Raw genomic sequence first — 288358 nt, 5'->3', positions numbered from 1 at the left:
GACCCCATTTAAAACAAATCTGCCCTCCATACAAATGAGTTTGGCATCCCTGTTTTCACCTGTTTACTATTAATACCCCATCACATCCATTTAGCATTACAATATATGAGAGGCATTAAACATAAGAAATGAATACTGAAATCAGTTCAGTTTTTATTCTGTATCTATACAGACTGGAAGCCTGCATGGCTGTGTTGGACTTGGAATCCAGCTGGGTCAATGCCAGGGCCAGCTACATTGTTTGCACACTGAACCTGAACTTTCATTTAGACAGTTTACTTTTAAATGCGTCACATTACCGCTTATTGTTTTTTTTTATTTGCATTGACATAAGGATGTTAGACTATGCACATAGAACCATTGCATTAATTTTTTCAGGGTTATAGTGGAGACCACAATTACAGACGAAGCCATTCAAAATGCACGGTAAAACCGTGTACCACGAGATCAGAGCTATAGACAGCCCCAGTATGTGATTGCTGGCCAAAGATGATCGACAGGTGGCAGTTGGTAGTGCATTGATAGTGAAACAATTGCTTCATTTAATCTCACTTCTGTGCATGTTTAAATCAGCTAAATATGGAATATTAATATGGAATTTTCCAACTTAAGGCATAAAAATAATGGAGCATAATGTCTCTGAACTTCGATCCTCATAAATGAAATTAAAACAATATTAATTTAGGAATATAAATATATATATGTATAAATATTATACATACTGTATATGGCTGATAGTGGTAGCTTAAATAAACAGTACACAACAGTTTTCCACTTTCTTCATAAGCATTTTATGCCCAAAGTCTTTAACTCAGTTACTTACTGTGGTTATTTTGGAAAGGTTTTGACATGCTCGTTCTGACTATATTAAGTTTATATTCTTTGAAAAAAGCTATAATGCTATAATTATACATAATGCTTTTTATAAAGTTATAATACATTTCTATGAATACTTGCTGGCTTTTTTCAGTAAAAAAAACGTGTACTTTTAGAATTCGGTTAGTAGGGAATATTGTAATGGGATCGTGTTAATTAATAATGATATTAATTTAAGGATTACCTTAAATATCATATATTTATATAGCTCAAAGTATAACCATATTCCACTTTCTTTGCAAACATCTCCATCAATTTCTTAGACTCATTAGCTCGTGATTACATTAAACATTTTAACCTGTCTGTTTCAGCACTGTCTCCAAATGACGCTTTGGTACAGCAGAACTAAGTCTTTGGAGAACTTTACAACCATTTTTAATAGCTTTGTGATCCAAGTGTGAAGTGTTACAAATTAAACCAATTGTAAATATGACGTTTACATTGATGTTTTTATTAATTTTATATTTCACAGTATATTTACGTGACATTCACAATCACTTTAGCGCACGGAGGAGTGTCTGATGTCAAGGAGAAGCCCCCCGATGGTCAGACTGACAAAGCAATTTGGCAGGGTTAACTATCCACCCATTGCAAAGGGTGCAACTGCACCAGCCACAAATAAATACAAAAATAAACTTTTCTTCTGATCATAACTAACAAATTGTCACATTTCACTTCCTTGTGTAACAATCATGACATTTCCAAATTATGAAGCTTCTTAATTTGTGAAGAATGTGCTACCAATAAGTTTCTGAGCATCGTTAACAATATTAATTTATAGATAAAGATATATGTATTTAGTTGGTTATATCAGGGTATTAATTTTATACATCACAGCATTTAAATGAATTCACATTCAAGTTCATTGCACATTCATTGCACTTTATGTACCCTATGCCCCGTCAGAAATGTTTATGTCTACATTGTCTATAGCATTGTCTTGTCAGTGTCTTGTCTGTATTCGAACCGTAGACCTGGAGAACGATATCTAGCACCTCTGTATACTTGTATATGGTTGGATTGACAAATAAACTTGAACTTGATGTTCTCATAGCGGGGTACTGGGGACCCCACCCCCCTGTTCAAAGGTGATAAAGGTGTTAAAAATTCAAAGGGGTGCCGTGTGGCAGAATAAAGTGCATTTTAAATTAATGAGGGGTTATGAACAGCAGCAGCACCTGTGTCAATGTTACTTAACAATAATAATAATTTACAAATAATATAATAAATTGAATTCCAAAAAGATTAACTACAGAACGTCTTATTTTTTCTGTTTCAGCTTAATGGGGCAAATAAAAAGTCAAATCAGTGAGGATATCAGAGTTTAACAAGTGCAAAAAACACCTTAAAATTAGATAGGGTATCTCCGTAGGTTTCTGAACAGTTCAATGAAATAAAATGCAATACAGTTAGGCAGACAGATTTTAAATTCTTCATCAAAAGCAGCTCTTTAAGGTTAGTCAAAATCAGATCTTTGCAATCAGTACAGGGCTTCTCAAAAGATACCCTTTTCTCTCATCTAAACAAAGGTATGATTTGTTTTTTGAATTTCGAAAGCTTGGATGGCATGCCTCAGGGAGCCATTCATAGTTTAATTCAAATAAAAGAGCTCCTGGGCACACAGTGATCTTGACATGCAGGTGTGAAGTAGACCATAGTGAATTTAATTGAGATTCTACTGTTTAAAGTTTAAACTTTTAAAGCCATGCAATGTCTAAGTTCAGCAGGGACATGTCATTGTTTCTTTTTTTATTTTCTTTAAAAGGGTTTAAAAAATCAGCTTCACACTTGCCTTGCCATAACTGCAGTGGGGATGCAATATATTTGGTTGCTTGTTTGGGATTTGTTTTGTGGAGCCATTATTTTTTCTTTGGTTTACGCATGCTGCACTTGGGGTCATTTTAGTTTCTATCACAGGTATTATGGTACTACAGTTTGTATTACACTATATTACTGTTTTTATTTTCAGCTACAACAATATACAGTACCTTTGGATTTTCTCTATGTTGATATAAACCTGAAAGAGGCACATCATGTTCACAAGCTACAGTATAATAATAAACTTTTTTATATATCCAACAGAGCACTCTTGCTTTTACAAAATATACCTACATTTTAATCAGTTTAATGTTTAACATACTGTAATATGCTATTTAAAATTATTAAAAGTCTAAACAGTATACAATTTAAATTCTTAATTGAAAATCATCCCTCAGCATTGACCGGGATTCGAAACCAGGTTTATTTTTTTGGTGACAGCCCAAATGGTCCACACGCCACGTTAAGTTTTCACTGCTCTACATGGTGGTTTTACAAAGTTGTGCAGTCACACAGTTGAGTTTTTCTTAAAAGCTGCAGTACTCCGCAGCCACTGAACTGCAATTTACTGCAGTATCCCCTGTGCATTCTGAATGGATGGATCTGTATATGCTTATTTACAAACCTTTTTTTGTTTTAAATAAATATTGCTTTTCCTTTGAATCTGTCATGTCTGTTTCTTTCAATGCTACATAGCTAGCCTATTCACTATATATTAGTTGAACTATACTGTACCTATGAAATCCATCGACAGTCAAGTCAGACTGGATAAAGCAATGTTTTTAGAATAAAAGCCAGAACAGAGAAATTAGGATCTGAACTAAAGGATTAAGATATTTGTAGGAAGTGGTGGTATATGGCTACAGCCTTGCATTCTCAAAACCAAATAATATTAGAACAAGACAGAAGAAATATTTCATCCTGCTGCAGCCACAAAAAAGTTAAATGGTATCACGGAATATGCTGAACGAGAATGCAGACAATGATGAAAATATTAGAAAGACTTACTTGCTACTGCTGACTACTGGGGGTTTCTAAAATATACAGTATGAAGCAATAACGTAGGAGGACATGTATGTCACAGAAACAAGAGGGATGTTTAGATAATGTAGGCTAGCCGCAGAAACAATACAGCAAGCACAAAATATTTGTGGGCTGCTTGAGAATTGGAAAGTTCATAGATAATTGGAGCAGGAAGAAGGCAGAAGTATTTGTGCTTACAGTAGCCTCCCAGCCGGTATAATAGATTAGTGTTGTCCAAAGTTGCCCTGTAGCAGATGGAGATGTCATAGTTATAAATTAAAAGCCGATGCATAATATAGAATTTTGCAAGAAAAAAAAGATAATTTGAATACCATTTCAAATGTTATTATGGCATTAAGCATTACTACACCATAAAGCAAGGATGAACTGGAATATCTGCTTTTTAGCCACCCTGGGTCCAGCTAAATATCACATCACTGACTTCTGATGGAAGGCAAAGTCCAAATAGCTGTATTCTCTTTTTATTTATTTTTACAAGAAAATATAGTGGGGACTTTATTACCCATATTAATTTCCAGGAATTTTGGAAATCTTTATACACATTCATACAATATTACCGTAAGAAGAAAATTCCTCAAAGTGATCCTTTGCACATTTCCTTTGCACTGGGTTCAGTGGGTGAACTATATTTTTTGCATTTTTCAGCCATTATCCAGGGATTTCTAGTAACATTTTTAATATTTTCAAAATTGGACTCGTTAATTGTTTTTTTGGCTATAAAAACAAAACAATCAATCTGTTTTAACACGTTTTGTTTACTTATGAAATAATCACAAGAGTACTTATAAAACTGAGTATTTAGAAAGAAGTGTATATACTGTAAGTCACAATATAGTAAAACTTTTTTTCCTTGCAATTTTCTGTTAAAGGAGAATGGCACAGTTCATAATAAATTCCATAGGAAAAGCATAATGTTCGTATTGAAAGTACTGTATATTACAGAAATAATTACAGAAAAAATGACAAATCTAAAACCATGGACAACTATGAATGTCTAGTGGAAATAATACCACAGTGTTTTGTAGGTATATTCATTTCAGTGCTGGAAACAGTTATTTGCAATGAGATGTACAGTATTCTCTATTTTTTTGTTAGGGCACAACATATTTATTTGTAGTGTGTTGGTGATCCAATGTGGATAATGAATGGCTAAGTTGAGTAGCTTCAACAGTTTGAGATATGTTTTCATTAGAAACCTTTCTAAACCTTTCTAACCTTTCATTAGAAACCTGACAGATTACAGCTTGTCAGAGCTAGTGATTAGAATTAGCCACACAGTGTCTTCCCGTAAATAATTATTTACTGTACATGATGATTTGGTATCAAACGTAGAAGCTCAGAGTGTGAATGAACATGTCTTATGATGGGTATATTAAGTCCAAAATTTTTAAATGAGGAATACAAGTGGTGAAGATAATGTGCAGTGCCAGAACTTGATTGTCACGGACGTCCAAAGGGACTAACTGTGGGGAGCAGGAGAGCGGAAAAAGACCCATATGCGTAGTGGCGAGACGGGAAAAAGGCCCGGGCTCATTAGTGCAAAGAGTTCAGGAATGCCGTATAGAAACCTATGCCCTCAGGGAGCGGACATGGGGCGCCCTGGTGCTAGGCGGGTCTCAGGACATCCGCACGTCAATGTTGAGCGAGGACAGAGTGCAAGACTGGGAAATATATAGCCCAAGGGAAAGAGAGGGACAGGAAGGACAGCAGACCGGAAACTAGGGACAGGACAGAGAAGGAGCGCCCTCTGGCTGCAGAGGGCGTGACATTGATTGCTTGATACCTCCTGACTCTCTGCTTTTCCATTCAAATACTGTACCCTACACATAACAGATATTTGTTGTTCTGAAAAATGTCATTGGTCTTAACTGATAAAAAATCACATATTTCAATTTGAGTAAACATGGAATACATAACATGATTTACTTGTTTTTTGTGATATGAACTGATGGTGCTTTCTTTTCTAACATTTTAAAATTTATAATGAATCAGTATTTCCACAACTTCTTGTGGAGACATACAAGCTTGTGTATATTTTTTCTAAATGTTAATAGAAATACCCTCCTAACAGAGATGTCAAAGATGCAGGATTATAAGAAGGCAATTATAAGAAGGCAAAGGAAATACATAAACAAAGATTAATTGTTTTACAGAGATATGTTCTCAGGGTCAAAACAAAGGTATAATTCCCAGCTCCCCTTATGTTTTTGTGCAGCAATGAAGGCTTATGTATAATAAACAACAGTGTTTATGATGTTCCTACTTGTGCTGCAATTATAAATAAAAGTGTTCCAGGCTCTTTTTATTCATTTTAGGCTCAGGCTGCCTAGTTCTTCATTCCATGCTAATTGTACTGACCCCTGTCCCCTTGCACAGCTGGATCTTAATTATGCATCTTCTACTACAAGATAAATAATTTATTTTGTTCATGCAGGGCTTTATTTTAAAAAATCAGACTTTCAAAAACAAAATAACATAGTTCTGCAAATACAGTACTTATGGAAAACTATGAATAGCTTGGATAGATAATGTGAAGGATTATGTATATACTGTAGATAATATTTTTTGTGTAAAAACGAAATGTTATCGAATATAGTATTATAGTTATATATCTGTAGTAAGAGAAGGAAATCTCACAAGAGCAAGTTTTATCTTATAAATACAACTAGCTCCAGACTACAGCCCAGCTTCATATTTCACCCATCTAGTTTTGTAAGGCTCAGAGAAGGTTTATTGAGACTGGTACCACTGAAAATAGAAGATGTGAAAACCACCATACAGTATGTGACATAAAGCTAAGTGAAGAGTTTGAGAATTATCTTGAGGCAAGTTCTTTTTTCAAGAACATTAAGATATATATATATATTTTACATACTGTACATTTCAATAAGTGAGTATTTCCAGGGTACCTAAAGTACTATCGGTAGCCGCAATCCCTATCATCTAGGTGTGACTCAGGTGTGCCCTAACTCCACCCAAATTTAGAGGCAGTCTCCTCTTTTCAAATTTTCTTTTGTTGATGAACCCAAGACAGAGGCTACCATGGGACTTAATCAATTTGGCGGTTTCCCTCTCCTTTCAAAGAACCAGAATTACTGGAGCAACCTAACATTTCCTTTCATTTTGAAGAGTAACCACCCATCAATAGTATAGAATACTCCCTGTTTCAAAACTTCCTTGTCCCTCCTCTGAAACTCCTACCTTTCTCTTGCAAAAGCTCCATAATCTGTTTATGATCTGTTTTCTGAGCATCCTTCGTCTCCCCTCCAAATCAACAGAAGTAGTACTGTACAACGAGATCTGTGTGACAGATAATCTGGGAGACAGTAGATCAAAAGGGAGCATGCAGAATTCACAAGGTTTCCTCTGAAGGTACTTGTTATGACAAGAACCAAAAGGGGTATGAACATGAGTATCCTTCAGATATACCATTAAAAGAATAATCTGGATAGAGAATGTGCTTGTCCATGAGCATCTTGAAATACCCAAGTATGAGGAGCTGCTGAAATGCTTAGATCTACTATAAAATCAAGTAGAGCCTACTGTCATTCTGAAGTATCAGGATGTATTTCAAATTAAAAAAATTGCAGGAGTGAGGGTTCAAATTCTTGGTTAGTGAGAACAAATTACTTTAGCTTCTAGGATGACTGAGTGAGATGATATCTGCACCACCATCACCATGTCTGGCTTTAGATTAAATTGCTTTTCATAGACAGATTAGATTGTATTGAGCACCAGGTGCGCAACATGATGAAATTAGAAAGATCTCTGTGTTAAAAAGATAAAGATGTCAGGCTGCAATGAAAGGGCTTTTAAATGACCCAATGTAGGAAGATTACTTTTATGAATGAGGGAACTCCTGGGTCAGACCACAACAAGTGGCACTGCCATGAACACCTGGGGATTAGGGCTGGATCTGGGTCAGACAGTGCCAATGTTCCTGGAGAGGAGCAGGTTCACAGCTTTTTCATGAATGTAGTTGTAGAGGGCCTATTGTGAGGGAACAATTTCCACAATTGCTACAGTAGGAGGATTCCTGCCATCAAATGCTGGATCAAAAGCAGACCCTATTTTGAAAGGGGTTTCAAACAGAAGCATGTTTTTTTAGTTGGTGATACTGACACGTTAGAGATGCAAGACTCCCGACACCAGAGTGTGAACGGAGCTGGGTGCCATTCAGAACAATCTGTGAGTTTCTAAATGGGGGTGCTTCACACAATTGAAGGAAGAGCATAACACTTAGTCATTGAGTAGTCTATAATGAAGACGATTCTATACCTATTCTGAGGAGCCTGATCTTCAGTGGGATATACTATATGCAAAATAATAATGGTTCCTGTATAGCACCTTGTGGTACACCCTAAATTGCAGTGAATTAATTGAATCTGCAAAAGCCAAGATTTTCCAAATAATAGGAAGCTACAGTAGTTACAACATTTTCAGTATTATAGCATTTTGCCTCTTAGAGGTACCCATAGACTTCCGAGACAATTTGCATGATATTTTTGCCCTCCCCACACATGCTAGTCCCCCTACTCCTATCAAAAGTGAAAGATGGGCATTGAGTCTATGTCACACAGATTGCTATAGCTATGCTCCCTCTCATCCACTATGACTAACAAACTAACACCATAACACCTGTTAATGATGAAAAAAGATGAAACATTGTGAGCTTTGTAACAATGCATCATAGCCCCCTTCATCACTTAGCCCACACTGTCTGAAGGGAAAAAGAGCGAGATTATAGTAATATACTCATATTTAGATGGAATAACCACATTTAACAGCAAAAAAATACTGTAGGAATCAGGTTTCTTTGGAAAAATCCACTTTTTATAAATAATAAACTCATTGAGAATCAGGACCTTATTTAATGATTAAGTAATGAAAAGTCAAATCTTATAGAATTTCTTACTAATTAGATACAGTACATGCTGATGGTTTTGGTAAGATTGTGCAGAGCAAAATTAAAGTCGTTACCCTGGGATGAGTAGTGATAATGGTATGGCCAAAAAGCAAACAAAAATCTTCCATTAGAGTTACAGTATTATAGACTTCTGCATAAAATTAGCAGGCCATGGTAGTTAGCATATAACGTTCTCTGTTATATAATGTGAGGGGTTAAAATCTCAGTAACATGGAGAGTAGAATGTAAATGCACTTTCTCCTCTTTACTTTATAACAGGAAATGAAATGCATTTAATTTGATTTGATCCTCTTGAGGACAGACAGGCTTAGCTACTTCCAAAGGAAATGTATCCCTCAGTCTGCCACTTGATGCAATGCTGTTCAATATATACATGTATTTCTTATTGCTTTGTGAAGAAAAATATGCAATGGAAAGGTTCCTTGTACTTTAGAGGTACTTTACAAACCTCAAATGTCTGAATTTCTGATAATTTATTTTAAGCATGCATTTATTGGTTACCTGGAATTCAGAATCTCCCCCAGTGAGGCAATCCCAGATATATGCACATATATTATCTCCATGACTGATACCAAAATAAGAGCAGGAGGTATTGTTCCAAGCTTTTTCAAATATTAAAATAAGGCTCTCAAAAACCCTAACCTACACTAGCACCATGCATACCCTTTAAATACCAAACAACCACTAATTAAATCCATATAAGAATGTGGCTTTCTCCATTCAACATCAAAAATCTAATAAAAAAGTCAACCGGTGTGTCTATTTCCAATAATTAGAGGTCTTGTGGTTGCTTTATTAGAGTCAAGTCATTAGAGTCCTTAATGTCATAAACCTCATTCCCTATCAATACATTTTCCTTTGTTTATATTAACATGCAGTATGTACTGTATATGCAGACTAGTTTAAAGGTGAAGTTACTAAAAAGAACAACAAGTACAACTGAAAAGATTAACCTTACAGTTAGTGATCAATACAAGTCAGACAAGAATTAACTTTAACTTGATACAGTAAAACATGGGTCAATGTAAGGTACAGCTACTGTATAAACTTTCACATTACACAAACCCGGATCGAAGCCTGTTAAACATTTGCAAAAAAAGTGTAATTACCCAGAGAAATCTATTCACACCTGAAAGATATTAAGATGTAGGATGGAGATAGGATCTAAGCTGTTCCAAGAATTTGATTTTATCCTGAAGTATAAAGAAACAATGTTTTTGAGAAAGCAACAACAAAAAAACATGCTGCATACAGTATGACAACACATTTTGTACCCAAGGGTTTACTGTATAGAAAGATCTGAAAATGATCAGATAGTGTTGATATGACCAGGAGAAACAAATCTTTTAAACTGGGTCAAATGGCAGGTTGAATGAAAGGGTTGAAAACTGGTTCTGATCGGTTCACAATTTGTATGCGTAGATTTGTAGAGTGGGATTAGAATTTACAGCATATGCAGATTAGACTGAGTAGTCATTTTGTACACTTGAGAAGACAGAAGTCCCCATTTATTAGAATTAGAATTAGAATTAGAATTATATTAGAATTAGAATTTGGATATTGTATGCCTGTTAGTTAGAAGTAACAAATAATTGCTTTATACTGTACATTATTTGTCATTGCCAAATTCGTAATACCCAGATACCTACTGTAGAGGCATGTTTATTACACATTATTAGAGTTAAATAATTGGTCTGGGCATTAGAGCTTCTGATTACACAAGAGCATGCATTATGAGATTTCAGCAGAATGGAGATGCAGTTTTAGATCCTTCATTTTATTATTTGTACATCGGTCCCCAGGCATAAACTGCATAAAAATCTACTACTGAGCACCAACTAGACAGAAACTTACAGAAATGTTTCACAGGCACAGTGAAAAGGTGTCTTAACCAGACATTCACAGTTTTCCGTCTATTGTGCAGTATATTCTCTATACTGTATACAGTATTGTACTTATATTGTATATATCTCTTATATCAACTAGCTCTGGCATAAAAAACACCTGTATTTGTAAAGCCTACCTAAACTAATAAAAATAAACCACAAACCATCAGAATGATTGCATGTGGCTTTCTGAAATCTGGCTTTTGTAATTTGCTTAGATTTTTATGACACAACATTGTTTAAATACAATTAAGACTTTTCTTTCTGAGTTAAGTAACTCTGTTTTACCAGTCCTGAGATGAAACATCTGATTTTATGAATAAAAAGGACTTGAGTTAAATTTTTGTGGAAAAAAAAAACATTTAGATGCAATTGATCCCCTCTAGAAATATTTGTATACAGTATATTTCCCCAGGAAAAGCCCAAATAAAAATTGAATTACATCACAATTAGTGAAAAATTAATGAAAGAGTAATCTTATGCAGAAGAATTTCCTAGAAATAATTACTACAGATGCAGCCATTCAAAACAAGCAGGCGATACCGCATTATTTTGTTGTGCGCTTTACGCAGTCTGCTGCGAGTTACCGTAAATTCTCGTATAGTACCGCAAGCAAAATGATAGTTTCCGGAATTTCCGCAAGGTGGAGCTCATAAAGCTCAACCTCTCATGTTTGAGCTGTCGCCATCAAAGTCTTTAACTAAGATATTACTAATAGTATTAATAATGAATGACCTCGGACAAGCTGTAAACTCAAAGTATTGCCCTGGTCCACATTCTTTTTTTCATTGACCGTCTTTGTAAAAGTAACACCACAGCCTTTCGCAATCACTAATTTGTTTCCAATCATGCAAAGTACAGTAATTTTTGAGAATCTCCGATTCACCATGGCTTTCACATGCTCATAAAAGAGATTGATTTAGGAACATAAACATGTATGTATATGTATATTTAATGTCTTTACTGTGCCCGTTTAAGTATTGAAGATTTATATGGAATTTTACCACTGAAGGGAAATCTTAGTAGCTGAGCATTAAAAGAATAGGAGCATACTGTGACGCGTGTGAAGGCCATAAATGATATTAATTTTGGAACATAAACATACAGTATATGGCTGGTCTTGGTACTTTAAAGAAAACATACACACCAGTATTCCATTTCTCCCTAAACATTTTAAGCATCAAAGTCTTTAACTAACGTGATACCGGAGTCAACAAGCATACTTTTAGAATTTGATTAAAAGGGAATATAATATGGAATCGCGTATCTAAAGAAATTAATAACGATTTAATTATATTCATGTACCGCAACACAAGAATAGTACACGCTGTATGATGTCTGTTGATAATGTTTATAGGGCTTTTTCAACACTCCTCATGGGACCTTGCTGGTGGCGCTGTGGGTTAGGTTCCTGACTCCCACCTCACATGTTGTGTGTTTGAATCCAGCTGAAGCCATGACTTTTTTTTAACAAACATTTCTTTGAAAAAATAAAACGTTTCCCTGGGTCAGAGATTAAATAAAACTTAACACGCACCAAACAAATTTATATTTCTAAATATCACAACATGATCGAATCTAAGTCATTTTAATAACAATGAATAGTCACCTATGTGTTACAATATTAACATTCATATTGATTAAATTTAAATTTAAAGATTTATTTAAAACCTATAAATAAAGCTGATACTGTTTAGACTTTTCATTATTTAAAACTGTATTACAATGCAACGTAAATCGCTATCTTTGTCTTCTGCGTAATAATGTTCACCTCTCTGTCCAGCAAATTAACAATAGTAATAATAATGAACTTTATTGTATATGGCGCCTATAAAGGTGGCTCCTCAAAGCGCTTTACAGGATAAAAACAATAACAACAATACTGTTAGGCTGGGCAAACGATTTTTTTATACAAACAAATACAAAATGAGATATAATGATATGTTCCAGCTTAGACATTAACGAAGAGCATAACGAAGGTCATAAAGGTCATAAACTATATTAATTTTGGAACATCAACATATTATGTAAACTGTATGTTGCTGTTATTGGTATTTTAAAGAAAGGGTTCGGTACAATCATTCAGGCATTCACGTGAAGAACAACAGAGCTTTCACTGGGCGATCAAACTTTATTGATAAAACAAAAACTATCCGACCAAGCCAGAAGAAGACAAAAAGAATAACGGACACAGCGCGAGCCAGCATTCTCTCCACAGCTGCCCACACCACACTTTTCCCTGGTTCAGAGATTAAATAAAACATCACTCGCACCAAACAAATTACCACACACTGAACACTGAACATGTTAACCCAAATATTGTATGTCATGTTTACATCCTTGAAACATCATGCCTTAAAATGAAAAGAAAGGAATATTGTGCTAAACTGAAAATAGGGTATTTTCATGATTTTTGGGGATCTTATATTCTTGACTTTCTGATGAATTATGAATAACATACAGTTTCACATATTAAGGTTTAGTTCTAAATGGATTAATTTGAATTGGAATAGAAAAATATTTTATAGATAATTAAAATACTATAATGTCATGCTAAACAAAAATGAAAATAGAAATATATACCGTATATATCAATATCTGATGACAAAAAATACCTGGACATCTTTTCAATTAATAATACATACTATAGCTTATCTGATGAATCAGATTTGACTGGGTCAAAATGGTAAATTATAAGCAGAGTCACTGATTAAAAGAGTGCAATGTTTTGTGTGACAGATTTTCTTTGCTTTTCTGAATGATATAGTATTATATGTTTTTCTGAGGCTAATAGTAGGCCAGTATTTATCTTAGTGTCTATTAGATTGTTTCTAAAATCTCACACACACTATTAATAATTATTAATAATGCAATTGTTAATAGTGTAAAAATTGATATGTGATACATAGGAATATACACTTAGGTGTAGTAAATGGTAATAAACTGTGATTAGTAAAGCTTTTATTATTAATTATATTACTAGTATTAACTGAATAAATGTTTTTTTTTAGAAATACTAAATATATAACTTTTATGATTTTAAATATGTTTTAGCTTAAAGTTGTTACTTGTAGCCTTGACATTTGCTCAAGTGTTCTGTGGCTTCACAAAAATGCAATTGACTTGAAAATAACAACACTTTATATACCCCTTGGGTTTTAACTACTGTGACAAATCTGTGCTGCCAGGCAGAACATAACATAAATAAAAGAAATGTTTCATTTTTAATCTATGCTTTAGGTTTTCTTCAGTCCTCCTACCCCTGGGATATATACTTGTTGTTACACACTCCGTGCAAAGATTCCCTTTTCAAGGAGGATGTAGGGTTTAATTCAGTATATATTAAAAAAAATCTTCCTTATTTCTCTACAGAAGAGAGTTCTCAAAGAAATTAATCTGGGGCATACACTATTTGTCTTTTTTTTCAATGTAGACAAGAAATATGATGTTACTGTTTATATGCACATTTACAGGTCATGATTTGTAAGAATTTTAACAGTAACTAAAAAGTTTTAGAATGTTTATTTTTGCTATTCATTACTTATTTAGCTTTTTATGTAATGTCACTGTTTTGAAAAAAAAAACAGGGTAATAAAGAAGAATTTTGAAGACCATGGCACAGGTTTTTGTACATATTCAGGAAAATCAATTATCTTTCCTTCCTCTATGTAGGTGATATATACAGAAGATAGTAAATCACTGTAAAGCAGGAGTAGGGATATAAATTAGGACTTGCTCATTTTTAAATTACAAAATGTAAATGTGGTCATGAAATGTCACATTATCTGAGGCCTATCTTGAATGTTTCGAATACCAGTCTTTTCAGAGGGGGAAGTGTAGAATGTGATGATAATAATGATACTAAGAGGCTATCCTTAAGTACTGTAAATGCATTTATTGTGTAATCATACATAGACTTATCACATCAAATTATAATTACAACTGAGTTATCACTTTTTTTCTGTTCTTAGAAAAATATAAATTTTGAATGAAATGTTATTGACATCAGTTTGATTAACTGATCACTTATTACTGATCACAATACAGTTGAATTACTTTTATAGATCCCTAAGCACAAAATCACCTATTTTATGACAGAGCTGAATGAGCATTAGTGAGGAGGATATCCAGTTTCATGCCACAGTCCAAAGATATATCGGTAGGCTAATTAGCTTCTGGGAAAATTGGCCTCGGTGTGATTGTGTGTGTGTGCGTGTCTGTGTCTGTGTGTGCCCTGTGATGGACAGGTGTCCCATCCAAGGTGTTTCTTGCCTTGCACCAGTTGCTTGCTGGGATAGACTATGACTCCCCTTATTGATTAAAGCGGTTAGAAAATCAATGGATGGATATACAGTATTTACAAAATTGATGTCCCTCCTCTGATTCACATCTTTCATATTATTCAATGTGTGAAGCTACTGTATATTTCCCAATGTATTTTCACCTTTATTTTCACAGATTTTGAAAACCCTTGTGTTACTTGTGCCTCATTCATATCTTAAACTATAAGATTAGTATGAAGAAATCTGTGTCTGGGTTTACATACTTCCTAAAAAAGGCTTCTTTTTTTAAAGACTTTGACACTTGCTGATTTGTCTCCTATTATGCAGGATGTTGTAATGAAGTGAGCTGTAAAGAGGGAATGTTACTTAGCACTGATTAAGGTCTATGGGGGAACTCTGTAGTGAAAACTAGAAAGGTATTTTTATCTTTCTGTAGTTACTGTAGGTACAGGTATCTTTCAGTAGGTCTGACTACTGCATGTCCTAAGATCTTCAAAAGGAACCACTCAACAACATTTATAATAATTAAAAATCTGCTGATCAGATTAGTTGAAAAGTTATGATTTAGAGCCTTCTGCAGCTGGCCCTAATTAGAACAACAAAGCTGAGCCCTTAGCACTGTAATAAGCAAATGAGCTAAGAGCTGGAGACGATCTCCAGTTAGTACCAAATTAACTAGTCCACAATTTAGTAAGCCGCTGTGTAGTAAATCTGAAAATATCTTGCAATGACCCAGAGTTTTGAGAGCTACAGCAAGTTTCCCCACCAGTTTGTTAATGTTAAGATCCTATTTGAAATGGCTGGATGAGGTTCTTGGATCAATTACCAGCTAAAAACTGAACAAGAGAGGTGTGTCAAATGGCCTCCTCTCCATTGTAACCTTCTTGTGTTATGTTCATTCTTGTATTCCTTATTCGTTAGATGCGCACATTTAACTAGACAGTTTTGACTGGATTCCAAATTACAGAATTTAAATATAAAGTATAAGTAATATCTGTGTGATATATGTTAATATAACTATACATTTTAATAATGATTTATTTTATATTGTAGTACAGTATATTCCCTTTTCAATTGTGTGAATGTACAAATAAACAGATTACAATATTTGTTGTTAGAAAATTATTGACAAATACTGTAGGATTTATTTTATTTTTATTTCAGGAAATTAAAAATAAAAATTGTAAACCACTAAATTGTGGTCATTTAGGTTTGCAGCTCAAAGTGCCTTTTAGCAGCTGAAAGGCAGATGCAAAGCATCCCAGGGAAGGGACAATACTAGACAGATACTGTGAAGTCCAGGCTTTCAAAAAGAACACCACACATCTACAGAAGTATAAATTAAAATAATTATCCAAAAGAACAAGTAATAGGTTTATTCCATGCTGAAAAAAAGAAGAAAGAGAACACAACGTTTCGGCCGTGGAGCCTTCTTCAGGTGTGAGAGAGACAGGGCAGTAGGCAAAGGTAAAGTAGCGGGAGAACAAAGGTTGAGAGGGAGGAGGAGTGAGAGGCGGGAGCAGGGGACAGAAAGAGAGGCCAATCAAGAGGTGTGAAGTCAGAATGGGTGCAGAGAGGTGTGAAATGAAACTTCCAATGAATGGAGAAAATTTAAAAGAACAGTAATCTGTCGTTAAGGGAAGGGAGAATGTGTGATCCTAGCTGCAGAATAATTTTAGTTTCGGTGGTCTTTCTGATGTATGAGTTCGGAAAACCGTCTTTGAGAACACAGACGGAGAGATTAGAGTGGTCGTGGCCGTCAGAGGTGAAATGAGAAACAATGGGCTTGGAGAGATCTTTAATCTTCACAGCCCTGACGTGTTCTCTGAAGCGGTCTCCGAGTCTCCTTCCTGTTTCCCCAATGTAGATGGCTGGGCATTTACTGCAAGAGATACAGTAAATAAGGTTGCTGGAGGTACAAGATGCTGTCTGGGTGATCCGGAATTGTCCTGAGGGGCCTTGAATGAGTGTGGTGGTGGCTGTGTACTTGCAGGCGATACAGCGAGCTCTTTTGCAAGGGAAAGTGCCTGGTGTGGATGGTTGCTGAGGGCGGTCAAGGGAGCTGTGGACAAGGAGGTTACGCAGATTAGGTGGTCGGCGATATGAGATGATAGGGCGATCAGAAAAGAGGGCCCCAATGGAGGGATCATCCTGTAGGATGGAAAAGTTCTGGTTAATGGTCCTGGGGATAGGAAGTGTGTTAGGGTGGTTAATGGACCATTAACCAGAACTTTTCCATCCTACAGGATGATCCCTCCATTGGGGCCCTCTTTTCTGATCGCCCTATCATCTCATATCGCCGACCACCTAATCTGCGTAACCTCCTTGTCCACAGCTCCCTTGACCGCCCTCAGCAACCATCCACACCAGGCACTTTCCCTTGCAAAAGAGCTCGCTGTATCGCCTGCAAGTACACAGCCACCACCACACTCATTCAAGGCCCCTCAGGACAATTCCGGATCACCCAGACAGCATCTTGTACCTCCAGCAACCTTATTTACTGTATCTCTTGCAGTAAATGCCCAGCCATCTACATTGGGGAAACAGGAAGGAGACTCGGAGACCGCTTCAGAGAACACGTCAGGGCTGTGAAGATTAAAGATCTCTCCAAGCCCATTGTTTCTCATTTCACCTCTGACGGCCACGACCACTCTAATCTCTCCGTCTGTGTTCTCAAAGACGGTTTCCGAACTCATACATCAGAAAGACCACCGAAACTAAAATTATTCTGCAGCTAGGATCACACATTCTCCCTTCCCTTTATGACAGATTACTGTTCTTTTAAATTTTCTCCATTCATTGGAAGTTTCATTTCACACCTCTCTGCACCCATTCTGACTTCACACCTCTTGATTGGCCTCTCTTTCTGTCCCCTGCTCCCGCCTCTCACTCCTCCTCCCTCTCAACCTTTGTTCTCCCGCTACTTTACCTTTGCCTACTGCCCTGTCTCTCTCACACCTGAAGAAGGCTCCACGGCCGAAACGTTGTGTTCTCTTTCTTCTTTTTTTCAGCATGGAATAAACCTATTACTTGTTCCTTTGCAGCCTACGCATGCTGACGTAGCTACCCACCTGAACTAATTATCCAAAATACAAGAACCTATATTTATTTTATATTTCTTAATGTTTAAGTTATTATTTCACTTTAAAACCTTATCTCCCAATTCAGTAAAGAGTCTCTTCCCATTATTTCTAAATTTTGAAGTACAGTATCAAAGTAACAAAAGAAAATCATTCAGAGGGATAAATATGAAAGAGTGCTATGTCAGGATCCAAGAGCATGCAGAAAATGAGACCAGAGACCATTGTAACCTTTAAGGGTTAAATAACTATCAAGTGAATTGGTTAACTGAGGCATGATTTCTGCAAATGCTATCTTACTATCTCAGAACTGTATTACATACAGCTACTAAAATGAGAGCTGAAGGGAACTGTATAGCTGATCATTTGACAGATCACTGGTTTCAATATAGCTCTGTATTTGCGTAAAGCTTAAAGATAGTTTGTATGAATCTAAATTTTAGACACTTATTCAGTAAGTGCTAAATCTCACATAGTTATTTCACACAGGTAATTTCTGAAGAGTAATGAAACTGTCTCTATTGCATGGGCTGCCAATTTCGCCAATTAAGTAAAATAATTAAGTTTTTTTTCATATACAGTAGGAAATACATTTCTTGTACAATTTAATTTACTGTATAATCATCAAAAAATATTTACTAGGGATTTGAGCATCACACATTCCAATACTGTCAGAAGGCAGCATTGTCAGAAGGCAGGTTTACTCCGTGCTCTTATGCCTCATCAGGGAGAGACAGGTAAGTCAAATATTACAAGACACACAAAAAGGGAAAAGTAAGATATAAAAACAAATGCACTGCTCTGTCTGAATAGTATCTGATGTCTGAATATAACAAAACACATCTGTAACATCTGAGTAACATAGTGAAAAGGACAGGAAAAGGGTATTAAATGTGGAAAAAAGAAGGAGGGGAGAAGTGAGAAATATTTGTACGCTGTACAACAAATGGTATGTAATAGCTAGACCCAGGAAAGCATGGTGGCTCATTGGTTAGCATTGCTGTCTCACAGCACTGGGGCCCTCTGTTCAATTCCTGGGGTGCTATTTATATGGTGTTTCTAATGTTCTCCCCATGTTTACGTGGGTTTCCTCTGGGTGTTCTGATTTCCTCTCCCAGTCCAAAGCCATACTGGTAGGTTAATTTAACTTCTGGGAAAACTGGCCCTGGTGTGATTCTGTGCTTGTTTGTCTCTGTGTGTGGCCTGCAGTGGATGACACCCCATTCAGGGTGTGTCCTGCCTTGTACCCATTACTTACTGGGATAGTCTCTGTCTCCTGCAGCTCTGTATTTGATAAAGATGTTAGAAAATAGGTGGATGGATAGAGGGTTACAACCAAGGTAGTTTAGAATAATCAATTAACCAGCCATGGCCTTTAAATAAGAATGGACAGGAATCCTAGAGAAAGTGTGTCTCAAAGTCTAAAATATTGTAATCCACATGTTTTAATACATAAACTAAGAAACATATAAAGAGAAAAAAAGTGTTTTAGTGAAAATAGAAGTAATGGCAATCTAACTGATGAAAAGTCGAGTTGTTCGATTGGTAAAAAGAGAGGTAAGAAGTTGGATCCCTCCTTCTGACAACACAGTGTCATTGCAGATAAGTCGCATGTCTGTTAACATTCTCTGCCAATTAGCCAATCACTGCACTGCAAATTGATGAGTCAAAAGACATTGCAAAACTGGCATATCTTTTGGTTTATGTTCACTACTGTACATATTTGAAGGTACAGTATTTGAGGTTTATTTGTTTTGTTGGCCCCTTCCCATCCATACAATGGGGTAAGATTTTTTTAAATTAAATTGACATTTTCACAAATGCCAACAGAATTGACTAGGTGCCCAGCATGGGAATTTATATCAACAAGGTTATTTTGTTGACAGGGCAATAGTTGTAAATCACATCAGGAAGGTTGCTCGACTGGTTTCCTGGGTACACTATAGCATTCATCAAGAGGCCCTTGCCTCTTAAAATATGCAAGGAGAACTCCTGTCAGTACTAATTGATTCTTTGAAAATTGTTAGCTTCATTAAAGTTTGCCACCAAAGTAAACAATTTTTACAACACTAGCTAATGAAATGGACATCTAACGCAAGATATTTCACCTGCACATTGTAGTGTGCTGGAACTTACACGGCAAAGAAATATGAAGTTAAGCAATTTTTTTCTTGCGGACAAATTGTTTTAGTTATCTCCTTGCTTGCATGAAGAAGACTGGCTGCAGAAACTAGATTACCTGGCAGATATTTTTTCTGCTTTGCACAAAATGAATTTAAGCTCTATGTTTTCACCATCACAACATTCAACATGAAAGACAAAGTCCAAGCAATGATCCAAAAACTGCAATTCCAGGCTACAGTAGTTGCCTCCAACAAGAATTCCTTAAGTGCTTTCCAACAGTGACAGAATTCACTGAAACAAACAAAATGCTCTTAAATAAGCACTTGAAAGGACTCAAAATTGAACATATCAATTACCACAGTCAGTTCAAACGAAAACCACTCATGGATTTCTGGGCACAAGTGATGGGAGAATACCCAGAACTATTGAAGTGAGCCCTGAAGACATTAATGCGCTTTGCTACACGTACCTTAGTGAGGCTGGTTTCTCAGCACTCACAGCACTAAAGACAAAGTATTGCCAAAGGCAGGATGCCGACAGCGTCTAAAAGGTGAAACTGTCTTCTATTAAAACTGACTTCATTAACCTTATTTCTGAAATGCAGGACCAGTCATTGCATTAGCAGGTAAGATATTATTTTTATTAGTAGAAGTAGGGAGTGATTGCATGTTTACTAGTGCATCAGTAAACAAGGAAAGTGACGGGGGTTACACAGATGAGGTATATAGTAATTGAGTGTCATCTATGCAAACAGTGTGTTTTTTTATCTTTGTTGATTACTAACTGTCCTGCCCTATGTGGCAGAAATGTTAGGAGACTGATTAAATGCAGCAAATACACAGAATGAAACACACCAAACTTGACAAAGACACTGGCTATCACAAACATTCTTAAAGTCAATATACAGTAGGCCCCAAGCTACTGCCATACCCCACTCTGTGACAAGGGCATTTGCTAAAAACACAACACAATACTTTCTACCCTTTGCAGTTTCTAAAGAAAGGAACTTACAGTAGTATGAGGTTTCAAGTATATCTAGATGTGGTGTGACTTTTGAGAAGATCCCAGATAAATTGAGAAGAATTCTTTTGAATGTAATTTTAAAGTTTGAAAGTCAAAATCAAAAACCTACTTCTAACACTGTATTATGTTTTGTTTTGTTTTTTAGAAAATATGATGTAGTCTGCTCAGGAAAATGGAAAAACTTGTTCAATACCCTAGAAGTAAGTCTTTTTCAAATCAAGTAGTAATGTAATCTAACAATTTACAAAACAACAGAAAGAAAAGAAGTAAATCTGATTCAAAACATCACATACATAAATACAACTTTGCAAAAAATGTATTTTTGTTTATCTTTGAGGAATTCTTCATTCTTTCTGCAAACACTTTCGTCTAGTACACATAAGTGGGGAAAAAAGCACTGATTTCAAAACTTTTTCTGTAAGTTGTTTAACACAATGTGCAGGAGAAGCAATTCAGTTTTGCACTAGCTTTAAGCGTTGCAATTAAGCTTTGCTTGTAAGTAGGAGAGGGAATGAACATTATACAGTACATATAACTAAGCCTAAGAAATTATTAATAAATTATTTTAAAAACAATAGTTACTGTATCTTTGATGACATTCTAAAACAATACAGGAAAGTAAACAGGTCAAGGGTTTAGGTTCAGGTTTAATGTAAGATGTAGGCAGATTATTTTTTGTCAAAATATATGGATTTTAACAAGAAAAAAGACCATAATTACCTAATTATAATTCAAAAGTCCACTACAGAGGTGTAAAACCAAAGGAGATGCAGTACATAATTACGGTAAAGAACATGGTGCTCAAGGATAATAGCATCAATTGTATTTGGCAGCGTGTTATATAAGGGAGGAAAAAAGTAATATGATGATACTTCTGAATATAAGTATAAAATAATTACCAAGGATACAATTATGGTTTTAGGTTTATGGATTTGTTGAAATAGATCTATGGCTTACTTAATAAATCTTCTTGTACCATCAAGTCAAGTTTCTACTGGAACATAATGTAAGAGTGGAAGACAGCTTGTGAGTGACTGTCATCAGGATTCTCTGGGGAATAACCTGTCATCCTCTGTCACCTGACCAATTGGTGTAAGATACTTGATTGAGTAACCGTTAAAAACTTGAAGAATGGCTGAATGAGCTTGTGTTTAAGAAGAGTCTCAGAGGGAAATTTATGGTCTGGAGCCAGTAAGGAGCTTATAGAAAAGGATAATGAATTTCAAAGTTAAAAGCTATTTACAAGGTCCAAAAAAGCTTAGGCTTTTGCTGTGAGTCCTGGAGTTTTGGCTATTTTGCCTTGCACTGTAAATAGAAGAGCCCTGTATATTATATTGTTTTGTTATTTTGTGTGCCTGTTTCACCTAGGCCTATAAACAATTTTGTTTATGACATCCTCCTCCAGGGTGTTTCAAACTGACTTTACAATATTAACACTTAAGTTGGTGTTTTTCTGGATTAGTGTTAACTTTGTAAACTTGGTTGAATTACTCCAAACCAGAATACAATAAAGGTAAACGCATAGTTCCTAAGAAGTCAAATAAATCAAATTTGAAGTAACAGCATTTTCCAAAGAGCAGAAGCTCTTATACAGCAAACCAGTTTTTTCCAGATAAGGATTCGTTGTCAGCAAACACTACCATCCCCCCTCCCCACAACCCCTTGTTTCAGTCTGCATTTATCTAGACCTAATCTGACAGCTATTGAAAATCCTACTGTATTTCTCAGAAGTCTTCTGGATAATGTTTATTTGACCTAATAAAATCAAATGTCAAATGTTAAATTTAAAATTCTGCAGAATTTGAGAACAGTCCAGCAAATGTTAAATTGAAATTCTTAAGTGTGTTAGAATAACTAGGGGTCTTTGCTTTAGTTGCTGCCCTGTGAACTGACATATTACATTTTTATTAGTCTTGTTTCAGTAGCAGTTGTAGAGTGATAGTGCCATCAGCAGCATGAGCAGTAGCAGAATGGCTTGCCACTTTATGCTAAAGAAAGCACTGTACACCTATAGTGTATAATAACTCAGACTGATAAATCTGTTGGCCCTGCCAACATTTTCTATAGAATTAGCCATAGCTAGTTCTATAGAAATTGAATGATTTAAATTCAGGCTAGGAAAGTAGAGTAAATACTGGACTATAATAATGGCTCATACTCCTATCCACATTTTTTTACTCTGAATACTGTAGCTACAGTACATAATTTCCATTTTGTGGAAAAAGCAAACTGTAAAGGGAAAGACATGGATTAAAAATAATGGAAATCGGTATAGAATGGGTGACAGCATTTTAAAGATACTTGCTGTGGTATCTAAATCTACTGTATACAGTAGTCAACACACTATTTTCAGAATCTGGTAGCCAGAATCCTGACCAGGTCATGTACAAGTGATCACATTACTCCTGTCCTGGAGTCTTCACACTGGCTTCCTATCAGGTTTCATGTCAACATCAAAGTCCTCATGCTCATTTATAAGGTTTTTCATGGCTTGGCAACTCTGCGAATTCTGGTCTCCTGTTTGTCCATCAAGCTTTCTTCCATCTATAGCTGAAAAACCCTTGTTTTTAAATGTACTAATTTTGTTACTTCTTCTCCTTGTAATTTTTTTTTCTCCTTCGGAAAAATTATTTGATAAGTTAATTTTAAAAGCCCTATGTAAAATAAAGTTTATAAAAGGTATTTACCAAATAATAAAATGGAAAGAAAAAAAGAAAAGGAAAGACAAGGTACAGGTATGTATGAAATAGTATAAACACATCCCAAGGTTCAGATGGTATTCTATCAGTTGTACAAAGGGCAACAAGAATTCATAAATATTGTATGTAGATCATTGAGAATCTCTTTTAACAGGAAAAGGTAACTCCCAAGACCACCACAATCTGGACAGGGGTATCACTCACAGATCGTAAAACTGCAAATGTAACACACTTCCACTAAAAAGGCTGTACAGACACCTCCAGGTAATTACGGATTTAACAATTAATAAATAGTAAATTAATTTAATATGTAATTAATAAGTTCTACTTCTATTACATGTAAGATTGTGGAACCAGAATAGCACTCAGTATTCACTGTACTGTACGTATGTCTCTGGCCTAATGACTGGTAGCCCAGTGCACCAATATTGTACTGTATCTTGATTGAGGAACTTCACATTGATTGCTCTAGTCCACCCAGCTGTCTGGATGGGGACCAGTTACTGTTGGCAGTAGTCTCTGCAATGAACTGGCATCCCATCCTGGGGGGTAGCCTGGTGCTCTCTGTTCACGTAACTCCATGGAAACCATACTAAGCTCTGGAATGAAGGGCTGTTGTGGCATTAATAATCAGCTGTCTACAGAACCTCTTTGTAAGGTTATAGATATGCAGTTTAGGGTTTCTTATTTTATATATAGTAATAGGACTTTAGGGGATAGTCAACATGGATTTAGAAATATCTTGCTTGAGTAATATGATTTTCTTGTTAAAACATGCCGAAGTAGTAACTGACTTAAACAAAACATATGAAATGATAGGTTTTTAAATTTTCACAAGACTTTTGATAAAGCTCAACATAAAATATTAATTCTTAAATTAAAGGTTGTAAGCCTAAAGCAGTGCATATATTTTTAGTGAGAGGATAATGGATTGAAAACAGAGGATATAGATTATCAGAGAATAATCAGGGTGGGGTGAAATAATTAGAAGGGGACAACAAGGATGTATAAGGCCTTCAACTTTATTCTGATTTATATCAATGTTCTAAATTCTGACACAGTAAGCTCTAAGAACTCTTCAGATTTATAAATTATATCAAAATAAGAGTAGGAACTAACACTAGAAATAGCTAAACAAAATCAGAAAAGCTAATTCCATGAGCAAGTTCCTAGCAGATAACATTTAATGTACAGTACTGTATATACAGTAAATACAGGTTGCACAAATGTATAAAATATAAAACACTCATGTAGGACGTAGGATGTAGGATATACCTACAGCTCAGATAAAAAAATTATTTAGGTTTATGGTTTTTTCACCACATTTTTCTCCTCTAGACAATTTGGGGAAAGCAATAAAAGGCAAAAAATAATTTAAGATCTCATGTCATTAGAGGTGTAACTGATTGCATAAGTATTCACTCCCCTTACGGTAAGTCTATACTTGGTAGAGGTATTTTGGCAGAAATTACAACCATGAGCCTTCTAGGATAAGCCGCTACCACCTTTGCATGTCCAGACATCTGCTGTTTATGCCCATTCATCTTTGCAAAATTGCTCAAGCCCTTTCAGGATGAATGAGGATATTGGTGAACAGCAATTTTCAACTCTACCACAGATTTTTAATTGGAATGAGGTTTTTATGGCTTTGGCTATATATTTTGAGTCTTTGTCATGCTAGAAGATACTGTAAATCTCCGAAGTCCAAGGCCTCTTGCAGACTGCAACAGGTTTATCTCCAGGATTTCTCTGTACTTTTTACCTTCTGTCTTCATGTCTCCCAGGCCCCAGTGCACTGAATTACCATAGCATGATACTGCCACCATTGTTCTTCACAGCAAGGATGTTGTCCTTAAAATAATGTTATACAGTACTTGTGCCAATTATAGGTTATAGCCTTAGCATTGAGGCCAAAAAAATCAGTTTTGATCCTATTGTATCATAGAATCGTCTTCCATTTGGTCTCAAAGTCTTTCACATGCCTTTTGGTAAACTGTAGTTGAGATGTGATGTGTGTTTTTTACAACTTATCTGGATATTCTCCCACGAAGCCCAGATTTGTGAGGCGCTTGCGCCTGATTGTTGTTTGCACAGCTCCTCCCATCTCAGCCATGGAAGACTTTAATTCATTTAGAGCTGTCATAGTCTTCTTGGTGGCTTTCCTAATTAATGCCCTTCTTACCAGGATACTCAGTTTTTGAGGACTCTCTGTCCTGCACAAATTTATAGTTGTGCCATATTTACTCAGTTTATTTATAATGGACTTTACTGTTCTTCAGAGGATATTGAATGCCTTGGAAATGATCTTATACTCTAGTTCTGGTTGGTGCTTTTAAAAAAAATCTATCCTGGACACGCTTTAAATGTTTCTTTGTCTTCATGATGTAGTTTTTGCTGTGAGTTGTACTGTACTAATTAACCATGGGACCTCCCAGAGAGGTGTATGTAACCTCTGCTTATGTAAAACACGTTAATTGCTAAGTACATCCACATTGCACCCGGGGCCTTTTACCAGTTTCCAGTGGATGCTGCGAAAAGATCCCTTTAGGTTTCCACACTTTGACAGGAACTGTAGGCTTTCACACACAGTAAAGCAATCCATCTATTTGCCCCCCTCCCACCTCTGTTGTTGAGGTGAGGGTTGAAATGATTTCTCATACCAAAGAAAGATGGCTCTGTATGGCTTATTCTGATCTACTCCTATAAATCCCTTGTTGTTGTCATATAAGTTCCACATACAGTACATACCATTCACCAGGAACTCCAGACTGCTCATCCCAGTAATTGTTTTTCAATCATAGGATTAAGGGGTGCTAAACTTTATATTCAAATAGTAGGGTAAGTCTTGTGTCTTAGTTCTTACAATGAAATGCACTAAACTGAGAGAACAGCACCTTGGCCCTGATACAAGTTTTGTCTTTTGTGGAGTACACCTGGACAAAATCTAATTTCTAATGTACTTTGACATTACAAAATCTAAGGCTTTTTTCCATTATTAAGATCCCTCTTTTATTTTCAGCACTATAAGTAATTTTCAGCATTACTTTGTAATGTTTAAATTGAAAAAAATGTGCCAAAACATAAACACATCACAGGATAACTTTACTGTATTTTTTTTAAATAGCTAGATGCCAGCTATTTAAGACTGGTTAATCTTTACAGTCTGTAAAACTGTAGATTAACCAGACATATGAAACAAGGTATAAATTGGGGTGGTTCATCTCTAGTCTCTGAGGCCTGGTGTGTCTGCAGGTATAGATTTTAAATCGGATGCCTTAAATCAGTTTGTTATTAGCTTTGAACTCCCCAAATCAGTTTTTTTTATTAGCTTAGTTCAAATGTGCACAATTTCAATCCTTGAGGTCCAGAATCCAGCAGGTTTTTCATGTCTCTTTAAATCAGCAACAGCAGATGACCTTTGAAAAGTGTTAAATTGATCCAGTGAAGCTAATGATTCACTAAATTAGGCAATTAAGAACATAGCTGGAATGAAAGCCCACAGACGCTGAAGTCCTCTAGGACTAAAGTTGTGCACTACTGGCTTAATAGCACCAATTTACTAACTTAGTCCTGCATTTCAGGTGCTGCTGCTATGAAGAGACCTAGAAAAACGGCAGACACATGGCCCTCCAGGACATGGACCACTCTGATCTAAATCAAAAGTGAGACATAATGTGAATTATATAAATGAATAAGTATGCAGTGTATGATTTTAGTTTTCGCAAGTCAAAGAATTTTCCACATCTAAATTCTTTTTCTGATACTAAAAACACATGCTTGGTAAATGTGTATACAATAGCACACTGTATTCATATATGGCTTGTCTCTTGTCTCTTCAGATGCGTATGACTTCTCACATCGACCACTAAAAGTACCTTCTGTGTTTTCTCGCAGGATTTTTAAAACATTGTGATGTTTTTTATGCAATTTGGGCTTGAAAACAAATGGAAGGTTCCATCCTTGTCATAACAGTACACAGTTAAGGTTCAATTACTCCAGCTAGTGCATAATAATTATGAATCATGTACTTTTCCCTTTGTCGTATTTTTATGAAGCCTATTCAACATCTTTTGTTTCCATTTCCATTTTTATTTTTTTCCATTAATTATCACTCATATGCTGTATTTGTTTTCAAAAGCTATTAATGAGTATATTGTAAACTGTACATAGGCTGAACATTAAAGAAATGGGAAGTACAGGCCTCCACTGTTCTGTAACTACAGTCTCAGATCAGAGGGCAGATACACTGAAATCCAGATTCTAAAGTTGCCAGGAAGAAAGGTCAAGTGAGTTCCAGAGCTTCAGAGCAAGAAACAAGGTAGAGGTTTTTAATTTAGGTCAGCAGCTTAAGTATTGGGACATTGAGAAGGTCTGAAGAGTTCTGTTGGTGCTAAAAGACGCATGGTAGTTTTCTGTTCTTTCTATCATCACTATAAATAACAACTATTTTACTGCCATCTGTGTATGTGTGTGTGACTGGAACCCAACACCTGTCTTTTAAAAGATTCTGTTTCACTCACTATTAGCATATTGCTGGAACTATTGATGCATAAATGTGATTAGCCTCCATACAGAGGAGTCGTTTAGGTTGTTCTGCTTCTATTTCCATATGGCCTCAGCAGGCTGGCAAAGGTTGCTTGGTTGACATTGTCTTCAAGTGTGATGGCACTGGAGAGTTGGATTCATGGATGTTATGCTGGATTCACTCAGGAAAAGCTGAGTATTTCTTGAAATCAAACTGTTGTAAACCTAAAACTGTGTGGTTTTGAATTGTTCTACAGGAATATTAACACTTTCAGAATCGACAGTTTTCAGAGAAAATGTTACTTGGACCTTGGATATATTTTACTCAGCAGTAATGGTATCAGTTTGAAGCACAGGCATTCAAGGAGACTCCTCCCTAAATCATTTTCTACACCACTACTTGTGCAACAGTGTAACAGTCAATATAATGCTCATCATTAAATCTCCTTTGTCTTCCATGAGGTCTGCCAAGGTCAGAACATAATTTATCAATGAATAAAGAACTCTACTACTCCTTTCACTACCACCTGAAATATTCTCTGGTCCACAGGAAGATAATGATTGGGTCTCTCAGCTGATAATGTTACTCCCAAATGGCCTTTGCAGATCATACCAGTGAACTACTGCCTTTCTGCTGTGTGTGATATTTCATCAAAAGTTTAATGACTGATAGAGATACAGTAATGTACGTGTATCACACAGAAGTTAAAGTCCTGGGTCACTGTGATAATGCCTTTGCCTCCAGGACATAGCCTGTTCCTCACATAGCTAATTTCCTGGATTCTCTAGACTAGTCTTCTGATTGCAGCAAAGCATCTCATTCATTGGGCAGCTCCTTTCATACAGTACAACGGCTGCAATTAATTATGTCAAAAGCATCTTCATTATGTAAGCAGGACATGGTCATATCTTTCACTAATCTTGGATAATTTAAATCAAATCTTTTGAATGTCCATTTATAATTATATGTAAAAGAGATTCATTGCTTATTTTGGCAGATTAAATCAACTACCAAACAACATATTGAGAGTAGTTGTCTTCAAACAGATTTTGTGTTTACAGTTTGGAAAAGAAATGTAAGACAAAATTCTTATACTACTGATGCATGAATGGATTTGAATAAATCAGCTCAAAAACACCTACACATACTAGTAATTCATTTCTTGAAACACCCATATGAAATATATGAATATTTAGAGATAAATTTGAACTTGACATTGAACCATTTTGTCACATATTCATTACACATTATTAATTGATGTTCTGACTCTCCAGTTAGGTTAGAGAATTAATGTGAAATTTACATTTTACACAGTATAAAATATATTATGACTGAGTGAGATATTAGAAGATAATTCAGTATTGTTTATATTCACTAGATTTTCCTTAATACTGTAACAGTTTTGGGTTTGGCGAGGACGTACTCAGTGACTCAGACACTCGTAGAGTAAAGAAAACAGGGCTTTTATTGAACTTTGGTACAGCCAGCACAGCACTCCTGCGCCCGCACGCCAGCAGAGCAAAAGACAGACTGAAAATGAGAGAGAACGAGCAAGCACCAGAGAGAGAGCAACACACTGGGGGTCTAATTGGCAATTGGATACAAGTATAACAGGGGTGCGAAACCAGGGAACTATTTACAAGAATGTGGGTGATCTCATCACACTGTATGCCCGTTTCGCAGTGGGTCAGCTGCACTGGTCAGCGGCTTTCCTCGTCCCCGCCCTGACCACTACTACTCCCATCCTGCCCCTCGCCGCCTACCCCAGCCGTGCGCTCTTTGGCTGCAGCGCCAGGCGAATGCGCAACAATACCTTAAGGGTTTTTAAAACCTATGCCATCTTCACTTCAAATAGCATGTCCTTTCTTTGTGTTTTATGTACTCCCAGTGAATAACAAATAAGGGCCAACTTCCAAAATCATACATGATTTTCCTTCACTTTTTTTAGTTATTTCTATTAGAGGTCTTTAGCTGTAGATGTTAAAGACCTGCCCCTGAAGCCTTGTTCGAGGACTGTTAAAGTGTTAAGAGCCATTTCTCATAAAAATAGACAATGCTGTTGCCAGACTGCACTTAGCACAAGGATTGAATGTTAAATATAAAAGTAACACTGAAATTAAGAGTAATTAAAAGTAATTTAATCTCTTAGGTAATGACTGCGTTAGACGCCGCCAGTTAAAGATTCTCATTTTCCTGTTATTTTCTTCTTTGAGAGATGTTATATGGTGTCTGCCATCTGTCTGGTTTGAATTCTATGTGCAGACAGAACCATTAGCATCATCTTAAAAGGAATAGAGGGAATAATTAACTTTCCCATGAGTGTCTTTACAAATAAGTCAAAGTTGAGGTCACAACAGTTTAATATCAATTTAAATATTGTATTCTATGAAACAGATGTTTTATAACAGTGAAACCTCCTTGTCTGCATTCAATACAACAATCATGTAAAATAATTTAAATTAATCATAAGTGTGCAAAATATTTTATAAACTTTTCAGAGTTTTAGGCTGTTCGCTGCATTAAGCATACTTTTCTCTTTTTTCCTTTGATCTGAGATGTCACATCCCAAAACACTGCTTAAGATTGGTAATTCTGGCAGTATAATAAAATTAAACCCCCCTTTTCACAATGAAATCAATATGCTCTCCTTTTTTTAATTAATTTGAATCTTTAATATATTTTTACAAAAAAGCACCATTGTTTCTTTAATAAAAGAATGTAGTTTGAATTTAGAACTAATTACTGTACGAATAACTAATTTGATGTTTTGTATTTCCAGATCCACCACAAAGTGGTGAGAAATGTGAAGACAAAACTATGTACTCTAAGCTAATTTCTTGGTTTTCTTTTTAGGAACTTAAATATATTCATAAAACTGATGTTTTACTTGTAAAAAGAGTCTCTGACTGAATTTAAAAGTGAAATTGAAAAGTGAAAAGCTTGGGAATTATGAAAGAGGCACCACACTATCCGCTTGGATTTAATTTTACTTTTATTTGCTTAGTAAACCTACTGAACTGTTTCTATTACCTAACACTGTTGGGATTAAAAACAATTGTGGACACAAAACAGTCTGGAAACAGTAATACTGTCACCTAATCCACATGATTGTTGTGCATTGAAAATGCAAAGAAGCAGTAATTGGCATGCAATCACCGTCACCTGGGAGCTTCATCTCTTTCCCTGACCTGAAGCATTAGCATTTTAGCTTTCTAATTGTAGCTTTCCATTTTTTTACGGACCAACTGTGATCTCTGCAGCTGCCTCATCTGTAGCTAAGGTAAACGTATAGGGATCAAGGAGCACAAATTGGAGCTGAAATCATAATCAGGAGCTAATGTTGGCAGGCTAAAATACTTCAAATGCCATGTCAGTGACCTAGGGTTAGAGCTCCTATTGCTGCCACCATTTTGTAATCCACCTTGTCTTTTTCTAATTGTATTTGTGATCCAATTTGAGATCATTAGGACGTAGGTCCACAAGTATGTCTAGCTCGAGGATGCAGAATATGTACAGAATGACTCCCCTTGTTTTACCAATTAGGAAGGACCTGGAAATATGCAGTTCTCCTGAACTAATTAAAGTGACTGCTGCACACTCTAAGCAACAGCAAGCTCAGCTTCTAAAAACAGAAAAGGGAGCAGCAACCTCACTGATTTTTGCAATATATGTGGACTTAAACCTTCAGATGTCAACCATACAGCAATCGATTTCACAGCTGGACTTGGTTTTGGGTAAACAGTGGGAACATAAACTGGTTCTGAATAGAGAAAAACTGAGGAGTCCAACATTATCCACATAATTGGTCGGACAGAGTAGCGTGAACAAAACAATCCAGTAAGATTTTTTAAATAAACGTGTTTCCTAATATGGCATAGACGGACGGTGACGTGAAGACTGTATTCAAAATCAATAGGAAATCTCTGTCATTGAGGTTGCAACAAGCACAAAGCATTTGTTTGAAAATAACTGTATGTGAAAATTGATTCTTTAAAAATGTCCTCAATAACTATAACCCATCAACTGCCCAGTGGACATGGAATTTCCACTGGTCACTGTTGAAGTCAAGGTAGACTCTGACTTGATGAGACGGGACTTCAGACTCAAAAAATGAATGCATTTCCTGACTTGAATTTTAGTTCTGTGATTTTTTCTTTTCTCTGGGGTAAAAAGGAATAATCTAATCTCTGTCCATCAATTTCCTAAACTGCTGTAGCCAATACTGGGTTGCAGGGAACACTGGTGCCTAACCTGGAAAGGCATGGGTGCAAGACAAATACACTCTGGATGACAGCAGTCAATCACGGGGTAATGTACATAAAAACACAAATACACATACACTGACACTAAGCACAATTTGAACAGAAGCCAATTAACCTACCAGAATGTTTTTGGACTGTGGAAGGAAAACCAGAGCCCCCGAGGAAACCCACGTAAACATTGTGAGAAAATACATACTCCATGCAGATGACACCCCAGGAATTGAACTCAGGGCCCCAGTTCAACAGTGTGTGTCCAAAATGCTTACCAGTGTTCCCCTGTGCCTTCCAGATTGTAAAATCATATCATATTCATACGGAAAGAAAGTTCAGACTATCGAAGAGCTGTGAGTTTACAAATTTTCCATTCTGCGAGATGAAAGATGTGTGTGGAGCTTTGCTGTGCCAAACCTAAAAATGTTATGTCAACAAGCACTGAACATTGTTTGTTTAATCCTTACCTTCTTGTATCTTGTTGTTCATGTGAACAAGGTTGAATCTCTACCAACAGATTTCAAGATTTATTTTTACCCTCAGATACTTAAGACACTGTAAATAGAATTTTGAACCTATAATTATTGTACAGCTTGGCATTTAACAGAAAGATTCTCCTATTTTCTATTATCAGCCTTCTTAAAGGAAAATATATTTCCTCTACCCTACTTTGAAGAAATAAGGGGATTCTAATTTTAGGAGTTCATAACTAGGATAGGTCCTGGACTTAAGAACTATGTGAACTACAGTACATGACCTCGTTTTCTTCCTTATTTCACCGCTTCATAATTTGTGGACACCCATAGTGTCCCCAGAAAAATGAGGTTGTTTACACACCCGGTGCATAATTTCAGGGAAAAAACAAAGGGATTGACTTTCTCTGTTTAGGTCTCTTCTGTTAGAGATTTCTTGCAAGTCTTTGACAACTGTGTGTTTTTTTAATAGTAATTTGAGTCTTCATAGATGAACACTTTTTTGAAAAATTAAATTTGTTTTCCAAAACAGAATGAAATACTTAAATGGTGTGGACACAGGTCTCTTACTGTACCACCAAGTAGACATTATCACATCAGATTTATCACTAGTCACTTGTATACTCTCTATCCATCGGATGTTAAGTGTTCTCATGTGGCGGTTTTGGAAACAGGTTTAAAGTTTCATTACTCGTCTAGAATGATATTCCTTGTTCTCACATAGTACTTTCATTAAATGATAACTAATCTTGCCTCTTGTAGCAGAAATGGATTCAATCACCTGGTTTAACAACAGCATCTGTATTCCCCCCTGTGGCATAAGTCGATCCTAGATTATCATGATATATCTTATATGGAGCTCTTTACTGTGCACATTTCATGTCCTGGAGATAGAATCATGGGAACATACAGTACAGTGCCACTGTCAATGTAGTCAAAGCCTTATTTGACAATATTTCCAGTAAATTATCTAATCTCATTTTTGGATCCTTTATAGCACACAGATGAGGGGGTATGGTATGACTGATGATGCGGTTAAGGGAGAAGGCGTTATAATGTTATGCTATTTTGTTCTTATTTGCATTAGGTAAAAATGTATAAAACAATTGCACAAAGAAAATAAAATGCTTATGTTTTGATCTGTGGGAAAAACAGTATAGCCAATAACCTTCAATAAATGTATAACCACTATTTTACTGCCTCAATACATGTTCAGTCACCTACTGTAGGTCAGCTGCTATTGTAATACATTACACGTTGATACATCTGTAATATCTATAATGTAATAGTCAAGCACAATGTAGTATAGGTGAATGTCTATTTTTGTCTTTGGCTTCCATATATAAAAATAAAAGTAAAACAAACCACTTTTTACTCATGGGTGTGCTTATACTGATGTAGAAATATTTTCCCTTTCATCTGAACTACTGAAAACATGATTGAGTTAAAGACAGTGATGAAAGCTTTATAATTAGCAAATGAACACGCTTTAAGTACTGTTTCTACAACATTTTCAATTACAAAAAGAAAACTATGATATAGATATTATATATATATATACATCAGTTTTTAAAATATATATTAAAATTGAACAATACATTTGCATGCTTCATTACACATCGCTGTTTTGCCACCATAAAATTACAGTTAAAAACTGGATTTCTATATCTCTGGCAATGTTGTGGAATAAAAAATAATCATATATTCTGTGACAGTTCTATCAACATACTGTATCAATAACTAAATGTGATGTGGAAATGTGTATACTGTATATCATCTATAATTGTATGATGAGGGATGTTTTTGAAAACCAAAATATTTATTTATATGGCCACAGGAATTTTTCATTGTACTCAACCTTGTAGATACAGAACTGTATGTATCAATCAGTACAGTGCACCTCAAGAGTTTAACTGCCTGAAATATCTGAACTTAATATGCTATGCCTCATAAGTTTCTAAAATTGTCCTCACTTCCCCTATAAAATGCACACACCTCAAACATAATTTAATATCCCTTGATAAGCTTTTAAGAGTTAATGAAACAAGGTCATAGCTAATGTATTTCAGTTAAATTACAATGTCTCATAGTCATTTAATTTTCTGCTTTGTCATGTAAGCCCTATATGACACATGGGAAAACTATGTTCCAGCCATGCCTTGGCAACATTAAATGTTTATTATCTCATCTTTGATAGTGTTTTCAAGCACCAGGATTAAATGTCGTCTTTTTGGTTAGACATTACAAAAATTAAAACGCCACTTCTGATCCTTGACAAATGGTCATCTAGTATGTACTATATACTTTAACTACCATGTGGACAGTCACAACAAAAAACTTGACTTCTATGCAAATGCAGTAATAAGGCAGATACTGTAAGTGTGGTCATCATTTGCCATTTGTAGACTTTTCTCATCTTATTTACGATATCTTTTGCAAAGAAAATCCAGCATTATTATAATTAAGATTATAGGAATAAAATCATTCAGCCCATTTTGTTAATTTAGTAGTTTTGCAGATAAGCAAACCTAAAGTTTTATCTAGCCAACTCTTTAAAAAGTCAAATGCTTAGGCCCCAACCACCAAACTAGGAAGCCTGTCTGGATAACCAACTCTATTTTGTAACAAAGCTTTTCCTATTCTCTGATCTAAATATCTCTGATCCAAACACTTACTAGTTTGATCTACCTATACCCCTTAGGATTTTTGATACAATACTTGGATCAAATCTCCTTTCAATCTTTTTTGTTCTACTGTATACTGTAGAGATTTAACCTTCTTAAATTACAATCCTTTGAGACTATATCATATTTTTCATAGTATGGCTAAAAACATTGAAAATGAGGTTTTACTGGTGTATAGTAAAGCTTAAGCATAACTTTCCTGGATTCCAATGTTTTTCTGTGTAGCTAACCATTTCATTCACTTTTTACTGCTTTCCCAAATTGTCTTGATGAGGAAGGATTTACACAAACCTTTGATGATGCTCTTCTTGCTTTGTTTTAGTATTCTAGAAAATTAAATAAATAAGACCTTCCTTCTATTGGCTGTATATTAAAATTACATTTTTAATACAAATACTTATTTAGCTCTACCATTTACAAAACCTAATCTGCAAAAGAAGTTGGACTAATTGTTCCATGACTTCCTGATTCAGTTCTGTCTCCTATTTTATGAATTAATGTGAATTTGCAGTTCTTCATTCAATGTGTTCTGTTCCCATTCTAAGTAAGAGTTCACATATCCTACCTAGGAGGCTATGAATAGCATATTTCATTTCATTGTGTCTGATAGGAAAAATATCACCAGGACATTTTAGGTTTGGATAAAGGCTCCATAGCTGATACATTGTGTCTCTTACTATTTTAATAAGTAATTATTAAATAATTAAATAATTTTTGCTTCATAGTCTCACTATTTTGATTTGACCAGTTAATAATCAATCTAGTTTGCTAACATAATCCCTGAACAAGCACAGAGGAAAGAAGAATTTGTCTATATCCTCTTTCCCCACCTGTTCACCATTGAGAGTTACAGTAATACTGATCAAAATATGTAGCATTCCTTTATTTGCAACAAGGTCACAGGCAACTGACAACTGTCAGAGGCTTCTGTAATGCTTCAAATCAAGCTCACTCAATGTAGGAGTTACCTGACAAACTCTGGACTGCAGTGAGCTAGATAATGAGAAAGTGATGGTATGGTCTATACAGCTTAGCCTACACTTTCAGTAAGTGCCATTGCTTACTGGTTACATTGGTTGACATACTCTGGAACCACTTTTCTTGCTGTATTTTTGAAGTATATATACAGTGTATACTGAATTTACACTGTATACCTATTGAGGGGGAGGTAATTACACTACTTTTTAAAACTATACAAGTTTCACAAACATAAATCTAGCTTTAGGTGTGCTGTGAACATTTTAACATTTACTCCACATTACACTAGTCTGCTTTCTTATTGAAAAATTCTTATTTTGAGCAACACCTTATTTCTTTCTAGAGACAAAAAACACTTGAAAGAATGGCATTATCTGCTTTTAAAAAACTCCATTCGTCATTTATATGTTTGTGCACTTTTCCAAATAGTCTCAGACAAGCTTCCTTGCATACCACTTATTTATTTAGTAAATTAAAATTGCATGTTGCTGTTATTGAAGTATGCTATTTAATATTGCATAGTTATGGATTACTGTTGCAACATAATGGCTTCTTGCTGTGAACATTACCTCTTATACACCTCCTTTGGTATAATGCTTCTTGTGTTATTGCTTAGAGAATCCCCTGCCAGCAAAGGGAATTATTTTCTCTCAGAACCTGGAGAGTTTAAAGAGTCAAAATGAACTCATGCAAAAAAGGTTTCAGTGTTTCTATTATACATTTAGCATTTTTCTTTAAGGATTAAAAATTAAGCAGTTCAGGGATGCAGATTATCTAATTTTGGTGGATAGCCAGTTTTCAGCTTTGCTTCTAGCTCAGTGCCTCACCACCACACCTATAGTAGGTACAAACTAGAGTATAATGCCAGCAGCCATATCACCCTGCAACTCACAACTGGCAACCCAGTGAAGCTCAGCAGGTGTGAGCCTGGTGAGTACCTGGATGGGAGACCTCCTGGGAAAACTAAGGTTGCTGCTGGAAGAGGTGTTAGTGGGGCCAGCAGGGGGCACTCACCCTGTGGTCCATGTGGGTCCTAATGCCCCAGTATAGTGACGGGGACACTATACTGTAAGCAGGCGCCGTCTTTCGGATAAGACATAAAACCGAGGTTCTGACTCTCTGTGGTCATTAAAAATCCCAGGGCGTTTCTCGAAAAGAGTAGGGGTGCAACTTCCCATTGGCCATTACCAATCATGGCCTCCTAATAATCCCCCTCTATGAATTGGCTTCATTACTCTGCTCTCCTCCCCACTGATAGCTGATGTGTGGTGAGCGTTTTGGCACACTATGGCTGCCGTCGCATCATCCAGGTGGGTGCTGCACATTGGTGGTGGTGGAGGAGAGTCCCCATTACCTGTAAAGCGCTATATAAGTGTAAGCAATTATTATTATTATAACCAAAGAATTGCATGTATACATTTTCTACCATTGATTATACTAATTACAACAAAATGTAAGTGACTATAATTTACACTTTTGAGGCAGATATTGTGGTATTGTTTTGAAAGGTTCTCTCAATGCATTTTTAGAGGCAAGAATGTTAGCAACACAAATAATGTAATGAAAGTAATGAAAAAGAACTACTAGAATTCTCCAGCTAAATGTAATGAATTTATGTGTGAGTCACAAGCCAAAAACTTCACAGCCTGTCTTAACTTTATTGCTCATCTAATGTGATGTTGCTGTAGTAATCAAATTAAATACAGTACAAATGAATTTGTTTTTAACCACCACTGAAGTAATTACAAGGCTTTGGTTGAAAACACGTTCAGCATCTCCTAAAAACAAAAGGAGTTGCTTAAAAACATTTTTTTCTGTTTGGGTTTACATTCCATCCACTTATCCCAAGCTGTAGACACAGATATCACATCTCAGCCTTTAATAATTGCTCTTTTATACACGTGTTTAGTGTAAGATTCTAGGGCTGGTAGCTCCGAAAGCAGTCTCATCTCTTTATCTCTTAGCTATTGACTGGAAATGTATCTGCTCTCGATGGCTGCTTATCCCATTTTAAGATGTTCCAGCTTAAACATTTCTATTACCCATCCATCCATTTTCTAAGCACTTCTTCCAATTCAGGTAACGGGGTAGCTGTTGCTCTGCAAGCAATGGGAGTAAGGTGGGTTACACCTTGGATAGGACACTAGTCCAATGCATACACACAGACACGCACAACAGAGCCCTTTTCCCAATTTTTGTCAGGTTTTCCCTGAAATATATTAAATTACTGTACCAGTATGTCTTTGGACTGTGGGAGGAAACTGGAGAATCTGGAGAAAACCAATGCAAACATGGGTAGAACATACAAACAAAGCATTTACAATCAAGGCAAAATTATTACCATTTTTTAGGGTTCCATTATTACTAACTATAAGTAATCTATGAATTTAAAAAAAAAAAATCTGATTATAGAATATTTTTCAAAGATATAACTATTATATGATGGTAGTTTACATACTGTAAGTGGTTTATGTTACATGTCTAAAGCGCAAGTTCCTTGTGTGGATGAGTAGCTCAGAGTTAAAATCTCCACCAGGGCCGTTTTGCTCTTCAGTCTCGCTTTGTGAGGTAACTTTTTTATATTATCTCATGCTTTTTCACTGCAAATGGTGAGTAGCCTATATAACCATCATATCAGTGAAGCACGTAAGTGATTGTATTATTTTTATTTTTTATTGTGTATTATATTTTGCATTTTATTACTGAACAGTAGAGTGTAATGTAATGAGATGTACAGTTTGTGATGTACACTGTGTGAAGTTTGTATGTTCTCCTGATGTTTACATGGGTTTCCTCCAGTTGTTCTCACTTCCTCCCACAGTTCAGACATACAGTATACTGATAGGTTAACTGTCTTCTGGGAAATTTGGCCCTGGTCTGTGCCATGCAGTATATGCGTTTCTATGTTTGTGTCTGTCTGGCATGTGATGGATTGGCATCCCATCCACTGAACGCTGACCTGAATTGCAAGAAGTGGTTAGAAAATGATTAGATTGATTAAATACATCGGAACTGATGGTTGATGTTAATTAGTGTATGTATGTGTGATTCAGAAGCCTACATGGAAACATCTGTTAGTTTAGTATACAGTAAGTAGAAAGAATAGTGGATGACGATTTTTATGTTTTCATATAACTGTTTTCTAAATAGGTTTGACAGCAAAGTGAAAAAAGCTAATTGACTTGTGTTTTCTAAAGATGCTAGATATCCAAAAATCAATCACCATTAATCACCCTAAGTTCTCCGTGACAGCCCATTGACTAATTAAAATCCTCAGCCAAGTTGTAGCTGTACTATTGCCTATTTAACAGAGCTTTGTCTCCAGCAGGAGGCAGAGGAGCAGAATCACTGACCAACTGTGAGCATGAACTAGTTAAAACTGGAGCATCTACAGTACATCAGAGCAATAATACTTGGCTAGAGACATACTTTCTGCTCTTTGTTCATGTTGTTTTTGTGTCAGGGTTGTTCTCTTTTTTCAGGTTTGGAAACTCATGGTTGGAGCTCTTGATGGTAATAAAAACGCAGTTACATTACAGAATGAAAGATCTCTCAGAGGTTATTTGTTCACCTCATCGCACTTTCATTCTGTTCCTGGTTGCATTGCTAGAGTTAAACTAGAGTAAAAGAAGAACAGCCTATGCTGGATTTTCCCCACACAGAACACAAGCAATACTCTCACATGGCCTTCAGAGACAATATAATGTTCTGGGCATGTAATGATCAATCTAATTAAAAACTTACAGGTTTTTGACCAGACAGATACTGCTTGTCTCTTTTCCTTAGTATTTTCTTTTCTCAACAGACCAATGCAGTTTTACCTTCCACGAGAACCTCTTATTCATATATTAAGTCAAATTCCTGCTTCCTTACTTAAATACACCCTCCAGCCAATTTAGCACCTGTGTAGTTAATTCCCTGCTATGATTTTTCAGGTGAGATAAATTCTCATGTGGAAATTTAAGATAAGCTGCCTTATGCTGATGGGTTTAACTGTAGTTGAAAAAATCTGTTTTAAAGATTACAGACTTTACAGAAGGTTACAGACTGATATATCTTTATATTGTATTGTGTTTTAGGGAGAGATGTACGGCTAACCTAAATTTCCTACTGATGCAAAAACCATGAAAGCATGGTCTGATGCCTTTTTGTGTTTTAAATAGCATTTAGCTTTCTCCACTTGACTTGTATGTTGGTTTATGACATTATTGTTGCCATTAGTTTACATTTTCCTAGAATCTTCAATTTGATTTTTAGCACATGAAAATTGTGTTTTTATTTCATACTAATTGAGGGGTATTTTTCTATCACATTTATGACTCTTAATTGACAAAAATGTTTTTTTTACAATCAATGTTAACTAAACATCAAAATGTTTTTTTTTCATTTTATACACCTAATATTCTTTTCTTTTATCATTTAATGTGCTCATCATAAAATAACAAGGCAATATCTAGGCTCTTGTGCAGATATTAAAATCACTCAAATCAGCAGATTAGTATCCCTTTTAGACACATCTTAACATGCCAGATAACAAAACTATGTGGAAATGTTTATTTTAATTATTGATGTGTGAGAAGAAAAGTGACATTTAACAACCTAACTCAGACAGTTTCTCAAGATAATTACAAAACAGACTTAGACAAAATCACTGGACACACATACCAAATAAGATTGTACATTGGTAAGTGCACAGCTGTCCACACAGGTAGAAGAAACACATACTATACATATTGCATATGTTATTCAGAGCTACTGGAAGTGGCCTGTGAAAGGAATCTGAACATTTGTATAGAACGTTCTACAGTATGTCCTCAGCATGATGGGGAAGAACTAAATAGTTAATAAATGCTCTAATATTGTAGAATATAAAGAAAGGAAATGTATGCTTTACCTTTAATATGCACTACCAAGCCCTTGCTTAGTACTGTATATTACATTTTGTTTTAGTCACCATTCTACAAAAAGGATTACAGTATATACTGTTGCCTTAGAAAAAGTATGAGGAACAGTATGAATCTGTTTTCAGGGTATTATCATTCACAGACAGGTTAAGAGAACAAAAATGTCTTCATTTTAAAACAAGGAAAGTTAAGATTTGATTCCAGTATATACTGTAAATTCCTAAGGGATGTACTGTACTATAGTTATGGGAATGTTTTACACTCATTAGAGAAACAAGGACAAAGGGTCATAATTGGTAACTATAAGGGAAAACATTTAGGATGAAAAATAGGGAACACTTAAAAAAAGTTTTGTAGACAGATAAATAGTGTTGTAGGTATCTGCACTAGGTTTGCCAGCCAGGGAGCTGAGGTCCATTTATTGGATATTCTTAAGAAATTAAAATGAATACATTTTTAGTTTCACATACAGTAGCTAGTACAGTATGTATTGGTAAACAAATTTTACTCTTTTACTACCAAACAAGCAAAGGGGGCAAATGGCCTTCTCTTGTTTGGATCTTCATTTTTATGTGTTTTACAGGTTAATTTACTTGCTTGTTGTTTGTGTGTGGAATTGTATTCTACAGATGCTAAAGTGGAGTTAAGTGCACCTCTGTATGTGAGTATGAAGATTTAGTTCCTATAACTTAAGCACATCTGCACATATTAGAGCTGTTATCAATCATGTTTAGCAGTTACCAACACTGACAGTCTTATCCTGTGATAAGATGAGTTTCTGACAGCCAGAAGATGCTTTTCTCCTCATCTATCAACAGTACTTCAACAATGCATTATTTAAAATTCAAGGACAAATGTGAAGTATGCAGCCTTGTAATTCACATATTTTTATAGTTTCTGCACATTTTTATGTCTGCCATGTTAAGATGTGTTTAAAGGGAAGAATAATTGGAAATCATTTTAATTAAAATTCTGCCGTTTCTCCTGAGGTGCCACTCAGCACAGTACTAATTATGTCCCTGAAACCTATTTCCAACTATAACTTTGTAAGTGATTGATTGTCAACATGTAAACAACACATCTATCAGTTTTTGTAACAGCAACACTGCTGTACCACATCAGTTTTAACAAAACAACATTAACAAAAATTATAAATATTTCTAAGACATTTTGGTTAAAAGTCACATTGATTGAGCAATTGTTTTTTATCACATCATTTTGATTTGGCTTTTTTTTAACACTAGGTTGCATAACCAAGGGTCATATTGTTCAGTAGTCCTTAAATCACTCTCCAACACATTTGCTCTATCTAATTTCAAGTTTCTATTTTATTCTATTTAATTTTCAGAAAAATTAACTATCATTTGATTTGAGTTCAAAACAATTATACTTTGTACAGGTACAGAAACAGTAATAGTCTGAATGTTCAGATTGCTTCCAGGATTCCTGGTGTTGAGCAAGTGAGACCACTTTTTACTGCTACTTGTGTCACCACACTTAAATGTCAGTATCACAACATACAAGTCCTAGAGGCATAAATGCTGTATCCATTTAGATTGACATTAAGCATTTCCGTTGATTCCTGAATGATAGGAGTGAAAAAATAAACACTTTAATACATAAGAGAACAGCTGTTGAAAAGTTATTTTTTCTTCGGAGTTCTGTCAGGCTTGCTCTTGCACCTGCTGCAACAGTTCACTGTTGTATATATTTTTGTCAATATTCTTAAAGCTGTAGGTGACTAGGAAGTGTCCCTAAGAGATTAGATAAAATGTATAACACTGGAAAGCATAGGAGATGTAGGGGGTCCAGATTCTGTGATCAAAGAAGTCATAAAGTTTTCCTTGATTCACCTTAGTTAAGTTCTAAATTCTAGGTAAATGATTAAGTGTCAATGAACAGTCTAGAACGACACCACATGAGATGATTAAGACAGAGAAAAGGAGGAACAGAATAGAGAGACATAAGACAGAGGAACAGAAAGAGATGGAACTTGAGGCTTGTGCCAGGTGAGAGTCCCTTCTTTATGATAATTTGAAAAAAGAACGTTTGGAGAGAAATATTTGAATCTCGCTAAAGAGAGCTTGCTATTCTATGCTTTTAGGGAATTTGGATTTCTTGAGTAAAGAATACCTTGGTTAAAAATAGACCTTACGGCTTAATGGGTGAATTTTTAGAATTGGGAGATAGGCTGCCATTTATTTAGTAGCATCTGGGCTAGAGAAAGAAATTTAACTGCAATTTGTATTGTGTTTAGTTTAGGAGGCAGCTTTTTTATTTTGACATCTGTAGGCATTATTTAAGAGTCAAATACTTGGTAGCAGTCTGAGGTTTTGTGAGTGTTCTAGATGTAAGTCTTTGAAATGCCTTGTCTGTAAAACATATACATAAAAACTACTGTATATGTTGTGTGTAGTGTGTTTCATGTGTCATTCTTAATAAATATGTTTAACCAAGTGCTCTTGAATTATCACTCTTTTCACCAAATTATACCCCTAATTATACCAACCATTTGGGTATATTCTTGGAAAAAGCCTTACAAATTGGAGGTTTGATTATTTTACTTATTGACTCATCTGATAAGTCAGTTTTTGTTATTCACCATTTTCAATACCTCTAATATGTAACAATATTATCATACTCCCCAAAGAACTAAATCACTGAAAAAAATCAAACGATAAGCAAAACATTATTTCTGTTGTTTGCAAAACCTCTTTAATATAGTCAAAAGCTATTAAAGGGACAAGCCAAGCCACTAAAACATGTATGGTCAGAATACCTTTTGTGAAACAGATTAACTTAACAATGACAAAGACAAGGAACAAGTCATATAAAATTACAGCACACTACAAAACCATCCATTAATAGCAAGACCATCAAACCAACATTTTTTTAAATCAACAGCTCATTTGAATAAACCACTCCCTGACATTTTCAGCTTTTATGTGACAAACACACACACTGGTTTATACTGCTCATAGAAAATAAAATTGATTAGCTTAGTTTAATAGGGTAATGAAAGGAGTATGTGACAAAATGGTAAAATAAATACATATCTGCTCCTGACACCAGTTTGGTATGCATACAAATAAATACAAATTAATAAAATTAATAATTTCACCCCCATAAAATCCAATTATATAAAATGGATCCTACTCTGGACTAAATCTCTCCCCCTAAAGAGATTCTCACAAATGAATAGCAACTAAGTTCTAAACATGTAAACAGGATAGACATTTTAAGCCTGTGGATTCCACACAAAAATGAAATCAACAATTCAGAAAAAGATAGTAAACCTCTCTTATTTCAAACATTGATAATTCAAACTAAATGTGTCTACATTTCTATTCAGGGATGCTCAATAACCTTATTCCTAATTTTGTTTTATACAGTACCTTGCAACAACATTCACTCTTTTTCCAGTAATGTCTTATTTTGTTAAATTAAAAATAAAGTGTATATATTTTTATGGTGAATTTTTTAAACAAAACATGTATGCACATTATTACGGGTATAGGAAGCTGAGTTTTCATGTTTACTACATTATTCACTCTCATTAACACAAGCAAACATGGGGTTTAAATGTTCAGTAAGCAATGGCCAAAATTAATTTTGTCAGAGGACTATTAGGAGATCAGGTGATCAGAACATGGGCCCTCCAAGCTACAGTCACTCAACTGCCCAAGTTCCCTCTACCTACAGTTTGGATATTTACAGTAGCTGCTTCTCATGTCACCTGCAGCCAGTCGGGCTCCCTTACAACTCAAAAGGTCTAATTCTATGCTTTCAGTCCTTGGAAGTACACTATACCTGTTTTCATACGGATAATTTCAACACTTATCTGACAGTGATTGTGTCTTTACATGCTAACAAAACAGGCACAGATACTGTATGTCCCTTCATTTAATATAATCAATGCCCAATCAGCTCAGACTACCACTTTTGTACTTAACAGTAGCAAAAATATTGTTTTTGTGTTTATTGTTCCATGTACAGACAAAAGTCGTGATTACAAATTGTTCAACTAATCTCTTGTGATGTAGGTGTTGCTTTGTATGTTAAGGGTTATTTACCAAAATTGAGTTTCTAATAGAACTTGCTAAAGAAAACATAGGTCAAGTGGACATTGTGGTTCATCACATGGTAATTATACAGTATATGTCAAAATACACATTTGCTTGTTCATAGAATGATGCCAGCTGATTGGCTACAAGGTTTGTAGACAGTCTAGGAGTTTTTTTTAACTTACTGGAACAATTTATTAATTGTAACAGTAGATCACAAGGTGATTCTTTTTTGGCTATTTGAGGATCAATCACCAGAACAATCAGCAACGCACATACACGGATTCAGATACATATACTTAGTATATAGTATAAAGTTGTAATTATGAGTTTTTAAGTCGCAATTCTGAGATACAAAGTCACAATTCTGAGATACCAAGTCGGAATTCTGAGTTACTAAGTCGCAATTCTGAGTTACTGAGTCGGAATTCTAAATTACTAAGTCGCAATTCTGAGATACCATAGCGCGTTTTTTAAACTAAAATCAAATCAAATCAAAGTTTATTTATCAAATGCACAACAATACGGCGTGCAGCAGTAGTTGCTGGCAATGAAATGTCTTTTTCTGCGAGCTCACAAAAATCACAAGAATCACAAAATTCACAAAAACACAAAAAATCACAAAAATTAAGGTTACATTTTTTTAATTGAATAAAACTCAATATGAGTAGAGCTGTTATGTGTCCATGGTGTATGCAATATATACATGTAGTGCAGTTATGCTGAATATAGTGAGAATTGTGTGTCCATGTAGCCATTACAGGTGATTTGCTAAAGGAGCTGCAGGTTGGCTATTTTGCAGTCTTATTGCCTGGATGTAGAAGCTGTTCCGTAGTCTGTTTGACTTGGACCGAATGCTTTGATACCGTTTACCGGACGGGAGGAGGGAAAACGGTTTGTGACTGGGATGACTGGGGTCCTTGAGAATGGACATGGCCTTCTTCAGACATCTAGCTGAGTATATATCCTGGATGCTTGGTAGCTCACAGCTGGTGATAAGCTGTGCTGACTTCATCACCCTCTGCAGTACTTTGCGATCCCATGCGGAGCAGTTTCCATACCAGGCAGTGATGCAACCAGTCAGGATGCTCTCAATAGTGCACCTGTAGAAGTTGGCCTGGATATGTGATGGCATGCCGAACTTCTTTAGCCTGCAGAGAAAGAACAGGCTCTGCCATGCTGTCTTGACCACAGTGTTGGTATGCTGGGTCCAGGTTAAGTCCACTGATGTGTTAACTCCCAGGAACTTAAAACTGCTGACCCTCTCCACTGCAGTCCCATTGATGTAAATAGATATGTGGTCTCCTCCCTGATGTTTCCTATAGTCCACAATCATCTCCTTTGTCTTACTGATGTTAAGAGAGAGGTTGTTCTCCTGGCACCATGCTGCCAGGGTTTCAACCTCCTCCCTGTATGCAGATTCCTCACCATCTGTGATCAGGCCAATGACTGTTATATCATCCGCAAACTTAATGATGGAGTTTGAGTTATGCCTGGTGACACAGTCATGGGTAAATAAGGAGTAGAGGATAGGGCTAAGCACACAGCCTTGGGGGGCTCCAGTGTTCAGAGTCAGGGTAGAGGATATGTTGATGCCCACCTTCACCACCTGCGGACGTTCCGTCAAGAAGTCCAGGATCCAATTACAGAGGGAGGTGTTCAATCCCATCTTCTGTTGACCTGTTCTGGTGATACGCAAATTGCAGTGGGTCTAGGGTGTCAGGCAGTGAGGAGGTGATGTATGTTTTGACCAACCGCTCGAAGCACTTCATGATAACTGATGTGAGTGCAACAGAGCGGTAGTCATTTAGGCAGCTGACTTTGGGTTTTTTAGGAACAGAACAATGGTGGTTTTCTTAAAGCAGGAAGGAACTATAGACTGAGCTACAGAGAGATTGAAAATGTCCGAGAAGACATCTGCCAGCTGGTCTGCACATGCCTTCAGAACACGGCCAGGGATAGCATCAGGGCCAGGAGCCTTGCGTGGATTGGTCTTTTTAAAAACTGTACACACATCCGCTCTGGATATGATCAGTGAGTTTCCGTCTTGGATTATAGCTGGGTTGTGTTTTGTTGTCTGTAATGGTGCGTATACCACTCCACATGGTCCGTCTGTTGCAGCCAAGATAATATTACTCTAATTTAACTAATTTGTAGTTGTATTTACCTATTTTGATAGCTTTCCTGAGGTCGTATCTGGATTTTTTGCATTTATCCATATCACCAGAATTGTAAGTAGCTGTCCTAGCTTTCAGTTTGGTGCGTATCTCACCATTTAGCAACGGTTTCTGATTTGGATATGTGCGAACAGTAATCCTGGGAACCACATCTTCAATACATTTACTGATGTAGCCAGTAACATAGTCCGTATACAGATTGATATTATTTTTGGCAGTGTTGCGGAAGATCTGCCAGTCAGTGAAAGCAAAACAGTTATTTAGTATAAAATCCAATTCATCCGACCAACGTTGAATGGTTCTGTAACAACACAGTTCTTTCCGGACCCTATGCGGACGACACAATCCGATGGAGTGGGGAAACACTAGGGAAACGTCATGCAGGAATACGCGGGGTAGAAGACAGGGGGCGTGTCCAAGGTGCGCTGGTGCATGGGGGAGGTGTGGCCAAGGCGAACAATCCGAGAGAGTAGTCTTTTGGGAATATCCAAAAACACACAAGAAAGTCCAAAACCAGAAGATCCATCAGAAGAAGGAATTAAAAACCACGAAGGCTGGGTCGGAACCGGCGGAGAGGGAACAGGAACAGGAACCGAGATTAAAACCTTAACGGGACCAGGCGCTTCCAGGTCCCGGACTCTCACGATATGGAAATCAGATGCAGAGCCCGGATGAGCGTCAGCGCCTGGCTTTTAAGGTGGGCTGGGAATAGGGAGAAGGTGCATAGAATAAAGTCTTAAGTGAAAGGGCTGGATCACCCTTAAGGAGGGGGAACTATAATCGTGACAGGTTCTTAACGCTGGCCTCTCCTGTTTAAGCTTCTGCTTGTAAACAGGAAGTAGCAGAATGGAGGCGTGATCGGATTTGCAGAAAGGAGGTCAGGGGAGGGCTTTGTAACCATCCCGGAAGGGAGTGTAAACATTGTCCAACATGTTTGTTCCGCGCGTCAGGCAGTTGATGTGTTGATGTAGATTAGGCATTGTTTTCTTCAAGTTTGCACCTTTGAAATCACCCGCTATGATGAATGCCCCCTCAGGATGTGTATTCTCGTGTCTGTTAAGGTGAGAGTGTAGTTCATCCAGTGCCTTTGTGTAATTTGCCTGCGACGGAATATACACCACTGTGAGAACTACCGATGTGAACTCCCTCGGGAGATAGAATGTTCAAGATATATAGAGCAAGATGTTGAAATAATCTCCACGTCTGCACACCAGAAATTGTTTACCATGAAGCATACATTTGCTCTTACCCGAATCCGTTGTTTTGTCCTGATGGTGAATAGAAAATCCTCCCTGGAGGATAGCAGAGTCTGGAACAGAGGGGTCATGCCAGGTTTCAGTAAATGCCAGCACGTTGCAGTTCTTGATGTCCTGTTGGAAAGCAAGCCTTGCCCTCAGTTCATCCAGTTTATTGTCCAGTGACTGAACATTAGCAAGAAGTATACTCGGGAGTGGGGCGCGATTGTTGCGTTGCCTCAATCTTACCAGAACGCCTGCTCATTTACCCCTCTTCCTATGACCCTGTCTTCTTCCCAGTACAGGTACAGGTGAGACACCACAGTCCATATAGTCGGCAGTAATTATTGGTGTAGATTTAACTGTGCCAATATTCGATCTTATGCTTATAAGTGTTTGTCGGTTATAACTAATCACCGAGCAAACTGATGTGCAGTTAGCAGTATGAAAAACAACAAAAAATAAAGAAATAGACAAGGACGAATGGGAGATCGCAGGACGGCAGCCTTCCTTGAATGTCTCCCTGGTGGAAACAGGCTTCCATAAACAACAGTGGCAGTCACGTGATTAAGTCTCAGAGTCTAGAGGAGTGAGGTTCTGGGCATTGCCTTTTAAAGGGGAACAAATAGACCGGTTGATTGGTCGAAAGTTTGGCTGGCATTTGAGATCCACATGGGGTTACCACGCCTTGCAGGTTTCTGATTGGTTGCTCAACTGTAGGAAAGAGGAGTAACATTGACCTCTTGACCCTAGGACCATAAACCAGGTGTTGTAAGGTCAAGTGGGCCTGAGCAGACATCCCGGCACCAGGAATAGCCCATCCATTATAATAACTGGAGAATCCCCCATCCTGGTAATTGTTCCTTATCCTTAGTTGCTCCTAATTGTTCCTAACAATTCCTTAATTGTTCCTTAGTAAGAAAACACTTTAAATCAGAAACCACATCGGATGACCTCTGTGTTTCCTGCTCAGAGATGAGAGAGAGGAGCTTCTGGAAGAGGCACAGCGACACTTAATTCTGTCGTATTAATAAGCATTGCCGCTACAACAGAAACATTTTTTAGTTTGAGTCACAGAGTTACAGCATTTTTTAAATTGAATGTATGTTACTAACAGCTTATGTTTTGCAAAGGAGCAGAACATTGGACAGGGTCCTGGTTTATTAACCGCAAAGTTGCGAGTTTGCAGCCCCTGTCAGTCACTGGAGTTGTGCCCTTGAGCAGTTTATTATATGACTTTTCCCTGAACAGGATGCCAGTTACAGGATATTAGCAGTCATTGCACTAGTCCACCCAGCTATGCAAATGCGTACCGGCATTTGCCAGTTATAGACTGGCACTCAATCCAGAAAGAACCCATATACTCTCTGTTTACTTCAAGCCACAGAAACTGGGATAAGCTCCAGAGTGAATGGCATTTGCCAAATTTCAAGTCAATCACTTGATGGTTCAGAGGAAAAAAGATTTAGAAATGTATTTTGTAGAAACACGTCAGGCTGCCATTCTGGTGTAAGCCATTGCACATTTATTTTAACTTGAATCATCTGTCCCTGATAATTATAAATAGAAATTAATAATTTTACACTTAATAACATAATAATTATTAACTGTTCCTTCGATGTTACTTACTATTTTTGGAATTAATTGCTTAAACAATTTTGGATCAAGTGTACTCAGAAGAACAAAAGTATTAGGCTTCCAGCTGCAAGAAACATGGAACCCTTAATAGTGTTAAATTCACAAGCATTCTTCAGCTTTGATTTGATTGATTTCATGGGTCAGATAGTGATGTACAGTAGAAGTTGACATGCTCATATAGTGTTAAATTGTTTGCTTGGAATGTCTTTTGTTATTTACTGTAATTTTGGGAATGTGATTTCTCAATGTCCACATCTGTTCATTAAGGGGGCACTTCAGAATTTTAAAGATGTAATAATAACTCAGATTTCACTAAAAGAGCAGTATTGTACACAGAATCACAGAAGTACTATCCTATCCTTATTCTAATTTGAGTGAAACCACTGCGGTAACTTTAGATTATAATAATAGAACGGCTACATTCTTTATTTAATGAATCAATTAAATAAAGATTAGTAAACAAAATTCTACTTCAGTCCAAACAAATAAAAACTCAAAAATATACCCAATGTGTTTTATTTTCTTTCAAAAGTCCAAACAGGATAAGCAGCTTGATTCCCACATTACAGCACCTCAGGGAGAGTATACAGAAACTTGACCACCTTAGAACAGTGTCCAATAAAAATCTGATTCTGTAAAATATTTAAAAATAAAAACATCAAAGTAAGCAACCTCTTAGGGACTGAAATTCGGCAGAACATTAACTTGTTAATTATTTTGTTTTAGTTGACTTGTATTGATTGAAATAAAAAAATGTCCAGTTATCTATCACCTATCTTTTTTGTGTGGCATACGGTCTGCACAGACAGAAATCCATATTCCCTCCAGTCTTGCACTTCTCTGTGTGTATCAGCTGGTACATTCTGTGTCTTTCATAATCTGTCAAGAATCTGTTCCAGTGCCCTATAAATAACTTTGTTAATTTATTTTAATGTACTGGGTTAGATGCAGTGCGGACCTGGGAATTTGTTGGTTTTTCAAGCTACCAAACCATTTGCTATGTCTTTTTCATTTATGGTAAGTACACCAACTGAAGCATAAGGGCTGGCTGTCCTTAGTGCTTAGTGCTTAGTGCTTAGTTAATAATCTGGGGAATATTATTGATGTGTTTGGTGTTACAAATACAGTATATATGAAGTGTTAATGGCCTATATTTGAAACAGTATTACTCTTCTCTCTTTTATAATTACTTTTATTATTGTCACAATTAGATGATAGTGTTAGAATTTTGTTCTTTACTGTTTTTTACTTTTTTATTTTTACATTCCCTCTTAAATTTTAAAATGCTGAGCTAGTGCATCAAAAAAAATCCATATTTATATTAATGATATGTTTAAACTCTGTTTGTCTACCTTTTCCAGTGGATACCTAGACTGGACATTGAATCAAACAGATTCAAAATGTAAAATTAATGGCTGTCCCCCCTTATTTAGTCTTACACTTTGCATACAGGCTTGTTAGTTAGTTATAGTCTTTACTGTATTGCTGTTTTTATGTTCCACCTGGAGTGCACTGTGACAGATACTCTGGGATTAAAGAAACATTCTTCCCTAAATTCAGAAATCTAATCCAAGAGTCCCACATCTGCCAGAATCACAACGGGTCCCAATGGGACTGGGAGAGGGAGGAGGGAACTCAGTTGAACTGGCAGCTCAGTATGTGATCTCCTGTCACACCCTGAGGAACAGTGAGTCTATCTCCCAGTAATGCTTAATATGTTTAAAGTATATGTAAATATTTTATGATATGTCTTTGTTGTCAATGTCTGTAATATGTTTGTAGATTTTATTTTACTTTTTTTTTTGTTTTGTTTCATGTTAATTTTATTATTTTTATTTGCTTTGGCAACACTGATTGTACCCATCGGTCTTGCTAATAAAGCACCTTGAATTGAATTGAATATACAGTCCTGTTAGAGGCCAGTTCTGTTAGTGGGTTCAAAAAGGTCAACAGAGAGTAATGGCCATCATTGTCCCTTCACCTCCACATCTCATTAAGTGGAATGACATGTCTTTTCCTCAAGAGGTCACCTCTTCAGCATGTCCTTGAGAGACTGTCTGATAAGAGCTTCCACTCATTTCAGGTTTAGCACTACATGTCAAGCTGCCAGTAAATCACCTCACTGTACCTTATTTTCTTTGTCAGTACAACTGATGCTGTTAGGTTTTTTTATCTCAGAAAATTGTGAGAAAGTAAATCTGGAACATGAAGAAGGAATTGAAGAACCTATGATGGTCCTCCTATAATTAAATAATAAAGTTCACAAACTGTTGTATTCAGGGGCAAATGAAAGCTGTGGTCAAATTATATAAATAGAATTTTTTATTTTCAAATAATTGACCTTTTTCAGTGGACGTATTCTCCTGGAGGTTACTACTTAAATTTGTAATTGTAAAAAGTAATGGTATTGTGTAAACGTAAACAAGCCACTTAATGACTTTTAAGGAGAAAAAAGTTATTTATTCTTGAAAACAAAATATATACCTGTTTGCGGAACCATATTATTGAAAACCAAACAGTAAAGGGCAAAAGTGGCAGTGGTTAATTATTTTCCCGAGTTAGTCAATGCCTTATAATTGCACAATGAAATAAAACATTCAAGCACGCAACTGTCAGAGTGATTTAACCAAAGGCAGCAGTCTGCAGCACAGATGTAGCTGAGAGATTTTGATTGTGTCATTATCGGGGATGCAGGGATTCAATTTGTTTGATTTGGCCAGGATTGCCATGCCAGGCATTGTGAACTTGCAGCATTGTCAGTGATAGCCTAATGACTTCTCCAATAGAGAAATGTAACTTCACTTGTACAGTGTGAAGCAGCATGAGTGTGCAAGCAGTGTTAATTTAATGACCAATTTTTATTTAGTTATAGGCTTAGTCGAGTGACTGAAAGTCACATTTTAGTCACAGGCTTTTCATTTAGTATAGTAGTTTAGGTTTTGATTAAAACCACTCTGGTTAATTTAAGCTTGTTTTGCATGTTGAAGTTGTTTGTCATGGTGTTTATTTTAACTATTTAATAAAATGTATGACCATTTTAATTTAATTCATTTTTAGTCTAAATGAATTAAGTGAATTTAGAAACAAGTAAAGGTTAATTCCATGCTGAAAAGAGAAGAAAAGAAACAACATGATGAATTTCTTCCGGTGAATTTAGTTTATTTCTTTTTAGGTTTAGAATAATAAGGATAATTAAGTTTAGTCCTTTTTAATTAACAATGAAGTGTATAATTGAATAGGCTTATAATTGTGTTGCAACATTTTACTTACCACCTTAGGTAAGGAACAAGAGTACAAAAAAAGATGAGAAAGCTTAACTGTAACTCTAAGAAAAAATATCACACAATGTGATTACATTTTATCAAAGAGCACACATCTTGGTTGCACAGTGTAAAGTATATTGATCTCCAGAGAGGTCAAGGATCAAATACAACAAATGATTGTGCTATAAAGGGTAAATCATAAATAATCATATTCAGAGACACAGTTTGAGAATTTCCTAATACGAAAATCTATTTTGGCACTATTAATAATAATTCCTTACTTTTATATAAGGTTTGTAAAGTACCCAAAGTGATGATATTATTAATTTATCCAGCAGAGGCCCCTGCCAATACTGAATTTGCAATAACTATAGAGGAATTACTACATGACTAACTCAAAATAATTAAAATTGGACAGGCCAATTGACTCTGTGCACAGTCTTCTAAAAAATAAAAAGAATGTACAGAGGATTATAGGATGTGATTTACCATCCACATAGGATGTGAGATCCACACCATCCGCTGTCGCAATAAAGCCCAATCCATCATTCAGGATCCCAACCACCCCAGCCATAAACTGTTCTCCCCCCTTCCCTCTGGCAAGCAGTACTGCACTGTTAATGCACGGACCACTAGACTCAAGAACAGCTTCTATCCCACTGCAGTACACATCCTCAACAGTTAACTGCAGTGCCTTAATACACATCTGCACTACACACTTTTTACATAGTCTACCATTGCTTTTGGTCTCACTACTACATTTATTTATTTATTTTTCTACAACATATTTATTGTTCCTGTTGTCTGCATTGTGTGGTGTTGTCTGTTGTACGTCCCGAGAGATCAGTGTGATTTAGAATTCCAATGTACATGTACATCTGGCAATAAACTACTCTGCTCTACTCTCTACCCTACTAAATACAGATTATGCTTGCTTAGTTTTCTAATTAAGTTGTTGTTTAATGTAATTGTGTAATTCCAGAATCCAGATCTTTTCCAGCTGAAAGCATGGGATACTACAAGAAAGTATTACTTGGTCTCTGTGGCTTTTCGTTTTCAACATTTTCTTAATCTAATTACAGTAGTACAGCACATTAATCACACTTTTTATTTAGGTGCCATTCAATTAACAGACATTAGTGGTTCTTGACATGGCGTATGGAAAAGATTTGCTGGAATCTTTTGTCAAAACAAAAGAAAACAGGAAAGAAAACAGCAATTGTCACACAGAAGTAGGCCTGCAGCACTGTGCAATCCACATGCAGTCACAACTCCAGGATTATACCCATTACAGTCAGCATGCTCAAACAAAAATGCGAACCCATTTAGTCATTGTGGATTATTTTGTGAGCGCTTTATTATTGTTGACTACAATGGAATAAATCTTGTTGAATATAAATATTATTGTTTTGTCAGAATTTTCATAAATTAAATTATCTCAGTGTAAAGGTATAGGGAAAGACATCAAAATACACATAAGAACATAAAAAAAAGTTAGAAAAGAGAGGAGACCATCTGGCCCATTTGGCAATGGTAGTAGTAGTTTGATCCATTGATCCAAGGTTCTCATATGGCTGTTACTTGAAGGAAGCCATGGTACCAGCTTCAATAAAAAGGTTGTTGAAGTTACCTTTGGATCACTAGATGGCCAGAGGAACTAAAAAAACCTATAGCTTCTCTGCAACTAGAGGCTGTCAAAGAATCATTTAGGAAAGGTCAATAATAAAATTACTATTCAGATGAAAAGCTATATTTGCCTATGGTGTACAGACATGGAAATTGATGAAAGTTATCTGCATTTAGGCATGTGCTTCAGCTGCATGATCATGTTATAATAAGTTATCCCTTAATGACTTCTTTGTTTTACAATAGATATAGTAGCTTATAGCGATCTTAAACGTTTGTAACATATATTCTGGTTAAAAGATGCTGCAAAGAGGTTTGACAGTGTAAGTATCCTTTCTCTCTTCTAAGAGTCTGACTGTCTAGTGTAGTTTTCAGTCTGTAGCATGTGTGTTTTCCCTTCCTTGTGTTCTCCACATGTCAAGAGGGAGAGACTGCCTGCATGATAATCTCACCCTGTATGAAGAGTGTTTTTCCCTACCTTATGTTTTGTAAATACAGCGAGACTGGTGGAAAATTCACTTAATCTAATAGTGTTTTTCACTTCTATATAAGAAGGTATAACCATCAACTGAAAGAATCACTGGCAACCATCTGAAATCTGAAAGATTTCAATATACATTAGGCACTACAGGACTCACAGTGTGTGAAATAGTTCTGATGAGTACAGATTCCTGGAGGAAAATTATGTACTGTCCTCATGCCCCATAAAAGAAATATGTAAGCCAGGGAGCCAAGATGATGAACAATCTACAATTCCAAATTAGGAGGGACTAAAAAGAAAAATAAATGGTTATTCCAAAAATTCTAACTTCTAGTGAGTTGTCAGTCAGAATATGCAGAATATGATATACAGTACTATACTTTGTAAGTGAAAATAGGATAGATATTTTGTCCTAGAACATGAATTTTTCAAAATTTTTCATTTACAATTACTGAACATAGCAACAGTGCTTAACAACTGAGAAAAAGTGAATTTTTGAAACCAAGTTACAGAAATCGTAATGGTAGTGATTATATACAGTGTAGTATGTCACTATAGAATATCTCCAAACACAAAAGCTGTGCAACTTTTAAATTTTTGTGGAATTGAGGAGTTTTAAGTTTTGTGATCTACAAGTTATCTGTATTATGTGAGAATTAAATTGTATTTTATCCTCCAACAGATTTGACCAAATTTATATCACAATGTCTCACAAACTGCAGTATAGTTTTATGATATGGACAGTGAAATGTTTGTAGCCCAAGTCCACATTAGGACGAGGGATAATTTGCTCCTACGTATCTGCAATTTTACAGTATATTTAGGATACTTTTGGCTGCTTGTGTTGTATATTGCACCGTTCAGTAACTGTATCTCAAAACTGTGTCAGATCAAAACTTTTGAGTCTAACTGTTCTAATAGGTAAACACTCTTAATTAATTTTATTATTTAAAGTGCACTTATTATAACTACAGTGAACATTCAAGTGTTCTTCTAACCCTAACTCTACACAGGCCTTAAATGCATGCAAATTTAAATATCATTTTTACTGTGTTGACAATGCTATTGAACAGATACCTAAAGGTAAAAAAAAACATCCCCATTTCCATACCTAAATCATCCTTTAAAAGGCTCTTGAAGAAGATGAACTTCCAAGAGTTTATATCAACAGTTTTGACTGTTTTACAATCATATTTTTTTAATTTGAGGAACATTTCAAATCTGGTGACTAGAAGGCATGAGAGACTGACTGCAGAAATGCTCAGTTGAAATCCCAGCTAGGGTTAGGGTTAACGCTCCCACACTACGTAAACATTTTTTATGTTCAGTGCCGGATTTTGGGGTCCAAATCCACTTTAGGATGAGTCATAATTTTCTCCTATCAGCAGTTTTAGATTTTGGAGACTTTTTGTTGCTTGTGTTGTATATTGCACCGTTCAGTAATTGTTTCTCAAAACTTAGTCAGATCAAATGTTATAAGAAAACCTGTTCTAATGGTTAGGCACCCTTAATTTTGTCATTTAAAGTGCAACTAGAAAAATTACTGCAGTCAGCGTTCAAGTGTTCTAGTAACCTTAGTAATTCATATTAAAGACAATGCTAGCCAATACTGTAATTCTTCTGATGGCATCTTCCATGCAAGCCAATGGTAAACTATCTACCTGTTTTATGACTCCAAGCAAAGACAAAATTATATAATTTAGAATTTAACTTTGTCTAAACTAATTTATTTTGATATATGTAGTTTCATGCCTTCCTTCACACAATGTTCCTTCACACATATGTAATTAAATTTGCTTCAAACTTACAGTTGTCTGTATAAACGATAAAAATAAAATAAAACTTCAGTTAATTAGGCACAGTTAATAAGCAACAAACATGGCATGATTTGTTGGATAAAGTGATCTTTCAAGCTTTCAGATGTAGCCTAAATTCCAAATTAATTGCTTTTCCAAATCTAATTACAACATTAATCAAGACCCAGGAGATATTTATGAACACTTACAAATTAAAAAGTGTTCCAGGAATAACTTGGTGTCAATTCTGCTGTCATTTTCTGTTATGAAATTCCATTTGATTTATTTAACATTCATTATATAATAATAATAATAATAATAATAATAATAATAATAATACTAATAATAATAATAATAATAATAATAATAATAATAATAATAATAATAATAATACTAGCATTTTAGCAAAAAAGTATCTTAACATTTAATAGAGTCATTTTTATAAGATATATGAATTCATAGCAAAGTCTTACCTTCTGGTTAAGGTATCTTTTTTGCTGTTCAGTGTTCTTTGACATGTTACAAATATCCCACCTACTGTAAATATTGTATAGTTCAAATCTAAGTCCTTATGCATACTTTTAACATTTATGATTTTCCTGTTCAGCTATTGAGTCATTTGAAAAAATAACATCCTTTCCAGATCTTACAAGGGCTTTCTTCGTTTTACTTCTAAATCTTTAACTGTTTTTAACTGCAGAGAATTCCCCAAATATTTGAGCATGTACAACTATGTCAAACAGTAAGAGGTGTACAGTATTTCTGCTATAACTGAAGACTGTTCATGCTAGCACTAAATGGGTGGGCAAGTACCGTACAGTGCTGAAGATAGTTCAAGTGATAATTATGAATAAATATATTAAAATACATTTTGAAATAACTATGAAATTTAAAAAAAAACTGCAAATGCCATATAAAACAACTTCAAAAGTTGTTACTTTTCTAAGAGTTATCCACATTTATACTCACAATTGTTGATATTTGGAACGAGATACTTATACTGTAAGTTATACCTGCAAAAGTACATAATATGTTTTGACCATAGGTGAATATAATATAATGGTTTTTATAATATCAGTATTATAAAAACAGCTTCTTATTATTGTAACTGACTGGTAGACTATGATTCAGTTTCTTGCACATCGTGGGCAAAGCTTTTTGTACTTCTACTCCCCTGTTATAAGATGCTGAATTTATAATGTGTAAATGGCATGTCTTGCCTATTAAAATACCTAAATATGTTTGTTTTAAACACTAAAGTGAACACTGTCAACATGCCATAAATACTATTTTAAAGTAAAAAACATTCTGACTGTACCACCTTTTGTGTTTTTCAGCACAATATGAAATATTTTATAAACATGATTGAAGTGTCTTTATTAAAGTATGATATAAAAGGACATAACCACAAGAACAAAAGAATAATTACAAATGAGAAGAGGCCATTTCACCAATAGATCTGATTATCTCATACAATATTTTCAAAGATTACAAGGATTTATTTCATTGCCCATTTACATCTATTCATCTACTCTACAGTGGTTGGAGCACTTTACAGAACAGAACAAACAAAACATAAAATAAAAATAAAAATAACGACTTAACAGACATAAAGACAAAGATAAAAAGTGCGAAAAAATTTATAAAAATTAAAGGCTAAATAATTTCCTTACTAACCAGGTAACTCTAGTCTAGATTAAAAATCAGTAGAAGAGTTTACATTTCTCAGACTGGCAAGGAGTGACTTCCAGAGCTGAGCAGCAAGGTGGTTGAAAGTGACCCGAATCGCTATTGCTCATAAGGAGGAATGACTATAAGAGGTGCCTCAGCAGAGAGTAAAACCCTGCTTGGTACATGATACATAGGGTGTAATGAGAGATGCTAATTATTGCAAGTATTTAGTACTGTACAGTATGTACAGCTTTCTCCTTTACGTTCCGAGTGACTTCCGGCGGGCACCAGGTAGTCTATTATTAGCATTAGGACGCACGTCTCATTTAATAGTTTTTAACAAACAAAACAACAAAACCTTTACAGAAAACCTAATCTCAATCGAAAATAAACAACCGGAACTTCACAAAAGGGTTTTCAGAACTGAAAACCATCAAGGAAATCGATCACAATAATGCTCTTTATCCCTTGATGCACTTTAGCAAACTTCCAAAGTGCATTGATAAATAGTCAATAAGCCAACAAAACATGATTGCAAAAGCAAAAACCAGCAAAAAATTATATATCCCATGTTTTTGCCTTATTCGGAAGTAAGTTATATACTGTATCCATAAAACACTAGCCTGACTCATCTCCAGACCTGGAGATTACTTAAATTTATTGGCTATTGGAATCAAATTTTGATGCTGACCACCTGAAAAATTCTGGTCTGATAGGTGAACAGTGCTGTCATTCATTGTGTTTTCAGCCATTCAGAGCCCTTAGGGGATGGGATGTCCTCGGGGAGTCTCTGGCTGCCTTTTGCCTGCATTCCAGCTGTCAATCATTGAGAAGTGGTAATCAATCAGATTATTATCAGTGGTCATTGTTTTACAACTGAAGGCCACTCTAAAGTTTTTTTTTCAATGCCTACCAGCAGGAAAGGCTGTCTAGCAGTGTGTAGAGGCTTTTTATACTTGCAAAACTTGCAAAAATTGCAACACTTGCAATAGTTTTTTTCCCCCTATTTCTTTGGCTTTCCAGTAACTTTTATAATTTTAATGGGGTGGCAAAAAATTAAATTCCAGGTCCAGTCTCCAAAAAATTATGTTGATGTTTTTTAAAAAATGTGACCTTTGAAGACCAAAAGTATTGTTTTCGCCTGCTGTTTTTTTCATATCTTTGTCTGCTGAGTGGACATATTAACAGATAAAAGGAATTTGACTCACACTCAAAGCCAAGGGGGTTAGCTTCAATTTAAGACCTGCACCAGGCTTCTGCTGTGTTCTGCTGCAGAGATATAACAAAATATTTAAGGGGAGAGAATTCCAGGTGGAAATTGTCTCTGGATGTTGGAGGTACTACGTTTGATCTTCTCAACACAGGTTACCAGCTTTCTGTCTACAATATTGATATTTTAATCTTTCTGTTTCTAACAAGGACACTAGAATGCAAAAGAGCCTGAAATCAAAATAGATCCCTCTCTGTGGTTCATAGAGGAAATGGGAATGTTTTAACATCTGAAGAATCACAAAATTTCTGACCATACTAAAATTGGGAGCACTGATGCATCATTGAGGATAGTTGCACAGTCAACTATGAAAGATCAGCTATGTATTTTTATTGTCTGTGTTGGATGATGAATAGGAAGTCATATGATGCAATATTTAACAGATAAAGATAACAGATACTGCACCCATGTCCTTAAAGAAACAAATCCTGTAATGAGTGCTTCACAGCTATGAGGAGTTCTTTACTATACCTAGCTGGCCCTACAGCAGAAAGAGACATTTATCAGTTATGGTTATAATTTATTGAACACTTTTTATTTTCAAGCACTTGAAATTGAAATTGAAATTGAAAGATTTGTGCATCTAAATCCCAAATGTACTGTAATTGTCTTACTTTTTTTATATGTCTACAAAAGACATTCAACATTGGCTTAAGACTAGAATTTATGTAATGCCTCAGCTGGTTACAGCTGTGAGAGGGATGTGTCAGCACCCAAGCACAAGTGACTGGAGAGTAGCAGAACATGCAAGGAGACCCGACTGACTGAGGTCTAGGATGCTCCAGGAGAAAGGGAAAGTGAAAACAGAAAGGTGATGATGGAATAATTGATTACTGGCCGGTGGGGCTTAACCAGCCCAGGCTAGACAGTAATGGGAAGGAAAAAGGGAAACAAAGAATTGACTGGTGGAGCAGGTAAGCAAGAAAAGAAGCCAAGTGAATGGCAACATTCTGGGAGATGCCGGCTGTCTGGATCCCTGGCGACTAAAGAGAGAGGATGACAAAGCAAAGTGCCAGCCCCAAATTAGACTGCTGATTTCAGCCTGCTGACTGGAATTTGGTACCCTTGGCTCCAAGATGGAACCAGCTATTGAGCCAGAGGTGCAGGCTGGCAAACCCACTAGCCCATGTGCAGGACAGGAAAAGGAGTCTCCGCAGAGCTCAGCTGTGCTTTGCTCTAGGGACTGAGAGGAGCGGTCATCGAGCTGGGGCGGCAGGAAATCTACACAGTGTGTCCCACACAGTGGTCTGGTCAGAGGGCTCAGGAGCGGGTGATTCAAGGTGCACGCCCTTATGAGGGGTCTCCTCTGAGACCAGGCAAGGCGCTCGCTGTCAGCACGATCTCCCAGGTTTACTCTCTGATGGGGGTGCGAATAGAATTGGATACCCAGGCATCCTCTGGATCAACTGGGGGAAACATCTGTGAAAGACTGTAGAAAAGGCATCCTAAGATGCCTCTCAGCTCTCAGAGCCCTGAGTCAGCACAGCTGCAGAGAGCAGTCCCAGTAAGAGCCCAGAAACAAGAATCCTCAGGGAGACCAGGCTAACAGGGAAATGCTCCCCAGACAGAGTGGAAGCAGGATGCCTGGCTCCTCAGGTAGGAATAGAAGGCTCTGCTGGGACACTAAATGGAGACTAGGGTAAAAAGGAGAAAAAGAAAAGAGCCCTGAACCAAGAGAGAAAGCCATACCAAGGAGGAGCCAGAAGGGAAGAGGACAGAGAAAAGAAAAAGTGCAAGAGACAGGACTCTTTGAACCAAAATTGGGCCCCTGGGCAAAGAGGTGAGGGGACTGCATGGACAGAGCCCTGGGCTCCTGGACAACAGAAGCTGTCTCCTGGATGCGGGACAGAACCGCTGGAGGAGGCCAGCAGGGAAGAGTCCAGGATTCCCAGGGCAGAGGCCGGGAGAAACCAAGCAGTCAGAATGAGGACTGAAGTGCACGGCTGCATTAGGAGAGCCTCAGGATCCTGGATGGCAGAAGCTGCATCCTTGATATGGGACGGAACCACAAAGATGGGTGGTCAGCAGACAATTCCAGGGTTCCCAGGGTGCAGGTCTAGGGTCACTGGAACAGAGGTTACAATGCTGAGATCCTGTGCCGAGATCCCATGAAAAAAATTAGAACACACGGGTATCTTGGACTTGCATCAGAATCCTTATGCCGATTCCCGAGGAAGAAGGGGAATTTAACTTCAGAGCGGAATCCTGGCGAGAGCAAAAGACAGGGGTATAGACAAGCTTCGTAATCCAGGGTGAGACGACCACCCAGAGAGGCCACCAAAGCATCTGAAACAGAGAGCAGACAAAAAAATAAAAATGGAATGAAGAAAAGAACAATGACGGATCAACTTTGAAGTTGGGGCTCCGGCTTCAAATGGGAAATTGAGCAATTAAGAAGAGAATGGAATAATTGGTAGTTAAAGGCAGATTAACTGAAGAGAATTTGGTTAATGCAGCAAGCCCTGGAAAACTGTGAGCCTTAGTAAGAATATGATGGTTTCCCAGGGCAACTGCTACTTGAGAGACACCATATGGGCGTGATCATGACAGGTTAAATGTATAAAATGTATAAAATGTTTTTTTAGGTTCTATATATATTGATTGCTTTTATTTCCACATAATTTATATTTCAGCTACAGTTTTTAGATTTCATATTTAATTGATAATTATCTCCTAATAGAATGATGAAACAGATTGCTGAAATAACCCTTGTATAAAAAGTTGTATCTCTCTTACCATTTCTAGAAATAATTAATGCCATTTATCTAAATCAGAATAGAAGTTGTTATCAGTACCACATGGCACATTTAACAAGCTCATTGGAATGCACCCCACTGAGTTAATATTAAACTATGCAAGGGTCATCTCCATGGAAAGTTAATATGAAAACCTGTCCTTCCTGTACAAAATTTAAAATCATGAGCACAGTAAATCTAAATTAGAAAGTAACAATTTAATTATCATAACATTGATACTCTTGTGTTTTTTCTGTACATTTCTATAATACACATTCTTTTACTTTTTGAATGTATGTATATAATTATTTTCATATGATATTCTGTGTTTCCTGTCTGTATTTCTACTTGACTTAGCAATTATGTTTTCTAGCATAGCAGAATTTGAAAATACAAAACGTAGACAGGCTACTTCTCTGAAGTCCATCAGGAGGTATTGTGAACTGGTCTGTGCAACACTGACACACTTCCAAATCTCATTCCCTTATGTTCAGTCTTGACAAATATCTTCAGAACCAGACTTTAGCACAACAAATAGAAAGGAGAAGCTAAAACACGGGAAACAAATGAGATATTATTAAAGGGCTCAGCCATGGGGTTGCTGAACAGGATTGTTTATGGTTCTTTTTTCTGCTATTACTTTCAGTTTAGTACTTTAAACCGTAACTAAAATGAAGTTGAGGCCTCTTTGGAATTAGTTTTCTTTACTGGCTTAACTCGCACATCTGAGAGAATAACAATTTGATTGTATGGACAAGGCTATCCAGCAGGACATAAGAAAATCGAAAGGAGCTGCTACAAAGGTGTAATACACATTTAGAATCATGATGTATAAACATAGAGAGGTGGAACTACTGTATGTGAAATGTTTGATCTCCTAATAAATCTTCTTTTAAAAGTATGGTTAAACTCTAATTATGAAGGAATTACAAGCATAGTTCAAGTTAGTTTAGTTTATTAGCATACTGTAACACATCCATCTGAGAGAACAAGGCAACACACAAAAGAAATAAAGGATATAAAGAAAATGGCTTATAAAAAGATCTGATGAAAACCTTAGTCACATCTACATGCCGACCAGTGCGAGTAGAGAACTCTGTACGTGACGCTATTAACAATATTACTTGAGCAAGGGTGACTGAGGTGGCACTGGATTATAAAGTCTGAACTGGGAAGAGTCATCTAAGAGCTGCGTTGCTTCTGGAGCTTGCCTCTACATAGAACATAAAACTGTAACAACACAGATTATTGCAAAATACCATTGAAGAATCCAAAATATAGACTTGGAGGCCATGTGGTTTCAAGTCCGTTTTCCTGTAGGCAAGTATTCACGGTACTGCACAGGTAGACTGGGGCAGCAGGTGGAAAGGAGGGGGATAGGTGTCCCATTCTGCTTAGGTCAGACACCCAAAGGAACTGGAACTGCATTGTAGGTTATCGGTCCAATGCAAGCTGTGAATGAGGAATGGGAAGAGAAGATAGAAAAAAGGAAAAGAAAACAGGGCAGACAGGGCTTGAGGAATAGGAGAGTGAAGGAAGGACAGAAAGGGTGTGGATGGGAAGCTGGACAGGGGTGGCCCCAGGGATTGTGTTTGGTCTGGAGATTCATGGAGATCCATGGGAGACATTGTCAGGATGGACTGAAGGTGAAGGGAGGATGGCTTGTGACCCTGACAAGTAGGTTGTTTTCCAAGTGGAAAATTAAGACTGATGTTACTATTACTATACTATTACTATACTATTAGTATATAATTCGTTACACTGTGGCTGTGTTGTGTGTGTTAAGCTGCTGTTGCACTGCAATTTCCCTCACGGGATCAATAAAGTATCTATCTATCTATGTTGTCTGATGCGGGATCAAAAGAGGGATAGATTGATGCCTGAAAAAGGGGAAGATTGAGGCCAGTGTAACAAGGTCAGTTGTTGGGAGATTTGAGAGAAGATCAAGGAATTTATAAAATTGTTGTTCTCTGTAATTAAACGTGATAGAGTTTTAAAAGTTTTTAGGCTTTGTCATGCCATTGTAATAATCAGATCTGGGTCTTTTGTCCAAGTCTGGACTTCATGTCATAAAAAATAAGGATACGAATTGTCATAAAACAGCAAACATTATAAAAAATATATAATCTTTTGATTTAGGACAAACTAAATTGAGAACACAAATCAATACAAGCAAGGATTACAAATTTAAACTTAACCAAGGGAATGAAATATTGAACAATGAAAACCGAATCACACGTAACGTAAGAACATAAAATGGTTTCATATGAGAAGGGACCACCTGGCCCATCTAGCCTTTTTATATAACAAAACAAACAATCATCCTTTATTGTCCCTAAAGTATATGATGTTTACACAAAAAGATTCCTGGATTGCTTTTAACATGTTATTTTGAATTGAACAGTCCTTGCCTTTCTATGACAGTGAAGGCAGCTGGCCTTAAACAAAAGAAAACTGTCTTACTTGGTCAGAGCTTCCTGGTTTTTCAATGACATAGCAATCCAAAGTTTTGTCCAAGGCACTGATCCAGGAGAGATGAATTTACAACAATAGAATGCTAATTCCTTGTTTTTCGTTTTGTTGGCATAACATTTTAGCAAAAACAAACTTCGTTCCCAGACAGGACCCAATGAAACTCTAACATAAGGCTGAAAGCTTAAACATGGTAGGGCCACTTTTGAAAAACAAAATCTGCCACTTCAAAGCAGTAGCTGCCTTGAAAAGACTTAAGGTGGTGGTAATGAATTAATGACTATTGAATGAAAGAAAAATCCCATGAAGCCAGCCTTATGGCTAAGATTCAGTCTGTAAATGTAGATTGGTCACCTAATCTAGTTGATAAAAAAACATCCCAGCAACATTTTCTCTGAATATGTTTGGCAGATTTGAACTCATTTTAGTATACTGGACATAGACTAGGGCACATTACCTCTCAAGACTACATTAAAAACATGAACATAAATCAATCCCAAATCAGGTATGTAATATGCATTTCTTTGCATATCTTTCAACATGTGTTAGAACGTTGTAGGTCATGAATCATTACAGAGAAATAAAAAAAACAGTCCACAAATACATTAAGAGGACTAGTCCAATATTTTAAAAAAATGATTGACAAAAAAGTGATGTGTCACATTGGCCACAGATGATTGCTACATCAGGTGGTACTGTATATTAATCATGATGTTATTTGACTGACTCTTTAATCTGAAAGCAACTTTATACAACAGGATATGTTACTGGAGAGTAGTTAGTGAAGTACCTTAAGAGTATAACAGCAATCCTGGCCTTATTTCCAGAGGTTTAAGTGTTGTTCCACTGTGCTAACCCAATATGAACAATCTATTTACAGTAAAACCAGGGTATGAAACAACATGAATGAAAAAAATATAAGAGAACAAGGCAATAAAATTAGCCTTGCCTTTATTTACCACTTTTGTCTAAAGTGTCAAATGTTTAGGACTAAGGGGCATGGTTTTGGAGAAGTTTCTTTCCTCAAAATGTACATTACATATTCTTAAAGAAAATAAAGATCTATTGTCTAGTTAATTTCTATGGTGATCTACTAAAGAACAGAACTATAATAAACATTAACCCAAGCAACAGTGGTGATATGTGTGTTTTTAATAAGCATATTTTTTTTTTGTCAGGAATGCAAACTGTAAATTCTGCCTCATTTACCAAGACTATTATTTATAAGGTTTTGATTGAATAGATCCTTATCTAAATTGTTCCTTGACTTTTTTAGATTTAAAATGACTTTACAATCATTGCATAATTAAAATGGCATATGAGAACACAAGTGGCTATTCATGCAACTAAACAATGCACATAATAAAAAAGACATTAGGAGGACAAAGACATGCGGAGAAATGAATACAAAAGCCATTAAACAAAATTAACCCAAGACCCCAATAAGTTCCAGCATGCTTCTTTGCATCTATTTGCATATGGGCAGTACTTCTCAGTAGGCTTGCCATTCACCTCTCACAGCATGGTGTCCCATTATGCCCACTCTACAGCAAGTGCTCCTATTTATTCAATACCTATTTTCCTTGAACAGCTTTTACAAAGAGGGCTTTGAGGACAAAGCACACATTTGTGAAAAGGTAAGGCTACAATTAGCACAAAAACAATCCATATATTTAAAAACCAAAAATGCAGAATTATAACTTTCTGACTATACATACATTTTCTCAAAACAATACTATTCTAACCTTTGTTACTGCAATTTAATTGTTGATGTTGCACAAAAGAGAAGAAAACTGAGAATAGGTCATCTTTACCTACAGGTATTTACCGGATTTACTAATTAGAGCATTTCAGGAGCATTTGAATGATGCAATTAACTTTCCTTTCTGGTTCAAGGAACCTACCCTGGAGTATCAGTGCAGCAGCAGCAGGCGAAGAACTGGGAGAGGATGGTAAATTAGGTCAATAAAGATGCGATTGAAATCATAAAGTGCTGAGATGAATTGAGTTGGAACATTTTAGTATGTCTTAAAGGACAAACTAAGTCAAATATAACTTCCTGTGTAACTCCAACTTAGATACTACAGTTGACTGACAGCATTACAATTCTGAAATGTTAATTTAATTGACATCTAATTGATATGGAAGAAGTGATTCTTCTGTATTTGAGTCCCCAATCCTTTGGGAATTTTACAGGAATTCAAGAATCCTTTCTATACTCTTTGTCCTTACTGTGGGGTTCCCGTTGGACTGCCTAATGGAAGTGTGAATTTGAGACAAAATCATTTAGATAGAGACAAAGCCTGTCCTCATTCCTTAAGATCTCTAAATTACTGTAGAAAGCAAGTTTATTTGGTTTGAGTAGAGCAGCAGTATTTGCTGTATCTTCTTTGGCAGCTCTTCTAACAGTACATCACGGTTTAGGTGAGAAATTTGGGGAAAAAACATCTTTCCACATTCTCTTGTCAATCAATCAAGGTTTATTTATCAATGCATGAACAGTACATCATACAGTGGTGTTGTCGGCAATGAAATGCTTTGTCTGCGAGCTCGTTAAGAGAGATAGAAGAGTAGAAGGACAGGAATTTATAGGGATTAGATTAAGATTAGGATGCGGTGGCTCTGTGGCTCTGTGGCTCTGTGGCTCATCACCTTTTGCGATCAGCTCGACGATCAGTGTATCATCCGCAAACTTGATGATCAAGTTTGTTTTGTTTCCTGGTGACACAGTCGTGGGTGAATAGGGAGTAGAGAAGAGGGCTGAGTAAACAGCCCTGGGGTGAGCCGATGTTCAGAATCAGGGTGGAGGATGTATTTGTTCCTACTCTCACCACCTGCGGTCAGCCTGTCAGAAAGTCTAGGATCCAATTGCAGTGAGGTGAGCATAGTCCTAGGTCTTGGAGCTTGGTGATAAGCTTTAAGGGTACGATGATGTTGAATGCTGAGCTGTAATCAACAAACAACATTCTCACATACATTTCTTTCTTGTCTAGGTGTGAGAGGATAGTGTGTAGAGCAGTGGTGATGGCATCCCCAGTTGATCTGTTTTGTCGGTATGCAAATTGCAGTGGGTTCAGTGTCAAGCAGTAAAGAGGTGATGTGTACTTTGATCAGCGGCTCGAAGCATTTCATGATGATGGATGTGAGTGCAACAGAGCAGTAGTCATTTAGGTAGTTGACTCTGGTTTTCTTGGGGATCAGGATGATGGAGGTTTTCTTGAAGCAAAAGGGGACTGTGCATTGAGTGAGGAAGAGATTAAATATGTCCGTGAAGATGTCCGCTAGTTGATCTGTGCAGGCCTTCAGGACACAACCAGGGATAGCTTGTCCTTGTCCGGTTTGCATGTTCATTTCAACCGAGTTATGTTCTTCCATCTGTCCAAGTTCTTAATATTCGTTGAAGTTCCTCCACCAAAAGATCAGTCATCTAAAAATAAATCATTACTCTTCTATCTCTCCACCTTGTGTGATGTTCCTTGCAACCTCCATTACTCTCCTGCTAGACAGTTTAAGCCGAGACGAGTATTTTGTATTCACATAAATATTGACTGCTGGCTGATTTTTTTAGATAAATGACAAAGTTGATTTTTTTAATGCTATTTGTCAAATTATGTTAGTTATATCTACTATTAGAACTTGGTGGGTACTAGTTGAAGATCAGATATGTCTAAAAATGTTAAACCATAAAATCTTAAGGGGTGTACTTACTTTTTCATCACACTGTATGTCTATTTTTATTGAGACCTGTCTATTTATTTAAAACCCTGTTATGGCACCCCAGTCCTTGGAATTTCACAACCAAAAATAATAATATTTCAGGTTGTGGAGAAAAATTTAATATATTCTTCCAGGATGTAAAAAGCTTTGCTTAAATAAGTTATAATAACTACATATACTGTACAGTAATAACTATACATAACTATAATAATAATTACAATAGCTGACTTAAGCTCTAACTGTAGCATATTGTATTGTTATTGCAATTGCAGTCACTCACAAGAAGTGGCCCAACAATCATGCAGCATTTTTTTGTAAGTCACTTTCAAATCTTTAATCCATAAACCTTTCATCCAATTAAAGTGAGTGCTATAGAGAAAGAAAGGACTCTAAAAACACACAAAGCACAGGTTCTGCAGAATCATTATTTCCTCCACTCTGACACATACAATGACAACTGTAAAAATAAACAGAAGATGTTCATTTACAGTGCTGTAGATTGTGCACTTGAGCTAAAGAAATAGTAGCACTGGTCCTGGTAAATCAAAGAGATAAACAAGACACAAATCTTATTTCACGATTGATTTAGTGAGTTTTTGTTACTGCTTAGACCATGTTTCTCCCAATAACACAAATCCCGCTCTGCTACCACACATTTAAACATAAAAAACCATGAAGAGGGTAAGGACAAAACAGCACATGATATATCAATTTCATAGAGAGAAGAGGAGGTCAACACTGTCAAAAGCAAAAGAATGAAAGGGCCTACCTTATACAATTATTTTGATATCAGAATGGAAGTACAGTAGCTTGGGAGCAGAGTGCTGTTGAAAAGTAAGAAATGAATGGCTAAAATAGAGTAGTGATTGAATAGCTTTCTTTGAAAGGTTATAAGAAATGGGAGGATCATGGTCATGATTTTGGAATATCAAAGGACTGAAGGTGACAGACAAATGAATGAGTAGATGAGTACAAATGAATGAAACAAAACCATCCAGTGAGTTAGATGAGGAAAGTATCTGTAGAGATGTTGATAGTAAACACACAAAAGCAAAAGGAAAAGGTAAAGAAGGGGTGATGGAAATGTAGAGAGGAGAGCTGGACGAATGAGGATTTTGTTGAAATAAGATTAAATGTGAAAGAGAAGATTACGATGACAGGTATCCAAAATGGAAAGCAACTCAGGAAAGTGCCTCTCGGTAGGGGATAAGACAGAAGGGTCATGTTATCATGACCACGAGAATTAAAATGGAGAACTAATGGCTTGAACAGAACTTTGAGAATGGATCTCTGACACTAGTAGCATGTTTGAGTCAATGAGTACAAGCCTCCTCAAGTTTTTGCTTACCTGATACTCCACGTATTACAGTCTACTTATCTCCCACTCTTCACAAGTAGTCATATCTGCCCTCTACAATGCTGCCCTGTGTATCCCTGGTAAATGTATCAAGAACCATTTAAAATAAAAGAGCCCAAATAAAATAATATTGCACTCTCACAAATTTCTCACACCTGTGCTCAATAATAATTTAGGTTTTCCTTCCCTTGTTTATGCCTTGCTGTCCTTTTCTGTACCACAAAATAAACGTAAACACAAATGTAAATGACTTAAATAAACACAGTTATGTAAATGACTTTTAATATCGTCTCTTATTCTGGTAATCCCAAAACAAGAATTCAGCTCCCCACACATATAATTCTGTACTTACAGTGCAAATTCTTGCTACCTACTTCTAATACCTTGCACAGTAAATCCCATATACAGTAGTAAATGTCTACCCAGATCTGAATAATATCAGACCTTTTTCTGTAGTTTGCACTATGGAAACAAAACATAGTGCAAACTACACTATGAAAACAAAGCTCTGTTTTAGCAACATACTATATTTGATCTTTTCTAACTACTGTATGTCATTTTTAGATCATTTACAGAATAGTAGTAGGAGACTTCACTCATGACTTCATTCCACTCTGAGATAACTCTTATTATCAGTACACCTTGTTTTTGGCAAAACACCAAATCTTTAGGATGTGTGAAGCATACATTAACTTTTCTAGTGTGAGGGTTACTCTTACAAGTGACACTTGTTGAAGTCCTAAAATTATCCTCTGATGTTGGTGCTTTCCCAAAATTATTTTGACATGATTAGTGTCCTCTGGAACTAGAACTGGAATATAGTTTTTTCTTTTAGTTTGTTTCTTTCATTTTTTCATAGCTTTACATGTAATTGATTTATGACTATTAGTCTGTAATTGTCTATCTCAGATGTTCCCAAGTTTATGAATTGGTATTGCATTTGGGTTGGGTTAAGGGGGGGCAGATCAGGGAGCTGAGATTTGAAGTAAGGGAAGAAAAGGAAATGGAGTTGACAGAACTTACTGGGAGTTAAGAGAATGAGTCTGATGGAAAAAAGAAAGAACAGAGATAATGAGAGAAGATGGAAATAGAGAACTAAAAAAAGAATTGCAGGAAGAAGGCCAGCAGAGTTGTTAACATTAGAAAAGAGAAGGTTTGAACTGTCTGAAAAGATTGACAGGAAGAGAAAAATACATTAACATTAAAGTAAGAAGCTAATATCATTTAGAAAAGATTGTCTGAGGGGCAAAGGCACTGTATTGTGTTGAGAGAGGCAGAACTGGTGTCAGGCAGCTGTAGAATGTTAATTTCTCCACCCATTTAAGGGAGTTAGGAATTAGCATTTCGTTTGAGAAGAATGATATTGAACTTAATTTCATATTCAAAGATAATAATACACTTTCAAGAAATGTTGAAGCATTTTTTTTTGTTTCCAGTTGGGAAAATGTAACACATTAGCAAAAAATAATATATATTAGTAGATGAAAAGTTATATCTACTGTTGAAAAGTAATATATAATTTATACGTTTTTAGTGAAAACATTGCACTTGTTATCATTGTACACACCCTTAGTGTGCCTGTTTTTTAAAAGTACTGTATAAGAGATCAAAGGAAACAAGAACTGCAGTTTGCTTACTATCTAGAGTCCATCTCACGTAGCTCCAGGAGACAGAAAAAGAGGATGGATTTTTCACTGAGAGCAGTAAATCTGAAAAGTGCACCACTTTCATTTTTTTATGAAGCACCTACAGTACATTTGATATTTTTACACATATAAATCTTATATTAACAATGATGAGATTTACCTGCTTTATTTATTTTGATGAGACAGCTTGGTGGTGTTGTGGTTAGCGCTGCTTCCTCACAGTTCTTGATACAGTATCTGGACTTTTTTCCAGGATCCTTTTTGTTTTGTTTGAATCTTTCATGTTTTTACTGTGGTCACCAGGGTTTAGACTGGGTGTTCCTACTTCCTCCCACAGTCCTAGACTTACTGACTAGATTAATTGGCATCTTTAAATTGTCCCGTTATTATGTGTTAACGGTCAGACTTTCGTCTACATGAATTGTGCATTTATTATACCATCAGTTATACTAACTTGTTAATCAGTATCATTATACATACTGGGTATTCAAACACTCACAAGTAAATTCTATTACTTTGATGGATTAATTTGATATCAACAAGTGTAGAATAGCAATTGAATTATTGAGGTAATGTTGAATATTAAACTATACTCATCTTTAGCCTTGGATCTGTAACTTCAGTGCAGAAGGAGAGTGAACACCTGACAGGGGCTGTCTATAGTTGTCCAATCCATGTTCTACTGCAGTGGTTCTCAAACTTTTTGGACCAAGTACCACCCCTAATCCAACCAAAGCATCCAAGTACCACCTACAAATCATCATCTCATAGGAACCCCAGAAATTCTCAATGACCAACATGACCACGCGTGCACACACACTTACACATACATATAATTAATATTATAATAATAAACTTTATTTAATATAGCACCTTTAAAGGTGGCTTCTCAAAGTGTTTTACAGAAAACAAACATTAACAACAACTAATAAAAAAGCACCATTTCAGTGAGAGGGGTGAGCCTGTTTAGTTGAGCAAAGCAGATGTTAATTAATTTTTCGAGCCTTGATACAATTCAAAACAGAGTCTAACGGATATTAAATCGTCAGGCAATTTCTTGACGGCAAAGGTCTCGCGGTGGATGTTGTAATGCGTACATTAATTTCTGGAGCAACCTCTCTAATTCGTGCAACTACACCGTTATGTCGGCTAGTCATTGCTCTAGCACCATCTGTACAAACTCAGACACATTTTATCCAGTCGAGTCCATTCTCTTCAATAAATTCATTCAGAAGCTGAAATATGTGCTCTCCTGTAGTTCCTGTTGGTAGCGGTTTACAGAACAGAAAGTCTTCATGGGACATACCCTCAAATTCGTATCTAACGTAAACGAGCAAATTGGCCAAATCGATTACAGACTCATCTAATTGCAGTGAAAAACATCTGCTCATCTTAACACACTCTATCAGTGTACTTTTGATATAATCCTTCATTTCAATAATTCTATGAATGACTGTGTCTTTCAGGTGGAGGGGGGCAGCAGGTCGAGCTGTTTAGCAGCTTTTTCTCTACACATAATACGTGTCAGCTCTTTTGCCAACGGTAAATAAGGTTCTTCAAAAATTGTGTAGCTTACCTGCTTTAGCAATCCGCAAGCTTGCATTTTTCCGCGTTTCCGTTTTTATTTCCGTATTTATTTAAAGTTTTTATTTCTTGCGCGTGGGAGCGAAACACAGAGACAATCGGTGTATTTTTCTCAAATTAGAACAGTTCTTAAATATTTTTCTGTTATCACGCTTTCGTGTGCTCACAAGATTACCTGCGTTCGTAGCACGTATTTCTATGCATTCCTGTGTTTACAACGTTGGCATTGTTCCAAAATCACGCACATTCTCCTTTCTCCCTATTTGCTGGAGATACAGTAGCTTTTTTAAAATACAATTGGTCACTTGCATCCGTAGCACGCATTCCTATAGAGTGGTATAGAATTACAGAGTATCTCTTGTGTCCGCTGAAGTATTAGCGCGCACTGTATCGTAGTACGTAGGCTGCATATTCGACACGTCTTAAAGTACAAAATATGAAAACCCGTCCCGATTTTTCAGCGCACACGACACAGTTCCAGGGTCATTTGGCGTACCACCTGGCGGCACTCCACGTACCACTGCCGGTACGCGTACCACAGTTTGAGAACCACTGCTCTACTGGATTGATGCTCATTCACTCCTGGTGAGGTTTAAGGGGTAGAGCATTAGGGAGATAGCAATCCTGCTGTAATCTCATGCTGGCAATCAGTTCTCTTCAGTGAGAACTGTAGCATTCAGCTGAACTGGGACAGTCTGTGCACAGAGGTGTCTGCTTGGTCAGGGCAAGTCACACAAAAATGGGAGAACTGGGTTTGTTCTTCCTACATAAATGAGGTATACTGTACAGGCATGTCGACAAAAGCCTAACTGTAATGTTCTGGTGATCAAGCAGATGCGTGATGGTAGCTAGCTAGTTGGAAGGTCCTGGCTGCAGGCTAGATCTTGGGTAGTATTCTGTAAATGTATGGGCTTAATCTCTAACTTGGTGCTTCAGACAAAAAGTTTAAGTTCCAAAGTATAGACAACAGTTGTGGCAATAACGTGTTTCTATTGTCAGACAGCCAAGTTGGTTCAACGGAGAGAAATAGAAAAATAGAAGCAATTTCATGTGACAAAGATGTCACCAAGTAGTGTGGGTCTCCATGCCCTACATCAAATACTGAATAAGAATGGACAACCAGTTTACTTCTGTTTTCACACAGAAATCACATAATTGTAACTAATTAATGGGAGTGGAGCTTCCTTAATTAACTAGTTAATAATTTTACTTCTCCTGCATTAAATATAAAATATTTTCTGCAAGAAACAGAGAAATACTGAAATACTGAGATGATTTTTGTGTCAAATCCTATTTAACAGTCCAAGAACCAAATGCTGTCAGTCACTGTCATAATTCATAGTTGTCACAAAGAACTCTATAGACACAGATGAAATAGACAAGACTGCCACTAAAACTGTAACTGTCAAGATCCATTTCTAAGGAGCATTAACATTTTTCTAGTTATTGTACAAAATCATTTAAAAAACCAAAGGCACTGCTTCATATGCAAGAGCTACAGATAATGTAATTTCAAGCGTATCAGATACTTAATCTACCATAGACTTCAATTTGGTAAATTCTGCCTGGTGGTGGATTTGTTCATATGCATTTAAATTGAAAAATAACTCACATAGGAATTTTTCTTTTTAAAGAACTATAACATAATGTACATGGCATCTACACCAGAATATGTTTTGTGGTTTTATAGTAACAGGCACATTTTGCAAGATGTTTTTGGTAAATTTTAGATATCTAACAGTTTCTAAAATATTTTTTAGTTCTGCGATGTTGGTGTCAATATCATTTCAAAAGTGTATAGGATAATATGCTACAGAATCACTGGTACTGTATACTGTATGTGGTTATCTTGTCTGTTATCTTATATTACAATCACATTTATCTTAATAAATACTATCCATTTTAGTGTGTAACATTTGCAAACCTTTTTAAAAAAATCAGTTTTAAAGGTAAATATAGTGCTGACTGCAGTTCATCTTAATATGTTCAAATTCAAGAGAATTTAAAGAGGAACTGCAATGCTATTTGTATATTTCGTGGTTAGAAAGACTCAGCATTGATAAGTGCATTTCAAACAACAATAAAAGTAAAATGTACACAGTAACTTGTAAAACCTCTAATTTACTTCTCAAAACAGACAAAATTTCCAGGTATGCACAGCGCCATATTCTCTGATTCAGAGGCAACAAAACTTCTGGTTATCAGTTTGTAAAGAAACAGGTTTGTGAATTCATCTCTTTTAATCCAATCGCAATATTTCTCTTCATTTTGAGATGGTTTTGTAGAGAACATTTGGGACATTTGGAACATTTCAGCTGTGAAATGTCTGCTGCACAACCTGTACTTATTCACTCTACATTGCACTACATTGGTCATTACAGCGACTACAGAGCAGGAAGGGGCTGCATCACGTCACAATTCATGTGAACTCTCCTTCTCACTCATGGCGAGACCAGTGGTTTTCAAGTGGTTTACAACATGGGGACTTTACAGCACAAAGTTCAAGATTTTGTGCTCAATTCAAAATCTGTAATATATTTCTGTACTGTCACTGAATTTAGTTACTGAGATTTAAAACCTGAATGAGAATTTGGGACTGTAGTTTCCCTTTAACTGTACATATACGTTAACTGTTCCAGTTACTGTATATAATATAAGGATAAGGGAATTCTATTTGACTCTCCAGCATTACAAAAGGAACATGCTTTTATCTTCAAAACACATTGCCTCCCTGTTGAATTTTTTTTGCCACAGTGAACTCTTATTAAAATGATCATATTAATTATTGCTGTGAAAGCAACCTTTCCTGATGATTGTTTTAAACTTAGTGTTTGTTCATTTCAATGTTGTCATTTGTCATGCTGAAACCTTGTGTTTAGAATGAAAACCCACTTTTGACATTTTTTTAATTAACAATCTTAAAGTTCTCCTTAAAGCACTGGTAATACAATATATTCTCTAATATTCAAGAAACTTTGTGTGAATTTTTATGTTTTCCTGATTTCTGAATCTCTAGATTATAGCATTCAAGGCTATTCCAATTTCAGCTCTCCTATTTTTAATTTCTGTGCTGCTGAAGCAATACACTCAGACATCTCAAATCCTTAATTTGCACACCATTACACTTCAATTAGACTTACCAAAGAGATTATAACTATATTTTTCCCATTAATGCTAATCAGTAAACAAATGGCTTGTTTAGGTCTGAATGATAATAAGGTCTTGAAATGCAACCAGTTCAACAACTTTCAAGACAGCAAGTCTGCAATAAAAAAGACTTGATAGTATGACCATCTTTATGTATGTAGAAATAATGTTTTCAGATTTAAAGCTACTGTATATTGTCTCTGTTATGAATGTCATTTCATTAGCTCTGCATTCCAAATGTGACTTATTGGGCTTCTGACTGATTACTTGACAGGTTTCCAAGGTAATTCTAATAGATTTAAAAGATACACTGAAAGAATAGGTTAAAGTATTTTATTCCAACAATTATTACATAATTCATAAAAAAGAAGATAATACGTTTAAGATTAGAAAGTGTTTGCATTAATTTTCACTAGCTAGTAACATCACATCTGATAATAATATGCATTACAAACCTGAAGTGGGCCAAGGTGCTGACAATGTTTGCCATGTTTCAGTGTTTCCCACCCCTTGACCTGGTGGACCCAGGGCCTGCTAGTTTCCATTACCATTGAGCTCTAAGTCACCAGTGATAACTGAAGTGATTGTTTTATAGGCTTTTGTCTATCTGTTTCTGAGCTTAGTCCTGAATTTCAAGCAGTTTCGCGTCAACTTGTGTGCTCTTATTTCTGATGAAACAGCTATTAATATGTAATCGATATATGATGAATATATATGTGAGTCTTTTTTATCTTTATTTTTTGCATATTTTTATCAGTTTATCAAATATTCCCACATAGTAATGTTTTCTTTTTATGCAGAGTTTCAGTTGTTTATATTTCAGCTAATACACTTGAATGAGGAGTGTTCTAAAATTCAGACATTCCAACAGGGCTCATACAGTACCAATTACCAAGTGTTGAAAGCAAATTTGAAAATGTGCCTAAAAATTGAAATCAATTAGCCTGTGATTAAGAACTTCACTGGATTAAAAACCAGAGGACATAGAGGTCTCCCAGGACCACGGTTAGGAACCCAGAGCAAAATGGTATTTGAGAATAAGTTAAATTTAAAGAAGTGAAAGAAAAAAAAACTGACTATCCCTCCAAACCCCTGATAGTAATATACAGTACATGACTAAAATGTTTTTTGATGCATTTGTTGATATTTCTGTTGTATAAAGAATTGCATGTTTTTGAGGAACTGTATTATATTTTTTCTTTATTGCTTTCACTTTTTAATTAGCATATATCTTGTCAAGATACCTGCATACCTGATCACAAATATTTTTTTTTCTGCTTGATATTTACATTTGAGTTGCATTTCTTTCAGTGAAATTTGAGATGTTTCTATTCTGAAGGAAGTATGCTCATAAATGAATCAAATGAGTGTTCACAGAGAAAAAACATAATTAGTCAATATTAACATTCATTTATAAAAGAATGTAAATATACAGTTTAACACTGTTCAGACAAGAACGTAATTCTCACAATATACATTCGATGGGCCTCACCCTCCACATCCTAAAACTTTTAAATGTATAGTAACATGCAAGAAGATTTGACTTACAGGCCAGTTTTAAGAAGTATAGATTGCTTCTTCAGAAATGGGTCCTATCAAAATCCAGTGCACTTGTAATGCCTCAAAATCCCCAATGTACAAATTCTTAAATTCTCTGCTTAAATGCTACAACATCAGATGGCTAGTAGAAAATTTGTATTTTTGTTCTGTTCAGATGTTTATTTTAATTGTATATTAATATAATTTAGACTATAAACAATATTTATATTTAAATAGTATTTCTACAAATTAAGCGTATATTACAGTTTATATTTTATATTGGGACCTATATTCAAAACCTTTAGATGAATGAATACTCACAGATTCTTATGCAAATGCAAGCTCTTAAGTACTTTCAATGTAGGGCCCCTAATATACTGTATAATAAAGTTATGTTGTTAAGAATAAGAATACGAATTATTTTATAGAATTTCATTCAGAACAGTTTTGAACAAAATTTTGAATCAAAACAATTTTGTTTTGATGCCCACTGTCTTTACAAATGTAATGTTTTCTTTACGAAATCAATAATTTCTACATAGTCTAAAAAGGTCACATCAGTACAATTTCTAGTGGCTTGTTAAAAAGTACTTCTTAATTGTAACATTTTTATTCTTGTTGTGTTTTGGTGGCAACATCCTGTGAACACCTTCTCAGGGAGGAAAGAAAAAAAAATAGACACATTAATCATCATTCAGGTCTCCCTAAATAAAAGTATAGATTACTAACTAATTGATAATTAAAATGTTCCCACGAACAGCTGTACATATATCATATAAACCCATACAAGTCAGCTAATTAACCAATCAATCAATTCCTCCAAAGCAGTAATTCAATTAATTCTAGGAAAAAATGCAGTTAAGTATGACACACAATTTGTACAGAAATACATAAAAAACATACTCATTATTGAGTTACTAGAGGCATAATAATCATAATTAAAAAAATAATTTCCTTACATTCCCTAATCAAATTGACTTCACGTTTAAATATTTGCGATAGTTTATCCATTTTGAAATTTCTTCTTTCGTTCCTGAAGAACAATATTAACTTTTTGATACTGATTATTGGTAATAGAAGTAAAGTGCCTTAGAATACTAGATTCACAGTGAATGCTAAGATTTGAATAAATGGAGATTTATGTCATGTCATTTGCCAAACTGCTTTATACCATATAGTGTCACGGGAAGCCGGAGCCTATCCGGCAAGTAACAAGTGCAAGGCCTTTTTTGAACAATTTGAAGGCCACAGTAAAGGCAGAGGGGGGAAATTTGGCCCGGACACCGGGTTAACTCCCTACTCTTATCAAGAAATGCCCGGGGATCTTCAATGACCACTGAGAGTCAGAACCCTGGTTTAACGTCTCATCTGAAAGACAGCACCCACTACAGTATAGCCACTACTACAGTATAGCCACGCCACTATACTGGGGCATTAGGACCCACACAGACCCCAGGGTGGGCGCCCCCCACTGGTCCCACTAACACTACATCCAGCAGCAGCCATACCCATAGACCAAGAGGTCTCCCATCCATGTACTGACCAGGCTGAACCCTGCTTAGCTTCAGTTGCTAGCCACTTTAAAGCTGCAGGGTGATATACAGTAGCTGCTGGCATGGAAATGTACTGTATATACTCATAAAATTTATAAATCTTTATATGTTTATATGCTTTGGAATACCTTGGGTTCAATTCTGGATCTGGGGTGTTGAGTTTGTATGATCTCCCCATGTTTACATGGGGTTGGTCCAGGTACTCCGGTTTCCTTCCACAGTCCAAAGATGTACTGTGTGGTTAATTGGCTTATAGGAAAATTGGCCCTGGTGTTAGTGTTTGCATGTCTGTGTCTGTCTGTGTGTGGTCTGTGATGAACTGACATCCTGTTTAGGGTGTACCCCACCTTGCAACTGTTGCTTGCTGGGATAGGCTCCATGACTCTAAATTGCATAAAGCAGTTAGGAAATGGATGGATAGAATGTGTATACAACAATTTTATTTTATAAAGTGATTACACAATGTCCCATTTCTGATGCCTAATTCAAAAATATTCTTGCAATTCTATATTTTTTTCTATTTGGAAATGGAAAGAATATACAGTATATAGCCAAAGTTTAATACCTTTTTTATCTAAAGGGGGGCTTTTGTGTAAACATAAAAGTAAAAGAATGTCCACAGAGATGCACCGCTAGATTAGTAATAATAACTAACCTCATTAGAGAGACTGGTGAACTTAAACTCACTTTTTATAAAAGACAAATATTATTTTTTCTCAGTTAACACAAACTTAATCATTTACAGATACAGCCATTCAAAGTGCACGGTACAGACACGTACCGGAGGTAATTGGCTATGGCATCGCGCATTGTGATGCACGATGACGTGCGGTACCGCGGTAAGTGATTGGTTGACCGACAGGGGCACTCGTGGTCCGTTGGTCTGTCGTAGAAAGATTTACAGTAAACGTCTTTACTGTGCCCGTTATAATGTTACGACCCCAAGTGTCTAGGGATAAAGGGGTGTAACATTTAGGATAATTCTTTTGGAAGCAGGTGGGTTTTGGTGAGGGACTAGGAAGCGTGATAAGGGTAAGGAACTAGAGTGGTGCCAAAGAAAAGAAAATAAACAAAATGGAGCTTCTAGGACAGTGAGGGAAAGCTAATCTGAATACAAATGAAAACCCGAAACACACGGTCTTCAGTGTCTTCAACACCCTAGCTAACCTGCACTGACTACCCAAAACCATACAAAACAAATGGCACTCACCCGTACTAAAACAAAATCAACTAAGTGTGTAAAGTGTACCCAACAACCTTAACTAACCTTATATACAAAAGTTCACACAAAAACACAAGTGAACCAGGAATACAAATAAGGGAAAACAAGAGTAATCAACAGGAGCAGGGTACAAAAGTTGAACATGTAACACTTGGGCAAGGTAATGACAAAGCAAGGATGAACACAAACAAACGAAAGTACAAAAAAATTAACGTAAAACCAACAAAACAACAAAGATGAAGCTATACGAAAATACACACACACAAAGCAAAACAAACCAACTAACGAAGCCGAAGCAATAACCAGAAGCGAAACGAAGCGAAGCGATAGCCAAAACCAAATGGGACTGAAGTCAAACGAAAGGCCTTTTCTTCCTGAAAGCCTCCATGTTATATAGTGAATAAAATGAGTTCTGATTCGCTGAGAGCTAATTAATGATGACATCATACTGAAACAGTGGTGTGATGGTTGGCCAATGGGGAAGGGAGAACAATCAAGGGTCAGCAGTGTGGAACATAGAAAAAAACACACACAGAACACACACTGGGACGTAACAGTAGTATTGAATATTTATATGGAATTTTACCGCTGAAGGGAAATCTTAGTAGCTGAGCATAAAAAGAATAGGAGCATACTGTAATGCGTGTGAAGGCCATAAACGATATTAAGTTTGGAACATAAACATACAGTATATGGCTGGCCTTGGTACTTTAAAGAAAAAATACACACCAGTATTCCATTTCTGCCTAAACATTTTAAGCATCGAAGTCTTTAACTAACGAGATACCGGAGTCAACAAGCATACTTTTAGAATTTGATTAAAAGGGAATATAATATGGAATCGTGTAACTAAAGAAATTAATAACTATATAATTATATTCATGTACCGCAACTCCCCGTTTAGATTTATTTTTCTTGGGATCTTGGGATCAAACGTGGAAAGATTAGATTGTTATCGTTTTTAGTTTTTAAATACATTTTAGAAAAGTGTAATTTATGCTAAAAAGTTGTACACCACCTGCTATAAAGATACATATTGTAATACTTTCGGGTTCGGATAGGACAGACACGAGAACTCAGACTTGCGGAGTTAAAGCAAGTTAAAGCCTTGATTTTATATATCACCTTTAAAAGCAGAATCTCAAAGCAAAGTAAATACCCAACAATTGAATTGAATTGAATTGAGGGAGAGAGGGGGGAAGGGTGAGCGAGAGAGCCAGGACAGACAGGCAAATAAGATACACTCCACAGACATTTACAACAGCGACATATCATAAAACGTTTGCACATATAGTTAAGTTATTACTTGGTTTTCAAAGTGCAATATTGTTGTTGTTGCTGTTATTGTTGTTTTTATCCTGTAAAGCGTTTTGAGAAACCACCTTTAAAGGCGATATATAAAAGTGCTGATTCTTATGGAATGTGTTCCACCGGGGATTCAACATTTTTTTTTAATCTCATATCTAAGGAAATAGCAGTATAACTTTGTTCATGCACAAACAGTGGCATGTTACAGTATTAATTTGGGTGTCTCCTCTTGCCAGAAAGCTTTAAGTTGCATTTTGAGTGCGGTTTTTGACTTTTTCTAAATTGCAACCCATAAATAAAGCTGATACAGTTTAGACTTATTTTAAACTGCATTACAGCAGCACAATGGACAATGCAACGTAAATTGCAAAAATGCACTTGGAATCTGTCCAAGCCCTACTTTGTCAGGCATTTTCTTTTACTGCAACGGACATAAAAACTCCCTTGCTTTTAACAGAGCGTTTCATAATTTCTAACTACAAAAATTATTTAAACTGCGACACTTATCATTCATTCCATTCTATTCCATTATCAGTCTTCCATTTCTCCCTACACATTTTAAGCATGAAAGTTTTATGAAACGGTACCCAAATATGCGATTGCTGTATAGAATTAATTTTAATTTAAAAAAATGATTTAACATGAAAATTAAGCTGTTTACATCTTCTGCCTGAGAACAGTCACCCTTTGCTACCCAATGCAGAAACACAGCCACTAACTAGCAAAGAGAGGACATTAGCTAGCCAATATGATAAAGATTTATTTATTTGAACATTTCCATCGATTGTACAAGCACTTGGAAACTGTCCAATCCCTAGTTCATCAGGCATTTTCTTTTACGCTGTGGGCATTCTCCTGGTCTGGCGCCGGTCTGTGTCTTCTAGGATAAAATGCCAGCGAACTCTTGTTTTTATGTCCACTATAGCAGACAATCTCCTTTTCTTTTAACCGAGCGTCTAACCCCTCTGATTGGAGAAAAAAGACGTGCTGGTTTGCTATACATACTGTACCAGGAAGATGATTTCTTTCTATTCGAAACGTGTATTTTAAAAGTTTAAGAAGTAAAAACCTACACAGCCTACACAGATTTCTAAACTGATCAGGATTGTTATCTTTGTCTTATGGATAATAATGTTCACTGCTCTGTCCACCAAATTAATAATAAACTTTATTTTATATAGCTTTTTAAATGAATAAGTAATTAGACTGCTCATAAACCTAATCACTTTTTCTACTGTACATAAACACAGCGTGATTGCTCTCTGAAAATGCTTTTTCTTTTTATTTAGGCTCAGATTTCAACTATAGATCGTATTATTATAAACTTTCTTGGAAAAATGTCTTTTATGTAAACCATGTTTGCTATTAATTCATTTAGGGCTAGAATATGTTCATTGTATATATATATTGAGTCGAGTTGACATTAGAAGCTTGCCACACCCGGACTGTTACACCAATGCATTAGCATGTTAAAGCGATTTCATTGAGGAGCCTAGCTTTCTTAACTAGTAAGTACTGTACTTCCTTGGCTTTGGTGGGGGGAGGTGTCTTTTGCTGGAAATCTCGCCCCCGTCTACTTTGAAAATACCTGTGAAACCGGTTTAATTCGTCACAGCCAGCACTCCCGCAGAGAGGGGGGGTGTACTCGTTAATGTCTAAGCCGGCACACATCATTATATCTCATTTTGTATTTCTATAAAAAAATCTTTTTCCCAGCTTAACACTATTGCTGTTATTGTTTTTATCCTGTAAAGCGCTTTGAGGAGCACAGCTTTCTCACCACTTAGATTACTTTATGATACCATCCTTACACAAAGCAGAAACTTCTTGTATTTTCCGATGACCTACAAGTGGAAAGATTACAGATTTTAATCGTCTTTTTTCTGAACCAGGGAAAATCTGATCATGTTTCTCTTTAACAATAAGAATTTTACATATCACCTTTAAAAGTGGTATCTCAAAGCAATACAGTAGATGTAAACCACAGATTACAAAGTAAATACCCAGACAAACGCAAATGCATTTTTAATAAAATGCTTTTATTCATTCAGCAGAGAGAGAGAGAGCGTAAAACCTGGGCATAACAGCTGTTCCTTTTTCTGATCACTCGCTCTCTGGATAAACATCTCACCTGTCCTGTTCTTTGTTTTCCTAATTTGCTGATTATGCCTTCTCCGATCCACTCCTGCCCTCACACCTAAAGAAGACTATTTTAAATTTCTTTGTGCGGTCCATTGTGCAATTAACCCTTGTATGTGCTGTCCTTAAGGTGATATCACATAAAGGTGATATGTAAAATAATGTTTTTTATTATTGTTATAGAGAAACATGATCAGATTTTCCCCGGTTCAGAAAAAAATATCTAAAGTATACTAGTTTGTCACTAGTATACTTTTAATACAGTCTTTGCTGTGCTCTAGAGGATCCTTGTGATATTTCGAGCTCTAATTGAATGATAAGTGTCGCAGTTGAAATAAATTTCGCAGTTGGAAATTATTAAACGCTCTGTTAAAAGCAAGGGGGTTTTATGTCCGTTGCAGTTTTTTTTAAACTGAATCAGCGCTGAACTTGTTTGGATTGACTGAGCTCCGTTCTGTGCCATACAATGATCCCCCCATCTCTGCCCCGGGTGATTTGGGATTTTTTGACAGAGGGTAAAAAACTCTCTCTCTCGCTTGCCCCCCCCCCCCGTATATTGTCTGTTTTTTTTGTGCTGTCCTTTGACAAAACAAGGCTCGCCAGATAATGTGAATCGAAACCTGTTTTTCTAGCTTTTAAAGTCGTGCAATGTGTAAGCGGGAACACATCATTATATCTTACATATGAAAAAACAAAATATAGCTCCCAAACAAACGCAAACGTGTTTTTAATAAGATGCTTTTATTCACTCATAATCCGACAATTTCAGGAAGACTAAGGGAGGTCTGGCTTTTTTTCTGGAAAACCATAACTCTGCTCTTGTCCAGATTGACTGTCAGTGCTCAGGTCTGACAGTGCTGCTCCAGCAGTGCCAGGTTCTGCCGCAGCCTCTGTTCTGTGGGCAACAGCAGGACCAGGTCGTCTGCAAAGAGCAGGAACTCGATTTCTGTAATTAATGCAGATCAGTAAAACAAGGGACAAAACAATTATTGCGCCCGGCTCCTCAATGGGCTTTGATGTGCTAATGCGTTGGTTTGACAGTCCGGGTGTGGCAATGTTTTTTATTATTGTTATAGAGAAACATGATCAGATTTTCCCCAGTTCAGAAAAAAAGATCTAAAGTATACTAGTTTGTCACTCTTCTCATCCCCTCTTTGCTAAATGGCTTTTGAATAGAGTCACATGAAGAGAGAGGTGAAACAGCCGTACACAGCACTGTCGCAGTACACAAATATAATTATATCTTATTAATTTCTTTAGATACGCGATTCTTTTAATACAGTCTTTGCTGTGCTCTAGAGGATCCTTGTGATATTTTGAGCTCTGGTTGTTGATAAGTGTCGCAGTTTAAATAATTTTCGTAGTTAGAAATTATGGAAGGCTCTGTTAAAAGCAAGGGAGTTTTTATGTCCATTGCAGTTTTTTTGCAATTGTATCATTATTAATTTCTTTAGATACGCGATTCCATATTATATTCCCTTTTAATCAAATTCTAAAAGTATGCTTGTTGACTCCGGTATCACTTTAGTTAAAGACTTCGATGCTTAAAATGTTTAGGGAGAAATGGAATACTGGTGTGTATGTTTTCTTTAAAGTACCGAGACCAGCCATATACTGTATGTTTAAGTTCCAAAATTAATATCGTTTATGGCCTTACATTATGCTCCTATTCTTTTTATGCTCAGGTACTAAGATTTCCCTTCAGTGGTAAAATTCCATATAAATATTCAATACTTAAACGGGCACAGTTAAGACATTAAATATACATATACATACTGTATACAGTACAGTTAGCATACAGTAATATGTTTATGTTCCTAAATCAATCTCTTTTATGAGCATGTGAAAGGCATTATGAATCGATTCTCAAAAATTACTATACTTTGCATGATTGGAAACAAATGCGTGATTGCGAAATGCTGTGGTTCATTTTACAAAGACTGTCAATGAAAAAATTAATGTGGACCAGGGCAATACTTTGAGTTTACAGCTTGTCCAAGGTCATTCATTATTAATACTATTAGTAATATCTTCATTAAAGACTTTGATGGCGACAGCTCAAACATGAGAGGTTGGCATTTATTAGCTCCACCTTGCGGAAATTCCGGATACTGTTATTTTGCTTGCGGTATTATAGGAGAATTTACGGTAAATAGCGGCAGACTGCGTAAAGCGCACTGCAAAATAATGCGGTATCGCCCGCGCATTTTGAATGGCTGCATCTGTACAAAGACTTTCATGTGGGTAGCTGAGTCAGCATGCATTGGCTGCAAAGGAACAAGTAATAGGTTTATTCCATGCTGAAAAGAAAAGAAAGGAAACACAACGTTTTGCCTGCTCTCACCCGAAGAAGGCTCTACGGCCAAAATGTTGTGATTTCTTTCTTCTCTTTTCAGCATGGAATTTACAAAGACTGTCAGTAATGCTAATAATATATTAGTGTAATATATTATTATAGTGTAATATTATAATAGCTATATACTATACTTATAATTATGTACTATGGTAATACTTCACTTTCATATAATTTTAGTCATCCATTCACTGTTTTGTTAACTCTCATATCATTTACAAAAGTAACAATGTTTATTTGTTCATTAGCTGGGACAACATATTGAAACTGTAAACAAAATAAGACTACCACAAAACAAAATCATAATTACCTTGAATTAAAATGGTACTTTCAATTACAACATACCTAATCATATCAACCAAATCAGATGTAAAGTTTTTATTAATAGTCTCATCAATCACAACATAAGGTTAATGCTTATCTCTCAAAATGATTTATTAGGAATGGAATAAGACAGCTCAGAACTAAGGCATTAACAGGTTATAATGACATTATTGGAATGGCTGAAAAGGTAGAATATAAAATTAATGGTTACATATTTTAGATAGGCTAGATAGGAGGTGGGACTATATATCAAAAGTAACTTTCAAGCTAAAGAACTCAAAAAAGAGAATTCAGTCATGGGCACAAGTAGCATTCTATATCAGGAGGACAGAAGGCTACAATTGTTCAAATTAATTAAGGATGTTGTGGGAATACAACATCTTGAAAATCATAATGTGGGAATAGTTCAAGGTTGCTTTTTTAATCTTGTTTTTTTAGTTTGATTTGCTTTTTTAGTTTGTAAAGGACCCTACTAAGGAAGATGTTCTTACAGGCCTACAGTAGTCTTTTCCAACTGTAAGGATACAATTAAGTACTGCAGCTGTGATAGAACCACTTGGAAATTGTGGCCATAATATGTTATCATTTTAGTATATGTAAAATATATGAAATTCAAGTCTAAAATTAAATTTGCAATTTTAGAAAAGCGGACTATGAATGAATTAGGAAGAGTTTACCAGTAGCAGACTCAAATGGATTCAGAGTCAGTAGAAAATTAAGCACAAAGCAAATTCTTCTATAAAGTTAATTAGTAGTTTAGTTAAAGCAAGAAAATAAAATTAAAATGAGACATTAAGTTTTCAAATGGAGAACTTAACAAAATCATAATTAACACTCCATAGTACAATTATGTATTGTTTATATTATGTTTAGTAAGTCATTTGCAATATAATAAGGAATTAATAATACAAGATAAAATAGTAAGTAAACATGCAAAATTAATATTTCAAACAGTCATACAGTAGAAGATTTCAATAACCGGTTTTATACAAGGAGCTGCATTAATATTGATTGACACTGAGATTCTGTAAGGGACTATTTCACCTTAAATCATAAAATTGGGCTTGAGTAGTTTTCCATTTGTATTTAAAGAAATGATTGATATTATTCACAGAACCCTAGCTGGGATATTTCAGCTCTCACATAGAATGGGAGCTGTACCCACATATTGGAAAATTGCAAATCTAACAGTAGAAAGGGAACAAAAATGGACCAGATAGCTATATACTGTACCAATTAGTCTTACTTTTGTTTTATGGGTGTGCCATAATGGGATCTTTAAAATAGGAAGGTCCAACCAATAGATATACCAAACACCCAGCTTTAAGTTTTAAAAGTACCAGTGTAATTTATGCACAGTGCAGGGAAAATTTAAAAAGACCACAACCAACTACCAAAACAAAAGCCTCAGCTCTTTAAGCTTCTACCTGACCTTTTTGAAGTTCCTCTCCATTAGGGCCGAGCAGCTACCCTACTTACCAGCCTCCAAACAGTCTCTCCCAGATTTTTCAAAAAAACAAAACTTCCAAAACTTCACAAAACATACAGTTCCTTTGTTCATTGGTCAGTCCTTCTCCCTCTATTGAGTAAAGCACACAGAGGTTCTGCTTTTTGAGCCCCCCCATCAGCAGCTCCCACAGATTGACACTGGAGGTTTCCTCTTCCTGCTACTGTATTTAAACAGTTGCAGGAATTTGATTGGTTAAGTGACAATTAACCAGCTCATTCCCCCAGAGGAATCTGGGGAATGTGGTCCCTACCAAGGCTGGGCTCTGCAAAAACATCACAGATGCTCCAGAACCTGACAAAGCAAGAAACAGGTGAAAGGCAGGGTACACCCTGTCTACTACAGGGCAGAAACAGACACAAACACTCACACAATCATACCAGGGTTACTTTTCCCAGAAGCCATCCAAACAAGCAGTATGTCTTTGCACTGTGGAAGGAAACTAGATCACCCAGAGGAAGTGCATGTGAACATACAAACATCATGCAGATACTGTAGAACCCCAGGTCAGAAATTGAACCTAGGGACCCAAAGTTGTGAGGAGGCAATGCTGCCCTAAAGAAAGAATAATGAACTAAACTTAAAGAATGCAACATGTGTACAAAGAGAAAACCAAAATACCAAAATGCATTTATGAAATAAAAAATGTTTTACATACTAGAACTCTTTGAACAAACAACAAATACAACTGATAAGAATCCCCCCATTGAAGTAAGCATTACCCCCCTATTCACCCTGTCTGTTTTTGAATTTCACTTTTCAGATGTTCCTCTGTGCCTTAATGCTGTGTTTTCTTCTGGCTATGAAACTTGCTTTGCTCCTGACTTTGCCCTCAGACATTTAACTCCATCACAACCAACAGACATTACAATTACACCATACAACTTGAGAAACTAAAACCATAAGAATCCAAAGTAAATTATGCACATGGATCAAGAATTTGCTAACAAGATGCAAGAAGACTTTAGTGGTGTTCTACAGGGATCCATTTTAGGTCTGTATTGCATCTTGAGCTATATCAATGATTTATATTCTGATATAGTTTGAAAACTAGTTATATTTGTAGAAATATAAAAACAGGTAAAGCGGCAAGCCCAGAAACCCATCATTTGGATCTGCAGGAACATATGCATTTATTAAGTGTTTTTTTGTAGATTTTTCTACAACCTCATAATGACAGTGTGAGAAAGCAATTGAATACCATAAAAAATAGAATACTTGGATACAGAGAAAAAAGTGAAGAATTGAAATCAAGAGATGTTGTTCTCAAGTGTTACAATGCACTACTAAGACCTCACTTTGAATACTCTGCTCTCTTTTTGTCAACTTACTTGAACTTGAAATGTATTGCCATATGTAACCAGTACATGTACTGCTACAATAGAATTCTTACAGAAAGTCTCTCGATTGTTAAAAAAAGTGTAAAACACAAAGTGCAGACAGTGCATCAAGACAATATACAAACAGTAGACAATGTACAAGTAAACAAGAACTGTAAATAGTCAAATGTAAACAATGGAGACATGTAAACAATGACTGCAGATGTGCAATAAATTAGAAATCATAATGAGGTAGAGGGTGTAGGTGTGGTCTGAGGGGCATGGCTAAATGTGTTCGCCAATCACACTGCTTGTGGATAGAAGCTATTGAAGAATCTAGTGGTAAGTGTCTGTATGCTCTTTTATCTCTTGCCTGAGGGCAGTGGGATGAAGAGCTCATGCCCGGGATGGTAACTGTCCTCCGTGATGGCCAGAATTGTACCACGGCAGCGGTCCTCATAGAGCTGTTTAATCTCTGTGAGACCACAGCCAATGATCGTCTGGGCCACATTCACCATTCTCCGCAGTGCCTTTCTCTTTTAAAAGAGGTATTGCCATACTACATGGTGATCCTGTTGGTGAGGAAGCTCTCGATGGTGCAGCAGTAGAAGTTTACCAACACAGGTACTGGCATCCCCCATTGTTTGAGGCAAGGGGTCCAGGAACTCTGTGATGGAGGAGTTGATGTCTGACAACACCAGCTTCTCCAGGCATTTCATCATCACAGATGTCAATGCTACTGGGCGGTAATTGTTCAGGCACGTTACTTTTGCCATTTTGGGGAGTGGAACACTGGTGTTTTTTTTAAGTAGGTGGGGACAATGGACTGTGACAGGCAGGAGTTAAAGATATCTGTAAACACTGTGGTCAGCTGGGATGCACATATCCTGTGGAGGTGGGGTGGTATCCCATCAGGCCCTGCAGCCTTACTGATTTTCACCCTGCTCAGAGTTTTCTGCATGTGCTGCTCTGAGAGTTTCAGAACAAACTTGCACTGTGCACTTGAGGCCTTCTCAGCAGTGTCCGTGTTCAGAGCATCAAAGCGGGCATAGAAATGGTTCAGCTCATCAGGCAGTGATGTGTTGTTCGTGCAATCTCCTGGCTGCAGCAATTGTAGCCTGTGACTGACTATAATCCCTGAAACAGCGCATTGCATTTCAAAACCAAACACCATGGCTCCGTTTAGTGTGTTTAATGGCTTTCTCTAATGCATACTGTGATTCCCTATACAGCTCTTTGTCCCCCGATTTGAATGCGGCGGATCAATTTTTTATTTTATTGCGAATGTCGTTTTTGAACCACGGTTGCTGATTGGGAGATGTCTGAATTTTCTTTTCTGGTATACAATTGTACAGTCTGTAGATTCAAAGCAGTCTATTAACCTGCTTTCCGCCTCCTCAAACCAACAGCGCACTGACCTGTTCACAATGGGGGAGGTCTTCAGCCACTGTTTGTAGTCCGCAAGCACAGGAGAGTGATGTGGTCTGACTTGCCGAAACTTAGTTTGGGAAGCACTTTGTATGCTCCTTTTATTGTTGTGTAGCAGTGTTCCAAAATATTGTTTCCTCTTGTCGGTACAGTGACGTGCTGAATGGATGTTTGCAGTACTTTCCTCAGATTGCAGTGGTTGAAGTTCCCAACTACAGTTGAGACAGCTTCCGGGTGGGAGTTCTCGTGTACTGATAATGTCGTGGAGTTCGCTGTGTGCTGCTTCCTTGCAGGCTTGAGGTTGAATGTAAACGGCCGTAAAAATGGTGGCGGAAAACTCCCTTGGCAAATCAAATAAGACTTAACGTAAAAAGATCATATACTTTAGAATTAAAAGAAGAGCTACAAAACTTCTTCCTGATCTGAGGAAAATTGTTGTTTACTAACAATTTAAAGGAGCTAAGTCTCTTCAGCCAAGAAGGGGGACTCATCCTGCAACCCTCCATTCTGCTTCTTTACAGATTTTTTTTAATAACCAGCTATTGATATCATAATTAGCAGTATGACTATACTGTAGGAGTTAAAGAGTCGGTTGCATGAAAGCACCGCAATGGAGTGTACTAAATAGGCCCAAGTGAATAAAACTCTAAGGGATATACAGTAGATAGAATTAACCTGCAGGACTATTTTGGAATCAGTGGTGAAATTAGGACACAGACTTACAACTGGAAATTAAAATTGAATTAATTTAGGATAGAGAACAACACAAACAAATTAATGCAACACAGTGTGGGTATCTGATGGGTATCTTCCCATCAAGGTTGAAGACTGTAGAAAACAACCTATTTTTTCCTTTAAGAAACGGCTAGATGAATTTTTTGATTCACTGATCTATGAAAGTACTTAATGATCTTGATTGCTCTTTCACACCTCTCTGCATGAAATCCAATACAACAAAGGTAAAATAATATTTAAAAATAAAAAATATTTCTAATGAGAAATATACTGTATGTGTGCAAATCCACATTACAGAATATAATGTGCTTAGCTTAATCCTTACTAGACTTTTTTATGTTCCTAAATTCTACAAAATATTTTCTGCTATTGGATTTTTCCAACTTTGAGCTGATATGAACCTTTTGAAACCGTAGAGTCATTTGCTGAAGGAAATATATAACTAAAATAACTCTGGACTGGACAAAAAATATGAAGCCTGAATACAATTTCAGTGTACATAATGGGATAATCTAAAATGAATGTGGTTTTCATCTTAAAAACCTGCCCACAAAAAAAACTATTGAGAAAGAATATATCAGAACAAGAAACTATCTATATGAAACTGTACAGAAGACAGTTTAGAGGAACAAGTAATCAAATTGAATGGAGATGTTATAACAACATATAGCAATACTTTAATTTCTATATGAGTTGTATACATGCATAAATTCACTACACAACATTAGTGAGATGATAATGTTACAATCATTTTCCTCCTCTGCAGACAGATCCACAGGGAATTTCCTTCTGGAAGGTTTTCTCTTACTTTTTTTCTGCTGCTCTAAATATTTTTTTGTTAAATTGTATACATTACAAATATTTAAATCAAAAGCATTGTTCCTTGAATATTTTCAGTAAGCATGTAAAAAATATCCAGTATCAAAAATATCCTTTTAGTTGATGTCACATTGGGAGAGGTGTAGATAACAACAGAGCAACAAAGCTGTAACGCTGGAGTGAGGGTAAGAACTCTATTCGGCAAATAAAAGCCCTGTTGTTTTGCACTTCTTCACAAATTAGTGTGTTGTAACTCAAATGTTGTAGCTCAATTACTCATATTATTTGTTTATTTGTATAAAAAGTCTTATATTCTGAAACTTGTAGAATATAAAACTTTTTTAGAAATTTGCTGGGGGGCTTATAATATAGAGGAATGATTTCCACTAATAATACACACAGTGTTTTGAAAAAAGTATTCACCCCCTGAAAAGTGTACACATTTTGTTGCAATCTAAGCTTTTAATAATGATTTTAATATTTCTACTCTACGTTACCTGCTGAAAACCTAAACCTAGTCTGCATTACCTACTAAACCTAAAAACCTAAAATCTAAAAATGCTGTAAGTATGTACTGTAAATAATTTTTTTTAAAGAAAAGTTTGAGATTCTCATTTGCATAATTATCCAGTTCCCTTACTTTAACAACTATAAGTCAATTGGAAATAATTGGGAAGATCACAAAATTAGTGTAACATTATGTGGGTTATTAAAGTGCTTTAACCTGACTTCAATGTACATGCATCTGTGTCTGTACATTCATTTCGTTAGAGAGATATTGAATTTCAAGGCATATCTTGCACAGTGATAGGACAAATTCATTCTTAGGACCTGGGAAGCTTTTGAAACATTCCGGGGGAATGGAGAGACACAGATTACATGATAGTCGGGCCATCATTAAGAATTGGCACACACTGTATATTATACCTCCCAGACATTACGTTGATCAGGCTACCTTTTCCAACTGAGCATTTTGTGAAGCAGAAAAGTAGTTATGGATACCATTTGAAACTGAGTTTGAATGACGTGCAATGTTATGTGTCTGAGATGAAAGTCACTGTTCATCATCATATATACAAAAACAACTTTTTCTTGATGTAATATTAATATTTACAATAAGTTTAAATGCAAGGAGTTATGTCTCACACAATTCTAACACTGCACATCACCCATTCAGCATCATTCCAGCTGCCAAGTATAGTGGTGGTGGCATAATGTTACACGGATGCTTTTTATAAGCAGAGAATAGAAAGCTTGTCAGGAAAGGGAAAAATAGATGATACAAAGAATAGACAAATCCTTGAGAAAAACCTGCTTGAGTCACCCAATAAGCTATAACTGGGTTGTAAATACACATTTCAGAAGGACAGTGACCTAAAGCACAAGACATAAGTCACAGTGAAGTAGACTGACAAGCAGAGAGTGAATGTTCTTGTCAGAACTGGGGCGATTTTGTCAGGAAGAATAAACATTCCAATATAATTCCAATATACAAAGAGACCATTCCTAAATTCTAAGTGCAGTAATTGCTGCCAAATGTGCTTTTTCCATGTACTTTCTTAAAGGCTGAATACTTATGCAATCAATGAATTTCACTTTGAATATCTTCTTTTTTCAGTTTTTGCTGACATTCAACCTCCTTCACATGTGATAGTGTTTAGTTTGATCATTACAGCTTTGAATATAAAAATAAAATAAAACATATATACTTTACTTGCAATTCATTGAAAGCTGTTATTTTTAACAGGGGTGAATCTTTTTGCAAGACACTGTATATACTGTAGAATTCTGCATAAATTAAAACCTGTAAAGTGTGGACTGCTTTGTTGACATTCAGACATCTAGGAGACCTAATTTAAAAACTTTAAAATAATGGTCTAATATATTAGACCGTCAGTGTCACGATCGTCATCCCTCCTCTAGAGAGCACTCTGCCCCTTTTGTATTTAATTTCATTATCATTTTCACCTGCCCCTTGTTCCTTTTATTATTTAAACCCGGTCCTCTGGAAGCTCAGGGCCCTGCATTGGAAGACGGACACCTGGAGGCCCGCCAAGCATCAAGTCACCCTATGTCCGCCGCCTGAAGATATAGGCTTCCGATTGGCGCCCTGACCCAGCTGAGTCCGGAGCTCGGAGCACCTGGCCTCGTCTTTCTGTTTTTAACTTCCTATTCCTGTTCCGGATCCCGATCCGGATTTAACTCTTGTCTCGTTTTGGATGGGTCACCCTGCTTTGGAATTTGGACTGTGCCTGGATTTCCCGCTTGGACTGTTTTGGACTTGTTTGTCTGTGCTCCCCCCTTGCACCTGATTACTGTCGGCACCATTCTCTGTTCGCCATCCCTTCTCTTCCTCACCGTATTTTCCCTGTAGCCTTTCTCCACTCACTTCCGGATTATACCGTCTGCATAGGGTGCTAAATATACACTACGTGGGATTCAGGACCGGTTTCCGTGACAGTCAGTAATCTGTGGCAATTACTGAGTTAAGACACTAACTCTAATAATAATTAGATAATCGAATTATAATAATGTAACTAATAATGATTCGACAATAATCACTAACAGTCCCAAATTTATAAAGAATACTAACTGAATTGTTCATTATTCTGCAGTATGACAAATTCATGGTTTATTCTGATGTCAGTCTTCTTGACACAAACAAAATTTATTAAGTTTATTATCTAAAAATAAAATTTGTACGTGAAAGTAATTAAATAGAACAATAAAGAATACTCTGTTTGCTTTTAAAAAATAGAATTTCGATATTTATAGAAAGTTTTGGCATTATTTTGATTAATCGATCATTCATGAAAAACTGAGATACCCCTAAGTGACCTTCACTGTTGCCCTACAGCACTTCCCTTAGTGAAAGAGTTGATTCAAAAATTCAAATAAGTGATAAGGTGATTTAACCTGTTCAATATCAGTCCTGGTATAAGTAAAGAAAGGAAATTAAAGTTTGAATACCTATACCTGTTCAATACTAGGTGCATTTTCTGATGCTCTGTATATAACTAGATATTGTCACGTAATAAACAGCTGGACCCTATACAGAGCATTTAGTTCATCTGAGAGCACACTAGTTTAGTTTATCCGAGAGCAGACTATCCGATAAGAGCAGAGCAGAAGGCTAAATCCAACATCTAGGCGGAGGTCGAGAATCCAGAAAATCCAAAGTAGAGAATAGCGCGGAACGAGTAGACTGAGCTGGCAGCAAGCTGACAACTCAGGGACTCTAATACTGAGTGTGGAAAAGTGAGACTAGAGGGTTTAAATAGCAGAGAGCTGAGATGTGATTGGAAAAAAAGGTAATTAGTGAGGGTGCGTGTGGAATGTGGTTGTAACCAATACACTATCTGATCTACCATGCCATTACCACACAGCAGAGCTCCTTCTCAAAATTCCAAGTTCCAAGTTCCCCCATCCCAAACAGCTTATTAAATGGTACCACACTACTTTGCCAGTGACCAAATTGATACATGTTGATACAATTGATACATGCTCAATGCTTGTAGTGCCAGGTTTGGAGAGAACACTAATATTTTTACATCTGCTCACCCAATTGATATGTAAAATCTTTTGAGAAACAGTGTAATGTACTGTATATGATATGACTCAAGTAATGTATTCTTTATTGATACTGTACATGTCATTAAAGTGAAGATTGTAAACCTAAATCTGTCATACTTCACAATACACTTTGCTAAGAAATCTCAGACATTTTCAGATATTATATATCTCATTCATAGCAAAAGTAGCATGTTTTACTACTTCTTAAATTTTCTTTCAATGTAAAAATCTTTGGTAATTCATATTATGTAAAAACAAAATACAAAAGCGAAACTTTCTGAGATTGTTTGTGACCTATAAAATAAAAACTTTTTCATACAAAATGTGAAGTATTTGTGGCACGATGGTGGTGCAGTGGTTAGCTTTGTTTCCTCAAAGTGCTGGTGTCCTTGGTTAAGTTCCAGATCTACAATAACATCTGTGTAGAGTTTGTACAGTATGTTCTCCCAGTGTTTGTGTGGGTTTTGTCCAGGTGCTCCAGTTTGCTCCTGCAGTCCAAATATATACTTGTAGGTTAATTGGCTTCTGTAAAAATTGGCCCTTGTGCTCCAGCTGCCCCATAACACTGCATTGAATAAAGCTGTGGAAAATAGATATTAAGTATTAGTTAAGTAGGTAATCTAAATATAGTGAATTATGTGGAATACTGATTTAATATTCCCTGAACTGCAATCCTGAACTAGAGCTATTTCTAGTTTGGTAGTTCTAGTTTGGTCAGATCCTAATGTAATTGTGAAATAGAGATGAAATGTATTTGAGTTGTTTTGGCATGGCTTCCTAAACTGAAGGAATGGCTGTAATTCCATAAAGATGAGTCTGACCAAACCCACCCTCCCTTTTGCTAGGAATGACCTCTGGAGCTGCCACAAGAGTGAAGATAGAATGGCAAGGGTAGTGTGTAAGATATGCAAGAAGGGAAGCTAAGGTGTATACTGTAGATACATATGTAGGAAGAGGAAGTAGGTGAGATCAGGATCTGATCTTCCTCCTAAATTTCTGTTATACAATTATGTGATGGGAGTGTAAACTGTGTGTGTAGATTAGATAATGTGGGGTTAAAACGTTACAAAATATTAGGGATACATAGAAAAAAGTTGTAACAAACTAGCAATTCATATTGTTGAAGCAAACTCTCTTGAATTGTTCAAAAAGTAGTGGATGTGATCCCATGATCTGTATGATTTTAGTTAACAGTCAAATATGATGAGGCAAATGGCCACCTCTTATTTGGAAACAATTAAACTTAATATTTATAACTTAATATATTATTATATATTATTTCTTATTTTTACAACTTTGCTATATTGTATAGAGTAGTGGGCTTTTTGCAGTACAACCAAAAGATAACACAGAAGCATTTTGTATTTAAAAATATCAAAAAAGAAATGTTCTTGTGCTTTTCATAACCCAAATCTAATGTGTTGACTGGAGATGAAGCAGGAGATGGTATCAGAATCTAAAACAAAAACTTTTGTGAAGCTTGTTTCAGATTGAAAGCAACATTTTTATATTACATAACACAATTGTCTGTGTTTTGTGTTAAAATTAGAGTATAAATAACAATCAGTCACACAGAAACAGTTATCTTTTTAATAAGTGTGCATGTTGTTTTATATTAAAATGTATTACTGAAGTACTGTATATCAGTTTCAGTACATGAAATAGAGAGCAAACACACTTTTGCCCGTGCTTCCGTTGTGGCTCATGTAACTTGTTTATTAACACAAAGCATTCTAATTTCCTTTTAAACACCCACAAAATCTTATTAGCTGCCTAACATTCTTGCTACACTACCTTTGTACTTGTTAAAAGCACTGATTTCTCACTGCACCCACCCACACTGGTTCTAGTGCCAGTCACAAAAGTCTACGATTTGTGTTTCTCATTTCCATACATTGCTAACCATAAGATCTGCCATAATATATATATATTATATTAAATATTTTTTTCTATATTGCTTCTTTGTGTTGTTTATTTCTGGGTTCAAAAGAAGCATTATTATTATTAAGTGCTTAGACTCACTTCATCAAGTTATCAAGACCATTTTTTTCTAAGCATAATTTAGTATGGATAAAATGTCTTGACTGCAATCATGAAATTGTTTTTAAAAATCAGGAAGAGAAGCATTTTTAATAATACAGCAGTCAGTAGCTACATAATTAATTGAATTTGATTAATCCACATTTTTTCATGGAGTTGCAGAATCGGGAACCACCAAAACGCTTCTAATGAAACACTTATTTTTCAGTTCTCTATACTTGTCAGGGTTTTAAAAATTGTTGGACTGTACTGTTATAGTGTATTGATTTACGAAATCCATCAAACAAATCTATATTATATACAATAAAAAAACATCTAACAAACACATATAACAGATCTTTATATACAGTATGACATTTACACTATGAAACATATTATGTTATAAACAATTTATGTTTAAAACAAGTTATGTCTTGTTTTAAATGTCAAGTTATGTCTTGTTGCATTATCTTTGCATAGTAAAAAGAATCATACAGTACTGTACTGTATATACAGTAGGAACTACAGTATACTTCTAACCAATACCTATTCGCATGTATTTGCATATATAATCTAGTTAACGATCCAGTTGTAATTTCAGCATGTGCAGTACAGTACGTGCTTATTTATAACAAATATTTTTCAAATTACATCACTGTAATTCATATTTTACATACAGTAACAAGCTACATTAATATGAATATCAATTTATACTGTACAGACATGACATTCGTGCAATTATATGTTTGCTGGAATGTTTTAAGACAAAATGACACAACATAATTATCCTTCCAGTTACTGTAACTTTCCTAACTTATACTGTAGATCAGACCTTTTCAAGGTTGTGCAAAGTGAATGCCAATTTATTTTAGGTTACAGTCTCAGAGCAGTGTAATCGCGTCTGCCTTGCTTAGTGCCTCTGGTGTGCAACTAAGTAGTGCATTTTCGTGTTCGTAAAGGTAACAAGGGACCGTTTTTAATACAAGTCGAGGAAAGCCAGATGTTTTTTTGCTTTTTGTTTTTGCTTTTATGGCGCTCACTATAAATGCACAAGCAACGTCGGGCGATTTACGTTGAATTTTGTCCACTAATGGGTTAGGAATATATATTTTAAAGTGTTTTCGACCTTGTATTTTTAATTCCCACACTGGTTGATAGTCTGCCCATTCATTTCTCGTTTGATAGCTAATGTTTTTTTAAAAAAACCGTCGGAGGGATAATGAAGAAAAGCGTTGGCACTACCACGAAATGAGTAGCACTATCATCGGCGCTGAGTCGGCGCCAGTGTCATTAGTTTTTGCAAGCTTCTTTGGAACACTATGCTTTGCTACAGTATATCCAAAAGCGAAGTATAGAAAGACATGGGCTCTTTATGTGAGGGGAGAGCGCTGAGACGAAATCTTAATAAAGAGGGTCTATTTATATACAAAAACTAAAAAGCAGGCGACTAGTTAATGTTGTGAACCATTTCCTTGCAATTTTAATAGTAACCACTAGATGATCTCAATCTCTGCCGTCAAATATCGAGTGAACACTAGAATTGTATCAGCGCCGCTTCACAGCAGCATTATGCGTGAGAACTGTCTTATCAAATTAGTTCATTTTAGTTATTAACAATGGCTGCATCTGTAAACTATTCAGTTGTTTACATAACTACTTCTTCCACGGTGATTTAGGAAAATACAGATAATCCAAGAAGTACAGCAGGTATTGTAATGCTTGATGTGGACATTTGCCATGCATTACCTAAACTGAAGGTAAGAGTCGGGAACCATCAGATTATAAGAAGGGTGATTTCTGCATTAATTATCTGCGCATCTTTGGATACTCGTCTTTTTTCTTCACTCTCCTACCTCAGTTCAAGAAAATAGTACTTCATACTGTTGATTCCAGTAGATACATTTTCTTAAATCAAGAAAAATGCAGGACTTCGGGCTGACTTAAGGGAAAGAAACGGTCCCCCTTTGGATTCAAAGTGGATCTGTTATTTTTTACATACAAAATGCAATGGAGTGCACAGAGAAGAGGATTTTTTATGTAACATTACTTCAGCCGCATCTTTTAATTTTTATTTTGTCTTCTAATTTTGATATGGACTCTCGCGCAGGCGTGCTGGCCAGGATTCTGCAGCCCTGGCTCAGTACAGTTTTGTTCAATGTGAAGGAAAGTGTACAACACAGACCCTAAAAATGCAGGGGCACACTTTTCTCACTGTGGCGAAGGGATTTATTTGTGATCCTTAAAAATCTCCTGACCTGTACCCAAGAATGTCAGGGAAATCAAAGGCAGAGTCGTCAGAGGGAACAGCCTCCAAAGCCAAGGTAAAAGAGCAGATCAAGACAATTGTGGAGGATCTAGAAATTGTCCTGGGCGACTTGAAGGATGTAGCAAAAGAACTCAAAGAGGTTAGTGGTGTTATTTTGGGGTTTATGTTTGTTTAAATGCTGCTGACTTGAAAAACAACTTTTCACAGTAAAAGGTGAGAGGAACGAAAAGGCTTGGGGATGCGCTGAGGTCTTGAGGAGTAAAGCTATCTAAAATATACAGTTTTATCAGTTTGGGAAATTCTGCTTTTAAAGAAGTGTCTTAAAGAAAATTAACGTGTTTTAAGTTTATATTTACGAAATCACGATTGCTCTATATGCCTTATGTATGTATTATTTATTTACTTTAAAGAGGCATATACATATTTTTTTAAAATCATTCATGCCCCCCACCACCACCCAATACATACACAGACACATAAACCTCCACATCTGCGCGTAAGATTTATTATTTTTTGTTGACACGATGCATGTTACGTGTACAGGGACGTGACCGTGCGTTTTCTTTAACAAAGTGACTAAAGCAAAACCACCTCATATCACACTTCTATAAAACAATGCTTCATATATTGTTTTGAATTCAGCCTTTTTGATGCCTCTTTGTATTATTGTTAAAAATAGATCCGTTTGAAATTATAAAGTCACGACAGCTCTTGACAGCTGAAAATATATATTTGTATTTCAGTGTAAGAATGATTTATTAAAGCCAAGGTTTCGGGCGAAAGCACAAGTACATTAAATGTAAACATTTCCAAGTACTTCGAAGTAAATTGGAAAAATAATTGCTTTTCGTCATTTCAGTATAATTGCAACGGCCAATTTGCCGTTATCAACGCAGAATTATTTATTTTAAGGTTAGGTGTTTAGTTTATGTGTCTGTCTGTGTTTAAAATAAAATCTTAAACTCATACTGGGCATTATAATTCTCAATTTGTAAGTATGATTTTTACGATCAGACATTTTTTTCTCAATCACATTTCATGTCCTGCCCCCTCGCTGCAAGTTAACAAAGCCAATCTTTGCATCTGGTTTTAATTAGATGGGCCCTTCATTTACTAGCGGAGACTTCAAGCAAAAAAAAATCAAGTGAGTCATTTTGCTACAATGTAATTGTGGTAGACTGCGTGCAGGATGCGCCACTTGTTTTTACTATGATTTCAAGGTTGTGAATGCTTTACGGATTACAGCATGTTCTTGACTCAACAAGCTCTTGATAAAACCACTAGACCAATTGTAAGTTTCTGTAAAGAACCCTAATTCTTTATTTTTTTATTTTTAATAGCATTAGCAAAAATTACAAAGTAAAATACATGCATGAAACTACTTCTGCAACGCACAGAGCAGGCAGTAGTAGTTCATGATTTGAGCAGTGAAGTAGTTGGCTTAGTGACAGCAGTCAAACCCTATAGGAGTTCTGTTACTTTTTGAAGATCATGATGGCTCAGTATTGTAAGGTCGTAAGAAAAAGGAAAACCACAAATGGTGAAAGAAACAGATCTTGATAAATGTTTCATACTGACGGTATGAGAACATATTTTAAAGCAATATTTTTATATTTTTTTGAGAGAAAAATAGAATTCTCATTTTATAAAGCAAGATTGGAAATAATTTATTGATGAACAGAAAACAAGTTTCTTTAAAATTGTATTTTCATACTATAGTCAAATTAACTATTAGGGTGATGCTTTTGATAATTATGGCTATTTGGGTGTGTTTTGACGATGAAATCTTAAACCTTCTTGTGCTAATTCATTCATCTCTTATCTTTTCAATTAAAAAATAATTTCCTTGCAGACAATACTAGTGTATCTATTAAGCAATGTTTAAGTTATGAAACACAGAATAGGCAGGTTTTTAATAAGAGTGGGTAAGAATAAAAGAAAAACAAAACTCAGGATTTCAGTCATGCTAAAAAAGGTTGCTTAAAGCATGTATTGTTACGAGCTAGACTGGACGGATGGGTCTTTGACTATGTGTACTTTCTCAGTGGTGGTAAGGCTTACAATAAGAGTGATATAACAAATAGCTACATCTTCCATCCTGTATGCCCACTGTGACCAAGGACTCTGACCCACACTCGTATGTCAGTCTTGCTCTTTCTCCCCAGCACAAACCCAAGTGAGTGCAACAGAATCAGCCCTGAAGGCAGTAGCTGTCTTAGTGCTGGGTATGCCACAATGATTTTAGTATGTACAGTAGGTGCACTTCTCTGGTGATAATATGCATCTGTGCGGACACTCAGAGGACACATTTCCTAGATGGGAATTAATCACTTTCAGTTTTTGAAACCACCTTTTAAATGCTTGTTATTTGCATAATTGTTTTCCCTCAAATGAAATGTAATCACCAGCATGCACTCTTAGACATCCACTGGACCTCTGAATCTTTTATGTCACAGACCCTTTTAGGTAACACTAAGTTGCAAGCAGGGAAAATCAAACGATGGAACGTTCACATTGTATGGATTTTTTTTCTGTGTAAATCATATTTTTGTTGAGTGGCCATCCTCAAACAGGAAATTAAAAAAAAAAACATTTGACCTTTTGTAAACTCTTATAAAATGTGTCCATTTCATGCTTTATATTTGTCAAATACTCTACAAAATATACATATATATATATAAAATTATGTATGACAGAATAAGGCACTTAGCTACCTACCAAAATACTGTAGATGTGCAGGTCCTGTACCCAGTGCTAGGACATACTGTATGCATGTCATTCTAAATTGAGTGGAAACAAGTGTTCTGTGTCTGGTGTTGATATATATGAGATTCTTTGGGATTCATCCAGGGTTCTTTGGATTTTCACCCGTTTTTTATCGGTCATGTACATGCAGCTGTGAGACAAATTATAATACTAATAATGGAAACTATAATGTAGATAAAATGTTACATCAAATATACATTTAAGTGCTGATGATGTCATGTTATTGGCCAAATTGAGTCTGTCCTATGTTGCTTTTAATATTGTTTTATTTCCTACAAAAACATTAGGAGTGAAGTGTATCTATGATTTGTTTGTATGGGCAAATATTTGACTTTTCAGAAACAATGTTGCATCCATTTTCATTGTTCTTAGTGCAGATTTGCAAATAATAGACTTGTTTGCACATGGAAATTTGCTCTTGATGCAGCACTTTATGATTATAAAGGAAATGTCTCTGGTATGCTACAGTAGTAATATTTTCAATGTGCATACTTTCAAGTATGAAGACATATTTAGGAAATAAAATAGAAATTGAATATCCCAAAATAATTGGGCTTTGTCTTAAATAAATGTGATCAAAGCAAGAAAGATATTCCTGTTTTATTCTCTTAGCAACACTGTGTCCATACACAGAAAGCTGTAGTGCAGTATGTCTAGAACCTACCTATGTATTCTCAAAAACTGGTTAATTGTTTTTCTCTTTTATTTCTTCAGTGAATGGCATCATTATTAGAGCACTCTCAGATAAAAATATGCCATGGTGGCTAACAATCTAAACATACTGTAGGTCAGTATTACGTCATGGCAGAGGGTGTCACCTTTGTATTACATTACTTTTCATGCTATTCATTTGCAGTATGTGGATTTATTTGGTATTTGGTTTCTGACATCATAATTCACATAATTGAGTACATTTAATAATTGCATACAGGTTATAAAGTCAAAGCCTTATCTGTGAGAATATCCATAAAATTAACATAAAGTGTTTGTGTTTTATATTACCTGTTGATTGAGAGATCTTTAATTATATACATATATACATATACAGTTCACATTGCTTCTTGCCATTCTTGCTAATAAATTACAGTATACACTCTTTGTCCAAATTTGCATATATCTAGTTTACAGTGGGATACATACAAACACAATTGATTAATTTAAACTATGGTCTCATACCTACCATTTAAATGTTCTGAAGTTTTGGATCAGCTATTGGGATCAAACACTTTATAAACAGCAATTACCTCCCTCGTGGTTGGTCTTTTTATTTGTATCCCTTTAATGTCCCTATCACTTGCAGTAACCAAAAGAAAATGTGCCTTCATTTGTGGGAACAATTTATATTTGGACCTAATTTATGTGAGTTAGTTCTTGTTGAAAACTGTGTATGTATACAAAACAATGCTAATACAACACTTATAATGAAAACATAATAGGCTGAAGTTATGGTTATGAGAAACTGCTTTGGTGGAATTGGAAATATGAATGCCTGTGTTTAATAGACGCTTGCAAAAAATAAGATTGTCAGGGGTGTAACTGCACATGTTGGATGCACATGTGAGTGGTTGCTGTGCTTTTGAACAGTTTCAATATTTATTTTGGGTATTTGCATCTAGAAAAAAGGAAGACTGGAAAATGTTGTGCAAGATGTGTTTTGTGCATTTTCAGGTAAGAAGATCTGCTGTTTTACTAATTATTTCATTTGCAACATTGTGAACATTTTTCCAATAAATCCTGTTGCTCCAAGGCGAATGGAAGTCTCTCTCCCTGTTCTAAAAATGCATCCCTTTCCAGGAGAGAATGTCCTTAGTCTGTGGATTCCTTATGAAGGAAATCAGAATGGCAAGATCTCTTAAACAAGGTTAAACTATTTATCCAGAATCTTGTTTTTAATGTTGATTCAACCAAGGTACTCCTCCCTGACATTTTCTCTTCCTCTGTCTGTCTCTCTCTCTCTCAGTCTGTTTCCTCCTCCTCCTTGCCTGTTGGAGTATTAATTTGTGTCATGCTGAATAAAAATCCATTTCCTTGCCACTCTTGGTTTTGGGTGTTCCTATGGTCTGACCTTTGTGTTAAATGTTCAAAATGGCTATTGTGTATAATCTTTTAGGTAGCCATTTAACATTATAAAATTGTTGCTGTATTGTGAAAAACTAAATGCTATGATGGTTGCATGCAGAACAAAATAGTGCTGTGAATTAACAGTCCAAAAATATTAGAGTCCCAACTCAAAACAGTAGAATTATTACAATGTGTGATTGACGTGAGAAGCTGCAGATAGACTTTTATAATGAACAATGAATGTATTAGGATTTATTAAAATAAATGCACAAACAATAATGGTTGTAACTTAATAAATAAACCAATGAAAAGGGATAAACCAATCTATCACAGTAATGCAATCTGTAGATATTATCTAGAATGCAAAACTGTTAAAGGAGGTCTGATTAGTATACACAGAATCCAAGTTTGTTTCCAAGTGACTTAGAAAAAATGAAAAAGCTACATATTTTCAGGGCTAAAATGCTTCAGTGATCATTGCAGTTTAATATTTTGAGGCAAAGAGTTGGGCTTATTAAAGATAATGAGTTTTTGAAAACATTTTGTGTTCTTTAACATGTACAAAACTGCCCTAAAGATTTATTTTAAGCATTTGAAACTGCTTGGACAAACTTTCTAGGACAAATCATTGGCATAGTTTTGTACATGTAGAAAGTCTGATCTGCGAGACGAATTCTATTAACAATGTTAAAGCACAAGTAAATACATTAATACGTTGTGACATCTCAAGAGGTAGTGACCACCACTTGAACATGCATAGGCATGCCCAACGCTATGGACAAGCGGCTTTTCAGCCTGCTGGAAGGTTCATACACTTTCCTCCAATAATGGTGTTGACATCGGCCCTGTCCTTGGTGTAACACAGACACATGGCATCACATACTCTGAGAAATCTGGGCCCTTTGCTCACAGATTTCCAGGCCCAAAGTCTCCATCACAGCCACACCACAGTCCTGCTATATTGAGTCCCTCTTCTCGCCAAGCCCTTTGCTTGCGGTTACCTTTCTCGATGAGCGTTACCTCCATCCTCCAATCATACTACACAAGGAGTCCTGTGTCCACTTCCAGCCACTGGCACCCTCACGTAACGCCACCAGGCTGAGTCACACACTAACTACATCCCGAGGCCCTTTATTGCATACTCTCTCGTGGAGAGACCCAACACACTCTGCCTTATTACAGCTTTTAACTTTGAACTTTATTGCCATATGTAACCGGTACATGTGCTGGTACAATGGAATTCTTACTTACAGGAAGTCTCTCGATTGTTAAAACAAGTGTAAAAACACAAAGTGCAGACAGTGCATCAAGACAATATACAAACAAACAGTAACAGTAAACAGTTTGAATGTAAACAATGCAGACGTGTAAACAATGACTGGAGATGTGCAATAAATTAGAAATCATAATGAGGTAGAGGGTGTAGGTGTGGTCTGAGGGGCATGGCTAAATGTGTTCGCCAATCACACTGCTTGTGGATAGAAGCTATTGAAGAATCTAGTGGTAAGTGTCTGTATGCTCTTATATCTCTTGCCTGAGGGCAGTGGGGTGAAGAGCTCATGCCCGGGGTGGTGACTGTCCTCTGTGATGGCCAGAATTCTACCACGGCAGCGGTCCACATAGAGCTGTTTAATCTTGGTGAGACCACATCTGATGATCTTCTGGGCCATATTGACCATTCTCTGCAGTGCCTTTCTTTCTCGAGAAGAGGTGTTGCTGTACCACACGGTGATCCCGTTGGTGAGGATGCTCTCGATGGTGCAGCAGTAGAAGTTCACCAACACAGGTACTGGCATCCCCCATCGCTTGAGGCACCCGTCTTATGGACCCTATTCTCTCCCCCGATACGCCATATCACCTGGGGAGGGTCCCTCTACCACTTCCAACACTCTGAAACATTTACTCTGACACATGGCACACTAACTGACATACCTGTGTACATTCATAAACCCTTTTACTCAGCGGACATCCTGACAGCCCTGCTGTCACACCATAGCAGACATCAGTCTCCTCCTAGACTATTGCTCTTTTCAGGTGGGTAGCTGCGTCAGCATGCGTAGGCTGCAAAGGAACAAGTAATAGGTTTATTCCATGCTGAAAAAAAGAAGAAAGAGAACACAACGTTTCGACCATGAAGCCTTCTTCAGGTGTGAGAGAGACAGGGCAGTAGACAAAGGTAAAGTAGCGGGAGAACAAAGGTTGGGAGGGGGGAGGAGTGAGAGGCGGGAGCAGGGGACAGAAAGAGAGGCCAATCAAGAAGTGTGGAGTCAGAAGTCAGAATGGGTGCAGAGAGGTGTGAAATGAAACTTGCAATGAATGGAGAAAATTTAAAAGAACAGTAGTCTGTCGTTAAGAGAAGGGAGAATGTGTGATCCTAGCTGCAGAATAATTTTGGTTTCGGTGGTCTTTCTGATGTATGAGTTCGGAAAACCGTCTTTGAGAACACAGACGGAGAGATTAGAGTGGTCGTGGTCGTCAGAGGTGAAATGAGAAACAATGGGCTTGGAGATATCTTTAATCTTCACAGCCCTGACGTGTTCTCTGAAGCGGTCTCCGAGTCTCCTTCCTGTTTCTCCAATGTAGATGGCTGTGCATTTACTGCAAGAGATACAGTAAATAAGGTTGCTGGAGGTACAAGATGCTGTCTGGGTGATCCGGAATTGTCCTGAGGGGCCTTGAATGAGTGTGGTGGTGGATGTGTACTTGCAGGTGATACAGCGAGCTCTGTTGCAAGGGAAAGTGCCTGGTGTGGATGGTTGTTGAGGGCGGTTGAGGGAGCTGTGAACAAGGAGGTTACAAAGATTAGGTGGTCTGCGATATGAGATGATAGGGCGATCAGAAAAGAGGGCCCCAATGGAGGGATCATCCTGTAGGATGGAAAAGTTCTGGTTAATGGTCCTGGGGATAGGAAGTGTGTTAGGGTGGTAAGGAAGCACCAAAGGAATGCGGTTGTTACAGCGGGAGTTCCTGATCGGGTTGATGGTCCGGGGGGTGTTTTTGGCTTGGGCAAGGGTCCTGTCAATCACACTGCTGGGTTATCCTCTGTTGATGAAAAAGGAATACATTTCGAGGGCTTGGTTCTCGAAGTCAATGTCGTCGCTGCATAATCGGCGTAGCCTAAGGAACTGTGAAAAAGGAAGAGAGTTTTTAGTGTGGTTGGGGTGAAATGAGCTGTACAGGAGGTAGCTGTGTGAATCCGTGGGTTTGTAATAAACTGAAGTGGACAGTCGGGGGTAGTTGCTCTTTTCTGTACCTATCCGGGATTTTTCTGACTGTTTTTTCACAATCCCCTTTGGGACTGTTGCTCCCAGAGCTCATCCCCTTATTGTACTTATAAGGCAGGAACGTTTTCCTAACAGTGCAAGCACCAACAGCATCTCACCAGCTGTCTCACTACCGAGCCTCTGCACTTGGTATTTGGTGTGCTCTTAAACATTCCCACAGCTGAGGTTCGTTAACAGTCAAGAGCTCCGCCTCCACACTGAACACCCTGCATGACTCCACAACTTCTTAAGACTCAACAGAAATCTTGTTTTGTAAAAACTGGAAAATCAATATTTATGTCATATCAGTTCAAATATTAAGAGTTTGGTTATGGTACTGTATGCATTTAGATTCATTGTTGCTGTTCGCTTCTGATGTTCCATATAGAACTCTCATGATGTTCATTGAGAACTTGGTTAAGAAGCTTCATTGTAATAATGACTTTATAATGAATTAATGAAGTTTAGTTGTAAAATTTAAATTGTTTTTTTCTGAGTGAAGCTTTATTTGCAGTTATCGTTTAAACTGTAACAGTATGAGAGTTTAAAGCTATAGAAAGCCTAAAGTAATTATTTCATGCAACTGTTAAGGAGAAATAGGAATAATTATAGGGATAATTTTATCATATATAATAAATAAGTAATATCTTGTAAACACATTAATCAGGTGTTTTGTATGCATTACTTTCATTAAAACAGAGACTGAAAACAATTGAAGTTAAGCATAATTAATGGCAGTTAATGTTTCTAATACATATACTGTACTGGAGAAAATCGAAGTCTGTTAAAAGACAGGTAGGTTAACCAGTTAAAAAAATGAAAACAGAAGGCCCTAACCTTCAAATTCTGTTTCAGATGACCAGTTTTAATTACATTTTAGTTTACTTTAATATAATGTTTTTTTAATCTAAGATGCCCTTGTCTTTCATTTCCACTTGCTTGTTTGCTGCTCTGACTCATAGTTTCCAAACACACCTCTCCATTATATAGAACAAATGTGGGTGAACACATTCCTTCATGCTTTTTGTTGGGGGTAGCATTATTTTGATAAAAAATCTTTTACAAAAACGATTCTTGTCAAATATGTAAGAACACGTATTAGTATGTTTGTCAAACATGTATTAATGTGAGCTTCATGGATGAAAGAAAAACAATGTTTATATTCAGGGAAACTGAGATGACATGAATGATATTTTGTAGAGCATAAGCTATTTTGAGTTTTGACATTTGCGGAGGAAATTAATGTTAGACTCAATAGGAGTAATTTCAGAAATTGTTTAAAAACATTAGAAATAGGCAAAATCCAGTCCTTCTGACTCAGATCTATAAAGCATACAAGCCACACAGAAATTTTTTAACCCAGTATTTTTTTCTCACTTTACTTGTTACATTTTTTATCAAGTGCCAGTTAAATCTTTACTACACGTGAAAGATTAACAAAATCGATGTGCTTTTATATGTAGGTATAAGTATTTTAAAAACTTTTGAGGTTTCTACATATTTTAAGCAAGAATGATTAGATTCAAGACCTTTCAGCTATTGCCTAAATTACAAATTTGAATGCATCTTTAAAAATATTCATTATTTAAAGAAAGAGAAACACAAAGCAGAAATACAGTCATTCCATAAACTACTCCTCATTCATTGACTATTGACATACTCCTTCATTTTTACAGTCTAATCATGCTGTTCTCATTGCCTTGAAAAAGTTCTTACAGTCCTTGACCACTGTGTTACAAAACTAGTTTCATGAGTTTGTAATTAGAATGAAATAGCTGAGTGAGTAATCAAATGTTGCCTAACCTTTTCATCTTATGACAAAAAGTCTGGACTGTGGCAAAAAGAAAATGTGATTCATTCAGAATATAAATGAAGGGATTGTAATCAAATGAAAACTACAATACATTGTGAATAGTAAGGAAAGAATGCTACAGAGTATGCAAGAAAAATACCAAGGTTTATACTGTACATTATATTCAGTTTTCATCAAATATGTGTCCCAAGACTAATGGAGAGACATGTACTACATAATATGTAATTATGTATGTGTATGTAATTTTTCTGTATGCAATTTTTTGTATACTTTGTGCAACTTTTATGTCTACAGCCAACATGGCTGGTTTCTAGCAAACAATGAAATAAAGCCGGACTAAGTAGTTATAAAGACAATATGGCAACTTCTTTTATGACCATCTATTTTACATAATTTATGTGATGAAAAAAAATATGTCTTGGAAATCTAGGATTTTCTTTTTAAAATTGTTTTGCAGAAGAAAAAAATAATGATCTGTATTGGTATCCAGGTGCTGTGGTAAAAAAATTAACATGTCTGGAGACACTGTTGCTCCCTGTTGTGACAATAAGATCTTGCTTGTTTATTGCCATTACGTAGTCTAATTGAGCCCAGAATTTCAACCCAATACTTAGGATCACAGTGTATCAGCCTTAACAGCCAGGCTTGGAAGTTTGTCCCAGTCCCTTGTAACTATTATTGTTGAAGGAAGTGAAATATAATTTCACATCTCTTAATTTATATACATTCTTACTTCTCATTTCATTGACTTAGGAGAAGTCCCTTTGCTTGACTGTATCATTTCATCATAAATAAGGATTTTCAATGTTTTGGTCAAATCTTTTGTTGATCTTTTGATGACCAAGGTGGATGCTGCAAATTGGTGGTGGTGGAGGGGAGTCACCATTACCTCTAAAGCGCTTTGAGTGGAGTGTCCAGAAAAGCGCTATACTGTAAAAGTGTAAACAATAATAAATAATAATAATCTTCTTTGTTCAGGACAAAAGAGCAAATGTTATTATGCCCAACTTGCTTGATTCTAAGTTGTTATTTGTTCTAAGGATCTAACACAGTTGTTTCATGATGGATTTAAGGGCATTTAAATGTATCTGTTTGAGCAACTGACTAAGTAGTGTAACCTAGACAAGCACAGCACTTTCTGTAAAGAAAAGACCACTTGTTCCCAGTTTTAAATACACTTCTTCTTAATTCTCATGTACATGGTCACATTAGATATACAGTAGCAAATGAAAAACTCTACGGGCCTAGCTTGTCTATTTAGGCCATTCCTTTGGGGGCAGGAATTAACTTAGTTGTTCCTCTTTGAATCTATTCCAGAGCAGTATTTAAGTACTTTTTGTAAAATGTCAGCCAAAATGGTACATAGTGTTATAAGTGAGATAGAGTAAAAACATTGCTCAGGTTTAATGTAGAGTCTCTGTATGTAATTTGTATCTATGTACTATGTATCTTAATGAGTTTCTGTCCTTTTGAGTGCTACAGTCCAGTTTAATATTTATTATAGAATTGAAATAAAATATTTGTTAGCTCTCTGTTTCTTATTCTCTGATATATTGGTGCCCTTATTATAATCAATCAGATTAAATTGGACCCTGAAGGCCAAGATAGAATGAGGTGTATATTATTTTCCCCCTATGGTTTTTGGTATATTGTGTCCTTAATATATAGATTTATATTGGATTCTGACACCTACAGTTATCTGGGTGGTATATTTTAACACTTCTAGCATTGTAGTATAGAAATTTAAGGATTACTTTGTTTGACACAATATTTTTCATATTAATATTTTCTTCTTTTCTACTTGTCTTACTTCTTTCTTGATTTTCAATGGTTTCCCTCTCCTTGTAATCAGCTATAGTGTTTTCTCCTCCTTTTCAGCAAGAGTGTGACTTTCAGGCTCAAAGCTTGAGAACACACCATGTGTTTCAGCAATAATTATTTTAATTGATGTCTAGATCTGGGCAACAGTCAGTCAAATTTTAAAATATAATTAATTAAAATAGTAGTTAGTTATGTTGACAAACTGAATTATCCTCAGAAAATGAAAAACAAATTTAACAACCATGAACCTAATATGTATAAGACTCTGATATAAAATCAAATGCACAACAAAATTAACTGTATTATTAAATTAAAAAGGGGGAACATTTTACTAGTATTTATATAACTAGTAATCTGCACTGGTTGGTTATGCTAGATTACACTCGTTCTTTACATATATAGCTGTAGTTTATCTTGTATTTTTAAAATAATTTACAGTTGTGTATATTTTTATATTTAAAATACAGGCTTGAATTATAAAAAAAGCAATAGGATGCAGAGCCTATTGGTGTGCAGTTGATGTGCAGTTTGCCATACCAGTGTAGATTGCAGCATTCTCTATAATTCGCATGTAACAGGAATAGATGCTTGTTGACTTGTGCGTCTCATGTGTTGCCAAACAAAGCAGATAACAGCCAACAGACAAACACCACTGAGTGCTGAGAGTCAATTGAACAGGATATAGCAGAGAGTACATTATTCTCTAAAATGCTACAACATTTTTTTAACAAGTTGAGCATATTCAGGGACTTGGATTTTAACAAAAACATATATACAGTATATCGTATGTAACGTTGCCATAGCCAAAATGTAAATGTAGTGGCTCTCTGAAGGCACCAGTTCTGTAGGGTTTGGGCATTTACTGGGACAATTATTAATTGTAACAGTAAATCACAAAATTGATTCTTTTGATGGCTTTAGAATCCAACCATGCGATATAACTCAAACAACGCACACACACAGGTACTAATACACGAGGATACATTTATTAATACATAAAATATGCATATAAACCTAACAGATCTTATCGAGAGGGTTATCAGAATACAAAAGATATATATTCAATCAGTTACAAAGTGTTACACATATCAAGAGGACATACGTTCAGTATATCATTCATTAAGACCGTTTCATAAATGATACTGGTTATAACTTCTACATTAGATACTCAAAACAAGTACATAACTCTTAGGAATGAAATTGATATCAACTAGTCGGGATAACAATTGAATTCTCGAGCTGTAATGCATTGAAGTTGAATACTCATCCAATTTCTGGGGATTCAGATCTCCTGCGGGCACAAAGAAACAGTTGCAGGCTTGTTGCTGTCCAATCCGCGCTCTCTGGCTCGGTGCCAGGCTGTGCTGTGCGGCTTGCGACGGTGCGCTGCTGATGCTCACTGTTGGCTTTAACTAGCAAAGTTTGTGCACAGGAGAAAAGATGACTGTGGGTCCCAGCAAGTCAGGAAGAGGACCGGTTCGTTCCTGATGAAGAGCTAGTTCTGAATAGTGATTCAGCTGTCCACAGTTCCGACCTGTTCACGAGGCCTGCTGCTGGTGCTAACCTCGGGTGGATCCTCTGGTTACTCTCTGGCAACATCCGCTCTAGACTCTTAGAACAAAGGAAAGTTCTGGCACTCGGACACACTGGCCGTTCCATGGTTGTCCGGGCTCAGGATGGTCAGGAGGCGCGCTGCGAGAATGTCCTGCCCTTGGGAGCCTTCCGCTCCTGGGCCGTCCTGCCCTGGAATTCTCCTTTGAACTCCCTTTAGAAAAGTCCAAGAATTCTCCACTGAATCCCTTCTGAATCTCTCAGGCTCTCTGTGTTGCCTGTTTTTACCTGGAGGAACTTCAGCTCGTTGATTGGCTGAAAGTTCCATGGGCATCAGAGTCCCACGTGGGTTACTCGGCCCTACCAGTCCCTGATTGGTTGATCAAGGTGAGATATGAGTCACTTACTCCTGACACTTAGGAATGCAGTCCAGATGTCCAACTGGCACTCCCTAAACAGATAGGCACCTATGGATGACCATTGATCATGATAGCCAGGCTTAGCTAAGTGCATCCCCCTTTGGGAGCTGTCCTAGGAAACCTTAAATCAGCCTGCATGAATAGTTTCTCTGTGGCTGCACCACAGAGATGAACAGAGAAATGGGGCCTCTTTTGGGAAGGCTCAGAACACTTAATTCTTTCTTATTAATAAGCCTTGCCGCTACACGTATATGCTTTAGCTTTTTTGTATTGATTCCCTGGAAATTCTGTAATTATTTCCTAAATACTGGTGCACCCCTTTTCAGGCTTGAACATGTTGTCTCCAGACAACATTGGCAAACTGTTATCTCCCTTAACACCTAAACATCGTTTGTGCTCTTCAGAGTCTTTCTTTCTTTTGGGATGGAGCGGTGGCACTGTGGCTTATGATCTGCAGCTATGGCTGAAAGGTTGCCAGATCAAATCCTGTGGCTGGCAGAGGAATCCTACTCTGTTGGACCCCTGAGCAAGGCCCTTAACCCCAACTGCTCGAGGGGTGCTGTACAATGGCTGACCCTGCGCTCTGACCCCAAGCTTCTCTCCCTGTCTGTGTGTCTGTGTCTCATGGAGAGCAAGCTGCTGTATGCGAAAAAAAGATGAATTCCTAATGCAAGAAATTGTATATGGCTAATAATGTGAACTTATCTTATCGTATTTTCCTAGTATGAGGCTACAAACGCTAGGAGACTGTGCTTTCTCTTCTGTTTTTCCAAGACTGTGGAAAGACAGTCTGTGAAGACAGTGATTCCCATATGAAACCTTTCAAGTCAGAAAATAGTTTCAAATATAGACAAAAATAATGTTGAAACTCACTTTCATTTATGTTTACTGGTTTAATTTTTGTATACCTGTCTTATTGTAAAGTGTCTGGAGATTATGGATTTTAAAACAGAAGGGTATAATCTGTGGTGTCATATATACATCAAACACAGTCACCCTTGAGAATTAGAGGATGTAACTGTGTGTACTACATCAACATAAAGTTAATATATAGTATATACAGTATATACTATATAGTATATATAGTATAAACTCCTTTCCAGGCCTTCTAAAGTTATAGAATCATTCCTGTATCTACTTTCCAATGTCTCCACTGTAGTTTTATCAGATTGCTTTGGTCTGCATCATCACAAAAAAATATTTCAAGGTTGGAATTGTGCTAAATTAATGTGGGAAAGTTGCTACTCCAATTGCTAAATCATAGTCTCAAAGGTATAAATGTAATATACATTTGTGCTCTTGCCTCCTTGAGTCAGTTCAGATATTCAGTAATATCCACCATGAGAAAAGTCTTGAAGCCATTATTGCTTATTAATTCAGGTATATCTTTCCCTTTCTGATCCATGAACATTTGTACCTCACATTGCAATTCAAAGAAATGCTTCAGTATGGCTTCCTGACTTAGCCACTGAACTTTATTATAAGACCACAGCAAATTTAGTTTTCTTCCAGCAGGCAGCTGAACTGATGGTAGTTGAGAACTCTTGCCTGAAAACATAAATGTTTTAAAATCACATCTGTAAAATTAAAGATTTTTGTGTTTACTGTGTGCTTCTTAGTTGGAAATAAAGAACTGACTTTTTTAAAATATTTTTTTTTATTTGATGTTGTTATTTATTAAAACTACACATTTCTACTTTGCTATGTATTTTATATACAGTAGATAAGTCTTGCTCAGGAAGATATAAAAAGTTAAAATAAATACATTTTAAGATACTGTACTGTAGTTTATATAGATTATATGTATTAAAGATAAACAAGTCAACATATCTATGTCGATGCTGCTTGGATCTAAGGTTTAAGTAGATTAAGATAAGTAGATTAAAAACAATTCTTTTGCATTTCAGGGTGAGTATTGAGAAAAAAATAAGGTAAATCAAATCTTTATGCAATCTTTAAGCTTCAGTACACAAGGGTGTTCTTAGTATTGCAGGCTATTGGTTTCACATAATAACCCACATAAAATTTGTGGAATTTGTTTAATTGTAGGAGTGTGTCAATGAAAGAAGTATCCATAAAGGTGCATAAACAGAAGTAGTGTATTCATGTCTAAATAGCTTCAGATTTCTTGGCTATATTAAAACTATATTTTGAAATTACTTAATGAACTGGACTTTAAACGATTTCTATGCAAACCTAAACTGCATTTGTACTGTATCTTTTCATTAAATACTTCATCTCTGCTTAAAAACTGGAAGTGCTTTATAAAAAAATTAACATTTTTTATTCCCAAAATAAACTACTATTCATTCCTTATATTTAAAATTACAGTGTTCTATGATTTAACTCATGTGTAAATGCTATACTGTACCAGACAAACACACATCACTTTACTTTTGACGATTGTATTTTCTTGTCTAACTCTTCAGGACAATATTAAGATTTAAGAACTGTGTGCACTTTGGTCTGAAGGTGTAGGGAAATTGTCACGACCACCAGGCAGTCAAGACCAACTCTTAAGCGAGCTAATCAGCACCAGCAGCGGGTGGTTATTAACAAACGCCGCCGCACGAGTTAAACCACCTGCTCACACTCCACCGTGCGTTGTGCAGTGCTATTTATACCATCTTCACCTGGTTCCCACTGCTCGGTATTGAGTCTACTCCTTGAGAGCTCTACCTGGCGTTTTTCCTGTACCTCGTTTATTCTGGTTATTGGACTCCCCTTCTGCCTTTTCGACTTTGCACCTCACCTCTCGCCTCGGACTGTTTGCTACCGGAGATCTCCCTGGATTACGATTTGCCTTACGCCTTTTGACTACGACCTTGCCTCTCGTTTTGGAGTGTTCGCCTGCCTCATCTATTACCCGTGCCTGCGTCTGCACAGGATCCTTGTATCTTCCCATCTGGGATCCCTAACAGAATACCGAGCCTAAGATGGATCCCGCGGACGCACAAGCCTTTCACTCACTTTTCAATCGCCATTCCCAAGATCTCACCCAGCTTCAATCTGTGCTCCACATTCTCTCCAACCACGTCACTAGCCTTCCGCCCTCCCCTGTCCCTTCGCCTCCAGCACAGACCACTGTTCCGATCCCTGTGACCCCGCCCACCACTCCCGTAACCTCACAGTTTGTTCTCCCGGAAAGATATGACGGCAACGCCGCGTGCTGTAGGGGTTTTATTGCGCAATGCTCCTTGGTTTTCCAGTTGCATCCTGAGCGTTTTTTTTCTCCCCGGGAGCAGATTGGTTTTGCCCTTTCCTTGCTCACCCGCAAGGCTCTGGACTGGGCAGCTGTGTTGCTTGCTAGGGGAGATGTTCAGTTTGCTGATTTACAGCTTTTTGCTGACCGGCTCCAGGCACGTTTTTCTCCAGTCAGCCCGTACCTGAATCATCTCCGTCTCGCCTCGCTTCGTCAGGCTGATGGATCTCTGAATGATTATGTGGCTGAATTCCAAGCCCTCGCCACGGAGTCTGACTGGAACCCTGAAGCCCTGATTTGCCTTTTTTCTAAGGGTCTCTCTGAAGATCTAAAGGACCACCTGGTGCTCTCGCCACTTCACAACCGCACTCTCGAATCAGCAATCGCTCAGGTGGTTGAACTGGACTCCCACATTCGGCTGCGGAGAGCAGAGAGTCACGCTGGAAGCTGTCCTGCTGTCCTGAAGGTACTACCCCCACGGTGCCCACTCTGCATCATGCACCCCTTTTCTCGGAGGAAAAGGAAAGGCGCTGTCAGGAGGGACTGTGTCTCTATTGCTCTGCACCTGATCACCTTCTCTCTGCTTGTCCCTTGAGACCCCCATATCCCTCTCGAACCCTTCCACAGCCTACTGTTAGAGTCAGTAGTACCGATTTTTCTCAAACCTCGTCTGGCCCTTTATTCCCAGCTGAAATTTCTTGGACTGACTTACACCTTCCCCTTTTGGTTTTTGTTGACTCGGGGGCAGCGGGGAACTTTATAGACGCCACTTTTGCTAAGAAGTGGGATATTCCCCTGGCTCAGGTCTCACCCCCGATCTGTATTCAAGCTCTGGATGGATCCCCGATTGCACCTGGATGGATTACCTGGCAGACCGTCCCTCTCTCTCTAACAGTTGGTGCTACTCATGCTGAGGAAATTTCACTCCTTCTCCTGGACTCGCCTGCCTACCCGGTAATCCTGGGTCTTCCCTGGCTCAAGAAGCATGATCCCCACATCTCCTGGGACAAGAACGGACTCATTGCCTGGAGCCACTCCTGTCATGTCAACTGTTGTCGTCAGCCGGTTAAGGTTGCCGCTGCAGTAACCTCTATGGAGGAGCACTCTACCATCCCGCCCCAATACAGGCATCTGAAACAAGCCTTTGATAAGCGGAAGGCTCTTTCGCTTCCACCTCACCGTACCTGTGACTGTGCTATAGAGTTGCTCCCTGGAACCCTTCCACCCAAAGGACTGATCTACCCTCTCACTCAGGCAGAGAATCAGGCTTTACAAGATTATATTAAGGAGCCTCTGGAGTCAAGATTAATTTGTCCCTCCTCTTCTCCAGCCTGTGCGGGTTTTTTATTTATTGGGAAGAAGGACGGCTCCTTGCGGCCGTGTATTTATTACAGAGGACTTAACTCCATTATGGTCAAACATCGTTACCCCCTGCCTTTAATTCCAGCCGCTTTGGAGTCCGTACGGGGAGCCTCCATCTTCTCGAAGCTAGATCTACAGGGGGCTTACAACCTAATCAGGATACGTGAAGGGGATGAGTGGAAGACGGCCTTTATGACCACCCATGGACATTATGAATATCAGGTGATGCCTTTTGGTCTTGTTAATGCCCCGGCGGTCTTCCAGTCATTCATGAATGACATCTCTAGGGACATTATTGGGAATTTTGTTTTGGTTTACCTGGATGATATCCTCATCTCTTCTGCCAACCCTAGGGATTATGTCCACCACGTCCAGGAGGTCCTGACTAGACTCGTTAACAACAAACTCTACGCCAAGCTTGAGAAGTGCGTTTTTCACGCCTCTAAAATTCACTTTCTGGGTTACATCATTTCCCCCCTTGGTGTAGAGATGGACTCTGATAAAGTGACTTTAGCCATCAATGACTGGCCAGCTCCTCGTAACTTAAAGCAAATTCAACGTTTTCTAGGTTTTGCCAACTTCTATAGATGTTTCATCTGGAACTTTAGCTCCGTCGTGGCGCCTATCATTGCACTAACCCGCAATCGACCAGGCTTGGGTAAATGGAACCCGGAGGCTAACCAGCCTTTTTTACGCTTAAAACAACTCTTCAGTTCGGCACCACTTCTACGACACCCGGATCCCTCTCAGCCATTCATTGTGGAGGTTGACGCCTCAGCCTATGGGGTTGGTGCAGTCCTCTCCCAGCGCCATGGGGATAAGCACATTCCACATCCCTGTGCCTTCTTTTCGAGGAAGCTCTCCCTCGCCGAGGTTAATTATGGTGTCGGTAATCGTGAACTCCTAGCTATTAAGCTGGCCCTGGAGGAATGGAGACACTGGTTGAAGGGGGCTCATCACCCCTCTGTCATTATCATGGACCTGGCCTACATTCAAGAACCTGGCCTACATTCAGTCGGCCAAACGCCTCAATTCCCGTCAGGCCCGTTGGTCTCTTTTCTTTTCTCGCTTTAATTTTGTTATCACCTATAAGCCTGGCTCTAAGAATGGGAGGGCTGATGCTCTCTTTCGGCTCCATGATCCCCCTGATCTGGACTACACACCTGAATCAATCATTTAATCTAGCAGAATCCTCGGGGCGATTCACTGCTCTATTGAGGATCAGATCAGACGTGCCCTCAACGGAGCTACAGTTCCTTTGTGCTGTCCCCCGGATAAGCTTTTTGTACCGGACAACTTGCGTTCTGCTGTCCTGCAATGGGGGCATGACTCCCGGTTTGTAGGCCATCCCGGGTGCAGACGCACTCCGGACCTACTCACCAGAGATTTCTGGTGGCCTTCCATGCAATCAGATGCTGCAGAGTACGTCCGAGCTTGCCCGGTCTGTGCCAGGATCAAGACTCCGCTTGCCAAGCTGACCGGTCTCCTTCACCCTCTTCCGATCCCACACCGCCCTTGTGGACTTCATTACGGACCTTCCTAGCAGTTAAGGTTATATGGTAATCTTGGTGATCTCTGATCGTTTTTCCAAGGCAGCCCATTTCGTCCCCCTCCCAGCATTGCCCACAGCCCAGGAAATGGCGTCACTGTTTGTGCAACAGGTCTTTAGGATACATGGGTTGCCCGACGATGTGGTCTCAGACAGGGGACCTCAATTTGTCTCAGCCTTTTGGAAGGCGTTCGGCCAAGCTTTAGGGACCCATGTATCTCTGACTTTGGGTTATCATCCTGAGGCCAATGGTCAGGTGAAACGGACCAACCAAAGCCTCCTTACATTTTTGAGAGCCTTCACCTCCAACTCACAGGATGACTGGTCATTGCTACTTCCCTGGGCAGAGTATGCCCATAATTCTCTTACCTCCTCCTCCACAGGTCTCTCTCCCTTCCTCTGTTCACTAGGTTATCAACCCACTCTCATTCCTGTCACCCCTCCGAACACGGCTGTGCTGTCGGTGCGTCAATATATTTCCAAGCTGCGGAGGACCTGGAGAATGGTGAGGACAGCTCTCACCAAGTCAACCCAGCACCAGACCAAGTTCGCAAACCGACACCGCAAACCAGCCCCCTGTTTTCGCAGAGGACAGTTTGTTTGGCTGTCAACAAGGAACCTACCTCTACGCCTGCCTTCCAAGAAGCTTGGGCCTAGGTATATCGGCCCTTTCAGGATACTCTCCCGGATCACCCCAGTTACTTTCTGTCTTGCACTTCCCCCCACCCTCACAATCCACCCATCTTTCCACGTCTCCCTCATGAAACCCTTCTACCGCTCACCTCTTGCGGCTCCCCAACGTCACCCGCCACCTCCGTGTCGCATTCTGGGGCACCAGGCATACACATTCCACAAGATCCTCTACTCTAGATGGAACCGCGGTACCCTTCAGTATCTGGTTGACTGGGAGGGTTATGGCACTGAAGAAAGATCTTGGGTTCCGGAGAAGGATATTTTGGACCCTACGCTAATCAGAGACTTCCACAGGGACTATCCCGATCGGCCTTCTCGGGCGTCGGGAGCCGCCCGTGAAGGGGCGGGTACTGTCACGACCACCAGGCAGTCAAGACCAACTCTTAAGCGAGCTAATCAGCACCAGCAGCGGGTGATTATTAACAAATGCCGCCGCACGAGTTAAACCACCTGCTCACACTCCACCGTTCGGTGTTCAGTGCTATTAATACCATCTTCACCTGCTTCCCGCTGCTCGGTATTGAGTCTACTCCTTGAGAGCTCTACCTGGCGTTTTTCCTGTACCTCGTTTATTCTGGTTATTGGACTCCCCTTCTGCCTTTTCGACTTTGTACCTCGCCTCTCGCCTCGGACTGTTTGCTACTCTCCTGCTTTTTTTGCTAATTTCGACTGTTTGCTAATCTCCCTGGATTACGATTTGCCTTACGCCTTTTGACTACGACCTTGCCTCTCGTTTTGGAGTGTTCGCCTGCCTCATCTATTACCCATGCCTGCGTCTACACAGGATCCTTGTATCTTCACACCAGGGATCCCTAACAGAAATGTAATGTTGGTATTTTGTATAATGTCTTACAGATTTATGTTTCTGCCCTGGTGACATTAGATTTCAGGTAGATACAGTATCATGCAGCAAGTGAATATTAACTGTATATTTAAATGTTTTTACTTATGCTGTTGACATATAATAACAGAATGGTTTATATAAGCATTGTAATTCTTTTGGAATTATGGTGTATTATGGCATATTAGACAGTACCACAGCTTTTCCTTCTCGGATTTGTCTCGGATTGCCTCGGACTGTTTGCCTCGGCCACATCTCCCCCGAACACCAGAGCACTATGGACACGCCCCCTGTTTTCCTTCCAGCCCCTTGCATGCCTTTTTCCTAGTGTTTTCTTCACTCCCCCCAGATCGTGTTGTCTGCATAGGGTCCTGAAAGAACGCTTCGTGTCACATTTAGTTTAGATTAGTTACTTTAATAAATTGTAGGCTCTTGGTTGATGGCTTTTTTGCTAGATATTCACCTTGTCCACTTTGGGAACTTTTAAGTTTTGTAGTATAACAGACTTTCATATGTGTCATATAGCAAACATCTAATTTTCCACACTGAAGTGTTGTTAGCTCCAGTTCATTTCATACTGTCCAAAATGGGCTGTTACGGGTTGTACATTGCTTCTATAGTATATATCTTTTCTTTATCAATTACCTTCCACACAGTGCAGTCACTATGATACTCCCTTACTATACTAGTCAATAAAGGCTGTCTAACACTTTAGAGCTATAACTCTATGTTACATGTACTGTGGATACTTGTACAGTTGTCTAACATAATCGATTCTACAGGTTATGTGCTGTGGCCTGAATTGTCTAAGTGAGTGCTAATGTGGATTTGACAAAAATGGGCTTTAACACTGGTATCCTCGACCCAATACCTACAGTTGTTCAACAGTACTTTGAATACTATAATGACCTCTCAGCTTTGGCCTAAGCCAAGCGAGACAGAAGGTGTGAGGGATTCTTGTAAGCAGTCTCATCATGAATAGCCTTAAAATATTTTAAGTTTCATTTATACAAAGAACTTGCTTACAGTCATTTGTTTAAATGTTTAATCAAAGAAGCAGGTGAAGTATATTGCTGCAGGTATAGTCTGGAGTAATGCAGAAATGTGTGCCCTTAACATCTGGGCCAGTGCATTAAGTCCAGACAGTTTTAGAAGGATGTATCCATACCATATATGTTTTCAGAAACATTTTCAAGAGTTTGGCTGGTGCAGGAAAGGAGTTACAAAAATGTGTCAAAAAGGGCATTTTCAGGCTACAGTGTGAAAAGGAACAAGTAATAGGTTTATTTCATGCTGGAAAAAAAGGAAGAAAGACAACACAACGTTTCGGCCCTGGAGCCTTCTTCAGGTGTGTCACCTTATATAAACATTTATATTTTTTTACATTTTTAAATTGAATCACAAGATGGAGTACCAAAGTTTAGTACTTTGCAACATAAAACATAAAACAATAAGATAATGTTATTAAAAAATTAATACAAGGAAACCAAATCACGTTTTTAATGTTACGTAAATTTAATTGTAAAGGCTAAAAAAGTTAATTGTCATACTAATAAGGAGATATTTATTGTTTATACATGTTTAGTGCAGTCACCATTATGCTGATACACCAAAAAAATATTGCTCGGTCATTACAAAGTGTTTTCTGATTTGTATTACAAAAATGACAGACTATTCTTGTTATGAATCTAAATCATACAGATATTGGTAAATGTTGGTATTCGCCCTATTATGTGATTTATGTTGTGTATTAGGACAGGATAATGTTTTTATTTATCTTCCGGTGCATGGAACACTACATGATAAAATTAAAAATGACATTTAAAAATGTGTGCTGAATCATGTAGGTTTTGTGTGGTGTGCTCTGAAAAATCCTTATGATTCATGGCCTTTGAAGGATTGATATTGACATGAACCCAGTGAACTATGCTGCTGTATGTCTTTGTCAATAACCCACTCACTCTGAAGCACCATTGTATGTTAGTTTAGCTTACCACTGCTGATTCGTAATCTTACAGTAGTAGGAGGTACACTTTTTTCACCATTTTACAGTCAGTTGTAAAACACTGAAGGGAGATGATCAAATCTAATTGTAAATGCATGGTGGAAGCATTTCTTAATTTTTCAAATATGTAAGTGTTTTATAGGAAACAATATAATGTGCTTTGAAGGTTAGGTGTTTTCGACTAAGAAATTATCTACTTTACAGTACAGTATATATATATATGAGCTAGGATTTATCTGTTCTGCCTTTAAATCTAAAATATTCTATCGAAACATAGAGAACTCTGAGGAAGGAAAGAGTATGTGATTTTTTCCTCCATGAAGTGTAATTTTCTGTTACATAAGTTATTACATTAACAACTAAAGTAAAAAATAAATGATAATGAAAAAAACAATACTTTAGATCAAGTTACAGTTCAGTCAATTCTAATTATGTTAGTGTAATTTACTTGTGCAGCTGTGCTCACAAAATATTACTTTTTAATTTTTTGTTCAAACTAACCCATTTATAATATAAAATCATCTTTTATATGTTTTCCTGGCAAAGATAAAAGTAAAGTAAGTTTGACATGCTGTGTAACACCAAATTTGACAACATATATGAGTATCTAATAGTTTCTGATATCCCTGAATTAGAAGAATGGGCTACATTATATACTTTTTTAGAAGAATGGGCTACATTATATACTTTTTGAGCTAAAGTAACAATATATTGCAATTTGAATAAAAATATAAGTTACTTCAGTACATGTGTCTATGAAGAATCTAAGATGTGGACTTCTCAGAATTGTTTTTTTCTTACTTGGAAGAAGCAATCTCCTTCAGTTTTACTTCATCTTAACATTTTATTGTGGTATTCTTTCTCACTAATTTTGTTCTGTAATACAAAGGTCTTTTAGTTTATTTCAACGTGCTTGCAGCTATTTGTAATTCCTGTAAGGCTGTAAATCCTGGATTTCAGCATTGTATTATTATTAAAATAAAAAGCATGTACACTCTCTCCGAGGGGTTCTACTCCAATACATATAGACAAGGTAATGCACATATTTATTTTATTTCAAGCTGGATTCTTTAGTCATAACAGAAATACTTGTGAACAAAATATTTGTGAACTATTTACAGATGCAGCCATCCAGAATGTACATCAAAGTTTGCACCAGTGGAAAGTGTACTGTGTTGTACTACAATTCAGTTCAGTGTGCCGTTTTCAGCATTTCACTACTCAAAGCAGACTGATAGGTGACACGTGTTTTTCTTTAGATGTTACTGAATCATTAGCTACATGAAATCTGTATTTTTGTTCAGTCTAATAATATTTCTTGAAAATGCAACATATTATATATGTTATATAAACATATGAATAGCCTTTTGTCTTGTGGCTGCAAATTTTATTTTTTCTAAAAATGGGATTACAAGCCATGAATGTAGCCTGGATCCATTAGATGCATTAGACCACTTTGTATGGTACTTCCAAGTTCAGTACTATAACATTCATGTACTAGAAGTCTACTTCTTTAAATGCTTTTAATGTGGAATCATGTAACCATTGGGACATTTTGGTAGCTGAAAATAAAAATAACCAAAACATAATAATATTTCCAAATGTTATTAACAATATGAATGTATTAATCTAAATATATTTATATGGCTGGTACTGTAGTTGTAGCTGAAAATAAAAAACTAATGTACAAATCAGTATTTCTCCTTCTTCGTGAACATTTTCTGCATTTAATTCTTTAACTTGCTCTCTTGCTGTCGTTATATTTTTAAGGTTTTCACTACTGTGTGCCCAGCAGGAGTTGTGTTTAGATTACTGAGTGTATAAAGATTCAGCACTAGATTGAACACTACAGATTCTCTTTAAGGAGCAGAAACCACACTTTTGCCACAATGCCACAATATTTCCAACAAAATTATTTTGATTTATAATGTGTTGTTGTGTTTCTCAGAAATTAAATATAAGTTTTCTTTCAGTGTTTTTTACTCCTTTTGTTTTATTTTTGAAACACTTCTGTTTGGTTTAGTTTCACTTCCTCTACAAGCAATTATATAATCTATATTATTTATAATCTAAATTATTTGTTTATATAACATTTAAATGTACATGTTTTATATGTTTCATTGCGTGTAATGGAAATTGAAACTTCATATCAAATAAACATCCTGCTAAGCATTGCTTGCAGTTTTTCATTTAGCTTGTGGCACTAAATACATTAACTAAGAAACTTCATTTCCCATTGTACCACATATTAGGCATCAATGTGATGCACCTCCGCAATAATGTGTAATGTATGTGGTTGTAGAAATGTTTTAATTGTGAAAATGTTAAAACTGTACCTGTTTAATAGTACTGTACACCCAGCGACTCTACTGATATAACACAACTGTATGACTTGAAATGTTAGGTGATAAATAGAAGAATCACAATTATATTTGCCATTTTATTGAGGGAATTATTCTTAATTCCTTGTCTGATAATTCTTTTTTAAACACTTGTGTCTTGTAACTTTCCACTCCAACGGTTGTGAGAGTACAGTATGTACTTCTGCTTCTGTACTTCTATACAGTATATGCTGAATTGTCAACGTATGTTATGTTGCAAGGCATAACTGCCATATGTTCCTGGCAGTTACAAAAACAATGAGGAACTTGCTTAACTACTCTTCATGTGCACAGCTAATGTGCCTAAATCCGTTTTGTGGACATGGTTTACAGCAAAACATATGTAATCCATCCATTGTAGGAGTAACCGTTTAACTTGTTTTACTGTATAAAAAGACCACCCTTTGTAATACTTCTTTGAGTCTTGTTTGACAAAGCTTGGCTCCGATATGCATATGCAATAAAGGCGTTTTCTGCTGCATGAACACCAGAGTCGCTGCCTTTTACCTGATACTACAATATTAACAGATTATGTTTGGAATTAGACCAATAGTTTGTTGCTAGTATAAAATAACTGCATGAATGCATTAACACTAACACGTTAAGTTCCTTTTAACTTTTACAGATGCAGCCATTCAAAGTGCGCGGTAAAGACACCGCAGTACAGATACCGCAGGTAAGATGACACGCGATACCGCGGTGCGTGATTGGTTGACCGACAGGGGCACTCGTGGTCCGTTGGTCTGTCGTAGAAAGACTTACTGTACTGTAAACGTCTTTACTGTGCCCGTTGTAGATATTGAATTTTACCACTGAAGGGAAATCTTAGTAGCTGAGCATAAAAAGAATAGGAGCATACTGTAACGCGTGTGAAGGCCATAAACGATATTAATTTTGGAACGTAAACATACAGTATATGGCTGGTCTTGGTACTTTAAAGAAAAAAATACGCACCAGTATTCCATTTCTCCCTAAACATTGTAAGCTTCGAAGTCTTTAACTAACGTGATACCGGAGTCAACAAGCATACTTTTAGAATTTGATTAAAAGGGAATATAATATGGAATCGCGTATCTCAATAATTTAATAACGGTATGATTATATCCGTGTACTGCGGCAGAGCTATGTAGGGCTGTTTCGCCTGCCTGATCATGTGAGCTCTCTTGTAGCCTACTGGTCTAGGTGCGTGCACACCAGCTGGTAGGTTGGGTGTTCGAATCCAGCTGGTTCTGGACTTTTCATTTTTATTTATTTATTTTTTAATCGCGTAACATAAACATATTACCGTATGCAAACTGTACTGTATACAGTATGTATATGTATATTTAATGTCTTAACTGTGCCCGTTTAATTGAATTTAAAAAACATATTTAACACGAACATTAAGCTGCTTACATCTTCCGCCTGGGAACAGTCACCCGTTGCTACCCAACGCAGAATGGTGATTGGCTGACACCATCTGACACCCCTCTGATTGGAGAAAAAAGACGTGCTGGTGTGCTATACCAGGAAGAGGATTCTTTCCATTCAAAACGTGTATTTTAAAAGTTTAAGAAGTAAAAACCTTACAGCGTACACAGATTTCTAAACTGATCAGGATCGTTATCTTTGTCTCATGCATAATAATGTTCACCGCTCTGTCCAGCAAATTAATAATAAACTTTATTTTATATAGCTTTTTAAACGAATAAGTAATTAGATTGCTCATAAACCTAATCACTTGCTTTTTCTTTTTATTTAGGCTCAGATTTCAACTATAGATCGTATTATTAATAACCATAATAACAACCAACCAACAAAAACAACCATATAAACATAATACCAACCAAAAACATAGATAACAACCACAATACAAAATCAAATAATCAAACCATTTTACACTCGCAAAGTCATCCAATTATCATAATCCCGCCCCTTATGCAAAACCAAACCTTCCTCCCATCCCAGTTTATCCTGTTTATCATAAACAAAATCCACCTCAATTTTCAACATAAAGCATTACACAAAATCAATACCTCAACACTCCATACTCAACAACGATAATTCACAAACAGCCAGAACATGTAACTACACATTCCCAAACATACCTACTTTCCATAGCCCCGCCCCTTATGCAAAACCAACATCCCTCCCCTGTTCTCTCTCTCCCCTGGCGGTTGTAATTGTTTTTATTTTCAAATAAATTTTAGCAAAGTCATGTATTTTAAAAATCTTAAGATTTTTCTATTTATGTCTTTATTTAGTGGTTTCATTAGTGACAAAGGCTAAACTTTCTTGGAAAAATGTCTTTTATGTAAACCATGTTTGCTATTAATTCATTCAGGGCTAAAATATGTTCATTGTCTTCTAATGAAAGAAGGGTTCCTTTCGCCGTAGTCGAGAGCCTAGCCTTTAACTAGTAAGTACTGTATTTACTGGGTTTTTGAGGGGGGGGGGGTGTCTTTCGCTGGAAATCTCGCCTCCTACTTTGAAAATACCCGTGAAACCGGTTCAATTCGTCACAGCCAGCACTCCTGCAGAGAGTTGGGTTGTACTTGCAGTGTATACAGTACACGCGTTATGCTCTTCGTTAATGTCTGTGAAGTTTTATTTAATCTCTGAGCCATACTGATTCTTCTGGAAGCACACCAGTATTCCACTTTCTCCCTAAACATTTTTAGGATCAGAGTCTTACATGTGGTTATTTCGAAAACGTTTGTACGTGCTCCTTCTTACCATGTTACTGTTTACCGTTACTGACCATATTAAGTTTAAGTGCCTGTGGGCACTTTTCCTGTCCGTGGGGGGTGGACCGTCTTTCATTAGAAGGTTAGTCTGTTCTACTCTGAGAATGTAGGGGGGGGGGGGTGGGAAGTGCCCGCGGTCATTTAATTAGTATTAAAATCTTAGTTATCTTTCTAGTTCACAGGTTTGCATGCATAATTTAATTTTGAAAGCCACTGAGACATCAGGTACTACTGTTGTATTTATGAAAAAGAAACAAAACAAAAAACATACTAACAACTGTGCCATCCTACTCCTTAGTTAATACATTTTATTATTCATAAACAGTTAACATTGTTAGCAAAATATTTTGAATTATATTTAACCCTATTTTTTCTTTAGTTTTGTATTTAACTTATTATATGATAGACTTAATGTATATTAATGTATATTTGAACAATGAAAATATATTTTTACAAGATTTTACATTAAGCACTTAAAATTAATATGGTTAATAATAGTAAACTGTAACATGCTGTAACAAGATCGGTTAAACTTCGAAGAAAATCCTTTCAGAGAAAATGTTTCAGGTGTGAAGAACAAACCTGTTCCCACACACCCTGCCCCCACTACCATTAGAATATACACAAACATTTTATTTTTAGCGTTTCATTCTGAGCAGAAGACCCTCACACCTGAAGAGTGCTGGCTGTGACGAATTAAACCGGTTTTACAGGTTTCAATCACAGATTGGGACTCAGTAAAGTAACACACAGCGCCAGTGGATTTGATAATACTGTACCTAACCAAAATCCGCAATATGGAAACAGAACCTGTGTAATTGTTGATAGATGATGTACTCGTAACATTTTTTCAAGACGAACTACAACATTTAAAAAATGACTTGTATGTACTTGATATCTCTAATCAATCCACGGGTCCCAGCACAAAACGAAAGTAAAACGCATACCGTTTCGCGCTTCTTATTAGTTGCTCAAAAGTAATTTGACCGTATGAAATGCATAATATAAACCTAGAAACATATACGTGAGCAGTACTTAAGCACTGTAGTATCGGTGTTAAGACATACCTCTCAAATACTGTAAATCAAGTTAAAAATATCTCAAGAACGATTCTGGTCGTAATGAAACCATGTTTCGTGTATGTTTTCTTTTTCATCTTGAAATAACTCATTTCTAAATACCTTTTTCACTGTTAACATCTTGTAGCAACTTTGCGACAAAATATACACTCTGACAGTTCATCCTGCTACCAACATTAAATAAAACAAATCTTAAGATTTCTATATTTATGTCTTTATTTAGTGGTTTCATTCGAAGCTTACAATGTTTAGGGAGAAATGGAATACTGGTGCGTATTTTTTTCTTTAAAGTACCGAGACCAGCCATATACTGTATGTTTATGTTAAGATTTCCCTTCAGTGGTAAAATTAGATATGAATATTCAATACTTAAACGGGCACAGTTAAGACATTAAATATACATATACATATTGTATACAGTACAGTTTGCATACGGTAATATGTTTATGTTACGCGATTAAAAAATAAATAAATAAAACTGGAAGGTCCAGCACCACCATTATGTTTATATGGTTGTTTTTGTTGGTTGGTTGTTATTATGGTTATTAATAATACGATCTATAGTTGAAATCTGAGCCTAAATAAAAAGAAAAAGCAAGTGATTAGGTTTATGAGCAATCTAATTTCTTATTCGTTTAAAACGCTATATAAAATAAAGTTTATTATTAATTTGCTGGACAGAGCGGTGAACATTATTATGCATAAGACAAAGATAACGATCCTGATCAGTTTAGAAATCTGTGTACGCTGTAAGGTTTTTACTTCTTAAACTTTTAAAATACACGTTTTGAATGGAAAGAAATCCTCTTCCTGGTATAGCACACCAGCACGTCTTTTTTCTCCAATCAGAGGGGTGTCAGATGGTGTCAGCCAATCACCATTCTGCGTTGGGTAGCAACGGGTGACTGTTCCCAGGCGGAAGATGTAAGCAGCTTAATGTTCGTGTTAAATATGTTTTTTAAATTCAATTAAACGGGCACAGTTAAGACATTAAATATACATATACATACTGTATACAGTACAGTTTGCATACGGTAATATGTTTATGTTACGCGATTAAAAAATAAATAAATAAAAATGAAAAGTCCAGAACCAGCTGGATTCGAACACCCAACCTACCAGCTGGTGTGCACGCACCTAGACCAGTAGGCTACAAGAGAGCTCACATGATCAGGCAGGCGAAACAGCCCTACATAGCTCTGCCGCAGTACACGGATATAATCATACCGTTATTAAATTATTGAGATATGCGATTCCATATTATATTCCCTTTTAATCAAATTCTAAAAGTATGCTTGTTGACTCCGGTTTCACGTTAGTTAAAGACTTCGAAGCTTACAATGTTTAGGGAGAAATGGAATACCGGTGTGTATTTTTCCTTGTGATATTTTAAGCTCTAGTTGAATGATAGGTGTCGCATTTTAAATCATTTTCGTAGCTAGAAATTATGAAACGCCCTGTTAAAAGCAAGGAAGTTTTTATGCCCCGTTGAAGTAAAACAAAATGCCTGACAAAGTATGGCTTGGACAGATTCCAAGTGCTTGTACAAATGTGCTAAAGAAATTATACTTTGAGTATACAGCTTGTCCAAAGTCATCCATTATTAATACTATTAGTAATATCTTCAGTAAAGGCTTTGATGCATAAATATTTCTGATAAAGGTAGGTTGTGTACTTCTGTCCAACTGAGCAATCTTGCTTTCATAATATATACCAACATTTTAATGACTGATGATTAACATGCTGTAATACACAGTTCCAAATTAAAGGCTCAAATGCTGTACATGAGAGGTTAAGCTCCCCCTGGCGGTTTTACAAGGCGACGCCGGATAGTTAGTCACGTGACACACGTGACACACGTGATACCGCGTGATACTGCGTGATACTGTGACACGCCCACCGGGGTATGCCGCGAAATACCTCACCCATTTTGAATGGCTGCATCTGTAATTTTGATTTTACATAGTACCTACTGTATATGTCTGTCAACCACATACAGCTACAGTGTACTCTTCAAGCAACAATTCCAATGTTGTTTCACCCACGGCACACTTTGTCAATATTATTAAATCTCATCTTACACCACTTCTTCAGAAATAAAAAAAAATCATTTTAACTGCTACATTCATGATTTGATCAAAAAAATATGACATTCAAAATACCCTTTTGAGGTTTTAAGTAAATGTTCTGGACTTTAATGATGGATTCTGGGATTTTTTGAGGGGTATTTACAGTAAGCTGCCTTGTATCTGATAACCATGCATCTGGAAATCTCATTCAACAGGAATTAAAAAAATGTAGTCATAAATTTTAAAAATTTACATCAAAATAAAAAAATATATATATTGGCGATAGTAGTAGTTTGAATCCTGCACACACCATTATGTTTTCCTTACTGTTACCTCTCGCCAGTACAGCCAGTTGTCTTCCTCCTTCATCAGTGAACTTTTTGCGGTTGAATCCACAGTGTTTACATTTGAACCAAGTTTATCGCAATCCACCTTTCCTTGTATCCGATCCCAAGATGTTTTAACTTTCATGTTAAGTGTTAAAATTAAAAGTTAATTTACACTTACTGCAAGCCCCCAGGATTACTTTATTATGTTAATAAAGCTGTGTCATGGGATGGTGAGTACAATAATTATTATTTTGGTTTTACTATATTTACATTATATAATTACATATTGACTTAATTTCATTTTTTGTGGTGTTGCCCTAATCATTTTGCTTTAGACGAGGTGTTATTGCATATCAGTTGCTTTAATCTCATTTACTCAAAAAATCCTTGTTTTTTTCTGGATACAAGGAAGTTTACTGTATTAGTTTTACATGCTAAATAATAAATATTTTTTAAAGTTTTTTTAAATCCACACTTGACCTTGACTGACAGAACACTGGTGAATTTAAGTCTTCACTGCACCACTTGGCAGTGTTACAGTGTAATGCAGTCCTGTTTTTGGCAACTGGGGTAAAATAAGATCGAGGTGCTGCACGCAGATACTTGAAAGGTACCATTTGTACTACATTAACATGAGCTACAGTATTATTTCTAAGATCATTAAAACATCATCCCCCCATCCATTTTCAGTCAACAGCTTACAGTATTTCTTATCGCAGCAACCTGGACCCCATCCCAGAGGTATTGATGTAAAGCATCTTTGGGCTGCTGGGATGACAGTTCAATGCAAAACAATTAGAACATAATGTTGCATTAAACTGTTTATTTTTAAAAAAGAACTGTTTTGAATTGTTTGCACATTTTTAGATCTTAATGTGAAATCACTGTTATGTTTTAACCCCTATCTCACTGCAACACACCAGTAAGCAGAATGAGTTTCACTAAAATATTGCCTGAATCAAGGACACACATTAAAATAAAAACATCTGTACATTTAAAAAAAAAGATGTATAATATATCCAAAATAAGAAAAGAATCTCAGTGTGACACTGACCTTTAGCCATCTTACTCATGGAATGAGCAGGCTCAGCTGCACCATGTTAGAAAAAGTCAAAAATGACACATTCGTCTGTAAAGTTGGGAATAAAATCCCTTTCATCAAATACTCAGTGGTATACATACAAATCGAGCAATTCTGCAATGAACCTCAGATGTGGTGCTTTCCTGTCATACTCTCTTGTGTTCAGGAACATATCATTGAGCTGTTTGTGAACATATAAAAACTGATTAAGGCAGTAATAAGCTTATTGCAATCATCTTTGAATGAAACAAACTGAACAATACTGTATTAGCCCAGATAAATAATGTCATAACTCTAAAAACACTAAAGTTTAATATGGTATTATCTTTAAAAATATTAATATTGTACTCAAGTGAATCTAGTGTATCCTGAACACTAATGTACAGTATAAAACAAGTCATAGTCATACTGTAGGTGAGAACAGGCCATGTTTAAATCCAAAACAGGAGATTTGTTTATTATTATACCCTGTAAATCAATAGAGTGTCTGTCAAGCAATCAGATAGTAAAGCCTGTGAACAGCAGATCAAGACTAAATTAAGTGCTATCATTTATAATGAGTGCTATATACAATGTAATTAAATTACAAATATAAGCAAATACAGTAAGCATCAGTATTGATGCATAAAACCATTATTTACTATATTAAATTTTCCCTTTTCATTTAATCTAAGAAGACTTATAATACATAAAATTCAGATACAACATTACATGCTATTTTGGGTTAAGAATAGTTTAGAATAGTATATCACGTCACATTTATTTTTGTTTCTTATTTATATTAGTAAATCAATTCAGATTTACTGTCCAAAGGTTGTGAATTATTTAAACCAGTAATCAGATTAATCTATTCACTAGACCAATTTTGATTTAAGTTAATACAACTACCATTATGGTTACGCCAGTTGTATTAGTGATAAATTAATCTAGTGATTCTAATTATTTGTGATGATATATTCAGACACAAGCTACTTGGACATATCTCCGAGGAATGTCTATCAGTCTAATTTCCTTGAACTGTTTGTTTAATTTAAGTAGCAATTAGCATTGACCTTCCCTTCTAATGAAATTCTAAGGAAATTAGTGCACCCCAACCTTGCCAGGCAAATGTACCCCAAAACATTAGAAATGATACCACAGTCCTGCAGTATTGGAAACAAGACTCAGCTGTAGAGTTCTTTGCGGTAGTGTCATATGTGTTTTTGTCTATTTTTGATATTGTGAAAGATGATTCTTTTGATAGTATCACATTTCTCCACTGCTCAGTGGTCCTCTGCCTGTGCTGTACTTGACTCGCAGACATGCATTGCCAAGTTCGATTAACAGTTTGCACTCCTGACTGTGGTATTCTGTTCTGTGGATTTGCCGGTGGACTGCTTTTGATGAAACTGGCTACTCATGCCCCAGGCTGTGATTTGCAGTCAATATAAACTGAATTGTGCTTTGATTAATTCACACATATCACAATCCTGTAACTTTCCTCTGCCCTGTTGCGCTTTGATGATGATGTCTTTCCCTTTAAGTTTCTTGCTGAGAGCACCATTGATACTGTTGCTTGTGAAACATCAAGGTTGAGCTATCATGGTCACTAAATCATCTGCCAAACATCCCCTTAACATTCACCCCCCTTTCAATTCAGTGGGGTCTCCTTACAGCTAGGCCAGCCATTATTATGGGCAGCCGTGTCCATCCAGCTTTTTCATACATGGCCATAAACATGGATATCCATAGCTATAGTCTCTCCCTTTCAGAGAAATTCCTTTACTTAGTGCTTAGAATCATTACTCTCCCATAATATACATTTTCATCTTGCACTGAGTAATATGTAAGAGTGAAAATTATCTTGTTTGTTTTTTAGTACTAGAAGAAGAAAATGATCCATGCTATCTGACAACCAACATCAAATACCAATTCATGCTACAGCATAAAGATAAATGAGATATTTATACAGTATACAGTATATATGGGATTAGACAGGGAATGCCAATACTTATTTTTGCAGTACCACGGTGGATATCAATGATAAATAAGTGCTATTTTTACAACAGTATTAAACTGTGTTTCAAACAACATGATCAAAAGCTTTTGTGTAGAGCACTGAAAAACATAAACACCTAACCATTGGTTTCTTGTCCATATAAACTACCACCTACCTGATAGTTATACAGTACATTTTGACTGCTTGAAAGTAGTTCTCATTTATATGCCAGTGTAGATCATACATACAGCATAAACTATGAAGACTAGAGATGATATACAGTATACTTTCATATGGTACTCCTCTACTCCATCTATTTCAGGCTTTATCCAATTCACAGTCTGTATGCATCCACCTGAATTATAACATGTTTCTATTTTTTTATTTACTAACCACTGCCACAACTCTTTACCAAAAATAGTTTTTTACATATAGTTATACGTATACATTTCTATCTCATGAGTATGAGCATGAAGTAATTTGATGAGGTAGTCTTTGGTCATGGGAAAAGCTTGTTTCTATTTTTTGGTTACTGTATTAATAGAATGGAATCAGGGTCACTTCTTTCATTTTAATCCATTGCAGAATTTTATTCCATCCAGCTCAATTTTGTTTCATGATTATCCAGATCATTATAATAATTTAAGAGCTGTTTGTGTAAAATTGCTGCAATGCAGGCGACTGAAAGGCTTGCATCTACTGAAAGAAACAATATTTGTATTAATTCACATGCACAGGGACAACAGCAAATGGATCTTTTATACTAATTCAGATGTCAGATTCAGATGTTGTATTCTAAATACAGGCACAAAGGTACTGTAGATTCAAGATGTGTCATTCTAAACTTTTAAAAATATTTTAAATATATTTAAAGTTTAAAAAGATGAAAGGAAACCAAATAGGTGAAAAGGAACAAGTAATAGGTTTATTCCATGCTGAAAAAAAGAAGAAAGAGAACACAACGTTTCGGCCGTGGAGCCTTCTTCAGGTGTGAGAGAGACAGGGCAGTAGGCAAAGGTAAAGTAGCTGGAGAACAAAGGTTGGGAGGGAGGAGGAGTGAGAGGCGGGAGCAGGGGACAGAAAGAGAGGCCAATCAAGAGGTGTGAAGTCAGAATGGGTGCAGAGAGGTGTGAAATGAAACTTCCAATGAATGGAGAAAATTTAAAAGAACAGTAATCTGTCGTTAAGGGAAGGGAGAATGTGTGATCCTAACTGCAGAATAATTTTAGTTTCGGTGGTCTTTCTGATGTATGAGTTCGGAAAACCGTCTTTGAGAACACAGACGGAGAGATTAGTGTGGTCGTGGCCGTCAGAGGTGAAATGAGAAACAATGGGCTTGGAGAGATCTTTAATCTTCACAGCCCTGACGTGTTCTCTGAAGCGGTCTCCGAGTCTCCTTCCTGTTTCACCAATGTAGATGGCTGGGCATTTACTGCAAGAGATACAGTAAATAAGGTTGCTGGAGGTACAAGATGCTGTCTGGGTGATCCGGAATTGTCCTGAGGGGCCTTGAATGAGTGTGGTGGTGGCTGTGTACTTGCAGGTGATACAGCGAGCTCTGTTGCAAGGGAAAGTGCCTGGTGTGGATGGTTGTTGAGGGCGGTCGAGGGAGCTGTGAACAAGGAGCTTACGCAGATTAGGTGGTCGGCGATATGAGATGATAGGGCGATCAGAAAAGAGGGCCCCAATGGAGGGATCATCCTGTAGGATGGAAAAATTCTGGTTAATGGTCCTGGGGATAGGAAGTGTGTTAGGGTGGTAAGGAAGCACCAAGGGAATGCGGTTGTTACGGCGGGAGTTCCTGATCGGGTTGATGGTCCGGGGGGTGTTTTTGGCTCGGGCAAGGGCCCTGTCAATCACACTGCTGGGATATCCTCTGTTGATAAAAAATGAGTACATTTCGAGGGCTTGGTTCTCGAAGTCGATGTCGTCGCTGCATAGTCTTCGTAACCTAAGGAACTGTGAAAAAGGAAGAGAGTTTTTAGTGTGGTTGGGGTGAAATGAGCTGTACAGGAGGTAGCTGTGTGAATCCGTGGGTTTGTAATAAACTGAAGTGGAAAGTCGGGGGTAGTTGATAGACAAGTGGATGTCTAGAAACGGAAGAGTGGTGGAAGATATGTGAACTGTATATTTGAGGGACGGGTGGAAGTTGGTGAAATGGTGCAGGAAGAACTCGAGCTGATCGTTGGAGCATGTGGCGGCACCGACGCAATCATCAATATATCCGCCACATGCTCCAACGATCAGCTCGAGTTCTTCCTGCACCATTTCACCAACTTCCACCCGTCCCTCAAATATACAGTTCACATATCTTCCACCACTCTTCCGTTTCTAGACATCCACTTGTCTATCAACTACCCCCGACTTTCCACTTCAGTTTATTACAAACCCACGGATTCACACAGCTACCTCCTGTACAGCTCATTTCACCCCAACCACACTAAAAACTCTCTTCCTTTTTCACAGTTCCTTAGGTTACGAAGACTATGCAGCGACGACATCGACTTCGAGAACCAAGCCCTCGAAATGTACTCATTTTTTATCAACAGAGGATATCCCAGCAGTGTGATTGACAGGGCCCTTGCCCGAGCCAAAAACACCCCCCGGACCATCAACCCGATCAGGAACTCCCGCCGTAACAACCGCATTCCCTTGGTGCTTCCTTACCACCCTAACACACTTCCTATCCCCAGGACCATTAACCAGAATTTTTCCATCCTACAGGATGATCCCTCCATTGGGGCCCTCTTTTCTGATCGCCCTATCATCTCATATCGCCGACCACCTAATCTGCGTAACCTCCTTGTTCACAGCTCCCTCGACCGCCCTCAACAACCATCCACACCAGGCACTTTCCCTTGCAACAGAGCTCGCTGTATCACCTGCAAGTACACAGCCACCACCACACTCATTCAAGGCCCCTCAGGACAGTTCCGGATCACCCAGACAGCATCTTGTACCTCCAGCAACCTTATTTACTGTATCTCTTGCAGTAAATGCCCAGCCATCTACATTGGTGAAACAGGAAGGAGACTCGGAGACCGCTTCAGAGAACACGTCAGGGCTGTGAAGATTAAAGATCTCTCCAAGCCCATTGTTTCTCATTTCACCTCTGACGGCCACGACCACACTAATCTCTCCGTCTGTGTTCTCAAAGACGGTTTTCCGAACTCATACATCAGAAAGACCACCGAAACTAAAATTATTCTGCAGTTAGGATCACACATTCTCCCTTCCCTTAACGACAGATTACTGTTCTTTTAAATTTTCTCCATTCATTGGAAGTTTCATTTCACACCTCTCTGCACCCATTCTGACTTCACACCTCTTGATTGGCCTCTCTTTCTGTCCCCTGCTCCCGCCTCTCACTCCTCCTCCCTCCCAACCTTTGTTCTCCAGCTACTTTACCTTTGCCTACTGCCCTGTCTCTCTCACACCTGAAGAAGGCTCCACGGCCGAAACGTTGTGTTCTCTTTCTTCTTTTTTTCAGCATGGAATAAACCTATTACTTGTTCCTTTGCAGCCTACGCATGCTGACGCAGCTACCCACCTGAACTACTACCGCAAATAGGTGAAAGTAATGAATAAAGAAATTGAATAAATGAATAAAGAAAGTAAAGAAATATTAATGTATTATGTTAACTAGAGTGGTGAAAAGAGTAAACAGTAGAACATGCATCAATGGTACTAATAATAAAGTCATTTGAAAGGTGTATATAAAGGAGACATCTGGGCATGTGTGGGACACTATTTCCCATATGGGTTTAGAGATTTAATTAAAGAAATTCAAGTCATTTACTTTTCATTATTTCCCCATAATGTCTTCTTTTATGTCTTCATAAAAGATGAAGACAGCTAAGGAAAAAGTCTAATTGCTGTGGGAACCTGTGGTTAAGGGAGAGGGAAATGAAGATTTAATTGCTTAATAATACATCGTAGTGAAGAGAATTTCGACAGATTTCACAATTCTGGAGGTACGGTGGACAAGTGGAGTGTTAACTCTAGTATGAAAACTTCCTTTTCTTGGGACTCTTAGTAATGTAGTGATCAGATGTAAGCTTGACTTTTCATTAGAAGGGTTCTATACAAAATCAAAATAGTGAGATGCTCATTTTAAAATTCTCTTACCTGTGAATAAAACACATCTGTTTTAAGCTGTTCTCAGCAATGATTTTCTGCTTGCAATTTAAAAAAAAACATTATTTTGCGTATTATTATTAGGTATGAATAAAAATATCAGTGCCATTTACAGTATGAAAACCTTATTTTGCCTTCGCAAATGTAGGTATGATGATATTAATCATATTGCGGTTGAACTTACTGTAGGTAGCATTTGTAGTACTGGCTGACAGCTCCTGCCTTTCTTGTGCATCCACTTCAAGCTGTGTGAAACTTGGTTGCTTGGTTTTCTTATCATTTGCACTGATATCAATTTCCTAATGTGTTTTCATCTTTGTAACAGCACTGCAGATTATTTCCTCTGCTGCATTTGAAACTGGAAGTTTCAATATGGCAAGACCAAGCAGAATCACACGCTCAAACTGTCTGTCTCCTGCAGAATTCCTGTATTAATAGACCTCAGAGTGAAAAGCTCACTTGTTGTTTTAGGCAGGGCTGTACTGTAGGTGATTAAACTGAACCATTCTTTTTCACCTTCTCTTTTGTCTTGGTGTTTTACCTGTAATTCCTGAACAGTAGTTGTACAGTAGGTCTCTTGTGTAGTGCTAACACCTTTTTTGGGTGCAGTATGTCAAGCTTCTCCACTATTCTGATATCCACTAATAGTCAAACCCTTGTGCCTTCTCCTTATCTGAAGAAACAACTATTTTGTCTTCAGGAGTATTTATGTCGAACTCAAAATCATATCAATGATGTCATGATATACAGTACATCTCATCGAGAATCATAGAAAATTCCCTGTAGCTGATTTGGATTAATTAGTACTTTTACATAAAAGTCTTCTTGATTGCTTGACCAGTGTAGCATACAATCAAGAAAAGGCTTGGAGAGGCTTCCCGTCTGGGAATGAAATAAATGGTTAATTCTATTCACTCACCAAGAGCACTTGTTAAGAAAGTTAAGATTCAGTTTGTTCTATGGGCTTGTCATTTTGTGGTCTTTGACATGCCTAATTGCAATCAGGAATTTCTTGCTGATACAACACTGTGGAAATTTTTCCTCCTCATGTAGGCTGCCTTGTTGCTGCTGGCTGGATGAGCCACCGTTTGGGATTTCAGCCTCATGAGTGTCATAAATTGCCTGTTAAAGTTTCTTTACTTTGTACCGTGTGAGAATCAATTGTGGATTTCACACACAAGAAAATCTAGATCCCCTGCAATACATCAGTATCTTTGCTCCCAGCTAGGTTTAATGAGTGACAGATGCACTTCACCAGTGCTAATGACGTTCTTTTCCCTTTATCAAGGTGTACACTGAATGGTTTCATCCTATCATTACACTTGTTCCATGAGTACTTTTGCAGAACCGTCTTCTTCTAGTGCATTACGTAAGGCTTGAATGAGGAAAACTGCGTGATTTCATATTCTGCGTTTCTTTGAAGAACTAGTGTAATAAATCAGACCTGAAAATGTCTGGAAAATGTATATTGGTGTTGTCTTCAGTAATAAGTGAATAAAAACTGTTAATAGAGTCTGTTAGGACCCAGAATGGTAGCCGTCCATGTAATATGCTTGGTTTGACATAGTGTCACTGTCTTCAGAGCACAGGATTCAGCATCAGTAGCATTTAGGGTAAAATTCAGTTATTCTAGTCAGGTAATGTTCTGATGTTTAACACCATACTTTTAACTCAGTTTCATTACATGTACTAAGATTTTTGAAGTAAAAAAAACAGAAAAATAAAAGGTGATGAAGGATAAATGTGTTTCCTTCTACATTTTAAGAAAAAGCTGTATATAGTATCTTCTCATCATATATATTATTTGTTATATAATATAGATTGTTTTCTTAAACAGTACACTTTGTACAATTATAATGGTTTTGCAGATCATTATTGAGACTTAAAGGCTGTTAATGGCAATTTAGCTTTTCACTCAAAACCTACAGCTTGACTTTCTGGAGTAAACTAGTTTTCATCATTGCAACTTACCTGGATTCCTGTTAAAACTGTTAATCAGCGCTTTTCTGTGTAACAACGCATTTTAATTGAAACAAGATTTTTTCTTTTTTTTTCTTTTTCATATGTTTTCATGTACATGCAGGACATAACAAATTAGTAAGTGACTTCAGTGAAGTTAAAAAAGAAAAACTGCTTATTATTTGGGTATACTTCACTATATTCCTTAAATTCTTCTAAATTCTAAACTTAGGCTTTCTACAATTACTTGTGTATACTTTTTAATGAAAATGAGATGATGTAAAACCTCTGTTATAGATAGATTAAGGTCATTCCAGCCTGTAATTTCACAATAGTAATATATGACATGCCTGTGAAAATTCTACCAGTTTTACATCTCACATACTTCTGAACTGTTAAAACCATAGCAGTGGAGAAAATAAAGGAGAAAACATTAAAACAAATAAACACATATAGAAATAGTAGTTCAGGTGGGTAGCTGCGTCGGCATGCATAGGCTGCAAAGGAACAAGTAATAGGTTTATTCCATGCTGAAAAAAAGAAGAAAGCACAACGTTTTGGCCGTGGAGCCTGAAGCATGACACACCTGAAGAAGGCTCCACGGCCGAAACGTGTTTTCTTTCTTCTTTTTTTCAGTATGGAATAAACCTACAGTATTACTTGTTCACATATAGAAATAACCTACTATTCTGAAGTTTTCTAAGGTTTTCCATTCTGGCAACTCTGATTATAGGTTAGTTTCTTGAATCAGTGGCTTCTTGATCGATCATCTATTTTCGTTCCTTTTATGATACATTTCCTTGTAGGTCTCCTGCATAAATACAAGTCAATCCAAAATTAATTAAAATTGGTGTTTAGATTATGTTTTTTTCTGGCTAGAAAGCAATGCTTACCTTTATAAGTGACAGAATATTTTTATTTATGACCGTATATTGTAGATTCATTTAGCTTTCTGTTGTTCCCTCTTAACATAAATTTCTATTAGATGCAGGTTCAAAGTGCATTTTTTTATTTTTACCACATGAGTTATATCACCTTTGGACATACTGTACAGTAGTGAAAAGAGAATTGTAGTATGTACTATGTTACCTTCAAAGAGAGGTTTACAAAAGTTTTAATGTTAAAAATGCAGTAGTTAAATGAAAATGACTGGAGTTTCCCTGTAGCTTTTTAGTGGACCGACAAACTCAATTTCTTCATTGGCAGTAGAGCTAATTCCTCCAAATGTTACTGGTGATGTAGTCACTTCTCTTAGTAAAACATTAAGAATATGTATTGTACAGATTATTTAGATTTTACACACAGAAAACTGTTGTATATTTAAGGTATTGCGCTGTACATTCAGGGCAAACTAATTGAACAATTTTATTTAATTTTGAATTTAATTTGAAAAAACTTGTATGAGGTACTAGTGAATGTATTAATTTACATTTAATAAAATTAAATTTATTTTAAAATGTAAACCTGTAATCAGAACATATATAACCTGTTGTTCTGAAGAGGTATTCACGGTATCCAGGAACACCATTTCTTAGTATTCCTGGGACAAACATATTAACAGACACATTGAGCCTCAGTACAGTCTTAATCTCTTGTATATTTTAGAAAAAAAATCTTAATACTGTTTAGGAAAACGGTGCTCGTTGTTTAAAAAAAGCTTGGTGTCTATTACGCTCAACACTCCTTGACTGTTTGACCAGTCTTGGGTTAGGATGATCCAAACAATTGTATTACTTTATTAGAATGTTTCACTAGGTTTAATTTTGAATTATTTTGTTTCCTGTCAATTCTTAGTTATTTTTTTACTGGTTTACTATAAATTTAATGTTTTTTTTTTACAAAAGTCAGTCTCACAGTAAATGGCAGATCAACGTTCTTCTCCTTAATCTGTTTGCTACAGTATCTGAAGTGAACTACAGCCAAGAATATTAGCAATTTATGAATATTCATAGACATAAAACAAATGAAATACTCTAGTGTGGTTCATTAATATTTATGTTTTTGCATTATTTTAGAACATCTGAATAAAGTAAATGAATATTTTTTAATATAAATATATTACAATAATACTATACACTACAATATAGGTATAATATTAAGATCAAACAATGTTTAAGATAAAAGTTCATATTACTTTTGTGTGCATGAATTCTTTTTTCCCATTTTTCTTCCTTTTACTACCTTGACCAACTGTTTTAAACATGAGAAAATTATTCCATCAAATATCTGCACACACACACACACACACTGTATTACAATTGTTTATTGCAAAGAATGGAAGTCTGTTTAAATCCATGTATTTGACATTTTAATGGTGTGCATGGTCAAATACTGCATTGCCTTTTTTTAAAAAAGAACATATTTTCATCAGTTGTCTGATTACAAATTTGATTCAAGGTATAAGGAACAGAATACTTTTATTTAAAAGCTGTTGAATAACACAAGTAAATTAGCTTATTTGGTTACTAGATACTGTACTTATTGATTCTAGTTAAAAATTGTTAGTTAAAATAATAAAAAAGTGTCTAATTTAATCTAATTTAAGGAATGTCTAATTTATAATGGAAGGTAGCAAAGTAGTGCTACATAAATGAGTGTATAAATTCCTCTGATGTTCAAGGTCAAAAGGTGGCATGCTAGAAATGTAAGACTCGTTGGATGGTGAGAGGAAACAAGAGCATCCAAAGAAAATCTGTGTGGATGAGGAGAGAATATACAAACTCCCCATGAAAGGATCTATTCAAGGATCCCAGAATTCCAGCTCTATGTGCAGTGTCATCCATGCTGCCCAGCTTCTGGTACATCTGGGGAAGATTTTAAAGCCATTAAAATAGATCTGTAGCACGAGGACATGAAAATGAGATAAGATCCTATAAGATTTTTAACTAATTAATAATCCACAGAACAAAATACACATACTATTTTGATAAACTTTGTGTAAAAATAGTTTTAGTCCTTTCATCCCCAAAAAAGAAGGGATTTTTTTATGCAAATAGCATTATTCAGCATTGCTTTGGTACTTCCTGAATAACCAGAAAGGCACAAAGTGATATGTTGAAAATGTCTCCCAGGCATTCAGGCTTTGTTTACATGTACAGACATGGAAGAAAAGAACTGACCTTTGTCAGTGTCTGCATTTTGGAGGAGACTGACAATGACAGAGTCATCAGCATACTTAATGATGTGTCTGTTCTTAAAAGGGCTTCAACCACAGTGTGCATATAGAATCCATAGGATGGGGGATAGCACACAGCCACGAGGAGACCCATTAAAAATTAGAAATCTACTGTATAAATAAAAGCCTGGTGTATGTCTTGGAAACTTCTAGATGTGAACATAAAAGCTTTAGTAATGAGAGGGTAGCATCTTCAACTCCTCTTTTAGGCAGACTTTGCACGCAAGCTGCATGGGATCAAGTAGGTGCTCTACTTGATGGAGCACATGCCTTTTAACAATTTTCTAAAATGGTGTCATAACTAAAAAGGTCAAAGCCACTGGTCAGAAATCATTTAATATCTTGGGGGGGTTGTGTATTGCAACTGGTAACTGATTTAAAATTTGGGGTACTTTTCTGCTGATTCAGAGATATGTTGAAAATATAAAGAAATTTAGTACTGAGATGCTTAGCACATGACTTCACTAGCTGCCTACTGATATTATCAGGTCCAAGACTTTTTCTTACTTTCCTTTTTCTTGAACATTTTTAAAAGACTATGTATCAAACTCAACCTTGGTGGAAGCAGTGAACTTCTCTTTTAGTTCCCTGATTTCTTTATTAAAGTCATTCTTGTAAAAACAATTTAGTTCATCAGCCAGCATTTTCTAGTGTTAAAACCATCAATATTTACAATGTTTTTGGAGAGATTACTCTTGTCCTGTAGTCCCACCATGGTTTTCATTCTGCTCCATGCAGTTCTCCAATTTTTAGAACTGAGTTCACTTTTCATTTTTTCCTTATACTTTAATTTTGCCATTCTAATTTCTGCTCTAATTTCAGATATAATTTCCCTCTTAACAGACTCATTACCCTGTTGTGAAGCAATGTGCTTTGGGCACAGTAGCCTGTTCAGTGATTTATTTACCCAAGGCTTTTTATTTGAATAAACTCAACGGGTTTCAAAAAGATATATCACTACAAAACATGTCTGTGAGTTCATCTTGGCTGATACATGGTAGTCATTATGCACTAGGAACTCCTCTTCATAGCACATTTGGTAGAGAAATAAGAAACTGTTTCATAATTTGAATTAAAGGCAAACTTTAGGTATTTTAACATCCTTGAGATGATTAGTAACCACAGATTCACGATCTTGGTTTAACATCTTCTCTAAAGTACTAGAACAGCGTAGTGTATATACACCATATACTGTAGAGCTGCAATATGATTTACCCAAGAGGTCTCTCATCCCAGTACTGATCTTGTGCTCTTGCTTAGCTGCTCTAAGGCTGTTGCTCTCTGGATTCCAGCTTCATTGTTTACTCTCCCTCCATCATCGAAAAGGTTGTATAAATTATTGTAAATTATATGCATTCAAATAATCTTTGAGTATTTGAAATAATGGAATATAAAAGATACAAGTCAAAACAAGACAATATTAAGTACCTACAAAACCACAAAAATAAAACTATTACAACTTACAGAGTATCATAGAATAGTTTGGATATTCTACCATTCAACCTGGGGTCTGAAAAAGTCCTAAACAATTACTAATTAAATGTGGTTGAATTACTTTTGCAAGCCTGTCTATACTGTGTTTAAGTATTCATTTTTTGTACCATATATAAAAAAATAGTTTAATTTTCATTGTATGTTGCAGCACTCTAATTGTAAGGGCACTATATAACACACTTTTAATAATAATAAATAACATGAACAAAAATTATAACATGAATAATTACTGTAAACAGTTTAATGTGCAATAGCTTATTTGGGTGTTATAGCATGATGCTATAAGTCTGTTATGCCACATAGATAAAAGCCTGAATATAGATAGAAATACAACATTTACAACATTGTATCTTAGTTTGTGCACAATGATATGATATAATTGTTATGCTTAGGGGGTATTAAAACATTTTAATTTAACATCAAAGTGACTGCTCTGTTAGTTAAAACAGTAGGTATTATTTGAATACTGTACAACTTTTGGTCCTTGAAACAGTCAACATAGCCAGATAAATGTAACATTGAAAATACAGGTCCCAAGAAGGTGTAAAAAGGAGCATGCAGAAACCAGGAGAGAGCTGTTGGAGAAGAATAGAGAAAAGAAGCAGTGAGAGAGATTCCTACAGTACTTTATACACCGAGACTATAGAAAGTACCAGTGATTTGAGCAATACACTGAATCTAGGCTTTGATTAAGGGAACCTTTACATTTGTGGAAATACTGATTTCCTATACATGTGGCATCCAGTAGGCTAAAATCTTTTTTTCTAAAATAAATGTCATTTTCTTAGTGATACACTATTCTCTACAGGGAAATAGGCTCCCTATTGTTCATTGTATTTTATTGAGAAATGTAGTCCTGAGTGGGATTTTTTATTTGATAAGACACAGGTTCCATTTTTTCCTAGTTCTGTGCTGGTGCTTTATTTGTCGGTAGAGGTCTGTGTTCCCGTGTCTGTAGAAACAGGACTCTGATGCTTATAGATCTGTAAATATCTGTACAGCTGTAGATGTTGTGTGCTCTGTATTTATTACCAATAAATATCTGATTGTGTTTTTTTAAATTTGACACCTGGTTATTACTTTGTTACTACACTGCTGGAAAACAGGAAATTCAATTCTTCAATTCTTTGACTTTATTGATGGTATAATTTCTAAAATATATTAATTTGCTTGCACAGCAAGCAGTTGTCAGTACCTGATTTTTATTTTATTTTCATATTTATAATAATTACTGCTTGGGTCTTCCAATCTCCTTATTTATTACAGTATTATACATATTGCAGTGTTTACTTCTTAACAAAAGTATATCCTTTTTGTTTTTATTATTCTTTCTATACAAAGAAAGCTTGTCTAACTCAATGATTGATACATTATTTCTTTTATTTTGTAAATTATCCACACCAATGTACACAACAGTTTCTTGCACAGTAAAATAATGATTAATATTAGACTTTGTAGCATGTTTGATTTCTCATAATAGTTTATGATTGACTTTACGTAATATTAGCTTTAGCAGCAATTCACAAGTCTACCCAATTGATTATCACTGATCGATATCTATTTTAATGCATGCCAAATTATATCAAATGAAACAGGTTATCCTTTCAAAATTAAAATTATTACTTTCACTTAATGGTATCTCAGTATGCAGGTACAAAAGGGAATGACCATACTTTATAAATGTGTTGCCATCTGATGCTTACACATGTCAAAAGCACGTGCAACATCCAGTATACTGTGGTTTTTGCTCTTGTTTTTGAATTCCTTGCATGACAGCTGCCCCTTCACTGTAATGTATTTTCATCATGCTTTAACATACTGGTTTTATTGAAAGATAGAGTGTCGTCTTTCAGTTATTTACTGATACACTAATAGCACATTCTGGGAAACCAGAAAAGCATTAGAGACTGCTATGCAACATGGTTTTGCTTTATACATTACATAATATTTGAAGTTCATAAGGTGGACGAAAGCTTTTCAAACAAACGTGAAGCTCTAACAATCTGACCTAAACGATGAATGACTCATTGACTGAGCCATTTGTGCATTCAGTCAGAAAGGGGGTATGGCTATTGATTTTTTTGTGCACTGTCCCTAGTATACCATATCTTTAAAAGCATTTTTTTCATTTCTTCCCTGTCCTTTCATTTAAGTGCTCACCCTGATCGAAGGTAGTTGAGAACTTGTCAAATGACTGCTTTAGTGGAAAAATGAATGGGAATATCAGCCTTCACATGAATCTGAAACAGAATCTGTCTGTGCGATTGAAAGATAAGACACAAGCTTTAATGCCAAAAAAATGTGACAACTAATTTCAAAGGTAATAGAAAATGACAAAACCTTGTAAACAGCCTTAAACAGTTATTCATTTTTACTGCAGACCATCTGTACAAAAATAGATTCTGCATCTTTTACCTTTTAACCCTTGTGTTCCTCTCTACCTAAGCATTTACTGCATGTATTTATCTTCATTATAGTTCTCCATCTTGTAAAGGGTTGAGATTAATATGACAGCCTAGGAAACCAGGAATATAAATCATTTTGTAGTCTTTCCTGTTTGTAACACATTTTTAAGGTATGGTTTCTATCTTCTTGCAGATAAATCTAAGTAGGTGATACGATTGCATTTGAATATTCTACAGAATATTAAAGAAATGTTTAAAGCTTTTATTGGTGTTTATGTACAGACAAAAATTACCAAATGACTGGGTTTTATTTATTAAACTTATTTTATTTATTCAGTTTTTCTTTTTGATTTATTTTAAATATATAATGATGTTTTTAGAATAAAAATTGAACATACGAATACGTTCTCGTTTTGCTATAATCAACTGAAATATTATATTCTTAGCTGCCACATAAAAATAAAGAGCTTTGGCATTACTGAGTGATGGCTTATTGCTAACACAAAAGCATTGATAGTGATGAAAAGTAGTCAGTTGGCCTTACTGAAGTTAGTTGTACTTTTAAAGTAGATGACTATTTAATAAAGACTGAAAAGCTGATATGTATACTTCTTTTTAAACACTACCAATTAGTGTCTATGAGAGTTACTGTACTTCATCGTGACAAACTATTCAAGTTTTAAAAATGTTCTGTGTGTTACAATACATTCAACAGATGATAGGAGAACAGAAATAACTGAAAATACAGAAAAAATGTACAGATGTTACATATTCTGTATATCTATAACTGATAGAATGTATAAATGATCAAATTATTTTTCTCTTTTCAGCCACATAAAGGATATTTCCAAACTTGACACTGTAAGCTCAGTCACTAAATCAATGTACAATACAAAAATTTTCAAAAAACTCAACTTCATTAACATATTCTTACTTCTTAGTGCATTGTCTTTCACACTTAAATTTCAGGGGGGAAGAATATTTTTTTTGTACAAAAATGAAATTCAAAATCATGTAAAATTCAAAATATGTAAAATATAAAAAAAATAAAATAAAACAGGATTCAAATAAATTCAGAAGTTCAAAATAAACTTCAAGGAAGTCACCTGAAATCCAACTGTGAACTCAAATCAGCAGCAAGTGAAAGTTTAGATTAACTGTAGGATTTGCTAATATGAGCTGCAGTGGTGAACACTGATAAATAATAAACATGTAGATTATATATCTCTCGGCTGTAGTATGATTTAACCGGGTTAACACAGAAGTCTACTCTGACTGTATTTTTATTTCAGGAGATGAGCTACAGTATATACAGTATGACAGTAGTTCACAAGACGAGCTGTGTAGGAATAGGTTTACAAGACGAGCAATTTGTTTTTAAGCTAAACAATTTTACGTAACCCAATCAATGTAACACTATGACAGGGTGAGCTGCTTATTGTTAAATAAACAATTTTTCTAAGTAGCCCGTATTTATTTCTGATACGATTTGCTAGCTTTATGTCTTTTCTTGTACAGTCCTTTGAAAAGACTACTATCCATATGGTGTGGGTTAAGCAAACGGAAAATATGCTGCAATAGCATATTAAGTTGAACTGCAACTCTGCTAACTTTAAGCTAATAGACAAATGATAGGGAGCTTGTGGTATTTTGCATTTGCTAAATACTTCTAGTATTTAGAAAAATCGAAAACGGAAATATTTGTCGACAAATTTTTATTTTCAACATTGTCAACTATATCGAATAATCATTTCAGCCCTAGTTGCAACAGATCATTATTTTGTTTTGGTTGAATCATTTTAGTTCTGTGATCTTTCTGCACTTGTGACTCACCACATAATTACTAATTTCCAGTTTTATTAAAATTATCACTTCCAAAAACGGTCCTCTCAACTTTAAAGTCAATCTAAAAAATAACAGCTAAATTATTATTTTGGGCTCCATGTCCGCAAGGAATTGATGTTTCAGGTTCTCAGTATCTAGTCTTTTCTGTTTTTGCAAGATTAAATTATAATTTTCAGTCCCACTCACCCTAAAGAGACAGTGGCTTGGAAATTCTGGTTCAGATGGAGGGTTTCTACCTACTGATCTACTGTATTAGCACCACACGCAGTGACTAGTTTTCCTTAGATGTTTTAGAGGAAAGTGCACAAAATCGAATTTAATCCCTCCTGGGTTTAGCAAGAGGTTTTTAATTATTATTTAAAAAGTCCTGCTTTCAGTTCAAGCTCTGGGCAGATGTTTTTAGATGAGTTTATTTATTGAGTTGCAGTACTCCACCCTTTACTAATAAAAGAAAACACTAGTGACATTCAAGTGTAAAGTGATCAGTGGTTTAATTCATTTGAAGTCTCCCCATCCAGTAACATTGATGAAACAATTCAAATTGTCTATGTCAAAACCCAGCATCAAGAAAAAGTGAACAGTTGATTTTGAACACAGAAACACTGGAATGAGAAGTATTTGTTTTTTGTGGAATCTAGATTCAAAGGGAAAGGTTACGTGACAATTGCAGCTCTCCCTGCCCCTGCTAGGATTCAATCCTGCCACTTGCAGGCTCCCCAGAATGCACTGTGACACTCTCTAGACAGTGGATAATTCTGCCACACCAAAAGCCTGGTTCTCTGACACGGAAGAATTTTACACCATCTTGCTTTCAAAGGGGGTGATGTCACTACTGCAACTGGCTCGGTATACTGTATGAGCTCTATTACACTTGCACATGCCTGATTTGCCTGGAGTGCATTGCAAATTTACAAAACGGTAAATTCAAAGATTTATCAGTCACCTGACCACAAACAGTTTCCCAATCTGAGGAGAGAAGCACTGAAATTGTTCTCTGTGTTTGGAAGCACTTACAAATGCAAGGAAGCATTCTTCCTAATGAATCTGTCAAATGTCACATCTGAGAACAAGAATAACTGATGAAAACTTGCATTCAGTGCTCAGAATGGCCACCAACTCACTCTTGCCCTACATCCTTCACATGGTGTAACATAAGCACTGCAATATTCAGATATATGTATGTATATCCAATATACAGAATTATTACTATTTTTATTTTTGGCTGTTTTTTCACACTGCAAAGCATCTAGGAACACACATGGGTACAAATAACAAGCTAGTATATATGTCTTTTTTATATTCAACACTATAGTACACTATACATATGTGCTTGAACATATCATGTCCATTTGTCTTTTATTTTCATGCAAGACTGGCACCTCTGAAAAATAGTCTTAGATGGTACAAACCTAACTTACTTATCTTTCAAAATGTGATGATTTCCATGTAAGATGGTGACACTGCTGTCTTCTCCCTGCTGCCATCTCCCACACCACAATGTCCACAGACCCAAATAGGGCAGTGTACGTGTCCGCCACATTAAGGCAGCAAACAGCAACGGTCTAAGAGGAGTGATGATCTCCGTCTTCAAGTTGGTAAAACTTGAACTATATAATAATAATTTCTTACACTAAATAGGACTTTTATGAACACACCACTCAAAGCACTTTACAAGTATTGGGGACCCCACACATCAGCTATTAATGGGGAGGAGAAGAGAGTGATGAACCCAGTTCATAGATGGGAATTATAAGGAGGCCATGATTGGTAAAGGCCAATAGGAAATTTGGCTAGGACAATGGATTAACACCCCTATTCTTTTTGAGAAACATACTGTGATTTTTGATTACTACTGAGAGTAAGGACCTTGGTTTTATGTCTCATTGGAAGGACAGTCCCTTTTAACAGATAGTGTCTCATCACTATACTGGGGCACTAGCACCCACACATACTGCAGGGTGAGCACCCCCTACTGGCCCCACTGACACCTCTTCCAGCAGCAGCCTAGTTTTTTTCAGGAGGTCTCCTGTCCAGGTACTGACCTGGCTCACACCTGCTGAGCTTCAGTGGGCTGCTAGTTGTGAGTTGCAGGGTGATATGGCTGCTGGTAAAAAAATAATACATTTTTCCTATTCTGGATATTTAATATTTGTTTAGCTTTTTCATGATTGCTTTGATTACTTTCATTTGTTTCATAAATTATATTTGAATATTTCAATGTCCTCAGTGGTATTCTTTCTTGTTGTATTATAATACTAAATCTGTTCAGTTTATATTTTGGGGTCATCTGACTTTTCATGTTTCTTTTTATTTGATTTCTGATCTTTACTGAGATTTCTGGTGACATTTAATGTTCCATCTCACAACAATGTATTTTTGCTGTATCATTCTAATGTTTGGACATTGTTGTATATTTTGTTTATGGGTGATATCTTGACTAGATCTTGTAGTAAGATTAATCTATTTTTCAGATATAGTTGGAAGAAACATGCTTGTGAACGGAATTATTAGATTTTAAATTTGTCTTCATTAGTTTTGCCTTCTCAATAAATGTATTCAAAAACATTTTGCACTTGAGTAGTCATTAGTTAAGCCAGAATTGAAGACCTTGATAACTGATGCATCCTGTGTCAACTGTTTCTTGTTTGTCAGCATATAGTCACTATACAGTCATTTTTTCATATTCAATCCAGCGTAGCATTTAGTGTTAGGTTTCTTTTGGAAAAAGAAATTAATGATAATCAGGTTTGTATTTTATTGTCTCTCTCTACATAGGTGTATACAGAATATATATATATATGTGTATGTTACTGCAGTTAAGATGTAAACTGAGAAAACATAAGTAGATTTTTCATAGGTTAGGAAGCAACATAAAGCATGTGGATACATACATCTACCCACTCAGCCTTTAACACTGAGTTGTAATTTGCAGGATATGACAACATGTTGCAGAACATGTGGGAGTAAATTTAACATTCTCCTGCATATTGCAGAAGCACTGCAGGAATGTAACTTGTTCTTACAGATAAAATAAACATAGATGTTTGCTTCAGGTTGTATAATCACAATGATTTCACAATCAATAATGTTTACCTAAATCACTAGTATAGGTAACAAGGTTTACTGCACAGAGAACACTAATATTTAATAACACTAATATGGAAACTTGGCTTCTAGATGCTATTGAACAGTATGTTTTACTGTTTGTATTGATGAGAAACATGGACGGTATTAATGTAGACATTTCCGCTATCTATTTTAAATTGATTCCAAGGCTTTTTCAAAATCATTGACTGATGAACAATATTTTTTTAAGATAACATAGACTGCAATTGTACTCTCTGTTCCTGAGCTTCACTGACTAGATCAAAGCAAAAAATACATTTAATAATCTAGTTAGTTATTTAATAATTAAATAATCTAGTAATAAATCCTGATTCCTAGCCATGTTACGTAATTTACTCTCACTTCTGAATAAAAAAATATAATCCTGTAAATGCTGTGTGTTCATGTACAGTACATTATGTGATCATTCATGAAAAAAATAAACCTTAAAGGAGCTGTATTTACTGTATATGTGATGTGTCCCTGTTGAAATAGTTCAATGCTTGATGTAGCTCCTTCGTTGTTGCATGGAACCCTTAATATATTCCTGTAGTGGTATTAACAACCAAAAAAAATGTAGTTTTGGAGAAAGTCACATGTACCTTCAGTAGTGAGAAGGACTGTTCTTTCCATACTTAAGTATTAAAACAGTGAAGGTTATTTGCAGATACTGTATAATAAATTTGTACCAGTTATCAAAGTGAAATATACTGAATGTTTAGCCCATTTTAATTGTAGTTTATCTTGATTCCATTGACATATATAGCAGCTTGGCTGATGCAACCTTTCAGTTCTTGTAAAAAATCTACACTTCATGATTTCCTAAACCAGTGATCACATACAGTAGCAGATTTCATTCATTTTACTTTTCTGGACTATTTTTGTGTGTGTTACAAAAGTGAAATTCTAAATCAACACTATTTGTTTCTCATTATACATATAAGCTAAGTGGGTCCCAAATGAAGATTTGAACATCTGCTATTACAGTATGCACACAATATTTTATGGATTTAATTAGATGACCCTCTGAGACCTAAACCTTATTTTCATGGAGGCCTTTCAGATCCTACAAGGAGAAATTATTTTTCTGTTTTTCAGCTGAGCAGCTGTCCCTGAAACATGTACTGTATATACTGCATTACCAAAAAATATTCAGACATACCTCCCTCCAGCATAATGAATTATCAGAGGTTACAGGCTATGTACAGTAGGTAGCACACAAGGTAGTCGTAAATGTATATGAAAATAGAGTGCAACCTGTTATACGCAGTTACTGCCAATAGGATACATGGATTGGAACTGACAAAAGTTTACTCTTGTGGAAATGTAACTATTCTTATTTTATATGTCTGACCATCTGTACGAATAAGTAGACTACAGAACATTTGGGTCCTTTGGGTACATTTTGTATATACATAGAAGACTGTGGGAGGTGCCAGAGTGGAACACAGACAAATCAAGCTATCAGGATAGAGTGGGATCCAAGTTACTCACCTAGTGAAGGTACTGTCTGAAGCACAACTTGAGTTCTATCATCTTGGGTTCTATCCTGGGTCATGTGACTTGTTGACTCCACCACTCAGGGTAGTGTGGGATTAGTTACTGGGGCTGTCAGTGACACAGCTCTGCTCCAGAGTAATTCTATGACTCCTGAGTACTTGAAGGTTTGTGGTGGTGTTCAGGAGAGATGTGCTTCTTCTTTAATCAGCACTGAACCTCTAACACAGGGGCATTATAAGTGATGAGTGGCTCGAAGTTGGGTGGGTTGGAGTCCATCCTTCACTTGCTCATTCCCCCTCCCGTGTGTGTACCAGGGGCTCATTGCTATGAGACTTGAAAAAAAGGCAGATTATCTTATTCAAAATTGGATGGGTATAAAAAATAATAATTAACAATCTAAATGACAAAAATACAGTAAACAGTGAAAAATCAGGTGTCTGACCAAAAAGCCATTAATTAAGAGTGAATACATTCTACAGGTGGGTACTCTGAAGGGAGCTGCATTTTGTGGCAATGTGACTGGCTGTAGGTCCATGACTAAACATACTGTATATCCAGCTACAGTGTTCACAAGACCCTTAGTTAAGAGGTATAAAAAAGTGTTATCTCATCATGTAGAACGGTGAGCACCGCTAGACAGTTTGCATTTAATGATGGAGTGATTGGTAATGTGTAACTTTGGGAACCATTTTGATCAGAATTGCTCTGATAATGTTTTATATAATGTTTTTTGCTTGTTTATTGTAAATGCACTTGAGTGCTTAACATTCTTTTTATGTGTGCAGTGATGACTTGAAGTAAGATAATTAAGTCTAGAAGAACATATGAACCACAGTACAATCTTTTACTACAATCCTTTACTAATACCTGAAAAAGTGTAATGTGTTTTCAGTAAAATAATAATTCAGAATTCAAACCATTACAAAAGTGATAGAAAAGTCTTTTTACAAATTAGGGATGAAAGAATCATGTTGTTTTTTATTGGAGCAAAAAGGGAAAGTAAAAGGGTAAAACAAAAACAAATTGCTAAAATGGGAGAGTAATTTTATGCTCCCTTTGAAAGTGGAGTGTTGTCTTCCAGAGCAATGAAAAGTATCATGTTTGAAATTACTCTGAATAACAGACTTAAGAGTTTATTAAATAAATCCTTTGTACATAAAACAGCAAAACCTCCTCGGCCTTCCAGAAGCTCTTGTAGACACTACTGTGGTGTGTTTCAAGAGGTGCCCTAGGCTCCAACATACTGTATGTCCTGCATTTATCAGGAAGGCAGCACCCACCAGCAAGGAATTTACTATTCAGTAAGTCATTTTAGCAAATATGTTGATTTGATTTTATTAAAATAAGGCGCCTAATCCACTGTATCAGTCTTTACCAGAATTCCCACCTACTATTCAATCTGCATTACAATATTAAAATTAATTTTTAAAATATGCATAGATTAAAATTAACATCAAATCATCTGATCCCTGTTTTTGAGTGTTACAATATTCGTCTTTCCTATATTTATTTTTATGTAGGTCACATGTAACACAAAACACTTCAGACATTATTATAACATTGGAAAATCACCCGTGTTCATACAGAACGTTTAGATCAAGTGTTCTAAAATTTTATAAAGGTGACAAAAATACAGTAGTGTGGTTTGTTAGTCTTTGCACCTTAGTATAAAGTGTTTTTAAAAATGCTAAATAAATCCACTCCCCACAAGGAAACAAAGATTTGCAGATGGAGTAATATCATTAACATTCTTTTAAACAAACAATACAGTAACTTTCTCACTTTTGCATAACCAAAAATTGAACCAAAATTATTATAAAATCAATCAGAAAATGAGAGAAAGAGTACAAAATGGTATTTTACATTCATTCCTTTTCTGCCATGATGTCTTCATTTTTCTTTCAGAAACGTAATCAAGTTCTGAGCACTTGGTAAATAAGGTGTGTTAGTTTTGATTGATGTTGTCTTTGTTGAGTCTGATGTTAAACAGGTCTAAAACCACCACTATTAATTTGAACACCTTTGGAAACACCACGTGTCAGTGAAGGAGCAATACCAAGCTAATATGAACGAAACCTTTGCCCTGGCACAGGAGAATAGACATGCATTTTGTTTGTGCTTTTCCTTTATATAATATACAGTATAGGCATACTTTATATGTGTTTTCTAAAAAAAACATATATAGGCATGTACTGTATATGTGTCCTACAAAATGTGAACAGTAGGCCATTGTGCAACAGGAAAAATTCAGTACCTATTTTAATAATTTTCTTACTTGACACTGTGTCAAGATTTGATTTCCTTTACTGGGCTTGGACTCTTTCAAAGCAGACACACTATGCTTATACTAAAGAGGACATTCCCTGTAAATGGGTTACTAATCTACTAATATGTGCTACAGAATGTTTCATTTACATAAGTTGAACTTTCTCTCTGAGCTCATTTATTTAATTAGGGAATGGGCAGTCTGCCCAAAGTGAGAAAAAGACCAATGCCTTTGTATTTAAGACTTAGTTAGTTAAAGACTTCGATGCTTAAAATGTTTAGGGGGAAATGGAATACTGGTGTTTATGTTTTCTTTAAAGTACCGAGACCAGCCATATACTGTATGTTTAAGTTCCAAAATTAATATCGTTTATGGCCTTCACACACATTACAGTATGCTTCTATTCTTTTTATGCTCAGGCAGTAAGATTTCCCTTCAGTGGTTAAATTCCATATAAATATTCAATACTTAAAGGGGCACAGTTAAGACATTAAATATACATATACATACTGTATACAGTACAGTTTGCATACGGTAATATGTTTATGTTCCTAAATCAATCTCTTTTATGAGCATGTGAAAGACATGGTGAATCGATTCCCAAAAATTACTGTACTTTGCATGATTGGAAACAAATGTGTGATTGCGAAATGCTGTGGTGTTACTTTTACATAGATGGTCAATGAAAAAAAGAATGTGGACCAGGGCAATACTTTGAGTTTAGACTTACAGCTTGTCCAAGGTCATTCATTATTAATACCATTAGTAATATCTTCGTTAAAGACTTTGATGGCGACAGCTCAAACATGAGAGGTTGAGCTTTATTAGCTCCACCTTGCGGAAATTCCGGATACTATTATTTTGCTTGCAGTATTAAAGGAGAATTTATGGTAACTAGCGGTATTTACCGGTAACTCGCGGTAGACTACGTACAGTGCACCGGAAAATAATGCGGTATCGCCCGCGCATTTTGACTGGCTGCATCTGTATGCCCTTCGACTGCCTAAGTGGCGTTGTTGTCTCTGTTCTGGTGCTGGGGGCTAAGGTTGTTTTAGGTTTGTTCATTTTAAAAAGTTAATAAGAACTGCTTCTGCTTTAAACCAGATTACTGAACCCCAATACCTTTACACGGCAATATACAGGAAATCCACATAACTTTCCTCAAAAAGAATTTAAGCAACGTTACTTTCAAATTAAACAGTGCAATGCATTTCATTTAAAATAGTGTGTATACTGTAGTTTTTGTAGTAACTATTACTAAATAGATATTTAACAAAATTACATAAAATCATTAAAAAGCAACTTTGTATTGTTCATAGTTTTTCAAATAATTTGATTCAAAATTCTGACACAAAGCAAAAGGTACAGAAAAGCTCAAAGCTCTCAATTCTGTAAATGCATGATATACAATTTGTATATATGATAACAACTCGTTTAGCAATAATATTAGAATTAGGGATGCTCCGATCAGGCTTTTTAGGGCCGATACCAATCACCAATTCTGTCATTAGAATCGGCCGATACCATTATTGATAGCGATTTCTTCTTTTAAAAAACATTACATTAAGCTCCCACTTAACCAGCCATGTACAGTACAAGCCTCATGTCCCATGGTAAAGTGTTACCCTTATTATTTTTTCCAATTAAAATAAACTGTAGATGACAGGTGTAATTTGTTTATTTTTTATTAACAAAATGAAATGTAGGTATTGTTCAATTACCACAAAATAAACACTTCTTACTAAAATTAATAAAATAATCACTTAATAATAAAATAAACTTTTTACTAATAAAACACGTACACAAAACATTTATACATATTACATATACATATGGCACATACAGTATATATATATAGCAATAACAAAAAAAACTAACTAAAATAAAAGGCTTGTCTTAATCACAACCCACAATTCTAATAAAATAAAATGTTCAATAAGATGTTTAACAAGAAGATAGCAGCCTACTACAACCAAAAGGAAACAAGTCAGCCAAATGTGGCTCTTTAGCTACTAAGCTTATTGTTTACTAATGATCGAGGGCAGATTCTTGTTTAAGAATATGAGATTCTCTGCATGTTTTGAGGACAATCTGTCCTCTTCTCATTCAAAATGTGTTCTGCTGTACTGAATAGACGCTCGCTGTCCACACTCGTACAAGGAGCGCAAAGGTAGACCAGAGCTGCTTCTGCCAAGGCAGGGAAACAGCTTTTAATGCTCTTCCAGAAAGCCATTGGCTCTGCGCTTCTTGGGATGAGTTGCTCACTGAGGTTGAGATTAATCTCCGATGCTGCTGAGTCATTCCAACCATTGCTTTTACCTTCATTCGGAATTTTCTCATACATCGCCTGCAAAGATCCTACCCGTAGTACTTTCAGCTTTCTTGCTTTGGATTTCTTGCTATCCCTACTGTAAGGCTCAATTTTTTAAAGTGTTGCCGGTATTGATGGTTGAGCGAGAGTCGGCTTGCTAGTCGTTGCAACCTTTGCACATGCAAATTTTTCATACTCTGCATATTATTTTTGGTGTTGAATTCTCAAATGTCTAATAAGGTTTCTGGTGTTCAACATTTAAGCCGATTATCCCCTACAAGCGACTTCTTTTGCACATATATTGCATTTTGATTTCCAATTGATTGGTGGCCGATCTATTGGAGCATCCCTAATTAGAAGATAGCTGATCTAAATCTGTCACTGTGTTTGCCTTGCACCTGTTGCTTGCTGGGATAGGCTCTGGCTCTTTCACAACCCTGTATTTGATAAAGACATTTGAAAATGGATGTTATTCTACCTATAGAGTATTTTCACAGATCTGATTATTGTACTGGACATGAAAATCCAATAATGCCACATACAATCAATAAGACTTTTTTTCTTTTAGTAGAAATATAGGAATAATGGAAGGCTGACACTTGTTACAACGCTGGGTATTATTTATAATATAGACACTTGGTATGCCCGGTGATTAACAACACCTGAAATTTAACAATCTCTGAAAGTGGTTGCATTGGATGCAATACAAATATTTCGGAAATATATAAACCTGATATACTTAAGTTACAAATTATGGTTGTGAGTATAGATACACATGTTATGTCTGTATCTTGAACAGCAATACTTCAGTTCAAAGTGGTAATACTTTGAACCAGTAATGTTTTTTTTTCATCACCTCATAGTAAGTTAAGTTCTTTTTAATTGCTTAGTGATGACAATTTATGTTTCACCATGATCCCTTTCACTTGACACTTAGAAATCCCAACAAATCAGACCTAATAACTATCCATTGGAAATGGGTAAAGCAGTTCACAGATTTACTGTGAATTTTTACTACTTACTAATGTATGCTGCTGTCAGATTAGCACAGAAGTCTGTTAGGCAAATTTTGCATTGAAAAATCATAATCATAAAATAGAATGCTGATCTTTTCTGCTACTGACATTACACAAATATTAAAATAGCAATGTGCAGCTACCAGTTTCCATATAGTGCACTTAAATGTATTATCAATCAGGTATCAAAGTTTTGGATCACTGGGCATCTTAAAAGTCCCTTAGTCCCTGTAAACCATTATGTCTGTCTGTAAAGGAATCTAGTTTTTTAACTCTTATACCTCAGGGCATTTCATCCAATGATTAAGTTTTACTGACAGAATCTGCCAACACAAATTTTATGCCTGAGAAGGGACACTGATGACATAGAAACATTTCTGTATGGGATGACTTCATAGACGTTTAGCTGAAACAATTTGTATACAAGTAACAAGGTTACACTAACATACTGAGGAAAAATGAGAACGCATGAATCCATGATTTATATCAACAGCTCATTTAGAATAAATACACACAACATTATTTACATTTTAAATAGCAGCAAATTATTTTGAGTAGCTCTTTTCCCTTGGGATTATATATTGCTCAGTTTAAATTCTGCGATTTCAGAAGAAACGCCAAGAATCTGTATAAATGGGCATTTAAAAAATAATTTAATTCAAGGATAACGAAAGATTATGTTTCACATAAGTAATGAAAATTGACTGAGTGCCTAGAGAATGAGATGTTCTGCTTCAACTAACAGCAGCCTAGACCAGAGAAACCACAAATCAACTCTGTGAGAAGCAGGTCATGTCCTAGAAGGCAGAGAGTCACCGCACCAGCCCAGGACCATCACATCTGTCCAATTCAACTGCAAAATCATTTTCAGTCTGCAGTGGTTACAGCATAACATCCAGAAAGAAAAAAAAAACTTAAATCAGCAGAATGACTATATCTCACCATCTGTATAAAAATGATTTGCATGCTCACAGGCCATGCCGGGGTAACATGCTGACAACTGAGAATTGAAATTGTCACCTTCTGTGTGCCAGGTAGTAGTAGAGATGTAGTGTTTTATTCACTGAAGAATACTGTATTGCCCTTTACAGACCTGCAAGTCAATCCAATAGTAATAATTTTCCAGCAGGACAACTGAAGACCATTCATCTTTGGCCAACTTTTAATCCTGAGCCAAGTCCAACATCTGTGGGATCAATTCAGAAGTGTCTTCCCCAAAAGCCTAATTTATCTCGGGTTGGTGACCAGATGGCTGCACCTGTACAGTAAGAGTGGTGGGATATACAGCGGTTATTCCAGAAATTCAATTTAATTTCCCTGTTTATTGTGTTTTTGTCTGTGTATATGTATACTTAAACATTACCAGAGTATACAAAATGCAATGGTCTACTATTTTTAAAGAGTTGTTGCCTGAAAACACAAATCCCTCATCTAAAGTTGCATCTACAATATAGTGAAATAATTCAAAGTCAACTACTTACAAAATACCTTTTCTAAAACTTATTCGGTTACCTCCAGATGGTCAGAGAACCCTGTAATATTTGCACTTCACAGCTAATCTAGACATGGATTCAGCATAAGTGCAGTGTTTCAAAATAGTAAGATGAAGTTTTGTCATCCTAACATACCCAAGTGCCCACAGGCCCAAGTGGGCAGTGTGGTCTTAAATACAAAGGCATTGGTCTTTTTCTCACTTTGGGCAGACTGCCCATTCCCTAATTAAATAAATGAGCTCAGAGAGAAAGTCCAACTTATGTAAATGAAACATTCTGTAGCACATATTAGTAGATTAGTAACCCATTTACAGGGAATGTCCTCTTTAGTATAAGCATAGTGTGTCTGCAATACCGGAGTAAACAAGCATACTTTTAGAATTTGATTAAAAGGGAATATAATATGGAATCGCGTATCTCAAAAAATTAATAACGATATGATTATATTCTTAACTTCCTTTGTAGCCCACTGGTCTACGTGCCCGATTACCAAATCACGGTTTGTGTGTTCAAATCCAGCTGGTGCTGGACTTTTCTTTTAACAAACATTTCTTCGAAAAAATAGAATAGCAATATTATGGACAATCAATTGACTTTTATATTTCAAAATATCACAACATGATCGATTCTAATTCATTTTTGATAGCAGTGAATAGTTGCCTTCTTCCCTTCTGACAACGGTCCCTGCGTCCGCTTCCTGCTTATATTGTGTGTGTGTGTGGGGGGGGGATTCCTTCAGATCTCCCTTCAGATTTAAAAGGTTATTAATCATATCTTCGGTGTCGCATCCTACAAGTGCAGCTGATCTTTTGCTGCCTGGGTGGGTCAACTATCACAAAGCTTTAAAGAACCTAACATTTCTTTTATCAACAAATTGTAAATTTGTAATAGTGTAAATTTTTATAGAGAAATGGAGGCTGGACAGTATGTGTTACAATACATTTGTATTGATTTAAATCTTGTTTTGATTTAAATCGCAAACGCGTGTTTAATTATATGTGTTTTTTTTATCATAATCAGACTAATGCAACATAAATTGATACAGTATCTTTGTCTAAGTATCTTAATAAACTTTCAGCATAGCTTTCTACCCGTTTAGATTTATTTTTCTTGGGATTTTGGGATCAAACATGAAAGGATTAGATTGTAATCGTTTTTATTTTTCAAATACGTTTTAGAAAAGTGTAATAGAAAAGTGTAAAAGTGTACGCCTTCCTAAACCCTGCCCTGACCACTTTCACTCCTGTCCTGCTCTTCCCCGCGCACCCTAGCCGGGCGCTCTTCGGCCTCTGCCCGGGACGAATGTATATTTAGATATTTACACCCGGCTTGGCACCGAGGGAGCATCTGCATTTATAACTTAGTTTTTAAAATTAGTCAAGCAATATGAAGCATCTCCTTTTACTTTTAAGTCCCTTAAATACATTGAGCACAGCTTTCTCACCGCTTAGATTACTTTTTGATACCATCCTTACACAAAACAGAAACTTCTTGTATTTTCCAATGGCATACAGTACAAGTGGAAAGATTACAGATTTTAATCGTCTTTAATTTTGTTACATTATACGTTTTAGGAGCGTTTCATCTATACAAACACCACAAAACTATTCTCGATTGCATTTCTGAATGTTATGTTACACCTACAGTAGTTCACTGCTTTAAATACATCGAATTAAGAAAGTTAGGTGTAGCACTTTAGATCTGAACCGGGCAAAATCTGATCATGTTTCTCTATAACAATAATAAAAGACATTATTTTACATATCAGCTTTAAAAGTGGCATCTCAAAGCAATAAAGAAGATGAAAAACAGTTAAAAGGGACCAAAGTAAATACCAGACAAACGCAAATGTGTTTTTAATAAAATGCTTTTATTCATTCAGCAGAGAGTGAGAGGGACATCCAGCAGAGAGAGACACACACACCGGTTTCCATCGACAAAAGTCTGCATTTTCAGGAGTGTCTCTAGCCTCCCACTCCTCCCCAGTAATGCGTCGTACTGTTCCCGCTGCTGCCGAAAAGTCTCCACACAGGTGCCTTTTGCCGAAGTCGGGAGACATTAGAGGCTTGCCACACCTGGAGTGTTAAACCAACGCATTAGCACGTTAAAGCCCATTGAGGACCCGGGCGCAATAATTGTTTTGTCCCTTGATTTACTGATCTGCATTAATTACAGAAATCGAGTTCCTGCTCTTTGCAGGAACCTGGTCCTGCTGTCACCCACAGAACAGAGGCTGCCGCAGAACCTGGCGCTGCTGGAGCAGCACTGTCAGACCTGAGCGCTGACAGTCAATCTGGACAAGACCAGAGTTATGGTTTTCCAGAAATAAAGCCAGACCCCCATTAGTCTTCCTGAGATCGTCGGATTATGAACGAATAAAAGCATCTTATTAAAAACGCGTTTGCGTTTGTCTGGGTATTTACTTTGTAATCGGTGGTTTACATCTACTGTATTGTTTTGAGATGCCACTTTTAAATGTGATACTGTATGTAAAATAAAGTTTTTTATTATTGTTATAGAGAAACATGATCAGATTTTCCCTGGTTCAGAAAAAAGACGATTAAAATCTGTAATCTTTCCACTTGTATGTCATCGGAAAATACAAGAAGTTTCTGCTTTGTGCTAAGACATTAACGAGTACAACCCCCCTCTCTGCGGGAGTGCTGGCTGTGATGAATTAAACCGGTTTCACTGGAGAAATGGAATACTGGTGTGTATGTTTTCTTTAAAGTACCGAGACCAGCCATATACTGTATGTTTAAGTTCCAAAATGAATATCGTTTATGGCCTTCACACGCGTTGCAGTATGCTCCTATTCTTTTTATGCTTAGGCACTAAGATTTCCCTTCAGTGGTAAAATTCCATATAAATATTCAATACTACAATGGGCACAGTAAAGACGTTTACTGTAAATCTTTCTACGACAGACCAACAGACCACGAGTGCCCCTGTCGGTCAACCAATCACGTACTGCGCGTCATCGTGCGTCACAATGCGCGACGCCGTAGCCAATTACCTCCGGTACGTGTGTGTACTGCGCACTTTGAATGGCTGCATCTGTAGCTCTTTCATGCTTTTAAGAAACAAGGAACTACAGCTGGAATTGTAATTATAGTGTTTGATTTGTTCTTTAAATATGGACTTGTAAATATCAGGCCTTTATAAAAGTATACTTCTTGAACAAGCTGTTTTTCTTTATGATTTATGAGGTAAATTACATTTCTTAAAATTACTTATTGTATATTTTAAATCATTAATGGTTTATGTACTGTGAAATATTTAGACAACTATTCATTTATACTGTATCATTATCACAGAATTATGACTTTTCTGTGATGGTATTGAGTCATTTCAAAATTTTATTTAATTTTTATTTATTAAATTAATTTATTTTACTTAAATAATTCAGATAAATGAAAAAGTCTCTTTGTACTGTCCATAATATTAAGAAAGGAAACTGATGTTGCAAAAATTAACATCTTTTATTTAAATAACATTCTGAGAAGGCCTTAAAAACTCAACTTCAAAGATATTGGAGACACAATGCTTGTACTGTTGTACAATTGTCATCACAGAAATTTGAATTTTGAATAAACGTGTTTAAAGGACAAAGGATAAATGATTTTTTATTTGAAAAACGGATGAGTGGTAGTTCTTATGTTTAGATGTTACTAAAGAAGTTTCTTATACTTTGTTGAGATATTAACAATGTTTTAGTAACATAAAATTGTATGCTGCTGTATGATCAAAATAAACATCTGATAGGGAAATTTGTTCCATTACCCAGTTCCATCACTAAAACCATCTTTACATCTTTATATCTCTTTACGATTTTAGTAAGAATGATTCTAAATGTGGTATTCACATAGGTAGTATTTTGTTCTACATGTAAAGTGAGTCAGAGTTCAAGAAGGGAAACTGAGGTTCCCAAATAAAGAGTTATACTCGTCAAAATGAGCTAAGCTGGAGATCAACAGACTTGGTGCGTTGATTATATACAGTGCCTTGCGAAAGTATTCGGCCCCCTTGAACTTTTCAATCTTTTGCCACATTTCAGGCTTCAAACATAAAGATATAAATTTTTTATTTTATGTGAAGAATCACCAACAAGTGGGACACAATTGTGAAGTGGAACGAAATCTATTGGATTTTTGAAACTTTTTTAACTAATAAAAAAATGAAAAGTGGGGCGTGCAAAATTATTCGGCCCCTTTACTTTCAGTGCAGCAAACTCACTCCCGAAGTTCAGCGAGGATCTCTGAATGATCCAATGTTGTCCTAAATGACTGATGGTGATAAATAGAATCCACCTGTGTGTAATCAAGTCTCTGTATAAATGCACCTGCTCTGTGATAGTCTCAAGGTTCTGTTGAAAGCGCAGAGAGCATCATGAAGACCAAGGAACACACCAGGCAGGTCCGTAATACTGTTGTGGAGAAGTTTAAAGCCGGATTTGGATACAAAAAGATTTCCCAAGCTTCAAACATCCCAAGGAGCACTGTGCAAGCGATCATCTTGAAATGGAAGGAGTATCAGACCACTGCAAATCTACCAAGACCTGGCCGTCCCTCTAAACTTTCAGCTCAGACAAGGAGAAGACTGATCAGAGATGCAGCCAAGAGGCCCATGATCACTCTGGATGAACTGCAGAGAACTACAGCTGAGGTGGGAGAGTCTGTCCATAGGACAACAATCAGTCTTACACTGCACAAATCTGGCCTTTATGGAAGAGTGGCAAGAAGAAAGCCATTTCTCAAAGATATCCATAAAAAGTCTCGTCTAAAGTTTGCCACAAGCCACCTGGGAGACACCCCAAACATGTGGAAGAAGGTGCTCTGGTCAGATGAAACCAAAATCGAACTTTTTGGCCACAATGCAAAACGATATGTTTGGCGTAAAAGCAACACAGCTCATCACCCTCAACACACCATCCCCACTGTCAAACATGGTGGTGGCAGCATCATGGTTTGGGCCTGCTTTTCTTCAGCAGGGACAGGGAAGATGGTTAAAATTGAGGGGAAGATGGATGCAGCCAAATACAGGACCATTCTGGATGAAAATCGAGAATCTGTGGAAAAAGCTGAAAACTGCTGTTCACAAACGCTCTCCATCCAACCTCACTGAGCTCGAGCTGTTTTGCAAGGAAGAATGGGCAAGAATTTCAGTCTCTCGATGTGCAAAACTGATAGAGACATACCCCAAGCGACTTGCAGCTGTAATCGCAGCAAAAGGTGGCTCTACAAAGTATTAACGCAAGGGGGCCGAATAATTTTGCACGCCCCACTTTTCATTTTTTTATTAGTTAAAAAAGTTTCAAAAATCCAATAGATTTCGTTCCACTTCACAATTGTGTCCCACTTGTTGGTGATTCTTCACATAAAATAAAAAATTTATATCTTTATGTTTGAAGCCTGAAATGTGGCAAAAGGTTGAAAAGTTCAAGGGGGCCGAATACTTTCGCAAGGCACTGTAGTATCCGACAGCCTTTCTTCTGAAAAGGTATGATATATTTAGATTCCAGAAAGCTGCTGGTATAGTCCCACACAAAATGTTCATCTGTAAGGCTATAGAAATCCAAGGGTACCTCTGTGCATGCTATAAGAAATGGTGTGTGAACAGAAAATGGAGGAAAATAATGAGAGAAACCTTTAGCTGAACTGATGCAATTGCAGTGTGCCACAGTGAATTGTCTTTTATGGGCCCTTTTCTTCCAGATGTATACCTGTGATCTATATTCTTGAACAGTTCATAAATTTTTAGAAGGTACACAAATGTGTAGAGTGACTAACAATATACAGAAATAGCAGTAAACAAAATGCAGAAGGCTAAACTTGGTGGAATGTCATGTGAAAACGTTGTACGTGTCTATCTACTGCAAGATTCTTGCCTTGATAATACAGGGATGTGATAAAATATAGTGCTTTCAAAGAAAGGTAACAAAGATGTTAAAGTAAAAGCATTTTGTCTATAGTCTTGGAAAAAAGGGCTTTTTCATGTTTTCAAAATCCACAATGGCACCACAAAATGTTGCAATGGTTTCCCCTCAAAGCACTAAAACCCCTTCAAGAATCCAGGGAATTACTTAAAGCTCACAGTTAAATAAAAGGAAATGAAAATTTGTAAGAGACACATTCCAGTTTCCAGGCAGTTTTCTATAGAAAGTCTTAGGGCTCAGGAATCAGATTGTAATTATAACAATTATAATTTGACATTCTTTACAATGTGGATAGATAAACAGATCAATGTGTATTTAGCGATCAAGTATTTAAGAGACTTTCTCTCATTTGTTGCCCTTTAATGATTTTGCATTTTATTAGGCATATTTATTACATCAATTACTTTTACAGTTTGTTGGTGTTACATAATCACATCACTCACATGTGCAAGTAGTTTCACTCACTAAATCCACCTGAGCAAGTAGTTTTTGTTTTTAGTAACAAGCTTCACAAATTAAGAAGAGTTTTTTTTTGGGCTGGTACATTACATGAGGCCATACATTCCACCCTTTCTCCCTACTTTAAATACTTAACCACATGGAGCTGCAATCAGTTATGTTTCTGAAGATTCTATACTGTATATTGTTTCAAAATGAACAAACTGATTTGTTTAACCACTGTAGCCTCTTTATCACTTAGCACATGTATCTTACAACAGAAAACACATTTTCACATTTTATGTTTCATAAAACCTTTTTTTTTGCCTAAATTAATCTTAAAACTATGCTACAACCTAACAAATCATACTCATGAGCAAGAGTCACATGAATGCTGTCAAGCAGCAGCAGACAGAGTCAGTGTGAAGTTGTCAACTTTCACCTTATGATTTGCACTTCAGATCTCCCTATTTACTAATACTATATTATTGGCCGAACAAAGGATAGGGTCTACAGCTGCCAATGCAGTCATTATTTTGTAGTTACCCAGTGGTGAATGTATGCTCAATTAGCTACTATTTAGTACTCAATTAACTACTATTAAACCAGTTAGATTGGCCAGATGGCCTCCTCTTATTTGTAAAGTTGTTCTTGTTCAGAAGTGTGTATGTTATGATGAGCCATTCTTTTCTCCATGTCATATGGGCATTCTACAACAGGCAAATATTGTTAGACAAGACAATCCTGAGAGTTGTAGTTGTGCATTCATGTTCAGGTATTCCTGAAGGTAAACAGGGGCATGATCTAAACTTTCAGAACATTTTTGGTTTCCTTCTTTCTGCAAATTAAGGAGTGAAATGAAGATTGTAGTTGTCAATCATATTGCTGAAGCACTGTAAATAAAAGTCCACTGGAGATGTCAGAAGTATGAAGTAAAAACAATCTGACTTGACACCAATGATATATAGATGATTTCTGAAGAAGTCACATCATTTGAACAGAACAAGGTATCATATGTTTTCAGAAACAAAGAACATGAATCTGGAATGCAAAAAAGGTAAGAGAAATTCTTGATGGCAAAAAAGTATCACTTTGAGAACTGAATTGAGGTTCTCTTGTGAAACCACAAGTGAATGATGTTGAGTGTATTCAGCTGTTTTTCTCAGTGATCAAAATGAGAAGCAGCCTATCTTCCAACATTGAGAAGACATACAGTACCACAATACAGTTCCTGCATGGAAAATAATAATGGAAATAAATAATAGAAATAATTCACATTAATTGCAAATATTCTTGAAAAAAAACATTTTACAAGCTAGAACTTTTCTATGTGATTATTTTGTCATGTTTGATTATAATACATTTTTAGATAAAAACATCTGTAGCTAAAAAAAAATTGATCACATGCCCCAAATTTTAAGATGTAAAGTGTTTTTGTCTGAAGGTATTACATTATCAGATCTTCACAGGATGTATTGATCAATAACATTTCACAAGAAATCGTTCTCTTTTCCACCAATTCACAACAGGTTTAATTCTTCATTTGTAGGGAATTTATTTGTCTTTTCCAAGCCTATTAACTAAATTATGATTAAATACAATTGTTGAACTGTAAGTGCTTAACTTTATCATATTATTTTGTTAAAGTGTAGCACAGTTACTTAGATCACATACAGTACATTATTTTTACATTATTAATTTATGTTTTTTTTAAGTGATTACACGGTTACAGCACAAGTAAGGAAAGGATTAAATCTATCATTTTCTTAGCAATGCTATTGAATCAATGTAATTTCATCAAAACAAATTTATTTGTGTGTGACACATTGTCTAATGGTTTACCAGTACGGCTGCTTAAATTTAAAAAAAGTGTAATTAATTATTATTATAAGTATACTCAAATAAAAACAATCCCCATTGCCTCTTGGGGTGAAATAAGGGATGCATGATATTTAAAATTGAGCATATTAAAGTTTAATGTACAAATGCAAAATGTTTCAATAAATGACAACAGTAATTTTTACATTGTGGCAACCGTAGCTGCTACCATTCAATTGAGCTGTTTTAGCTGGTCTTGTCCTGTCACCTTTTAATCCATTTTATTTGTTTCCTTTCAGAAGAGCCACACAAGCCAGCTAAAACAGGTCCAACTTCTTGTCCCACAGCAAAAGGAGGTATGACTCCATCATGTTTTCCCTTAGTGGCTAAAAGACATCCGTGTAAAGAGTCACTGATTACAAGTAACTAGTTTTGAATATCGAATATCCTTTCCTGTGATAAACCTAGATTTCTGATACATATCAGTTTCTTCCAGGAAACTATCCTTATCCTAAACCATACGGCTCACAAAGATTAAAGGGTCCTTTTTTACATTCAAATCTTCTGGTTCTGTCAATACTGCTGTTTGTAATGGATTTATTATTCAGAAAAAGATTCATTCTTTGAGTTTCTGAAAATATTTCAATTACAGGAAGTGAAGAAAGCCAGTGCGCACACAAAACAAAACTTTTCTTACATTTTACATATTTTACATATTATAATGACATATTATAATTTGACTGTTGAGTGTATGTCTTATATACTGTATAAAGCAAATTCTAAACCCTGGCTCACGCTCATATGCCCGTTTTAAGGATGATTTACTTACGTTTACTTACTGATATGAGATTGAAACACTAAACCATTATTCAGTAAAAATAAAGACAGACCTGAGGTCAAGGAGGTGGCATCAGAAACAACAGAGGGAGGGAGGAAACTTTTGGGAAGGTACAGAAGATGTACTGTATACATCTAATAAGGTTATTGAATAGAGAAAGATTATCAGAAAGTCCTTGGTCCAGAAGCTTGGTGGGGTGAGATTTCTTCACTGTTTGGTTCTTTTTAGCAGAAGTTGATTTGTAAAGTAAATAGTAAAGTGCTGGATAGACCCAGGGCTGAGGAGGTGGAATCAGGAACGGGGGGGAGAATTCCTTGGCCAGTAGCTCCAAAGATGTTTAGCTGTGTTGGACACCAGAGATATAAACAAAGGGAAAGGTATATATTACATTTGAAATAGAAGTCTTGGAATGCCTGATGGCTGAGTCAAAGGTAGACGAACCCAGGTCCCAGAAGAGCGGTGTCAGGAACAGCAGGGACCAGTGAAATATGATGAATAAAGAATTCAGACCCATGAACTCAATATTTGGTGGAAGTACCTTTGGCACCAATTACCAAGTGTTTTTTTGTTCCTATCAACATTTCACTCCAACATGGTGCAATTTATGCCCATTTTTAGCAAATTTGCTCACATTGTCTCAGTTGGATTGATTTCATTTTCTTACTCTTTAACTATTCCAGTGTAGCATTGGCCTTGTGCTTAAGATTATTTTCCTCCTGAATGTTGATGCTAATTCTTGTCCTAGTTTAAGGACTAAATAAGGGTTTCTACAATTTGCCATTACTTTGCTGCATCTATGCTTCCATCAGTCCTAACAAGCCTCCCAGTTCCTGCTGGTGAAAAGCAGAACTATTATAAATAACACATGATATATTTATACAAAATATGCTACAATGGTGCTACAGCATCAACCAGTGTTCTTTTGCTGACTGAAACATGTTTTACTCTAGTATTTGCCCATAATTTCCTGTCTTTCCATACTAATGAGTTTCCAGTCCCTGCTGAGGAGAAGTATCCTCATAATATGATACGCCCACCACCATGCTTGACTGCAGGAATTGTGTTGGTTGGGAGCTGGCATGTTTTGAGTTTGACCGAATGCAATATTTGACTTTAAGACCAAAAAATAATATTTAGTTTTCATATGATAATACCACCTTTACCATATTTTACAGGTGCTTTGATGCAGACTCTATATGGGGTTTGAGATATACAGTATACTTTATGTAATGTCATCCTTCTTACCACCCTGCCAAACAAATTCGTTTTGTGAAGTGTTCTGGATATTATTGACTGGTACACATTTTCTCCCATTTCAGCCATTGAACTCTAGCTGTTTCAGATTTGTCACTGACCTGTCAGTGGCATTCCTTTCAAGTTCTATGTGCCCTGTTTGGAGGGATGGCCTAATTGAGGCTCGCTTCAGTGTAACTACTGAGCTTAATGATTGTGCTCAAAGGGATAAAAAAAATCACAGTTTTTTTGTACACTTTTGACTTATGTTTTTTCGATAGTTTTATCCCCTTGACTTGCATTGAGTGTGCCGTCATTTCATTGTTGAACCACTACTTGACTAAGGAACCGCACTTAGACATATGAAATCATGAAAGCCATCGTTATTGCATATAGACAAAGACCACTTGGATAATTGTGTGGCTATGATTTTATACACATTAATTAATTTAGGTTTATTACAGCAAAGGGTTTGGATACTTTTACTAAAATTACTCTTATATTTTTTCTTTCATATTATTTATTTACTTTTTTGTTTTTTTGCTTTGAATGTGTGGAGTTCATTGTATATAACAAATATTAATTGTTTCTTCAAAGTGTCATGACTGCAAGGTTCAAAGACACAAAATGTGAAAAGTGTCTGAATACTTTTCCAAGACACTTTATATCTACTTTGTTCAGTCTACTGTACATGTATTTGTATGGCAACTTATTTGTTCAGCAGCCATTGAATCTGACAATTCCAGCCCAATGGTCTGAAAGTCAGTCCATTCCAACAACTCATTAGTTTGACAATTCCAGTCCATTGGTTCAGTCTAACCCTAACCAACAAACTGTCAGAAAAAAAAGCGATTTCCTTTGTCAGTGGGCTGTGAGAACAATTGTCAGTTCTACCATTCTGCTTCTGGAGGAACATGCACATTTTTTCAAGTGCTTCTCCCCTTGAAGTCATGGATGTATCATTGAAGAAATCAATCAATCAGCAAGCCTGACCTAATATGGTCACCACCATAATAAATAAAACCCAGTATGGAGAAAACATTTAAATCTATTTTCTGCCCACAGACTACACATCTGTTCAAATCTATTGAGTAGCTTTGCAATTAAATATATATACTGTATACTGTATATACTGTATATAGTGAGGTAGAAAGGTTCCAAAATAATGAAAATCATTTAGTTTATCTGGGAAACAAAGGTCACTCTACCAAGATGATGAAACTCTCTTGAAATATATTAATATATTTATATTATGTTATATCATGTGAGGTTAACATTTTTTCATACAGCTTTTAAAGGGGATGAACTAGCTAATCAAAACAATAACTGAAGCACCCACATGATATAATTAATTTAATATGGTTATATACAATTTAAATATTTAAAATATTTCTTCAGGTTGACTATGTCTGTAACTAACTGAAGTTCCCCAAGCAGAGATTGGACAAGCTGCTTGCTTGAGTGTGCTTTTGTCCATCATGATATCCTTGACTTGCTGAGGAACAATGTGCTCTGTGACTTACAGAGATAAAAGCAAAATCACTCTTCCAATTAACACCATCTCCCATGAAGACACTGGTAGATTCACAGCGTAAAGAATGGTGCATGGTTCTGACAGGGGACTGCATTTCTTTGTTGTCAGAGGGATACCAGCTTGCCCTCTGAGTAAGGAAAGCATTTGAAGGGGGAAGTATGAACCTTTTGTAGATTATAGATATACACACAAAATATTAGAAATATTAATGTAATCACACGGGTTATGCAGATGCAGTCATTCAGAATGCCTATCAAAATTCATGTCCACAGTAAACTTTCTGTGCTGTACTCTGGTTTGATTTGCCTTGCTGAGTTTAGCTTTTCACTGCCCATACAAGATCGATAAGTGGCACTTGTGATGTTAGTGAACCGGTAGTTTCATTTAATCTGTTGTACTACTTCTTTAAATCCACTTAATAGGGAATCATGTAATTACAGGGACATTTTGGTAGCTGAAAATAAAAATAACCAAACTATAATAATGTTTCTGAATGTTATTAACAAAATTTAACTTATGAATATAAATGTAATTTATTTATATATCTGGTAGTTGAAAATAAAACAAAGTACACAACAGTATTCCACTTTCTTCATCGGTCACTTGATGTAGATATTTTTGTTTTGACAAGTTCATGTTGACTACATTTTCCATCAACACTTGCTGCTGTTATTATTGTAATTGAAAAAGAAACACTTGTACAAAATGGGGAAGGAAATACTTGTATTTTTTCATTTAGCTCGTCCAAGCAGAGTGACCCATTGGTGGTTCAGCAGTAGAATTTAGCAGGAACAGGGTGAAACAGATACAGCAGACAGAAAAAAGATTTGTGAATCTGAATAAGCTGGGTGCTGTGGGAAGACATCACTAAATCAGTGCTTGATACAGGTTTCAGAGAGATCAGATTTCAAGTTTTCTTGTTACAGGTTTCAGGTTTTGCGTGAAGCGCCTCCTGGAAAAAGGCTCACAATGCCGAGCACTGATACCAGCGTAAACAGTATTGAATAGAGAACCTAATAGAATAATTAGAAGGACTAATTGAATGACTGGTAGAATGTAGTTCAAATTAATAAACGACTTGACTGTGTTTGTATGTGATTCCCGGTGGCAATGGTAACGTCTCCTAGGGCAAGTAAGGACTGTGTGCTTCTGCCCTGATCATTCGTGACATTATCACAGCATGTTAAAATTAAAGTAATATTAACAATAAATGAACTAATAATGTGACTACCTCAATGTAGTGTACAGTTAGCAAACGTGTGAATACTGCTATGGGGGAGTAAAGACCAATAATCTGAGTGGGTGAGGGATCATGAAATTATGTGATAAGATACATTAAAATGATAAGATAATTTATGTTCATGTTTTTCAATGCAATTTCATTTATTCATGGCACAATTTGTCTTATACTGTATATTTTTAAGATCCATTGTTAGACTATGTACGATACAACCAAATATGTTTTAAGTAAAAATGAGAGAAAAAGAATTTTAGAGGATTAACTTTACAGCTGCCCATCTCACTGAAGCATTTCACACTATTGTGTGAAAATATTGTGTATCACCTTTTGTATAGGAGAGCATACATTTTATTACAAATTATTACATATCTGCAGTGCATTATGTGAAGTTAACTGAGGACAAGCAGAATGTCCTGATTTGGGGCACAGCAGACACATTTATACTGAGGAGCAAATAGATGGGACGGACAACAAGTGCAACATATAAACCCAGCAGTCACCCCAGGGAAAGTTCAGTGTTTGAAAATAGCATTTGGCATGTTTCTCTCTAGCTGACTTAATGGTTGTTTTATAGACAATTAGTTTCATTGTGCCTCAAAGTGGCATTATAAAGACAATAAAGAACAAAGATTTGAAATTAGTGATGTAATTAAACCAACCAAAAATGTGTTTGCACCTCCCTTGATATCCACTCCTTCCATTTCCCTTCTTTGAGGACAAGGATGCTGGGACTTCCTGCAGAGTGAGACGTAACCAAATTGTAGCTGAAAAAGTGGAGATGGGATGGAGGAAGGGTGCAGATAGTTCATGCTGTGGATGAGTTATACTTTAACATAATGTTCTTAACCATTAATATAATTTTTTATATTTCATATACACTTTAAACATGAAGAACAGATTTAGGATTCAAATTTTAGCAAATCATAACTGTTAAATTACTACATTGAAACCATTATAGAAATGAATATGAATATGAAAGTAATAAAAAACAAGTGCACTCAGTAACAAGGGAGGTGATATCAGTACGTCTGAGAAGATGAGCAAGTTTTATACAAAATCGTTCTATAAATCAATTTGCCTATACTTTCAACCTCTGGTAAGTTTTAATCAACTTGAGCCCTAAAGAGATCCTCTCTGCTCTTTCAATCTGAAGGGCTATAGGTTAAGTTCACAATACCCCTATTTAATGAAATACAGGAGGCACTGCAAGGAAGACAATGCGTTTTAATGCTGATTAAGTATAATCGATGAGCAGTCTTTTAAATTGTACATTTGCTTTCACGTTTTTGTTTGGCCAGCCAGCACTGATGTTTAGCCAGGCAACCCACACAGCAAGCCTACAATTGTGGGAAATTTGAATCTGTTAAATTCTAGTAAAAATAAGTGATCTGCCAGCAGCTATATCACCCTGCAACTCACACCACTGAAGCTAAGCCAGTGTGTCTGGCCAGTACCTGGTTGGTTCACCGCCTGGGAAAACTAAGGTTGTGCTGAAGGGTGTTAAAACAAAGGTGTTAGTGGGGCCTGCAGGGGATGTTCAAACTGTGGGCTGTGTAGGTTCTAATGCCCTAGAATTGTAATGGAGATACAATACTATAAAAAGGTGCCTGTGGTCATTAAAACTTAGGGTTTTCTTGAAAAGAGTAGGGGTGTTGCCCCAGAATCCTGGCCAAATTCCCCCTGCCTTTACCAGTCATGACCTCCTAATAATCCCCATCTATGAACTGGCTTCATCACTCTGTTCTGCTCTCCACTGATAGCTGATGTGTGGTGAGAATACTGTGTGCACTATGGCTGAAATTGCATCATCTAGATGGGTGCAGCTTATTGGTGGTGGTACCTAATATATTACCTAAGGAATTATTATTATTATTGTTATTTTTATTATTAGTTACTCCAAGAGTCAAGCTTCAAGCTTGAAAAATGTAACATCTACGATTTGCTAGTTACATGCAGAATATGTTCTGTTGCACATTTAGAGGGCCTCTGGGCCCTAGGCAGCTGCTTAGTTCACCTATGCCAGGGCCTGGCCCTGCGTATAGCAGCAAAGTTAATTATTTCTCTTTCTGTCTGTGCTTCTTCATCTTTCAAGAACAATAAACAGGCTGTAGGGAGGTGTCTTTTTGGACTGTGAGCTTACATGTTAATATAAACTACTGAAGTTCCTTCTTTTCACTGTGACAACATTGGCAGCATCCTGCAGCCGCGAGGGAAAAAAAGTAATAAACGGGACTTTTTTTCTCCCAATTAGGAGGTCTTATTTCCTAAATGGACTTCATGAACTCCTTAATGGACTTTTATTTCCTACATAGGACTCTCGTTTACGGCAGGCTTCGTATTTCCCCAGTCCAAAGGTAAAGTAGCATTAACCTTTGGTGTTGTGGCAAGGGGTTACTTTTCAAAAGTATTTAGCATACAAACACAATGACTACTGTTGCTAAAAATTGAAATTTCCACATATTAAATGAAATGTGTGAAGCACTTAACTTGGTATAGTGTAACTTACATACATTTTATCATCTTTGTGATAAAAAGGGTGGTGTAACTCTTTAAGAGAAATGGATTTGCCATATGGATTTGCCATATATTGCCATAGTTGGTTGCTCTGGTTTACAGCAGCAACACACTTTGCGACCACTGAAACATGCATTATTAGGGGACTACAAGTATCAGAATACAATATGCCAAAATCCCGGCAGGTGTCTGCAAAGTTCTGAGCTAATGTTGTTTTGTCAAATAGTAACACACCTAACTTTCATGATTTTTTTACCTGCAACAACATTGGGATCACTTTTTGTTTTATGTTGGAGTCCCTACCACTCAAAATGTAAAATTCTGGCCATGCTACTGCTGACAAGTATTTCAATGTCAGCCAACAGGTGATTAGAATAACTGGCTTCTTGGTTGATTTACATGATAAAGACACCTAAGCCACATTATGTTTCGGGGGTAGGAAAATGATAAAATTAATTAATGTTTATGGCTTTAGAATAAATGTTTTTTTATATATTCATAGCAAAATTAGTCTTACATATTTTATGTAACAGTGTTACTTAAATTAGCATTAAGAAAAAATATAAATCATTTTTAATAGACCATAGAATAATCTGTTGTTTTAGATATCTTGTTGCTTTGTGAAACAGCACTAGGGTGTTATACATTTGCTATAGTAGCTCTAAACTAAACAGGTTCATCTACATTGACACTACTTTTATTAATAACACTAATTTAATATGTAACATACTTTAACATAAGTTTAATAGAAAAATGTCAGTATAGTAATTATCATTATTTATTATTATTATTATTATTGTTGTTGTTGTTGTTGTTGCTGTTATAAAAAGAGTCTTTATTATCCTCAAGGAACATTTTGTTAAAAGTACAACTTGCATTGGGTGGAAATTAAACATGTGCCTTCTGTGTGACAAGCAAGAATTCTACTCCTGAACCACCAAGGTGTCACTCTGACTGGATGAGATAAATTAAAAACAACAAGCATTTCATCTTCCATTACCCTGAAAAAAAAACATTATATATTGTATATAAACAAATAATTTAAATTACTAAGGTTATAATTTCCTGCAGAGGAATTGAAACCAATGGAACCCAAAGTGTTTTGAAATGAACTGATATGAATAAAAAATCTAAATGAAAAGGTGCATGAAAAATCTGAGAAACACTGTAAAAACCAACATATTATAAATCAAAAACATTTTGTTGTAATTAATCAGATATTGTTGTGCCAAAATTGTGGTTTGCTTAATGTAAACCCTATTATATAGTACAGACTTGTATTAGCTCCCGTTCAGGTTACAGTACTCATTCAAATCACTACTGGCCCTAGTTTTTTTTTTTACATGCTTATATGCTTTTAAATACACTATGTTTTAAAACTACAATGTATAATATATTTTTAGCAATCAAAATGTAAAATCTAAGTACACATTAAATTAAATTTGGCTGGTTGACCTGCACAGTATAATAAACAGTGGTAAGGCCAGAATTAGATTACTTTTAGCAATTCAAATAAGTAAGATGGAGCCAAGCCGTGTGGCACTTTGTATCATATCCGTATGGATAATGGATCTGATTTGACCTGGGTTCACTCCTTTGCATTTTAAATTTAGACACCTACTATATGTGAAATTTTCAGGAGTAACCAAAATATGGGAATAACTTTATTAGAAAAACCATTGTGTCATGAGTGGACATATTCTGTGTAGTTCTAATGCATACGCAATGATCATTTTTAAACACCCATTCATGGTAATAACACAATTTACCAGAGCTGTACCCAGACTATGACATTTTCAGAAAAATCACTTGGATTCAGAGTTCAAAAGGGGACACACTTTAAGTGTCTTCTTCTGTGTTCTTTGGAAAATTGAATTTTTCATAATAAATTAAAACTCATTTCCAAACCTTCATTGAACTGCACTGTGACTTCTTGCATCCTCTATATTAGGACCTAGTGCCATTATTAAAGACTTGTATCAGTAGATGTTTTTGTGTTTCTAGCCAGAGTTAAGGTCAATATACTGTACATGCTGCCAAATTATGAATTCATTTTAAGACTGATTAAAAGGGAAAAAAAAGCTGACCAACTGAAGTAGATGTATTTTTCTTATTGATATCAGTGCAAGTTTGGAGGCACACACAACAAGTCTCAGCAGATGTTGTTTCACTGAATGCTGAGAAGTTGTGCAGAATAATGTGGAGTGTGGAGAATAACTAGCATAGTCAGTTAGTGATATAACCCACTCTACAACTGGTTATGTCTGGGCCATAGAGCTCAACCTGTACCCTTTCTTGAAGAGCCACTAGGGAGCCCCCAAGGTTGCTTATACTCTGAAAATAGGCCAGATTACAACCATTTGTAATGTGCTAAACAAGCATATGTGCAAGTAGAGTTGGTGTTGATAAAAGGAGGCTCTTTTTCATATGGATATATTAGGAAAAAACTTCACATGCTAAATGTTATTGTCTATGTTGCATATCCCGATAAAAACCTTTTCTGAGGATGTACACTTGTGTAAAAATCTGTTTTAAAATGTACATAAGACAGTGCAAATTTCATATGAGCATCAGAAAAGGTCAAGTATGATTTTAGAATTATTTCTGACCTTTTGGAAAGTATCCCTTTAGGAGGCTTTTCTGTGTTAGGTTATGAATGATATATTCAGCTTTTTACAGCTTGTCCCTAAGCAGGCTTTAGGGCAGCCTTGTTGGTAAGACATGCTTACATTTTTTAAAAGGTGGCTTTAAAAAAAATGCCCAAAGGTAACATTTACTTAAGGTTGTTTCAAAAACTTCATTCTACAGTAAACATTTTTTTGGTGTTCTGTTTTACATTGCTTTTAAACTAAATGTAATCCCTTACTGAACTCGATACATTCATTGAAAACAATGAGATATAGCTGACATGGGGAACATGGATAAAGCACTGTGTGACTTTCATTTTCTCACATCTGACTTTCATTTCTCACGTGCTGCATGATCAACATTATGTCACTTGTGGAACTCAAAAGAACTCAAAATGGGGGATGAAAAAGCAGATGGGGGTAAACTCAGCATTTTTTCACCAAACCATCTGGACCTTATTCCATGGTCCAGGAAATGCACTTTGATCGATGTAGCTTGTGCTCAAATGTGTAATTAGGCACTTTAGTCATTACATCTTTCACTTTTCATTCTTAAGCTAGATAGTTTCTAAATGCATCATAGAAAAAAAAGAAGAAAACAGAAAATAAAAAGGTAGATATTGGAATATGTTTGTTTTTGCTGGTAAGATATTTGGTCCTTGTGTTATTTATTTTTTTAAACAAATTGTATGGTTTCAGTGAATTCTCTAAAGAATTCTAATTTTTTACTTTTTATGGGAGGAAAATATGAAAAATAAAATTCTAAATGGTAAAAATGGTATTTTGTGAACATTGATTTACTTTTTAGAGCAGATATTATGTTCAAGCCTTAAAAGTACAGCCCATCCAGTGTATGTATTGTAACAGAATAGCATCTTCCCTCTAAACCAGATGCAGTTTTTTCACGCTATTTGCCTGGAGGTTTGCAGCCATTAAATTCAGATTTGAAGGTTGTTTGTGTACTGTGACCGAATTTGTTTCACCAACAATCCTGCTCCTATGCAGCTTTGGGGAGACTATACTAAAGATACCGCACCCTTTAAGACTGAACAACCAGAAGCCCTTAACCAGAGCTATATCTCCCAGCTATCTGCTGAGAAACCAGATTATGTTTCTTCGTTAACCAATTGGAAACTGGTTTCCTTGAAATTGTCTCATGCTAAGAATGAAGGACGTACACATTGCAGGATCCCTAGCCCTTTGTTTACAGACCCAGGCTATATGGATGCTGACAACTGCTTCACGGCTTACAGTGAACCTTTTCCCCTCCTCAGTCCATTAGGATCAAACTAAATCTCATACAGTCTCCTGGAGTCTGTAACCCTGATATTGAGAGACTCTCACACCGAACCCATGGTGTTAGGATGACACTGTATGAGAGCTTCTGTACTGTCACACTTTGGCTAGACTGGGGTTCCAACAACCTTAAGCTCATTTCCTTCTGGTTTTACTTTTCTCCAGAAGGGCCTTTCTTGAAGAGAGCAACACATAAGCTCATCCCCTTCTGGGGGTTTTTCAAAGCCACACTTGAGGAGCGTGGGAGCGAGATACCTTAAGCTCAAAACTTTCTGGGGCTACCTAACTTACTCAGTCCTTCGTCCTGGGTCTCGTCTAGTCCAATCGGTCTACCTTTATAACATAGATTATTTTACTCATGTGAGCTCATCGTTTGAGTTCTGAACTGTTTTCCTTGTCTCTTACTCAGAACATGGAACCTTGAATTGTTTATGCTCCTTCCTGGAACCAAGAAAACACATCTGCTCCAGGGAATCTTTTAATTTCCCTCTGGGATTTATAACAAGCTGATTTCCAACTTATAGCCAACCTTTGTTATATATCTTCTTCTGTGGTAAATAAATCACCTCCAAGACTTATAACCTATTGTTGTTATTACCAACCCCTCACAGGGAAGTAGGGAGACAACCTTGTCCTGTCAAATGGTAACAGTGCAGACCCTTATTTAGGTTGTGGCTGTTTAATCGGAAATGCCCTACTACCATCTTTAGCTTACTGTTGGTCTGAAATGTTAACAAATAAGACTACTACTATTTTTGTTTACTACTGTCTCAGTAGTTAACTAGCACCTAACCCAATCATGCTACGATGTCTTCTCTGAGAGAGTCTTAGTCACTTTAACCCAAGATGACAGTCACCACTAACCTGTCAGGGCTCCATAGGGAGAGAGTTAACCCTTGTTCCTCTTCTATCTGACTTCTTTGTTCTTGGAGTCACTTTTGGGGAGAGCAACTCCATAAGCTCATGCCCTTCCGGGGCTATTTTTCCATTATAGCCTCGGCAACAGCTCTCTGGCTACTTTCTAAGTCAGCCTATTGTATCCCCAATCTGAGATGAATATACCAGATGGCTACTAGACTTCCATGACTGCTGGTGTAGTCGTTGGGTCATTGTGGGGAGTAGCCTTCTCTCTACAATGCAGTTTGATGTTCTTCCTGCCCTTTAGTACTTTTGAATCTCTTTTAATAGGCTGTTTAGTAAAGCTGCAGCTGCAGAGTGTTGCTCTGGTGTCTGACCCTTAATAACTTCCATGGGGAAAATGTGCACTTCTAGCTCGTGCACGCCCTTTTCTCAGAGTTTTCCAAAAAGCTTATTATGCTGGATTCGTTGGTCGCACACTGATTGCTATATTCACATGCCTTGCACAGCTTTATGTGAGGAATATGTGTGCACTTTTTGTTCACCCACATTCTCTCACTATCTTTCTTTGCACTTTATTCTTGATATAAATGACTTGCTCAGTTCACCCCTGAACTGTGTGTTCAGCTTGCCCTCCCACACATCTTCCTCCTCTCTGTCATAGTGCTCTCCTCGCAACAGTATACAGTATAATCCTGCTTCAGTACTGGTATCAAGACTGACATTTATTTGAGAAATCATATAATAAATTAAACTTTAATGCAACTTTTATTTTTCACAAGAAAGTACTTCAGAGGTGTAATTCTGGAATTCTGCAGCTTGAATCAGTTGATGGGCTAGATGATAAAGAGAGATGTGTAACAAATTAAATATTATTATAATATTCTTAAATATTAAATATTATTATAATATTATTAAATATTATTAATATTAAATTAATATTAGTTTTGAGATATAAACACAGACTGAAGCCAAATGAATGTTAAATTCCTTGTCTGTGAGACTGATAGATTAGTCATTTCAGTTTGTTGTCAACGAAGTATATATGTAAAGTATGTGCATTGATATAATGAAAATGACCTTGTAGCAGATGCTGTGAGGAATGAAAACAAAACAATATACATCACAGTATAGCTTACCCATCTACTGTATATCATTGGAAGAAGTAAAGGTTCATTAATGCTGAAAATGGAAGAAACGAAACACAATGTTTCGGCAGTGAGTGGTCCAGAATTGTCCAGAGGGGTCTGGCAAATGCTGTATACTGTATATCTTATACCACACACATTCAGGGCCCCTTTGGAGAATTGCAGATCACTCAAATCACATATTGTATTCCCAGCAAACCTTATTTACTGCATCTCTTGCAGAACATCCCCAGCTATTTACATTGGTGAGACAGGAAGGAGACTAGAAGACCATTTCAGGGAACATGTCAGGGAAGTGAGGATCAAAGATCTCTCCAAGTTCATACTGTAGTTTCTCTTTTCACCTCTAACAGCCATGATCGTACTAATCTCTTTGTCTGCGTTCTCACAAAACTCAGAACTCTTATGTCAGAAAAACATCTGAAACCAAATTTATCCTGAAACTGGGATCACACCTTCCTCTTTCTCTCAGACTTAACACCACTTGAATTTCGATACTGCTTTTCGCCTGCTCCCACCTATTCTCCACTCCCAGCTTTTGTTCTCCCATGCTTTATCTACTGCAGGTTTTCCTCTATGCCTCACTTGGTATAACATTGTGTTACTTTTCTTCTCTTTTCAGCATGGAATAAACCTTTACCTGTTCCTTTGCAGACTACATATGCTGATGCAGCTACCTACTGTATATCATTTTCTGGCCAGACAATGACTAATTGATATAATCAATATATTTTTGCATACAGTGTATATGTTGGAAAATCATGCAAGTCAATACAAAATAAGTTGCTAGAATATTCTCAGCTATTTTAGAGTGCTTATTTACCCTACAGCAAGCACCTGAGCAACAATAGACACTTGTCAGAAATTTGTCCCAATAACCTTGCTACTTTTAAATAAAGATATTATAAAAACTGCTTACTTGACCTGGGAGGATAGAAATGAATCAATATTATTAAAATAAAATACTTGTACTTACCACTTACAGATGCTTTGAAATGTATTCACTCCCTTTGGATGTCTTCATATTTTATTGTTACAATATGGAATTGTAATGTATTTAATTGGAATTTTTGTTGCCATTGATTAACACAACACACTCTGTATTTCAAAGTTAAAATAAAACTTTACAGATCCTCCTAAATTACTTATATATATATAAAAAGAAAATAATTGATTGATTAGTACTCACCCACCTTGAGTCAATATTTGGTAGAGTAACCTTTGGCAGAAATTATGCCTATGAGTCTTCTTAGATACTGCAAGTCTATACCAGCTTTGCACTTCTGGACACTGAAATTGTTGGCCATTCTTCTTTGCAAAATTGTTCCAGCTCCCTCAGGTTGGATGGAGACTGTTGGTGAATAGAAATTTTCAACTCATCCCACAGATTATCGATTGGATCAATTAATTTAGGGGGATCTGGTATTGTGTTCTCACTTGGACATTATATAGTTTCTTGTGTTGATCAATGGCAAAAAATTGCAATTAAATACATTATGATTCTATATTACAACACCACATGATAATGTCCAAGGGGATTGAATACTTTTGATAGATTTATTTCTTATAAAGAGAAATAAGTATTAGGATTCACAGTAAAAATTCCAGTTTAGACTTCAGTGTCCCAATATTTCTGGTAATTATTGTACATATCTTTAGCCAAGTTTTATTATGACTGAGACTGGCATGTCTGTGAAGAATTTAGAACATTAGGTGAAATCATTACCAGGATGTCATAGTTTTAATGCTGCTAAAAGTGAACTAAACAACTTAAGTAGAATAATATGTGTGTTTACTGAGCATATGTTTACAATTTGAATAAAACATTTGAAAGTTACTAACATTTGAAGTTAGTCTCCCTAGTGACTTTGAAACTGGCTTGCACTTGGCTAACACTTGGTGGCTGTGGTACTGTATGTATCATCGTGATTCCTTTAGCAGACTAAGACTTACAGAAATGGCCAGGTCATTCCTGTCCTATAGCTAGTACTTGAATTCTACTATTTATTTTATTAGTTTGTTTGTTATTCGCATGAGTTAGTGTGATAGTGCTGCCATGAGACAGGTTTTAAATATGGACATGGAAGTTAGGAGGATCTAGGCTTTCTGGTAATGTCCTGTTAATGTATAAGCAGTCACATTTCAACCCTACGTTTTTTTTGCTTTTAGTAAATTGAGAATTTGTATTAATAATCAGAGGCATTGCAGTCCACTTGTAACCAGACAAAACACGTTTTTTGCATCCTCAATGAGTCTGACAGCTTTAATAGTTACAATCTAGAACCATTTCCAGCATAATGCTTAAAATAAAAAATGACTTCTGTGTTGTAGGCAAAGGGTATAATTCTATAAGCATAGAGGTACCTAGTTTAGCACATTTTTTAAATCATTACTGAAAGAAAGGAATACAATTAAGGATAAGGATTTGTACATGCATTACATTACTGACTGAGCAAAATAGTATTTAAATAATGCCGTTGAGCCTGCTTTCCTTCTTCATTACTTATTTGTGGCAGTGAAAAAAATGGCAATCAAGATCTATGAGTCCATAACTCCTTCCAGAAATGAAAAACAATAGTAGATAATAATTTACAATAGTAGAGCTAAGTGCCACGTGCAATAATTTCAATAATGGGAAAAGCTTACTAATTCCTCCTTGATGTAAAACTAGACTATGCATTAATGAGTAAAAGAAGTGTATACATCAGCCATGTTTTGGGTGCTGTGCGTGATTATGTCCAATGTACAATTATTTAAAACAGCAGCAACTAATCTTTAAGGTGTTGAAAAGAACATCCATCTAACAGGATACAGTACATGCAATATCATTGTAGCTTATCTTCTGCTAAGAAATAGGTGCCAGTTGAGGAGAAATTAGAATTTCTCTTGTGCTTCATATACATAAGAATTCAGCTCATATATCCTGGTGATTTCTGATGATTCACTTGTGCACAGTAGTATTATTTGGATTTAAAGTCTAAATCGTCAATAAATACAAATATGTATTACTCACCAATTGCAAATGACCTAATACCTGATAGTGACTTTTCATGTAATAATAGTATGAAAAATTCTTACCATAAAACAACCTGCTGTAATTATTTTGGATAGGTTTTGATGTGCTCATTTGAACTACATTTGTTGTAAGGGAAAATGAGACACAAATCAGAGTGACATATTGGAGACTTAGTGGTAGAATTCTCAACTTTTACGCAGGAGGTCCAGGTTCGATCCCAGCCAACATACAAGTTGTACTTTTAACAATTTGTCCCTTGGGCATGATACTCTTTTTCTAATAATATAATAAATTATATGTATACTATATTGACATTTTTATAATACAAAATGTTAAAAATTAAAATAATATTATTAAATGACCTTTCAGATCAACATACTCCAGGAATGCTGTGTGGGAGTTAGGGAATTTAAAGATAGAATTAAACAGAAAATCACAATTGAGATTTTTATGTGTAAAAATTCACTTGTAAATACTAATTTTTTGTGTATATTTTTATCATTATGATCTAAAACGTAAATATATTTTTCCCTGCACTTTTTGTCTGCTTAGTAATTGATGAAATCATAGTTTACATAATCATTTGGATTCACCAAAAAGTTTTGAAGCAAAGTTCTCTCGTGTAGCACCAATTTCACCTGAACTTTTCTGATTTAACACTGGATGGAGTGTCTAATGCCTTGGAGGTTGCATAGTTTTCTCATGTGGGGGGAACTGAGGGTGGAATGGACTCTTTACAGTCCTTGATGCATGAAGAAGCACAAGCTAAAAGCTCTTTGTGTTGTAAAGCCAGCTATACAGCTTTGGAGCAGTTTGAAACCATCTTTATATTCTTATGATGCCACTTTGAGGTGTAAAATTAACTAATTGTCAATAAAATGACTGCTAGGCCAGATAGAGAGATGAATTTTAATTTAAAAATATGTTATTCGGTATAATATCTGACAAATTCCTAGTATACTCACAGATGCTGCGTATCTGTGAGTACGTAATCCTGTTTGTCTTCGTCTCGGATGGACTAAATGCCTTTGGACTTTTGCCTTGTCTTGGATTTCCCTTTGGACTCTGTTTTGGATTTTTTGCCTCAGACTCACCCCCCTGAACACCTGCACACTATGGACACACCACCTGTTTTCATTCCCGACTCCTGCATGCTTTTTTCCCCATGTTTTCCTCACTCATCCCCGGATTGTGTTGTCTGCATAGGGTCCCGAAAGAACGCTTTCGTTACAGCAACCTTCCAGTCACAGGCGCAGATCCTTAGCCACAGAGCCACCACAGAGCCACCACACCGCCCCAAGTAAGAGAGAAAATGGAGAGAAAATATAAATTCCACACAAATTGCACCCAGGTCTGGAAATAAACCCAAGGCCCCAGTGCTGTAAGGCAGCAAAGCTAACCACTGTGCCACCATGCCACCCTCTAATTGTTACAGTATATTAAAAACCTCACATCTCTACCATTAATATATTTTTTAATTCAATCGTTTATTCATTCTGTTACATTAAGTTTTTTTCTTACATATTTTGAAAATGTTATGCCTGGAGAACAGTAGAGAACATACTGTATAAGGATGAAGATTAGAATAACTTCTTAAAATAAGAGTCATGGTTTTCTGAAGGAAACTACTGAGCCACACTTATTCACTGCAATTCTCAATACTTCAGGATATGGCAGTGTGAGATTTTTGTACTGATTTGAAAACTTCCTCTTTGCCTTATTACCTTAAGCTAAATTTAAGAAATGTGTCTCCCATTTCCGAATAACATTTTTTTTTCGATTTAGAATAAATGCAACAATTTGACAAAGGAGGCCTCACAATGGCTAATTCTAAAATCTCATGAATTCTAGTTAGGGTTCTATATCTTGTAAAGCAGAAGAAAATTACACCAGTAGATATTCAGCAAATAACACAAATTACCTGAACAAAATGTCTTCTAAACAATTTTAGGTTTACAGTATGTCAAGGGCAACCTCCATGTACAAATCACCTAATAATGAAGTGATTTACTTCATTACAGATGACAATTTGATTGTTGTGAGGTACAGGTGTAGAATTTCCTTGTAGAATCTGGCATATTCTACAGGCAGCATGTCATTGTGGCAGTAGTGCTGCCTCACTGCTGTTGGGTCCTGGGTTTGATTCTGAACTTACATGGTTTTTGTCCCAAGTTTGTATATTCACCCCATTCTTTTTTATGAAGTTTCTTCATGTGCTCTGGTTTTCCTTCTGCCTTCAAAGTCATGCTGGCTAGTTTAATTAGCCTCTTTGAATTGTTGCCATGCATTTGTGTGTGTTTTTCTGCCCTGTGATGAGCTGGCATCTCATCCTTTGTGTAATTGTGTCTTATTCGTTATGCTTCCAGGTTAGGCTACAGGTTGCAGTAACCCTTACCTGCAATAAGTGGTTTTCTGATAATGAATGGGAAATCTGTACTTTGGGTTCTGAAATAATGTTTTTATAGTTATGGGTTGTTTTATTTTTGCTTTTTCTATTTCTTTGCATTTTACATTTTTCCAAACAAGATGGAAAAAAAAATAAAATAGTCTTCGATGTGTTTGGATGGTTTGACTGAGCACATAATGCACATGACTGTTCCATTTTTAGAGGCATTTTAAGAGTAGCAAGCCACTGAACAGAATGCCAATTAGTTCTTTGTCTCCTTCTTGGTTTCCCAGCCATGAATTCTGAGATAAATACTTACCTGAACAGAATTTTTATTCTTAAACCATAGGTTGCAAAAGCTGAATGGGTAAGAAAGCACAGCTGTGGCCGGCATTACTCTAGGGTAGATTCAATTACATTAAGTATCATTAGGAAAAGTACAACTAATTTGCTGTAGTGTTTGTTTTCTATTATCCAGAATAGATGGATTGAGAGTTTAGTATTCCATTACTTGTTACTAACAAAGGCAAAAACACATTAAATCACATTTCTATTAATATGGTTTGAAATTTATGTTCTGTTTTTTTGTAGATTTCACTATCCATGCTAACTTAACAAAGAATAAAGCTTTTTTTTTTAAGATTCTGTCTAAAATCAAATAATTGGTTTGGTGAGGTTTCATTCTCTCTTATAGTGACCTAGTCATATATTATACACCATCTATTGACCTGGCATAAATAAAATCAAACAAACAACAGAACAAGGCATTTTGTGCACAATTTCTTGCCATTTCTAAAATGTTTTTTAGGAATTAGGAAGATCGGTGATATTCTGATACCACCGATCTTCCTAATTCATATCAGTGAACTAGATTTTAGAATAATTAGTAAAGTAGTGAAGTTCACCTAGAACCCATAATAGGAGGATTAGTTAACACAAACAGATCAATTTTAATGCAAACAAATGAAGAGTGTTCAATGCAGGTAGCAAGAACAAGAAAATTAATATAAGATGCACAACACTGAGCTAGAAATACAGTGGCTTTGAAAAAATATGTAGATGTTTATATTGTCACTTCAGTTTAATGTGGGGAAACAACAACCAGATATACCGAATGTTGGGATATATAGTTAGAAAAAAATATTTAAAATCAAATTCCATAGAAATTGTACAGTGTGCTAGTAAGAACTCATTTAGAATATTGTGTACAATTCTGGTCACAACACAGCAAAAAAAGATTTTGCTCTGGAATTAGTACAGGAATAATTAAATACAGTACAGTACATTCCCAATGTCAAAGGAATATCCTGCTCTGACAGACTAAAAGAAGTACTGTTAATGAAGTAAGATGCAAACAGACAAAATTACAAGGAGGCCTGATGCAAATATTTAAAATGGTCTCAAATTCTTCATTCAACACTGAAATGAGGAAGCACTTTATGAAAAGGGGGTGAGAGCAACTGGGACCAGCCATGTTGTTGAAGCAGATACCATCACATTTTTCAGGAAATGGTTAGTAAGACCAAGTAACTACAGTTAACCAAAGACATTACAAGGGCCAAGTATTCTCTTCTCATTTGTAACCTATCATGGGTTGTCAAAGCAGCCTTCCAATTTAATGTTCCAGTTTCCAATTGTTACATCCATCTCCTGTATTTATGAACTGCTTTACCCAATACAGGGTCGTGGGGGAATTAAAGCCTATCCAGACAAGCAACAGGTGCAAGGCAGGATGGGATCCTTGGATGAGATGCCATTCCATCTCAGGGCTTAGACAGACAAACATGCACTTACTCACATCAGAGCCAGTTTCTACAGACACCAATTAACCTACCAGTATGTCTTTGGACTGTGTGGGGAAAGTGGATCACTTGGCAGAACATATAAACTCTGCAAGGCAGCAATGCTAAACACTATGCTACCGTGCCAAACCATGTGTTTACATGAAAATGGTGATAAGTTATGTAACTAATAAAACAAGTTGCTGCAACCTTGCCTATCTTTTTCAATTTTGTTCTGGCAGATTACTATCCAAGCAATTCAGTAAATTTTTCATATGAATCTTAGTGAATTACTTTCCAAAACATTCTGATGCTTGCCAGCTTGTTCCATATATGCAGCTCTTTTGACACTAAAGAGCTTTTTTCCCTTGTGGTCTGGGTAGTGTTGTATTTAAAGTGATTTATTTGAACAAGGTTAATGTTGGTCTAATTTCATATGTTTCCCTGTGTTCTGTTTTAATCTAAGGGAATTGGCTTTGGTCAAATTATATAGTGATCTTTACTTCTTCAGGCTTCCTTTGGCTGTTTTTACTTTACAGCTAATGCATTGAAATACAAAGTGTAAAAAAATGTTTTTAAAATTGCATGCCATTTACAATTTGATGATGGTTGTCAGTTGACATTTTGTTTTGGTAAAATATTTAAAGGCAGAGTGTGAATTTGATGTAACAAATCTATTATTTGTACATATTAAATTTAACATGCTAGTAATATATATTTAACAATGCAGTTGACAATAAAGCAATTAAAGAGAAAAACAGCAAAGGTAGACAACTCCCAAAGCTCTTAATACAGAAGGTTCATGTACATTTTGAAACAAAATGCAGGTTTTTCAACAAAAATGGAACTGTCATTCTCACATGTAAATGAAAACACACAGTTAACACAGAATAACCACATCCAGAAGCTCCTCCACATAATTTCACTTTTTTATTTGGACAGTGAAGGAGATTAGACTCACAGACCCAATGCGAAATAATCAAAGGTTCATTTTATTAGACAAGCTCAAAGGAAACAAATGGAGGGAGAATCATTTGCATTTTCAAAAAAATAACATAACAAATTGCACTTTAGAATGGCTGTTCTCAAAATATTTTAGATTGCACCTACATCAATACAGTTGTTTTCTTTAATGGGGTAGTCCCCTACCAAAACCAAAGGTATATTGTATGGGCAATAAGCATAATTTTAAGATACTAATAAGCCGGGCAGGAGAGGTGGTGCAAGGAGTGTTAATATTTGTGCAGTTTTAAAACACTGAGAGGATGATGGGAGTCTGGAACCAATTCTCTAGTGAAGTACTGTATGCACCATGGAATAATTTATGAAAAAGAGAAGAAGGAGTAGTATCATTAAACTACTAGCAAGGGAGCATATGGTCCATTTGACCTCTTGTTTGTCTTGGTTTGTATATTCTAATGTATTATAAGTTCAAGCATTTTCAAACATACCGGGACATTTCTACCGAAAATCAGGTTAATTTAAAATGAATATTCTAGTACTGAGATTAAGTTAAAGTTAAATTTATAGTGACATCTACAATACAGAAGTTATAGAAACCTGAAATAATCAAATTATTAAAAAAAACAGATATTTTAATGCTATTTTAAGATGGATGGATTCTGTGAATTGCATCAGACATTGGTCCAAGTTAACTGTTCTTCAAAAGAACAATTTCACAGCACTTTTTGCTTTATCCTTCAGATTGACAGCCAGCCTCACATATATTTGTTTTCAGGAATAACCTCTCAATCTCACAGTTATGTTTTGAACTTCTAGCATTTCAGCTGTTTTATTTGGGATTGCACCCTCCTGGGATGAGAGTCTTTAGTCTGCACAGAAACATTTAAACATTTACAGTATGCATCCCAATAGGTAGCATTCACATTGCCAAAGCAGGCAGTCACACTTTATATGTGGATAGTAGTCAGAAACTCTAAGCTACAGTACCAATATACACTACAGTACAGGTGTAAAAAAATTACACCATATTCCAAAAAATATGCCATTACCCTTATTGATCCATCCATTATACGAGTTGTTCTAGAGTAAGGCTAAGGCTGCTAGTCTGATAATCTATAGCTGATTTTATATAGAGTATATAAAATGTGTATATACAGTATATATATTTAAGAGTTTTATGGATGCTTAGTCTTTATACATTATAAATTAATGTTTTTCAGATTTAACATGTTAATTGGCATAAATAAGGCATTGGAGTAAAATGTTTCACAATATTTCCCCAGGTATTCTTGATTTTATTCATTTCTACATTTATTAATTTATCAGAACATTCATATTTATAAAGGATAAAGAAAGGGAAAATGTTTTCAAACAGTTTTAGGAGATACGTTGCAAGTTCAGTTGCTTACTTGAGGTGATATTGTGATACCATGTGTGCAGGGGCCCTTTAAGAAAGGAAGGATTTAAAATTTGCACTGAAATTGAATAATATTAACTTATAAATTAAGCAGAATCCCTTTGCAGTGGTTTATACTAATGTTTCATGACCATGTGCATTAAGTTTCTGTTATCTATCAGATTAAATCCCTGACAAAAATCAGAACAAGAAAACAGCTGGTCAATATCACTGATTACGTTGTCAAAAAGGTTGTAATATCCGATGTATCATTAACAAAAGTCACTTTCTAAAATTAGTAACTGGGGAATAATAAACAGCAGTGAAACAAACAACAATGAAAGCATTGCTTGACATTTGTAAAACTTTATTATTTCTATGTGGGATAATTAACCAACAGCTCTTAATTTATCACAGATTTGCCTTGCAAAAGTACAAAGACCCATGCACATTTCTCAAAAGCACACATTCAAAGCATAAAACCAAAATTAACAAGTAAATAGATTAATAAAGAATTAATAAAGAAAAATTGAAAAGTCATAATTCTGTAAGTATTCAAATCCTTTGCTGTGAGAAACCTAAATTAATGTACTGTAAGTGCACAAAATTACAAAGTAACCCTATAAGGACCAATAGTCACATGGTTTCAGAATTAAAAAAACAAACTTACTCTGTGCAGTCCTTAAGTCAAATAGTAAATTTCAAGCAAAGATTCAAGCATGAAGACCAATGATCTTTAAAATGGACAAAGCTGTATAAAGGCACATATTAGGAGATGGGTATAAAATATTTCATAAAAGAGATTAGATCTCTTTGATTATTTTGAAGTTAATCATGAAGAAGTGGAGGGCACCCAGACACAGCCTATGCCTATGAGGCTGATCATCCAAACCGCGCAGCCACAAGGGTGAAGCTGGTTAAGATTCCATCTTGCGGGCAACGGCACCTTTGAAAGAGAGAATTCAGTGGCTGAGATAGAAGGAAATGTCCATGGGTTAATAAAATCCTAATCTCTCCCCAAAGGAGGCTTGTGTGGAACTGAAGGCCAGGTTTTCAGATAAGACAAAATTTGAAAATTTTGTTGTAAATACAAACCATAACATTTTACGCAAACCCAACATCGTCTATGACTCGCTGCTGTAGCAGCATAATGTTAAGAATAAAGCAGTGAATGTGCTTGAATGGTTCATCAAAGTCCTGGCTTGAATTCTACTGAATTTCTGTGGAAAGACTTTTTTGAAATCTGTGCAAAATGTCTATACATAAGTGAATCCCAACCAACTTGAGAAACCTTGAGGAGCTCTGACAGGAAAAGTGGACAAAGTGTGCAACAATTCAGTATGCTGAATTGTTAGAAATTTACCCAGAGTTACAGCTTTAACTGCAGCCAAAGGTGCTTTCACCAAATATTGAGTTCACAGGTCTGAACACTTACAGTATGCAATTCATATATTTCATTTTTCCCTTTAGTTTTGCTGACATTTATTATACCCTTAAAAGTACAGTGTGTTGCTACTGTACCACAACTCCAAGTGAGGTATGTTACAATCCTGTATAAGACTAAGAGAATTGTATTTTCTTCATTGCATACAGTATACAGAATTAATAGTAATTTTATAAATTGTAATTAGAAAACAGATCATTTTATTTTAAATACGAATTATAAAATGTACATAATGGCTTTAGAAGCATGATATTTAACACCAAAGAAAGAAGGAAAAAAAAGAGGCCACATTAAAATAAAATTTTGAGTTGTGATTTGATTGACTTTGTCACATACTGTAAGTTTCAGTCTAGCTGATATACAGTAGGTCTGCACTACAGTATATTAAGATCAGTATATTTAAATCATTAATATTATAGTTTGCCATTGAAGACCCATTCAGAAGTTTTAATATAATTGTAATGATCACTTGCAAAACAGTGGTATTAACTAATGGCATCAAGATTACGGCAGCATGCAAAAATGACGATGATACTATATTTCATGTACAGTTTGGATATCTTTGGATATTACTTCACAGAATCCTTTAATTTCTGTGATTTATTGGGAAATGTTGTTTTTTCATCCATTTATTCGGCTTATGCGCAGTTAAAACCTACATGCTGTGAAGGAGACACTTCCTGTTTCATTTTAAATAAACCTTTGAAAATTAAAAAATATATATTTGAGTAATGTACAGTGCCTTGCGAAAGTATTCGGCCCCCTTGAACTTTTCAACCTTTTGCCACATTTCAGGCTTCAAACATAAAGATATAATTTTTTTTATTTTATGTGAAGAATCACCAACAAGTGGGACACAACTGTGAAGTGGAACGAAATCTATTGGATTTTTGAAACTTTTTTAACTAATAAAAAAATGAAAAGTGGGGCGTGCAAAATTATTCGGCCCCCTTGCGTTAATACTTTGTAGAGCCACCTTTTGCTGCGATTACAGCTGCAAGTCGCTTGGGGTATGTCTCTATCAGTTTTGCACATCGAGAGACTGAAATTCTTGCCCATTCTTCCTTGCAAAACAGCTCGAGCTCAGTGAGGTTGGATGGAGAGCGTTTGTGAACAGCAGTTTTCAGCTCTTTCCACAGATTCTCGATTGGATTCAGGTCTGGACTTTGACTTGGCCATTCAAACACCTGGATACGTTTATTTGTGAACCATTCCTTTGTAGATTTTGCTGTATGTTTGGGATCATTGTCTTGTTGGAAGATAAATCTCCGTCCCAGTTTCAGGTCTTTTGCAGACTCCAACAGGTTTTCATCCAGAATGGTCCTGTATTTGGCTGCATCCATCTTCCCCTCAATTTTAACCATCTTCCCTGTCCCTGCTGAAGAAAAGCAGGCCCAAACCATGATGCTGCCACCACCATGTTTGACAGTGGGGATGGTGTGTTGAGGGTGATGAGCTGTGTTGCTTTTACGCCAAACATATCGTTTTGCATTGTGGCCAAAAAGTTCGATTTTGGTTTCATCTGACCAGAGCACCTTCTTCCACATGTTTGGGGTGTCTCCCAGGTGGCTTGTGGCAAACTTTAGACGAGACTTTTTATGGATATCTTTGAGAAATGGCTTTCTTCTTGCCACTCTTCCATAAAGGCCAGATTTGTGCAGTGTAAGACTGATTGTTGTCCTATGGACAGACTCTCCCACCTCAGCTGTAGTTCTCTGCAGTTCATCCAGAGTGATCATGGGCCTCTTGGCTGCATCTCTGATCAGTCTTCTCCTTGTCTGAGCTGAAAGTTTAGAGGGACGGCCAGGTCTTGGTAGATTTGCAGTGGTCTGATACTCCCTCCATTTCAAGATGATCGCTTGCACAGTGCTCCTTGGGATGTTTGAAGCTTGGGAAATCTTTTTGTATCCAAATCCGGCTTTAAACTTCTCCACAACAGTATTACGGACCTGCCTGGTGTGTTCCTTGGTCTTCATGATGCTCTCTGCGCTTTCAACAGAACCTTGAGACTATCACAGAGCAGGTGCATTTATACAGAGACTTGATTACACACAGGTGGATTCTATTTATCACCATCAGTCATTTAGGACAACATTGGATCATTCAGAGATCCTCGCTGAACTTCTGGAGTGAGTTTGCTGCACTGAAAGTAAAGGGGCCGAATAATTTTGCACGCCCCACTTTTCATTTTTTTATTAGTTAAAAAAGTTTCAAAAATCCAATAGATTTCGTTCCACTTCACAATTGTGTCCCACTTGTTGGTGATTCTTCACATAAAATAAAAAAATTATATCTTTATGTTTGAAGCCTGAAATGTGGCAAAAGGTTGAAAAGTTCAAGGGGGCCGAATACTTTCGCAAGGCACTGTATATGCCACCCACAAAATCCCAAAATATTTGGATTGTAAATATTTGTATTTTATCTTTGTCTCTTCATGTCGAAGCATGTAATCAAAATATACTGTATAATAAAGCCTGAGGGAGGAACTGCAGGGCAGCATGATTGAAAAGCAGATTAGCATATCTGTGTGAAACACCACATAATAATTTCTGAAATTCACTATCTTGTCACTAGTTGTTACCAAAAACCAAACAAGATGCACCTCAACTGATCATGGGTGCTTTTCACACTTTTGTGCATCACCATTTGTAATGGGGATGTATCAGATATTAAACTATGAAACTGTAACATTTTATTATATTTTATATAATATTATATTTTATTAAAATAGTATTATTGTTCATCTATGAATGTTGTCATTTATATTATTATACTATGTATTATATTTTTTATTATAATTCATCGGGTATCTACAGAACTATGCATTACTGTACATGAAATGAACTGGGTTTAAAAATGTCCTGATCTGTGACACAGCACACGTGGACTAACTTGTATAACTCCACACAGAGGACAGTGTCCTGGTGAAAAATCCTTTTGGTTTGACAGTAACATCCATTGTGAGGAACATTGCAAGTGCAAGACACACCTTCTTGCATTGTATTGAGGGTGTCATTTTTTTCACAACCTTTATGATCAGTGTCTATTTATAATACTCAGTATTTCAAATAAGATAGATAAGATCACTTTATTAGCCATATAGAATTTTTTGCATTAGGAATTTGTCTTTTTGCATACCCCAGCTTGCTCTCCATGAGACACAGAGAGAGAGAGAGAGAGAGAGAGAGAGAAACTTGGGGTCAGAGCACAGGGTCAGCCATTTATACAGGGCCCCCAGAGCAGTTGGGTTAAGGGCCTTGCTCAGGGGCCCAACGGAGTAGGATTCCTCTGCAAGCCACGAGATTTGAACCTGTAACCTTCCAGCCACAGGCGCAGATCCTTAACCACAGAGCCACCGCTCCACCTCAAATGTTAATAATTTTATGAGGAAAACACTGTTTAAATGTTTAAATACTAACATTAACACATACAACACAGATTTGTATGTCAATAACAAGGAGACTCACACTAAAAAGGAGACTAATCTATTTGTGTTCTTGAGGATGACGGTAAAGCAAATTCAGGAGAAGGAAACAAACAATAATAGTTTCTAACATTATTTAAAGTAATTGTAAATATAAGACCTTTAATATTCACCTGTGGCACAAACCAAATTAACACTTTATCATAGATGTAATCTGTATTTTGTAAAGAGCACCTACTGTATAGCATTGACACATTTTGTTCTTGAAATGAGTCTGTAGGAACCAGAATTAAAACAACTGCTACCCTCTTCCCATATTTGCATTTCATTTATCAATATGATCTGTACCATGTACAATAAAACCAATGATTATTCTCAGACCAAATCATTGATATTCTGTCAGTTCACTTTGGTTAGAGGTACTCACACAGCTGTTATGACTATTATGTTCTTTTGTTTGAACTACTGGCGTAGGTCATTAGACAAAATACCAACAATATTTCCATTGATGTGGAGGACTCTAAACAGCATATTTTGTACTTTACTGATACACTGTTTCTCTTTCAAATACTTTAGTTTATCTGAATATACAATAAATACCGATGACAAAATAGTTCTTTCCACTGCTAGGACAATTTATCTTCTGGCCTACAGTATGTACTGTACCTACTCAGTCACAGTCCTCAGGTTTTAGTTATTTAGGTATTGATATGCCCCTTAAGATATATAAAGAGAATATGCATTAGGCCCTGAACGAACGTAAAAGATATTTTCCTAGATCATCTTTTACAGTGCACACTACATGGTAGGATCTCCCTTATAAAAATGAACATACTTCCTTTCATCAGTTTCTCATTTTCCACGATTATTTGGAATAAGTTCCTCATCTTTGATGTATTTAGTATATGAAAAAAACGTACTCTTCCCTTGGGTTTTCTTATTTTAAGTACCTCTGCTTCTACTCGGCCATTCATACTTTATTCAGCTCATTGAAACTGCTTTACCCACTTACTGGCTGATCCAATTATTTAAAAAATCACTACATCTCTTCTCCATATGACATTCACTATCATCAAAGAGGAGTGCCCTCTGAGTTACTTTTTTATGGCACATGGAACATGTCAGGAACAACTCTTTCTTTTTCTCTGAAATTTTAACACACTAGCTAATCCATGTTAACTAGTGAGCTTGTATTTGTCTTTGATGGCTCAAATTTTTGCTAATATTTTTGTTTGAGTCTACCTGCAACCACAACATTTTTTATAAAATAGGGTGAAGACTTTAATACCTAATTGGTTGTATTCATTTTAAGAAATGGTTCTCATGGAAAGAAAATTCAGAATTTTCCCTTTCTTGTGAGCTCACTTATTTGTACAGTATGTTTTGGTCTTGTTTTATTCTACAGTATTTCAAAAGGTTAATGTATTTTTTTAAAAATTAAAACTAGCCATATGAATTGGAAGGGGGATTTTTGTTGCAGATTTTTAAGTGAGGTTTATGAACATTATTTAAAATAAATAATTTCCTCTAATTTTCAGAAACACGGTTTAACATTCCAGATTGATCACTGATGACTTTCCTCTGTACTTTGCAGGTAGTTCACCAGATAGACTCACTTACCTGTGACCTGCAGCTTGAGGAAGAAATGACAGACAGTTCTAAGACAGATACGCTTAACAGCAGTTCCAGTAGCACAACCACAACCACTGCCTCCAGCATTGAAAAGGTCAAGCTGCACTCAGAAGGACAAATCATCAAGGCTCTACCAGCCCCACCAGCTATCCTGACGGTGTTAAAGAAACCAAATCCCCCTCCTCCACCACCACGCTTGACTCCAGTCAGATGTGATGATTTGAATAAGACTCTACCTTCAGGGAACCCTCTTAAGACAAATGGAACTCTTCTTCGGAATGGAGCCTTAGCTTTACCAGGGATACAAAAAAAGGTGCCGAATGGAGATGTTTGCTGTATTTCCAAAAACATCCCAGAGAAAGTGCCCATACCACCGCCTCTGCTAAGGCCTGATAAAGACAGATGCCCACAGGCAACGAGAGAGAGGGTCCGATTCAGTGAAAAAGTGCAGTATCATGGTTACTGCCCAGACTGTGATGTGCGATACGATATTAAAAACAGGGATGTTCACTTACACACTGAACCCCTTCACACAAAATTAAAACCACCTCATCACTGTCTCCCACCACCACCTCCTCTGCCTCCTTTTGAAAATGGTGGGATAGGTATAAGTATCAGTCATAGTTTTCCTCCCGTGAACCCTGGATCTGTGCCTCATCCAGTTGCTCCTAAACCACAGAAGACTATCCTCAGAAAATCAACCACTACAACAGTTTGATATATACTGTTTGACAGCTTTCTAATTTATCATTATTATTTTTTTAATGTTATGAGCACTGTCTACTCCAGGAAAAAAAAAATTGCAAAACAGGATGTAAAAAATAATTAATCCACCACCAGTCATTTTCAAGAAAATAGCAAGAAAACACAGACATGGTAAGTGAGATTTCCTATGCATTTTGGACCAAAGTTGGTTTGTTTCTTGTATTCTCTGTACAAAAGACTGTTGAAAAACAAGCATTTTAACTTATTAAATACTGTTTGTAAATTAAACAAGAATGTAATGCATCTTCGTGTCTGTATCGTCTGTTGATTATCTTTGCACAGTTGTGCTGATTTAATCCTAAACCATGTCACAAAATGTGCCTTTTCAAAACCCTTTTATGTTAGGCCGGTGGCGTAGTAAACAACTAGACTGTATGCGGAGCGTTTAATTCAGATCCAAGAGCTGATTGTCCGATTGGGGCATAGCATTACTCTACAGGTTGAGAAACCAGAGAATCATATCAGTTTTATTACTGATATGATTAAACACAGGAAAATGGACCAGTTCTAATAATAAAACTACAGAATTTACACACATTTTCAGCACACTTAAAGCAATTAAAATACTGTCAAAAAATAATGTTTTTAAAGGATTTGTGCCTGTCCATAAAAACTATTTTTTAAAATATTCTTGAAATGTCATAATTTGATCTTCGTGTTGATTATATCACAGAGTCCACAGCTAAATTAAGAGACTGTGTAGTTTTGAAAACAAGGAGAGTGCCAGGCAGACATTCTGATTGCATAATCCACACTTTTGTAATAATAATTGTTTTACACTTTTAAGTACATATTCTACAATTTTGCTAACATAATCCACTTATGGTTAACAATACAAAACCAAAACAATTCAATAAACTACTGTATTTATGTAATAGATTTCAGGCATCAGTTTAATTGATCATATTCAATTCATACTCTGCACTGCATCAGAAACAAGTGTTTCAGTTCACAATAAATATTTTTGTTAAATTTCTTTGAAAATTAAATCAATCCACTCATCCAGTGATATTACCAACTTAAAGATCAAAAATAGATAGTATTTTTTAGTATTGCTAATTTAACTCTTGCCATAGTTTGTCTTTCATTGGTTCGTTTTCCTGTTTGCCTGAGCACTTTTTTCATGTTCTGAAGCTGGATTTAGAAAAGTGAATAATAAGTATTTGCATGAGTGCAGTAAAATGTATTTGCATGAGTGAAATTATGTTTCCAAAAAGTCAATATAACCTGTTCAACCCTAATAGAGAGCATACTGTAGTAGTACAAAGCTTATAGCATAGAACTCTAAATGTGAGTAACAATCTTCACAGAACTTGAAGATGAGTGGTTGGTAAAGGCTGTGTAGTTGCATGTAGAAAATATTAGGGCCCAGCTGCATTGTCCAGAATTTTTGGTTTTGAAGATTGCCCTGCAAACATTATATACAGTATATATACATCCAAACATTTTCTAACTTTATCCAATACAGGGTCATGGGTGACCTGGGCAAGCAATGGGCTGAAAGCAGGATACACACTGGATGGGACGCCAATATACAGTATATCGCAGGACACACAAAGACACAAATGCACACACACTCACCAGGACCAATTTTCCCAGAAACCAATGAACCTACCATTATGTATTTGGACTGTGGGAGGAAACAAGCATGAACATGGAAAGAATATATAAATCCCACACAGATAGCAAATCAGATGGGAAATCATCAGAGTCCCAGTGCTACAAGACACTAATGCTAACCACTGTGCCACCATGCCTCAATTTCTCAAAAATAATCAAACTCTATTTTCATGATGAATAGAAAACATAGAAAAACCAAAAAAAAAAGAAACTTTAAAACACTACTAAAGTGCATGAATGAAATATTGTTATAAACTAGAGCTCATAATCCTTCATTAGATTTAGATACACTTTTGCCCTTTATGGAAGATGTGTACTGTTTAAGAGGTTATTTATTCATTTTTAAGCTATAATTAGTGGTGGTTTCTGATAATGTTTTTAATTTTACTTCAGTATTTATAAATACTTTAAGAGGTGCTTATCTTACACTATCTGGACTTTTGTTTTTTTACTCCGAAAAAAGTTAACCTTTCAGGAGAACTAATGATCATCTTTGCACAATAACCTACTAGATTCTGACAGATCATTTATTTTATAACCTTTAGAGAAAACATTCTCATGTGCAGTATTTATATAATAGGCATTCCTTGATATCAGCATTTTAAAAAAAAATGGAGGTCACTAACAGGTCTTCTGGAATTCAAGAATGTACTTTGTTATGGTAGAAAAACATTTTAATACATAATACTGTACATATATTTTATATAATAGTTTGGGAAAGAAAAGTAGTTGTTTAATCTCTTGAAAGTATGGTAGATAAGCAGGTAAATACCAAAAAGTTTTCTGCACAGTGAAAACATTTTGAGCATTTTATACAAAATAATGTAAATGTCCTTATCGTTATCTGTTTTAGGTATTAAAAAATAACCTTGGACCTTCTGAGAGACCTTTATATAGTGAAAATACATTGCTCAGTATTAAAGTTCATTTTCTTTGCCATGCTTATGTAATAAAGTTCAAGTAGGTACAGTGTAGCTGCATCAGCATGCGGAGGCTGGAAAGAAACACATGAAGAAGGTTTCCACAGCCGAAATGTTCTGTCTCTTTTATTTTCATCATGGAATAAACCTTTACTTGTTCCATGATTATATAATACTGTACTTTGTATAATGTGCAGTTTACTTTTGTTTCACATGTCAGTGTTTTACCAGTTTGCCTAAAATAATTTGTAAGCAGAGCCCATAATAATTACAGTTGTTCTGTGAACTAGTCTGCTGAATAAATCTAAAAACCTGTGTATACAAATGTATACATACACATACTTAATGGCAAAAATTGCAGGAACTTTTCCAATAAAGAATCAACAATCAATCAAAACATTCAGTTGTATGGATAATTATAATGCTTAAAAGAAAATGCAAAATCATATTTTTGTAGCTGTTTTACAAATTGCTCTCTTTGGTGTAAGGTAATACTCTTATAAAGATGACTTATAGTGAAGGGCTTGTTCAGTCAACACAGTCATAACAACTCTAAACACACAGCCAGAGCAAATCTAAATTGCTTAAATGAGAAACACAAATGATAGGTTTTTAAAAAATGTGTTGTTCTTCATAGTGTTATTGGACAGGCTTGACAGGAGAGTGCAATCTTTCTCTAAGAGAAGATTGCACATTGTATAAAAGATAATCATCAGTCCCAAATAGTCTCAGAAATGAAATGAGAAGAAGATCATCATTCCAGAATTTATTCAGACATTTATGTAAATGCTTTTATATTTAAAATAGAAATTACCAACAATAAGAGAAACAAACCTTAGGAAAAGCACAGAGCAAAATGTTTTCTTTCATTTCAGTTCCATCCAACCAAGTGAAACCAGGAAGGAAACACATCTAATCCATATTCAAAGAAACATAAGTACAAATGCACAGAAGAGCAAAATAATTACAAAGACAAGTTGAAAGATGTAAAGTGTAACACTGTACAATACTAGAAAATAAAAATGACTTGGCCTATTCTTGTTCAGAAAGGTTTTGATTTAACCAGCATGTCTTCTTTTTGCACCTTCTACTGCATTCTAAAGCCTTGTTTTTAATTGTGCTAATATTGTTATCTCCTTTTCTTGTTAACTCTTTCTTCCTACTGTAAAGTGCTTTGAGAAACTACTTTCAAAAGCATTATATAAAGTTTTATTATTATAATCCTTCAAAATGTTCCTATGGGCTTATGAAGGGCTATTATCAAAACATTCATTTCACTCATATAAACTTAAAGTGAAATTAGTTTAGTTATTAAAATAATTATAAAATTTTGTTTTGAGAAAGAGCGAGATGAATGCATTCAATAATCTATTATAATCCTTGAGCACAATTTTTAGAATGAAACACCTGTAAACAACTATGGGTTGTTTGTAGCAGTACAAGAGTCAGAGCTGACCCTAGAATTTTGGGGGCCCTAGGAAAGATCTTGGAAAGGGGCCCCTCCAGATCACGATTTGCACAGACACTACTATTATCAGCTTCCATCACAACTTTATTTTATTACTTAGAACAATCAAATTAATTGATTACGTAAATAGAAAGCTATTATTGCCCATCCTTGAAGAATGCATATTAATTAACATACATACAAACACAAAAAGCACATATTTTACAAAAATAACACACATTTTAAAGTAAAAGTGTGAAATATTAATCTTTTCTGCTCTTCATTTTCTCAGCGCCCAGGAGGTATGTCCTTTTGGAGAATGGTGTGCGTTTACCAGTGCCACCTACTTGATTCGAATTTTAAACCATTACAACATCATTTGCAATGCAAGTAAAAGGTCACTTGTAATGTTTAATGACATGTTATGGTTAATGAAAGATTAATACAATTAATCAAATATGTTGTGCTGCACATCGAGGGGGACCCTGGTGGCCTTGGGGCCCTAGGCAATCGCCCAGTTCGCCTAAGCCAAGGGCTGGCCCTGAGTGGACAGATAGTAAATCTACCATTAGTACATTTCATTTCTTGTTTATTCTCATTAAACAAAACTTGTGAAACAGTACCTTTTACATATGGCTACACAGGAACAGAAAAGACAGGATTTCACAATTCTAAAGATAATCATGCCAAAATTAAAGAAGTGCATTTGTGAAGGTAATCAATCAATCCTTACTAAGAAGTTTACAGTAATTAATGTGTCTATTTCCACCAGTGAGCACTGTGCATGTCTTCATCAAAATCTTCACCCTCAGCTGAGACACCAGCAGTGCTGCCAGCGGCCTTTTAATTTTCACTGATGATGTCTTCATGTGTGACATAATTAAAGGAAAGCTAATCCTGTTTTACTGTTCTCAGGGCTATTTTGTTCCAAATAAGGAAAATCATCCAATAAGACAAAAATAGATAGCATACAGCATAGAAACAACTTGTCTAACATTATTTTATTTGAAGCACACGTTCAGTAAAAGTTGAAAATTTGTGAGAAGCAGCAGTGAACAATAATCTAAATTTGTACACTGGTCTGGAAGTCATGAACAAGTGAACTTCCTGAGAATCAAAAATGTTTGTAAAATTTGATGGCCCTAATTGAAAATGTTAGAAAAAGTACATTTTATACGAGTCAAGGGAAACAAAATAAGCTATTATGGCAGTGGTTTCTGGGGGTTCTGGGAAGATTTAATGGGATTTTGTTGTTGTGGTTATTAGCAACAGAGCTAATGTTGTTTGTCACTTCCATTAGCAACACAATACAAATGTGTACTTAAATATGTCAGACAGTGAGAGCATTAAAAATCAAATATGTCAGAGAGTGAGAGTATTGAAAAGCCTTTTACACCCAAACACAAAGAAGAATGTCTGTGCTAAAATTAATTGATCATTTGTATTTAATTAATTCAGGATGCTGATATTGAAACGTAGATTCTTAACTTCACTATTTGCATGTGAGACTTGCCCTCCTAAGAGCACAAGGGGTATTTCTAAGGAGTATAATGGAGTTTTCCTTTTTAATTTCTGGATATAAGGAATCTTTAGAGTCCCACGTGTAGTACGTTTACTTACATGTAGGCTAGCTGAAATGATTCATTTAAAATGTAATATTAGAAAAGATATAGAATGCCTGATTGTCCCAGGGGATTGTCATTTTATGTTGGTTTTTCAAAGTACTCATTGTCCTTACAGCAACACAAACAAGCTATGTTTCCTCACAGAAAAGAAAATAACATGCAATAACAACAGAAGACTAGTGGAAGATACATTAACAGTGAATTTGAGGGATGGAAGGATGCTGGCAAAGTGATGTAGAAATTGCTCTAGTTGATTGCTGGATCAGGTGGCAGCACCTACTCAGTCATTGATGTATTGCTTATAGAGTTCAGAGATGAAGGCAGTAAAGGAGAAGAGTTGTTCTCATTCCCAACTGAAAAAGATGTTTAACTTGGTGACAATCCTTTACCCAACGTGGTACTACCAGTGGTACTAGTGGAACAAATTCAGCAAGTTAAATAAGGGTGTGGGTTGGTAAATCTAACACTACACATACCTTTTAAATTCATTGGTATTCTTTTGGAATACATTTTCAAAGTAACATTTGCAATAGTGTATGTATTTGTGCACAGGACGTTCATGATATATACTGGTGTATTTGCTTTAAAATTGAACACTATGTATCACAGAACCCATCATTTATACAAAAGTTCGCTTTTTATTTTCCACAAACTTTAACGAAAACGTTCTTTCCTGTCCCTATGCGGAGGACACAATCCGGGGTTGAGTGAGAATACATGAGGGAAAAAAGGCATGCAGGAAGCGGGGATGAAAACAGGGGGGCGTGTCCATGAAGTGTTGGTGGTCGGGGGAGGTGTGGCCGAGGCAAACAATCCAAAACAGTCCAATGTGAAATCCTGGACGAAAGCAAAAGGTCCAAAGCCAGGCGTTCCATCCGAGACTGACGGTTAAAAATGGGAACCGGGCTGGAAACGGCGGGGGAATAGGGACAGGAACAGAAAGTTAAAACCATAACGGAGCCAGGCGATTCCAGGCCCTGGACTCGCATGATACGGGAATCAATGTAGAGCCCCGAACTGAGTGGGCGCCTGGCTTTTTAAGGGGGGCTAGAAGGGGGCTGGAACAAGGGGCAGGTGCACAAAATCAGGTCCAAAGTGAAAGAGCCGGAGCACCCTTAAGGAGGAGGGACTACAATCGTGACACAAACTTTTTCCAGGGGAGCTGTGAAACTGAAAATAATATACATTTATTTTACCTTTGGAGTTTTTTGGCTAATACAGCACTGGCAGACCATAAAGATCCAAGTAGGCTTTTTCACAGGGATTTTATAGTGTATATACACCCATTACACAAGTGTTAGTCTATGTCTTTACTTTTTGTTGTATACCAAAAGTCATGTTTAAAGGTTGAGGAGGATGACATTTATTTTGTACATTTGCAGTGCACTTTTTAAAAAGAAATGAAACAGTTATTACATAATGAATACACAGTCTAAACAGCTTGGTAATATACTGTATTATAAATTGTAATTTCTGCATAATCCCCATGTGACCTTTAAGATCATGTAAAAAAAAAAGATCAACAGAGATTTTCATGGTTAAAGGTTGTTTTATATTTCCTTAGAAATCAATATTGTATGTGACATCCATTAGCTGAAAAGCAGGCTATATGTTGCTTCACTGATTGAATAAGAACATGGTCAAAAATCAATAAATTCCATGTAGGCATTGTGCAGTGGGAACTGCTATTGCTGTAATTTCACTTGTGGACCCAAGATAAATGGTAGTTCCCTCTAGGGGAGGTAACTGTAAGGTGACTTGAGAAGATATTGTCCTTTGTGCTGTCAGTCAGCTACTTATCCTCATTCATTCTTTAACCTGTGAAAGCACTGCAGTACTCTTTCAGTCTTACCAACAGTTTGGCATCGAGTATTCCTATAGCCCTTCCTCTTCCCATTGTTGTTAAGCCGTGAAACATTCTAGTTGTTATGTGTGTTTACTGTAAGTATGGCATTCTAAAATGTTTGTTAAATCTTGAAAACTGCTAGCCCTGTTCTTGGGTCCTGGGTTCAGTTCCAGACTGGGGTGCTTTCTGTGTGGAGATGGCATATTCTCCCCCAGTTTACATGGCTTGTCTTTGGGTGCTTCAGTTTCCACCCTCCTTTTAAAGACATTCTGTCTAGATTAATTGGTGTATCTAAGCTGTCATGCTGTGCATATGTTTTGACAGGAACAAAAATCACCAAACCTAGCAATGTGACGTCCTTGGATGTATGTTACATATATATATAGCACTAATACTACATATAACATATATATAAATACTATATTTTGGTTTAGTACTATATTAAATGATAACACTAATTTCCAGAATGAAAAATAAAATAATAATGTAACTGTATAACTGTAATAAAGAAAATCAGCTCTAACGATTGTCAATGCCAGTTATGACCCTGAAACTATTGTTTTTTTTTCTTTAGCTTTATGTTGATTGCTATTGTCTCTCAGCAGTAGGGTGATGGCTCCCAACTGCATTTTAAAACATAAATATAACAATTAAGAAAATAATATCACAGAAAATAAACACAGTACTGCACAATTTTCTGTTATAAAAAGGGATATTATTTATACATTATATTATAAAAAAACACAAAGCATATACCTTAACAGCTACTGAGTGCACTAATATGCAGGAGGATGTGATGAAGTGTGAGAGAGAAAGGATGGAGAAAAATATGAGCAAATTTTGAATTGAGCCACAAAGATTCAGGTCTCTAAGAATGTTCTAGAATTTTCAAGAATACCTCTCCATTCAGTCTGTACATGAAACTGGATGAGGAGGAAAAGTAAGTAAGAACTGCTGATCAAATACCATAATTAGACCATTTCTATAATACAATATTTGATTGGTGTCTTGATGTTTAATGCTTCTGCCATCCAAGGCAACCCAGCATAGTTGGCGTCTCTAAACTGTCCTTTGTGCTTGCATTGCTGTGTTTTTTTTATCAGATAAGGTGATAATTGATCAGTAATTCCTCCTGCTCATTTTGTTTTGTCTTAATTTATACACCTAAACTTGGATTCAGCTTTTCTGAAATGCGTATACTTTCTGTTCAAATAGGAACAACATGATCAGTGGGCAAAATCCCACAATGCAATCATTGAAATGTAATAGGTACTTGTATAAATGTTTCTAACTTATGTTCCTTCCTTCCTTTTGTTAAAATGGACTTTGAAGGATAATTTCTGTCTCTGGAAGACAACAGTTTTAAACTCAAAATCCAGACAGGTCTGTTAATTACAGTAAAGCAAAAACAGTGTAACTTATCTTTACTTTGAGGTCCAAATAGAGCCATTGTTACACAGTGAATGCTTGCCAATAGAAAACTCAATATTTGTGAGGAGCAGCTAACTTAAAGTGCTATACTTCAACCAGTAAAGTGGTGTTTTTGAATTTAAAAACCTAAAGAAAATGTATTATAAACTTTCTACTATTCAAAAGACCTATCATTTATCTATTGTTATCATAATGAGACTAATCTCAAAGGTAGATCTGATGACATCAAAAATCCAAAGTGAAAGACCAATGATGGGGACAATGTATGCTTGTAAATATCAAAAAGCATATTTTCTGCTCTCCGGGGGGCACAACGTTTACAATTAAGATTGAGCTAAATCAGGGTGCCTGAAATATAAAAATCTATAAATATGAAGACACTAAATGCATTATTTTATGGATATATGAACCAATACAAATCTCTCCCATGTGAAATTTATGAGTGGTAGTTTTTCATTTTTTCCCACATTCATGTTCATCTTCATTCAGCTAGTTTAGGGAGAAATACTTTTTTGGATTGTGTGAAGAATCTTACATATCCATCCATTTTTAGTCCTCCTCTTCTCCTGATAAGTGTTGTGAAAGCCTATATTGCACATTCACACTGATAACATTTCCATGTGTGAAAAGGTGTGTGTATACACAAGGTTCCTGAATTGGATAAGCCTCTATTAAAAGTGATTTTGATGTGATACACTGGATCACCATGAATCTATATGTTTCAATACTGGCATATCATTGTAAACAATGACCTGACATACTGTGATGCCCTTAGGGGTGTTATAGTAGAAGAACAATGTGCAGAAAGACATTACTTTCCCAGGTGATTCATGGAATTTTTCTTTGTTTCTGACCATATTGAAAGCATGAAGACATGTCTGGAACTAGGCACAGCTGCATGTCATGTTCCAAATAATGTAAACCAACAGTGGGGCAGATGAACAGTGAATGTATATGTGAAGAATACACTATATGTTGAAAAAATAAACTTGAACCAATGCCAGTTTGTGAGTAAAAAAATCCTTTTGATACATTACACTGATGAAAGGAATGATTTGATTGCTGGAAGTTTGTGAACTGAAAAGAGGTGCTGAGGTCCTCTACAGTCTGTGTTACTTCAGAGAAGGAAACTGAACACTATATTTAAAGGACAGCTTATTGGACAAGAAGGAAAATAAGATTAAGAAAACAAAACCAAGAGAGACAATAAAGAGCACCAAGATAAACAAAAGTGAAAGAGAACAAACAGAAGGGAAACAGGCTCTGAAGGAAATAAAAGGAAAACCAGATTCAAAATGAAAGTTGGATTATGACAAAGATTTACTTTTTTTCAATATAATATGGCAACAGATATTTATTTGGCATATTGGGAGGGTAGAATAGCTACCCCTGAAATTTAGTTAGAAGACAGAGTGAGATTGAAACTCCAACCATAAGCTATTTGTGTACTTAAATATAAAACAACTTTTATCACAAAGCAATTATATCACTGCTGTGGGGATTTGTTGTTTCAAGACCCACCTACTAAAGGTCCTGTGTGATGAAACACCCCCAGCAGCATCACAATACATTGAGACGTATCCCAGTTCCCATGTATTACGTTTATTGGGGTCATTGGCATTTCAAGTAAATGTTCTCAGGCATGGCACCCCTTAATGCTGGCAGATATGAACGTCTTACTATTTTGTCATGTAATCTTACCAATTTTCTCTTCACATTCTAAGTGAAGAATATTTTACTACCATATCATGCAGGCATTTTAATTTATCCAGCAGTACTAAAAAATCCCCAACCACACCGGTAAGATATATATCCCTTATATACCAAACAAGCTTAACTACACATATGTCAGATTGTGCATTACCTTATACATCTCCAATAACCTAGTAATCACTTAATTATTACTCAGAGTAACTATTTACAAAAGGTAGTGGCTGCAAGAGCTTCGTGAAGTTGACCCCACTACAAACAGCACAAGCGATGAAACCCACCTCATTCGTTAGTGCTCTGTTTGTGCCATTGAAAGCAGCTTTTGTGCTTTTTTGATTCCGAGATATACAGCACCTTGTTTTCAACAATGATGCAGGAGAACCGAATCAGTTCCCAGCTGCTTTCATTTCTGAGAAGTAATGGGTGCAATTTGTTTTCTGAGTCTGGTGGGGTGCGCAGTTGAAAGTAGACTCCCAGCTGCTTTCATTTCCGAGATTTAGCATATTCTTTTTTCTGGGTATGACCTCACTCAGCCCCCTTCTCCCTGTAGGAGAACCACACTGGTCTCATTTGTTAGTGCTCCGTTTGTGCCATTTCCAGCAACATTGTAGGGGGTGCTGAGTGATGTCACAACCCTAATTTAACTGACCTGGCAAAAATTAAAGAACTATAGACTTCATAAGATTAAGAAGGCCTGAATCAGCACATTTCAGATTAAATGTTAATTTTTAAGGTACCTTGAAACCATTCCATTCAGTGTTTTTTTAAGATCAGAAGAAAATGATAGTTCAATTTGAAGTGTAATTTATAGAGGATGAGAGTTATATGCTGATGCAGCATAGCTTTATTTAGTACTGTACTGTATATGAGCTGCAGAATTCTGGACATAATAAAGTCTATTTAGAAGAACAGTAAAAGATTACTCAATAGGTGAGTCATTAAAGTAACTATATCTTGATGATATACAGTAGAGTCAAATATCAATATTTAGCATCGAATACACAGAGCAAAGATAGATAGATACATATATGTGTATATACTGTATACGGTACGTGTATAGTTGTATGTATGTAAATGTATAATTGTAGGTGAAAATACTGGCCTTAGATGTGAGTTAATTCAATGTGTAATGATTTTAAATACCATATATTCAAATGTGAGGTGAAAGTTTTCTTTGTGGGAACCCTTGTTATAGGTCCATTTATTAGATACTGTATATACAGTCAACGAGGGTTAGGGATTTGCATATAGTTCCGCATATGTACATTGCATCACATTTTACCCAGAACCCTTAAAAAAAAACCCTACTTACCTCTTACAGTATTTCAAGATATTAAATATAACTGTAAAAACAGTTAATTAAAGTAATAATATACTATCTCCGAATTGAGCGTCCTCACCAACGGGATCACCATATGGTATAGCAAAACCTGTTCTTGAGAGAAAAAGGCACTGCAGAGGATGGTCAATATGGCCCAGAAGATCATCAGCTGAGGTCTCACAGAGATTAAACAGCACTACGAGGACCGCTCCCATGGTAATTTTCTGGCCATCACAGAGGACAGTCACCATCCTGGGCATGGGACCACTGCCCTCAGGCAAGAGATACAAGAGCATATGCACACTTACCACTAGATTCTTCAATAACTTCTACCCACAAGCAGTGCGATTGGCGAACACATTTGGCCATGCCCCTCGGACCACACCTACACAATCTATCTCATTGTAATTTTATTTATTGCACATTTGCAGTCATTGTTTACATGTCTGCATTGTTTACATTCAAACTGTTTACTGTTTACGTTTACATTGTCTACTGTTTGTTTGTATGTTGTCTTGATGCACTGTCTGCACTTTGTGTTTTACACTTTTTTTAACAATCGAGAGACTTTCTGTAAGAATTCCATTGTACCAGGACATGTACTGCTTACATATGGCAATAATGTAATTTACTGTCTCGTTACAAGATAATTTCTCATAGTTACAAAATACCACATGAAATATCTTCATTTTTCCTTGATGGCAGCATTGCACTTCTGTATTAATGTTTTTGGCACTTCCAAGTACAAACTGTTTACTGTATATAAGAAATTTTTGCTCCTCCATTTATGGCAAGCTACATCATACCTGGAGTGTAGCTTTACTTTAATGAACGTCTTGAATGTGATTACTAGTCATGGTCCATCACTGCTGCTGTCTAAACCAACGTGACCTTAATTCAGTTAAGTATATTGTATTGTTTATTGACATTTTCAGTATATAGTCAGTTTTTCTAATGATCTTTGGGTCAGGCTGTTTCCTATGTTCAGCAGTGGTTTCAATTGTCTTTTATATAGTGATCTGTCACATGGTGTTCTTGGTTCCATCAATAATGCTTAAGGCATAGTGGTGCATGTTGGGTTTCCACAAGTGGTAGATCAGAGACATTTCTGGTTTGTTGTTTCTTGGACCAGAAGCAGATCAATTCTGTCCGTAAGATATTGATTTATACCTTCATAGCTTATGTGTTCAGTCATTTAAAGAGTTAACTTGTGTGACTTTTAGTCACTTTAATATTTGTAGTCATGTCTGTAGTTTCATACATTTTTAACTACTTCAATGATGAGATACAGTCATAATTAAAGTTTTTGATATTTGTTTAAGGATTTCGAAGTTGCATCTCTTTTTTTCACAGGTATAACTTTTGACATTATTTATAAGACAATATCTCATAAGGAGAGTTGTAATTAGTTTTAATTTTAGGTATTATGATTATTAATAATAATATAGACAGGCTTAATACTGAGATTAGAGTGGGCAATTTAATATTGAGATTAGTTTTATATGGGGATTTAGATAGTTACATCATGGGTAGGCTTAGCGTTATGCATTTGGTTTTTATCTTATAAGCAAAATGACAAAGTGACCGAGCAAGCTGCTTTAATATATGAATCAAGAAAAGCATCAGTAAACATGAATCACTACCATGGCTAATGTAGATACTTGAGCACAGTGAAAATAATAATGTACAGTAAGTGCTAAACACCCTCAGACCTTGAGGGGGGTTGGGTTAACTGTGAGTGTGTCCTTGCTGGTGCTGCAGCACGATTGAGAAATAAACAACACATTCAGTGTAAGATTAGCATGAGCTAGAATGCAACTCAGATCAAGATATTTGACTGCTAAGGATGCCAATGTGTATCTGTATGTTGATGTTACAATATATCTTTTTATTATGTTGTATAATAATAATGTGATATTCATACCTACTGTACATTATATAACATTGCAAAATCTCTTGCTTAGCTTTTATTACAATAGGAAACACATACTGTATTTAAACTCTTGTCACTATTTTCATTAGATTAACCTTTTTCTTTTACCATGCTCTCATTTATTCAGTGTGATTAATATTTTTCTCAGTTATATCAGTATTTTTAACTTCTGGAAAATTACATCCAGTTTACAGATTGAAGTAGTTTATGTTAAGGAATCCCAATAAATTTACATGCATTAGAAAAAGAAAAAGAAACAAAGAAACAAAGAGACAAAGAAAAGAAGTAATGATGTACAGCTGCACACAGTCCATTGAAATTCAGGAAAAAAGCCAAGATGTAGAGGACAGCACTCCCAGTAATTTGTGTGTTTTCAAAACCTGCTTTTCTTGAATGAAATGCTTGTATATATTTCTGAAGCCAAAGAGAAATATGAAGAGTTTTACAAATAAAATAATAAACACTGGTGATTTTGAACACTCAGTTGTACAAGAAGAAGTAGTAGAAGAAAAAGAAGTGTATATTTTACTTTTATTGTGGTTTCAAATGCACTCATTGTTGCTGATTCTTTCTAACTCTGAAATATAAAAATAGCATTGCAGTTGCCCTTTAAAAACACTTTTGAAAATAATTTGACACATGTTCAATGCTGTTTGTTTCAACCTTTTTAGTGTTCCAGTACTTTGCAGCAAATGTCCTAAGATTGTGTTACATTATGCTCAGTAACAAATACCAGATGTACTTCTGTTGTGTGTCCTCAATTTCTGTGTTTTATTTTAATGACAATCAAATTGGATCCTTGAACGAAACAAATAGAGATCAAAAGAGAAGCTTGATGAAGTGATTTTCATATACAAACTCAGAAGTATATACAAACATATATAGTACTGTTCTTTACATGTTGTTGTGGGCTTTATTATGAAGAGGGTGAAAAGTACTAGGCATTGATCCTTCAAAGACAAATTTTACAAAGACTTTTTACAGCTACTGTACTTTGTCAATCTTGTTGAGCAATATAATTGGGAAACACAATAATGTGATTAGAGTTTGATTTTGTAATCGGTGTTATTTATAGATAATTAAATTTTGTCTCACAAATCTGGTAGTAAGCTTTTTCACTCAGATATACATAGATATTTTGATTCAATACATATACATTTGATACATTTTTATCAGATGTACATCATAGTAAGCAATAAACTTAAATAGTGGTGCTCTTGTTGCAAATTGATTTTAAATTCTAATCCTATCCGTATTTCCTTTCATAAATGACTTAATCTGTTTGCCATACAGAAGTTAAACAAGATAATATTTTACATGGCATTCACATGAAATGCAGGAATTGACTCTGATATGTAAAGTGTTAATGTCTAGAATTAAACTGTCATAACCTTGCAAAGAGATTTGTAATTGGATTACTGACATGACTTCTGTAATGTGTGCAGTTGTGCCTCTGACTGTTTATACACTACTGTATGTATATACAGTACATACCTCTTTGAATACAGAATATAGTGTTTTTACAGTAGTGTATGAAAACACCGTACTATTTGATAAGTAATAGTTTTATAAAGCCTTAGCACTGTAAAAGTAATCCTTATTTATCATTATGTCTAATCTTTAATAGAAATGACATAAACTAAACCTTAAAACCTTAACCACAGGCTCTAAAGTGTTCTTTCTTTATCATGTTGATTTAAAAAAATAACTTTTCTTTCCATTGTTTTTCTTTTGAACAGTGGTATTTGAAACAGACTAGAATAGGCATGAACTCAATTTAACATTAATCACTACCAAGTCAATCTGGCATTTTCTGTCATACATTTTCAACATCAGTGATTAAGTGACAGATAGCTGCTTTGACTTAATATACCAAGTAGAATTACGTCTCCTTAGACAGTTTTGATTTCTATTGCTGTAAAATGGTCAGAACTAATTAACATTTATATATCCTTTGAGTCATAGCTACTTTTGTCTGTTCTTAAAAACACAGTAGACACTGACAAAATCGTAGTCCTTATAAGACAGATATCTTTGGATCACACAGCTACAAAAACTATCCACTATCCACTGTAACTCCTCTAGTGCTGCTACAATGTTTTTGAACTGAAAAAATCCAGTGCTATTAGATCACAATGCAATTTATTGCACGTTAAGATAAACTAATTAATCACTGCATGCTCTCCCTGGACAATTCCATACCACACTTCTATGAAATGAGATGTTTCATACACCATTTCAAGCATACTGTAGTTACAAGATTACTTATCTTTGAAACAGGTTCATTAAACACAGACAGTTTTTTTAATGTTGTAGACATTCAACACACCCGTATAAAGCTGTTTGAAATATTTTTTCCTGTACCTCTTTTAAGCTTTCTTTTTCTGACAGACATTTTTGCCAGTATGCGGACATTGTTAAGATTGTTCTTACTGTTTTTGACACACTAAAGGGGTGTGAATTGTATAAAAAACACAGTTTGAAATACCAAAAACACTAAATAGTATGCTGTATCCCATGCCTAAGTGTAGTGTAACACTTATATGAAATATATGAAAGAAACAGATATGAGTCACCCAAAGCTGAAACATTATTTATCTAAAACCATCCTCAATTTCTACTCTTTCCCAAAGATTATAATCTATATAATGTGTAAATTAAAGATTCAGAAACAAGAGTTGATATCTAAATAAGCCTTATATGTATGGTCTAAGGTGGGAAGACTAATTGGACTACAACAGTAAGTCCTGATCACAAGAAAAAGCACATTAGAAATGGGCTGAGTATCTTTCAGGTTATTGAAAGGCTTATAAGTGTTTTTAATGACATGACTATAGCAGTATTAAAAGCTGCCTGCACCATAATATAGTTCAGTATGTCATTTATTATTATTTTAAGTACCAAGGGACAAAGAGCAGAGAAACAGAAAACAAAATAAATGAATGAAATTCGGTAAACGGGTAGGTTTTATAATGATAGTAATTCAGTAAACAATGCAGGAGTAATGTGTGTAAAGTGAGAGAGAAAGACACCAGCAAAGTCAGTAACACAAGACAATGCTGTAGAACCTTGCAAACAGAGTTAGAATATTGTGCCAAATGAATTCTGAAGACATTTAGGTAGGTTTCGCTTAAGTGAAATGAAGCTGCTAATATGACACAATGGTTAGGCTCTAGCAACCATTTTAAATGTGGTTGTAGGGCTTTGCCGTCTAGATAACCCTTTCCTCTTTCTCAATTCTGTTAAAGAGCAAATTGTAAGGCTGTAGCTGGATACAGCTGTGTGGGTAGTGATTTGCTAGAACCCAAGTGCAAGAGACCTGAGAGTGAAAAGTGAAAGGTGAAAATGAGATGTTGAATTACTGGCCGGCGGGGCTTAATCTGTCCAGGCTAGTCAGTAATAGGGAGGAACGACAATCCCAGGATAAACCAGAGCAACTGCATCCCTGGCAGAAAGAAAGACTGTAAACATAGCCCGGGGGGAAAGAGGGAGTCTCGGTTACAGAAGTAACCCGAATTGCAAGACTTCTGAAAGCAACCGAATAGGCTTGGAGTGCCAGCCCTCAGGGTCAATGTGGAGACCAGTGAAAAACATGTGTGGAAAGAAGTGCTTACTAGAATCAGAGGCTGCTGTGTCAGGCTGTGCAGAGAGCAGGCTAGTAGCTAAGGCTGGAGCATCGGGTGATGCTGAGAGCTGGCTTGGAGCTAAAGCTGTTGCACCGGGCAACACTGAGAACCGATATGGAGCTGAAGTTGCTGTCTTGGGCGATACTGAGAGATGAAGATGCTGCACAGGGTTGGAGATGAAAAATGGGATTGCTGCCAATCTCGTGTATGGGAGAAACTAAGTTGCGCTAGTTAAAGGAGCCAGATAGCTTAGAAGAGCAGACTTGAAGCCGATGAGGCTAGTACTACACAGAGCAAAGGCTGGCTCAGCGCTGATACTAGAGCAGAGGCTGGTGCACTGGGCAGTGTTGGAACTGAAAACTGATGCACAGCCTGTGGGTCAGAAAAAATAAAGGGAGGCTTGGATACAGAGAAACCGAATATCAAGCCTCCTGAAAAAACAGAAAAAATATAAAGGGAGACTTGGATACAGAGAAACCGAATAATGAGCCTGGTAAAAAAAGAGACATAGAATAAGGGAGGCTGGGGTACAGAGAAACCATATAATACCAAGCCTCCAAAAAAAACAGGACCAAATGGTCCTGCCCTGTTTCAGGGCAGTCTTGAGACTGCAACTAACGTGCAAGGTAAAGACCATCTCGCTCAGCAAAATAAATGAGGAGAGTGAGACAGGAGTGCAAGGAAAAATCAGGGTGCAGTGAAGAAAATCCCATCAAACAGTGCCTCGGCTTTATATAGAAAAGCAGGAATTGTATAATAAGCTAATTAACACAGATCACAAAAAGATGAGCCGGTTCAGAGCAGCAATACTCTGGAAGACTGTGAGCCCCTTGAGAATGTGATGGTATCCCAGGACAACCGGTAGCCGAAGGACGCCATCATGACATGGATAGTTTGATTAACTGATACTGCCAATTTCTCTAAAATAGTAACACTGGCATTCTCATTGTGATGAGGAACTAAAGAATCAAAGCACTTTCTATTTTTAAAACAACAGCACAGAGCACTTTAACACACTTCACATGACATGAAAAGCACTGAATTGTGTGACATTTATGACTTGATTACCATTATTAACTTATAGCATGTATTGCAGTCATTTAAAAAAAATCATGACAAGCCTACCACAGCCCAACTACTTGAGCTCAAAAAGTGTTAACATTTTCATATTCAGATATTAAAATTTACAAGCTAGAGGTGTCATGTTCTTCAACAGAACATTATACCAAGTTTGTCAGAACAGAACTAGTAGATAACAAGGTGGGTTAATAAGGAAGGGGCTGAATCACCTTTGTCTTCAGAATAGATGTTTAATTGTTAATAAACCTACTAGCTCTGGCTCTGAGAGCTGGAAGGAAAACCCACATGGATGTGAGGCGATTAGTCAGATTTCACACAGAAAAGCGGTACCCTCATTGCTTGCAATCTTGGGTTTCCAAGCATGGTTGCGAACCCAAGATCATTCAACTGAGAGGCAGAAATATTAACTGCCAAGCTATCTTGCCACATTCACAAATTAAGGAAACGTAATAATAACAAGACCCAAGAATTAAGCAAATGTTTATTGAATGTTTTAGTCACAGTAAATTTGGCTTAACCTGTTTGGCTTAGGGCCAACTTCCTGGCCATAGAAGTAAGGATTAATTTAGGGCCATTTGCTAAGGTGGAGATGGAATGGGGGAGGGATGCAAGACAGATGTAATTGGAGAGAAGGGGATTATGTGTCGTATTTATGATTTTTTTTATCTAAGGAAATGATGTCAGGAATGATTACAAATTACCTACAGATGAGGTTGATTGAATTTAGTTGCTGTCATCCCTCCCAAAGCTTTGTTATAAACTCCATTTTAAATTGGATTCTAGATGTTTACAGAGTATGAACAACTTACATGGTTTCAACCTGTGATAGTTATGATAGTTTAAACTCTTATGCTCTTACTACATGATTATAATCATTATAATCTAGAGAAATACACGGTGCTAAACCTGTCTCTACGGCCAAAACAGAAGGCTCCACAGCAGAAACGCTGTTTTTCTTTTCTTTTCTTTTCAGCATGGAATATAATTTTACTTGTTATTTAATTTTGTCAATGCCTCTGAGCATTTTACATTCTTTTATCAGTTCCAATTGTCATTTTCTTTGGTCAAGACTAAAAACATTGAGTCCCTTCAGCTTTTCAGTGGACAATCCCTTAAACTGTAAACTATCTAGTTGATTTTCTCATGACTGCTTCTAAAGCAGCAGTATCTTTTCAATAATGTGGTGAACTGGGATTCCATAACATCATAATTCCCTGCTAACGTATTAGCTTCTATCTCATGTATGTTGTTTCTAATATTCTTAGCACCTAGTGTATAAATAGTGTTTAAAAAAATACCAAAAAAAAATAAATTTCCAGATACCCCATACACATTAAAGAATTCTGTGAAGTAATATCCACAGATATCCATACTGTACATTAACTAAAGAACCTTCGTTCTTGAGACAAATTTAATCTATATGCAATTATTTACACCGATTTTGCCAGCTATCATTTAAATTATATTTAAATATTTTGAGTGAGGTATTATTCAACAATATAACAGCAAATTGCAATATAAACAACTTCGGTTGTTTTGATTAGTTTATTTTCACTGCATGAAATTCCTTATTTTCTGAGAATTTCTGTGAAATTAGGCACATTAAAAATCAAGTTCAGATCCAGGCTCCATCCATGGCATTGTCACAACCACCAGCCAGCAGAGATCAAAACGTAAGCGAGCTAATCAGCACCAGCAGCGGATTACTATTAACAAGCGCCGCCGCACGAGTTAACACACCTGCAATTGCTCTACCGTGTGGCACGTCGGGTTATTTATACCATTCTTACCTGTTTCCCATTGCTCAGTATTGAGTTCACTACTTGTTGCTCTACCTAGCGTTCTTACCCCCTTTTGCCTTCCTGGAATTCTGCCTACACCTTTTGCCTTTGGACTTCGGATCTCGTCTCGCCCCTTGGATTGTTTGCTATCTTTGCCTGTTTTGGATTTGACTCTGCAGCCCTCTTTTCCACCACGATTCTGTCTCACATTTTGGATTGTTCGCCACCAGTGCCTTTACCGGATCTCGACCTACCTTCGCCTTCGGACTACGATTCAGCTCCTGGATTTGCTCAATACGCTTACTTACCTCCCTGCGACTCCTGCATCTGCATCGGATCCTTTTCACCTCTACAGAGCAGCGTTACAGGCATGTCATCTCCTTTTCAGAAAAAAAATGGTACAGCCACGTTACAGTTTAAAATGGTAGCTAGACTATTTTATATGCTTATATAACATATACAATTATAATTTCCAGGAATATGATCATAAGAGTATGAAAAACACAGATTAAATTAAGATGCTCTTTCAGTTACATCTAACACAACAAGTGCAACCTAGAAATCTGTTTTGACTTGTGAAGGGCTGAAACTGTTATGCTGGACAGGACTGTGGTATACTGTAGTAGGAGCCTGTTTTTGTACCTATACTTCTAAAGAGCACCAAGTGTGTACTGGCCAAACAGACTAGTGTGCAAGTCATCACACAAGGAGCTGAAAGGTGATAACTACCATCAAATTCATAACTGAGGTAGGAGACAACCTGATTTTAGTAGACCACGTAGTGTGATAACATGGCTTTGGTATAAACTGGACACTATCCACATCTTCAATTGTTAATCCATCAGCATATGAATGAGAACATGCTGTGCAAAAGAAGGCGGCTTCAACTTTCTTGGCAACTAAAAACCTTTCCATTGCAACTGCCATCTGTACAGAAGTGACAGACTACATTCAGATGAGATGGGCACCAGTCCTATTGGGAAAACATTTAAACATTTAAACTTCAATGGAAGGAGTGTGAAGCTAAAGACAATCCAAAATAAAGTTACATGGGAAACAAAGGCAAAAGGAAAGCCAAAACAAATTCCAACAAAGAATAGGTAATTACAAATTTATACCTAAACACTAGGCATGCACTAAGTATCAGAAACAATATACAGTATATGAAATAGAAGGTACTGTATCTATTGTATTTTGCGAATGGCATTTATTAATTTTACATTTATTTGACTAAAATATTTCAATTTATAAACAGGGCCTATTTAACATGGATCAGAACCCATGTATCCCTTACCAAGCACATGTAGTTTTTAATTTGGCAAATGACCAAAAGCTACATTTCCTGAGATTCCACACACATTACAAATTCCCTAAAGTGATATCCAGAGATCCATACTGTGTACATTAACTACAGTAATACTGCAGATTCTTGAGATTGCCTTCATCTACATGCAATTATTTCAACCACTGTTTTGCAAGCAATCATTAAAATGATATTAAGATGTTTCAAGCTGTGCATATCTCAACAATATAACAGCAAATTGAAATATTAACAATTTAAATATATTGATCTAAATATCCTGCAGACTTCATCAAAATGAGCACTACAACTTACTGTATACAACAAAGTCATTTAAATCACTACTCAAGGTTTTTATTTTAATCTGGAGTCTTTTAAGGTGTTTGTTTTTAAATGTGATAAATATTTAAAGCTGTTACATATATTTTTTCAAATTAAAATCTAAAATAAAGTTATTTTCTACAGACTATTTATACACAATTACTAATAATTCTATGTACCGTCTGTAACAAAAAATAATTATATTATTGTTATACAATATTGTAACATATCTCATTTGGAGTTGCCATAGCAACATGGCAATGGCATCTTGCCTCAACACTGTAATCTTTGTATTTAATGAAAATGTTTGGCGCTAGTACTGTATGAATACAGTGTGACAGGGTGATTATTAATCCATTAATGATCTATTAATGCATCAGAGTATTTGATAAAATTAAAAAAGCAATGACGCACTACAATCCATGACAATCCATGGTGAATAACACAGTATACATAACACCTCACACATTCTACAATGGTGAGAAAACGTTTTTGAAAAATGTGGAATTATTTGTATTCCTGCAGTAATTGCTCCTAAAATGTGATCTGATTTTAATCTTTGTCATAATAATAGATAACCACAGTCTTATTAAACAAATAACATACAAATAATTGTGCTTTTTTATGTCTAGATTGAACATATTGTTTGAACACTCACTGTCTATGCTGGATAAGGTATAAGAACCTTTGGATTTAGTAACTGATGGAACCTCCTTTAGTGTCAATGACCACAACTAAATATTTTCTGTAGCTGCTCACCAGTCCTGCACATCAGTTTGGCAGTATTTTGGCCTCAGCTTTACAGAGCTGTTTCAATTCATTGATATTTTTTAAATGTCTTGCATGAATAGCTTTCATCAGGTCATGCCAAAGCATTTCTGTTGGGTTCAGGTCTCTGATTTTGCCATTGCTAAATGCAATTTCCTCTGTTTAAGCCATTCTGTTGTAGAATTACTTGTGTATTTTAGGCTCACTGTTATGCTGTGTTACCTAGCTTCTATTAAGCTCCAGATTACAGATCAGAATTTACTGATATAATTTGGAACTGGTACGACCACGAACTGAGATCCGTGTCAGGTCTTATAGTAGACCCTATGCGATGCGGTAAGAGCTGGAGAAAACAGGAGGCGTGTTAAAAGGAAACACACAGGGACTAATAGTGCACAAAATAATAGTGACAGTCCATGAGGCAGTGAACGGGGGAGACAAAGAACCGCATTTAAATCCAAACAGGTCCAAAGGCAGGTCAGGGAACCGTACGAGAGTCCTTCAGTGAGTAATCCATCCTGGGAAGTGACAAGGTTAAAATCCCCAGGAAGGGAGAAAACAGGAACACGCAAAACATGGAGGTCCAAGGGTTACAGGGCGAGATCTTCCAGACCCTGGGCTCAGGAAGCGGCAGGTGACAGGGTTAATAGAGGTCATTATCCTAAAGGTTTGCATACCTTTTTCCAACACAGACAGTAAATGTTTAAACAATATAGAGAAGAAGAAGTACAATTATGATGAAAATCAGATCACACTCTGTGAGCAGTTAATGCTCGAATGCAGATGTTCTAAATGGTTAGACTGCAAAGACTGCAACTGTAAATTACTGGGTACAATAACACTATCTTGCAAATAAGTTCTTACCTAGTTATTGTGATTATTGTGCCACTATGAAATTATTTTCTTTTTCATTATTGTATAGCTTCTGAGCATTTGACACCTTCAACTATGACTTTTCTCACTTTTAAATTACCACTGTACTTGCAAGAATGTGTGTGTCACAGAGAGAGCTGAATGAGTGAATGAGTGACTCATGTTTATTGACTGATAGTTATTGACTGATTTTCACTGCTAGTGAAAGTTGTCACAACTACTGTATATAGGCTTGTGTCTGAGCAGTCAGGCATTATCCAAACTACCGTATGTTGACAATGGGTAAAATACTTAACTGTAGTACTTGCAAACAGAGAGCTCCTGTATGAAAAGGACTTTTAATTGTTGGCTGTATGTATGTGCTGTAGGCAAACATTTTTGGAAATAATATTACATTTTTATTTTTTTTCCTTAAATATTTAAACAAATATAATGTCTTTCCTGTAGCAACATGGTATGTATAAACACATTTTCATGAATTGGATAATTTTTCTGATAAAAACACAATTTAAAATGACAAATAACAATTTATGACTTTAGAAATTACATAATACAAAACTAAAAATATAAAGATAAATTTTTTAAAAAATGCATGCCTTGTTCCCTAGATATGATTAACTTTAGGATATTTTAACTTGCTCAATTGTTCTTACAAATGTCTTACATTTTTGTTTGTATGTGTATGTTATACTATGTGAAACTTGGGTTTTCAGAAAATTCATAAAAATTTAATTTGAGATTTTATTAAATCCCTACATTTTTTAGCAAATAAATGAAATACCTACTAAAATATTTAGGGATTTTGTGAAATCTCTGGTTTCATGTTTTTGCATTAACAATTCACCTAGCACTAGTTATTGAAAAAGAAAAAACAAATGGATTTCAAAGTTCAGGAAATATTTCAATGAATACATTACACTTTAATAGTATTTAAACAAAACAGTAAATATTAAAGCTTCAAAAATAATTAGCATGTGCTATACCCCTAGACGAATGTTGTGTAAATAGGCAACGTAGTATAGTATTTATCATTAGTTGGATATAACTATAATACAATGTAATGAGAGGAAGCTTTGTGAGAAAGCCACTATCTTGCTCTAAAGTTAAGGTCCAGTTGTGTGACTTTGTGCCTGATAAATGAGAAAACATATAGCATCAGACTCAGCAGCTTTAAATGAATAATTAGTACTCAGCGTTAAATAGAATACACTTTAGTGAAAGGAGCTCTTTGGGCACTACTTTGGGCTATATAGGAGGCTTATAGGACCGGTTGTAAAGATTTAGGTTTCAGTTTGCATCCAGTTTGACTCCAGGGACATTTTTGTTCAGCATTTTTTATTTATATTATTTTATTTTTTAAACACTTCTGGTTTGTGTGGTTTCACTTCCTCTGTAAACCCTTATAACATCAGTAAACTTATTTATGTGTTGTTTGTATGATGTTTATATGTATTATATGTGCTGCTTTGTGATGTAACGGGGCATGGAAACTTACTATCAAAAAACCCAGCACTAAGCAACACTTGTAGTTTGAATTTAACTTGTGGCACTAAATACAGGAACTAAGAAATTACATTTCCCACTGTCCCACACATTCTGTCTTCCAATCAGAATGACACCACTGAAATAATGTGCAAAGTATGTTGGAAGCAAAGTTTTCATTGTGAAAATGTTATAAATGTACCTCTTCAGTAGTACTGTACACCCAATGACATTAGTAATACAACACCCATGCATTACTTGCAATATTTGGCAATAAACAGTAGAATCACAATTATATTTGCTATTGTATTACAGGTACATTTTATGTTGCAACTTAAATATAGATAATATACAATAATTACAACACAAAAGAAAATGTACACACGATTTCTTAGTTATTGTAAAAAGTATATAGTGCTTATAAAACCAGTACTTGTAGAATTGTCACTGTGGTCATTACATTGAAGGGGGGTTTATGTATGACGTTGTTGGACCAAGTGTTTGTCGCTGGTATATAATCAGTATAATCAGTGCATGACAGCACTAACACTAACAAGTCAATAAATTATTAATTTTGATTAACAATAGCACCTATTTGTCTGTTGGTAATACACAACTAAAGTGCACTCTTAAGGTGCAAATTCCAGCATTTTTACACCTGCAGTACACTTTGTAAAAATGATTAAATCTCACTGCACATCACTTTCTCAGAAGTTAAAATAAAAAAACAAAAATTATCTGCCTTGTTCATGATATTATCAAGAAAAGTACCCTTTTGATGTTCAATTACGTGGAATGAAATAGCTTTGGATTTTTTTAGTGGTATTTAGTAGTTTTACATATTTAAAATAATTATTTTTTTTATTTTAAAAGTTTTTTTTATATGCACACTTGACCACAACTGACAGCACACCAAAGTGCAGCAGCATACCGGTTGGAAAATGTTAGACTTCACTGCGCCACCTGGCAGTGTTACAGAAAAATGCAGTCATGCATTTGACAATAGGAAAAAAAATAAGAATGCAGTGCCACTGTGCCTCACCTCTGTACACCATGGTGCCTCTTGCATTCTAAATGGCTGTATCTGTATGTTTAAAAGCTTGAACTAGATTTCTCTGACAAAACCATTTGTTGTGGTGTCAAGATTACTGCGTTCCGTAAGTAAAGAATTGTAATAATCAAATATCTACACATGCACAAGGTGTCAGTCAGTATACTGCAGTACAAACTGTGGTGTCTTGACCACCACCGCAAGATGCCTTTTTGATTTTTTCAAATAATCTGCTGCTGGACTTCACTTCTCTGTAAAATTGCCAGGTGGCACATTGAATCCTTAAAGCACCACAGCTGTGTGTGGCTTTCAGAAAATCAGTACAGTATTAAATGGTTATTAATCCAATAGTGGTTTCTTTCACTAATCATACCATCTGCCTACTACTGACAAAATATTTCATTAAATATAATGATTACATTGTTGAGACAGGATGTTGTTACCACGTTGCTACCACAACTCCAAATGAGATATGCCACAATACTTTATGACACAAATAGAATTATCTTTTTTTAATTGCACACAGTGTACAGACCTATTAGTAATTGTATATATGTAGTAATTAGACAACTTGAGTTTATTGTAGATTTTAATTACAAATATAATTACATGACATAGTGTATTTAAAATATATCACATCCAAAAGCAAAACAATATGCCAGATTAAAAACTCAAAGTTTTGAGTAGTGATTTGAATGACTCTGTCTTTTAGTGTAAGGTGCATTGTAGCCGATAAAAGTGCTCACTTTTTTTTAAGTCTACATTTTTAGATCAATATATTTAAATTCTTAATATATTAAATTGAGGTTAAGCTATGAATTGCTTAAAATATTTTAATATCACTTTAATGATCAGTTGCTAAACTGTGGTTTAAATAAACGCAACCAGAATAAGGCAGTCTGCAAAAATGGCTGTAATATGTATGGATGTACGGATATCTGTGGATATTTGCTGATTATTTTTAACTCAGTAACTTTCCTTTTGACATTACTTTGCTTTGTCAAAGCAAGACAATATCTCACTGTAAACAGTAACATTATGAGTGTGGGGTGTTGGAAAATGTAGATTATATGTCAATGTATTTGGTACATGTGCCAAATTAAAAGCTATATTCTCTGCTTTGTTAGACTTACACTTCTGGTTTCCTTTCAAAATAAAATTGTTTTGGAAAATTAAAATTACTAAATTTCTACTCACAAAATCAAAAAAAATATTATAGATATATGTCTGTCATCATAGTTAGGAGTTAAAATAGATAATAAGGCCTTATTGGGACCTGCAGGTCAGCATGATTGAAAGGCAGATTAGCACACCTGTGTGACATACTACATAATAATTGCTGAAATTCAGAAAACAGATGTCCTTGTCACCAGCTGCTACCAAAAAATAAACAAGGATGCATTTTGCACTATTGTATATTGAGTAAGAATCAGATATTAAACTGGAAAAAAAACATTTTTACTGAAATTATCTATTTCTACAATGCATTGTGGGTAATGAAGTGAGCAAGGAAGTGGGAGGGAGGACAGTTGGAACATACTGTATAAACTCAACACAGTCACCCTGGGACAGGACGTGTCCGTGTATGAAAAGAGCTTTAAGTTTGTTTCTCTTTAGCAGCAGCCATATCACCCTGCAACTCACAACTGGCAACCTGCTGAAGCTAAGTAAGTGTAAGCCTTGTCACTAACTGGATGTGAGACCTCCTGGCAAAAAAAGGTTGCTGCTGGAAGAGGTGTTAGTGGCCAGCAGTGGGTCCTAATGCCCCAGTATAGCGACAGGGACATTATGCTGTAAAAAGGTGCCATCCTCTCATAGGGAGATAGGCTTTACACAGATAACACCAGTTCCCTAATAACCTTGTGCATATGCCGTTGGTTTATTAATGCATTTCTGCCTGTATTTGGAATGTCTCTATCCTTCCTGCCATTGTTCTGTTTTGTAGTTGTTTAACCCATTATTCTACACTCTAGTCCTCACTGCCTTCTTAAAGTAAGGCAGATTCTGAACATTTGCAAGGTCACGAAAATTCAAATGTGAACCGAGAACATGCTCAAATTCTTCTGAGAGATCAAATAGTGTTCATCATTCCTTGCATCATGAGTACATCCATTATCACTTCATTATCTCAGGTGGCCAAAAGCCCAGAGAAAAACACAAGAACAGAAAAGAAACAGAAAACATATGCCTCAGAATGTGGATCCGATTGACCATGTTCAATCAGTGCCAATAAATGATTACGTTTTCTAATACAATCCTCTCCCCTTCACATTTAATATGTTGAAAGAAGCTAAAAAGTAAATTTCTAAGTAAGAAGTAAATAATTTAAGTTAAAAAGCATATTTGCTCCACTAAAGTTTGTAAAACTATGGTTGATAATTCAATTGATCTTACAGTTATTGCTATTACAGTTTAAACACTATTCAAATCATTGTCTTAAAGATCAGTAATTTGATGAGTTAGTTGTGATTAGACAAGCTAACAAAGGAGGGAAATATGATTATAAATACTGACATGTATGAGATTGAACTACTGAATACAGATACAAATTATTGTAAGATATTGTGAAATGTTACTGTATGCGATATTGATTGGGAACTTATAAACAGGGTTTGAGAACAAAGGGATTAAATATGACGGAAAGCTGTTAAGAATCCTTTTCTAAATCTCAACATAATATCTCTATTTATATATATGAAAAATTAATTGCTAAAAACAATTAGAAAGGGAAATATTGGACCATTAGTTGATTTTCTTTGTGTTTTGGTTCATTTGGGAATTGGTGCTCAATCAGTCAGTTTTTCTCTGATACAGATGCAGCAGCTCAGAACGTGTGGTAACAGTCACTGCTGCACTAGAGGCTCTGTAGCACAGAGCTTCTGGTTTGGCTGTGTGATTCACTGGCCAAAGACGATGGATAGGTGGCACTTGTGGTGCGTCAGATGTTATCAAAAAACTTCTTTATTTAAGCTATTTCCCTGCTGTACTTCTTTAAATCTGCTTAAGGAAAAACTCATATGAAATTATGTAACTTAAGGGAAATTTTGGTAGTTGACAATAAAAATTATAGAAGTATAATGTCTCTGGATATCATAAAATATATGCAATAATTAATATAAATGCATTATATACAGTATACTGTATACAGTATAGCTGGTAGTGGTAGTTAAAAATAAAAAAATAAGGTTTTCCACCTTCTTCATCAACATTTCCTGGATCAAAGTCTTTAACTGTCACTGTGATAATTTTGGAAAAGTTTTGATGTGTTTGGAATTACTATATAAAGTTTATATACTTTGTAAAACTCTTTAATGTTTTAATGTTTTCTATGAGTATTTGCTGTCATTATTGTAAAAAAAAAGTTGTAGTGCTTTTTAAATCCACTAAATATAGAATATTAATATGGAATTATGTAACTAAATAAATTTTGGTAGCTGAAAATAAATATAGTTTCTGAACGTCAGTAACAGTATTAATTTATGGATATAAATATAATATACTGTATACAGATGCAGCCATTCAAAATGCGCAGGCGATACCGCATTATTTTCCGGTGTGCTGTACGCAGTCTACCGCGAGTTACCGGTAAATACCGCTAGTTACCGTAAATTCTCCTATAATACCGCGAGCAAAATAATAGTATCTGGAATTTCCGCAAGGTGGAGCTAATAAAGCTCAACCTTCATGTTTGAGCTGTCGCCATCAAAGTCTTTAATGAAGATATTACTAATAGTATTAATAATGAATGACCTTGGACAAGCTGTAAGCTCAAAGTATTGCCCTGGTCCACATTCTTTTTTTCATTGACTGTCTTTGTAAAAGTAACACCACAGCATTTCGCAATCACACATTTGTTTCCAATCATGCAAAGTACAGTAATTTTTGAGAATCTATTGCACCATGCCTTTCACATGCTCATAAAAGAGATTGATTTAGGAACATAAACATATTACCGTATGCAAACTGTACTGTATACAGTATGTATACGTATATTTAATGTCTTAACTGTGCCCGTTTAAGTATTGAATATTTATATGGAATTTTACCACTGAAGGGAAATCTTAGTGCCTGAGCATAAAAAGAATAGGAGCATACTGTAACGCGTGTGAAGGCCATAAACGATATTAATTTTGGAACTTAAACATACAGTATATGGCTGGTCTTGGTACTTTAAAGAAAAAATACACACCAGTATTCCATTTCTCCCTAAACATTTTAAGCATCAAAGTCTTAAACTAACGTGATACCGGAGTCAACAAGCATACTTTTAGAATTTGATTAAAAGGGAATATAATATGGAATCGCATATCTAAAGAAATTAATAACGATATAATTATATTCATGTACCACAACACAAGAATAGTACACGCTGTACATTGTCTGTTGATAATGTTTCTGTAGTGCTTTTTCAGCACTCTGCATGTGACCTTGCTGGTGGCGCTGTGGGTTAGGTTCCTGACTCCCATGTCACACGGTCTGTGATTGAATCCCACTGTGGAACCATGACCTTTTTTTTTAACAAACATTTCTTTGAAAAAATGAAACGTTTCCCTTGGTCAGAGATTAAATAAAACCTCACTTCAGTGGTGAAATTCCATATAAATATTCAATACTTAAATGGGCACAGTAAAGATGTTTACTGTAAATCTTTCTACGACAGACCAACGGACCACGAGTGCCCCTGTCAGTCGACCAATCATGTACCGCCCGTCATCGTGCGTCACAATGCGCGACGCCGTAGCCAATTACCTCCGGTACGTGTGTGTACCTCACACTTTGAATGGCTGCATCTGTATACTGTAACTGGTAATGTGTTCCACTTTCTTTGTAAACATTTGCATTGAATTCTGTAACTCATTCACTTTTGGTAAATTTGGAAACATTTTGAAATTGCAATGGAAAACGAAAAGCTTGTCCAAACAAGTTGTTTAAACTGGGCGACAATTTGTTCCATGGTAGCATTGTTGCCATCAACCCAGGAGGTCCAGGGTTCGCTTCCTGGCCAATGCCCAATCTGAAATGTTAAGAAATAAAGTCTTTCTGTAGTATTTAAATCAAATAAATAATATGTATACGTGAATATGAAAATAATATTAAGAATACACAAATGAGCATGAATGAGCTAATGTGTAAATACTGACAATCGCAGGAGTAAAACCCAGTTCTATCGGCCAATAATCTGCAGTTGTTTACTGTCATGAAGTGGACAATTAACAACAAACATTAAAGGTTAGTGATACTATGAAACAAAATCAAAAAATTTTTTGCATTTCTCTTGAATCAGCCTTTTTTCCTTTCCCCCTTTTCCCCTTTGAAAAGCAGAAAAGGGGTAGCTTTTGTTTGAACAGTAAAATTAAATTGGTCTCCAATATCATACTGTATTGGAAATACAAGAGTTGCCGTTTCAGACCTGAAAAGCAAACATGTCATAATACATTGTAGCTGTAACACAAAAAAATTAAATATATTTGATTTTATAAAACTGAAGAAGTATTTTTTTTTATTGTATCCTTTTTAAATAGAAGAAAATTTTAAATTCGAAGAACCTGACGGTTTATGGAGAAAGGTTCTGAACATGTGTGCTAATCAACTTAGGAAGTTTTAACTCAGTTATTTCAGATGCTACTTGAATCTTCTATTGTGCTCAGTATGTGAAAAGTTTCAACTAATATACCTGTACCTAAAGAAACCTAATGCAAAAACATTATGTGACTTTCGACTGGTGCCAGTAATTCCCATATTGGCTTAGTCCATGAAGAGAGTTTTTAGGGAACAAACAATGAAAACCACTGCTGAGATTTTGTGATCGCATTTACACAATGATCAAAGGGTGATGTCTTACCCTGAAATAGAAGATGGGGAAGCTGAGGCAACTTCACAGACCTGTACGACAGAAGAAATGTGAAAAAGATTCAGTGGGACAGATGATGCTGTGATATGAGTATATTATATATTAAAATAATGCGAGTGGGGATAGATATTTTGCATTGTATGTTTGCGTCAATAGTCAAATGAAATGTTCTGCAATATCTTAATGTAACCACAACCGTTGCCATTTTCCTTAATTACTTAATTACCAGAATTATAATGGGTATTAAAATAGATTGCTCACAGACATTGCATTAGCTTGGGAATACTACTTCCCACAAAACTTTCCATTAAATCTTTTTTCTAAATCTCTTTGTCCCTCACTAAATTGGCATTTAGTTCACAGCAATCAGTTCCAAGATTAGAGTTTCTTTTCCTTTCAGTACTGAATGAACCATTACCCATACCTTAACAGCCTATGTATGCTGACACAGCTCCCACTCAGACTTTTCTTCTTTATTTTCTTACTGTCAAAGCACTTTGACGAGCCATTTTTAGAGGCTCTATATAAAATAAAAGTTTATTGTTTATAAATAAATAACGGTTTACGGTTGTTTACATTACGGTTACTAGTGAGCAGGAAGGGCCACATCACGTCGCAATTCGTGGGAACTCAAAAACAAGTTTGAGACAACATGGCGATTTACAGTACTTTCACAAAGTTCACAATTTTGTGCTTAATTTGAAATTTGTAATTTTTTTTAGCATCAAGGAATTTATTTTGTTACCATGATTTAATAACCAAATTGGAACTGCAGCTCCCCTTTAAAAAATTCTCTCATATTTTGATGCTTGGGACTAGACCATGGAGTCAGTCTTATTTTATTATTTGACTGAGTTAAAGAAAAAATAAAGTAGGAAGAAACAGAACAAAGTGAGGGGGGAGACCAGAGCAATTCTGACATCATGCAGAGCAACCACTAACCCAAGAGAAACGTTCTACTCAAGGAAAAGAATAAAGTGTTAATGTGGCTTAATCAGGAAACCATCACTTATAACAATTCATGCAAACACCTACACACTTACAGTATACTGTGGGCAGTTTTCTCAGAAACTCCCAGTATGTCAGATTGTTTGAGGAAACCAGAACACATGGAGGAAAGCCACATAACATACAACAACACAGCATACAAACTCCACACAGATAGCATTCCAGGAATTGAACCCTTTCAAATGAGCTACTTTCAACAGCACAAATACTGTATGTGGACATCTGGCTGAAAAAAGAATGGAGTTGTTAGAGAATCCACAACCATGTTAGAGGTATTTTGGCCCCAGTATTCAACAGATAATTTTAAGTTCTTCATTTTCTGGTTATATCTATGTACAATTAGGCTGCTTGTGCACTAAGAGCACTTTGAAGAGACTGTTGTTTTTGATGAGTAGGATGCTGTTATATTTTGTATTAAAACACAGAACAACATACTGTAACACATCAAGTAAACATACTTTTTATAGTCAAGATTGCATTTTTCTTCTGTATCTAGTGCAATAAAAATCATTCCTAATTTAACTTGACAATTTTATGAATAAAACATTAAACATGACTATTTTTATATTTAGTTTGCATTATATATATACATGTATGTCTACTTATTCTATTTTAATTAAATAATGCAATTAAATTTGAAGTTCATTTATATGTAAACTGATTTTATTTCCATTAGTGACTAAAATATTTTCATATTTAATTTGCTGTTTGTTCTGCAAAACTGAATTATATAAAGTTTGATCTGTTTTAAAATAGTCCTAAATTTCTGTAGACATACGTTCCTGATATACTTTATCTTGACTATAATGAACAATATATTTTCTATATATATATATTTCTATTTTCATACATTTGAGGTTTAAGTAACAAATTGAGCTCAATATTTCTTAATTGAAACAAACATTTCCCCTAAGGTGTTGCCAGTGTAAACAATAGAGCTGTACATTACATGTGTTCTATAGAAGTAGTAAGATATAGGCATTTTCATATACTTTATATTCTGATGGTTTTATGTTTTTAAATTATTTGGCAGAATACTGTAGATAAGACACACAGTAATGCTATACAGAATTGTATCTGCTGAAAAGAACTTCATACATTTTAGACTAAAAGTGTTTTAAATTCTTTATATACAATAATAATTCTTCAACTAAAACCATGCTTTCATTTAAAGTAGGATGGAGGCAGTGAAATAAAAAGAATGTTGATCAGTTGTTATTTTGAGCTGAAGAAAGGCAGAATAGAAATGAGGTAAATGATACAAAAGATAACAAGAAATGTTATGTGCATTGAAGCCATGATGAGCTAGGAGCTCACAAAGGAATGGTTGAGGCTGGCAATTCTGGCAGCTTCCTCCTACATTTGAATATCTTATTCACATGTAAAGGGTCAGCTTCCACTCCATTTCTGGCTGTGGTTCAAAGTTGTAAATTATACTGAAAAGCACAGATGAATCTTGTATTATGTAAAAAAGTTATGCCAAAATGTCTGATCATAATGGCTAGGTACTTTAAATAAAATAAGTACTTTTTTCCAAGACGTGGTTGCAGTACAGCGATTGTAAAAGGCAATGCAACAAACAAACAAAGTCACAGCTGAGAAGAGAAATAAGACAGGAGCTGAAAACATATTTTACACTTGTTAAAAACCTCAAGGAAAGCTAGGGTTTGTCTAGTGAGATCAAGTATATTTCATTACAAAGGATGGATGAAGAAATACGCTGAAACTTAATTTGTCATGACTTACAGTAAGAGTTTGTTAATCATTTTATGAGGAAGGAAACAGATCCTAGCAGGTTACAAAGTTTTTTTCAGCTTCATTTGCACATTAGCGATTTATGAATCACAAGTAACATTAATGAGTTGTACTTTTTTACATAAATGGCTCTATTTACAGAACAAAATATTTGTATGGTAATAATATTAGAGAAATTAGAAGTTATACTGTATATGGTTTTATATCTTATCTCCCACACTTACATTTGTGAATTTTAAATCCTAATTTCCTTTTAGGAATGAAAAATCGAATCCTTTAATAATAGTAATGACGAATGTAACTTGTGCAGATGATCGGCGGTGAATCTGGTCTTTTTTGAATGGGTGTCTCTCTTCCAATGTCATTTTTAAAAAAGCAGTGTTCAGACACATTCTATAGAAATACAGAAATACATGTAACGTTGTTATTCAAAGTACTATTTCTATAAATATATAATATCAATATTGCACATCATCTTTAAAATAATGTCATCAGAAGTTTTAAGTACCCAAAAAACTTAACAATATTTATTTTTTTTTAATTTATCATTTTTTTGAATATTCACAAATTTCACATTTTGGTATAATTTCCGTTTAATACCATAATTGTCAGTAACTTTGAGTATATAATATGTACCTTTTGAACCAAAGGTAATATACTAGAACAACAGCTTACTTTTACAAAAATATTGTTTTCTCCATCTAAGATTTACAATACACCTATTGTTTTATTGCCTTACACATTAATTATGACTACTTAAAGGCAAATTTATTAGCACTGTCACATATGGTATTTTTGTTTCACATCCAGATATAAGTGGGGGTTTAAATTGTGTTTTTGTTATCTTGCACAGCCTTTTTAGTCTCATTATTGTATAGAAATGTATAATAAAGTATAGTATAGCAGTAATATTTTCTTGTATGAAAGAGTTGTGCCTTTTTTCTGTCCCTGTTCTTTCTCGGGAAACATTTCTTTGTTCAAATTCCTTTTCATAGATCTCATTCTTTTCTTTACATCTGTGTTCTTCTAACTGCGGTGTCTAAGCAAATTCATTTCTTGTTCTTTGTATAAATTTAATGTATTTTTGCGATGACCAAATACTTCTAGCTACATGTATTTTATATGTAATCATGAATACAAGGCTACAAAGATTTAATAGATCCAATATTGAAAATGTCAGCATGGGAACATTATTTGAATTAGAGGTAAATGTTCTGAAAGATTACCATTACCTTTCAAACAACATGATTAAAAACTAAAACAGTATTTAATACCTACACACGATGTCTAAAAGTTGACAGATTGAATAGCTCGATCCAAGAACCTCATCCAGTTGTTTCTTGAAGCCAAAGTATCATCTTCAATGTCATTGTTGGGTACAGTAGCTTGTTCAATACTCCCATAACTCTTTCCAAAAAGAAGTACCTATGCCTACTGTTCTCAGCTTTAAATGCATTTCCACACAGTTTTTGTTTCTGTTCTGTGGTTCATGTTTGACTGGAAAAGTACACTTTAGGATTTTGCTGTTACCAGGTCCCTGCGGTGCAAGGTTAGTGCTTTGTAGGGCTGGGACCCTGTGTTCAATTCTGTCCACTATACTACCCACCCAGAAGCTAGTCAGTGCTTAATAATCTTAATAACATGTATATTCAGGAATCAACTTGAAAGACATTCTGTCCTGTGATGCCAGCCCTCAGCCAAGCGGGTTAAACCACAATTTCATTCTATAACGCTTTCATCTTGGGTGTTGTCATTCCTCATGAAATGGAGTTTTTAACAAAAGTTTGGGATGGATGACAACAACCAAGCTCAATCAGACTCAGCTGTCACTAATTAGCAATCGCTCCTGACAATCCATTTCTCTCTCAAACGCTATACCTACGAGATCCCTATCTCTCTCTCTTTCATGTCTCTTGCATCCCACCCCATCTCCACCTCTGCAGGTATCCCTTGCTTACCCTGCATGGGGGTTCTGGGCTCCTTGTCCTGTGGCTGGGAGGCCAGCCCTCAGCCAAGCGATGACATTCTAGTCCTGTGCGAATTCCAAAGTTAACTACTGTCAATGTATTGTAGAAATATAAAAAAAACAGAGCAAATAGGGTTAACAGAGTCCACTACACTCACAGTCAATTTCTACTAAAAAAAGAGTAATCTCAATATATCCCACAAAAATGGATTTCTGGGAAGAGAATAACAAAGGCAAGATAATTTGTCCCTCTTCTAAACACCCAAACACCATGGCAAACTTGCAGGGGTAGTAGTCCAGCTCCCCTCATAACATAACATGGAAAAAGAAGGTAAAAATAACAAAAAATAATATTTTTAGTTACACTATTTTGTATATACTTCCAGGATTTCAAACTATTGTTCCCATTATTTATGGTAATAATACAGTAATAGTAAAAACATCTCTTTTTACTTAGTGCAGTGGTTCTCAAACTTTTTGGACCAAGTACAACCTCTGACCAAACCAAAGCATTAATGTACCACCTACAAGTCATATTCCCTTATGAACCACAGAAACTCTCAATGACCAACATGAGTGCACATGTGTGCACACACTCACATACACAAATAATAAATATTATAATAATAAACTTTATTTGATTTAGTGTCTTTCAAGGTGGCTTCTAAAAGCGCTTTACAGAATGACAGAAGGAACAACAACAACAACAATTAAAAATTAACAAAAAAGCACAATTTCAGTGAGAGGGGTGAGCCTGTTTAGTCGAGCAAAGCAGATGTGAATTCATTGGTCGAGCCTTGATAAAATTCAGAACAGAGTGTAACAGATATTAAATCGTCATGCATTTTCTTGAAGGCCAAGGCCTCGTGGTGGATGCTGCACTTCATATCTGGAGCAACCTCCCTTATTTGTTCAACTACACCGCTGTGTCAGCTTGTCATTACTCTAGCACCATCTGTACAAACTCAAACGCATTTTATCCAGTCGATGCCATTCTCTTCAATAAATTCATTCCGAAGCTGAAATATGTGCTCTCCTGTAGTTCCTGTTGGTAGCGGCTTACAGAACAGAAAGTCCTCATGGGACATGCCCTCAAACTCGTATCGAACGTAAATGTGCAAATTGGCCAAATCAATGACATTTATAGACTCATTTAATTGCAGTGAAAAGCATCTGCTCATCTTAACGCACTTCACAAGGGGTGTGGGGCTTACCTGCTTAAGCAATCTACAAGCTTGCATTTACCCCGTTTCCATTTCAGGAGTTTGTCTCAGAAGTTAAAATAAGTTTTTATTTCATGCACATGGGACCGAAACACAGAGACGCTGGTGTATTTTTCTCAAATTAACCTAGAATAGTTCTGAAATATATTTCTGTTATCTATCACGCTTTCCTGTGCTCACAAGATTGCCAGCGTTCGTAGTATGCATTTCTATGCTTTCCTGTGCTTACAACATTGGCATTGTTCCAAAATCACGCACATTCTCCTACCTCCCTATTTGCTGGAGATAGCTTTTGTTTTAAATACAATTGGTCACTTACGTTCATAGCATGCGTTCCTATAGAGTGGTATAGAATTACAGAGTATCTCTTGTGTCCACTCAAGTATTAGCGCGTGCTATATCATAGTACTATATGTAGGCTGCGTATTCGACAGAAACTAATTTTATTCAAATAGAACATATAAAAACCCATCCCAATTTTTCAGTGCACACAACAAAGTTCCGGGGTCATATGGCATTCTGCCTGGCAGCACTCTGCATACCAGTTGTGTACCACAGTACCAAAATAGTCATATACTGAATATATTGTCTTTTATTGGCCAAAGCTACCATCTCCATTGTGATAGTCTGTTTTGTTGAGCAGACCCCTGTTGGGTTTTGTGATGAATGTGCGGAAGGAAGGCAAGTCCTATAAATACAAGGCAGACTTTCATATCCTGCAATTACAGCTAAGCAACCCTTCACTATTTCCATTATCATTACCCCTGCCGTAATCAGATGCTACATTTATGAGTCAGGTGTCACACAGTTGACCAAGTGAGTTAAAGCAAAATACATTCAAATACGTTTACAGAGCATAGGGCTTGTCTGTGACTTTAAGCACTTTAGCATTTTGGGTTTCTTGAACAGTGCTCACAGATAAAGTTGTATTATTATAACTAAAATGACCCTTGTGGCTAGAAAAAGGATTGATTATTATTATATTATTTTATTATTATAAAAGATTGGAAATTAACATATTTTCTTGAACAACAGGCCATTTCCTTATATTATATACAGTGTGATTTGCGCTAGTTATAAAAAATAATCATTTTACATTACAGACTTTATAATCCATATAACTTCAATAAGACTTCTCATTCCTTGTATTTACCTGTGTAAGAACCTTTTTTTATTTAACAGAAGCCTTTTAATGCTTGCTAAAAAAGAGAGAAATTTCCATTTCTTCTATATCATCATACGGCAAAGTTTGTAATTGTCAATGGATAGTAGCATGGATGTAACCTTAAACATTTTGCCAACTGACTAGCTCAAACAGATTTACTGTATACACATCCAATTAAGGACGTGGCACAAGAGGATATCATTGTTTTAGCACTTTTGTGTTCAGTCACAGACACATAACCAGAAATTCAAAGGAAGTTTTTACATTATGCACAAAGTACAGAATAAAAATGTAATCTTATACTTATTTTTTTAATTGTTTAGCTCAAATTATTTATAACACTGTATTTTTCTAACCTTTAGGTTATATACTGTACATCTCAATATTCGCGAGGGTTCCGTGCAGAGAACCATATCGCAAATAGCCACATTCATATACAGTATAACAAAGTCCACCCCTACAGATGCAGCCATTCAGAGTGCGCGGTACACACACGTACCGGAGGTAATTGGCTACGGCGTCGTGCATTGTGAAGCACGATGACGCGCAGTACCGCGGTACGTGATTGGTTGACTGACAGGGGCACTCGTGGTCCGTTGGTCTGTCGTAGAAAGATTTACAGTAAACGTCTTTACTGTGCCCGTTGTAGTATTGAATATTTATATGGAATTTTACCACTGAAGGGAAATCTTAGTAGCTGAGCATAAAAAGAATAGGAGCATACTGTCACGCGTGTGAAGGCCATAAACGATATTAATTTTGGAACTTAAACATACAGTATATGGCTGGTCTCGGTACCTTAAAGAAAACATACACACCAGTATTCCATTTCTCCCTAAACATTTTAAGCATCGAAGTCTTTAACTAACGTGATACCGGAGTCAACAAGCATACGCTGCGGGGATTCTCCTGGTCTGGCCCTGATCTGTGTCTTCTAGGATATAATGCCAGCGAACTCTTGTTTTTATGTCCACTATAACAGACAATCTCCTTTGCTTTTAACCAAGCGTCTAACCCCTCTGATTGGAGAAAAAAGACGTGCTGGTTTGCTATACTGTACATACTGTACCAGGAAGATGATTTCTTTCTATTCGAAACGTGTATTTTAAAAGTTTAAGAAGTAAAAACCTCACAGTGTACACAGATTTCTAAACTGATCAGGATCGTTATCTTTGTCTTATCCGTAATAATGTTCACCGCTCTGTCCAGCAAATTAATAATAAATTTTATTTTATATAGCGTTTTAAACTAATAAGTATTATTATATACGAATTAGATTGCTCATAAACCTAATCACCTTTTCTACATAAACACAGTGTGATTGCTCTCTGAAAATGCTTTTTCTTTATATTTAGGCTCAGATTTCATTTATAGATCGTATTATTATAGATTTTCTTGGAAAAATGTCTTTTATGTAAACCATGTTTGCTATTAATTCATTTAGGGCTAGAATATGTTCATTGTCTTCCAATCGAGTCGAGTTGACATTAGAAGCTTGCCACGTCTGGACTGTTACACCAACGCATTAGCATGTTAAAGCGATTTCATTGAGGAGCCTAGCTTACTGGGTTTTTGAGGGGGGGAGATGTCTTTCGCTGGAAATCTCGCCCCCTTCTACTTTGAAAATACCTGTGAAACTGGTTAAATTCGTCACAGCCAGCACTCCCGCAGAGAGGGGGTTGTACTCGTTAATGTCTTAGCCGGAACACATCATTATATCTCATTTTGTATTTCTATAAAAAAATTGTTTGCCCAGCTTAACACTATTGCTGTTGTTTTTATCCTGTAAAGCGCTTTGAGGAGCACAGCTTTCTCACCACTTAGATTACTTTTTGATACCATCCTTACACAAAGCAGAAACTTCTTGTATTTTCTGATGACATACAAGTGGAAAGATTACAGATTTTAATCATCTTTTTTCTGAACCAGGGAAAATCTTATCATGTTTCTCTTTAACAATAATAAAAAACTTTATTTTACAAGTGGCATCTCAAAGCAATACAGTAGATGTAAACCACAGATTACAAAGTAAATACCCAGACAAACGCAAACGCGTTTTTAATCAAATGCTTTTATTCATTCAGCAGAGAGAGAGCTAAAACCTGGGCGTAACAGGTGTTCCTTTTACTGATCACTTGCTCTCTGGGTAAACGTCTCACCTGTCCTGTTCTTTGTTTTCCTAATTTGCTGATTATGCCTTCTGCGATCCACTCCTGCCCTCACACCTAAAGAAGACTATTTTAAATTTCTTTGTGCGGTCCATTGTGCAATTAACCCTTGTATGTGCTGTCCTTAAGGTGATATCGCATAAAGGTGATATGTAAAATAATATTTTTATTATTGTTATAGAGAAACATGATCAGATTTTCCCCGGTTCAGAAAAAAATATCTAAAGTATACTAGTTTGTCACTAGTATACTTTTAATACAGTCTTTGGTGTGCTCTAGAGGATCCTTGTGATATTTCTGGTTGAATGATAAGTCTCGCAGCTTAAATAAATTTTGTAGTTGGCAATTATGAAACGCTCTGTTAAAAGCAAGGGAGTTTTTATGTCCGTTGCAGTTTTTTTTAAACTGAATCAGCGTTGAACTTGTTTGAATTGACAGAGCTCCATTCTGTACCACACAATGTCTGTTTTTTTTGTGCTGTCCTTTGACGAAACAAGGCTCACCAGATAATGTGAATCGAAACCTGTTTTTCTAGCTTTTAAAGTCGTGCGATGTGTAAGGGGGAACACATCATTATATCTTACATATGAAAAATACATAATATAGCTCCCAAACAAACGCAAACGTGTTTTTAATAAGATGCTTTTATTCGTTCATAATCAGACGATTTCAGGAAGACTACTGGAGGTCTGGCTTTTTTTCTGGAAAACCATAACTCTGGTCTTGTCCAGATTGACTGTCAGCGCTCAGGTCTGACAGTGCTGCTCCAGCAGTGCCAGGTTCTGCTGCAGCCTCTGTTCTGTGGGCGACAGCAGGACCAGGTCGTCTGCAAAGAGCAGGAACTTGATTTCTGTAATTAATGCAGATCAGTAAATCAAGGGACAAAACAGTTATTGCGCCCGGCTCCTCAATGGGCTTTGACGTGCTAATGCGTTGGTTTAACAGTCTGGGTGTGGCAATGTTTTTTATTATTGTTATAGAGAAACATGATCAGATTTTCCCCGGTTCTGAAAAAAAATCTAAAGTACTGTATACTAGTTTGTCACTCTTCTCATCCCCTCTTTGCTAAATGGCTTTTGAATAGATTCACATGAAGAGAGAGGTGAAACAGCCCTACACAGCCCTGTCGCAGTACACGAATATAATTATATCTTATTCATTTCTTTAGATATGCATTTCTTTTAATATAGCCTTTGCTGTGCTCTAGAGGATCCTTTATCTAGAGGATAAAACTTTCATGCTTAAAATGTTTAGGGAGAATTATGGAACGCTCTGTTAAAAGCAAGGGAGTTTTTATGTCCGTTGCAGTTTTTTTGCAACATGAATATAATTATATCGTTATTCATTTCTTTAGATACGCGATTCCATATTATATTCCCTTTTAATCAAATTCTAAAAGTATGCTTGTTGACTCCGGTATCACGTTAGTTAAAGACTTCGATGCTTAAAATGTTTTGGGAGAAATGGAATACTGGTGTGTATGTTTTCTTTAAAGTACCGAGACCAGCCGTATACTGTATGTTTAAGTTCCAAAATTAATATAGTTTATGGCCTTCACACACATTACAGTATGCTTCTATTCTTTTTATGCTCAGGCACTAAGATTTCCCTTCAGTGGTAAAATTCCATATAAATATTCAAAACTTAAACTGGCACAGTTAAGACATTAAATATACATATACATACTGTATACAGTACAGTTTGCATACGGTAATATGTTTATGTTCCTAAATCAATCTCTTTTATGAGCATGTGAAAGGGATGGTGAATCACTGTACTTTGCATGATTGGAAACAAATGCGTGATTGCGAAATGCTGTGGTGTTACTTTTACAAAGACGGTCAATGAAAAAAATAATGTGGACCAGGGCAATACTTTGAGTTTACAGCTTGTCCAAGGTCATTCATTATTAATACTATTAGTAATATCTTCGTTAAAGACTTTGATGGCGACAGCTCAAACATGAGAGGTTGAGCTTTATTAGCTCCACCTTCGGAAATTCCGGATACTATTATTTTGCTTGCGGTATTATAGGAGAATTTACGGTAACTAGCGGTATTTACCGGTAACTCGCAGTAGACTGCGTAAAGCGCACCGGAAAATAATAAGGTATCACCCGCGCATTTTGAATGGCTGCATCTGTATATCATCGCAAAATAACTCAAATATATAGTACAGTATGTATGGTAGAAGACCATACCGTAAGTAACTTAAAAGATAATTAAAGTACTAATGCGTTGGCTGAGTCAAAAAACATTGATAAACAGTAATCACAAACTTACAGTAATCATCTTAAATAATCGTGAATATCTCTGTGCTCCACCTGATGAAACGAGCAATACATCTGTCAGTAAGACTGTAAAGTCGTCTCCAGCCTGTCATTCAGCAGTCTACAGACACAGATCCTGGAGTGATCATTACAATATAAAAACAAGAGCACGCTGAGATGTGGATGCTGGGTATTGGGTACGTGTGCCAGGGGCAGGGAGAGGCTCACTCACAACTTTTGTCTCACAATCCTAGTCTGTTGCCCACTTATTTGAAAGTTGTAGTTAACAGCCTTTAGCTCAGTTTAATCCTGCTCTGCTCTTCTTCCATATAAAATACCATTGGTCAAACAAAATCCCGAATAAGTGAATTCTGAATTTTAAATTCACATATGTCAAGACCCTACTGTATTTTCTCACACTTCAGATAACTAACAAACATTTTTAAAGAATATTGTGGACAACATGCGGTAACAATAATTATGATACAAATAATGTTGTATTTCTGCATTAAACAAGGTTTATATGAGGTAGGCACTTAAAGGAACAGGGCTTAACAAGTTTTTAATCGAGCTTTGTGGTGCTTTTAGCAATCATAAAACCTAGTCTCACATTTTCATTAGAGAAGAGCTAAGCATTATTTGTAAAATCCTTTTAATCTGAGCTTAGGAAGTCAAAGTGTCATCTGCATATTACCAAATAAGAGGAGGGTAAATAATTGCTGCCTGCAAAGTATTTTCTGCTCGTTCTATATGTGTAACCCATTTAAAATGAAATCCTTGAGTTAATGCATCTTTCAACTAATGAATACAACACTCACTTGGAACAGTCTTATCTAAGATACTGATTTGCTTCTATGTATCATCAAAGCCCAAACAAAATGACACATTTCCTACATAATAAAAGCACAATTTATTTTTAGGATATATGTATAGCATTTTTTAAAATAATGATGTTCTTAAGTATTTATTTAATAAAGCATAGACAAATAATGAAATAATGGAGTTTACTAAACAAATTTATGGTCTTGAATTTCAGTTTAGATGAATGATACAGGGGGAGCTCGATGAAAAAGTGCTTAGCATTCCTGCCTTGAACTACTGGGGCCCTGCTTTCAACTCTGGACTTGGGGTGCTGTATACAGTATATTGAGTCTGTATGTTGTCCTTGTGTTCACGTGGGTTTTCGCTCACAGTTGTAGCGGCAATGCTTGTTAATAAGACAGAATTAAGTGTTGCTGTGCTTTCCCAAATGAGGCCCCATCTCTCTCTTCATCTCTGTGGTGCAGCCACAAAGAAGCTATTCATGCAGGCTGATTTAAAGATGTTTTATTTTGATAAGGGACAGCTCCCAAATGGGGATGCACTTAGCTAAGCCTGGCTATCATGACCAATGGTCATCCATTGGCGCTTATCTGTCTAGGGAGTGCCAGATGGACATCTGGACTGCATTCCTAAGTATCAGGAGTAAGTGACTCATATCTCACCTTGATCAACCAATCAGGTACTGGTAGGGCCGAGTAACCCAAGTGGGACTCTGATGCCCATGGAACTTTCAGCCAATCAACGAGCTGAAGTTCCTCCAGGTAAAAACAGGCAACACAGAGGGCCTGAGAGACTATTCTAAGGACTATTCCAGTAGGAGAATTCTAAGGAGAATTCCAGGGGTGCGAGACAATTCCAGGGCAGGACGGCCCAGGAGCAGAAAGGCTCCCAAGGGCAGGACATTCTCGCAGCGCACCTCCTGACCATCCTGAGACTCAGCCTGGACAACCACGGAACGGCCAGTGTGTCCGAGTGCCAGAACTTTCCTTTGTTCTAAGAGTCTAGAACGGAGGTTGCCACGAGTAACCAGAGGATCCACCCGAGGTTAGCATCAGCAGCAAGCCTCGTGAACAGGTCGGAACTGTGGACAGCTGAATCACTATTCAGAACTAGCGCTTCATCAGGAACGAACTGGTCCTCTTCCTGACTTGCTGGGACCCACAGTCATCTTTTCTCCTATGCACAAACTCTTGCTAGTTTCAGCCAAAACTAACTAGCTGGTCTTCAGAAAGCAGCGCAGAGCATCAACAGCGCACCGTCACAAGCCGCACAGCACAGCCTGGCACGGAGCCAGAGAGCACGGATTGGACAGCTTAGAAGCCTGCAACTGCTTCTTTGTGCCTGCAGGAGATCTGAATCCCCAGAGATTGGATGAGTATTCAACTTCAATGCATTACTGCTCAAGAATTCAATTGTTATCCCAACCAGTTGATATCAATTTAATTCCTAAGAGTTATGTACTTGTTTTGAGTATCCAATGTAGAAGTTATAACCAAGTTCATTTACGAAACGGTCTAAATGAATGATATACCGAGCGTATGTCCTCTTGATATATGTAACTCTTCGTAACTGACTGAATATATATCTTTTGTATTCTGATAACCCTCACGATAAGATCTGTTAGGTTTACATGCATATTCTATGTATTAATAAATGTATCCTCGTGTATTAGTACCTGTGTGTGTGCGTTGTTTGAGTTATATCGCATGGTTGGATTCTAAGGCCATCAAAAGAATCATTTTGTGATTTGCGGCTACAATAAATAATTGTCCCCGTAAATGCCCAAACCCTACAGAACTGGTGCCTCGTGAGAGCACACTACACACTTTAATTAATTAATTTACCAATTTTCCAGTTAATTTAATTTAATTAATTGGAAAATTGGCCTTAGTGTGAGTGTGTGCATATCTGTGTTTGTCTAAGTATGTCCTAAAATGGAATCGCATGAAGCAGTTAGAAAATAGATGAATAATAATTCAACAAGATGTGAATATATATATATAGTAGTATGAATACAGAAACAAGCTTCTTAATATTTATTGCCACAGCTACTACTTAATTTTACAAAATGAAAAATTTCACCATCTAGAAATTGCTGAAAAACAGAGATAAACACGAGAATTTCAAAATCAGAAGTACTTTTAAATACCAGATTGTGCCAGGCTTACCAAGGACCAGGATAGTATGAATAAAGAATTTCCCTAACTATTCTGACCACTACTATTCAGGTTCTCATTGGTTGAGCATTAGCACCCTAACTATTAATAAGATATGTTATTTCAATGTTACATAAAGAAATGTCATCATTGTATGATTGCAAGAATGGATGATTATGCATTACATTATAATATGTACTTCTGTGAGTACAAATGTCTATATACAAATGAAAATGGTTCAGATTTGACTGTCCAGAATACAGAATTAAGTCTTGAAGATAGTTGGTTTTAACCAAGATTTTACCATTCCTGCAAACTGGAGATGGGTTTGGTACAAAACTGAATGAAAAGCACATGAATTTGTCAGATTGTTATAAAAAACATGATCATTCTGAAACACTATACTTCAAAGAATGCTTAAGTATTCCTTTGGTTTGTGCAGGTGATTTCTAGAAAAGTGAATTCCAGCTGATGATTCCTAATTGAGTAGCAGCGTAATAATTGGAGTCTATATTTAGAAGATGATCAAACAAACACAATCCGGTCATATATAAGAAGATGAAATATAATCTCTTGAGTGTGTCAGAGCAGCAAATTCATAACAGCCAAAGAATAAACCTCCTGATATTCAGGAAGCACTATAAGTAAATATGTATGGTAATAGAAAGCACTTGCCTTTCTAAAACAAACCCTGAATCCACACACTTTAACATTAAAAGAAAATGAAAGCAGAATCTCAACAATATATATTAAATCATTTTACATAAAGATTTTTTATTTCTTTGAATCCATTTTATATTATTCTGATGTACACATTGGATTGTGCCAAATGAAGAAATTACTTTTCTGGCATCTTTGCCACACAGATGTCTTTTTATATATATTAATATTAAGGCTATCAGTGCAAGATGGGATTGGCTATACACAATCCTAATATAAAGTGTTGTTTAAAAAAGCCATGGACATTCACTATCTAACCATTCACTTAAAATAGGTTAGCTAAATTTCCACATGTAGTATTTGTGTTATCAGTGGGCTGCAATTATTCAGTGTAGGACGGCTTATCTTACACAGTCACAGAGCATTCTTTCTGGTGTCATGCACAGGGCAGCAAAGTGCAGTATTTACCACAATAGTTTTTAGTTACCATTGTTTTTACGGTCACACATGTGAATTTGTGATCATCTTAATATGATATGATAAGTACAATATATGTTTTATTCTGAGGTCATTTCATGCATGCATCTGGCCATATTAGATTAGAAACATACTTTGTGATCACCCCATTGATTTCAAGTGACCATAAGCATAGAGGCACAATTACTTAAAGTACATTTCAGAGTGAAAATGTCTGTATTTGGTTGTGCATCCCTTTTGAGGAGACAGTAACAGCATGTAGTCTGAAATGTATTAAATGTGCCAATCTCTTTGTTTATTTGTAATTCTTTGCTGCAGCCACTTTGACCTCATGCAAAAAGTGGTGAAATCATTTCCTGTCCAAGTTAATTAAATACAATTGAGCAAACATTTCACATGCTGAAGAAAAAACTTAAAAACCAGACTAAAAAAAACGTCAGAATAGGAAAGATATTAATGTTGCTGCAGCAGTGCATCTCATATAAGTTTGATGAGTTTGGTGAGCACAGTGAGAATTTTCAACAAATAAATGTTAGGTATTTGTACTTTTGTACATTTGTTCTCTTGTACGTCTTTTGTGCATGCACAAAAAAAGGTGTTTGATTTCTTGCTTTTCAAGTGCTGAACTACTTGTTGCAGATTCACAATTGGATCCTAATTTCTCGTTGTCACACTACTAATGTCATTCTGTGTTTTTCTTCTGTCCCTACAGCTCCTTCTGACTCAAAGGCAAAACAATATTTGGAGACACGTCAGTAAATTTTGTTCAATTTGATACTTCATCATTACATTTGCAAGCCACTTTTAATTTGGCAGCTACTCCCGATGTTTCCACCAAGCACCAGAAATCCCTCTTGAAGAAGAAGAGTTTTGGAGTCATCTGCTGCAAAGTGTCTACGATCTTATAGCCACAAACTTACACATTAAGAATGCTGAAAATTCAAGTTCAGTTTCCCCTGAAGTTGTCAATGACACCTGGGTTAAATCAAACATTTTTGCTTCTGAATAATTCACATTTGGAACAAGAAACAACTTGGGGAACTCAACAAAAGCAATCGAAATATGAAGTCCTAATTTTGGAATTTATCATAAATTCTTTCTAAGCATAAAAGGGAAATATAAACCTCATTCTGCAAGACTACTGAAAACCTCCAGGAGGGAATGAACTGTTTACAGCGCTACTGAAATAATTCTTTGGGATATCAAGAAAGGAGGAAATTTACGAAAGACCATTAGGAAAAATATCTCATGTCATATTCTTTTTTAAGCCATAAAAACAAAGATTGACATGCACACTTGTGTTTTCCCTTTCTGGCATGTATTGTTGCCAGATAATTCTAAAAAATGAACTATTTCAGTGTCTTGGCAATTGCATCTTAGTGGTCCTCTGATATTTGTATCCTCACTTCCATTCAGGGAAATGAATGTGTGCAGTCATTTTCACAGAAGCTGAATCTTGTGGTGGCTCAGTATCTGAAGAAACTGATATTGCACTTTCTTAAACAGCCAGCCAGATTTTGCTCTTCAGGGGATGTTTTATATCCAATGCAAAGTCAGCAAAATAACAAAAATCTTGAGATCACACACAGTAAAACAAAAATAGAAATTAACAAATAAAAATTAATAAACAGGGAGCTGGTTTGGAGAAAGAAGTAAATAGAAATTTAGCACCTGATAAATTGTTTAGTGCCAAGTAAAATGTCGGAAGTGACAGAAAAGGTCCACTTATTTTGCAATTGTGCATTTAGATCACACCTTTATCTGTAATCTGGCGTGAAAAACTTTTATAATAGACAACTGAATTTTGTTGAGCTGTAGCAAACAACAAAAGCACTTTTGATTCATTATTTTTTTAGAAATGACTTATTTGTATGGATTACCCATTTCATGATTAGTATGTGACTTCTTAAAACTGTATTTGTTTATATTCATTTATATATCCTCATGATGCAAGCTCTGTGTTTAATTCTGACTTTCAAATATGTGGCATAAAGCTTTAAACAAAGGAAACACATTAAGAATGATTAAAGTATATTTCTATTTGTACATCTATATATTTAGAGGTATTTTATAATAGAATTTTGGAATACAAAAAAGGATATTTTGATAATACTAAGATGGAGAAGAGTGTAAGAAAGATGGTTACTAAAGGCGTAAACATCTATTATAACCAAGTCATACCCAAATTGTAATATCATTATTGTTATCACTGAAATGTTTTCAGTTCAATCTGCATCACTCAATGAATAAGAATTTGAGTTTTGATCACTTTTTTAGAAGCTAAATTACAGGATTTGTAATGTTTTGATACTCATTATACAAAACATTTAACTAAACTTAAAAAATAATTTTGAATAGGCCTGTGTTACATGTTGTTGCTGTAATGTGAAAAGACACATCTAAAATAAAATGACGATTCCATAACAATTCGCAAAACTGATGATAAAATAAAATACTGTATTGTAAAGAAGGTCTAACAGGTTCAGATGTTTTAATTTACATTTTTCAGAAAACAGTTGTTTTTCATGACTGTACTAAAGATATGTATTTTTTAAAATAGTCTTAATAAATGTGGGTTTACCCATATTACAATTAGGCTTATTTCAGACTTAATTGGATATAATGAATTGTTAGTTTTTGTTCTTCTGAATCTTCTGGATAAACTCTGTCACACTCCTATTAAATTAGAAAATTATTAATTCCTCAACAATGAATTGTGTCACAGTTTGAATTGTACCATAACTTTTGTTTTATAACATTTTTTTAATTAAAAGTTCATTAGCTTTTGATATTTTAATGTGACTTAAGGAATTTCATGCAAGAAACCTGAAGTAAAAAAACATTGATAATGCCAATGAGGTCATAACAAAAAGATCAGTTCCATATGCTGTGAAATGAATGTTTAATTTTGTGTTATAAAAGCACAACAACCTTTATAATGAAAAAATAAGATGACATTCAACATTGTTCCCAGCTGCAACCACATTAAATCAAAATCACTAAGTTAAACCATAAATTTTGCTAATACCTTAAACTTTGCTTTTCCATGTGAGTTATAAAGTTATGGTGGACTGTTTATTTTAAATGTTTCTTAGTCTTCTTACATCAAGTATAAAGTAGTTCCCAAGTAAATTATGATTTATAGTAGGTTGTCAGAAAGAATATGTACTTCATTCTAAAATAATTTCAGTTTTATTAACTATTCTTCTTTGTTTTTAAGAGTAAAAACACTGGCATGCAACTCCTACTAGAGCTGGTTCATATTAGCATCTGAAGCACAGACAAAAAAATGATGATACATTGCCTAAGGAAAATTAATAAAAATATCTGTACTTTTATCTTCTTGGAAAAAAAAAATGTTTTTTTTCATGTGGTGAAGTAAAGTTTACACCATAAAACACTACAAACTAGAGTAGTTTTAATGTGTCATGGTAATTAGATTAAATCCTGAATTTTCTGGAATCAATATATCAACAAACATACTAAAATATATACAGGGGAAAGACAATTGTTATGGTTTGTGTGATCAAGCTTGTTTCATCTTGTATAATCAACCTCATTTAATCAAATACATAATATGGGCAACCTGGTTATTAAAATGTATTTAATTTTTCTGTTGTTCATGTAGAGCACGATGAGCTTAATTTTAAAGAAAAGTTTTAAACATGATATATCTCACAAAGAGATAGATTTTAGAGAAAACACCTTTTTACATATAGTTTTTAATGTAGCATCCTGATTTTAAGTAAATTCACCATTCATTTTTAAGAAGATTGTATCTGGTCATATAAACCTTGGTGATTACCATAACACACATCTCTTTGTGTGTTTAAACACAATTCAATTCTGTTTTCCATTCATCCATCCATTTTCTTAATGCTTTATCCAAATCAGGTTGTCTGGAGAACCAGAGTCTATCCCACCAAGCAATGGGTGCAAGCAGGGGTACACCATGGACAGGATGCCAGTCAACAGCAGGGCACATACAGACACATTTGTTTGGAGTCAATTTTCCCAGAAGCCAATTAACCTACCAGTATGCCTTTGGACTGTGGGGGGAAACCCATGCAAACACAGAGAGATAAACTCTACATAGACAGTACCACAGGAATCGAATCCACAGCCCCAGTACTGCAAGCAGTGATGCTAGCAATTGCACCACCGTGCCGCCCCCAAATCTGTTTCCCATGTACTCCAAAAAGGAATTTCACCCAGAAATGACATCTACATAGTTGTTTAACTTTATAAGTCTTTATAATCATTTTTCATCTAAAATGATGAAAATATACCATCTACTGCAAAACTGCTATCTTCTTTAAAACAGATGGATTAAATTTCTTCATTGCAAACTATAATAAAACTAAAATCTGATTAAAAAGATAAAAGCATTGTAGAATTTATAAAGCGAGTTGTATAAATTCAGGAGTAAATGCAATTTTTGCTTTGCTCAAAAAGAAGGAATATTACCCCTTAGTAACACTGCCGCAAACAAATGTCACATCCCTCAAACACAAACCCAAAACACCCACTCACCTGCCACTAACCCTTTTTAATCTAGACACCGGATTTTGGGCGCTGACAGCCACACTGTCTCTGTCATGGCAAGGCCACAAACATGGGGGAACAAGCAGAAATAATTAGAAGGTCCACTGATAATAACAGTAGCAAGAAACACAGAAAAGTACTTTCCTACCACTATTCCAGAAGCCCCAAAGCACACTTAAAATTACAGTTATATCCAGTCTCAGTTGTGCTGTCATTATAAACATCATCCAATAGCTTCAAGAAATTGCCCAAGCTTAGGACTGAATTATCAGCCTCAAAATGTCCAAACAATCACATTTTAATTCATATTTTTTAATCTCCATTTCTGTTAGGCAATACAAGCGTATGGGTTTTTTTTTCTGGGACACACGGCTATGGTATCCTTTTATCTGCATTAGTTCTGAAAATAAATTGGTCTCTTTAGTCTATATTCATCTATTAAGATCTTCAGTTTGAACATCTGTTCTTGGGAAATTGATTGTAATTATTTGAAGGTAACCTCTAAATATTCTGATTGTGTTCAACCATAGAACTTATTTGAGTACTCAGAGACATTTTCGAGGGGTTCTCACTCGCACCCTGAAGTGTACTCTGTTCCCTTAGGAGGTGACATGTTTTTACACATAATGTGGAAGGTCCCGAGAACAAGACCCTGTAGAGCTCTTAGACACACTGTCATCTGGTATCAGCACTGTTTTTTTTCCCAGCAATAGTACAGGAGCCCTTCCTACAGCATCAGTGGACAACACTGACCACAAAGCGCCTTGATGCTATGGGGGAGAGCAGCCAACACTTCCTACATACTGTAGTCTTGCATCACTGCAGGAGAGAATCGGGGCCTTTTTGGACTCGCTGAGTGCTGTTTCTACATATCGATGGGGGTCACAGTGAAAAACTCCTCAGTTGCGACAGCGGAAGTACGTGCTCAATCAGGATCCTGATCTTTCTCCTCCAAGTGGCAGACATACCGGCACTGGCGCATGGCTGCAGAACAGGGGGTCAACAATAGTGTGGAGTTATACCAAGCATTACCAATTTGTCCTATTCAGTGTAACCATAATAGAGAAATTATTATTAATAAAGAATGTATAAAAACACGAAAGCAAATCCACATCTTGTGAATAATTTAACTCCAGATTGTTTAAAACTATTTTCCATAATAGATTTAGTAGCAAGTCTGGAAAACTAATTAAAAGACAAAGTAAATAATCATGCCTTAAGGATATTCTCAGACTATAGATTTAGCACAGACTAAACAATTTATCTTCTTCATAAATATCTTGTAGAATGGAAAAATCCTCCTGAAAAAGTCTATATTAAACTCTATGTAAAAGTGATAGATGCTTTCAGCATATCTCTCTTCACTGGGAGCTGCATAAACCCCCAAAGGCACTGATCCAATTATAAATGTTCTTTCAATTTTGAGATACACTATTTGCTCAAATTGCATACTTTGGGAAATTATGGAAAAGCTAGAGTTATTTTATCTTGCTAACACTTCTGTTCCATTATATTTTCAGATCTACTGTGCTTTTAATTCTTAAAAAGAGATATTTTTAATTTGATATTTAATAAATTAAACTGGACAATTAGAATGGTCTATCATCAAGACTTGAACAGTGTAGTTTAATTATATATTAATTGCTGATCCTTTGTAGGAGTTACCTCTCCATCAACCACTTCTACACCTGCAACAGGGGGAAGGAGATGCAGAAATGCTCCTCCAGCACACCATCTAGCAGGTCTATTAACCATTTGACCATTCTCTATGCATCTCAGCACCTCACAGAAGGCATCAAATACACTGGAAAAGCATGAGTTACTGTTTGCATGAAAAATTAGACTAGTGCATGTTTAATCCCAACCTCAGGCAATTAGGCAATTGGTGGTCCCATTTGTGATGGACCTCATTTTGTTGATAGCTGAATGTGGGGCAACTACACACATTAACCTCCCTGTTTAATCAGAATTAAGGTAATGTCTGGTCTAACATTGATTAATTGAACCCTTTTTCCTTAACGATGGTTTGACAATTTAGCAGTTGAAGTATCCTCAACTAGGTACTTTCTATTTGGCCAGCAATGCTCTGTCACCTTCCATACCTTACCAGAATAGGCCACTATTTCATGTGAGTTTAACTTGTTCTCAATATAAAAATATCTTTCATAGATTTTTTTTATTCTTGGCGACTCACCCTGAATCTTAAATGGAATCACGAGCTTCTCACTATTAACCCATTTGTCTCACTGGGAGCCACCATGACAGTTCCAACCTGAAACTCATTTCACTCAGACAGCTCTGATCTCCCTAGGATTTCAGTGCAGGTTGTCCTTTTAAATAAACATCTGTCCTAAATCCCCAGTTCCCCATGAGATTGCTGCTGTAACTTACCCCTTCTGGAGATGATGTTTCAATGCCAGAGTTTACCACAAGTAGTTTCCCCTGTTTGACCTTTTTTTGTTTGATTTCCCTTGAGCTGACCAGAACCGTTCACTACCTGAACCCTTACATACAGTAGGAAAACTGGCTTCACACTTCAGTTGGCTTAGAAAACAGAAATTAAATTAATTCACAATAAATCATTATTTTAACTGGCTAAAAGTAATATTATGCAGGAGACAGAAAGGGGAACAAAGACAATCTCAATGAAAAGTAAAATTAGATAACACAGCTACAGTAGATATGTCAATAATAACAAGTGTAAGTGTCAAGCAGATCAAAACTAATCATACAACCAGACATAAAAATAAAGTAATGGAAAACTATATTTTTTAAATATATCTGGTCCCTGCAACACATTTTGTTATTTGTAAACATCTAGTTTTTAGTAGTTGTTGTAGATTGCTGAAATACATTTGATTATTGGGTGAAATTACACTTGTGTTGCTTGAAAGGAATGGTTTGCAATATAAATTAAAAAAATATTAGCTATGACTGAAATAAAATAACAAGTCAAACATTGGCTATGAAGTACTAAATATGCTTTCCATTAGCTAATCCTTCCGTGCTTATAAAGCCTGTATCAGAGTATTTTCCCATTTTAGTCTGAGTGAGACAAGTCTGTGTTTCATTCTAGAGTTGCTTTGTAACTACAAGGATTCTTTTTATTTAAGATTCTGTGTAAACTGAAATAACTACAAGGGCATTTATGTGTATTTAATGTCAGGGTCGCCCAAGCAAAAGTACAGTACATACATAGCTGTATTGCTGAAGAGAATAAAGGGAATCAATCTAAAGGGGAAATACTATATATGGATTGAAAGATTCCTTTTAAATGTATAAAACTCTTTCTCTAACTGCTGTTCAGAGAGATTGCCTTAAACCCTTCTTAGGAGGGGTGCTTTCCCCTGCATAATTGTAAATAAAGTATGTATGATCTCCATACTGGTGATTGGTGTTTCCCAAAACTGAAATAGTGGCGCGACTGCATTGTGCAGAGTTTAATTTTTATGTAGATCTCAATTATATAGCACTTTCAATCGTTTAGATTTAAATTGTTGTCCTCTAGGTGTCCCTGTAGCCACTCCTGGTAAAGTAAGCAATAATCAAGAAATTTGTATAGAATTTGTGACTAATTAAAAAGTCACTTTGATGAGTAGGTTGGATCATTCAATGAAAAAATGTTAATTCAAAGAACAAACTTGGAGTAACCTTAAAATTAATTGACTATCCATTCAATTCAAAAATAATTTAATTCAGTGAAGCTACAATACTGTTGATGACTTATTTTGCACAATCTACAATTTATGTTTGGACCATACTCAGCAGCAGTAGACCAATATTTAACATCACAAATATGTGGGACACTGTAGCTGAATTGGTATGATACGAATGTCATCCACAAGGATGCCCATTATCCCCACAGGATATAGAATTTCCCACAACAAACAGAGAGCACAAGAGTGTCCAAAATCAGTACCCTCTGTAGTACACAGATGCGGAGCACTTTTTCTAATGTTGACATACCTAGAAAAGAAAAAAAAATCAAAAATAAACAAAAATAAAAAACTGAAGTTGAAGAGATATAAATAATAATAGTGTGTGAGAATTATTCCTGCTCATCCAACAACAGGGCTAGTAATTTCAAGAGAAAATTTCAACTTCACCGTAAAGTGTTATGTATAATAATACATTTATCCTATATTTTTGTTAAACGATAAATCGTTGAAACCAGCTAACAGTATGTGGCATGTGTTATGTTTTTCAAATTTAACAGAAAAAAATGGAACATGTGATATAAACAGGTTGTCAACAAATCTTTATGCTCTTTTCAATCCCCCTGCTGGGATAAAAAGGTTTTAATCACTTGATCCCCTGTGCTCTTTGCATTTCTGTGTTGAGAAACTGCAGAAGGTGGAGGGGGACAGATTTTACAGCAGGGCAACTAACAGGGAGCAATGTACTCAAAATTGTTCCACAGAGAAAATCCAACAACAGATCAAAATATCCTTTTGCCCTTATTTACTAAGTATTTACTAAGCATGTAGAGTTACTGTATGTCAACAGCAAAATGACAGTGTTTTTTACATTTTATGTTTCATAAGGAATATCGATCACCTCTGATAGTTACAGATGCAGCTATCCAGAATGTGCATCAAAACCCGTGTCTGCGGTAAGCAAGGTGTGGTGTACCACGTACGATTGAATATAAATATATATTTATAAAGCCAGTGGTGGTATCAGAAAATAAAAAAATAATTACAGTATTTCATGTTCTTCATAAACATCTTCTGCATCATGTTTCTAAATCATTCACTTGTAGTTATTTTGGAAAGGTTTTGATGTGCTCATCCAGAGTGTGTTATTAATGGTATTGAGTCAGGTCAGCTACAGAAAAAAAAACATACTGTATATATACAGGAGATATTTTAGTTTTTTAATTAGAAAAATACTAAAATATTTTTTTCCTTGCATTTTCAGAAAATATCATGTGGTGTTTCATACAGACATGCTAATCTGCCTTTCAATAATGCTGCCCTGCCTCCCCCCAGGAATGGAGCCAAGAAACTAGCCCAGGGTTAATTTGCATCTGAAAAACATACTGGTGGAGAAAGACATTGCCCTGCTCTTCTGTTACAGCATAAACATGCTTTTTATCTCCACTGTCTCTGTTTTATCTACGACAAATTACTAAGAATAAGATATTGTGTTAAATTAAATTCTGGTAAATGTTATTCTGATATGTAGATCAATTATGATTTGAATTCATGTGGTGATTATATCAATTTACAATTTAGAATCATATTTATTGTTAATATTAGTATTCATTTGATATTTAACATTAATAAAAAAGTTCAATGTGGAATACATATTAATTATCATATTTATGTTGTTATTAGAGAGTCTTTATTCTTCCCAGGGGGCAATTTGTTAAAGAAAGTATAAGTTGTGCATTGGCTGGGAATTGAACCCAGGCCTCCTACAAGACAGGTGAGAATTCTACCACTGAACCATCAATCACTCTGATTAGACATCTGAATTTGTGAGACAGTGGGGAACATTCAGGAATGTAAGTCCATAAATGTGTATGGTGAAAAGTCTTTGTAATATATTTGTTCTGTTTTAAATGATCAGTTTACGTACAGAAATGTTAGAATGAAGCATCAGGACATATGTAAGCTACTGTACTCTGAGTTAGTTCACTCTACAGGCTATTTCACCTGTACTTGTGTCCTTTGTCACCCAATTTAGAACATCAGGAAAACAGAATGTTGGTGTTTAATTTTGACACAAATGTAAAAAAAAATCCTGCTATTCCAAGGCAAAATATCCACGCCCACTGCCCACAAATTTCAGGCATTGTTATCCTAACATCGAGTAATTAGGTATATTAAGTATTCAGGGTTACATCCCGGGAATAAAAACAGCACAAATGCTACAGTACTTTCAATGGCACAAACCAGGATAAATATTATTTGTGTGATTAAAAATGGTTCAACTCCTTTTTTTATTTTGAAATGGTCTATTTAAAACAGAACTGAAAGCATTTCTTTCACAACATGTACTGTACAGTAGTTTTAAAACACTGGCCAAGTGAGATGAATATCAAGAAGACTATAATTCCTGACGTGCTGTCACGATTATAATCCTTCTCCCTTAAGAGCGCTCCGGCTCTTTCACATTTTAGTTGATTTTGTGCATCTTCCCCCTGTTCCAGCCCTTCCCTACAAAAGCCAGACACTCCCAGCATTCCTGGCTCTGCATTGGAAGACGGATGCCCAGAGGCCTGCCTACCATGAAGTCGCCCTACACCCGCGGCTTGAGGACAAAGGCCTCCTATTGGCGTCCGACCAAGCCGAATCCAGGCTTGGAGCGCCTGGCCCTGTTACCCCTTTTTTATCTCCCCAACCCTTGCCCGCATCCCGCTCCTGTTTTTAATTTTTGTCGTCTCCGTCTTTTATTGGATTACCCAGCTCTGGACTTTTGCTTACTCTGGATCTCCCTACGGACTCCTTTTGGATTGTCGCATGGACCATGCCCCCCCGAGCACAGCGCACTGTCGACATGCCCACCTGTTCGTCTATCAGGCCCGACCCTAGTCCTCTTTCCCCCTTGTTTGTTTCCCTCCCTTGCAGATTCTGCTGTCTGCATAGGGTCCTGAAAAACACTTCATGACACATGCCACACATGTGAAAGAATAGATCCATAGAGTGCCATATCCATAGAGAACTGTACAGTACATCAATTACAGTATAGTACTGATTAGCATCATTCTCGCAGACTCCCTTCATCTAGATGCCATAATTAGCACAACTGTTTTGCAAGATATCATTAAATATAATGCATACATGTTTTCGAGCAGAGCATATCTAAGGTAAGTTGCGATATCCACAACTTAAATATACTAATATCAATATACTGTAAATTTGTATTAGCTACAGTGCAACTTACTGTACTGTACAAGATTGACAAAGTCATTCAAATCAAAACTATCAAAAAATCAAATATTTTTTTACGTTAATTTATTACCATTTATACACATTCAGTAATGATTATATACCATGTGTAAGTTCTACCTGTACATGACATTGACGATTTTTTTTTACAGTGAATGTGAGCAAAGCTACTGATGCAGATAACAGGCCGAGGAATGTAAATCATGAATGGATCGGCCACAAGCAAATCTGTAACTACTGATGTCTGATAAACTAGATAAAACCATACGTTTCATATACTGTATACTTTGATATCTACTTTTTAAGGTTTTGAAAAAATACATAAATACATCACTCAAATAAGCCAGTGTGTTTGATTACTAAAATATGGTCAGATACAAGAGTACAGTGGCAGTAATATTGTTTATTTAAAGAGACAGAACATGGTTTTCACACATACTGTATTGTAATTTTGTTGTGGTGCTTAAAGGGGAATTGCAATGCTATTTTTATATTTCAGGTTTAGAAAGAATCAGCATTGATAAGTGCATTTCAAAACACAATAAAAGTAAAATTAACACAGTGACTTGTAAAATCTCCAATTTACAACACAAAATAGGCTAAATTTCCACGTATGAGCAGCAAAATATTTTGCAATACAGAAACTGACATGAAGCAGCTCTATTACATTGTAAACAACAAGTTTGTGAATATATCTGTTTTAATCCAATACAAATATTGATCTTGACTTTAAGATGGTTTTGCTGACAAACACTACTTACTTGTTAACTCTGCATGCAGATCATGTGACAGTGATTAGTCGTTACAGTGACTAGTGAGCAAGGAAGGGCTGCTTCATGTCACAATTCATGGGAACTCCCGCTCTCGTCTGTGGAGAGACCAGTGGTTAGTGACAACAATGGCCACCATACAGAACTTTGGCAAAGTTCACAATTTGACATTTGTTAAATATTTCTACACCGAAAAAAAGAATTTATTCTGTTACTGAGATGAGATATTAAAACTTCAAATGCCTTTTAATTAAGGTTAAAAATGACTTCAATTGCCCTGTGACCTCATAGAGCACAAGCATACTATAATCTTTGTGACCTTCTCTAGAGACAATAATCTAACTCTCAGAGGGAAAATAGAGTAGATAAATTGAAGATTACCCATTTGAGCCCATGCCAGCTATACATTCACTACAGCAGTATGCTTGTCTGAGTAATGGGATGTCTCTTGTAAGGCTTGTTCCTGAGTTACTAAAGCTTAAGTCAAATGAAAAGCAAGGGAGGAATATAAAAACAACTTCAACTACAGTATATTTTATGTTCCACAATATATGGAATAAAGCTTATTACCTTTTGATTTTATGTCTCCATAGACTACATAGGCCCAGTTCTGAACAGACAGTATATTAATAGGTATAGGCAATCAAACTGACTGAGCAATGCAGCAGATCTAGGAAATTTTTATATAGAGATTTTAAAGCTGGGAGGGTTTAAAAAACAGCCTATTATGCTGATATATATCAGAATATAAAATGTACAGTATGTGTGCCTTAAACAAATTGGGCTTTTTAATAATAGTAGTTCTTTTCATCTATCTCCTATAACAAAGTAGCAAAACTAAAATGTATAGTATATAATTACTCATAGACATTAATGTCCTTTGGATGTACAGTTTCTGTTGCTCATTAATTGCATTGTTCTGACTACAACTAATGAGTTTAGATTGTTAAATTAAACAGTGTGCTACTGTCTTCCACAAAATGGTTTCTTCTATTAATAAAAAAACTAACTCACAGAGAGGACCATGGTATAATACAACATATTCAACCATAATGTCTTGCTTAACCCTTGGAGTTTTCAACTCAAGGTGCTACCGGCTCAAATTTACACACTCAATGCAATGTGGCTGTCTTATTCAAAAATATTTATGATTCACATACAGTACCTCCTGCAAAAGGACTGAAGACTTTGGCTTTTCTCCAAAAACAAATTTACACTTTATAGACATACCTTATTGGTGTTACAGCCAATCACTCTGTTTCCTTTTAACCTTAGTAATGATTTAATCAATACATTACTTTAATCAATACATTGTTGACAACTGAGATTCTTTGATAAACACGTGTTGATGCTAACAAAGTTTAAACATATGTTGACTCAGGAAGGCGTGTTGATCATTCCACCATCAAATTATGGTTCTACATAAAGAAAAAAACAGACTAAAAGTGTGCAAAATGGAAACTGACTTTTGCACAGCACAGATATATGTGTATATACTGTAGTATAGCTCAGTGCCTTTCAAAGCATGTTTAAAATGTCCTCAACATTTAATCACATTCTCAAAGCATGTAGTCAAATGCTACAGTACATTCTGAAGCATGACAAGTGAAATTGAATTTACTTTGTGCTCAAAAGCTGCATTTAAATCCTGAACAGTGTTCAGGTTAGCCTGTAATATTCAGGCTTTCAGGCATGTTCAAATAAAATATGGATGTGCAAATTAGTCTTCCATGAAACCTGTTAGAATGAACTCTAGTGTCAAAAGATATGTGCAGAAGGTTGAAATTGTCTTTGCATCACAAACTTCTGACTGTCCATGAAAGTGTCTTTGCAGTGTCAACACAATTACAAATGTGAAACTTGTGTTTTATTGTATTGCATGACTCCATTATGTATATCAGCTGTTGAGTTGCATTCTGGAATGCCGGCATTTTGAAGAATTAATTCCCTATCCCAATTTAAGATTCACAAAAGGATCTATGGTTCAAAGTTCAAACCTATCATGAGTGAAAAAAACACTAAAGTTACATACTATACATACTGTAAAATACAGAAAAAAACACGATTTGATACATATTTCAATTCTGGTGAAAGACCTATCTTTATTTGAAAGCTGCTATGGATTTTGCAAGTTTTTCCTATTGTATGTTCATGTGAGTTTCTTCCAGGTGCTTTGGTTTCCTATCACAGTCTAAAGATACACTGATAGGCTAATTGGCTTCTGGGAAAAAGACATCCCCTGCGACCCTGGACTAAAGAATCTCTGCTTTAAACTTCAAAGCTATCAGAGAAAGAAATACACCAAGATTACATATGTACTGTACAATACAGAAAAAACATGATTTGATACATACTTCAATTCTAATGGAAAACCTATCTCTATATCTAATTTCATATCCACTATTTAAACATTTTATAATGTTAAAATGCTATTTTTTTAAATAAAAAATGTCCATTTACCTTTTAAGTTCGAATCAGATTGTTTCATAATTTCATGCCTGCAGACTACTTCATTGTCTAGAATTGATGTTTTATGAGTAAATATAATTTAAACTGCATAATCATGAATCAACAAGTTGGATAGGCTGATGATGAGGACAACCTTCACTACCTTCGTTAACCTTCATTAAGTAATCCTTTCCAGTAAATGTCATGGAAAGATGACCCCTAAAAAACAGTAATTATTTTGTTTTGGTAGCGGACTACATCACCTAGCAATTTTAAGGGTGCAAGGAACCCTACTGTATATACAGTACTTGCAACATGTTCTTTACATCTCACAGAACCATATATTTACCCAGAGACCAGCAACAGCTATTAGTATGGCTTAGTGCCCTTTTTGTTTTCTTATCAATTACAGCATATAACTCTACACACAACTCAGAACCCTGAACATGCAAAGTATATGCAAGTGGCACACTCAATAGCAGCGGTTCAACAGCAATGTTAAGATGAAATGTAAATGGCAGGGAAATGGCCTTTTTTATACCACACCAGTATTTCTAATCAAACAGAAAGTAACCACTTGTCCACAACAGCACCAGTTGAGATGCAGAAGTGAGAAAAAATCTCCAGTCTCTGCAATAGCAGTCTGGTTGTAGTGAAAATCCTCACACAGGCTACACTCTGTTTCCACTCTTTCATCAGCTATCCAGGCCTTTTTCTTTCCCAATACTCCCAAGCACGGTACCTGTCAGACAGCAGTCTGTCACCAACATTTCTTTTGGTCTGCTGTTCCTTCAACTCTCCCTCTGTCCTGTGGTCTCGAACAAAGTGGCTTCTCTAGCTCTGGCTGTCTTGTTGTTATAGCAACAAAGACAAAATTTAATTTGTGTCCATTTACAACAAGTGCAAGTAGTGCAGATCTACCTGGTCTACTTACCAGCTTCCCACTTGATTGATCAGTTTGGCTAAATGCTCTGATAAAAAGCAACTTGTGTTCTTAACTTGCTTGCCAGTATAATCTTTCAGTTTGTACGACGACTTAACATTGGATACCTCTTCTTTTATGATGAAAATTTAATTTGGAAAGGACCATTTACAGTATACTCCTTTTCAAAATTGCCATTTAGTTTGGACTCGCATATATGGACACTATTGTTACAAACTTTACTCTTTTCATCTGGCATTGTCGCTGTAGCCAGATTTCCACACTTTGAAAGGTGGAGTTGAAAGAAATTATTCACAGAACGCAACTTCATAGTTCTGTCAGTTGAGCAAACTGATCCCTCAGTTTATTGTAACATGGGCAATAGGCAAGCAGAAGAATGGGGATGGAAGTGCTCTTTTATATAATGGCATAGTTTCACTATCCTTAAAAGGACTGCTCTCACCAGCTAACAAGAAGAAAGCCCTAACAAATCACAGAGTGAAGGTGGGAGTTCTGACTGACAGGCCAGAAAGGTCAGGGTGGGAATCTGAGGTCACAGACCTGGATGGAATTCTTTAATCTTAACTTTCTTAAAGAAGACAATTGAAACTAGAATAATCCTGAAGTCAGTTATCAGTTTAATTCAATCCAGCTGTGAGAAGATTTTGAACGTTAAACTTGCTTTGTAAAACAGCCCCATACTGTGGAACCTTTATGGTGAGAGCAGTCCTTTATGTCTATAGAATACATCTACTCCCCAGGTGACATAAAACTTTGACATACAAAATTCTAATTTACGTATATACAGTACCTCTTATAGATACCGTAATTTCTAGATTACGGAAAGTTATTTAAATTCCTAAAGAGCAAGTAGTGTGGTGAATTCCTTCTGTGGAAGAATAGTATTGAGTCAGAGTAATGTGGTCAGGGAAGTGGGGCAGGAAACAATTACATGTAGCAAGGACTGAAGAAGACACTGGTTTCCCAGACAAAAAGCAAATGCCACATTTTATGTATTGGAACATGGAGGTGTGTGGGATTGCTGATCCAGTTTAAACTATAAACTGGGTCAGCAAGAAAATAAACTATATTTTAAACTATAAACTGGGGGGCAGGAAAGAAAACAAAGAAATCATAGGGAGCCATGACACATCAACTGGACACATCTGTCCCTGATTGAGACAGTAGCAAATCCCCTATGTGTGGGATTGCCTAACCAAAGGGATAAAAATAATATGAGCATGGACTAAGGGATGCTCTCTTCTTCCCTTGGGGAATGCTGATAAGAAAAAATCCCCCACTATCTAAAATTTAATTTAAAATATAACTTTTAAAATATAAATACATATTTAAAATATAGCAGAACCATGTGGATCACCAAGGTAGGTGGTTTAACAATGTTAATTGAAGGTCAGCAAGAGTATTGGATGCTGTTCTGTATACTGACTGCAATAAATAACCTGATTCATCACTGTCCTCTACGATAACCTCATTACATAATGTTGGGCATGAAATATTTTACCACTATACTGTATATACATTATATTGAATTAAAGACAGATCAGAAAAAAAAAATTGCCTTGGTAAATTAATGGTCAAATTACATTTATGTCCTGTGAAACTGAAAAGCATTTCCAATTTTTTTACAGTGAGGCAGTTAAAAGATACGAAGACCATTCTTTGTACAGGAGGTCCTACAAGCACCAACCTAGCTTGTAGTACAGTAGATCAAATTTTACAGAATTGTCAAGCCAATCTGGAACAGGAATAAAGTCCAATATAGAAACTTTGAAGTTTTTAAATTGTAAGTTAAAGGGGCTATTAAAATTACCACCAAAAACACTGTGAACGATATAACAAGCATTTCTAAAATGGCGGCAAGCATGGTCATGGCTTGTGTTCATCCAAAGCAGAATCTAAAGAAAAAGACATGGATATTTCTAACTTATTTTCAAATTGTGGCTTACTACACAACCAGTGTGTAGTAATACATACTTCAGCATACACCTGAAGTATGCATTACTACACACTAAGATAAAGCAAAACAGGACACCGTAGATTTACCTTTATACCTCAGCCCTGATACACAGCCATAAGTTGCTGGACAAATATTAAAATGAAACATGTCGTGGGAATCACATTTTTTAAGTATCAGAATATTAATATTGTCACCACCTTGTAGCTTGATCTCACTAAGATAAACAAAACAATAACGCCTGGACAATACCGCCATAGGAAAACTCAAAAGAAAACCAAGTGGTACTCTTCCCCCAGTGCCCAAGTATGCAGAAAGTGCAGTCCTCCCGGTGAGATATTATATCAAGTTTCTGATGGATTGGTCATTAAATCCCATATCATTTTTTAAAAGAGTCGGGTTCTGACCCTGTGTCCTGGCTGAATTCCCCTCTGAGATTTTATAATGTGGCCTTCCTAAAGTTACCCCTTACTGGAACTGATGACGCAGTTTTAAACTGTTCTACATGATCTGCTGTGTACTGGGGCAGCCATCCACTTCTGTGGTGGTTGAAGTTGATTCCTTCCTCTATATGCAGTAAATTGCTCTGAGATCCTTTGTGAATAAAAGTGCTAGGTAATTGGTAGGAAATTTAATCAGTATGTTCAATCATTCATGCCATTTAATGATCATTATTTATTTTAAATGTATGATTATGTATTTCTGTATTCTGGAATTGTATCCTTTCTGCCTTGCACATTATTCAGAAAGTAATGATAGCCTTGTGCACTTAAACTCTGGCAGATAATTCTGCTTTCATCTGTTTCACCCTACATACAGCCCACAAATTATATAATGGCATTTCTCCCTCAAAGTTTCTTACCGGTACTATGCTTACATCTACAAGTACTACACTGTACTACACTGCAAGTGAGACATTTTAAAATAAAATTAAAAACGATATATTCTGCATTGAGACCAGAATGCTAGTGGCAGAGCTCAGGCTTTGCAGGGAGATCACACTTTTTGTTGTCACTGATAACTACAAGCTCTTCAAAACATGATCATGGATAAATATAGAATTTCATGGTAGCTTAACACTTAACCTGGTTACCTGGTGAAGTATACCTGGTCAATGCAGCAACTTCTATATATTAAACTTTGTACCACATATCCTTGTTTAATATTACTCCTTTTAATTTGTAATTTTATGGTACAAAGTACACAAAAACATAATGCAAATTTTCCAGAATTATGTATCTGGTTTAACATATACTGTAATTACAGGTACAGGTATGTAGATAATTTTTAAAATATGAATCACTATAATTACATTGAAGTGTTCAGACATAATTGTTATAATTCCCTAATCTTCAACTTTATGTGTGTTGTAAATAGGACAAAATAAGATCACTGAATTCCACTTTCCTGTACAGTATGGTGGTGATAATTTCCAGATCATGGATTTACGTAACACACCTTGCAGTCAATATAAACATCCCAAATAACAAAAAAAACATGACGGACAATAAATACAGTATTGTTTTCTGTTGCAAGTAATATTATAAAATGTATTAATAATATGAAAATTAAATAAAGCACATACTTTACAGGTAACGTGTTGCAGAAAAATTCAGGAAGGTGCAATGAAGCAGAAGAGATTCAATGGATAATGTAGTGGAAATGCACATTTTGAATTTTACCTGGACACAGTCTGAGAAGCTTCTGAGAATGGAAAGTTTTGAGGATGCCTTTAAAGCCAGACTAGGCTTGATATCATGAGGACACAAAACAATGAATGGAGATGTGGCAGATGAGGTATATATTCTGCAATTAGATTTTCATGGCTATTTTTTAATACATTTTCTGTGTTATATGAATGACAATGAGGCAGTTAAAACCATGGGTAAAACCTCTAGGCTTTGTGGCCTGGAAATACAAATTCAGGCAAAATGTGAAAAACATCACACACATTTTCTATTTATTTTGTTTAAATTTCACTCTTTAATACTTTAAAGGTACTTTATTTTTTTTTAAATCACATCACTTCATTAAATAAATAAAGGTTTAAAACCCACTTTCATATTTTCAGCTTATAAAATCAACTTTTTTTGTAGTGAAGGAACAAAACACAAGTAAAAGGCAGTTTATACAAACTCTGGTTTTCACACATGAAATAACATTTCTTAACATATTAACATATATTAAGATATACTTAACATTACGGGGTCATATGACATTTTATTTTTTAATATTTAATATTCATACCAAGATGTCTTAATCAGTATTGTTGAGGAATTCTTTACTGGCATCATCAAGTACAATACATTTAATAGCTCCGAAAGAGTTGAATAGTGTTTACATAAGCTTTGGAGTATATCTTGTAGTCTATATTTTTTTCCAAATACAATTTCACCCTCTTTCTTTTATTAACTTTCATTGCAATGTTTATTTTTTATAGGCTTTGTCAATTTGCAGTTTGATTTTTCACAATGAAGAGCTCATGTTGTTTGCACATATAGAATAAATTAAAATACGTCTTAAACAAAAATGCATTCTAAATTATACAATGTATAATCCAAACCTTGTATGTGTAATTAATATTATGTTAAGATAAGGCCTTTAACTCAGACTTTAACTTTATTGTTTGTGAAGTTTATCCACATTTTGAATCAACAACATATAAACACATTTTATTTCAACATGAAATCGTTAATGTAGCGTGTTTTTTTTGGGTATAATAATGTTTATTAGGTGATTACTGATTGCTTACAAAAAAATACATCCAGCATAAATATAACATAGGGAATAGAGGAAACATTCAATTAAACAATAGCATATGAATATGTTGTCTTGAGCACTATCATTTTTTTTGCTTTCATATTATGACAGGCTGCAATTTACTCCTTTAACTGAATAAATGCATCTCCCAAAGATCAATAATTATAAATTGTAAGGATGACACAAATTAGTTTCCATATACTATAAAATATGACACCAGGAGGCTCTAGCAAGCACATTTCAGATCTTATTTACCATTGATGGAACAAAATCAATCAGCTTTATCCCTGGTTTACATTTTTAATCTAGTAGCTACATCTTATAGAATGGGCATTCATAAATACTGTACATTTAATATAATTTAATGTAATCTGTATTTAAAAACACTGACACAAGAACTTGTAATTTAAGATGGCTGGGAGAAAACTGTTATGAAAAAAAAATCTGCTTTTTCAGAATTATTTGGATTCAAATGGAAAGCTGAACAAACCTTGATTTAATATTTAATATTGTGTAAAGGGGATTTTAATGAGGCTGAAACACCACAAAGCCTTCATGACTAGTCAGCTGGAGTTACAGGATCAGAAAGATAACTGCACTTACAAAACAAAACTAACATTAAACAAGTTAATGGTTATAGCCTTCACCAATAAAATACAATGACTTAAATCAATAATATATTCATTAGCATAGATAACCATTTCAATACATTTATGGTTCGTCACCTTTTAGGCATTGATGTCAGAGGGCAAGATCTACTGGAGAGATAATCAGGTGTTTCATTGAGAGAGTGTTAGGAATCCCTGGTGGGAAGATACAAGGATCCTGTGCAGACGCAGGCACGGGTAATAGATGAGGCAGGCGAACAATCCAAAACGAGAGGAAAGGTCGTAGTCAAAAGGTATAAGACAAATAGTAATCCAGGGAGAACTCCGGTAGCAAACAGTCCAAGGCGAGAGGCAAGGTGCAAAGTCGAAAAGGCAGAAGGGGAGTCCAATAACTAGAATAAATGAGGTATGGGAAAAAACTCTCAAGAGCTCTCAAGGAGTAGACTCAATAACGAGCAGCGGGAAGCAGGTGAAGATGGTATAAATAGCACTGCGCACCGCACGGTGGAGTGTGTGCAGGTGGTTTAACTTGTAACTTGTTAATAATCACCCGCTGCTGGTGCTGATTAGCTCGCTTAAGAGTTGGTCTTGACTGCCTGCTGGTCAGAACAGAGAGCTGGGGGTAATCTAGTACAGGAAAGGGTTGCCCAGACTGCACTAGGAACCCTGAGTGCTGCTATTGTGGTCCTTGTGTGCTGGCTGGCTTGGCAGCCGCTGGGGCCCCAAAACATAAATACCTCTGACTCACTAAGATTCACTTTAAGAGGCTCTACCTCAGAAGTGGGAGCTAAGCTAGAACAGGAAAAAGAAAAAGAATACTTTGACTCACAGAGAGTGACTTTGAGAAGCACTGCGCTATGACTGGGAGCTAGTGTCACTAACTAACCAGTAGTGACTAGTGATAGAAGATGTTGGACCCGATGCGGTGCTGAGAAGGTAGATGTCAGGAATCCAAAAGGGCGAGAGACAATGATGTGAGGTCGGGTTGTCAGCCAGGGTCGGGTACGGGTGTTCGGTCGTAAGGTATCCAAATCCATGGTCCGTAAGGGAGAGTGACGAAGGTAGCCGGGGGCGAAGCAGGATCGGAACCAGAAGTCAAGCCAGTAGGTGTCCAAATCCGAAATCCATGAGAGAGAGAAATGTACGTAAGCCAGGGACGAAGCAGGGTCGGTAATCAGTAGTCAAGCCAACAGGTGTCCAAATCCGAGATCCGTGAGAGAGAGGTGAAACCGTTGCTGAAGAGTATCAGGTTCAAAATCCAGAAGTCGGTAGGAGAAAACGCGCACAAGAGAAGGTTTAAGGCAATCTCAACAGTGAGCGAGGAGTGAACGGAGGAAAGGGGTATATATGTGTAATTGCTAATAGCGGCGCAGGTGTTTGCGCCGTGAGCGTGAGGTGCACGCGGGAGTAAGATTTGTGACAGCTAAGCCCTCAGGGGATTGAGAGAGGAGGAGGATTAGTTAGTAGATCAAGTTGGAAAGCATAGGAACTCCTAAGGACAATGTGACTGGGGTTTCCCTCTAACTCACACTGTGGAAACCTCCCTGTAGGAGCCATGTGATGTTTAAATTTTTGGTTATATTCTTTTAAAATAATCCTGTAAATATGTTGATGGTGTGTATGCTTTATACGGCCAATCGCTGATGTTCATTAATGTAAATTCTAGAGGTTTTAGTTTTCAAAACAGAAAGAAAATTAGAGTGCAACGGTTTCTGACGTGCTTGTGTAGGTGCATGTTTAGTTTACTTGGGCTTTGAGGAATAGTTTTGGTATTGTGGAAAACTTATCTTATTTTTTGTTTGTTAATGAAACCAATGTTAAACCTGGTGAAGTTTATTGTGGAGTCCACATAGGCATTGTCAGCAATAAGCTTGCCTTTCTTACGGTGGAATGCGGGTCATAGTCATGCTGTCAACTTAAGGTTGGGGAAGTCAGCTTCACTAATCCTCAAAAGATGAACCCTTGCCACAACATTTTCACGCAACACCAGTGAAGACAAACAAAAGAGCATGCCAATGCATAATAAAGAGACAAACAAGGATGAACAAGAGCTGACGCTGGGCATGCTTGAAATTGACAAATGGAGAGCTGAAACATCTGAGGGAGAAGTATGGATGTAAAGGGTAACTACAAGAGAGGTAAAGGTCTGCACAGGCATGAAATTGAAGCCCAAACCTGGCCATCAGGTCTCTCCTGGACCCGCTGGTAGGCAGGTTTCTGGGCATCTATCTCCCAATGCTGAGCCCGAAATAGCAAAGAGCACCAGGCTTAAATAAGGAGACAGAACAGGGGGCAGGTGCATGTAATTAACTAAAATACGAAAGGGCCGTTAAGAGGAGGGATCACGATCGTGACACCTATCTCATTCTTTCAGTCACTGCACAAAACTTGTGACCATAGGTGAGTGTAGGGACATAGTTGACTGGAAAACTGAGAGCATTGTCTGAAAACTCAGCTCCCGCTTAACTACCATGGTTACAGCATCAACTGCTGCACCAGTCCCCTTGTCAATGTCGCAATCCCTTCTAACCTCACTCATGAAAAAGACCCCAAAGTTCTGCTGTTTCCCCCCTTACATGGAGATGGACAAGACTTCATACACTAAGATGTCATATTTATTAAGTTCAGTGAGAAAAACATTGCTAAAATATTATAATATTATCATATAAATATTATTTTTATGTACATTCTTAAGAAAAAATATATTTTGGATCTAGATGAAATATTTTTGGTTTCATTCTTATCTTTATTCATTCTTATCATCTTATTAGATATCCATTCATGACTGATCATGACACTTTAACCGGCTTTGTCCATTGAATAAGCATTAAAACAATTTCTTTGTTGTTAATAAGGCAAAGGCAATAAGGTTATTTAACCTGCTAAATTCTAAACCTGGTGACAAAAGTAGGAAAATTACAAAAAGAAACCAAAATGTCTTATCTAGAGAATAATGTTTTTTATGCTAATGATGTTTTGGAAGAAGGAATAAAACTGTTGATCTTTGTCTTGGTTTTCACAAAACACAATTTATAACTCAGCTGTGACGTCTGACAGTTTGTTGCAGTTGAGAACCAGCTAGTGTAGTTCAGATTGAAGCAGCTGGTTTTATCTTCTGGGGGCAGCACAGTGGCACAGTGGTAAACATTGCTGCCTTGCAGCACTGGTGCCCTGGGTTTAATTCCTAGGTGCATGGTGTTTGTATGTTTTCCCCGTGTTTGTGTGGATTTCCTCCAGATGGTTCCTCCAACAGTCCAAAGAGACCTGTTAGGTTAATTGGCTTCTTGGAAAACTGGCCCTGGTACGATTCTGTGTGAGCACCATGATAGACTGGCCAGTTCATAGTGTATCCTTTTTGAACCCATTGCTTGCTGGGATAGGCTCCACCTTCCCAGTAACCTTGAATTTAATAAAAAAATGAAAGGATGGTTTTATCTTGTTACAGTTATAGCATGTCAATTTTATTACCATAGCTTCTCCCAGTTTATACAATTTTTTAAATCATTTTCTCTGTGACATATAGTTAGCTTTGAAGTAATGTGTATGTGTAGCGGAGCTAGTTTGGATACGGTGATGTCAGCACCCTCCCTGCACGTAGCAGGGACCTCAGCTGCCTGTGCTGAGGGAGGTCTCCTTTAGCTCATGCAGCTTGTCCCCTGTTGCATTAAGCCAGAGACCCGGGTTCGTGCTCCAGGTGCTGCTGGACGGAACGGGTTGCGGGGGGCATGACACCGTGCGGAACCACGACGGTCACATTTGGTTTTCATTCTTTTTGTTAAAACTCTTTCTTGCTCCTAAAGTTAGTACTATGTACTTTATGTAGAAAATTATACCATGGCAAAGAGCAGAGAGCTGTGGTTTAGAGATCAACTACAAAATAGGCACATGCTCTCATAATTAGAAAGAAACACAGAGGAAAGCACTTATGTGAACAATCAAATACATAATTTTAAAATAATCTTTATGATGTATCCAGTCATTTATGACTCTTTAATACAGGCTTGTCATTTGTAATATTCTGCTTTAAAATGTAACTACTGTATACCTCTTCCATGCACCTGATGGTGCATATCTTCCTGAAGTACTTTTTTCTTACCAGTATGCTTGCCTTGGACACTAATAGAATAGGTGTGTAAGGTACATTTCATTTCGCTTATATTACTCTATTCATACACAGATGTCTGTTCTTCTAACATTCATTCAACTTTGTTAAAGAATACAGACGAACTTGATCTAAAAAGAATGCCTTTCTGCATTGGTAATCATTTAAGTCTGGCTGAGATTTTATCAAATAGAGATATGAAGTGTGTTCTGTCAGAAAGGGAGATTCACTACTTAACAGTCATACATAAGTGTCTAAATTCATTTATGAAAAACAATTGATTATATTCTACAATTGTACACTGGTGTATATTATAGCAAAATCTGAATAAGGTTGCTTGTGACACATGACTTTGTGCTTATTTAGACACGCTGGTTTTGGGGAACCAGCCACAAGTTTGTCAGGGGTATGAAAATAACAACATGGTATTGAATAGTCATAGTGGAAGAATAATACAAAATGCATCACGTTCGTTTGTCCTTGATTCACAGATAGTAATATTATGGATTCCTTTTTAATTATTCTACTCATTACTTAGTTCAATTATATAGAATACTGTAAATGCAAATCCAGACCAAAATGGTAACAGAGGGTTGCCTCTGCAAGCTATTTTGTATCACATATAACACATAAAACTGGAAGGATGATCCACTATGACCACTATAACCATTATCAACTATTTTCAATCTAAAAGTAAAAGGAAGCATTCCTCAAATGAAGCCCTACTTACTTTCGTTTTAAAAATAACCAAGGAAATTACATAAGAGTTAGACAATACCTGAAGAAAATAGACACTTTGAGTTGCCTCATTAAAATATCAGATGAGTAATGCTTTACCATTGATTTTGTTATCCTCCTGGTAATATTTCCCATGCTCAGTTTAGTGGTAAACTTATTAAATACAAAAGTAAAAAATGTCAAAAGCGTCAGAAGAAAATAAATATACAAACTTGTTGATGTATTGCTGACCTTTAAAGTTAATAAATGTCTTATTTTAAAAGCATAGAGTTGTGCATTATTGGTATTTCAGTTTGTAAAATACTTTATAAGGATCAATTATGTTTACTTTAAATCATGGAATTAAATAAATGATACCTTACTTCTAGAAAGACAGGGTGCAATGAAGATCTATGTATTAGAATATATGGTCTTGTAAAGCTCAACATGTTCCATTATCACCACAAAAGTGGAAGCAGAACTAAGCAAAGTTATCACAATTAATGCCCACAAGGATTTGATTAATGAAGTAATCTACTGATGAAAAACAGCTGGAAGGGGGAGTCCAACAGCTCTGCTTAGGATTGATATTGTTGATGCCATCAATAACCGGGTTGTTGTCAGTTGCCAGTGAAGAAAATTCATCAGCAAAATGTGCTCTGAGCTGAATCCTGTGGTAAAAGCGATTGAGGTCAACTTGGGTTTGTGGGATGTCCAGCGTCTTGGGTACTGGTACACAACTGTACCATCATCCTGTGAAAGGGAAAGGTCTGAGGGTATAGTAACAACAAGGTTAGGATTAGTGGAAGTAGTGGGGGTGTTGACATTTTTGTTTCTGTAAAGGATGATCGAGTTTTTTATCCTTCTCTGTAGTGAGGAACTGGTAAAGTTTGGAGTTGAGGGATCTCATGAGGTTAGTTATAAAGGGAAGATGACGTGGAGCTGTTAGCTCCACAGTCCTTGGCTTCTTTGAAGTTGTTGTCAGAAAGAGTAATCTGTTCTTTGAGGGAGAAAATGGTAGAAAGCATTAGTTTAATGCTTTTACTTGAAGAAGTCTCTACAGCTGAAACGTTGTGTTTCTTTTCTTCTCTTTTCATCATAAAATAAACCTTTTTCCTTTGCAGCCTATGCGCGCTGACGTACAGTAGCTACCTACTTGAATTATATAATAACATATGTTTAGAGTCTGGAAGTCAAATTAATTACAATATATATTGTTTCGGGGTTATTTTTATCATTTTCACAACAATCCCTGTCTCCCTTTGCCTATCACAATCACTGACATAAAAAAATGAATTCATTAGTGTGAACACAATACCACAGTGACAAATTGTGAGACTTTTATTTATGTATTTTATACACTGAACATTTATGTGTGTTCCTTAGGGAACTATGAAGATTTAATGTATTATATTCAAACATAAAATAGTATTTTCAATAATAATCTGTCTCTAACATGTTTAAAGAAAATAGTTAAAAAGATAAATAAATGCAAGTAAGTTTAGCCATACAATATCTAATATGTCAACATTTTTCAAATAGTAATAAACAAGTCTGTTAGCATCTTTCATTTAGCCAAATTTATTGTGAATTAAAATGCATAGTTTTATTATTGTCCCCGAAAAACAATACATTTCCCCAATAAATAAGTTTAATTTGTTATAATGAATATAAAATAACTCATAATCTAATCTATATAGCAGACTTGAATATGATAAAATATCATCACAATTACTCAGGTCATGTAAAACGAGGGGATTTAATATAGCAGTGTAACAAAGTAATAAAGAACAAATTAAATATGGGTGAAGCAGAACTCTAATCTAAAATAAATATCACACATCTTTTTGTTGTTGTTTTTAAAGTCTCTGTAATAGAGCTTCTGAATATTGAATAATATTAATTGTTTTTAGTACAGTTTTTCATGTATTTCATGTATACAAAACATACTTTGTGCAATGCTGAAAAAATAGTGTTTAGATTAAAGCTTATAATGTACTCAATTTACTATCAATTGAATATTTATAGAAAGTTAATAAATTATAGATACAGAATATTGGTCACACTAACTCAAATACAGTACCACCCTAAACAACCTATCCTCTTCACTACAAATTTATTTTAAAGAAATACAGTAAATTTTAATTATGTCATGTCATTTGCCAAACCACTTTATACCATATGGTGTCCCGGGAAGCCAGAGCCTACCTGGCAAGCAACAAGCGCAAGGCAGGGTACACTTTATTTTTTAATAAAATTAAAAATATATATTTTATTTTTAATAAATTTGTAGTGAAATGCATTTTTTCAAAATATCTAGAGATATTTTTAACAACCTCAATTGATGGTTAAGATAAAAAATTAAACATTAATTTATACAACAACACAACCAAAACGTCACAGTCTGCGAACTAACCAATAGTGTTGAGTACTTCAACAAAGTCACAAGATCCAGATCCTTAATGATATTCATCAACAATAATTGAGATTTTGTAGGGAACAGATTATATGAACCTTCTGTAAAACCATGATGTACAGTAATAGTTAACCCTGATTGATATTCCTATTATGTACAGTAACAATGAGTAATACAGGAAGATTTACTAGATGCTTTTTTAAATGAGTCATAAAGTTTTATGTGTAAAATAGGAATTTACTGTAACTTTCATTAGGTGAAATGTCACATTATGAATACTGTTTAAGGATCACATTCCACAAAATTCAATGGATGACTGTATATGTGTATTGGTTGTTAAATTTGTCTTGTTTCTCGTACACGTACAGTGTAGAAATTAACAACCCAAGACGACGATGTGACACTCGAACAAACTCTTTATTTCACCTGTAACTCCGAACCCGTTAGCTCCTACATTCACTATGACCTGTGACCCTGAGTAACCGTTATTCCCGCTCAGCCCTCCACCAATCAACATGCAGTTTCACTGCTGGCACACACAAATATGACAAAATTGAAAGGCTATTTTTCATTTCTTTGATAACACAATTACAATATCCTTATTACCATTTTCAAACTCATTTTCAGATTAACAATGACTTCACATTAACAATGCATTTGCAGTTATTTCTATCATTCACAAAAAATAAGAAAACTTCAAAGAACTCTTATATTTAAGATGACTGAATTGAATATTTAATTTGGTAGCAAACATGTAATGATAAAGATTGCTGATATCTTCACTTAATAATTGTTTAATGATGCCTATCAGAAAATAATTGGTTGACTATTTGAAAAATTGTAGTAATTAAATGTGAAGGAATATGTATACACCTACCATATATCTTAATAAAAGGCATTTGTTGAGTGTTTGAAAATGTATAAACGTCCCACTCAATCATTCCACTTTTAATTTAATGCCATATAAATATTACTTGTTCTTATGCAGCCTACGCATGCTGATGCAGCTACCCACCTATACATATACATATATTGCTGTATATAATCTAACCATGGCTATAGAATGTATAACAAGCACTGTGATTGGTTGAGCAGGGTCCCATCCGACTATATACACTGTTTTTTTTACAATACCTGTTTTGGAGTCAAGGGAACACAAAAGGGAAGGTTTTTTGGGAATCTTCCTGACTGAATTGAAAGTAAGACGCTAGACAGACAAAGAGGGGGTGGTATCAGTGGTAGCGGTGTGAACCATCGCGGTTTCACACAGGGTCATGCCCTCGCCACTCCTCCCCGCCAGTTCATCCCGCAACACCTGGGGCACGAACCCGGGACTCCAGTGTAATGCAACAGGGAACTAGTGTCACACCCTCTGCAGCCAGAGGGCGCTCCTTCTCTGTCTTGTCCCTAGTTTCCGGTCTGCTGTCCTTCTGGTCCCTCTCTTTCCCTTGGGCTATATATTTCTGGGTCTTGCACTCTGTCCTCGCTCAGCATTGATGTTCGGATGTCCTGAGACCCGCCTAGTACCAGGGCGCCCCACGTCCGCTCCACGTCCGCTCCCTGAGGGCATAGGTTTCTATACTGCATTCCTGAACTCTTTGCACTAAAAAGCCCGGGCCTTTTTCCCGTCTCGCTGCTACGCATATGGGTCTTTTTCCTCTCTCCTGCTCCCCACAGTTAGTCCTTTTGGACGTCCGTGACAACTAGCCTCATAAGCTAAAGCAGACCTCCCTCAGCCAAGGCAGCTACGCGCAGGGAGGGCGATGACGTCACCATGTCCAAACTAGCTCCGCTACAGCAGCAGCCAAAAGGGATGAAACCTGGGTCTCAAGGTTGTTAGTTTTAAGTCAAGGTGATAAAAGGGCATGTAGAAGAGGAAGCAGAAATAAATACACAAATATCAGAAAGACCTAGGGCCAGAAGCTCGGAGGAGTGTTATCAGTGCTTGGTTGTGTTGTACATAGGAATTGATTTGTGAGTAAAAAAGTTGGATGAAATGATCTGTAGCTCATGCTGCATGTTGAGAGGCCAGGGCACTGTTGATGGTAGGATGCCTGTTGACTTAGTTGAATACATGAACACTGGGCAAAGCCAGGCCAGAAGAGGTGAAATCTGAGACAGATTGGGAGAAAGCCAGGGCCGAAGACACCAAAGGTGTTAGGCTGTGTTGGACAACAGGGACAGAACGAAGGGCAGATATTACACTAGAAGAAGAAGGCTGTAGGATGCATGTAGGGTGAGTTGTAGTTACAGTAGGATACTGGACAGACCTGTAGCAAACATACAGTATTGACACATACAGAATAGAATAAAGGTTTTTCTCTCCTTCTGTCTGCAGTATCTGGTTGTTAGTTTTTTTTTTCATTTTGAACAGCTACCTTGTGAAACAAGTAGACATTTTACTTTCTGATTGTTTTATTTCTGTTTGTTTATTTTGAAACCCTACAGTAGTGAAGGTACAGATTTTGCATTCATAAGAAGCATGGTACATGGGCTGAATTGTTGAATTATGCTTAAGACAAAATGTGAAACAGAGGTTATATATAGATAATATTGGTAATAATTATGATTTAGAACACCAGAGCGTTATGTTAATGTTTATAGTGTTGTTAACTTGGGTGACTAATTGAATAATTGATTGGCACAAGAATGCAAAGAATGCAGTCCTTAATTGGACAATCAATCAAAGAACCACCTGAGGAAGACACTATGATTTTTTGCAATTATGCATCCTGAAGATGCATATTAACTTAATCTTGGCTTTTATCTAAAAAGAAATTAGAATAATCTTAGACATTCTTTCCATAAGTGGTCACCCAGCATAAAATGGTGAAAATGTTTAATCTAATTACTACACTCATTCCTCTGAATCATAAAATATACTTCAATCTGAAAAGAATTTCATAAAATATTTTGCAGATTGTCTTGTGTGCCAAATATCTCTCCAGCCAGAGTAATTACATGCTATAGTTGAACATGCTCATTCGCCTACTTTTTTCCTTCACTTCACAATTGACCAATTCCATAAGGAGCCCCAAATCCCTGGCTAAAACACAACTAATTATTGTTACAATTTCCTTGATTACTTCTGAAATTAAGTCTGCTATTTTCACCACAGTTTAGATGGTAGTTATATTACACAAACTATTTCAACAAAGTTATTCAATCGCCTATTGCATGTTGTTTTGAAAGAGTTTGACATCTGTTTGTTACAGCTCCACCATCTGCTGCTGATATGGTCAGATGGAAAAGGTATTAATGGCATGGAACAAATTGCGGCATCAAGGGTGAATTCTTCCTTTTCATTTTGTGTTTTCAGATGTGCTTGTGATGGTAACAGCATTAATTTAATGTGCTGACATGAACCATGCTGTTACTATACAGGCCATGTGGCATTATACCTTGGCATCCCTTTATTTAATAAAATCATCAATGATAATTAACCACTGTAAATACATACAATGTAAGTATATGGAGAGAAAAAGCAAGTATGTAAAAGTAAAATATCCACACAAATTTTGGAATATGAGATGGATGTAATTAATAAAATAAAATTCTATATCCAGGCCCCTAATGCTCTGTCTTTATTTTGGTACATTCCGTGATGCTACAAATGAGTCAAGCATCAAGTAAATAGCTGGTAAGAATCCTAGCTATACCAAATGAGTTTGTCTGGAGAATAATAAGTAATGCCAAATAAACCTAAATGTTTTTATGAGTGAGAGAAAAAAATGCAAGCTCATTGTGCCCACCTGTTATATATGAACAGAGGGTGAGTCCCCAGTATTGCCCTTGTATATCCAATAGTTCAATTCAGTTAATGTGGAGCTATGTGAAACATTTTTTTATAATTCACTTTATTAACAGAAATGGATGAAATAATGGATTGTAAAAATCTATACATTATTAATTAACAAAGAAAAAGTGTTATTAAGCATGTTTTTGAAGCAACACAAGATGCATTTTTACATAAGACTTACTGTACATTATTTTCATTTTTTTCAATAAAAATGAATAGAGTTAAAAGCACAGAATTTAATGTTATGAATGTTATGTAGTGTTATGAATGATTGTACAATGCACATGTGGGACCTCATGTAGGGTATTGTGCAAAGTTGTGGTCACCATATTAAATAAAATCAATTGCTGCTTCTGCAATTGCAGTCCAGTCCAAATTTTACAGGGCTTAAACAATGTTCTACACTGACAGACTGAGCAGAGAACACAAGGAAAACTATGAAGAAATAAATTTAAAACCAAGAATAAGAGGTACGTACTGAGACAAAGGGCTATGGGGGCCTAAAACAAACTATTCATTTGTGGAAGGTGATAATCTGGCTTTTTTCAAGAAACAGCCGAGTGGAGGTGGAGTCCTTGAATCAATTGACTACTAGCTTTAAATCGGGCCAGATAGACCAAGTGGCTTTCTTTTTTAATTTTTTTTTTAAATTCACTATGTACTTATTCTTTATCACAATTTCTGATCACAAGGCTTCTTTTTAATAGTAAACATATAATGAACGTGTACAATCAATTTGGTTATTTCTTCCACAGTAGTTTGATGTTGGAGTTATAGTGTTGCACATATTCACGTAAGGATAGTACTGTAGATATTAACAATTAGTCCTGTACACAAGTTCTTGTTTGGCTTTCACAAAAAAACACATTTGGTGTCTTTCATTTGCTCTTCCCCAGCTACAGAAATGATCAGCATTTTGTGAAGAAAGTAGGATGGTGTCTTAAAGGGGAACTCCAGTCTCAATTTCTCAGATAAATAATTCATTGAGAGTATCACAAAATTAAAAAAAAAATGCAAATTAAGCACAAAATCGAGAACTCATGAAATTACTGTATGGTCCCTATTTTGCTGCAAACCACTGGTTCCTCCATGGCTGAGAGCAAGAGTCACACAAATTGAGTTGTGAAGTGGCCCTTCCTGCTCACAAGTCTCTGTAATGACTAATGTAAAACGATGTACAAGCGAATAAGTACAGGTTGTGCAGCAGACATTTTTCCTCAGAAATGTGCCAATGTGATCTGCATGCAGAGCAAACAAGTAAGTAGTACTTGTCGATAAAACCATCTCGAAATCAAGATCAATAATTCTATTAGGTTAAACGAGATGTATTCATAAAGTTGCATGTTTACAATGTAATAGAACCTTTTCACTTCACTGGAAGTTTTGTTGCCCTGATCTGAATCAGAGAATATTACACTGCATGTACCTGGAAAATTTGTCCATTATGTGATGCATATTGGAGGTTTTAGACATTACTGGACGCATTTTATTTTCATTGTGGTTTGAAATGCATTCATCAATGCCGGTTTTTTCTAACCCAAAATATATGCATAGTATTGCAGTTCCCCTTTAAGTGTTTATGGAAATTAATCTACAAGTGTATGAACAACTTTGCAGGCTTATTTAGATGCTCTTAAGGCAGTCAAATCACCCTTCTGTTTAGTCTTATTGAAGGGGGTCACGCTAATCCTACTGCCCTTTTCTTTATCATCAGTAAAATGCTCACAGCAGCTATGTCCACTTTTAATCCATTCACTAAGTGTCCATGTAACACATCCACTTCTTAATGAAAACATACTGTACACAATACGACATTCTTTCATCAGCAAATACTCAATGGCTTCAATTTTAACGTGACCTTGCCTATGAGATTACAAAATGTAAGTGTAGATTCCCCACAATAAAAATAGCAAGACTGTGTTATTTTTATGTAATTTTGCTTCACACAAATGGAAATTTTGGTCTCACACAATGCATTCTCATGTTTTTAAAAATGCAGGTTTCTTGCCAGTTTGATGTTATTTGTCCTCTCTCTAACCCCTTTTCAGTATGGCCTGAATTAATTTGGTCCAAGGGGATATACTGTATACTGTATTACTAGAAGGTTTGTACTGTTGTAATGTTTTCTATCCTCAGCTAAGTTTAGCAATGTCTCCATACAGCAGAATGACAAACCCCAAAATCCATAGCTTCCTGGTTTTTAAACTGTAACCTGACCAACTGTATTTGAGCAACTGGTCAGTTGACTGAGAGTATCAGTATTTGAGCAACTGGTCAGTTGACTGAAAGTATCAGCTCATTCTCCTAGAGGTATCTAGGGTATGTGGTCTGAAAAGGGCTGTGCTCTCAAATTTCATATTATTTCATAACCCATGCCATCAAAATGGTTTTAGGAGATAATAGAAAGTGATGTTATTAGAAGGTATTTTAATTGCAGAACATTAAAAATACAAAAGATCATATACTGTATAGTTACATTTTTATCAGCAATACAAAAATGTTGATTAAAAATACAAAAAATACAGAAAAAAACCTTAGCTACAAGGAAAGATGGCTGGAAATACATGTCTATATTTATCTTCAGAAGCATTTTTAATTCTATTCCATCTATTTCTACATTCTATTGGTACATTCATATCACAATTATTATTGATTCAATAAGCATGGCACCTGGCGAATCAGCAAAGTACAATAAGGGGTTTTTTAATGTGTTAGTCTCCATGGCTACATTATTTTATCTTTATCCTTTTGCAGAGCATTGTAATGATGTTTACATAATACAATATTGATGTAGAAATCCAAATAAATGTACTGACAGTAAAACTGCTGGTAGATATATCCTAATAAGCACGCAGTTCCTTTTAAGTGTCCAAATTCAATACATTTTTTACTTGAAATAACTTAATATATACATTAAATCACTGATGCTTGGGCATAGATTAGCTAATATTATACAGTACAGTATGTAATCCTATTCAGGCCTGTGTCACTTGTGAGAACATTATCAGTGAAACTTCAGGTTCAGACAAAAACAATAATCCTTTTAATACAAAAATCATTGCTTACTATAATTCTACATTTATGAATCTACTTTCCTTTTATTTTAAATTAGAATCCAATTGTACAGAATATTCATGGTTAATTTACTCATATTCTCAAATTTTCTATTTCAGCGACTCACAATAGTAAACAATAATTAGATTTTATAGAGTCCATGTACTATGGTAATTTAGTAGTTTACACATCCTTTGTATTTAAAAAAAGATCATTGTGGTATAAAATATCAATGAAGAAACTATAATAGAGTACACTATTATATTAGAAGAGAAAATTATTAATTTTCCTCACAATATACACACATCACAATAAATACAATAATAGTTCAGGTGGGTAGCTGCGTCAGCATGCGTAGGCTGCAAAGGAACAAGTAATAGGTTTATTCCATGCTGAAAAAAAGAAGAAAGAGAACACAACGTTTCGGCCGTGGAGCCTTCTTCAGGTGTGAGAGAGACAGGGCAGTAGGCAAAGGTAAAGTAGCGGGAGAACAAAGGTTGAGAGGGAGGAGGAGTGAGAGGCGGGAGCAGGGGACAGAAAGAGAGGCCAATCAAGAGGTGTGAAGTCAGAATGGGTGCAGAGAGGTGTGAAATGAAACTTCCAATGAATGGAGAAAATTTAAAAGAACAGTAATCTGTCGTTAAGGGAAGGGAGAATGTGTGATCCTAGCTGCAGAATAATTTTAGTTTCGGTGGTCTTTCTGATGTATGAGTTCGGAAAACCGTCTTTGAGAACACAGACGGAGAGATTAGAGTGGTCGTGGCCGTCAGAGGTGAAATGAAAAACAATGGGCTTGGAGAGATCTTTAATCTTCACAGCCCTGACGTGTTCTCTGAAGCGGTCTCCGAGTCTCCTTCCTGTTTCCCCAATGTAGATGGCTGGGCATTTACTGCAAGAGATACAGTAAATAAGGTTGCTGGAGGTACAAGATGCTGTCTGGGTGATCCGGAATTGTCCTGAGGGGCCTTGAATGAGTGTGGTGGTGGCTGTGTACTTGCAGGTGATACAGCGAGCTCTTTTGCAAGGGAAAGTGCCTGGTGTGGATGGTTGCTGAGGGCGGTCAAGGGAGCTGTGGACAAGGAAGTTACGCAGATTAGGTGGTCGGCGATATGAGATGATAGGGCGATCAGAAAAGAGGGCCCCAATGGAGGGATCATCCTGTAGGATGGAAAAGTTCTGGTTAATGGTCCTGGGGATAGGAAGTGTGTTAGGGTGGTAAGGAAGCACCAAAGGAATGCGGTTGTTACGGCGGGAGTTCCTGATCGGGTTGATGGTCCGGGGGGTGTTTTTGGCTCGGGCAAGGGCCCTGTCAATCACACTGCTGGGGTATCCTCTGTTGATAAAAAATGAGTACATTTCGAGGGCTTGGTTTTCGAAGTCGATGTCGTCGCTGCATAATCGTCGTAACCTAAGGAACTGTGAAAAAGGAAGAGAGTTTTTAGTGTGGTTGGGGTGAAATGAGCTGTACAGGAGGTAGCTGTGTGAATCCGTGGGTTTGTAATAAACTGAAGTGGACAGTCGGGGGTAGTTGATAGACAAGTGGATGTCTAGAAACGGAAGAGTGGTGGAAGAAATGTTAACCGTATATTTGAGGGACGGGTGGAAGTTGGTGAAATGGTGCAGGAAGAATTCAAGCTGATCGTTGGAGCATGTGGCGGCACCGACGCAGTCATCAATATATCGTTTGTAGAGGTCAGGGACATAGCCAGTGTAGGAAGCGAAGAAGCGTTCTTCTACCCAGCCGACAAAAATGTTGGCATAGCTGGGTCCCATTCTGGTGCCCATGGCAACTCCACTGACCTGTTGGTAAAAAAGATTATTGAAAGAGAATGCGTTCAGTGTGAGGACCAATTCTGCAAGGCGTACCAGGGTGTGGGTGGGTGGATCAAGCACTGTGCGTTTGTCCAGCGTGTGCTTGAGGGCTGTAAGGCCGTCATTATGGGGAATGACGGTGTACAGAGATGTGATGTCCATGGTAAAAATGTGGCATTCGGTACCCTGAAATTGGAAATCATTGAAAAGTTGGAGCGCGTGGTTGGTGTCTTTGATGTATGAGGGAAGATCTTCAACCAGCGGTCTCATGAGGCTGTCGAGAAAGGCTGAGATGTAAGTAGTTGGACAGTTACATGCTGATACGATGGGGCGTCCAGGGGTGTCCGGTTTGTGGATTTTGGGGAGGAGGTAAAATTGAGATACCTGTGGGTGTTCCATGATGAGCCGGTTCGCCTCCTGGGGGAGCTCGTTGCTGCTGATAAGAAGGGAAATGGTGGATACCACTTCCTTTTGGTAGTCAGTGGTAGGGTCCTGTTGGAGAGGGAGGTAGGCAGAAGTGTCAGTTAGTTGTCTAGAGGCTTCAAAGATATATAGATCTTTACGCCACACCACAACAGCACCTCCTTTGTCCGCTGGTTTGATGGTTTGTACACCGTCATTCCCCATAATGACGGCCTTACAGCCCTCAAGCACACGCTGGACAAACGCACAGTGCTTGATCCACCCACCCACACCCTGGTACGCCTTGCAGAATTGGTCCTCACACTGAACGCATTCTCTTTCAATAATCTTTTTTACCAACAGGTCAGTGGAGTTGCCATGGGCACCAGAATGGGACCCAGCTATGCCAACATTTTTGTCGGCTGGGTAGAAGAACGCTTCTTCGCTTCCTACACTGGCTATGTCCCTGACCTCTACAAACGATATATTGATGACTGCGTCGGTGCCGCCACATGCTCCAACGATCAGCTTGAATTCTTCCTGCACCATTTCACCAACTTTCACCCGTCCCTCAAATATACGGTTAACATTTCTTCCACCACTCTTCCGTTTCTAGACATCCACTTGTCTATCAACTACCCCCGACTGTCCACTTCAGTTTATTACAAACCCACGGATTCACACAGCTACCTCCTGTACAGCTCATTTCACCCCAACCACACTAAAAACTCTCTTCCTTTTTCACAGTTCCTTAGGTTACGACGATTATGCAGCGACGACATCGACTTCGAAAACCAAGCCCTCGAAATGTACTCATTTTTTATCAACAGAGGATACCCCAGCAGTGTGATTGACAGGGCCCTTGCCCGAGCCAAAAACACCCCCCGGACCATCAACCCGATCAGGAACTCCCGCCGTAACAACCGCATTCCTTTGGTGCTTCCTTACCACCCTAACACACTTCCTATCCCCAGGACCATTAACCAGAACTTTTCCATCCTACAGGATGATCCCTCCATTGGGGCCCTCTTTTCTGATCGCCCTATCATCTCATATCGCCGACCACCTAATCTGCGTAACCTCCTTGTCCACAGCTCCCTTGACCGCCCTCAGCAACCATCCACACCAGGCACTTTCCCTTGCAAAAGAGCTCGCTGTATCACCTGCAAGTACACAGCCACCACCACACTCATTCAAGGCCCCTCAGGACAATTCCGGATCACCCAGACAGCATCTTGTACCTCCAGCAACCTTATTTACTGTATCTCTTGCAGTAAATGCCCAGCCATCTACATTGGGGAAACAGGAAGGAGACTCGGAGACCGCTTCAGAGAACACGTCAGGGCTGTGAAGATTAAAGATCTCTCCAAGCCCATTGTTTCTCATTTCACCTCTGACGGCCACGACCACTCTAATCTCTCCGTCTGTGTTCTCAAAGACGGTTTTCCGAACTCATACATCAGAAAGACCACCGAAACTAAAATTATTCTGCAGCTAGGATCACACATTCTCCCTTCCCTTAACGACAGATTACTGTTCTTTTAAATTTTCTCCATTCATTGGAAGTTTCATTTCACACCTCTCTGCACCCATTCTGACTTCACACCTCTTGATTGGCCTCTCTTTCTGTCCCCTGCTCCCGCCTCTCACTCCTCCTCCCTCTCAACCTTTGTTCTCCCGCTACTTTACCTTTGCCTACTGCCCTGTCTCTCTCACACCTGAAGAAGGCTCCACGGCCGAAACGTTGTGTTCTCTTTCTTCTTTTTTTCAGCATGGAATAAACCTATTACTTGTTCCTAAATACAATAATATCACTCCATTCTACATTTTACAGCAGGACAAAATTCTCAGTGGCATCTTGGATATACAGTAAAGACTGATGTTCATGCCCTGGCTGATAGACTCTTGTGAAAGTTTATCCTCACAATGTTCACCC

At 36.1% G+C, this 288358-nt stretch overlaps 1 protein-coding gene across 2 annotated transcripts; it reads left to right on the top strand.

Moving 5' to 3' along the window:
* The first annotated feature begins 100817 nt into the window (after positions 1–100817).
* prr16 (proline rich 16) lies at positions 100818–251919 on the top strand. Of its 2 annotated transcripts, XM_015366358.2 has the most exons (4): positions 100818–101699; positions 171746–171802; positions 200739–201652; positions 249909–251919. In XM_015366358.2, the coding sequence occupies exons 1-3, from the start codon at positions 101562–101564 to the stop codon at positions 201492–201494; spliced, it is 951 nt and encodes a 316-aa protein (XP_015221844.2). In that variant the 5' UTR covers positions 100818–101561; the 3' UTR covers positions 201495–201652; positions 249909–251919. The 2 variants fall into 2 exon arrangements, with proteins under 2 accessions (XP_015221844.2, XP_006626913.2); XM_006626850.3 differs by lacking the exon at positions 171746–171802.
* Positions 251920–288358: the final 36439 nt, after the last annotated feature.

The sequence above is a fragment of the Lepisosteus oculatus genome, chromosome 3, assembly GCF_040954835.1.
Source record: "Lepisosteus oculatus isolate fLepOcu1 chromosome 3, fLepOcu1.hap2, whole genome shotgun sequence".
In the NCBI taxonomy this organism is placed as follows: Eukaryota; Metazoa; Chordata; class Actinopteri; order Semionotiformes; family Lepisosteidae; genus Lepisosteus; species Lepisosteus oculatus.
The sequence above is the reverse complement of the archived record's forward strand: the minus strand, read 5'-3'. Positions and strand labels throughout refer to the sequence as shown.

Excerpts from the sequence above, each read along its gene's own strand:
- prr16 (XM_015366358.2), top strand. The coding sequence starts at position 101,562 with ATGTCAGGGAAATCAAAGGCAGAGTCGTCAGAGGGAACAGCCTCCAAA. Across the intron at positions 101,700-171,745 it reads TAGCAAAAGAACTCAAAGAG|AAGAGCCACACAAGCCAGCT; the intron begins GTTAGTGGTGTT and ends GTTTCCTTTCAG. Across the intron at positions 171,803-200,738 it reads TTGTCCCACAGCAAAAGGAG|GTAGTTCACCAGATAGACTC; the intron begins GTATGACTCCAT and ends TGTACTTTGCAG.